Source organism: Carettochelys insculpta, chromosome 3 (assembly GCF_033958435.1).
Source record: "Carettochelys insculpta isolate YL-2023 chromosome 3, ASM3395843v1, whole genome shotgun sequence".
Lineage (NCBI taxonomy): Eukaryota > Metazoa > Chordata > Testudines > Carettochelyidae > Carettochelys > Carettochelys insculpta.
The window spans coordinates 62,223,768-62,461,491 of NC_134139.1; the positions used below are offsets into that span (position 1 = coordinate 62,223,768).

A 237,724-nucleotide genomic window follows, 5' to 3' on the forward strand; every position below is an offset into this window, starting at 1 on the left:
TCTTCTAACACGACCAGCAAATTGATCAACTGTAATGTGGAACTCTGTCCATTAAGAAGTTGACTCAGGCTACTAACTAATTTTATATAGGCTCCAGACAAAAAGAGACGTCAGACAATAACAACTTTCAGTCACTAACAACTACATGGGTCAGATTCAAATCACTGATCATAAGAAGAAAAGGTTCAAAACCCACTAAGAGTTCCATAAATCACATTTCACCTTTATGACAAATGGTATCATTTATTCAATATGCATGCAACTTGTATATGTTGGAATCACGTCACTCTAATTCAAACTCTAAATTATACAAGCTACTTCAAAATGAACTTTTATTGCCTGATGTCCATTATAGACTATTGCTTAAATCATTCTTAGTTCATGAATCATTGATCTGATAGATTGCACTAAAGACAAATTGGTCATAGTATTCAACTTTTTGTGAAAATTAAAGAACTGAATCACAAAAAATAGCCAATTTTTAAATCTGTCTCTCAACAGTCTCAAATTGATAACAAAACCATATGATATTCTTTTTATAATTAATTCAGTATAAATATTACTTCGTATATTATTGTAGTTGCCAGAAAATCCCAGTGAATCAGGATTCCATTATACAAGGTCCTCTACAAACAAGTACAAAGACAAAACTGACTATATTACTATATAATACCTTCCATCTGCTTAAAAGCATGAATGAATTGAGCCTTACAACAATCTTGTAAATTAGGTGGTTATCATCTCCATTTTACAGATGAGTAAAGTGTAAAGTTTTGTCTATGCTGCCAATTAAATGACAAAACTTTTGTCTTCCACAGATGCTTAAAGAAGTGCCCCTCAAAAGACAAAAGTTTTGCCATGGCAAGTCACAGAGTAAACCACTCATTTTGGGCGGGAACACTCTCCTTTAGACAATAGTAACCACACTCCTAGGGCAAAGAAGTATTTTGCTGGCAAAAGTGCAGATGGCCACATTGCTAAAAGCTGTGCAGTGTAGACAAAGCAAAAATGTCAAAGCCTTTGGCAACACCAAGAATAAATGCAGGTTTCTGGGTACCAGTTCTTTGCTATTTTGAGACACTGGATTGCTCAGAGAGTGGTGATGAAGTTTGAGGACAATATTTTCAAATGTGTGTTTCCAAAGATAAGTACCTAATACACATATAGCTACCTAAATCAGAGACTGATTTTCAGAAGTGCTGAGCAGCTGAAATTCCCGTAGACTTAGGGGCTATGGCTGGATTGCAGGCTTTTGACGACAAAATTGGGGGCATGGCCAGATCGCAAAGTGCATTCTGTCGACAGTGTATCTTGACAGAATGGGGAGGTTTTGCCTACAGCAGTACCCTGCTTGCTATTGGGAAGAACACCTCTGTCGAGAGAGATCTGTCAACAAAAGGTGGGTGTGGATGTAATGGTGGGCCTTCTGACAACAGAAGAGGTCTGCAGGATGCCACTCAGGCGTCCCAGTGGACACCCGGTCGACAGCAATCAGTGCTCTGTGGTTCCTGCTTCCTCTTAAAGCAGCAGGGAGGCTGGAGAACCCCGCGGCAGGAAGCTGAGCGTGGGAGCAGCTGCATGCTGCGTGGCTCTCTCCAGCATGCTCACAGCCACACATGGACACACTATGGCCAAGCCCCAAGCCCCCTGAACCTGCTCTGGGCCCTTGAGAGAGCAGCCCCAGGGGTCCCAGAATCCTCTATGGGGCTCAGAAAAGTGGGCCCCCTCCTGATCCAGCACAGAGCTGCAGTCCCTCCTGGATCTCTGACGTGGGAAGGAGACCTTCCAGGGCACCAGTGCCAAGCACCATAAAGCAGACATCTACAGCCACATGGCTGAGGACCTAGCCAAATGGGGCCACTCCTGCTGCACCCTGGAGCAAGTGAGGGCCAAAGTAAAGAGCTGAGGAAGGGGTACATCCAGGCCCGGGACAGCGCAGGCCACTCGGGCAGAACATGACAGCTGCCCCTACTATCGTGAGCATGGTTCACCAGATCCTCAGAGGGGGACCATATTGCCCCTCCAGCCTCAGCCTGGATTTGGGGCTTGACACCTCCATTGTTGCCTGCTACGAGGATGAGCCAGAGGAGGAGGGGAAACTGGAGAAGGGGCAGCAACAGGACCTAGATGAGACAGGCAGCCTCGCTATCATCCTGGAGCCAGTCCCAGGCAGCCGAGGGGGTTCCTTAGGTGAGTGCCCCATTCGTCACACAGCCAGTGGGTGGGAGGCAGGCGTGGGAGGTGGGCGCAGACAGGGTGGGGTGCCAGCATTGCTTGGCCACCTCAGGCAGGACCTCGCACTGGAGTCCCAGCATGTGGAACCACACATAGCATTAGTGTGCGCCACGGCCAGCAGACAGCCGCTGAGCACGGGTGGCATTCTCCTTTCCAGGCTTGTGGGAGGCTAGACGAGCATCAGGCCTTTGTGGCAGGAGGCGCCCTCCCAGCGCCTGCCACAGCTGGAGGCCGGCTGGCCACGAAGGCACTGGCCTGACCTTGGGCACTTCAAGGGGCACCGCGCACAGCACACGAGCGCAGCAGCACCTGCTCCCGTGGGCAGTGCTGTAAGCTATGCTGCGCCTGGCTCCACCGCCACCAGTGGGAGGACCCCTCTGTGGCTGGACGCCTCCCTTGGCTGCTAGCCCATCATCTGGGGGGGTGGGGGCAGCAGGCAGCACAGTCCGGTCCCATAGGCACCTCTGAGTCCCTGTGCAGCAGGGCCCATTGTGCCGGTCACACATGGCTTTGCTCCCAGGACATCCCCCTCCCCTGCCCCAAGGGGTGTTGGTCGCTGCTCACGATGGGGCACATGGCATCAGGGACCACGTTGCATTAATGCCTGACTCTCTCACTCTCTCCAGCGCTGACCGAGGGCCGAGCCACCCCAACGTCTCCACCACACTGCTGCTGGAGCCAGAGGAAGTGTGCCAGAGGCCATGGAGACATCGGGCAGCACGTGGCAGTGCTGAAAGACATGCAGCAGACGCTGCCATATCGCTTCCACAAGGATGTGGAGCAGCACTTGCGGGCATGGGACCAGCTCATGTCCCGCTGCAATGCCATTATCACTGTGTGGTGGGATATGCCGGTGGACCGGCCCACTGCTGCCCCCACAACCTCCTGCCTTCCCATGAAGCACCCTGGACCCCTGCCTACTCTCTTGGGTGATGGCCTTGCCCCCTCCCCCATCTCATCCTCCCCTGCTCCCTCCCAGCCCCAAACACTCCTTGCCCCTACCTTCCCTTGTTCCCGGCACCCAGTCAGTTCCACAGGGGGCCCTGAACGTGTGGTGGGAAGGGATCCTGAAGCCAGCACTACTCAGTGTCTTCCCCCCCCCAGGTTCTGAGGCCTCTCACTCCATGTCCCAAGCCCCCCCCATCACCAAGTTCTGAGGCCCTATCACCACGGCACAGTCCCAGACACCCTCCCCGCCGCATGTTGTAAATAGTCCAATAAACCCATTTTTCATTTGACATACAAATGACTGGCTTTATTATTCACGGGACAGGAAGGGGTGAACGGGCAAAGGGAGGGGTTATGGGGGGATGGCTTTTTTTGTTTGTTTTAATGAATGGCAATTTTGGATGAAATAAACTAAAAAAATTCGACTGTAAATTTCTAATTGTGCTAGAAGATACATTTAAAAATATTCTGATTTAAAAAAAAAACAGAACAAAACAACTTGGGAAAATATTTGCTTCTGTCCTTAGACTTTTGTCAAATATGACTGTCCAGCATGAAAGAAATTTCTATACAAGTGCTATAAAAGCATGAAAAACTGGGACTTATAATAGAAATGGTAACACCACCATAATAACAATGGAAGCAAGAGGTCACCACTACAGTCAGTCTCAAAGGCTCCAACTTTTTCAATTTTATAAGCTTTTATTCAAGGATTAGGAAAAGACAGACAGTTCCATTCACTTACCAAACCTGTAGAAACAGACAGTACATTTAAGCAAACAAGCATGCTCTCAATGCATCTGACGAAGTTGGTCTTTGCCCAGGAAAGCTTATGCTCCAAAATACCTGTTAGTCTATAAGATGCCACAGGAATTTTTGTTGTTTTTGAAGATACAGACTAACATGGCTCCCCCTCTGAAACTTGTCCAGCATGTTGAATGTGGAATAATTTATTTGTATAGAAGATCACTGAAAACTTTTTCTGGTCCACAAAACTGGGCGCTGGCTTAGAGTCACTGTGAGCTATGGGAGTACCATAACGTGTTAGCTCATGCTTGATGGCAACAGGTTTGTTTTCCATAATTGTGTAATCCAAATTCCTTTTCAAAGAGAAGGTTTTTTAAAAGGATGATTCAGTGCAATCATTAACAAGCACACAGGTCACTGGACAAGTAAACTTGTCTTAATTATGGTAAGCTTTGAAAAACTGAAAGTACAGTGTCCTCCATTCTCCGGATCCTGATTTAGTGGACATGAGGAATAAAGGACTTTCTGCCAGCTCTCTCCCTCCTCTTCCCCCCACCCGCAAAAAGGACATGCTGGCGACTCCCCAGAGCCACGACTGTGGTTACTACTGACACTGCTGGAGGAGCCACTGGAGCAGCTGTTGTGGCTGGAAGAGCCGCAGGAGGAGCCACTGCGGCTCTGGGCCCCCCACTGCAGCTCGAGCCACTGCCAGAGGAGCCCTGGTGGGAGGAGCACATGGTGGCTCCAGCGGTAGTAGTCCCAGTCATGATGGCAGAGGCTCCTTTGGCTCTGATGAGTCTCTGGTACTTATTTGGGGATGGAGGGGACTGGGGTAGCCTGGCAGTGGTTGCGGGGCCTGGTGCTATGGCGAATACAGTAAACCCTCAGATTTAGCAGATTTTCAGCATTAACTAGCACCTTTCCCCTGTGTTGGTCCATTAAATCAAGCATTTACTGTATCCATTTACAAAGTAGCAGTATACTTGTAGGACTGAGAAGCCCCTCCTAGTCTATGGCCTAAAATTTTGTCTCCATTGCAGTTTACAACCAAGCAAGTGTACACAACACAAGTCTCAGGCTTCAGAATGGTTAGGAAACCCAGTTAAGGTCACATATTTACCTCTGCAAGGTCAGAATTGTGTTTTAAGTATGTTACCAAGTGCTAAAACTATTTCCAATTTCATGGTGAACCATGTCCATGATCCTGTAGACACTACTATGCAGGAGCCCAGATAAAAGAACTATGATATAGCATGAATGGTACTGGATTTTGTTTTTACCATATTTTTGATCTATTACAGAGCTCCGCTTAGTCCCAGATTCCAGCAGGATTTAAGCACAGAGTGAAAATGTGATTCAGTCCTGTCCATTCTGCAAATCAAAATGGTGTGTTAACTTCGTCAGGGCAACTGTGCTACAATAAATAAATAAATAAATAAATAAATAAAAGCAACTTTCTTCTGAGCAGATAGGCTATTCAAGAGACAAAGTCTATAAACAGCAATCTGAAGCCACTGAATCCCATCATTACTAATATTTGAAATCATGGCAAGACCTGTGTAGTATGAATTGTATTTAAAACATGGGCTGTAGGAAATTGGTAGCATGTTCTTAAAGCTTAAAGCTCAGGGCTTTATGCTCCTTCAACTCTCTTTTGAGGAGAAAAGGAAAGGGAACAAGAGTACAATGGTTCCCTCCCATGCCGAAGGTGGGAAAGCACTTAAGTGACATACCTCCCCCTCAGCAGCCTGTTTGTATTAACTGTGTATTTCTAAAGCACCTCTCTTCACAGTATCTATGATTCAAATACAGGTACTATTAATATCAGAGAAGTAGCTGAGTTAGTCTGTATCTTCAAAAACAACAAGAAGTCCTGTGACACCTTATAGACTAACAGATATTTTGGAGCATAGGCTTTCGAGGGTTAAGACCTGCTTCGTCAGATGCATGCAAAAAACTTCTTGTTTTTGAAGGTACTGTTAATATTTATATTGTCATTCACCAGCCTGTGGTTCAGCAGTTTTTACGTATTTGGGCAGGTTCTCTCTCTCTCTCTCTCTACAGCTTGCTATTGCAGTCCAGGCACAACTCTGCAAGCTGTTGGATGCTGGGGCATATTTTTATCTCCTCTTGGACTCTTCAGTATTTCAGGAAGTTTGCTGGGGCAGGAGAGGCTGCAGTTGGGATTCAGCTCCCAAACAAAATGAACAGATATTTCAGTGTTGCTTGACTATTATCACACACTCACACTTAAAATTCCCTCAAAGGAAGAGTTCTGTAAGATTCAGTGAGGCCTAGGGGAGGAGAAGATGTTGAGGAGCACTACCTGGCGTCCAACAGAATATCAAAGGCGGCTGACATTCTGTGTGAGGTGTTAACATATGTATGTCTCTGAATGCCAGCCTCTACAGTGCTTAGAAGCTAAGTCTTCTGCCTGCTTTGTAGAGCTTCAAAGCTGCCCCAGCTGTGGAGAGAATCCAGCAGAAACTTCAGAAGTTTCATGCAATCTTTCTCAACCCACCCCATCTTTTTCTACTTGTGGGGGGAAGAAACAAGAATAAATAAGAATCTTACAGATCTGGAGTAAGGAAGCACTAAACTCCACTGTGTTCTCCAGCTTTGCTACCATGCACTGCTACTCTGCTCATCGTATGTTCCCTGTTGCTGTGCTGTGCTTTGTAGTTGGGTGCAATTCACAGTTCCATAGTATCTGACTTGCTGTGGCTACGTCTACACGTGAAGCCAACATCAAAATAGCTTATTTCGATGTAGCAACATCGAAATAGGCTATTTCGATGAATAACGTCTACACGTCCTCCAGGGCTGGCAACGTCGATGTTCAACTTCGATGTTGCGCAGCACCACATCGAAATAGGCGCAGCGAGGGAACGTCTACACACCAAAGTAGCACACATCGAAATAAGGGTGCCAGGCACAGCTGCAGACAGGGTCACAGGGCGGACTCAACAGCAAGCCGCTCCCTTAAAGGGCCCCTCCCAGACACAGTTGCACTAAACAACACAAGATGCACAGAGCCAACAACTGGTTGCAGACCCTGTGCCTGCAGCATGGATCCCCAGCTGCCGCAGCAGCAGCCAGAAGCCCTGGGCTAAGGGCTGCTGCCCACGGTGACCATAGAGCCCCGCAGGGGCTGGAGAGAGAGCCTCTCTCAACCCCCCAGCTGATGGCCGCCATGGAGGACCCGGCAATTTCGACGTTGCGGGACGTGGATCGTCTACACGGTCCCTACTTCGACATTGAACGTCGAAGTAGGGCGCTATTCCGATCCCCTCATGAGGTTAGCGACTTCGACGTCTCGCCGCCTAACGTTGAAGTTAACTTCGAAATAGCGCCTGACGCGTGTAGCCGCGACGGGCGCTATTTCGAAGTTAGTGCCGCTACTTCGAAGTAGCGTGCACGTGTAGACACAGCTTGTGTAACCTTGATCGAGAAAAACCTTGAATGCAAGTTTTTAACCATCTATAAAATGTGGATACCATTTACTTACTTCACAAGCCTGTAAGGCTAAGAACACTAGAATTAGTTAGAGAGTTTCAGATAAATGGGACTTTCACTGCAAGGTATAATTACATTTTACAATGCCAGAGGTATAGCATAGATTTGTGACTCCACATATGGTACTTACACACAATTACTTGTCTATCTAAATTGAATATCTGTGCTATTTCTTTCTTTTTTAAGGGCTTGATCCTATTACCTTTACTGATAGGACTAATGCACAATGAGTCTAAAGGGACTGCTCATGTACCGAATACATATTACAGGACCTAGCCTTTCCATGAAGAGAGAAGTATGTATGAATGCCAAAAGGTGTTCCATGTAAATGAACAAAGCAACCAACCTCCAATTTTCACTATTTTTTTAGAAATGATACTGCTCATGAGATTCTCTCTAAGTGCCGTATAGGGAATCACAAAGGTTACAGTTTCAGGAGTGTATTCCAACTTTAGTATCTGTGCACATCTCTGAGACTAAGAAGAATTCTGTACCCTAATCTAAGGCTTCCACTACTTTTTTCATTTCTTCTCTGCTCTGCTAACTCAAAAATCAATTAATAGATTTTAATCATACTACCGTCCTATACAATCTCATGGCTGAAGTCAAGCAGAAAGGCAAATTTCAGAGCTAAAAGTCCGTGTTTATGTAATTTCCTCTTGATTTTCAGGCAAACTAAGTTTCTTTTTAGAATTAAAAATTTTGTGAATTTACTTCTATACTATTGAAATACATAACACCTGTAAAATGCAGTAAATAAATGTGGAATTGTTTGCAGGAGCATCAGTCGGCTAAACCCAGGATTGTGAGCTCAATTCTTGAGGGAGCCATTAGGGATCTAGGGCAAATTGGTTTACTCAAAAAAAAATGGTGCTTGTGGTGCTTGGTCCTGCCAAGAGAGCAGGGGACTGGACTCGATGACCGCCTGAGGTCCCTTCCAGCTCTATGAGGTGCATGTGTTTATCTCCATATTCTTAACATCAGTTCTCTCACAACTGATTCAACATTTTAGCAAAAGCTACAGCCAGGTAGAATGTATCCCAAACACGCTCCACAGACAGAGTTGGGGCAGAATGGCCCTTCCTCTTCCAACAAATGTTACACTTCTTACATGACATTTTTCTCTGTGATACCCCGTCACATGTTTGGTGGGCTGCAGGGTTGCCTCTGCTGCTTCTCCTCCAAACAAGGGGTGCATGTTGTATGCCTGCTTTGCAGGCAGCCAAGGTGCATCTCTTCTACTCCCTCTCCAGGATCCCCGCAAATAGTTGTCAAGGAGCTAGGAGAACTGGCAGCAGCTGGATTCCCCTGCGCTGTGCCACTGTGTAAGAGTGGGTCTTCAGCAGAGGTGAAGTAAGGCCGTGCACCCTGGAGCACTGTTTGAGCAAGAATGAGCTGGGGTGTTCTGCTGTAGGTATTCATGGTGAGGCTTAGGGTGTGCTTTCCCAGCGGCGCGTCCCAGGCTCCTGCAGCTAGGCAGGTGTGAAAAGGGCATGCTGGGGACATGCTCCCCAGCCAGGCTCAATGTGGCCATGCCTGTCCTGCTACCCCTCTCTGGCTGGACAGGGCAGGTGCAGTCGGTGGCAGGCATTGCTGCCTGCAGCCTCGGGGGAAAAAACTAGGGGAAGGGAGCAGCAGGTTCGAGGTCTTTCACCCCCCCCGTGTCCCTGCAGCAGTGCGCCCACGCGGCAGGCCAGCAGGCCCCTTAGGGCAGCCCAGCAAATGGACAGTGGGGCAGGACCCCATCCAGCAGCCAGGTAAGGCAATCCGGGGACTGTTCCAGCCCCCTGCCCCGAGTCCCCCCCACTCCCAACCCCTTGCATTCCCCAAGCGCCTTCGCGGAGCCCCTCCCCCTCGAAGGGGTGGTGCGACCGGGCAGTACCGGTAAGAAACGTGTCCAAGGAGACGTGAGGGCGGAGGAGGGATACACCAGGCAGCCTGAGGGCCGGGGTCGGGTCGCAAGGGGAAGGCTGGGGCAGAGGGACCGGCTCCCACAGACCTGGTCTCCCTCCGCCTCCGCGGCGAACACCCACCCGAGTCCCCGCGCCCGGCTCAGCGCCCGCCCGGGTACACCGCCTGGCGGGGCGCGGGGGCTCGGAGGGGAAGTCCGCCAGGGCCCGCGCCCGGCCTGGGCAGCAGGAGGCGCGTGACGGGGGCCCGCCCCTCCTCTTCCTCCGCGGCCGGGCTCGTCCCTCCCCCTCCGCCAGCAAACCCCAAACAAACCCGCCCGTGTCACGCCCCCGCCGCATTCCGGGCATTCCAGGGCCGTGACTCCGCGCGCGCGGCGGCGGCGGCTCCAGCCCCACGCCGCTCCGGCGCGCTGCCGCCGCCCTCCGGACCGCCGCCCTCAGCCCCGCGGGCTGTGGCGGGAGCTCCCCGCTCCCCGCGTCCGGCCGGGGCTTCCTGCCTCCGCCTCCCTGAGCTCCCGCCCGCTCTCCCCGCCGCAGCAGGGACGGGAGTCCGCGGAGGGGGCGGTGGCTCGTTCCCCCCCGCCCCCCCCCGGCAGCGGTCCGCTCTTCCCCCTCGTCACTTGCGAGCCCTCTCCCCGCTGCCGCGCGCTGGGAGCCCTCCCGGGGCGTTAGCCCGCAGTCGGTGCTGCTCCTGGGGCCCTTGTCCCGAGGACGGGGGAGCCCGTTCCCGGGCCCCCGCCGAGAGGAGAAGCCGGCGCGACGTGTAAACGCAGGTAAGAAGCGGCCCCGGAGTTCGCTGAAGTTTGGCCGGCCGCTTCGGCTGGAGAACTTGTCGTTGCTTGTGCCGCTGCTCGCAGCGCCGGAGCGGTGGCGGCTTTTAAACCAGACTGGTCCTGATGTCTGGCGGGGGGGGTCAGAGCTGCCTCCTTCCATTGTAACGTAGCCTCCCTTGTAACGCCGTTATGGACAATGCAAATTTAGCTCAACGAGCTATCCTGCTAGAAAGAAACCCCGCTGAGAAGTATAATAAACCGTAATTATACAAACCAGATGTCTCAACAGCATACGGTTAAGAGAATCAATGTAAATATATTTTTGTAAACAGTTGGGGACCAGCTAAGTGTTCTGCTGGGCTGCTTTCTTATTTCCACTGTTGCATGATTGTGTTTGGCTGCTGGGATCCTCCTCTCCCCTGCCCCACCCCATCGGATGGGTTTACCTTGGTCTTTGTTAGTTACAAGTGAGTAAGTCTACACTGGGAAACGTTCTAACAAGTTGGGCAGAAGTCATGCTATTACAAGACTGGGTGAGCATTGCGATACTTGTTCTTAATTTTCATGCGCCAAACTCCATGAATCTTAAAAAGATTGAAAAATAACCTCCCCTGTTATGGTCCTTTGGGGCATATATTAGGCATTGTTGGTGTGCAGGCATTACAGTGCTTTCCCATCATGAGCACTGCAGTTTTGGTTGCAAAGAAAATTCCACCTGTCTCCAGTGGCTTCTAACTTAAACTTTACAGAAACAAATAGTTAGTGGCAAACAGTGGACAGCAACTCAAATTGTCCCTGAGATCATGTTATATGGCCTGAAACCCAGGTCAGTACTCACAGTTTGAATGAACTTTTTAAAATTTCTTTTTGTAGATATTTGCTATTGAGATGTGCAAAAGCTAACGCACTTCTAGTGATTCTGATTTTTAGTATATAAAATGGCTCCCTTAATCTGGAGCTGTAGAAATCACCTGTCAACCTTGTGGTGGTGGGAGAGAGTGAAGAAGAAAACAAGTTCTTCAGAGATACTTGCTGTAAGCTGTCACCCTTGTCTGGTCTCTTCTGACCATTTATTTATTTGCATCAAACCTTATAACAGCATTCAGACTCCAGGGTTTCCTGTGGCCCTTTAAGGAAGGCTGTAGCTCATAGCTAACATTGGTCATTGTACTGTTGGGGTGATTCTAGTATTTATAGAATGGATTGAGGCAAGGATCTGTACAGCATTGGGCAGCTGGATCTCCCTTGGTTTCAGTCATTTCAATGGGTTTCTCTTGCACAGGCACAGTAGATTCGCCTAAACAGAGTTTCTTGCAGGATCGGGACCTAAAGCCAAATCCAGTGGGCATGATACAGAAGTTTCTGAGGTGTGCAAACTGCTAATTTTGGGCCCAGTCCTTTAAATCTCTGGGATAACTAGTGGATTCCAGAGATCATCAGTACAGTACAGGGAAACCCTTGTGCGTGAGTAAAGGTATGATGGCTCTGTACAACCACAAGGGCGAGTAGTTCTTGCTGCAGGATGGATCCCTTAGTTCTGCTTCCTACATTGTGTCTAAATAAGAAAACATTTAAAATCTGTGACTTTCAAATATTTGTATCCTAGTTGTCACAGTTAGTATACGACAGTGGTGTTTCTTGAAGATTAATTAGCCACTGTTAATGGGTTTTCATGTACTTCCCAGGGCTAATCATTAAGCAGATGCCTTGTGCCTCAGTTGTTATTGCTAACATATGGCATAGTCTTCCATGAATTAGGGTTTTTTAACTCAAGTTTGCGCAGTTAAAAATGGCTAAACCAAACATAGAGTTTTCAGCTGGCAGAAAGGCCAGAGATGCTTTTGAAAACTGTCTAGTGCCACTGTAGTCAGAGGACCACATGTATTTTTCATCTTATTTGTCTTCACTTGAGTCTAAAATTAATTTCATAGCACTAAAGCACAAGTGTATTTGCATATAGTATTTGCATGCATATCTGTGTGGCATGAAGAAATCAGGCTCCTCGGTTGGCAAGTCAGCCCCTGTTGTATACAAGTTGTAGTTAGGTTGCTGATAGAACTATTGTGAAAGTGCAGTTATTTAATGTGTCTTAGAAAGTTTCTTATTAGGCTTTCATATTTAGTATTGTGATCATAGGTCCCAGTCCTTCAAAGGCTTACCCATGTGCTTAACTTTACGCAGTGAAGCCACTGAGACCACTTGTTTGTGTAATATTGAGTATGTGCATAAGTTTTTGCCATATTAATTAGGACATTTATAATATCATTGTGTGTACTTATTAAACACAATCATACTAAGGCTCAGAATATAAACAGGTTTATGGATACTATAGAAATCTTAATTTAATCCTCCTTTGTCTAAAATCTTTTATGTCAACAGGAGGTTTCATAAATGCGGGGTTTTGTTTGTTTTGTTTTTGAAACAAGCAGTAAACATTTATGGGCCATTTCTCCTGTGAGAAAATTATTGACTGTCATTAGGCTTTGATGGTGAACTCTGAAATTTTTATATAAAGCTCGTAGTTCTGTATTAAAATCTGTGGGGATTTTGAGATGATTCCTTACTGTACAGAGTGCTCAGAGTGATTTTCATGATCTCTTTTGATTTAATCTCTATTAAGTTTAAATGATGCTTTTGTAGAGTATTTTTTTATTTTTATCATGGCTTCTATATGGGGACTTCAATGCATTTTACAAACACTGTTGAGTTAGGCTTTACAGAGCTTCAAGAGAGATGCAATATTATTGTCGTTAGTTTATAGACCGTAAAACTGAGGTACGAATATTATATGACTTTCCCAAGATCACACGCTAATGTGTGGTAGAGCCAAGAAGAGAGACCTAAAGTTAATTCTAGCGTGCATGAAAAAAGTTGAATGATATTTGCCGCTCCTCCCCCCTGCCCCGCCCAGTGTGCTGATATGGAACCTCTTCCAGCTAGAACCCAGGATAGTTTCCCTGATTGGCAGCCCTGGCAAATCACTATCTTCCCAGATGGAGTCCCTCATTCAGCAATTTCTTTTATCTCCCAGGTAGGGCCATGTCTTAACCATAGGCTGGATTGCTGGGCAGTGATCAATCCAGTGGTGCCACCAACCGAATGAGAAGAATAAGCAAAGTCAATGGGAGGGCATCAGCTGTCAACTTATGATGGCGAAAACACCCCAGTAAACAGACCTAAGTATGTCAACTTCAGCCACGTTATTCATGTAGCTTAGGTTGCATAGCTTAGATCAACAGCCCTCAGTAGTGTGGACAAGGCCTAGGCTATTCTCCTGCTTTTCTCCTATTGCACCAATTACTTGAAGCCTGTTAAGGAGACCAGTGCGTCAACATCCCTCATCACCCTACTCAGAGACATCTGTTGCAGGGGGTGCACCAGCATCTGCCCCACCCCAGCTTTGCCCATGCCCTACTCCTGTTCTATCCCCATATGCTGCTTCCTGCGGAAGGGACACACTGCTTCCAGTAGTTGTGGGGGCAGTGAAGCCCTAGGAGTAGCAGTTTTGGGTCATGCGGCTGTAGAGAAGAATTTTTTTGGAACCCCATTCCCAAGCTCCACCTCTGTCAGCCCCCAAACGTGCCCCCCATAGCCAGGCTTTACTTGCCTCAGGCCCCAAATCCACCCCACCATCCCACAAACCGACCCCTCAATCCCCAGAATAAACCTTTCTCAGCCCCAAACCCATTGCCAGGATTAACCCGTCTCAGCTCCAAACTCACCCACATCCCATCCTCCGGATTAACCTGCCTCAGCCGATGAGCTCCTCCAGCTGTACATGGAGCAGCTCCTCACCCTTCTTGCGGAAGATCTCATACAGCTTGAACTTCAGGTACCCGTTGTACTTGTGCGCTCACACTCGGCCAGCAGGAGGTGGTGTCGCTCAGTCAGCGTCACAGCTGCTGCTGCTCCTCCATGGCCTCCACTTCCTTCCTGCTTCTTCCTCCTCTTCCTCCTTCTCTGCAGGGCTGTGAGACTCTATTAGAGCCAGACTGGGCCACCCCTCCCTCCAGTTCTCATGTGGGCTCAGCACTTCCCCCCACCTGCAGCGCAGGTGGCGGCTCCTCGGCCTCACCCTCCGTGAAGCTGGTGCCTGTAGGCACCTCTTTGGTGGCTCCCGCCTCTGCCTTGAGGCTTGTTCTCTCAGTGGCTGGGGAAGGAGTCTCCACCTCTGCTGATGTGGCCTCCTCCACTGCTGACTTCTCACAAGGACTGTCACCCCCAGCCTACTCTGACTTCTCCTCTCTGGCCACCTGCTCCTCCATGGTGGGCCCCAGGCGCTCTGCCTCCACAGGGGACTCCCAGGGGTATACAGGGGCTTCAGCCCACTCTCCCTCCTCCATCCCCTCAGCTTGCCCCTCTCTGTGGTAACAAGGAAGAGTAAACAACAAAGTGAGTGTGGCTGAGAGTGGGCTGAGTGAGGAAGTCCCTGCGGCTCCCTGCTTCCACTGAAATAATGGAATTAAATTCATTTGGTTTAATGACCGGATCCCTCCTGATGGCCGTTAAACCAATTAAATTTAGTTCTGCTGTTTCAGCCATGGGAGGGCAGGGAGTCATAGAGGAGTCGGTGGCAGCAGCATCCAGAGCCTTAACTGACTCCTCCTTAAAGAGCCACATGCGGCTCCGGGGCCACAATGGAATTTTCTCACAGAACCCTAGGCATCCCTGGAGCACCATTTGGGAAACAGTGGTGTAGAGACAACCCAGTCCTACACCTGCTTTGAGCCAGCTTATGAGTGCATTTTCCTGGCCTGAGCCAGCAGCTAGTGGTGGGAAGGCTGAAAGGAGGATACTTCACACTGGTGGTTGACATGAACAGAAGGGAAAAAAGTTGGGGTTGGTTCTGAGAAACTAATTGGAGATGGAGTTGGGAAAGTGTATCATGCTTGTATTTCTGAGTTGTTGCATATCAACGGCTTGGTTATTTCTGATCTGGCTTTTGACACTGGGTTATTTAGATTGTTGTTTGAGGCAAGGATTGTCTCTTCTCTGTCACTGTCTCTCTTTAAGCAATTGTCTAGCACCACGGGACCATTTCAAATTGGGGTATCTAGGTCCTCTAATAATAATAATAATAATAATAATAATAATAATGATTAACGATAATGATGGGAAAACAAAAATAAAATCTCAAGACGAAATAATTAGAGGTTATGGAAGATTTTCAAATTAAGAGAGTTGTAGTCATAATAAAGGTTCACTTCACAGATAAAATTACTCATGGATTTTTTTTTTTTTGTTTACCATATTTTTTATCAAAATTTTTTGGGATTTTTATCTGTCTTTTTTTTGTTCCCCTTACTGAAAATGGCATTTGGCTATCCTGGTGGACCTTCAGATGCAGTCATCCTTTTATTCTGAGGTTTGGTATGTTTCCACCATTTTTTTATTATACATTTCTTGATTATGTTTATCATTTATTTATTATAAATTGAGTGTTATACAAAAATGATTTTGTGGTGAAAACAAACTGTGAAATTGAAAGATAAAAAAAGCTCTATTTTCAAACACTTGAAAAATAAATTGAAATTTCAACATTTTTGGTGAAACTCGTCTCTTTTTGATTTTTTTTTTGTAAGGGGGAAAACAATTTAGAAATTAATGTAACAAAAAGCTTAAAACAAATAACTACAATAAATATCAAAATGTTTGTTTACGCTGAAGAGAGAGAAATAGAATGGTACCAGAAAAGAATTAGGGGGACACATTGAAATCAACCTAGAATAGATAGATGCCTATTTACCTCTTTTAGTCACGCCATTGGTGAGCTTCTGCTTTTAGCCTAGTGCTACTGCACTTGAATAGTTCTGTCTCAGTTTATGCAGTCTTGGGTCACTAGGTTTTTTTGGCAATGGTGCAGTACTCTTCCAATTTTATAGATTTCTGAAATGAAAGTTGGAATCAAGACTTTCTCATTACCAAATCTATGTTGCAGCTACATGAGCAAATAGGCACTGTGATGTGTACATTCAGTTTGTGTGTATTTACTATCCTCTGTGTATGTTTTGCCCATATGGAAAAATAAATATTTGCTTCTCAGTGAAACCATATTGTTGCAGGGTGCTGGATCATCTGATGTAAAGTGATTCCAGTGAATGTTTACAGTGTAAAACTATGACCCACCCCCTCAGCCCTCTATCAGCATGCCTGAATGGCGCAGTTTTATTTTGAAATTTTAATACAGTCTCCACTGGCTTAATCAGATATGTTGGATTTGTACTTGATAATACACTATAATGTGGTCATTTTAATAATAGCTTTCATTTCATTCAAGAGATCTTCTGAAAAGGAAGCACTGTGGGGTCCCAGGATCAGAGGGGTAGCCATGTTAGTCTGTATCCGCAAAAACGAGAAGTCCTGTGGCAGCATATAGACTAACAGATTTATGGGAGCACAAGCTTTTGTGAGCAAAGGCCCACTTCATCAAATGAGGCAGGCATAAATATACAGGCACATGAAAAGAGGGGAATGTGGCTAAATTCAGTACCTTGCATGGTGAATATACAACTTATCTTGGTGGTTACTCGATAACGAGTAGAATGCCTTCATGTCACCTTGCCATTTGTGAGTCCATTGATGGCTGATCAGCCCAATTCTGGAGCCACAGATCTCATCGCAGAAAAGGAAGGTGTTAGCTGTTGGAGCGGTGTGTGGGGCAGTTTTTGACTCATTCTTCTTCTTCTCCACCTCTCCTTATCTGCACTACGTCGGGACCTCTCAAATTGTGCCACCCCCATCATGGATTACATTTCTCCGTTGGGGACAGTCTTGGGTAAGGTTATCCCAAGTGTTGACACCGATGCAGCACTTTTTCATGTGTGCCTTCAGCATGTCCTTATATCACTTCTGCTGGCCCCCAATGCTTCTCCATCCTTCCTCCAATTCAGAAAATAGAATCTGCTTTGGGAGGAATTGCTCAGACATCCAAACTAAGTGACCAGTCCAACGAAGTTGTTGATTAATGATAAAGGCTTCAATGCTGGTCATGTTCGACTCTTCCAGGCTGCTAGTGTTCATGTGCCTATCCTCCCAAGATATATTTAGGATTCTCCTGAGGCAACATGGATGATATTGTTCAAGTGCCTTCAAATAAAGCTTGTATGTTGTCCAGGTTTCGCATGCATATAGTAGCCTTGGAACAACCACTGCACGGCATACAAGGAGCTTTGTCTTGGGATAGATGTCCCGGTTCTCGAAGACCTTTGTGTCAGGCAGGCGAAAGCAGAGCTTGCACAACTTAAATGATGCTGGATTTCTGCATCAATGTCAATGCTAGAGGAAAGGTGACTTCCAAGGCCTGGGATGTGCTCCACATTTTCCAGCAGTTCTCCATTGACTTTAAAAGAAGGTTCATGTGTTTGTCTCATTGGTGAAAGTTGTTGGAGCGCTTTTGTCTTTTTGTTGTTCAGTTTGAGGCCAAGATTCTTGTATGCTTCAGCAAAGGCACTTAAGATGGTCTGAAGTGCTGTGGGAGAAAGAGCACAACCATATTATCATCCTCGTAGTGGAGCTCTGTGATCGAGGGTGTGGAGGTCTTTTTTGCCTTCAGCCTCCTGAGATTGGAAAAGCTTCCCATTCATTATATAGACAATCATCACACTGTGGAAGCTTGCCATCAATGAGGTGAAGGGTCATGGTGGTGAAGATGCAGAACAGTGATGGGGCAATGATGCAGCCTTGCTTGACTCCGGTTTCGACCTCAGAGGGGTTGCTTTGGGAACCGATGTTGCTCAATACTGTGGCAGTCATGTAGTCATGAAGCAGCTTTTTAAAATGCTAATGAATTTTTTGAGGCAGCTGATTTTTGAGAGGATGATTCACAGGGTGCTACGATTGACTGAGTCGAATGCTTTGGTCAGGTTGCCAAAACTCGTGTGTAAAGTTCGATTGTGTGCATGACATTTCTTTGCAGTTGCCAGGCAGTGACGATCATGCCAGCTGTTTCTTGGAATGGTCAGAAGCCACAATGGGATTCTGGGAGAAGGTCTTCTGAATATGGCAGAAGTCTGTTTGCAAGGATTTGAACAAAGATATTCCCTGCTATTGCCAGGAGGGAGATGCCACAAAAGTTTCCACAGTCCAACTTGCCTCCCTTCTTAAAAGACTGATGAGCAGTGTCTCTGAAATCTTGTGCCATCTGCTCCCTAAAGCTATATCCAAACAAGAAAAGATTATTCTTTTGGGGGATTTCAAAGAGATGTGGCTGTCTGGCAGACTACCATTGGGAAAGAAGGAGCCGTCAACAGCAACTCCAAGGGACTGCTCCTCCTTACAAAATGTGTGGAATGCGAGCTAGTCGTCATGATCACCCCATTCTGCCAGGAAAACAAATTTAAGATCTCACGGCAACATACTCGGTTGAGGCACTGGCGCCTCATAGACTGTGTCATTGCCAGTGCTCAGGATCGGCGTGATGTCCTTCTCACATATGCAATGACTAGCGCTGACGACTGTTGGACTGATCTGATCACTGCCTTATTTGATACACAATGGTGATTAGAATTTTCACCAATAGGAGAGGTCAGAGGAAACAGATCCAATGAAAGATCAATATACAAGGCTTGAAGGACCCCATCAGACAAAGTGACTTCCCATATTGCGCTCCAAAGGAAGCTGCTGACAGTACACCCTGAAGATGTGGAAGAACACTGGAGTCAGTTGAAAAATGCCATCATTGGAGCTTGTGGAGAAACCATTGGCTAACAGACCAGAAGCAGCAGGACTGGTTTGATGAGAATGATGTGGAAATTGAACACTTGGTTGAGGCAGAAAGGAAGGCCTTTAGGGCCTGGCAAAGAGACATCAACTACATGACAAAAAGACAAGCGCATTCTCAGGCCAAGGTAGAAGTGCAAAGTAAAACAAGGACTTTGAAAAAGCAGTGGTGGACTGAGAAGACATGAGAACTCCAGCATCTCTCGGACATCAATGATACAAGAGGTTTCTTCAATGCTACCAAAGTTGTTTATGGACTGAGAACCCATGGGATCAATCCCCTGAGATCAAAGGATGGCACCCCACTCTTGAAAGACAATGAAGCAATTGCTTCTCAGCAGAGGGAGCACTATAATGAGCTCTTGAACACCCCTGCCCCCCATGGTCCTAGAGTCCCTTAACCAAATCCCTCAGCAACTGCCTAGAGATGATCTTGCAACACTTCTTACTCTGAGTGAGGTCCAATCTGCCATCAAAGTGATGAAGTGTAACAAGGCAACTGGGCTAGATGGAATTCCCACCCAAATCTTCAAAGAAAGCAGGCCAGAGCTCCACAAAGAGCTCCACCTCCTGATTCTCAGGATACAATTTATACCTTCAAATCAGTGGTACTGCTATGAGCACCCACGTGGCCTTACAGTATGCCAACATTTTTATGACTAACCTGGAACAATGCTTCCTCAGCTCTTGTTCCCTAGCGCACCTCCTCTATTTGCACTATATTGATTACCTCATCATCTGGACCCATGGGAAGGAGGTTCTGGATGAATTCTACCATTTCGACAGTTTTCACCCCACCATCAGCCTCAGCCTGAACCAGTCCACACAAGAGATCCACTTCCTGAACACTACAGTGCAAATAAGTGATGGTCACATAAATGCAACCCTGTACCAGAAACTTACTGACCTCTGTGTTTATCTACATGCCTCCAGCTTCCATCCATGGCATGCAACACAATCGATTGTATGCAGCCAAGCACTAAGGTACAAATGCATTTGCTCCAATCACTCAGGAAGAGACGAACACCTACAAGACCTTTACCAAGCATTGTTAAAACTACAATACCCGTCTGAGGAAGTGAGGAAACAGATGGACAGAGCCAGACGTGTACCCAGAAGCCACCTGCTACAAGACAGGCCCAACAAAGGAACACCATTAACCATCACCTACAGCCTCCAGGTGAAACTTCTCCAGCACATCATTAGTGATCTACAACCCATCCTGGACAACGATTCCTCACTCTAACAGATCTTGGGAGGCAGGCAAGTCCTTACTTACAGACAGCCCGCCAACCTGAAACAGATTCTCACTGGCAACTATGCACCACACACAGTAACTCTGATGCAGGAACCAATCCCTGCAACAAACCTCAGTGCATACTCTGCCCACATCTACACCAGCAACATTGTCACAGGACCCAAACACATCAGAAGCTCATTCACCTGCACATCTACTGTGTAATATATGCCATCATGTGCCAGCAGGGGCCTTCTGCCAAATACATTGGCCAGACTGGACAGTCTCTGCATAAAAGAATAAATGGATATAAATCAGATATCAGGAGTAGTAACATACAAAAATGTGTAGGAGAACACTTCAGTTTCCGTGGACACTTAGTAATAGATATAAAAGTAGCCATTCTACAACAAAAAAAATACCTTCAAAAACAGACTCCAAAGAAAAACTGTAGACCAACAGTTCATTTGCAAATTTTGACGCTATCCATTTAGGATTAACAGAGACTGGGAAGGGATGGCCAACTACAAAAGCAAGTTTTCATCTTTGGGTGTTTACACCTCCACATCTGCTGTTTTAAGTGGGCCACATCCTCCCTGACTCAATTGACCTTGTTAACTCTGGCCTTCCTTTTTGATTGGTACTCCCCCTCTTTCATGTGCTTGCATATTTATACCTGCCTCTGCAATTTCTACTCCATGCATTTGACGAAGTGGGTCTTTGCCCATGAAAGATTATGCTCCAATAAATCTGTTAGCTATATTTGGTGCCCCAGGACTTCTCGTTGTTGTGGGATCCCAGTTAGTATAGTTGCCTTTACTTGCAATGATATTGATGTGATTATTGTAATGAAATTAGGTCTACTATAGTGAATTAGCACCATTAGATCATGGTAAAATATATGTGACATAAGCCTCTTTATGAGGAATTGAGCCTTTTGGTTTTTGTAGATTGCGTCTACATTTATCAGTTTTTCTTTCCTGTGCTTGGGCTTTGTATTGTCATCTCTTTTATTCAAGCCACATGCAGTTCTAATTTCTGCTAAAAGTAACTGAGAGCTTGCTCAATTGCAAGAATTATAATGCTCCTTTTGCTCTCCTCTGAATATAAAGGCGTCCTCCACAGTTACTACTGCTGGCCTGATAAGGAATTCTGTTTTATTTTCAAGCAGCTAGTGAAAAGTACTTAGTTTTATAGTTAGGAATTTAATGAAATAGTGATCTTTAGAACAGATCCATATGAAAGGCATTCGTCTTAAGGGAGTTGGCATGGTATTTGAAATGTCAAATCTTTGGTATTCTAGAATTAGCAGGAAGCTTGCGTAATCCAGTCATAATTTGAATACTAACAGAGAGGTAGCTGTCTTAGTCTGTACTCCAACAAAACAAAACAGCAGAAATGTAGCACTTTAAAGACTAACAAAATGATTTATTCCATGATGAGCTTTCGTGGGACAGACCCACTTCATGCTGAATTGGGTCTGTCCTATGGAAGCTCATTACGGAATAAATCATTTTGTTAGTCTTTAAAGTGCTATATTTCCAATCCCAATTTGATATACTTTGAGGGACTTTCTTGGTACTCTGGCTAATGTGCTGAGTAAAACACAAACTTTAAAAAACTTTGAAAAGTTAACAGGTTTCTTTCTTGATGATTTTTATGAAAAATAAAACAATCTGCATGTTTCTAGTAGTGTTGTTACATTTCTTACACTAATAACTAGGAGCTACCAAGCTTGGGGACCCACCATTACTAACGTTTTTTGTTTTGCTTTGCTTTGCTTTGTGTAGTAATAACAGACTAATTGAATTAAATGCTGAGCAAGAAAGAACTCCAAAGAACTGTTGCTTAATGTTGTTAGTGATCTAATAAAGAGGATGACTGGCAACGTGCCAAAATTTGCTGATCATGCAAAATGATTTGTCTTAGTCAAGACTAGAAAAGATCAAGAGGACCTAAAAAGGCTGATAAAAGGACAGCATAACATCAACATTGAATTTTATCTGTTAGTCATGGTTATGCAAGTTGGGAGGAATAGTTGAACTGCCCATATGTATTACTGGATTTTGAATTTATTATATTCATTATGAATAAAAGATTGGGCGTGGGGGAGGCGTTTGGTGGCTTCAGTGAACTTTCTACATCTACTTCATGTGTGGCAGTGAACAGAAAAGGAAATAAAATATTAGGCAATATAAACACTAGTATATGATGTAAAATATTTAAGTAAATGGTCACACTGTACTCAGACTACTGTTTTCATTTCTGGTCACTCAAGATAGGTATAGCAGAGTAGGAGACCTCCGTATGAAAATCACTTGAAAATATTGGGAAGATATTTTAGGAGGAAGATGAATGAGGGGGTTTTGGTACACCTATAAAATAATGAGTAGAATAGAGACGATATCAGTGAAACCCTTTGCAACATATCATTCAGGTCCATTAGGATCTTTTTAATAAAAGGTTCTTATCTGTATGTCAGCTACCCTCTGATATTGTGTAGGAAGAAATTTCCCTTAGGGGGTTATACCATAATTGTCCACTGTGAGGTTTCATGTACATTTTCTGAAGTACATACCATAACCACCGTCTGTGTGACAGTTGCTATGTTTCTGTGAGAGCCTATTTGGGGACTTCCATTTGTGGTCCTGAAATAAACATAAATAAGTTGAGATAACACAGTATTTTTGTATGTTTTGTGGGGCATATTGGGCTGTGATGAGGATTAGCTGAGACGGAAGGAGAATGGGCAGTTAGGTTCTATTTAAAGTAGTGGGGAGCAATTACCATTGGTACTTGTCATTGAAATCAAGTAATCGATATGGTGTAATTTGTTCCTTGAAAATTTTATAAAACTTATTGTAAACTACACATCCGTTAACATGTGCATATTCCTGAAGTCTGTCTTGAAAGAAGATTAGGATAATTGTTTACATCTACATGGCAGGAGTGAGTGTGAGAAACATTCTGTCATAAACATATGAGCCATTCTCTGAATATCAGGAGCAGGCCTTGTGTAATTTAGTTAGTTGTTTGGTTTTTTAAGAAAAATAATTCAGTAGTCACAGCAGCAGAGAATACATCTTACTCTGCTAAATTCTCTCTGAAGTTTCAATGCAACTGCAGACCTTTTAAACTTCAGCTTCTACGTCAGATATGAAAGCGAACAGAAACAATTAGTACATTTCCTCACTTGTAATTTGTTACGTTATTAAGAATCCCCCTTTCCTCTGCACGTTATAGCATTTTTAAAAAAGTACAAGAATAAGGCTCTGTCTGTATTAAACCAAGAAAGTCGACCACAGACACATGATTCTGTGCCAATTTTGTAGCTAAAATTAACGCATCTGTGCTCAGCTAACTTGCAGGTCTGTACAGGATAAGGTCAATAGGAGAGTTTCTCCCATCAATCTCCCTTACTTCTCACAAGCGAGGAGTACAGAGATCAACTGAAACCACTGAGAGCTTGATTTCGTGTGTCCAGACTATATACACAACATTGAACTCTGGAAGATCGACCCTGAATGGTTCGATATTCCATGGTAGTCTAGATAAGCCCTAAGAAATATTTGAAAAGTGTACTGATGTATTCAAAAGGAAGACTACAGGAAGTGCCAAATTCATCCCTTTCATTGACAGCAGAAATGCCCTCTTTTTAAATAAACAGGAGTCACACCTGTTTCTGCAGATGTATTATATCAGTAATACATAACTGCTTATCATACCAATAAAACAGGAGTATAATGTTAGGTACCTAAATGAAGACTTACCAAGAGATCTGTTCAAGGCTTTAGAAGAGAGGAATTGGCTAAAATTTGTAAAGACTTGCTCAAGTCCCCATATATATCCAACCTGTGGAGTGAGCTAATTCTGCAGAATAGAAAGGATTGGGTTCTTACAGATTTAGGTAGAATGAGCAATGCTATCTGTTCATGCTGCCAGAGGAAAAGGAGAGTTCTGTTTAAGAAATTATGTATGATAAAGTGCAGCCTATCACAAATTCAGCAAAGTTTCCCACAGCCAAATGGAACTAAAAGGACCTGCTGCTAAATTGTCCTGTGCTCTGGCCACTGAATAAAAGCTTTTGTGATATCACAGAAGTGAAGGCTATCTCCTGGGCTTTCCCTCCAATTCCCTTCTTTTTTCAACATTTCCCATAAAATATGAAGTTCTTTTTCTGACTTCATGTTGGTGTTAGGCTGAAGCTCAATGTACTTGTTAGAATGACTGACTACAACATTTGCCTTGGTGTCTCCCAAACTTAGGAAACTAGAAGCTAACATTCTTGTTCAAATCTGAAGAGAGTGTGTCCTCCTTTTAGGGTGACATCCTTTTTAAAATGATGGACCTGATCCAAGGCATGCTGACTTCAATAGGCACTGTGATAAATCGGGCAGAGAGGGTGAGGTCAACAGTAATCCTAGCTTTGTACTTGTGTGTTTTCTTTTACCTAGGAAAAAATAGTTTACATTCTTCGGGTTTCTTAGATTAGTTCTTATCATAGGCTCCCTCTTTTGAAAAAAGACACATATTTGCTTGTAGATAAAATTGGCTGCAGTCCTTTATTGGTGAAGATGATAAAGCTAGCTATTTGGACAGGCGTGACCATGGGGGGAAGGGTGGAGTTTGGTAGTATGAGATTCAGCTACTAGTAGTCAATTCCCTTCTTGAGTGTCCTAGTGCCTACTGTATGTTCTCTCCACTCTGCTCTTTTCCTCAAGAGTGGGCAACATTATAAGAGAAGCCCGCATTAAACCCCCAACCAGTGGGTAAGGCTCTCTCCTTGGGCTAGTGAGACAGCACTTACTTCAGCCTTCATTGTGAGAAACTTTGGCCTCAGAATAAACAAAACATCCAAGCTGTTAAACATTAAAGATTCAACTTGTAAAAGCACTCACAACTTTGGCATAATTTGCCCCTACTGCAGTCAATAGTAATACACTATCATTGAATGCAGGGAGAGGCCAGTGAGTACTTTTGAAAATCACACCCTAATATAGATGAGGAAAGCAAACTAATATTTGTGAGAAAACTATTTGAAACCTCAGTATAGATAGAAATCCCTGATGACGTGGGGGCGTTCATCAGGCACACATCTTACCTAGCTAAGTTTGCTTCATCTACTGGTTCTACTAGTGACAGGCAACCCTTTTTTTCTTCCACCCCATTATATAAACTGGATTCTAATCATTTTACTCCAGTAATCTGAAGAAGGGAGTTTTACCCACAAAAGCTTCTTACCTAGTAAATGTGTTTGGTCTTTAAGGTGTTTCAGGAATTATTGTTATCTGGGAGAAGTTTGGAGTTAGCTAGGGTGAGGTCGGGAGGGGTTCTGAACATACTTCATTTATGACCTTCCTGGATATTTCTCTTGGCAGGCTACTTTAAATAGTTGAATTTCCCACCTACTGGGGTTAGAGTTGGGTCACCAGTTGCATACTTCCTATTCTCTCAACAGTATGTTGTAGGTTTAAGCTATCACAGGCTGCATCTACACTACCAGCTAAATTTGAATTTAAGGCAGTTAGCTTGATTGTACCAAGTGGCTCTCTTCATTGTAAATACCATTAGCTCGATTTAGGAAGCACTAATATTGATATCATAACATTGTTGAAATTGGCTGGGTGTAGTGTCAAGTTTGAATTTAAAAGTTTGAAGGAAGGCTGGTGTGGAAGCGATGTGTCTCTGGGTATCATTTGGATGTCATTAGCCTCCAGAGGCTGAGTAGTGCTGCTGCTCCTGGCTCTGGCAAGCCAGGCGCAGCAGCGCTGTTCAGTTTCCTGGCTCCCCCAAGCTGCAGCAGGGGTGCAGCAGGGCCTGGAGGGGAGGGCACAGAATGCAGGGCTGAGGGAACTGTGGGATAGGTTCCCATAATGCACTGCTGCAACAGCTGATATTTGGCTATTCAGGGTAGCAGCACTAACTTGACTTTGTGTGCACTATGAGGGGAAGAGAGGATACTTAACATCAAATTTATAAAACTATAATATTATAAAATATACTTAAAATAATATAATATAATATAATATAATATAATATTGTAAAACGTAGCATTATAAAGTCAAATGTATCTGGTAGTGTAGATGTAGTCTGCAAAAAACTCATGGCCAGTTGGTCCATTACACCCCATAAGAACTCTTGTCATTAATGTAATTTAGCTTCTGTTATTTGCTGCACTGGACCCTTGGTTTGCAACAACTGATTTGCAACAGCTGTGTGAATGTGCAATATCAGGGCCAGTTGTCTCTACATGCCCTGATAGCTGCTATTGCTAACCCAAACACTATACACTACATTGTATAAAGACATTTGTATATATATTTACATGTAATTTCATTGTATGGCAGCATTTCTAGAAAGGCATATTTAAATAAGTACTGTATAGAGAAGAGCTTTCTTTTGCCATGTACTATGTGTTCAGATTTCTGTCTATTTTTCTTCTAATTTTTTTTTTTTTTTTATATCGCAGTAGCAGTTGGTACCAGGCATTTTGTTCTCAAGGTGCACATTTTTTATATCAAAGAGTTTTATAATCTGAAAGGAGAGGGGGGGAAAAGAAAAGGGGCATAGGAATGAGTAAAACAAGTAGATAGGGTAAAAGCTGGCACATATATTTTAATTGTGTAGGGCTTTCTTTGAACAAATTTTCTTCAGTAATTATTAGCTGGCTAGTTTCTTGAATGTTGCTTGGTTGATGTAATTTAAAATGATAAAATTATTGAATGTACATTTAAAGATGCATATTTCCTGTAATATATTTTGATTTAAAATTATATGATGGGGGGGGAGCATGGCTTAGGTCGGAGGGAAATTATTTATTCTCATAATGCCTGATGTGGAGGAGTGCTGGCCACCTTCATATTCCTCTGAAGTCATTTGGTGACAATTCTGTATGCTTCAGGAGGCGCTCAGCATCTCAGAGGGTCTGGCCTGTAACTTCGTATTATTGTTCCATCTTCCTACCACCCATGTTTCTTCTATTATCTCTTACGTCACTGACATAATTGTAACTTTAATATTTTGGTTATTACAGTACAACTCAATTTTGTAATATAAAGTTGTGAGTTTGTAATGCTGCACTGTTAAAATAAATAATTGAGATGAGATACACTTCTGAAATGTTCTAAACTTGGCCTATGAAAGGGTCTGATGTTACTTCCAACAGACACACAGTTTTATTCACAGAGGTTATTCATGTGGTTTGTATAGGCTTCTGGAAAGTCTGACTCGGCTTTCTAGTTTGTCACCCAGGTAGTAATTAATCTGTGAAAATATCTGACAAGGGGTGGGCATGAGATTGAAGCAATTTATACTTATTTGTTATCTGAGCCAGTAATGTTAGCCTCTGCTAATGCGAATATAGGATTTCCCTGCTTGATTTACAAATGCTAACTTTGATTTTCATCTTGTGATACAGTAGACATTTGCTAACAAATAGCTAAATCCTCTGGTCATACCTAAACATTTAGTATATTCAACAACTGCCATTAATCTCTGAGGATTGTTGTGAAATTTGTTATTCCATTCTTTTCATATAAAATATTATTCAAGTAAATATACGTGTCTTTATATTTAGGCCAAGAGTGCAAATTTCATGCAATTAAATCTGTAATATACAAAAGACTTCCAAGAGCTAACTTCAAGAAACAGTGCATATTGTCACATGCCACTTAGCTTTGGTTGTTCTTGCTCCTAAGTAGCCTCATTTTATATAGACATGACAGAGCTCAGTTTTTATTTTTTAATAATTTCAACAGCTATCAAGATTTCCCTTTCTGCATTCTTAAATTTTTATTGATATAAATTTTCACAGTTGCAAAAAATTATGTATTATAAGCATTTTATTATGTTAAAAATGTTCATAGTTGCAGGACATTATAAGAGGTGGTAATAGGGCGACTGCTGCATTCAGGCAGAAGTGTCAGGCAGCCTTGGAGAGGCTGTGCAGAACCCAGCCAATAAGGACAGGACTTACTGGGAGAACCAATCAAGAGAACGCTTGCTGAGGCAGCTCACATATAAAAGGCTGCTCAGCAGAGTAGTAGGGAATATATCTTACTCTATGGAGATCGAGGGAGAGTGACTGGCTGTTGAGGACGACACCTGATAGGGTACAGCAAAGCTGGGCAGTGTCACTGGATCAAGAGTGCTCAAGTTTGATTGAAACTGAAGCCCTGATTCAGGGACAGAGAAGGTGCTAAGGCTATGGGGGAAGTGGAGCAGTGAAAGTAGACAGCAGGACTTTGAGGAGGGACAGTAAGTGGCTGCTAGCCATAGGTTCCCGTAGTGGGACGGGCTGAGTCCCCTCCCTTTCCCCAAATTGCCAGTGAGGAAAGTGGCTTAAATAAAGACTGCAGTTCGCTCCTTAAGCCGGGGCTATACTAGGTACTGCAGGTGGCCAGTGAGACTAGTAGTGGATCTGAGGAGTGCTGGTTCCTTGGAAGGGGAGAGAAAATGGGCTGGCGCATAGCCAGAGGATCATGCCCTGAAGAGAATGCCGTGGTCCAGTGGAGTCATGGGTCCAGATAGCGGAGACAGCTGACATAATGATAAGGAAGCGCCATTAGAGTGACTTGGACCAGCAAATGTGAGTTAATTTCCAGGATGGCCAGTCGGAGGCACTGTGGTGATGAGTCTGCCCCTGTTACAAAGGGTCAGATGATGATTTAATGGCAGATATCACAACTCGAAGAGTTAGTTTAATAATAAATAAGGCACATATTTTGGCATCTAATGGTGACAATTTACTAAATATCCTTAACTCAAACTCTCATAAATTCTGAAGCAGCATCTTTTTTAATTTGCCTATCAGTAAATTTTGCTTTGATTTTTGTCTACATTAATGTTTACCAACATTTACTGATTTAAAAAAAAATCTAATTGTCCCAAGCTCATTGGAAATCTAATCCTGTGAATCAAAAAATGTAGCTATTGAGAGGGTGGAAATGAATTTTTTTTTTTCAACCTCTCTGCATGGTATTTTGCAGTCAGTCAGAATGATTTAGTACCTTCCAGATAACAGTACAAAGGATATACCAATAACAGTAGAGAATATCATTAATTATCCTAGAACATTCCAAGGATGAAACACACAGCGTGCGTGGGGGAAGATTTTATAAAATGAGGGCTAGCATCATGTGTGGATGAATTTTGGAGGTTTTTCTGGTGTCGGGTTCAATTGCAGGAAGAACACAGATACCAGAGATGAAGCAGTATATTTTTCAGTATTGTAGAGGATGATTTTGAATTCACTGATCGTGGAGGAACCTTCTTAGAAGAAGAGTTTCTGTTTAGATTATAATCTTTACTTAAGCAGGGAGGCAGCTGTATCAGTTTTTATTGCAATTTTTTGGACATCTCCTCTGTATCACTGAGTCTGAACTGGAAATGCTAAAGATCTGATGAAGTGAGTCTGTCCCACGAAAGCTCATCACCTGATAAATCATTGTTAGTCTTTTAAAGTGCTACATGACTGCTAGTTTGTTTTACTTAAGCAGATATAGTACCAACCCGCTGGGTTTATAAAACGCAGGGTTTGTTAGGTGCACTAAAAATATTCACTAGGAAATAACAAATCAGGATTCAGTTTAGAAAAAGAGATAAGCTAATATGTTGGGGGAAAATAGTCTGAAACACCTTCAGCAGAAGGGAGAAACCTGTACTGTTGGCAGAGATCTAGGGATAAAAAAGAATAGCAAAGGCAATCTTAATTTTTTTCTGTATCAGTCAGAACTTCCTGATATCAACTGTATTAGGCTGTTAAATAATTTTCTAAGCATGTCAGTGGGAATTGCATTATGTACAACACTTACAACAATAATGGACAAAGTACCAGTAATTCTGTACTGGAAGAAAGAAAGATTAGGCAATCTAACAGGCTGGTAACTTTGCAACCAAATAAATCTCCCATTTGGTGGTGGTTTGAGAATATAAAACATATTACGATAAACTCTTTCGTATCCACAGAGAGAGAATCCTCTTAGTCTGTATCTCCACAAAACAAAAAAAGCAGCCCTGTAGCAGCTTAAAGACTAACAGAATGGTTTATTAGGTGATGAGCTTTCATGGGCAGACCCACTTAAGTCACTTTTCTGTCCCATGAAAGCTCATCACCTAATGAACCATTCTGTTAGTGTTTAAACTGCTACAGGACTGCTTTTTTTTTTTCTATCTGGCAGCCTTGGGACTGGGAGGTTGCCAGATATTCTGCATAATAGAGAGGTATACCTAGCAATGCATAACTCTAAAGAAAAACAAGATTAGATATTAAGAAACAAACAAAAAATGTGTGCAGGGTACTTTATTTACCAACAACAACAGTTTTGTACGCTGTAAATTTATACTGTGTTTGTATTTATTTGTATTTACTTTCATTATACTGTACTTATGGAACATGTAACTAAATTTACTTATGGTTAAAATGCCAGTTATTTTAGAGTTGCAGATGATAGAATGCCAGATATGAAAGATATGTATACAAAGTCTGTGCTCACAAACTTTGACAATTCTTGCCATATGCAAATCTCTAGGAGTGGAAGAGATTAATGAAAGACAGGAATAATGGCTTCTTATAACAAAAATGTAGCAGGAGACACTCTAAGTGCAAATTTTGAGGTAGTCCAGTTTCCTGGTGAATCAAGAACAGAATTTTGCACTTTTGGTTACACTTCAAAGTTTGGTGTGCTAACTACCATTTGGATCACTTAAAATGCCTGTAACAGTTCCATAGATATGTTACCGGGGTGCACAGGGGATGACCTCTCTCTTTTAAATTGAACTTGTTTGGGCAGCGTTCTTAATGCCACTGATGTAGTGCTGTTACAGCCTACTTTTCGTGTATGTGTGAAATAGTGCTTTCTCAGGTTAAAGTTGACCCCAGAACTCCTTGCGCTTGGTGAGGATTAAGGAGAGTCAATGAGAGAAACGCTCCTCTCAGTCCTCTTCCATATAGAGAGCCGTTGAAGTCGACCACTGATACGCAATTTTAGGTACGTGAATTGCATAACTAAAATAGACTTATCAGTGGTCGACTGCTACGTCTAGTGTAGACATAGCCACAGACAGGATTCGGTCACCCAGTATCGCTCATGTACACGGAGGCTTTTCACCTCTGTCCTGCAGTGCCCTTTTCATTACTTATGTGATCTGAGTGGTCTGCTTTGCTCACAAGAGTTAGGTTTGGCCAAAGCCAGCTAGCTGTAGAAATAGGACCGCTTACACCCTAGAAGTTTATTTCCTGGTGGTTCCCCCCCACCCCAACCTCAGGTTCTCAGTAGTGATCTATTCCATATTCCATCTATTCCTACAAAGTATGCTTTGTAGGAGGTTATCTTACTAACATGTTGTTCACTAGACAATACATGTTGCACATCCTAAAACTGGTACTCTTCTTGTCCAGCAGCATCCAGGGTCTAGTGGGACCATGGGTGCCTCTGGACTAGAGAGTCCTGGACCCTAACGGCCAGCTGGGGCCAAGGGCAACAGATTCCGCAGCCCAGCTGGGGGCAGTGCAGGACTGAGGCTGGAGACCTTCAACAGCCCCGGGGGACGTGGGGCTGTGACCGGAGCTGGACCTGCTGGCAGTCCCCCAGGGAGCGGGGGGCTGAGGCTGGAGCTCCCTAGTAGCCTCCTGGGGAGTGCAGGGCCAAAGTCCTGTGGCAGAAGTGAGCTTGGGGGCCAGTGGCTGGACACCTCCCTGGTCCAGCAAATTCCCTTGTTCATAACCAGTCAGGTTCTGACCATGTTGGACCAGGGAGTGCAGCCTGTAGCAGAAATGCATGTCGGGGATGGCCTGGAATTGCTGTGGTGATCGATTACTTTTCTGTAGCAGCACAAAAAAACAAAACAGAACAAAAAAACACTTCCTTTCTGCAGGTATAAATAACTGCTCAAGAGGCAAAGGACTGGAGAATTGGAACCGTTGTAGTGTTGCTAAGTCTTGTAATTTTATTGCAGAATTTCCTCAGGTCATGTTTACACTATCGAGTTTCATTGATGCAAGTTACGCCAATATAAAGCCATTGTTGTAATTTAACTGCTGTTGTATGTCCACAGCATGTTCCTTGTTTCAGGAGAACGCATCCACAAGAGCAGTTTTTGCATTACACAGAGCAGTGCACTAGCGGTAATTATCCCACCATGCAACTGGGCAGGGTTTGCAGTGCTTCATGGGGCAGACCTAGCTCCCATGATGGTTTTCAAGCTCATCGTTGTATGGGTATCTTACAGGATTGCAATATGTTTTCCAGCTGCCCTGGTAACCTGTAACCCAGCCAACTCTTTCAGAAGGCATGGATCCTGCACTGCTCTTCAGCATTGTGGTGTGCGTTATAAACCCAAGGCTATAAGAGAAGGCCAGCTGGGGGCTGTCTTGAAGAAGCATATTTAACACTGAGCTGCAGTCATGCGTGTTGCTGCAATGTGCTGAGTCTGCCAGTGATTGTGTGTGCCCAAAAAGAACCTGTTTTAAATCACTTGTTAGAGCAGCACTCAGTAATATGACCCAACTGACACTTCTGAACACTTGAACAAGAAGCCAACACGCTTGTGTTGGGAGGGGGAACGTGTGTGACGGGCCGTGTTTGAGTATGAGAGAGTGAGTGTGACTTGGGGAGGTGTGTATGTGAGAGAGAGAGAGACAGTGTGTGTGTTGGGGGAAGAGGGAGAGTAGCAGCATGCTGTCACTTTACATTCAGACAGCAGCTGGAAGCAACTAAACCTGAGGCAGAAGCTGGTGCACAGACAGCTGGTGTCGCTCCCCACCCCACCTAAGCAGAGACCAGCACACCAGCAGTGCTGAAGAGACACACCCTAGCATCAGCCTGGGCCTCTCTCCCTTGCTTTGCTCCTACCTCTTCCCCTGCCACAGCAACGGCCTGCTCTGTCTGCTTGCCACTGTGGTCCTAGTGCAGGGGAGATCAGAATTCAACATTAATGTTTTGAGTCTCTGATTCCCTGTGAGTTCTCCCACAGCCTCCTCTCTCCACAAATCATGGGGGTCCACCCACACCTCTGCAGTTCAAATAGGAGTGTTTACTGCTTGGAACCAGCGTGCTCAATTGGACTGTAACTCTGGGGGCAATCCAGGCTGAGTGGTTTCAAAGCTCCCGGGGGCTTCAAAAGGGAACAGGCACATGCCTGTGTCGGTGAGTGCTTGGCAGCAGAGTTCAAAGCTATGAAGAGCAGTCAGGGTGAGTGTTTTGGGATACAGCCTCAAGACCACTTACGGTGATGTAATTAGTGAAGTGGATACACTGATGCTTTGTCCGTCTAACTTTGCAGCCAAAGCCTCTATACATCTCATCAAGTTAGTTTGATTTTGTTAGAAGCGCAGGAGAGTTTTATTGGCAGGCAGCATTTCGGTGTGTACAACTCCAGTGTCATGTCGACAATAGCTGCCTTTTGCCAACAAAACTGCATCATGTAGGTAGCCTCATTTAAAGCCCAGCCTTCTGGAGATAGATGCATAATATGCAAATCCTACTTTGGTTTGTTTTTTGTTTAATGTCTCTCGCCCTAGTGAACTTTATTGTTCATCTTTTGATTGTTGAGCTTATAACCTTGACAATACTGCTGGTATATTTTGTTTACCCACTTAAACCCATAACCTTCATGCCTCAATAGTTGTATGAAGCTTCAGTCCTACAGCAAATGCCATGCAGGAGGAGCCCTATACCTATGCAGAGCCAGCAAAGTCGGTGAAGCTCTGTTTCACCTCTGTGTGCAGAGGTCATTGGAAGATCGGGCGCTTATTTTGTGTATTGTCTCTTCTGCTTTGCATGTGTAAAAGAACAGCTTGTCAATATTGGCAATTACTTAATTTTTTTTAATTAACACCCTGCCCACCCACAAAATAGTAACTATTTTGTGCAGTAGCAGGAAGCTTCTCATCTTGCAGTTGTTTTATTTATTTTTGTGCCTTCAGTTTGTGTAGCTACCCATGCTTACTTGCAACACAAGCCTTATTTTTTCCTCTGGTTTTTCATAAGCCCTCACACGAAAACATTTTTGTTTCCAACTTCAGACAGTAATATTGTTTGTGATTGCTGTGTCGTGTTGGCTATTGACATGTTCATTGTAGACTTCTGCCTTGAAAAAGTAATGTCTGGACTTGCCCAGAAATATGTTTCCACGGTTATGTTTCCTTTGCTAGGGATCATAAGCACATCAGGTAATGAAATAATCGTTCTCTCTGTAACTTTGAAACAATAATTTTAATTATCTTTTGGATTTTGTAACATACATGCATGCCATGTTTAAAGGCAGAATGTCAAAAATCTGCTTTGTCCACTAAACTCTTTCATAGCCAGCATTCTGTTAACCAGAATGCTCTCATAACTGACATTTTAACAATAAATAAATTTTAGTTACGTTTTCCATAAGGGCAGTATAGTGAAAGTAAATACAAATAAAGACAGCAAATACAGTATAAGTTTACAGTGTACGAAACTGCTGCTGTTGGTAAATAAACTACTTTGCATACGTTTTTGTTTCTTAATATCTAATCTTGTTCTTCTTTTGTGTTGTGCATTGCTAGGTACACCTTTCTATTATCCAGAATATTTGACTATCCAGCAACCTCCTGGTCCAGGGACTGCCGGATGTGAAAGAGTTTACTGTACCACTGCTTCTGAGTTTCTTTGCCCTTTGGTCTTTGTTTTAAAAAAATCTTTATGCGTAAATTACAACACCATGTGAAATTGGTGGAAGTGTGCGCAAAGGACGTTGTTAAGCATCTGTGATAGTAACTGGTATACAGAGCTTCTTTAAACACAAATGCGTTAGGTGACACATAGTGAGAAATTACAAGGACAAACTCTAAGGCACAAGGATGGTGGCAATGGATGTAATAAATCAAACAAAATACCTGGCTTTCAAGCCTGGTAAATCTGAAACACTGATTATTCTGCCCTTTTCCTGCCACTGTGGTGCTGCAGCCTGCTATATTTTATCTAGGCTGAAACAAGTCAAGAGTAAGAGTGTGATGTGAACTGAGAGTGAACACAGCTTGAAAGATGTACATTTGGGAGTTGAAGTATTTAAACACCTTTTGAATGAGAGTGTTTGCAGAGCAACAGAATTAAATCAAAGGGGTGGGTACAGTGCTTAGTGCAGGAGATACAGATAAAATTCAAAATGAGAACTTACTGATGCTGTGTTTAAGTATGTCATACTGCGTTGACAGATGTTGTAATGCTAGTAGTATTATGTTCTAATACAGGGAATATGAACTAAAATATCTAATAATTGAACTGTCAATCTGTTTTTCCTGTTTGTTGCATCCCGTATCTCCATAACCATGAATGCTTTAGATTTGTGCCATGATTAGTTGTCTTGTACTGCAGCTTCTCAGCAGGAAGACTAGTCCTCTAACATAGGTCCTAATTCCAGAAAGCCTTACCCATACTGATAATCCTTCCTCCTGTGGCTAGTGCCATTGAAACCAGTCTGGCGTCTTATGTTGCAAAGGTTTGGAAGATCAGCACAGTACTTTGTGCTCTAAAGTATAATGTGTGAAAGAGGCTGGAGTTTAACTGCTCACTTTAAGCCAATTCTTTTGTTGTACTGAGAATATAAATTAATACATGTTAAATTAACAGAAACTTTAGTTAACCATAGAATTGTCCTTAAGATGATTAATCTCCAGGTTTTCTCATGTGATTTGAGGTCTAAACAATATTTCATTTGTCACACACTACAGCAGCAGACACGCTATTACATGTTTCTGTTTCGCTAATTATTTTTATCATGTTAAAGAGAATTAAAAGAAAAACGTGGTCTACTCTTCTTTGTAATTAGATGAAGTGATTCTACAGGTTTTTCTCAAACTTCTGATTTTTTCTTTTCCCCTCTCATTTTAGACTTCAGGGTATAAATTCCTCTCTCGCTTTCACAAACAGACCTTCACCTTTCTACCTCTGTGAAATTCCTTCAGGCTTGTTTTTTAATGGCAATGGCCACTGTGGTGATAACCCTCAGGCTAGGAAAACATGAGACTGTTCCTCTGCGATTGTTACTGCTCAGTGGCTTGTACAACTGACAGAGCTAAACAAGTTGCTCAGCTGTGATGCGCGGGTAGGCACTCTAACTCCCTCACTTGCAAGGCCCTGATTCTGTAGTTTGCGGAGCACCTCCTATAGCCTGCCTTTCCACTCACTCTGTAGGCTGCTGATGACCTCTAACTTTCACTGATAAAAGTGGAAGTCGAGTTCTCAGCACCTTGCAGGCCAACCTTTGGTTGCAAAACTTGCCTGAACTGGTTGTCCAGTATTTGAAATGCATAGTTTTGTTTGTGGTTCACACACAGGTGAAAAGTCTGGATCATGCAGGTGCCTTATATAGCAGGCAGAAGGTTTTGTTGGTTTAGTCTGATTGATAGATTTTTTTTTTTTTTTTGAAGGCAGACACCATGGTTTAAAAGGATATTTTATTTTTTCCAGTCATACTATTTTTTGTTACAATGCTTCATCTCTTTCTCATGAGATGCTGCTTAGGTTAAATATAGTTAGAGAAGGGGTAAATGTCAGAGTGGTCAAGAACAGTAGATAAGAACTCAAGAACAGGTCTGGACATATGACATTAAAACTCAAAACAAAGTCTTTGGCTGCTGGAAGTACAGAATTATATCTGAAGTCCTTTGGCACCATCAGACATTGCTTAGAACACAAAGACATCCTTGTCTTTGATGCATGTTCTCTATAGTGTTAAGTCCCATGGGTTTTTCCTTTCTAAATAATATTTTATATAGGGATTATTTCAATAAGTTTCATTTATAAGTTCATCCAGCTACCTAATAGCTTGCCTGCCATGACAGACAGTGTTTTGGTCTTTTCTTATGTAATCGCTGACAGGCAGACTTGAACCTGGGACCGCTTAGTGCATGAGCCTGTACTTCTGGAGCTAAAAGGCTGCTGACACTCAGCTAGGGCTGTAGACGAAACTCATTCTGTCTCTCTGTATGTGGGATAATTGCCACTGTATGGGATAGTGAATCACACCCATTAGATGAGTGGCTTACATGTGCTTGTTGGATGAGCTGTTATTCAGGGTTTCTCCACCCTCCCCCCCCCCCCCCCCCCCAAAAAAAAAAAAAGGCTAATTTGAGTGAAGAATACTTTTGTGGTTTAAAATAGAAGAGTGAAGTCACAGCTTGGATTTAGGATCTTGAGGTCTACTCCAGTTCACCTATAGGCTTTAACTCAAGCTGTTGACCTGAGTGAAGAGTGAAAGCATGTCTTCACTTCTGTTTTAACTTGTTCTTTTGTTACATCATGTGATGCCTGAGATGTATTCTTCTGCATTCTCTCATAATGAAATATGTGGCATTGCCAAACAGGAGAGCCAGGAGAAAGTTTGATACCAGAGTCTAAGGTCAACAAATCACTCAGTGCTGTGGTGACTTTAACTGGGCAATCTGCCCCTTGATATAAAGCCTTCATAATGCTAATTATATTTATTTTCATAGCAGTAATTTTCTTTGCATTGTGATTCTTCTACTTTCCTGGTTACTGTGTACCATTGTTTAATCCATATACACCTAAAAAGCAAATGACTAATTGAAATTTTCTAGTTTATTTTTAAATCTAATCTATAACCATAGTAACAATTGATTTAAAAACAATGGGCAATGTACACAGCAGAAAGCCTTGCATTATACTTTACAACAGGGGTGGCAAATCAGTCAGGAGGCAGGCACATCAGTGAGAAGCAAAAAAGAAAAAAAAACCCAAAACAAAAAAAACAAGACAACCCTTACTAAACCCACTGAGACACTTCACTTCCCTCATGCACTAGCATTACAGGCAGGGAGATGGAGAAGCTGGGACTGAGGTTCAAGGTTTCCCCCAGGCCAGGTTAACTCTTCTGAGGGCCCAAGGTGGGACCATATATGGCTGGGTTCAGAGTTCTTTGTGCAGGAGTGGGCTGCTGGGTAACAACTGTGCAGGCTGGATGGGAGAGAGGGTGCAGGAGTGGCTGGGGTGGAAAGCAAGGTGCATGAATTGGCTGGAGACAGCAGTGGGTGCAGGTTTCAGGAGTGGGCTGGGGGCAGGGTCTGTGTGGGAGGGAGGGTGTGGGAATATACTGAGGGGAGGAGTTGGAGGGTGCAGTGTCAGGGTGAGGGTTCTGGACAGTGGGGGGAGTGCCGCAGGCTACACTGTTGTTCATCCAGCTGGCAGGAGGAGGAGGAGCAGCAGCAGCACCATTACCCCCTCCCTGTCCCCACCAGGCAGACTCCATGGGCCAGAGCCAGGCCTGGCTTGCCTGACTCTGGCCTGTGAGGCTGGGGCTCTGTACCCTCCATCTGCCCTGGGCTGATGCTGGGGAGGGGAGACCCAAGCCTTGGGGGCCAAATCCAAGCAAGCTGTGGTCTGGATTTGTGCTGTGGTCTGGGGGTTTCTCACCTCTGCGCTGCAAGATAGTCTGCAGAGTTTGATGGTCAGAGGGAGACAGTTTTATTGGCAAGGTCTGCCGAGTTTACTCACGGATTATTCATTAATTTTAATTTAATGGAAGAAACATGGCTAAATTTCCTGATCTGGATTGAAAAAATCCCAAGAGTGACACTAGACCTGGAAAGATACGTTGTCAAAGCTCTGAAACTATCTCTCGAAGTGGGAAACGTAAGCCGAGCAGAAATGTCTCAAATATTAGAATCTAGTGCTTTATGATAAGGAATAAAGGAAAACTGGGAATTTATTTTTTTCTTTACACAAAACAAACCTCTCTAAATCCTCAGATTGACAGTGATATGATTTGTCATAGTTTTATTTTAATAGCTGTAAATCCTTCATTACTGGTCTGTTAGAAGAAGAGAGAGAGCATCTTTAAAAAAAATGAAGGGGGATGCATTAAAGTAATGAATTCTCAACTTGTGTTTTATTTAACTTTTGGTGCTAGTGATCTGCTGAATGAAACCATTTGCCAAACAAAATAGAGAAGGAGTAGGGTGGATGATGGGGGAAATGGTGTGTGCGAACCTGCCCCTACAGAGGGCTGCAGAATAGCAGTTGAGAACCACTGTGCTAATGTATGAAAATGTGTATGTTGTTCATATATAGGAAAAGGAATTGCAATTTGGTTCCAGTTTTATTCTCACTACCCACCTTTGTTACATTTACTTTTTTGTTTTTAAAAAAATGCACATTTCTATGTTTCAGTGAATCAAAAACAATGTGGTAATTCTCAACATTTCAGAATAAGCGCGCACACTTTTTTTTATATTTGGTATTCTTATTTCTACTGAACTGCATAGGTGCTGGAAGTAGAGGTGCAGGGAATGCTACAGCACCCCATGACTTGATATGGTTTCTGTTTATATACAGGATTTGCTGTTGGGTTTAATGGCTCTCAGTACCCCCACTGTAAAAATTTTTCCAGCCCCATTGCTGAGTGACATATACCCTTTGTGGCTTATGACTAACCAATCGATTGTTTTCTTTTGTTTTTTTTTAATTTGAGGGCAGAAAAGGTTTGTTCAGTGCTTTATAAAATGGCCATCAGTCCCTCATTTTTATCTGAATTCAGCAAAAGTTATTTCGCATGGTCACAGAAGGCTTTTGGCCAAGATCGACAGGTGACCCTTATGGATAAATGTTTGGGGATAAAGGCTTAATCTTAATGCTTGTCTTCCTGCTTCTTGAAGAACACTAATCCTGAATGACAGGAGCCCACAGTTTCCCCTCTGTGGCTGATGAACTGATTTGTTTTCTTTTTAATTTTTAAAATTAACCCACTCCTGAACTGGAGTGATATTCTCTTAACGCTGCAGCATGGAAATTTAGCATAGGCTGCCATTTGAATATTTCTGGAGGGGAATTCAGGCCCTAATTATCAAATTAGATGCACATTCTGGCTCTTTCGCAAGACTTCACTCCTGCCCATCTGTCAGGTTGGCATTGTGCCCACTCACAAAGTAGTCAACTAGTTACAGCTCAGCAGAGAATGCTACTAAAAATGGGTTAAGTGGGACAGCCTGCAAAACTCTTCACATTCAGTCTCTCTTGCCAGAAGCTCCTCCACTTTGCAAACATGCCAGTTTGAGGCCATATGTTTCTTTACATGGGATCACATCTGTCCCCACAGATGTGCACATACAAATACAAATGACACGTGAGAGGGAAAGGTTAGTTAGTGGCATAAACCAGGCACTACTGCAGCTTCTAAAGCCCTGTCCACAGTGTTGATTTTTTTTGGAGGGCTGTGTGCTCAAGGTGTAGATACACTTCACTGGTTGGTGGAAAGCTGTATTTACAACAGTGCAGTGTGTCCATGCTTAGGATTTGCATCAGATCTTTGTGGTTATTTCACTGCAATTTGTTGCTAGTTTGGGCAAGTCCTTAGTGCAACATCCTCTTGGTGGGCCCCTTTTTGGAAGCTTGAGCTGCCAGAAGTGAGTTGCTGAAAACACTTTTCTAGTATCTGGAATGGCAAGGGTTCAACACATTTTACGGCCTATCCTCTTGAGGAGTTGAACCACCAAATAAGTGAGCTACCAGAATGCCTTTTGAAGAACTCACTACCAATAGTATACTTTCCCATATTAGTTAGATATAAATACCTATTTCATGCTTCCAGACTATGCAAACTCTCCTATGATACATTACAGCCTGCAGGATGGATGTATTGTTGGCTCTTCAGATAAGGCCAAGTTTTAGACCATAGCAAAGTCCTTATTTCTCCTAACGGCCTGTGCTATTTGGAGGTTCACAGTAATTTGAAATCTAATTTTCACCTTGCAGTAAACTGAAGCAAAACATGGCTTCGCAGGAACGCTACCAACCTGAAATCTAATCAGTTTTAAAAATGTGTCAAAAAGAGTTTCAGGCACTTGGCTCGCTCTGAATCCTTCTTCTGCCACTTACTTTGGTTTGACCATTTTAAGAGTGCTTCTCCTTGTTGCTGTGTTAAAGGCACACATGGCCAACAAGGAACACTTCATGACCGCATAGACCAGTGGAGTCCAAGAGTAAATCAAGGATCGTCACACTTTTGGTTGTCGTCCTTACACATTCACTACAGCCCTGGCTCTAAATAAATCCTCTCCCTCTCCCCCAGAGCCAGGCTCCCCCAGCCCACTCCCCCTTTGATATATGCCCTCCCCCAGAGCCAGGCACTCCCAGCCCTCCCCCACCACAAGTGAATGCCGACAACTTACCAGACCAGAGCCGTTGGGACGATGCCGATGGGGCTGCAGCCACTAGAGTGCTGCCAGGGCCACGTCGGGCCACAGGAGCCATGCTGGGAAAACTGCTGCAGGGGCCGCCTCTGCCTCCATTGCTGCCACCATGTGCTTGTCCCACCAAACATATGGGGAGCAGGCAGAGGGGTGCTCCACATGTGCGGCTCTGTGGGGGCCACATTTCACCACACCCCAGTGTCCCGTTCACCACAGATGTTGGACACTGCTGCTTTAGACAGAGCCAGTCCTAAGTATGTGTCAGGCTTCTGGCCTGTCACATGGAATAGCAATGGGCTGTACAGCCTCATCAGGAGAAATTAGAAGGGACCAAAACCTCCCAAGAGGAGTCTGTGGTGAAGAGCAGGGGCTGGACTTGATAACATCTTGAGATCTTTTCCAGCCATAGGATTCTATGAAGAGGGATGCCATAGGATCCCCAGTTGTCAGCAGGGCCCAAAAGAGGGGAAGGAAGTCAGGCACCCTCCAGCAAATCAGCTTGAGCCGACCTGACCACAGCTGCCATTTGGGGAATCCTTAGAGCTGGTGGCCTCAGGTTCTTGTGGTATTTCTGCATCAGCTGCTTTGAAGCTGGAGGCTCAATTAGCTATAGAGGGAAGCCTCACTGGGTGCCACAGTATGGAACAGGAAATGGGAGGCAGCTGTTTGTGGGGTGGGATTTGGGCATGGTGTGTTTTTGAAAGCTCGCTGCTCTTTGGATGCAGGGGGAGCTGATGTACATTCAATGATTTGTGGAGAAGAGGTGAGAGGGTCCATTATTAGATATGTCCTTGCATTTCTCTTATTTTCTTTGAAAATTAGTAGGACGGGGAAAAGAGTGAAATTGGCTCTTAAATAACTGTGAAAAGAATTTGCTCTGATCTCTTTCACGTGTACCCACCTTGTTTGTTAATTGTAACAATAGTGGTTGAAATATTTTCAGACAGAAATGTGATTTGTCAGAGTGAGAATCCTTTTTAATTCTGGTGTTTCACAACACACTACAGGTAGTTCTGTGGCACCTTACAGTCTAACATATTTTGGAGCATAAGCTTTCGTGGGCAAAGACCCGCTTCATCAGGTGCATAAGTCATGATTTATGCATCTGATGAAGCGGGTCTTTGCCCACGAAAGCTTACGCTCCAAAATATCTGTTAGTCTATAAGCTGCCACAGGACTTCTTGTTGTTTTTGAAGATACAGACTAACTTGGCTATCCTTCTGCTACTTGTCGCAGCACACTGAATTTGTCTTCAGGGTTCAGTACAAAACAAGATTATATTGAATGTTGTCATAAACTTTTACTCTGAATAAAAATGCTATTGTAGATTTGGAGAACAAATGTTGTGATTTATTGCATAGCATTTGGAATGTTTGAATTATGCAGTTGTGCTTGAAGACAAATATATTTTAACATTTGAAAAGTAGAAAACATACCTTCTTCTTCGAGTGTCCCCGTGGGTGCTCCACAATAGGTGTCGGGCTCGCCCGGCGCCGCAGATCGGATCTTCCAAGCAGTTTCTGCCGGACCGCGCATGCGCCGGTGCGCGCCGCTCCCTTGCGCGCTCCTGGCCATGTGCGCGATCCGGTCCCCGCCAGTTCCTCTTAACCGCTGTCGGCTGCAGACGGAATCCAAACTAGGCTACGGCCAAGTTAGCGTATACAATGGTTTTAACTGTTTTTTCTTTAAAGTTTTCAAGTTCTTAGGCTACTGTTAAGTTAGCCAGTTTTTTTGAAAATAACAAGAAACAACAAGTGGGACGGCATTCAGTCCAGTCCTAGTATCAAGTGGAGCACCGGAGGCCAGGAGCCTAGGGCCATTAGCCCTCCTGCCGCGGCAGGCTATAGGAGAGGGGGAAAAACAGCACAGAGAAGGTGCTAAGTACCCATTAACAACTGAAAGACTCACCAACAATGTCCTCCTCAGGATTCAAGAAACGTGAGTCCTGCCGAGAGGCAATGCCAGCGTCTGATGGGCACAGTCTCTGCATAAGGTGCCTGGGGGAGTCCCATGTCACGCAGAAATGCTCCTTCTGTGCAAAATTAACAGCCAGAGCAAGGAAGGACACGGAGATGTGGCTTAAAATGCTGCTCTTCAACAAGGCCCTCCAGCCAGACGTGCCGGAGCGGCCGCAGCAGGGGGGACCCTCCGGGGCCCATAAAAGGAAAGCCGCCTCCCTCACCCCATCAGCGCAGAAACTGAGGAAAGCCTCCCCAGCCTGATCCCTGCTGGCAGCAACAGCGAGCGGGACGGGAGGAGCGCACAGCCCCCAGCCGCAGCAACAGCTGATCGGCGGCGGCACGGAGAGCCACGTGGAGGCGGCTCAGCCTCCGATAATCAAACAGCCGCCCCGCACCGCAGGCAGGGCGGTGGCTAAACAAGCGCCGGTACCAGCGGCACCTAAAGCAGCGGCACCGACCCCCGGGGAACCGGCAGTGCAGAGCGCGCAGGCACGCAGCCTGCAGGCACCGGAGGACACCGCCCGTGCGGCACCGCCCATGAGCGTGCTGAGCACGGCGCGGACGGGGCCGAGATCCCCTACATGTCAGGGGGCGGAGCTACCTCCTCAAGGGAGGGGGAAGGCTGCACACCAAACAAGGCACCGCAGCCCCTCTCCAGACAGGGCTGCAGAGTTGCTCTCTCTCAGCCCTCCGCTTATGCTGCAGACTCCAACCAGAAGGCAGGGGTCCCCCCTAGCCTACCCGGAGCCCCCGTCTCCATTTTTACAACCAGCCTCGCCCTGGCTGGGACCACCTTCACCCTTCCTGGGGTTTGAGCCGCTGGAATACTATCACAAATCGCTCTCTCTAGAGTCCCAGATCTCTTGACGATCTCGCTCCCCCAGACGTAGAGGGTATGCACCAAGGGAGTGGTCTAGGTCACCTTCCCAAGAACAGTGCCCATGCTGCCATGGTCGCCCCTATCACGCGGGGCATAGACACCACCGGCAATCTACCAGGGAAAGATCCCCACAGACGGTCCCGTATCCCCGAGGGCAATCGCGAACGGGGACAGAGACTCAAGTATCTCAGGGGGAACTGGTTATGGAACCCCGAGATTTTCCCTTGCAAGCTTCCAGCGAGAGGATGTACCATCGCCAACAGGAACCGGAAGGGTCCAGAGAGGCGTACCCTAGTGGTTCCTCGCTCTCCTCCCCGGACGAGGCTACGGCCCCGGGGGACGTCCATCCTCCGGACGATCTCAAACAGTTTCAAGAGCTGTTTAAGAGGGTGGCCTTCACGCAAGGCATCCAGACAGCAGAGGTGCAAGAGAAACACCATAAGCTCCTCAAAAATCTGAGACCTCCGGCCTCCTCCAAAATAGCAATACCGCTTGACGAAGCAATCTTGGAGTCCGCCACCATGATATGGCAGACCCCTGCGACTATTCCGCCTGTCCACAAGAGAGCAGATAAGAAATACTTCGTGCCGGCGAAGGGCATGGAGTTCCTGTTCAGCCACCCACAACCAAATTCCTTGGTGGTGGAGTCGTCGCAACAAAGATCAAAGACATCTCAATTCAAGACAGGGGGAACAGACAAAGATGCCAAGAAGCTAGAGCTGTTCGGCAGAAAGGTCTACTCCTCCTCCACTCTACTGTTGCGAATGGCAAATTACGCAGTGCATTTAGCGAACCATAATTTCGACAACTACACTAGGTTAACCTCCCTCATGGACTCGCTTCCAGAGGACAAGAAACCGGTGCTCAAGGCCATCGTGCAAGAAGGCTACGCGGCCTCGAGGACGGGAGTTCAGATCACCCTGGATGTTGCGGACACAGCAGCACGCTCCACAGCTACGGCAGTGGTGATACGAAGGGAGTCCTGGCTCCAGATTTCGGGTATACCGAGGGATCTGCAGGCAAAGATAGTCGATCTTCCCTTCGACTCGCAGGAGCTGTTTGCTGAATCAACTGACTTGGTCCTTCATTCCAGTAAAGATTCAAGAGCCACACTTAAGACCCTGGGGATTTACACCCCTCCATACACAAAGAAAAAGTACTACCCTCAACAAAGACAGTACCAGTACCAGCAACAGCGTCCCCAGTACCACAGGGGTTACGAGCAAGGGCGACATCAACAGCACCAGCAGTACAGAACTCCCAGGCGACGTTCCCAACAGAGCCGTGCGTCCTCGGGGCAGGGCCAAAGGCCACAGGTTTGACACACAGATCCAGGGCTGCGCCATCACTACCATCGCACAAGGTCATCCGAAGCGGCTATTTCACCATCGCTTCCGACCATTCTACGACCAGTGGCAAAGGATCACCACAGACAAATGGATGCTGGAGATCATAGCCACGGGGTACGCCATCCCCTTCCAGTCGCTCCCACCGCCACGACCTCCACCCAGGCCCCACCTCCAGGAGGCCTCCCACGTAGCGAGGCTCAAGCAGGAGGTAGACCATCTCGTGCTCATAGGGGCAGTGGAAAGAGTGCCGGAGCAACTGCAAGGAAAAGGGTTCTACTCGAGGTACTTCCTCACGGAGAAAAAGACAGGAGGCTGGAGGCCCATCTTAGATCTTCGAGGCCTCAACCGGTACCTGCGCAAGCAACGCTTTCGGATGATCGCAGTCGCCTCCATCCTTACGACAGTGGACGATGGAGATTTGGTTCGCAGCCCTCGATTTACAAGATGCGTATTTTCACATAACTATCCATCCGGCTCACCGGCGATTCCTCCGGTTCATGGTAGGCAAAGAACATTTTCAATACAAGGTCCTACCGTTTGGCCTCTCCTCGGCCCCCAGAGTCTTCACCAAGACCTTGGCAGTGGTGTCAGCCTACCTGCACAGACGGGGGGTATTTATATTCCCGTATCTGGACGACTGCCTACTCAAAGGGGCCTCGAAGGAGGAGGTACTATGCATGATACGCGTCACAGCAGGCACGTTCTCTTCGCTCGGCCTGGTTATCAATCTGGCAAAATCAAAGATAGACCCCCACACAGGACATAGAGTTCATAGGGGCACGCAATAATTCTATTACAGCGAGAGTGTATCTACCAGAGACTCGCTTTCAGGCCATCGGCTCCCTCGTGCAGGTCATCACCTTCAGCCCTACGGTGCCGGTCCTGACGTGCTTACAGCTGCTGGGCCACATGGCAGCGGCGACATTCGTAGTACAGAACGCCAGGTTACACATGCGCAGCATGCAGCACTGGCTGGCGAGCGTATGGAAACCGGCAGCACACACCGTTCACAGGGTGGTGTCGCCCACAGCAGAGGTGCGCAAATCCCTGCAATGGTGGGTAAACCCCAAGAACTTGCTAACAGGGGTACCCTTCCACCAACCACAAATATCGGTTTTTCTTACTACAGATGCCTCCCTCATAGGGTGGGGAGCACACATGGGCGAAGAGGTGACTCAAGGGCTGTGGTCCTCCACGGAGCAGTCACTGCACATAAATATACTGGAGCTCAGAGCAGTGTTCAACGCCTGCAGACACTTTCGAGACCATATACAAGGCAAAGTTGTCGGGATCAGTACAGACAATACCTCCACCATGTTTTATATAAATCGGCAAGGAGGAGCTCGGTCCCGTGCCTTATGTGCGGAAGCAGTCCGGTTATGGAACTGGTGCATCGCCAACAATATAATCTTGAAAGCCTCGTACTTACCAGGCACTCACAATGTGAAGGCAGACCAGCTGAGCAGGCGTTTCGCACTCACGCACAAGTGGCAGATCCGTCCCGATCTGCTACGACCGATTTTCCACGCATGGGGTTTTCCCCAGATAGACCTGTTTGCCACTCAACACAACAAGAAGTGCCCACGATTCTGCTCCAGGGCAGGACTGGGACGGGGGTCCCTGGGGGACGCGTTCGCGATCTCGTGGAGGGGCCCCTTGCTTTACGCTTTTCCTCCCACGGTGCTGATCCACAAAGTCTTGCAGAAAGCCAGGAGGGAAGGAGCCCGAATGATCCTGATAGTCCCAACGTGGGATCGACAGCAATGGTTCCCCCTACTCCTGCACATGTCGAACCATCCACCGATACCCCTTCCGGTGGCGCCGGATCTGCTCACGCAAGCCCAGGGGTCCATAGTGCATCCGCACCCCCAAGGCCTGTGACTACAAGCGTGGTTAATCCATGGCTCAGCTCCCTAGAGAGCACATATACAGAGGAAGTGCAGCAAGTCCTAGAAAGTAGCAGGAGGACTTCCACCAGGAAGACCTACAAGCAGAAATGGACTCGCTTCACGGCATGGTGTTCTACCAAACGGCAAGCCCCCCTTTTGGTGCCTATACCTGTGATATTAGAGTATTTACTGGACCTCAAGAGAGGAGGACTCTCACTATCCTCGTTAAAGGTCCACCTTGCCGCCATTTCGGCGTTCAGACACGAGGAGGAAGGGCACATGGTGTTCGCCCATCCCATGGTTACCAGGTTCCTCAAAGGGTTGGTAAACCTATACCCCCCTCGGAAACCGCTTCCACCTTCGTGGAACTTGGACCTGGTGCTTAATGTGCTAACGGGACCACCGTTCGAGCCCTTGGCCATGGTTTCCCTCCGCCTCCTTACGATAAAGACTACCTTTCTTCTCGCAATCACGTCAGCTCGCAGGGTGAGCGAGCTTGCGGCAGTTATGGCAACGCCACCCTGCACTGTTTTTTCCAAGGGTGCGGTAACCATACGGCTGCATCCAGCCTTTGTTCCCAAAGTTTCTTCTGAGTTTCACATTAACGAACCTATTGTTTTACCCTCATTTTATCCAAAGCCTCATAACTCTAACAAAGAGGCGCGCCTACACCTCCTGGACGTGAGGAGGGCGCTAGCCTTCTATATAGACAGGACCAAGTCCTTCCGGAAAACGGATAGACTCCTAGTCTCTATCGCTCCCAAATTGAAAGGAGAAGGTCTCTCTTCGCAGAGAATCTCGAAGCACATCATATCCTGCATAAAAATGTGCTACGAACTCAAAAAGACTCCTTTACTGGCCACTCCCAGGGCTCATTCCACTAGGGCGGTGACGGCATCAACAGCCTTTTTCAAGGGCGTTGCGCTAAAAGACATTTGCAGAGCGGCGACCTGGTCATCCTATGACACCTTCGCCAAACATTATGCCCTTCACAGGGTATTCCAAGAGGATACCCATCTCTCGACAGCGGTCCTCTCGGGGACAAGCTGCACATAATCCGATTACCCACCTCCTATCTTGGGTTACTGCTGGGTAGTCACCTATTGTAGAGCACCCACGGGGACACTCGAAGAAGAAAGAAAGGTTACTCACCGTAGTAACGGTGGTTCTTTGAGATGTGTCCCCGTGGGTGCTCCACTACCCGCCCATCCTCCCCGCTTTGGATCTCTGTTTAGTGTTTTGCAGGAGCATCCGAGGCGGTTGGTCAAGGAACTGGTGGGGACTGGATTGCGCACGTGGCCAGGAGCGCGCAAGGGAGCGGCGCGCACCGGCGCATGGGAGGTCCGGCAGAAACTGCTTGGAAGATCCGATCTGCGGCGCCGGGCGAGCCCGACACCTGTTGTGGAGCACCCACGGGGACACATCTCGAAGAACCACCGTTACTACGGTGAGTAACCTTTCTTTTCCTGAAAAATAAATTAATGACTTTCAAGAGCAATAATTTCTCCATTTGAGAAAAAACAAAACCAAAAAAATAAAACCCCACCAAGTTCTCTTTCCATGCATGTATTACTGTTTTTTTCATCCTTTTTAGGGGAATTCTTATCTGATGTCCCCTCTACTGGGAACTGTTTTCAATTTTATCCATTTTATTTTCTTATAAAAAAAGAAAAAAAGATATTTCTGAAATCCAACTTTCAGGCTTGACAATTTGTGAAAAGCAAGTGGTTCTCCAAACTTGATTAATTGGGTTTTAATTTTTGAGAATTTCTTCATGGAAGAGAGATCCTTATTATTCAGTGACTTGAGCCCAGTGTTATACCAGATATTTGTGGAAATGGTGAAATTACACAATGGAGGCTGATTATAGGCTATGCCTATGCTACACAGCTTTTGGCAGCCAGGTTGTGTTAACACAGCCCTGACACTAAAAGTCAGTGGCTACATCTACACTAGAGAGTTTTTTCCAACAAAACAGGTTTTGTCAGGAAAAAAACTCATTGAACCTCTACACACAAAATGTGCTTTGTCAACAGACTGTCGATAAAACCTGACACATCCTCCAGCGGTGTTGCGCTTCTTCCTGTTTCGCGGACAGCCCCGTTTGCTGAACTTCCAGTTGTCCCTTCTGTTGACAGAGTGGCCGGGCAGTCTGGCTGCTTTCTGTCACCAGAGCAGATTGCTCTTTCGGTCCACTTTTGTTTGGGGATGTGATCTGTTGACATGTTTTGCCGGGAGATCTCTTCAGACAGTAATTTCTGTTGTCAGATTGCTGTAGTGTAGATGTAGCAGTGTGTGTAAATGCTATTTGTTGTCACTTTTGCCAGCAAAATACTTCTAGCCCCTACAAATGGCTTTTGTTTAAAGTGGCATATAGAATTGCACTTGCCACAGCAAAACTTCTGTCATTCACATTTTTTTAAAAATTCTTGTGAACAGCCAAAGTTTTGTCATTCAGTCATTCAAGTATAGACAAAGCCTTAGCTGAACGTAGTGAGACTTTCACTTTCTCTGCAGCACACTTTTCTGTATTTACTGTATAACACTTTGATTATAGTTTTCCATGTAGACAAAATAATTTTCTAAAGTATTGTAGAGCACTCTTTTAAGTTAGGGGGTGGTTTCTGATCACAGTCCTAGGGGCATGGGGTAAAGATATTACATTGCTTGAGCTATGTGGAATGATAGTTATAGGGTGTTAAGATCTGACACTAATCATTGCCTGAGTTTTGTTTCTGGAAGTCCTTAAGTTGGTGAGTGATGTTGGGCAGCTCATCTGAACTTTCTGTGCCAGTCTCAGTTTTACCATTTATAATGTGGGATTAATATTCTACTTACCCAAGTTTTATAATGCCCTTTAAGATCTTCTTAGGAAAAGAGCTAAGTTATCTGTTCTGAAGTTAAATTTAGTAACTGTTTAATCAAACCTCTAGGCCTGATTTCTCTTCAGAGCATTCCAAGCCGCCCAAATAGACACACTTTCCTACTTTATTTTGTAGCTTTCTTAGTTGCTGCAAACTGGAGAAGTATTTATGGATTCTGATAGATGTATGGACTGTCTAGATTAAATGCCAGGGCAGATAGCCTCGAACAACAGTTTTCAGCCTGGTGGTGGTGAGCACTTTTCAAGGAGCCCACCAAGGAGGGTCAGCATCAGATGAATTGAAGCTGAGCTGTTTAGCTTCACTGAGTTCCCTATGTCATGGGGCCCAGGCAGTTGCCCTTATCTCCTGATGCTAGTCCTAGCTTTTATATGCAGAAAACAGTTGGTGTACTGTAAGGCTACGTCTACACATGCAGCCAATATCGAAATAGCTTATTTCGATGTTGCGACATCGAAATAGTCTATTTCGATGAATAACGTCTACACGTCCTCCAGGGCCGGCAACGTCGATGTTCAACTTCGACGTTGCTCAGCCCAACATCGAAATAGGCGCAGCGAGGGAACGTCTACACGTCAAAGTAGCACACATCGAAATAGGGATGCCAGGCACAGCTGCAGACAGGGTCACAGGGTGGACTCAACAGCCAGCCGCTCCCTTAAAGGGCCCCTCCCAGACACAGTTGCACTAAACAACACAAGATACACAGAGCTGACAAGTGGTTGCAGACCCTGTGCCTGCAGCATAGATCCCCAGCTGCCGCAGAAGCAGCCAGAAGCCCTGGGCTAAGGGCTGCTGCCCACGGTGACCATAGAGCCCCGCAGGGGCTGGAGAGAGAGCATCTCTCAACCCCCCAGCTGATGGCCGCCATGGAGGACCCAGCAATTTCGACGTTGCGGGACGCGGATCGTCTACACGGTCCCTACTTCGACGTTCAACGTCGAAGTAGGGCGCTATTCCTATCTCCTCATGAGGTTAGCGACTTCGACGTCTCGCCGCCTAACGTCGAAGTTAACTTCGAAATAGCGCCCGACGCGTGTAGACGCGACGGGCGCTATTTCGAAGTTGGTGCCGCTACTTCGAAGTAGCGTGCACGTGTAGCCGCAGCTTAAGTGACCTGTGGAGTTTAGGCCTCAGATAGAAAAAGCTGAAGAACCCAGGGCATATAATAAACTGCATACTGCAACATGTACCAGTATTTATCTTGTTTCAGTTCTGATTTGGTAAGAATGTGGATGTCAGCTGGAAAATCAACCTGGCCATATTAAACCACTGATTTTTAGAGAAATACAAGGTTTCTGGCACATGTAATATCAATCCTTTGTATCTATTTCATAGAGATTATTATTTTTATTGTTAAGTGGAACATTGGGGACAGCCTTATAATTAATAAATGTTGTATTTGGCCTATACATTAGTAGCTCAGTCTTCCTTGCTGTAATTTCTGTCTGGAGTCACAAGTACAAATGGAACTTCTCTGGTCCAGCACTCTGTTGTCTGGCAACCACAGAAATCTGGTATGATTTTAATTAGCCTGATATGGCCAAGTTTCCTGTGGTCCCATAAAGTTTGTTTACAGCTACCTCTCCTGGTCCTCATAGTTCTGTGCTGTTATTTAGCTGTCATTTACCCCTAAATGTCTTCTAAGAGGCCAGCAAGCAGTGGAAGTGTTGGTAATGCAGCGAGGCTATTATGACCTCCCGTGGGCTGGCAAATTCTCTCGTTCAGCACCAGTCAGATCCTCTAGTTCCAGTGGGATAGTTGCTTCAAATTGTATGGGCAGAGAAGCCTAGAGGATAGGTGGTAGGCCTGAATGTTGTTGTTAATGCGGACACTGATATACATTACAGATTTGTATGTGGGAGCTAACTTGTTACATAAAATAAACTATTACTGTAATGTCCCTGGTTTCTTGAGTAGCTAGTACACCATATTGATTTTTCCAGAACACAGAAAATTACTTACAACACTCAACAGCTGACATTGTTGCTCTTACTTTCTTTTGTTGGTCACTAATATTTGTTGGCATTTGTTTTTGAATATTTTTGCAGTAAAGGAGTGAGTAACACTGAGGTTTTTTCCAGGTATCTTAGCTTGAATTAGCCTTCACTTTCCAGTCATAGAAATGCCATGGGGCCACTCATGGGAGAGACCTCTTAAGGTGAGGTGAAAGAATTGTCAGTTTATATTCTTGTGTTTTAAAGCTTAGGCCTTCTTCCCTCACTCTTCACGTTTTATAGGCATCCTCAGCACACCCTCCGTTGCTATTAAAGATCTATTCACTTTGGTGAAAGCTGAGTTAGCCAATGCCACTGGCTCACTGTCAGTGATCGCATGAAAATCCCAAATTAACTTCTGAACACAGGAATCCAGATGAGCTGTTGTTAGACTGACTATTGTAGTTTAGCACCAGCAATTTTAAATCATTCTGATTGACCAGATGATTGGTGACTGTCAGCCCGCTAGCTTTGTGAAAGAACAATGCTCCATCAAGCAGCTACGGTGTACATCAGTTGCCATTGGTACATTTAGATATTGGGAACATTTTTGGGTATTTAATTTCCAATAACTATGATTTGACTGAGTTAACAATTTGACTGCTGATCCACAGTCTCTTACTGTGAAAGAACCATTTGTCTACCCCCTTTTCTGGAAAGAAAGTGCAGCAGTGACAGCTGTCTAGAAGAAAAAGAGTGGGACAACATAGAGGTACCATCTGGACCTGTGTGCAGAGCAAAACCATCTCCTTTGATAGCAGGGAGCACTGAAAGAAATATTGACAGCTGGGGGATGCTGGGACTCACTGAACAGATGGTATGTAATTTCTGAATGTGTTGGATACCTGTGGAAAGTGATTGGCTGTAACATGCTGTACTTTTTCTTACTTTTGGAGCTTTTTACATTTTAAAAGAAAGGAGTGCAAAAATTATTTAACATAACTGGCATCACTGAATTCACTAGAAAAATGGAGTTGGCACCTGCGTTCCCATGACTGTTGGATGAAGAATTGCCAAGACGTGGGAAGATGATTGTCGGATAATACCGACATTTAATTTCCCCTTCCCAATTATTTTCCTTTGACACATGACCTCTAGTGACTCAATTATGAAAAGGTATGTTCCGCTCATGACTGTTAAACACCTCAAAGTGACTAGATGAGACAAGGTAGGTGAGGTAATATCTTGTACTGGACGAACATCTGTTGATGGAAGGTGCAAGCTTTCAAACTGCTCACAAAGATGATGAGGTCTGTGTAGTCTGACATCTTGTACTTTCCACCAACAGATGTTGGTTTAAAAAAAAATTACCTGGGATCGACATAGCTACAACAACACGGCAATCAAAATGCCTTCGGCATTGAATCTGAACATTGACGCTTCTAAGCTGCTATAGGCACTTAGGCTGTGTCTACATGGCCAAGTTATCTTGAAGTAACAGCAGTTATTTCAAAATAGCTTACCATGTGTCATTTAGACAATGCCAACTTTGAAATAAATTCAAAGTAATGGATGTGTTGTTTTGATTGTGGTAAACCTCATTCCTTGAGGAATAATGCTTATTTAAAAATAGACCATAATGGACCACAATGGCACTATTTCAAAATAACACTGTGGCCTGGGAATGCTATTTCAAATTAGCTGAGTGCTATTTCAAAATGCATTTTGTGTTTGGTTGTATTATTTTCAATATTTTGAAATAGACTTCTTATTTCTTATCTTAATATCTTATTTCGAAATAGGGCTGTTACATAGATATGGTTTTACAGACTTTATCTTGCTGTGATCATTTGTCTAGGATGGGGTGGCCAACCCTTGGCTCTTTGAGCCTTTAGGAGCAGCATGTTGGGAGTGCCACCCGCCCTCTCCGTGCATGCGCCCCACTGCTTTGTGGGAGAAGTGCATGGGAGCAGTGGCTCCAGCGAGTAGCTGGCTTGGAATTAAAGCACCAGAGTGGAGGGCTGGGAAGGGCCTGCCTTTGGTAGATGGGGAGGGCATTTCTTTGGAGTCAGGGTGGGAAGAAGGTGGCGGATGGTAGAAGTCATTCATTAAGAGCTGCGGGGAGTGGGGTGGGGAGAGGGTGCCTGACTCTAAGGGAGGGGGAGGGCATTGAGCCAGGTATTATATATTTTTCTATATCTACATATCAATCTGTATTTATTTTGTGTTTATATGTAGGTATATAAATATATAATACATGGCTCTTTGCACTCTATCCACTGCTGTTTTGGCTCTTTGTCTCTAAGTGGTTGGCCATCACAGTCTAGGATGTTGGAAATGGAGGAGGGAAGAAATGTTAGCAGGAAGAGGGCTAACCTGAGTAACATGTGAAACTGAGCACTTTACCTTTCAGTCATCTGTGAAGAATGAGAAAATGGTGGTTAACTGATTACTACATTTTATTAAATCCAAGTGAGAAATTTCAAGCAGGAGCAGAGATAATTTTACCTCTATTTGGCACTGGTGTGACCGGTGCAGAAATACCGTGTCCAGATCTGGTATTCACAGTTAAGGAAAGTTATTGAAAAGTTGCAGAGGGTTCAGGAAAGAGCCATGTGAATGACTAGAGGATTAGAACCCTCCCTTAAATGGATAGACTCAAGGATCAAAATCTGCTTAACTTAACAAGGAAAAGATAAGGGATGACTTGATCATAATCCATAGGTACTCATGTGGAGAACATTTATTCACTATGGGGCTCTTCGATCTAGCAAAGAAAGGTAAAACATGATCCAGTGGCTGGAAGTTGAAGCTAGATGCTTTCAAATCAGAAATAAAGACTAAATTTATGACAGTGAGAGTGTGTCTACACTAGCCTCGTGTTTCAGAAGTAATTTTGAAAGGGGGCCCAATTTCGACAGAGCCCGCGGAGCATCCACATGCATAACGGCCTCTTTCAAAATTGTTTTCAGCGAAAAGGGGCGTGCATTTCTAAACCATTCTTCCCATCCGATTTCAGGAAGAGCGGCCCCTTTCGAAGTTGAATTTTGAAATAGGGCATGTGTAGACGCTCCGGGGGAGCTATTTTGAAATAGCGCGTCCTCCACGGTGGAAGACGCAGGGAGTGCAGAGATGCTTTAGCAAGCCCCAGTGGGCCTCTGGTCTCTGGGGACAGCCTCTTAAAGCTGCATGGCCCTGGAAGCCCTGTGCAGGAAACTGAGAGTATGCAGAGAGCCTCAAGAGCATGAGCTCTGCCTGGCACACACACTAGCAAGACAGGCAATGGTGCAACTCAGCCCACCCTGGATGGCGAGCCCCACATACCCCAGGGACCCTCAGGAGGCCCCCTCCTCCCAGCCTGAGGGGTCGTCGGAGGCAAGCCAGGGCCAGCAGAGGAGCCCCTCCTGGACAGAGACCAAGATTAAAGATCTTCTCGGCCTCTGGGCAGAGGAGGACTTGCTGTTGCACAGCACCAGGTGGCCCTGCAACACAATGGCCTTCAAATGGCTGTCCCTGGGGCTGCGGAAGCGGGGCAACCCCCAGTGCACAGCTGATCAAGTGCATTCGAACGTAAAGGAGCTGAGGCAGGACTATAACCAGTCCAGGGACCCCTGCAGGCAGTCAGGGGTTACCCCGAGGTGCCCACAATACCTTATGCTAGACCAGCTCTTTGGCCCAAAGGATGCCCCCGAGCCAGTAGCCGTGATCGACACAGCTGGTCCTGACTTGGACCCCAACACAGACCCGCATGACCAGCCAGTACCATCAGGCCGGACCAGGGAGGTGGAGCCAGGGAGCAGCTCAGAGGATGAAGTCCCCCTTGTTATCAAGGTCAGCTCCGGCACCTCCAGCCAGGCTCAATTGAGACGGGTGTCCTCAGGTCTGCTCTCCAGAGCCCTGGGTAGGTAATGTGGATCGGGCAGCCCGGGAGGCTCGGGGGGTGTCCTGCATCCCTTGGCTGCGTCCCAGTCCCAGGCATGGCGGCATCCAGCACCCATGTTTGTGGACAGCACCCCAACCCTTCCAAGCGGGAAGGGATATTTGGGTTGGACTGCAGCCAGCGGGCACCCTGTGGATGTGGCCCAAGTGGCCACATAGGACCTGCGGGGGGTGGGGGAGAGGGTTAAGCAACCGAACACTGCATCAGGGGATGGTTGGGAGGATGTGGGGAGGGGCTGGGTGGTGTCCCCAGGGTCAGGCGGCAGCACTGACAGGTGGCCCCTCTCCCCCTTGTGACTCCACAGCCTCATTCTCTGAGGGCTGGACCAGTCCCATCCCATCTGCCAGGACACCAGCCCCGCCACCCGACGGGACCAGGAAACCCCCATCCCCGCTGTTCAGGCCTCTGCCCACCCAGCCTCGGAGGGCCTGCTGTCACCTCAACCCAGAGGAGGCTGCGGCAGCCCACACTGTTGGCATCCCGGCGCAGATGGTTGTCCTCCAGGAGCGGCCATGAAAAATGTTTCTTGGACTGTGAAACTGTATAGTATAGGGTGAAAGTGCACAGAACACCACATTTCACAAGAGGTCCAGTGTTTCTCAGATTGGAGTCCAGAACCCAAAGGGTATGGGTTTCACAAGATTACTTTAGGAGGCTCGAGGAATTGCTACCCTTGCTTCTGATTTAAATTGTTGAAATCATGAAATTTACTATTTTTAAAATCCTAAGACCATGAAATTGACCAAGATGGAATATGTATTTGGGCCCTTCATCCAATGGCTCCTTTCCTTGCTATATTCTTTGCTGAGCGGTCCCATTGCACTTGTCTTGGTGGAAATGCGCAAGCCGAAAGTCGAAGCAGTTTTGGGTGAATGTCTCTTGAACATAAATAGGCAAAATGGAAATATGCTAAAGGAATAGAAAACTACTGACTGCGAATGTTTTGCATTTTAAAGCTTAATTGTATCATTCTTGCTTTTGAGAGAGGGCAGAATAAGTCGCAGTGCTTTAAAATTTTTAATAATCCGTTTAAAATTCTTGTAATTTATGAAGCATTTCAAAGCAGTTTGTGGTCCTAATCCAGCTACCATTAATGGGGTTGAGCAAAGAGCTCGATGTCTGGGCACTAAGTAGTTTCTAGATTTAGGATCCTAAAACCATATTTAGTTACCTAAATGCAAGCTTTGATTTTCAAAATGTTGAGCACCCAACAGCTTCCACAGATGGCTGTGTGTATAGCTCTTTTGAGAATCCAGATATTTTTGTGGGTGTTTAAATATGGATTTAGAAGCTTAACACTAGGTGACTGTACAAATAAAGTTTTGTGTTGGATTTATTAGTAAATAGTCACTCTCAGATTTAGTAAAATCTTCAATTTTACTCATTGCTAAAAATATTGATAATATAGTGTACAAAACTATGAAATTGGTTACAAGGAGTTATGCAGTGACTAGCAATAAATGCTGCATACAACTACTACTATTGATATATTTTGTAAACATTTGTTGTACTTTTTGGAAAACATAGAATAAAGTTTCTAGTATTCTGAACACTTATTCCATGGGGCTTTTCATAAATGAACATTGTAGGCTTGCATTTTTAAAGAAGTATGGATTGAAATGAATTCCAGGAGGTAAAAACAACCATAAGCAAGCCAACTTCTTTGTGTGGGGAGGGGGTGTTATGTATCAGTTCACCTCAGGAATTAACATCATACCTTGTGGTTGTACTTAATTTGATTGAAAGGAAAAGACCCTGGCATGCAGAAAAATAAAAACACTTGGACTGAATCTCTTAATCTCCATAAAATGTTTGAATGTTTAGTTTTGATAAAATGTGAAATAGATCTGGTGGACCGTAACATTCTGTGGTGCATTCCATTTTTGGAAGCAGAAGGAAAACAAAGCAGACATAAAACAACCTATGATAGATGGGTTGTTTTTTGTAAGAGTTAGCCCTCAGGCATGAAGGAATTCCATGGCTGTAACTCTGTCTTTTAATAATTGAGTTGAAAGGCTCTGTGGTGGCTTGAGATAAAGATGATGATTATCTGCTTTGTATATAGCGACTTTCCTCTAGAAATATCCCCAGTTGCTTTGGAAACGTTTATAAGGTACTGTCTGTAGTACAGAAAAGACAATGCAAGGAAACTGTGTTTAAAAACTTTTTTGTTTTAAACTGGCATGGTTTGTCTCTGTATGGAGAAGTCACTGTGTGCTTTTCAGAAACTATTTTTGAAAATGGACGCTAGTCTAGGCACAGCATGAGGCATTTGGAAAGGTTCACGCAAGAGACTGCATGCAGCCCAGTTTCCTGAGTTAAAACACTGGTGTCATTTAGGTAGGAAGAATTCGCTTGCCCAAAGTATAGAAATAATAATGTGAGCTTTGATGTAGCTGTTTTCTACTTCATTATTTACGTACAATATATAGTTGCTCAGGTTCCATCGTGGTTTGGGCTATATAAGATCATAGATTGAAAAAAGAGAATTCTTGTCTTCTCAGCAAGAATAACCTACATAAAGGAGTAGAAACAGTAGAGAACTCAGAGTTGAAACACACTTGCGAAGGGGATATGCAGTGGATTTGGGGCTAGGAGTGAGAAGCACATGATGCTAAATGACATAGAGCACCCTCCCGTCTTGCCTTCCATTGGTAAACACTGAGGATATTATTGGGCCCTAAATTTGAGCTAAATACATGTTTTTAGATAGTCAACTCTAGTGCAAGTGCTTGCAAATTCACTGAAATGACCTGCTTGCATCAGGATTGAATATTGGAAGGACTTAGGATGCTGCAGTCAGACTTCATATATTTAATACAAAAATTGGATACCCAACTGAGAAATATCAAGTATATCTCTAAACACGGAGGCTGTGTCTACAATAGCAAGTTCTTTCGAAAGAAGGGGGCTGTTTCAAAAGATCCTGCGGAGTGTCTACACACAAAGGCCGTTTCTACACAGGCCGCTTTCTTCAAAAGTGGCATGGTAATACATGGCCTGAAATATGCTAATGAGGCGTGGACGCAAATTCCCTGCCCCCCACTAGCATAATGTCACGTGATTTGGAGTCCGGAAGACTGTTCTTCCAGACTCCAAAACGCCGTGTAGAAGCGCAGCCCCAGGGGAGCTTCCAGAAGGAGGTCCTTCTTCCGGAGGCCCCTTCTTCCCGAAAATTTTTAGGAACAAGGACTTCCTTCTGGAAGACCGCCCCCAGGGGCCGCACTTCTAAAAGGCATTTTGGAGTCCGGAAGAACAGTCTTCCGGACTCCAAATCACGTGATGTTATGCTAATGAGGGGTGGAGAACTTGCATCCACGCCTCATTAGCCTATTTTGGGCCCCGTATTACCATGCCACTTTCGAAGAAAGTGGCCTGTGTAGAAATGGCCAAAAAGTGTTCTGTCTGAAGAATGTGGCACTCCTTGCAAAAGTGCTCTTCCACTCCTGTTTCAGGAAGAGTGCCTTCTTTCGAAAGAAAACGTGTAGATGCTCCGCAGGCCCTTTTTTCCAAAACAGCAGGACTCATGGCACCTATTTTTTCAGTTCCTGGCCTATTCTTTCAGGAGAGCGGGGGCTGTGTGGACATTCTTTCGAAGGAGCAGGTCACTCTTTTGATCTGCCCCTCTTTTTTTGTTGAGTGTGAATGCACTCTTTTGGAAGAAGCTCTTTTGGAAGAGATCTTCCAGAAGGGCTTCCTTCAAAAGATTTCTGTAGTGTAGACGTAGCCAGACGGGGCGTAAATCGTTTGGGAGTGCCATAGCTCTTCTGGTGGTCAGTTGTCCATTGTACTAAAGCAGTTATTGTCAGTTTCTTTCCAGCATATGTTGACAACCTCCACCCCTCCTCCCAAAAAAGTGGATCCGCACAAAAGTGTATTCTGTGGATGCCTGCCTCAGGGAGCAGAGGCATTCTATGAAAAAATCAGGATGACAAACAAATACAAAGACATGGCCAACTAATGGTTAGACTTGGCAAGAAATAAGACTACCGAGTCATATACGCCTCTATATTTAACAAAATAAAAAAAACTTGCAGTCTAAGAAATGTCACAGTCTTTACTGGTTGGTCATTTGTTTTTATAGATAGAGAGAGATGTCATCAGATGAGTTACAAGAATCATTTGGGTGCAGATATCACACAAAAGGAATACACAAGTAATGTCTAAGTCCCTGCTTGGATTCCAGGGGACTCTTCAACCTCAGTATGCTGAGATAACTTTCTCAGTGACACGTTTTGCCTGCAGGCAACAATAAGCCATCAGAAATGTAACAGGATGTATCCTGCCACGACAAAGGGTTTAAACTTCAGCAGCCTGATACGCTGTCAGTTATATCACCCAAGTGGAAGTTGCAGTTCTAGAGTGAATTTAATTTTTTTCTTTTGTTTTAAAAGAAAACATAAAGCTATCTGGTCTCTTCCACACTAACAACTGCTCATCGAAGATAAGAAGAAATAGCAGCAGCCAAAGTTTTAGATTTATTGCTACAGTCAATTTCCTGTTCTTAATAAGAGATGTTTTCTCCACTTGCTAAACTACTGAGGTGTATCAGAGAGGCCAGATCCCATTTCAAATTACCGTGTCTTGAACATATGTTTATGACCTGGGTCCTAGCTCTCTGGGGAATGCTATATCTGGTTTGGCATTATAGCTTTTATTCACTGACCTTTTTGTCCTTTGGCTACAAGGATTTGGGATCTTTTTGTAATGTGTGTGCATTTGGTAGTATTAGTCTATATTTATCAGCCCAGAGTTACTCTTGAACTGAGGTCTGCTTGCTGTAGACAGAAGCACAACACTCATCTATCAGATGCTCATAGTTCCCTGGCCTGTTGGCATCGTTTCTGTGCTGGGGAATTCTTGCCTAGCCATTCTAGGGATGTTAATGGTAAACCAGTTAATTGGTAAGCCTCATCCCAAATGGAGGATGGTGGATATGGAATCTGGGCATGAGATGTGGTGCAGAAGGGGGTTCTAACTTGGGGTGGGGTGGAGGACTCCAGGAGGGAGTTAGGGTTGTGGGACTGGGTTCAGACCTTGGGGTGGAGGGCAGGGTCTGGGAGGGAGTTAAGATGTAGGAATTGGTTCTGACCTTGGGCAGGGTTTCAAGGTGAGGCTGTAGGCTCCAGGAGTGACTTGAGGTTTGGGAGAAGGCTTTTAGTACTGGGGTTGCGGTAGATGGGGTTATGGGTTCGGGCTGGGTGCCGCTTACCTCAGTCAGTTCCTGGTTGGTGGTGCATCGGGCCTAAGGCAAGTGCGTCCCCTTGCCTGGCTCGACTCTGCACTTGGAAGCTGCCATGCTGTGGCCAGGTGCTCTGTGTGGTGTGCACCAACCAATAGGAGCCACGAGATAGGCACCCGTGGACTTGGAGCTTCTCTGTCCGTCCCTGCGCGTCAGGGTCACAGGACAGCTGACCAGCCTGGTACTCAAGCTTCCCCCAACAGTGGGGAGAGCAGGCACTCACAGTTTCAGACCCATTGGGGGTGGGGTGCAGATGAGAGGGAAGGCTCCAGGCTTGTTGCAGGCCAGATGAAATTAAGTGGGGGCTGAGGGTTCCCCACCCCACTTAAGTAAATTCATTATTGTTCAGCGGCTTTTTCTACAGCCAGTGTTACAATTGCTCTACTGTGAACTTTTAAGACTACTGCAGTTTTTTTTTAATTAACAAGATAATTTAAAATGCAAAATTCTTGGGTTTCCATAGGTCTTTTGCTGGTTGTTTTGTTTAGCATCAGGCCAAGCACAATCATTAAAGAGTAATCCAAGTTTAAAGTTTTTGTTTTATTAATATATTATTAATATTGTTAAATGGTCAGATTGCTCAATTGGTTGACCTGTCATAATATAATTTATAAGACGTACATTTCATAAAATGAGACCATTCCACTGGGATGTTTCGTCTGTAAGGGCAAGGAATACAAGTAGCACTGTTCTGAGATCTGGGACTTGCTGCATTCCTTCCTAGAGCAGTGCTAAAATGAGGACTATTCAACCCAAAAGATGAAATGCCCCTGTCGTCCAACAGTTTGCAAACATGAGGGTCAGAAATGCATTTCTGATTGCTTAAGAAACTGACATCAACTTTTCAGTGAAAAGAATTTGTTTGTGGCCATAGAAACCCCTTTGATATGGGATTTTTAAAAATCTTTGATCTAATTACGATTTTGTTTTTTTCCGTTTTGCTTTACTGGATTTTTATAGTTTTTGCTTGAGTATCGCAAGAAATTAAAAACCAGTTGTTGAAGATCTCAAATCACTGATACAAATCAATTGTAATGGTTGAAATTCCATGAGCTGTTAAAAATCATGTGATATCTTAAGTGTGGGATGAGGAAACAACATCAGAACAAGAATGGTTTTTGAACTCCAAATGACTTTGCAGGGTAAGAGACAGTCTGGCTTTTTGGGACCAGTAAATTTTTCCTGCTGATCCTGGACATGTGATTGAAGTGGCAAAACAAAATTTCTCTTCCTACAGTGAGAGAGTAACTTGCTTCAAATATCATGTTGATAAGTTTTTAAAATAATACAACAATGCTTTAAGAGTTGCACAACACAGCCTGAAGGTACCTGGGAATTATACTGTGTGTTCATAGTTGAAACTGCCATACTGCTTTATGGGATCCTAAGGCACATTAATGCTATTCAGAGCACCTTTCAGGAATCATACCAAGTATGGGGTTGTGCCAGTAATGTATGCTTGGAGTTATGAAGGAGCCCTGCAACTTTTTAGGTTAGTTAATAAGCATTTTTCCACCCTTTAATTCTGGCGCCGGTTTTCCAATGTGGATGTTAACATTTATTAAACTATTTCCTAGTCTGACTGTACTCCAGAATCTCTTTGCATACAGTAAACCCTTAAGTTACTGGGGGGTAGGGGGAGGAGCGTTCCTGCAACCCCCTGTAACTCAAATTTTTGTGCAATTTGTGGGGAGACAGGAACCAGCTGCAGCTTCACTGCTGGCTCCTCTGAGCTTGCAGGAGCCTGGAAACTGACCAGCACTAGAGTGGTTCCCATCTCCCCACTGCTTGTGAAACCTGGGAAACTGACCAGCACATGGGGCAGCAGTCGCATTAACCCAAGACATGCTCAACTTGGTTGCATATATATTGGGGGTTTACTGTACTGTTGTTCTGCATTTCTTCATGGGTACCTTTCTTATGTGTTCACTGGCTACAGTTATGCAGAAGCAATACACGTTCAAGTGAGCGTACATATGTTGTTTGAGGACCATTACTACTACATTTGTAAACTTGCATAAAACTGAAGTGGAAAATGAACTTAAATTTGAAATGGAGAATAATTTGTTTTACATCTTGAAGAATAAGGTAGTTCATATATGTTCATCTTAAAAATATTTGAAAATACTACTGTCTCAAGAAGCTGTCAGTACTTTTATTTGTACTAACAGAATGCGTACTCTCCATGGAAGACTGTTCAGTGCCACCAATTATCAAGAAACTCCTCAACTGCAGAAGGCTCTTGGCTACCTGCCATATTCAGCCTGCCATGCTTTTGCTTGCAACTAGTTCCTTTGTAAGTGGAACTGAAATCTTTAAGAACAGGAACTTTCAGTGCCCAAGTCTCATTGCCCAAGTTGCATCATCATCTTGTTTTAAGAAGGGAGGGAGCCTGTAGTATTCGCACAAGTCAGCTTACCTGTTAACCTCTCTCTCTTAGAATGCAGGGTTCTTAATTTGTCTGCCTTGTTGCTCTGTAGTATCTGCCTCCTCTTCTAATGCCTCCGTGGAGGACCTGGAATGTTTGCTGTTGCTGCTTGGACATATTTCATTTGTTACCTATGTGAGGACTGGTATTCAAATTTCTTGCTCAGCTTTGTTAGCTGTTGTAATGTTGCCAAGCTGCGTGCTTGCTTGAGCTTTTTACCTTGGAGTTTTGCAGGTAAGATTTTTATCTAAGAAAGAAGGGCAAATAGTCAACCTTGGGAGGGTTTTGGTCTGTGTTACTTCTCCTGCTCCTAGTACATTCTAAGCATAATTTAGGAATTGGATTTCTTTTCCTCCTTGGTGATGGCCCTAGTAAGGAAGGGTATTACTATGTCCAGCAGAACATTCATTGTTCTCTCCTTCAGATCCTGGGTTTGAAGAGATCCTCAGACAAGTTTCCTAAAATATCTGGCCACATTCTGTCCATACAGTTATGGCTACTGGACAAAACAGCAGTCAACTGCTTGCATGCTTTAGAGTCATTGTCATACAAGTCTCCATGCTTGTGGAATGAAACGTGACTGTGTGGAAAGACTTTAAGGACTTACTCATTTCCTCAGAGAGAGGATTGCTAAGTGGCTTCTCCAAGGCTTGCAGGTTCAGCAGGGCATCGGAGCAATGCCTGTTTAGGTACTGAAGTATGCTTTCTGCACCAAAGTCCTTCTGAGCTGGCTGGCACACTATATCAGTATAAAGAGATTTATCCTGGTGTAACTGAGACCATGTTATGGAACAGTCCTAATTTGGTTAAATGGGCTCCAGGAGTTGAGTATTCAAACCCACTTCTTTTTCTTTCCACCTGTCTAAGTGCAGACCTTTCAGTCTATTTACTCCTTTAATCAGCATCTTTCTGTTGCTATCAGCATGCTGATGTTTACCATTTCCAGTTCATTTTAACTGCAAAGAGTAAATGACCCTTTTTCCCCCAGCATGTGTACTTGCCAGGTGCTGCTAGATCTTAATCTTTTGGCATCTCCAGTGCTCTGTTCACAACGTATACCAGGATAGCTCTGCCTCTTGTATGATTCTCAGCAAGTGTTGATTTTCTACCATCTTTCTTCCCATTGCAACAGAAGAACTGTTTGTATTTTTAAATGTAGATATCCATGGATACAGATCATATTTTTCTCCGTTTAATCTTGGCACTTTAAATTGAATATGGAAAAGAAAAGTGCATTCAACTACAGGAAGTCTGCATGCTGGCTGCTTGATTTACAGAAGAATAAAATGCTACATGGAACATTTCACTCATTGTTTTGTAGAAAAAAACATGCTTAAAATTAGAGGCTTGCAATATTGTCTGTAGATTAACTTTCCCTCCCTGTTCTATTCTATTCTGATTATCAGTTCTGATATGGGATTTGGCTGCATTTCTTTGATTCTATTTGTGTACAGTTGTTAAGCAGTTAGGTTCTCTCCTGAAATTTAAAACAATTTCAATATCACTATCAAATTCCTCCCTTCATCTTCGTTCATTATGTGGACTTATCTTAATAGAGAGAGTGTCTCATTAACATGCCCCTGCTACTCTCAATAGCGTGTATTATCTCCCCTTCCACTAGCATGTACCATTTGCCCTTTCATTTGCAAGTGTGTAAGACGCCAGTGGCTGCTTCCGCAATTAGAAAAGTATTTATATGTTTTTGTTGATTTTTGTGAATAGTTCTTTTTATTTTCTACTAAGCCTCTGAAGGATAGTCAGCTGAATTATTGCTAATGTTTATAACATTTCCTTTCCTTATTTTATAGGGATAGTTCCATTGTTTAGGGCTTTGTCCTATGTGGGTACCTATTACCTCCCACCCGAAACTTGATTTTTTCACGCTCGTTATCTGGTCACTCTGCTTTCCACGAAATAGCTTTTAAGATCCCAGCACAAAGAGAGACTGGTCTTTCCTCATGATATCTGTAGCATGGTTGGCTCAGTTCCAGGCTGGATGTAGGCTGAATATGAACTAGGAGAGGAGGACAAGAGAGGTAGTCTGACTCCATATCTTTGATTATTACTTCTCCCCTTCTCTTGTGGTCATATACTAGTAGTTGTCCAAATGTTTGGATCAGGTGTGTGGTTACAGATACAGTACTGGTGAACTAAATAGGAGGATTGGTAAAGCAGCCACAACTCTGTCCAGACTCAGTGAGAGAGTGTGGAATAACAACAAGCTGTACACTCACACCAAAATGCAAGTCTACAGAGCCTGCATCCTCAGCACCCTCCTTTATGGCAGCGAGACTTGGACCCTGTATGCCCGCCAGGAAAAGAGGCTGAACGTCTTCCACTTGCGCCGCCTCAGGCGCATCCTTGGAATATCGTGGAAGGACAGAGTGTCCAACACTACCATCCTTGAGCAAGTTGGAATCCCAACTATGCACACCCTCCGCGGGCAGCGGTGGCTCTGCTGGCTTGGCCACGTCCACGGATCCCAAAAGACATCCTGTATGGCGAGCTAGCCTCTGGCAAAAGAGCTCCTGGACGCCCCCAGCTGCGCTACAAAGATGTTTGCAAGAGAGACCTCGGGGAAGTAGACATCAAGCCAGACAGCTGGGAGGAGCTGGCAGATGATCGCAGCAGATGGAGGCAGGAACTATACAAGGGCCTTCAGAAGGGTGACTTGAGGCTCAGACAGCTAGCAAAGGAGAAGCAAGCCCACAGAAAGCACAGCAAGGACCTGCCAGACTCCCATTACATATGCAACAGTTGCAGCAAGGACCGTCACTCTCGTGTGGGTCTTCACAGTCACAGCCGACGCTGCAAATGAGGATGCCAAATGGAACTACGAAGGGCGTGTTCCATAGTCTATGTAGACTGAAGGATGCTACTAACTGGTGAACACATTTCAAAATTGTTGGGGTCACACTTAATGCAGTGACTTCAGTGAAGTTGTGTGTGCATTTAGGGTTGACTTTGGTGAGGTCTTATGTCCCTTCATTATCCCCTAATTGCCTATTTTTAAGTGGAGAAATAGTTGATGTGAAAGTTGGTTTATTTTATTTCTCTTTGAAGTAGATACAGATATAAGGCTTTTTGCCCTGTAATTTGTAGATTGTAGGTTTACTATAATAAATCATTTTTTCTCCTTTTAGACATCAGTGTATTCTGTTTCCCTTCCCTTGTTAATTTCCAAAGGAATCTACATATCAAGCTCCAGGTCAAAGAACAGCTTACTAGCTCTGAACAGACTTACAAGAAGTGAACTATTGCATCGTCTTTCCACGCTTGGCTTTTTGTTTTTTCTTATTGTTTCTTGGGCTTAACTTATTCATTCACTTCTTAAATTACTAAAAGTGCACTTATGTAAAGCTACGTAAGAAATCAGGTTATATACAGAACAGATACCAGTTTTTCTCCTAATACTCTCCCCTAAATATAAAATGCAAACATTGGACCAAATCTATCCAACAACTACATTTTAAATGTTTGAGAAGTGTTCTACAGAACCTATTCTTTTCTGTTGTGCTGTAATAGCATCAGTAGGCCTGCAACAGTTTAGAAGCCTATTGCAGTGCCACGATGTACACCTATAATGACAAGGTAGTATGGTGAAGTAGGCCAGCTGCTCAGCCAGGGCAAGCTGCAGCAGGGCTGGCCCTTATCCAACAGCTGGCACCTTTGATTATCCGGCAGCTGCCATTCCCCAGGGGTGTGGATAATAAAGCTTCTACTTTATATTAATAGAAGTGTTTCCATATTTTAAAAAATTTTCATAAAAAGTATTTAGATCCAAACAACCATTCCTTTTCATCCTGCAGCTTTGCAGAATCTTTTGTGCTACTACGTCAGAGCCAGAAAGACTGACTTTTTTCTATTTGCAATACTCAAGCTAAATGATGTGCAAAAATGCAAATGTATGCTAAAATAAGTAAAAATATATTAGCACTTTTTTTTCTACAGTTTTATTATTAAGGTATGTTGACTATGCGTAAAAGATAATGCATAGACTCATTCATTCATTATTGCATTGCTCCAGTTTCATGCTAGCTATATACTCCTCCTTGTCATGGTTATATATAGTTATGTACTGGTACAAAATTGAATTAACTCTGATGAGACAAGGATTTCAATAGGATTTCTAGCCTGCCCACATCTTTGTAAGCTTATGTAAAATGTTTTTTTTCCTTGGGAAATTTGAAGGCAGTTGTTAGAATAACAAAGGCAGTTACTAGAAAAATGTAAGGCACAACAGTAGGTCTGCTAGTCACATTACCATATCCACTTTCTATGAGACTATAACCTTTAATTAAAAGATGACAGTTGTCTCTGAGGTGGTGCTTTCGGACAGTAGGATGTTCAAATGTCAAACACCATGCCATTCCTTCCTTTGGATAGTAATTGCAGAGTGCTTTTTACATACCCTTGTAACATGTTACATTCACCAGCAAATAGTAGGTTGCAATTTTTTTGACTGATTCCAGTATTTGGTGTACAACATTTTTATAACTTACTTTCTGGCATTTATTGCAAAACTGTTCTCTTTGTAAAAATAGAATTGGAATAATATGTGATAAAGGAAGTAAAATGTAAACAAGCTGCTGAATTGGAAAGGGGAGTTACTCTGATCAGTCACAATAGAGAAGGCCACCACTGCACTAAGAAATGATACATAATTACAATTCATACAGCTTCCTGATCTGTAGATGAGGATAACTTCACTTCTTTTGTTGGCATTTTGAGTCTAAATTCATTAATGTCTGTAAAGCACTTTCAGATTCTTTGATATGAAATCCTCTAGCAGTGAAGAATTACAGTTGTTGTAAAGGAAATCCTACCACTTTGTTTAATATTATGACAGTAATAGCCATCTGTTTTCAATAACATCTGCATTCTTATGTTCCATTCACCCTTATTGATGTCCACTTAATTATTTTCAAATATTGTTCGGCAATCTAATTTTATGCAGTGGAGATGAAGGAAAATATAAAAGGCTGTTCACAGAAAGAGGTCCTTTTGAAGCTTTGTTATTCTGAGACACCAATCAAATAAGTCAGTCACATAGTTCAAAGAAAGATCTCCCTCATTTCAGCCATAAATCTTCCTGCTAAGTATTTTGACTCTTTCAGGCTGGTACATTTTCAACTTACACAGTGCAACTGGAAAATAATCCAGTAATAGAAAAAGAACTACTGCTAGCTTGCTTCCGGCTGCTACTCATTAGCGCAAAAGAGAAGGTGTGCTGTTTTGTGATTAAAACAAATTCATAAACTGTTAACTGCATGACTTACATCAAGGCTTGTATTCAATTAAAGATAGTATTCACGTTCTTTGTGCATGCATACATACATGATGTATATTTTCTTTGATGGGACTTAAAGATTTTTTTTTCTGGAGTGATTTGGTACAATTCACATTTTGTTGAGACCAGCTTGAGAATTTGCCCCTGCAACCCACATTCAAAAGTTCATTTGAGTTTGTACTAAATAGGAGGTTGAGGTTTAACATGTGCACTACCGTCTCTGTACTCCATCTCAGCTGTTGGTAAGCATTCCCAGCTTTCCTGTCCTCCCATTTAAATCAGCTTGCCTATTTCATTAAGCCACTCTTGACATATCAGGAGATGGTCATTTACTGTGGGCATTGGGAAGACATATGGAGCTTTATTAGTAATACAGTACCATAAAATATTCAAGGACCTAATCCTGAATCACTGCAATCAGTGAAAGGAGATTACTAAAAGACATAAGAATATTTGCTATTATCATGCAACAGTTTTTTGCATCAGATTGTTCAGCTAATTCAGTGTGTTTTGTTCAGTCTGTTTAAAGGACACATATTGTGATTTTGGTTCTTTGCACAAATAATTTTACTTTTTTGTATTTTTAGAAGTAAATTTAGCCTGGTACGTTTCAGAAATCTGTAACTCTTAGCCTTTTTTCTTTTGAGTAGTTTTCCTATTGGTGCTTCTCTTCAGGTGAGAGAGCACCTGTGATGGGAGATTTTCTGTAATAGTGCTTAGTGCTTGTTGACCTCTGCTTCTCAGCCACTCAGCTCCTTGACAGAGAAGACTGCAAAAGGTATTGACAAAGCTTCTGAGAGAAGAAGTTCTAATTCTCTTTGTAAAGAGTCTTAACTTAAAATAGCCTGGTCACCTCTGAAATTCTCACTCCATGGATGAATCCCTTCCACTTTAAAAAAAAAATTCTAAGGCCATATGGATGTCCCTTGGCATTAATAATCCTGCAAATAAGAAAATTTAGCATGCTGTACACAGCACAAAGATCTCATCCAGCTCAGTACTCATCCTACCACAGCTCAACTGGGTTGCCCATAAAGAAACCAAGGTGTCAAAAGAAGAGACCAGCCGCCTTGACTCTGCCACCATCACCCAGCAACCACATCCTCCTCTAAAAGTCAGTTCTGATGGTTTGGTCCCTGCAACCTGTTTGGCTTGAAACTTCCAAACACCAGGAATGTTCATCTGCACCATCCTATCAACCATCCTATCCAATTCTGGGCCAAAAGAAATCTGATGCGGTTCAATAAGGAGAAGTGTAGAAACTGTAGTAACCCCTGATGGAGGAGACAGCTTTAGATGGATCTCTCACTGAAGAATGCATTGCCAGCAGCATCAGTTCTAGAAGCATGAACCAGAGTATAATGTCTGGGAAAGGTACATACTGAGTTCTAGGTTGCAATTTAGTAAATTTCAATAATGGACAAATCCTTCAATATGAACACAGAAGTACACTGCACTGGAGGCATGTGAAATGAGGCCTTTATAGGACACTGCTCAGAGGAGGAGGAGAGGTTATTCTCCTTATGCAGTAATTGGAGTTGTTTGTGATGTGTGTCCCTGTGGATGCACCTTCCCTCCTCTCTGCTCTCAAGTTTTGTCTGTCAGGTAGCAAAGGAGTTGAGGGCAGCTCTATCTAACGTCAGTACAGGGCATGAAGAGGACATAGAGTGCACAAGTGAGCTGAAAGGTCCATGGCTGCAAGAACACCTGAAGCAGGGCATCCATAGGGATGTTTCTTGAAGAATTCCACTTACTGCACTATCCTCTCCTACTTACAGTCCTGTTTGCATGAGAGGGTAGTTCCTATTACTTGGTATCATCCAAAAATGTTGTCTTTAAAACCAAAACATTTGAGCACTTTTGTTTTCTTTTATACATCTCTGAAGGTAAAGGCTCTGCTGTTGATTAAATGAATAGCTGGAGCCAGGTTCTTCCCTTAGACCCTCTTACTTTTCTGGGTGGTTGCTGGAGTGACCAGGAGTGAATTTAGCCTGTTCTTTCTGAGAAATTACTGTTTTTCTGCTGTGGTCGCTACTGTGAACAAGCCACATTATTCTGAAAATATATTTATTGTTCAAGCCAACTAGCCATACTCAACTGGCCAAATAGTCATATGTGGCTAGTGAGTAGCATGTTGGACACCATGGCTGTAGATTAGGTGGGTGGTATTTTAAAGGAATATTCATTCACTGAGAAGATGTTGCTTGTGTCCTTGCAATAGGAAAGAAATGTGAAAACAAACATGTGAAACTATGACTTCATTCAAACACCATTTCCTTGCTGTCTTATAATGTTTTTGCATGTCCATTAATTACCTTAATCAGCAAGTAGAATCGCCTATTTGCATAAACAACATGAAGTCCTGTGGCACCTTATAGACTAACAGATAATTTGGAGCATAAGCTCTTGTGGGCAAAGACCCACTTGACAAATTGGGTCTTTGCCCACGTAGCTCATGCTCCAAATTGTCTGTAAGGGGCCACAGGATTTCTTGTTGCTTTTGAAGCTACAGACTTAATTCGGCTACCTCTCTGATTCTTATTTACTTAGCACCCTTCTCCCTGAAGGATCTGAACATGCTTAACAAATATAACTAGTGAAATATGCACTATATAGAGAGAACACTTCCCTACCATTGAATGTTGCCACCCCTGGGCCGTGTCTACACTAGTCCCAAACTTCGAAATGGCCACGCAAATGGCCATTTTGAAGTTTACTAATGAAGCACTGAAATGCATATTCAGCGCTTCATTAGCATGCGGGCGGCCGCGGCGCTTCCAAATTGACGTGGCTCGTCCCGACGGGGCTCCTTTTCGAAAGGACCCCACCTTCTTCGAAGTCTCCATATTCCCATGAGGAGATGGGAATAAGGGGACTTTGAAGTAGGTGGGGTCCTTTTGAAAAGGAGCCACGTCAATTTCGAAGCACCGTGGCCGCCCGCATGCTAATGAAGCGCTGAATATGCATTTCAGTGCTTCATTAGTAAACTTCGAAATGGCCATTTGCATGGCCATTTCGAAGTTTGGGGCTAGTGTAGACGTAGCCCTGAAGTGGAATGTAGAAAAGGTTTAGCACAAGTAATGAAGCATACTTCATCCATTTAAAACCCCAAGGAGAATATTAAGCAGGCAGTGTTATTACTCAAAACTACTTTTTGGCCAGACCCCTGGGATTACAACCCTCTCTTCTTTGCAAAAGACATAGGAGACATACAATGAACATATGGTCCAAGACCTTGATGGTATGTCATTTCTAAATGGTACCTCCAGCAACACTCTGGGCCCGAGTAATGTGCTTTAGTTTGAGAGAATAGTGTGTCAGGCTTCAGAATTGCCACCCCCACTTCTGCAGCACCAAAGATCTTGTCTCTATGGGGGAGTTGACCAAACTAGCTATTTCAAAGCAAGTTATACCACAGTCTTTATCCTAGAACAAATCCCTCTGTTATCACTCTGTTCCAGAGTAGGTCCCTGGATTCTGGAACAGTTAGTACACTTTGTGAGTACACTGATCAGTTGGGAATAAAATGTTCCCCCTTGAATACTTGTTGAGCTGTTGTGGAATAGCTTATTCTGCAACAGCTGTTCTGATCGGTTTCCCTGCGTAGGTAAGACCCATGTGCTGCTTAGAGCAGGGATGCACAAAGTGGGGTTTGGGTCCCCTTGGAGGAGGGTGTTTGAAATTTCCTAAGAAAGGCGCAGAATAATTGGTTGCTGGGACTCAGGCTCATCCATCTTATTAAAAATATTGAAATATGTTACTGTTTGTGTGTGGGTGTATTCAATTTTGTGTACTGATTAATAAAATTTTTACACTCTACATATTTTCTCACACATGCCAAAGGTCTCCCCCTCCATAAGAACATAGATGAAATTGCCGTCAGTTTGGATTACATTAGATGAGCTGGGGGCCCCCTGCTTGTTTCAGGGGATGGAAAGTGGGGCTCACCCTACCTTAGAGGCCCTCTGTGGAAGTACTGATATAGGTGCTGGAAGTAAGGGTGCTGCTGCAGTGGTTTCCACCATTATAAAGGATTTACAGTTTTATTCAATGACTCTCAACACCCTCACTGTACAAATTGTTCTAGCACTCCTGATGATTGAGGTTGTAAAGGGTTAACTCTGCTATACTTTTTAGTGTTGCGTAACCCCATGTAAAAGAGGTGGAGTCCCTACGAATGCATTCCTGGCATGAACAGCCAGAGTGCATATTCAAGGAGAGAAACAATGCAGGGTATTTTATTTTTCAGTTACGAAGCTAGAGAGGAAAAACAGAGTTCCTGCTTCCTCACTGGAAATCTTAGAGATTTCCTACTCAAATATAAAATAAAGCAGAAATTAACTACAAAGGCAACTTATGTCGTTCACAGGCATCACCATGTAAGAATATTAGTGCAAAGCTGAGTGCTGCTCAAATCTAAGATGTGCTCTTTATGCCACAATACAATCACCGTATATAGATGAGGTGTCACATGTCTCATGGGTTTGTTCAGCCAAACTTAGTGCACACAAGTCCTTGCGTCCCTCCATCGCATCCCAAAAGCTCAGCATGTGCCATATTTCCATCCCCTTCTATTGCAGCTACTTCTTGCAACACTACAGGCATCCCCACATGCCAGGATCTCCTGTTCCTGTGATTATATGGTTTATACTGGTTCTGCCAGTCTCAATATACGTTTGGAAAATGTCTGATTGATAAATTATGTAGATTACAAAGTAGTCCACCATTTTTAATTCTAATTGGTTAGGGGTCTTCTTCTGAAACGACAGAAATAAAGCCGTTTGTCTCTCTCGTTTCAAGGAGATCAAATGACCGGACATCACCTTTTAGTTTAAACTCCAGCAGAAACACAGAAGAGTAGGGATATGTCCTTTCTGCAGTGAGAACCTGCAGATTTGAAAGATGTAAGGCTTATCTACATTCCACATTGTCAGAATAATTTATGGTGCTCAGATATGACTAAGCCAACACCAAGCAACCTGAGTTACATCAACCTAAACTTTAGGAAGGGCAGCGCTGTTTCATGTTGTGTTGTTGGGAAAGCTTTTCCTGCTGACGTAGCTACCACATCTTGTGGAGGTGATCAGAAAGAGAGCTCTCCTCTCAGCTTCTTCATTAGATGTGATACAGTGGCACTATTGTAGTGCTTCTAGTGTAGACATGTTCCTGGCCATTCTCTAGGCTATGGCTGTTGGAAACGCCTAAGATTTAGGATAGTAGGTCCATGCTGTCTCTGTTGTGTTTAGAGATATGCAGTGACCCAGTTGTTGCATGCACCACGGTCATCAATGGGTGCAGATTCTTCAGCATCAGGGAAACCTAAATTACATGATCCAAAGGATTAACTTGCTTAGCAATGAGAAGAGAGCTCTTCCATGTGAGCCAGCCATTGAAGAGAGAGATACAGGCATGCACAGGCACTCAGTACAATTCTGGATCCAGGTGGTGGTTTCTGTTGTGCCAAGGGTGGAGAACTGATATCTCTCCTCTCTCTCAGTAGGATTCATTTATATAAATTAAAGCCTGCAAGAATATTATTCCCATTTTCAAAGTACACCTCTCTAGTCCGTCACCCTTGGGACCTGACAATGCTGAACCAAAGAATTTGCTGAACTACAGGAGGTCAGTGTTGTCTAGCAGCATTACCCATACTTCTACTGCTAACTGGGCTCTTAGAAGACATTTGTAGGAAAATTAGAGCTAAATAACAGCACAGAACACTGAGAGCCAGGACTGGTGGTTGTAAACAAAAGTTTTTTGGGTTCAAAAGAAATTTGGCCGCACCTATGATAAAGAGACATCTGGCTAACTAAAATCATGCCTGACCATGGATGTTGCCAGACCAGGGTGTGCTGGATTTGAGAGGTTCAGCCTATAGTGATGGTGTTTCTTCTTAGGGTGATGAAAACATAGAGGTTATTGTCCATGTGTGAGATGTTGTCTAACAAAAGTAAAGACTCCCTACCCAGGTGGACAAATAATCATGTGTCCAGGAGGACAAAATCAGCAGCCTAGAATCATGCAGGAGTTCAGAAAAAAATGATTAGAGATTTTATTTTGATTTTTAGAATGGATTGGAAGAGGAGAAAGTTTGAATTTACTTTGTACCAAATCTGTTCTCACGCTTTATATGGTAATGAATTTATGCACATGGCTTTGCAAGTACGTAACATGCCAAATCCAATTTAACATCCATGATAGGAATGGGTTGGTTTAATTTTTCTGTGTAGCTGAAATTTCTTATGCTTCATCGGGTCACTTCCAAGAAGGTGTCTTTTCAGCCTTTGTACTGAACAGTCTGCATTCAGGAAAGGTTATTCCAACTTCATAGATACTAAATTTGTCATCAAAATATTTTGCAGGTTGTAGTTTTCCTCTTGAAATAAGTAGACGCGGAAGAGTTTTTAAAAGTTTACATTACAGTCATTACATGACATTGCCTTAGCCCTGAACGTGGGGGGGTGGAGGGGGGGGTGAAAAAAAGGGCTTTATTTTTCATATAACGCCCTTTCTCTATATCTACACTACAGAGGTTTTCCAGAAGATCTCTTCTGAAATGACTTCTTTCGAAGGAGTGCATCCACACACAAAAATGCAGATCAAAAGAGTGATCTGCTCTATCAAAAGAGAGCACCCACACAGCCCCCGCTCTTTCAAAAGAGTGATCCAGGGATCAAAATTTCAGATGCCACGAGAACTGCTGTTTTGGAAGAAGGGCCCTGTGGAGCGGCTACCCATGTTTTTTCTTTCAAAAGAAGCTTTTGAAAGAGGGCACTCTGCCTGAAACAGGAGTGGAAGAGCACTTTCTAAAGGAGTGACACATTCTTTCGATTTACTTTAGAAAGAATGCTTTTTATGTGTAGATGCTCCACAGGATCTTTTGAAAGAGCCCCCTTCTTTTGAAAACTCTTTCTGAAAAAATTTGCTAGTGTAGGCACAACCTTAGTCTCCAAAAACCTCAGCAAATATTAAATAATATATAGTAATTTTGTCAAGGCTTTGTTGCCCCCATAAACATTTTAGAGCTTTTAGTGATGCAGCCTTTCAAAGGGACCTCACTTCAGCATATAATTTGGGGAATTCAGTTTTGAATTAGCAGTCAGTTGCAGGCACAAGTGATGGAATATATGCAGCTAACTACTTGAGGATTAACACAAGCGGCAGTTCAGACTAGCAGCAAGACTGGAGTGACATTTGTGTTTGTTATCTTGCATTTGTTGAGTTCCACAAGTTTCTCCTCAGAAATATTTCAATAGAATCTGAGTTGGCAAAATATTTTTCTATGAGAAATAAAACTTAAAAAATCGAAAACGCTCCAATTTCCATTTAGAAAGGTAGATAAGGGTCTAATGTGGAAATTTTCTTTTTCAGCTGGAACACATTTAGTCATAACTAGAGGGCTTATTTAAAACAGAATGAAATGTGCACATAGTATTTATTTGACCCATCACTTGTTGGTTTGATTTACTGATTTAATTGAAAAGTCCATAGGCTTGTCAACAAGAATTGGTGTTACAAACACCTCTTTAGTTTGTTAATTTTGGCTAGGAATGTTAACTTTTTTTGATAACCATGTAGCTGGGAAGCAGTAGTAACCCTGGCATGAAATAAACAAGCCAATATTAAAGTGTGTATTTGCAAATATATTTAACTCTGTTGCCCTAAAAATGTTTCCATAATTAGTTTGGTGCATGTGCAATTTATTTGCTGTAGAAAATAACAGGGGTCTGATTCTGGTATCCTTAGTCACATTTGAGGTTTATTTTATTTGAGTTTTCCCATTGGTTTTAGTGAAACTACTCATGGAATAAGAGTTAACATGACTAAGGGTGGCAGAATATAGCTCACTGTAAGCATGTTTTCCATCCATTATTACAGACTATGAGCAGATTCCCTACCCAGTTTTCCTGAAACCAGCATGTGCCAGCACAAGCCACATCACAGGAGACTAAAATCTGGGGCAGGGACAATCTTTTCATTCTCCTTGTGTGTAACACATACCACATGGGGCCCTCTAAACTGTGACCACGCTACAAATAATAATTTAGGGAGAAAAAGAGATTTTTTTTAGTTAAACTGTTTCAGGTTGCTGTAAAATTTTATTTATTTAATCCCAGCTCCTGACAACCTTTTGGGAGAAAGGCTCTTTGTGTGTGGGAAGGGGTGGGGGTAGAAATCAGCACTCTTGTTTCTTTACTTGAGGCAGGAAAGAGGAAAATAGAACGTTTCAGGCCTGCCTTATATATCCTGATGAAGGAAGTAAAGCAAAAGCACAAGTCTTCTATCCCTTACCCCTTTATGTGAACCAAAAAGCAGTCCTGTAGCACTTTAAAGATGAACAATAAATTTACTAGGTGATGAGCTTTTCTGGGACAGACCCACTTCATCGTGAAGTGTTGTGAAAATCACTGTAGAGGACCATATTATGTCAGTGTCTCTGTATTCTGTTTCATTCAGAAATTGTAAGATGAGCAGATTTGTCTCACCTCTGAATGTGTGCCCAAACAAGGGTGCTAGTCTTGTACACAGAATCAAGGGGAAGGATAATGTGGCACTGAAAGTTTTAAAAGAGATTACTGATTTGTTATAGAATGGTTCTGGCTGGCTCGGCATAAGCTCTCTGGGAAGTGGGCAGTGGCATGGTGGGATAAAACTGAAAAGATTTAGGTTTTTTTTTTCAGTTTAGTCTTTATTTGGCAAATAATTCTTGTTCAACTTAAAATTAATATAAAACGGGGGGTGGCATAGGGAATCCAGCCATAGTCAGTTATTGATTAATATGAAAATAGAGCCAAAGCAGCACCTCACAAAATGTGTGTACTTCTTTTTTTTTTTAAAAAAGTGGCCCAATTTCTGTTGATAGGGTGAGAGAAGCTGGTGGTTGTAATTAATGATATCAGCTGCAGTGGCTGTCTGTTGACTTCTGAGTGGACGTGAAGATGTTGATTCTGACCTAAAAAGCCATAATGGGCTGGGACCATCCAACATGAGGGAGTGCTTCTCACCTTGTGCATTACAACTGTGATTTTAAATCTGAAGAAGCTTGCAAGCTGGAATTCTTTTGGAATATAGGAGAGGGAGCAGCTAGCAGGGCTGTAACAGCCCTGTGACTGAAATTCCGTGCTCCTCTTGAGCAGGCTGTATGTAAAATAGCCTGGAACTCAGGCAGTGCTGCAAATCCCATGTTCTAGTTTCAGCAGTAGGGGACAGGGGAGGTGGGAGCCTCTGGGTAAGTGGGTGAGTGTAAAATGTTGCTAACACCCTCATGAGGCAGGGGAGCCTTATAAGGATAAATTCTGTTGGAAATGTTCAGATGTGCTGTGTGGCATATCATAATACTAATCAATGGGGTGACTATAATGCACAACGTGCATTGTATGCATGTAAGTCAGCTTTGAAAAGTAACTTTAACCAGTTGTGACAAGTGTTAGAGAGGTAGCCGTGTTAGTCTGTATCTGCAAAAGATGAGAATTTCCCTGTGGCATCTTATAGACCAACATATCTATTGGAGCACAAGCTTTTGTGGACAAAGATGAAGTGGGTCTTTGCCCACAAAAGCTTATGCTCCAGTAAATGTTAGTCTGTAAGATGCCACAGGGAAATTCTCATTGTTTTAATCAATTGTATGATGGCTGCATTGCTGCCACAGTGGTTATGGCTTACGTCTGATAATCACCATTGCATCTTGATTGAAAACTGAAAATAATTGATGAAACTAGTTGTATGTCAAATACATGTGGGTGATGTATTATCAGTTTAAAATGTCACTTCATGTAGCTAAATGATGCATAATTTAATGGAGGCACTTTATTACTTCTCCTCAGCAGAACAAAAATGATTGCATGCAATTATTCACTGTTCATCTTTCTAAAATATTTGTTAAAACTAAAAAGATCATTTTCTCTAAAGTGCAGTATCCCAAAATGCACACACCAAAAAAGAATCCAGGGACTTTTGCTGCTAAGCCTTTTCTATATGTAAGCCCAGAAGAAAGTTTCACTCTTTGGAATTAAATGGGTTTTAAACTAGTTAAGTAAGTACCAGCATAACCCCCTTATTTTGGTTTGAAAGTCTTATTTTGCTTTATCTTAAATAAGTTCCTAATTGACTTAATCTAAACTGAAATAAGCTCTAGCCCTCAAAATTTATCACTTCGTTATATCTTTTGAGAAGTTGTCCCCCCTTTTCGAAGTCCATTATATTTAGACCACGAAAATAAATCTTGTGAGGAGTGAGCATGACTTGTAAGAAGAATTCCTTTATTTAAAAATCGTATCTAAAAATGTGCTCCTCTCCTCTCCTTTGTCTTTACCTTCTTTGTCAGCTGCCATTGTAGTTATTTCTCCTAGCTCGTAGTGTGAAATGTTACTGTTATGGAGCTGAAATGAGTAGAAAAGGGGGGAACTGCCCAACAGGAGGTTTCTCTCTAATGTTTCTGACACTTCTTCCCTTTCACATGTATTCTAGCCACTTTGGGCCAGATTTTCAGTGGTGCTGAACACCGGCAGCTCCTGCTGACTTCAGCATCTCTGAAAATCAGGACTCTTTTGAATAGTTCAGTTAAGTAACACCTGAAGCCAGTATTCAGAGCTGGCCTGAGCGTACCAAATGTTTAGAACAAGGCTAAGTTATAGGTCCTGTAGTGAAGGTTGATGGTGAGAAAGTTAGCACTTCTGAATGAGGCGTAGTTGAATTCAGTTTTTTTAAAAAAATGTTTATGGCTAATATAAATTTCATTTTAAAGCACTGTTTCAATTTTTATCTATTTAACTTTTCACAGTTGTGGGATATTAGCAGGAAGGTGATGTCACACACTGGCAGGGCCCAGACATATAGTTTAATGGCAGCATACATTGAAATTCCAAAAAGTTAAAGCTTTATAGCCATTAAAATACCAACTGTCAAATGACATGCCAAAATATAGAAAGTAAATACACTTAAATCAAACTTTACATTCTCAGGAAGTATTTGTCTTTTTGTCTGTAAGTTTAGATTTTACGTATATATTATTCTCTGTGTGCCTAAGCATGGGGGAGTCAACTTTGACTGCTAACATATAATTCTTCTGACCCTATCTATCTATCAGCTGCTTGTCTCGGAGTGCTTCAGTGATCGTCTTTGACATTAAAGTTGCATTTAAAATTCAGTGCAAGAATATAGTTTTGCAAGATTTTGTTTATTTTTGAGAGCAATGGAAAGTGTTTTTGAATCTATTTTACTTCTCAAGTGAAAGTCTTTCTTCGAGTTCAAACCAGTTAACATTTATTCATTTCCCGTGATCTTTAGTAACATCTTATCCTAACCCGTATTGTTAAGTATGCTTTGTATTTATATGTTGCAGGGATTCCTTGGAGTTGGCCCTGGGCATGGACAACCCTCTCCAGTCCCGGAGGAGAGGAATGCCTAGTGGAGTAGCATTCAGGACAAACCAAAACACGTGCTGAGGCTATCCAAAACGTGACAGGAAGAGGCAGCCTTCGAGCCCAACAGCCATGCCTTTCGGGCTCAAATTGAGACGGACTAGGCGCTATAACGTCCTGAGCAAGAACTGTTTTGTGACCCAAATCCGTCTGCTGGACAACAATGTGATTGAGTGCACGCTTTCAGTGGAGAGCACAGGGCAAGAGTGTCTGGAGGCTGTAGCTCAGAGGCTGGAATTGCGGGAGGTAAGAGTGACCCGGGAAGGCCATTCATTAGCTGTAATTGAACAGATTTTTAGCTCAAGCAATTTGTTATTTACAATCTGTTTATGAAAATCATGTTCTTCATGTTGGCCTGATCTTATCAGTTAACTTTGTTGAGAGTATTCTTGTTTAATGAGAACTTCATTTATGTGTTAATTTAAAATATAGGTAGAAGTTGAGTGGTGCATGTTGTGAAATGTCACACTGCCAGTAGTCTGTACTGTGATTTACATTCATCCTCGCTGGGAATAAATCTGCATCATCTGAAAGAGACCTCTCTTTGTGCAGGAAAATAAAATGTCTGTTACTTTACCTTTGAGTGGGTAGCTGGTAATTTCCACATTTAGGCATCACACCAGAAGAGTTAAGATTCCCCCTTGGGGCAGAGGCAGTAGACTAATCGTCGTTTATTTTGTTGTTGCTGGGAAAGCGCTACAGGCTGAGCTGCAATAGTCTGAGTCTTGAGAACTGACTGGTGCCAAACTAGAGAAACTGCCAAACCATGGGTCAAGCAGCGTTACCAACACTTCCACTGCTTACTGGGTTCTGAGAAGACATTTAGGGGCAAATTGCTGCTAAATAACAGGTAGAACACCGAGAGCCAGGACTGGTGGCTGACTTTACGGGACCTTGGGAAACTTGGGTCTCTATGATAAGTGGGCATCTGGCTAACTAAAATCATGTTAGACCATGAATGTTGCCAGACCAGAGAGTGCTGGGTTAGACAGGCTCAACCGTAGTTGTTAAGGACCAAAGTACTCATACATATTGATTTAACTGTGCAACACTGGGGCCAAATCCTAAGGTTTTCACGTAGTCCTTAGTGAGAGAAAATGGAAATAGACTTCAGGATTTGTTTCTTTCTCGTTCTTTTCTTTATAATTGATGTTTTTCTTGCTAGCCCTATTGTGTAGACATTGTGTGTGTATGTAGTTTCAATACCTGGATGTATTTTAAAAAAATGATTAAAATACATAATAATCAGATCATTCCCTCAGCTTAGCATAGTGGCATTTCTTTTTGGAACACACATTTTATGGGAAGCATCAGTCAAAAAAAAATTATTCAAAAGGTTCAATGGGTAAAAAAAATAAAGTTAGTTGAACTTGCAGCCTTAACTAAAGCTGTACATGATACCTGTGTAATGACTTACTGGTCCTTAACACGCTTCATCCTACATTAAGCAGTATCTTTGGGCCTGGTTACATTGATTTTATTTTGATGTAATGTTAATGATTTCAGTGACTCTACTCTCTAATTTACAGTAGTGGCAATCAGCCCATTGTCTTTTGAATTTGGGTAGTATATAACGTGATTTTAATATGAAAATAGGTTTTGATAACATCAATTTATTTATTAAAATATACGTAGAGGTTGAGTAGTGCATGTGGTGAAATCCTGGGTGTACGTGAAGAGCTTCTTTTGAAGGCTTTGTATGATATATAGTAATTGTCAAAATTTCTTGAGAAGCTGAGCCTACCTATCTTACATCTTGTCCTTTTATTTTCTACTTATAGCCATAGGATTGAATGGGTATTTTTAGAATTGATCACATAGAATAAGTATCAAAGAGGTAGCCGTGTTAGTCTGTAGCTTCGAGAACAACAAAAAGTCTTGTGGCACTTTATAAACTAACAGATATTTTGGAGCATAAGCTTTCGTGGGCAAAGACCTGCTTCATCAGATGCATGAATCGGGGCGGGGGAGGGGTTCGGGTTCAGAGGAGTATTTACTGGGACACCTCTGAAACCAACCCCCGGCCCCCCACTCATGCATCTGATGAAGCAGGTCTTTGCCCAAGAAATCTTATGCTCCAAAATATCTGTTAGTCTATAAGGTGCCACAAGACTTTTTGTTGTTCACATAGGATAGTTTTAAAAAAAAAGTTTACATCCTCTAGGCTAAATTCTGTGCTGACCCACCACAGTCAGTCAGTTCATACAGGATGTAAAACAAGGTGGGGATTAGGCCATTAGGTTTCAACTTCCCTTGTGAAGTGTGATCTTTCTCATCCACATTTATTTCTAGGTTCCTGTTACTGACGGTTGCTCATTAGACCTGGGTCTTTCATTTACAATCCATATTTCTCCAAGTTCTGCATAGCAAGCAACTGGCATCATTGCTTTTTGAGTTTTTGTCTTGGGTTGTGCCAGGATGGAACCCAATTCTCTGATGGCCTATTGAGCAAAATTCAGATGAACTATAAGTAGATGCTATTCTTGAAGTGTCTATGTTAGGTACTTACCTGGTCCCCCGTAGTTTCTTGGTACCTCACAGTCTTCAAAGGTATTTTTTCTCAAAACACCTCTGTGAGGTAGAGAAGTGTTATCCCCATTTTACAGGTGTAGAACTACGGCACAGAAAGTTTGTAATTTACCCAAGTGACAAGGGAAGTCTTTTGTGAATCAGGGAATTGAACTTGGATGTCTCAAATGCCAAGCTAGCTCCCTAGCTACTGGACCATGTACAATGGAGGTTATAGGGCCCTTTTCATGCCTTTCGTTGAGTTACAGCGATAATGAAGTTGGCCCTTTGAGTCAATGTCTATATGGGATAAGATTTACAACTTTTACAGCTCTGGCATTTGGTGTTGGAATGCTGGCTGAAGTGACCTCACTTATGGAATTCACTTTTTATCTTACTTTTCATGCTGGTCTCCTGGTAGTGCTAAGACATGAAATGTCTATAGCTTTACTTACCAAATATTTAACTGGGTTAATGGGTTAGGAGTCAGGACATGAGCTGAGAAACTGTTTGGTGCCAGTCTATTTCCTCTGAAGAAAAAAGATTGAGTCAGTGTGTGATACCCCACGCTCTAGTGCTCAGTCTGTTTAAAAAATCCGTGAGGTTAGACAGACTGGACAGCTTTTAATTCTCAGCCTCCATAAATGGAGGTATGGGTGAGGGAGTGAATCAAAAAAGCTTAACTAGCTAAATAGCATAGTCCATACCTTTAGAGTTGTAGGGCATTAAGCCACTGACATGAGTTGCATTCTTAACCTAAAGAGGAGGTGTCTCCTCTTGAGCAATACTGGACAGCCACCTCAGCATCGTTTCATACTACTACTACTTTTATGGGGAATTTCAATGAAGCTCAGCACTCATGTATGGATGTTTTCAGGGTCAAATTCTGTCTTTCTTCTAATACTTTGGAGGTCATGGTCTGTGTATCTAATGTATTTGTGCTAAGGTAGGGGCTTGGAGAACTTGTACAGAGGAGACTCACTGTATAACAAGTCCTGTTCTGCAGTGTACTCTGTGTTGCATGGGGCTATTCAATCTACCTCCTCTTAGGGCTACCTGCCGTGGAGAGGTGGTGGGGAGGAGAGAATAGTGGTAGCCAGAGCTGCCAAAGACCGAAGTTTGTCTTTATTCAAAATTGGAATAAAAACTTAAAAAAAATTATCCATAAAGAAAAATATTGCCCTGCATTACATTCAAATGTTCATTTGTTTCAACTTTTAAAATTTGGACTATATTAATACGAAATGTAAACTGTCTATATAAACGTAATTTCAAAGCATTTCATTCTGCAAATGTCTGCCTCGGAACCCTTCTAAAATAAAATTGACAAAATCAACCCAATTTCACACAGTGTTTGGATATAGAAAGAGTTGCCTGTTTTCTGCAGAATATGGCTCAGTCACTGTTTCTTTGACCAGCTGTCCATGCAGCCACAAAACTGATCTGGTGCTTCTTTTGAATGTCTGATGCTAGACATGGGGAAAGTTTAAACTGGGTCAGCAAACCCTGGCACGGGTGCCCAGAGTGGCACACAAGGTGGTTTTTCATAGGCACTTAAGTCAGGAGCTCACCCCACTCCTTCCCCGTGCAGCCAAGAGCTTGTGCAAAGCCGTGCCGCCTGTGGATTAATGAAAGACCAGCTAATGCTACCAACCCCCACCTAAATGGTAAAGCTCTGCTTCTTAATTTATTTATTAATGAAGCTGTTGTAAGTAGGACTATTAGTGACTTTAAATAGTATCACCAGCACTTGGGCCGTACATAGAGGTCAAAAGTAGGGTGACCATGTCTCCCTCTCCCAAATACGGGAGAGGGAGATATGGGGGCGGCTCCTCCTGGCCCCATCAAGGTGTGGGGAGCCAGGAACCGGGCAGCAGCTGCACAAGTGGGCTCCCGGCTCCCCACGACTCGGGGAGCTGGGAAGCAGGCAGCAGCCGCTGGTGCCTCTCCCAGCTTCCCAGAGCCCCGGGGCGCTTGGAAGTAGGCTACAGACAGAGGTGCTCCTCCAGGCCTCCCTGAGCCTCTGGGTGCCAGGAACCGAGCATCAACCGTGTGGGTGGGCTCCCAGCTCCCCACGCCTTGGGGAGCTGGGAGCCAGGCAGCAGCCACGCCAGTCTGGCTGCCACTGGAGGAGCCAGACGGCAGCTGCACAGGTCTGGCTCCAGCAAGTGACGAAGAGCTGGGAGCCAGGCACAGCCATGTGAGTCTAGGTCCCAGCTCGTGGGAGCCACTGGGATCCAGGTGCAGCCATGCGGGTCCAGGTCCTGGCTCTCCCAAGCCACCTTGGAACATGGTGGCAGCCCACCCACCCCCCACCGCAAATATGGGACAGTTAGCCCCGTTTTGAAAATAAATTGGGATGAATTCCTGGCACCTGCAATCTGGGGCTGTTCTGCCAGAAACAGGATGCATGGTTACCCTAGTCAAAAGGTCATATTTTGGCACTCTGCCTTGGAAAGTTTGCTAAAGCCTGGTTAAGCCAAAGAGTCGTCTTGTTTCTTTTCTTGCACAGTGTCTCCCTTCTGAAAATTTTCTCCACTTTCTCTAACTCACCTTGAATCTAACCCTCACCTTGCCTTCATCTGGACTGATTTTTTTGTAATGCTGTTTAGAGCTCTTTGATAAACTTGTATATTTTGGTGTGGCTCTCTAAATACAGCCGTTTAGACCATGGTCAAGGCAATGATGTTAATCATATGAAAAATTCTATTAAAAATAAACAGTAATTGTGTTTTTGATATACTTGTACTAGTTCTGTCACATAACTCTCATGCGTATTGTAAATTGTACCTTCAGAATCAGAAATAAACATTCCTTTCAGTCAGGCTGACTTGTAAGAAAAATATTTTGTTAGAAACAAAACTGTTTGCTTGAGTTGACTGTGTATTGTTGTAGAAGAGCTGTCAATCATTACACCACACATGACTGAAAAAACAGTTAATGAGTTATGCATATTTTTATTTGATCTCCAGAGAATTCAGTTTTCTCTGTTTGAGTCAGGGGTCAAGCATAGGTCAGCTGAAAAGAAGCCATGAAACTACTGCCCACACGCAGATCAGGAAAGGCATTCAGTATAATAGAACTCACTCCTTTCCAATAAAAGAATGTGGGAATCTATATGAACTATTACAGAAGTATTTTACAGTGATAATTGTTGATGAAACTTTACTGTTTTTCTTTTTTTGTTTTGGCTAAGGCTATGCAAATCAGTAATAAAAATAATGCACTTTGAAACCAATTAATGGATTGATTAGTGTTAAGTGTGTACAGCAAACTTCAGTGTGCTGTTATGCGAGTCTTAGTAGCCAGACGTAATGGAGTTGGGACAACCCTACCTTTTTAAGTGAACAAAATAGCACTTCTGTCACCATATGAGGCCATGGAACTTCACATGAATCTCACTAGTTCAATTGCCGACATCTCTGACCACAACAGTTGGGTTGGACACAATTGGAAGTCCTGCATTCTTTGGTCCTGCTGCCTCATATGTCTGACTTGACTTGTCTCTCAAGTGAAACAGGATTATACCCAGTGCTTTTTTTGTACCAGTACTTGCTGGTACTGAGTACCGGCATCTCAGCAGCCCCAGCCATGTGCTTTTTTTTTTTTTTTGGAACAAAAAAGGCACTGATTATACCCAATCAGTATGTCAATGAGAGAAATGAGATAACTTTACAAGAACAAGCAGCTGCAGTAAATATTAATCTCCCCTCTAAACCACTATTAAACTATTTCAGAATGGGATTAGAGCTATCTCTCATTAAAGGTTTGCTGATGCTTTACGGCATGGATGGCCAACCAGTTAGAGAATCAGAGTCAAAATAGCTTTGGATAGAGTGTAGAGAGCCATGTATTCTATACATTGTCTATATAATAAATAGATAAAAGTAAATGTGTGCATGCCTTAATGCTCTGCCTCTCTCCCAGAGCCGGGCACCTTCAGCCTCCCTCCTCTAACCCAATCCCCTCCCCTGCCCTCCTCCAAAGCCAGGCACCCTGGCTCTCGCCCTCACACACAGTCTAACCCAATGCCCACTAGGCCTGGGACTCACCAAAGACACCTCTGCCACATGTGTGTCCCTCCAGGTGCTTGGGAGCATGCACACAGTGGTGATAAGCAGTCCCTGTGTGCGACTCCAAGAAGGAGCCTCATTTCATTGATAAAAGAGCCACAGGATGACCACATTTGCTTTACAGCAACAGCAAACAGGTCTCTGCTTCTTGCTTAGAGTTCAGTTTATGCTTGTGTTACATAGCTGAATATACCAATGAGTGTTGAGTCACTTGTTTCGTTTAAGTTAATTAATTCGATAGGTATTGTCTGATTTGCCCCCCAACCTTCCTCCTGCAGTCATTCCCACCATGCGGTTTGACGGGAGTAGTAAAGTCTCTATTATAGATCACAGGATACAGCAGAAGCTCAGAGACATTAGTACCAGAGTTATGAAGTGACCAGTCAACCACAGACCTCCTTTGGAATTGGAAATACACAGTCATGCTTCCTTCCCCCAAATACAGTACAGTACCATGTTAAACGTCAAGTATTTAAGCAGAAAGAGCATCATTTTTTCTTCTGCATAGTGAGAGTTCAAAGCTATGTTAAGTTGATGTTCAGTTGTAAACTTTTGGGGAAAAAAACTGTAAGGCTTTGTTCAGAGTTACCAACAACCTACATTCCTGAGGTATTCATAACTCTGACGTTCTACTGTATAGCAAAATTTATTGCACTGGTGGCTGTGGAATTTTTAAGACTCTTCAACAAATTTTTTAATGTAAATAAAGGTCTCATTTCTCATTTTTAATGAACTGATCATTAACTTATCGAGTCCACCATGTAACCTGCATAAATACACTTTAATTTCACACCTTCAGTAAATTTGACTCACCTTTGTTTTGTGTCCCTGGGTAGACCTGTTCTCAGTAAAAACTTACCAACTGTAAGAACAGTAGGACAATGACTGGACAGATATTGAAATGTTCTACACTTTCATCTTGGTGGTTGGGGTCCCTCCCTTTCAAGGTTGAGTTACACTAGTAGAACAATAGAGGGAAGGGTTTTATTGCCATTACCAAGGTGGAACCCAGTTTAAAGTAAAACTAAACATTTCAATAAAGCATTTGATTAAAAAAGTCAATAAAATATATGAAATATATTGAAAAATACCTTAAACTCTGTAAAATGGAAATAATGTTGAAAACAGAACTTCTTATTTGAAGAAAAGTTCCAATCACCTCAAATTCCAATGGAAAAAAGTATATTTAAGAAAAGAAAATATATTTTTCAGTGTACCATTTGGCTTCTGCTTTATTTGCAATAGGTGCGTGTCTGTACTTCAGTCCTGCAGTCCAAACCACGTGAGCCTCAGTCAGCTGACAAGGCCCAGCTGTGCGTGTTTAATTGACAGTTAAGCATACCCTTATCATGCAACCCTGTATAGACAGTAGTGAGCAGCGCTGATCCTTCTCTGTGATATATATTGTATTTCAAAATTATTTGACATCTTCAAATCAGCCCTAAGAAGTAAAAAAAGAAAGCAAAAGACAACTGTGTACCTGTGTTTGGGTTGAGAAAATTGATACGCTATTACCTTTTCCTCTTATTTGCATTTATGACTTCAGTTGTATGTATGGTCTAAGTAAACTGGCCCAGACAATAAGCTGTCACTATTTTTTCTTTATCTAGACACACTACTTTGGCCTCTGGTTTCTCAGCAAGAGCCAGCAAGCACGATGGGTAGAACTGGAAAAACCTTTGAAGAAACAGCTTGACAAATTTGCCAATGAGCCTTTGCTTTTCTTTGGAGTAATGTTCTATGTACCCAATGTGTCCCGACTGCAGCAAGAGGTCACAAGGTATGTGAATTCCTTCTGGTCGCTCAGTTGATAATGAATCTGTGACATAGGTAGTATGAATGGACATTTACTCTTTGGTTGTCATTTTTAAGACTGTGGGTGTTGCCTGTTTCATCCTCTTCCTGTTCAGTTCCCGGTAAAACAAGTGAGAGCAGTGACCAGTTGGCATATTCATTTTAAAAGATGTACTCTGTATATTGCATCAGCTCTTGTTCTGCAAAACCAAGAGGATAAAACACATTGAAACCAGGAAATAAAAATGCTGCCCACCTGCCTCAACTGTTGGGGGAATCTTGTGACGAATCCAATGGCAAAGAGGGACAGCTCGAGTGTGAGGGAGGGAGACACTCAATGAGGGACTTCATGCAGCTCCTCCCCAGCTGTCAAAGCTGTTCTCCACTCTGGCCGTTAGAGTGCAGAACATGAGGATCCACAGGAGACTTTAAAACACCTTGCTGCTAAAGGCTTGTGTTCAAAACTTCCCTTGATTTAAAAAAAAAAATGAAATGGATATTTTTATATTAAAATCAATAAAATACTACAGTTCTCATTAAAAACCACAGTTACAATTAAAATCTCATCACAAACACGCTACACATATATTTAGTCTCATAACAATGAATTAATGTCTCTAGTCTGTGCAGTCTAACTACTAGCCCTTGCATCCTGAAAATTCTGGGCTTTCAATTTCTGTTTCTCAGAGATTTTGCCACACGTGCAAAGAAAGACACAAGCTGGGTAGAATTGTTTTTGTTTGGTGCTTTTGTAGTGGTGGAGCTTGGCCAAACATGGCAAAGGAGTTAGCTAAGACATTGTCTTAAGACAGGGCGATAATTATATATAGAGAGGACAGAGACAGCATAGAAAGGTACGGTGGAGTGGACTAGAAAGAAAATGGGAAGATGTTATTCAGTGCACACACAGCTTCCTGTATTTTCCCCATACTTTTGCTGCAGAAAAACTGTCATGGTTTCTGGGCATTAGAAAGATCTATCTGGTAATATTTGGAAGAAATTCACTTTCATGAATTCACTTTTGTTCCTTGGGTTAAAAAAAAGGGAAAATGTGTCAAATGTAAGCAGTACAAGATGATGATGCGGGGCTTAGTTACAAAAATGAGAGAATAGGAGAAAATGATGTGGATAAGGCTGAGTGGATCAACTAGTTAGCAGCTTAAGTAACTGACTTTCGATTCATCATTCTTCAAGACTCTCTCTTGTCTTTTAGTGTAAGTGTGATTTAACATGTAAATTCCAAAGCTGTTTCTTGTGTTGGATGTTGCTAGGAAAAAAAAAAGTTTAGCTTAGTTAATCCTAATGGCTTGTTTAATTAGTTAATTATGTTTAGAATCTATCATCCAAGTATACAGTACAGAAAACTGCAGTAAGAGAAGTGGCGTTGCCAGTTGCCACTGAGTAACATTTTCTTAAATTATATTACATAATACACGTCTTGTGTTTTGAAACATGGTGGCCACAGACCACATTGGTGATGCCATAAGCCTATTCCCTATTTTACTTCAACATAACTCAGTTTTTCCAAGGGAACCCTATTCTGTACTTGTTTTCTCAAAAACCAGTTGTGCCAGTGAGTTTAATCGTACTTCAAAATTAAGTGCACTCTAAGCACAGTCACTTTTAGCTTTTCTGGGAACTAGATTTAAATTGATGATTTTTTTTGGGTGGGGGGGTTTGGTGTTTTAAATTGCCTTGATTTAAATCAATCCACCCTGACAAATATGCATGATTGAAGGCATTTTGTATACTGAAAAAATTTTCTCTGCTCCTGTTCTGTAAGATCAGTAAGTTGTGGGTCTGCAATGGGTTATGAGACAAATGCCCCTCCCAGTTTCCAGGAGAAAATGGAAGACCAATGCCCCACATCCTGCTGCTTGTGGTGTAGAAGAGGGGCAGATCACCCCTGGGCTTTGGGTTGTGTTGGATGGAAGGAAGGTAGTAGGTGTGGGGTTGGTAGTGTGGTCTCCTGCACTCAGCCTGTGATTCTAATGTCTCAATACTCAGTACATTGTGAAAATTGTGAAAATACCGGAGAGAAGAAACTCCACCCCAAAAATGTAAATTCTGTCACTTTTAGGATTGATTCAAGCTCATTCTATCTCACAGATAGTTACTGTGCATTCCGTAACTGTGATTAGGGAGGATCAAAGGGTAAAACACTTGGTTTTAAGAGAATATTGGGAAATAGTTCCCACGTAGGTTAGGTGAAACAGAGATGTATCCACCATCAGTATTACCCTCCTGCTGGTCCACCAAAGGTGGCTCACCTGATCAGACATCCACGGTTTGGATTTTAAGAAGCACTCAGCAGTGGCATTATTAAGGTGTTTTTATCGTTGACTTCAATGAGAGCAGAGTTAAGCCAACACTGAGTTCTTCTGGAAAGCCCATCCTACGTTGATGAAATGCTGCCGAGTAAATTCACTTTTACACAGTATAATCTATGAAGGGTGTAACATCTTTTAATGTTAAAATTATCCATCAGTTAAAAAGGCCTGGGATCCACAGGACTCTGAAGCCTTGCCTTGCCTGCACAGGAGATTTGGCCCTAAACTGACTACAAATCGAGTTATTAGTCACCAAAACAGGGTCCTGTATTTGGGGAAATGAAATACACTTTATCTAAGTTATGTGAGGTGAGCCCACATACTATGGTGGTGACCATTATAAATGTATATCATGGTAATTCATCATTGGATAACTATGTAAAGTAACAAAGACCAAGGTGGCAGAAAAAGCTCCATCTAGAAATTGTTTGTAAAAATTCCCTTATAGTTCAGGAATTCATTGCAGAGTATAATATAAGTGTGGGTTCTTTTTGTGGCATAATCAGGGGCAGTTTTATTATTTAAGTGTTCGCATAGTCTTGCTGCTTGGCTTATCCACATTTTTTTCCTAGAATTTCACAAACCAGCTGCCCTTAATGACAACTATGGCAGAAGCAACTGGGTTGGGAGTAGAGGGCTTGGCACATTAGGAAAAGATTATTTTTATGTAAGTCACTGTTTCAATTACAGACTGGTTAATGAACAACTTTTCCAGTCTACCAGCTGTTCCCCAAGTTCCCAGCCCTCACACATGGAGATGTTGTGCCTATTTAAACATATTGCGTGGTGTCTAATATAAAACAGTCTTTGTGATGCCCTGCAAAGTAGATATTTGCATAGGTTAGAAATATAACTGGCTTTTATTTGCTGCAGACTCATAAGAGGCATTCTTCCAACCATTTGTGCTTAAAGATAATCTTTTTGCATAATGTTTACAGCAAATCAACTTGTTTGCCTTGCACTGTTATTCTGCAAACAGCTCCCACATGCTTTCATAGCTGCTTCTCATGTGGGTGTAATACTGTTTTCTACACAAGGAGCAGTCAGTTCCCACTCACTGCAGACAATTCTAGGAGAAGCATGGAGATTGCGTTTTTGTCCACAGATCATCTCAATCTTCAGGTGTGATTTTTGCATGGTGGACTGCATTTTGCAGTGCATTTTTAAAAGAAAAATCTACTTCGCAGGAGGAATTCAGTACCTTGTAGAATTTAAACCCATTGTTTTGAGTAGACAGAGTTTGTCCTCTTGCAGAATTGGGCCTCCGGGGCCAAATCCTGTAAAAATGCTGAGCACCTTGCACTCTCATTTCCTTGAGTGGGATTTGCATGTGTACAATACCCTATAGGAGGCATGCTGCACTTCGGAGGATTTGTCTTATTGTATCTGTGGTGTGAGATCAGAGTACTCTGCATCTTGTAGTAGTTGCTCAGCGTGGTGGTGGATTGTGCCCTTAATTTGAATAGTATCAGAGGGGTAGCCGTGTTAGTCTGGATCTGTAACAGCAACGAAGGGTCCTGTGGCACCTTATAGACTAACAGAAAAGTTTTGAGCATGAGCTTTCGTGAGCACAGACTCACTTCGTCAGATGCTTAATTTGAATCTCACACTCAGCTCTGCATTTTCCTCAAGGATGGCAATACATACCTTTTGTGCAGGGACCAAATTGGAAAGGGATGGCCACAATTGCACCTGCAAAATTTGGAAATTAATGTGTTTGCAGAGGAAAAAGGAGCCTTTGTGGCTGCCAGGCATGTTTTTGGAGGCTCTTCAAAAAATTGGTCCCAGTGCTATCCTCTTAACTGTGTTTACATCCATTTCTTCTTAAGTTTTACCACCTCTTCCTTTTCTCTCCCAGCATTACTGTTCCTGAAAGATTTTTTTCTTCAGAGCCCTTCTCATCCCATTTTATTTTGCTTCAGATGCAAAGTAAAGAATTTGTAATGTGCTGTTACCATTTAAATGGCAATAGGTGGCTATAGATAGATGCGTTTGACTTCACTGGAAAATAAAGGCGACAGGAAAATCTGGGTTGTGACTAGATATGGAACAAAAATATATCCTTCGGAAAAAAACAGAATCTCACTGGCAATATCACTTTGTTCTGGGGTTGCCCCAAGGCTCAATGATTTAAAAAGGCCTGGGGCTCTGGACTACTCCTTTAAATCACCACCAGAGCCCTGCGGTTGAGGTGGGCATGGCATGGTCTGGGCAGAGGTAAGAGCTGGTTGCCTTTTAGCCCCATCCCCTTCCACCTGAGGCCCCACCTCTTCCAGGGAGGCCTGGAGCCAAGCCCAAAACCTCCTCCTCCTCTTCCCCCCCGCTGCCCCCACATGTACACTGACTAGGGCCCAAAAAAGTCTGTCACCAGCCCTATCTACTAGAACTTTATCTGTCTGGCGTTGTTGTCTAGCCATTGGTATGTCTAGATTCTGATTCTGTCAGTTCTGTTGCTTTTTGGTGCTCTACGGGAAAAGACTTTAACTGTCTCTTGTCCAGTTTTAGTAACTTTTGAGGACCTCCCAGATGTATTGTTTTTGTGTTACCCAAGAATACTCTTGACTTCATTGATAGTGGTTCCAGTTTACGCCGGTGAAGGTCTGGCTCACTGTAACTCTCCAAATATAGAGAGCCTAGTGAAACAGCACAAGAAGAGTTATCCTAAAATGGCAGGCTTTAGGAATGTAAAAGAACCACTGAAGTCATCTGTTGTATTGCTCCATCTCTCTCCTTGTCACTGTTTTCAGGATTACTGCGTGTATTTCTAATAGTCCCATCAGTGAGAAATCCACCAATTCTCTACCAGGGAAATACTTACATAGTCTAATAGAACACATAATTAGGAAGATCCACACACCCCCCCCGCCCCCCGATATCCAGTTTAAATTTCCCTCTTCTTAGTTTTATTTCTTTACTCTAATTAAAACTCTACTGTCCCCCATGCAGTATTTTCCCTCCAAGGAAACTGAATGATTACACACATTAAAGAAACATCATAAAGTTTATTAGGCTGTCCATTGACTTACTTTTGGAGTTATCTCATGTGCCATACTTGAAAAAGATTGATCCCAAATGCTAGAGCAGGAATAACATGATGAAATAAAAGGCAGAGTAAGACTATTTGCATAAATTGCTCAGTGGAGAGACTGGACTGAATAGAGTCTTCCAAAGAAATCAGCAGAAACTTGAATCATATAGATTCATAGTGGACAAAGTAATGAAACTTACTTACAAAAGAATCCTATATTAAACTAGGTAACAGGGAGTATTTTCTTTCTCCCATTTCAGTGTTTCCTTGACTTTTTTTTTAAAAAAAATCACTAGATTTCTTTAATGATGGTTACTGCATGGCAAAATATCTTCAAAACTTTATTGCCCTTCTTTATTGTAAACAAAGCAGTGTTCAAACAGATTTTAACATTTTCCTTTTTGAAAACATGAAAGTAAGAGTGCTTCACATAGTTGTAATACGGTGAGTGTTATTTTTTCTTTAACGATACTCAGTGGATTCTTTACCCAGGTTTTATGTTCATATACTAGCTGGGAAACTCTTGTAGACTTAAAAGTAAGAGCTCCTTCAAGGCAGACTTAAGATTCAGCATTAATTCCTGTTTATAAAATAATTTGCTGAGGATGGCAAGCACTTCTCCCTGCTGACTCCCTCCAGTGAATGAGGAGCTTGTTCTCTCTCTGTGATGGTTATTGAAAGCTGAGCTTTTTGTGCCAGATCTTTTCAGAAGCCGTTGACACCCAGATCTAATCTAAAACATTGTACTATGCTTTTAGCCCGGAAAGTGGGTGTGTTTTCGTGTGTGGTATGGGTGGAGGTGGAGTATACGTTTAACCATTCCCTGGAATAACGTTACATAAATATAAGTGTTAAGATCCAGGCTACTTTCATCAGGAAAAAATGCTCGCCAGTATGTTTTGATGACCAGAAATGTTGTAACAGTAGTGTCCTGGAATTAGAAACATAATGTTTTCATGTTGCTCATTAGGACCTATTTCTTCATTTTCATTTGGAGACTTAGTTTCATGTTCATGTTTGTGGTACTCCCAATAGGACTCTGTGTACCTTTTAGATCAGCTGGGCTTTTGTATGGTGTCGTTAAATGCCAACATTTCCCCAAGAGCTAGATTTTGAGTTCCTAGTGTTCTCAAGTTGTACAACTTTATCACAGATATTTAAAGACCTGGGGCCAGACCAGCCTTTGCAGTTACAGAGGAAAGCAAGTTGCAACCCCTTGTGCCCTCAAAGAGAGCTGTGCTAGTGGGAGAGGGTAGATGGCATGGCCTGCCTTTTCTTGGGATGAACCCACCCACATTAACGTGTTGTGGCAGCTGACTCTGGGACCCTTTGTGGGAGGATACTCCTGACTGAAGTACCATGGCAGGGGCCTACCACTAAGGAATGATTTCAGTCCACTGCTAGTACATAAATTTGCAGGTATATTTATACCTACACTCATGGAGGACACAGTCTTGCCAGCTCTTATGATACTGTGTGTCTCACAGTAGTCTGTGTTATATCCCCAAGCTCCTGGAGTCACGCAATGTGAAGAACACTTCTTCTTTCACTGTATAAAAAGTAGCAGATCTCCAGCCAGCATGGTTGCAAAGAAAAGCTTGAAGAGCACCTGCAAGGCCCAAAAATCAACATGAAAATAAAAAAAGTGTCAAATTTATTATTTGAAAAAAATGGTATTTTAAAATAATCTCATTAATTTCCGGAGGCCTGACTCGTGCTTGGGGCTGGCAGTACAGGAATCAGAGAGCCACTTCCATGGTAGAGGGCAGCCAATTCGGTCCAATGAGAAAAGTGGAAATGTTGGCCTTTATCAGGGAAGCAAATTCCTAACTTTATAAACAATGCTGTACGAGCCACAGAGAACAGACAGGGCTTCCTTGTTGAAATCTCGTTGCACTTCGGAGGAGGATTAAGCTCTTCTCCCTGCCGTCTGGGCCTCCATAAGACTTTTGAAGCCTGTTGTTCAGAACGCGCTGCCATCCTTGCATAGGGAAATGGTACAGAATCATAGAACACTAGGACCGGAAGGGGCCTCGAGAGGCCATTGAGTCCAGTCCCCTGCCCCGACAGCAGGACCGACCACTATCTACACCATCCCTGATAGACATCTATCTAATCTGTTCTTAAATATCTCCAGCGAGGGAGATTCCACAACCTCCCTTGGCAACTTATTCCAGTACTTGACCACCCTGACAGTTAGGAACTTTTTCCTAATGTCCAACCTAAACTTCCCTTGCTGGAGCTTAAGTCCATTGCCTCTTGTTCTCTCCTCAGAGGCCAAGAAGAACAAGTTTTCTCCCTCCTCCTTATGACACCCTTTAAGATATCTGAAAACCGCTATCATGTCCCCCCTCAATCTTCTCTTTTCCAAGCTAAACAAGCCCAATTCTTTCAGCCTTTCTTCATAAGTCATGTTCTCCAGACCTTTTATCATTCTAGTTGCTCTTCTTTGGACCTTCTCTAATTTCTCCACATCTTTCTTGAATTGGGGTGCCCAGAACTGGACACAATATTCCAGCTGAGGCCTAACCAGCGCAGAGTAGAGCGGTAGAATGATTTCTCGTGTCTTGTTCACAACACACCTGCTAATGCATCCCAGAATCATGTTTGCTTTTTTTGCAACAGCATCACACTGTTGACTCATATTTAACTTGTGATCTGCTAGAACCCCTAGATCCCTTTCTGCTGTACTCCTTCCTAGACAGTCTTTTCCCATTCTGTATGTGTGAAACAGATTATTCCTTCCTAAGTGCAGCACCTTACATTTATCTTTATTAAACTTCATCCTGTTTACTTCAGACCACTTCTCCAATTTATCTAGATCATTCTGAATTATGACCCTATCCTCCAAGGTAGTTGCAACCCCTCTTAGCTTGGTATCATCTGCAAACTTAATAAGCGTACTTTTCTATGCCAATATACAAATCATTAATGAAGATATTGAACAGAACTGGTCCCAAAACAGACCCCTGCGGAACCCCACTTGTTATGCTTTCCCAGCAGGATTGAGCACCATTAACAACTACTCTCTGGGTATGATTAGCCAGCCAGTTATGCACCCACCTTATTGCAGCCCCATTTAAGTTGGACTTGCCTAGTTTGTCGATAAGAATATTATGCGAGACCGGATCAAATGCTTTACTAAAGTCTAGGTATACCACATCCACTGCTTCTCCCTTATCTACGAGTCTCGTTATCGTGTCAAAAAAAGCTATCAGGTTGGTTTGACGTGATTTGTTTTGTACAAAACCATGCTGGCTGTTCCCTATCACTTTACTACCTTCCAAGTGCTTGCAGATGACTTCCTTAACTACCTGCTCCATTACCTTTCCTGGCACAGAAGTTAAGCTTACTGGCTTGTAATTTCCTGGGTTGTTCTTGTTCCCCTTTTTGTAGATGGGCACTATGTTTGCCCTCTTCCAGTCTTCTGGAATCTCTCCTGTCTCCCATGATTTAACAGAATTTAACAGAAGCATGTTGAAAATCATTTTAAAATTTGCTGCAAAGGTGCAGGTCTGTACCAGTGAAGACAAAGGTCTTTTATTTACGCACCAGAGAGCGCGGGTGTTTTTCCTCCTTTAGATTATGTTTTAAGGACTTGTGGCATTCGTCCTTCAGGGCTTAGGATCTATCCGTACATACAAATTATCTATGCATATGGGACAATGTGTTTGTTGCATGTGCACTGGATGATCTCTTCTTCCTTTGAATGTAACTCTGACCAGTTGCTGGGAGAGTAGCTGAACCACTTGAATGATCCAATCTATAAATTCCTAGATTCCTCTAGTTTAAGTGTGCTATGGCTGTAGGCTTTTCTCCACTAGGTTCTTTTCCAGTACAGTCCATAAATTTTTTAGGAACCTTCCAGCTGAAATACGCTTATGTGATCTGAATGCATTCCTTTGTTTTTGTGTTATGCTTGATTGAGCCATTGTAAACTTCCTGTGATGGTCTGTGGCAGGCATGAAAATTAAACTTTTTCTTCCCATTTTGAAATGAAGTGCAAAATTACAAGTCTAGCTTTGTGTACACAGCACGCTATCTTAGGGAAATGAATGACCTTCTGAATAATGAAACTTTAAAAAAAAACCTGCATCTTAAAGTTTGTAGACAGAAGTTGTCTTTAACAGAAAGTCTACCTATTCATGTAACATTTCAAGTTATAAGACTTGTTCCATTAAGGTAGGTGCTTACTCTTGGAGGCTTTGTCAAAATTTTGGTTTGGAATAGGGCAAGAAGGAGAGAAACCCTTTTTGTTTGGAAAGGCCTTTGTTATGTTTTATTATTAATGTAAGTAACATTTCCTTTAGACGTGGAATAAATCTGGTGGCTTCTGTCCAATTCCAAGGGACAAAAATAATAAAAACCATGACACAAAAGCTATCGCTTGGCACCAGATAGGCGAAAAGCACTGAATTGGTATGGAAAGTGGATTACTCTCTTGTGTCTCGAGATAAGTGTTCCAAATCAGGCGTAAGGCATGTTGGTGTGGAAGCTTACACAATTGTTATGTGTGATAAACCTTTTCCATTACCTGAAGATTTAATTCCCTAGGACTGCCAGCCACCTTCTTTAATGATTTATACTTGAAGACCAAAAATATAAGTTACGAATTTCATCTGTATCTTTCATTTGTATGTTTCTCTTCCATGTTCCACAAAGAGGCATAATGTAGAATTAAATGACAGTCCTAAAGTCAGTTGTAAATATAGATCTCTCAATGCATATGCACCTTAGACAAATTATTTTTGGAGACTTGAGCTGATACTCATGATTACTGAACCTCTCCTTCTTGAATGGTGAGATGAGAAATTGACACCAAAAAGTACATGTTGTACCTCCCTAAGTCAGAATTCTCTGTTCCTGGCCCGGTAGGCCCAAGTACGTTTACTATACAGCTCTGTATTCATCCAGCCCAAGCCTTCCTGTCTACACTTCTGGTTTTAGCTATTTAGTGTCCTCCTGCCTCTCAGTTGCTGGAGACTTTTCCTGCCACGAAAGATGTAGGATCCCTATGAACAGTGATGAGAGGAAGTAGTCTGTGATCATCTCCCATGAATCCTTGTGTACAGCACCTGATTGGCTAGATGAAGAGTAGCCCAAATTTAATGGTTTTAGGAAAATAACAAGGCTGAGGATCTAGAACAGCAGAAAAGTGGTGTTTTAGAACTGGCTATATTTCATTTGTAGGCTCTTTCATGTCTCCTTCCCTCATTTCAATTAACTCTCCTCTCCTGTGTGTTAGGAAGGAAATACTTTGATTAAAATAAACAATATTACAGCACAAAGATGACCCACTTCTGCTTTTCACTAATTATAAATTAGTTTTCCATCAGCCAGAGACAGTGCTGCTAAATCTCAGACTAATATTTTGTACATTAATGTGGTGATAATTGCATCTTGACTTCTCCAGGAGAGTGATTTCATGGCATATGAAAACACAGATCTTTCCAATCAATAAATACATTTTTTGAGGAAAATTTGTTGAACTAACCTTCACCTTTCTTGTCTTATTTATACTTAATTCATTGCGGCTGGCAGAAAGGAATTTGGTCCTAGCTGTACTGAAAGTGAGGTTAGTGAATGGATAACCTCTGGTGATTAATCTGATATCCTCTCTTTTCTCCCTCAGTATGCGGTGCAAAATTTCAATACAGCTGGAATGCAGATGACTGACAAATCAGAGAGGGCTATTTATTTTATTCAAGAGTAATAGTGCTAGAAGGATATCCATTGACTTTCTTATGGTAGCAGTGAGGAAAAGATAATTTTATACCCCTGGATCCTCAAGTAGCAGTTGTGACCATTTGGTATTCACTTTCCTCTCCTCCTCTGCATTTGGTGAGAAGAGTGTGATTATTTCAGACCGAGGAACTAGGGCAGAGTGACCTCTGGAATAGTCTGATTTTTTTATGTGACCATATGATTTACATGGGGCTATCCTGAAAAATAACATGCCTCTTCCAGATAGTACAGAACAGTGTTTCTTATTCGCTAGGCAGTGTTTTGTGCAGCATGAAAGTTACACTGTATCTAGTTTGTGTTCAGGTGTACTTGAAGGAACTCTTTTGACACACAAATGCCCTCAATAGTTTAGGGCTAGTTTTTCAGGAGCTTAGGCTCTTCCTGTGAGAGGCAGCTCTATTAGCGGACACACACTTGGGTTGGTTTCAGACAAAGGTCTTCACTGCAGAGTTCACCTGAGCTTTTACTTTGGGGTTGCCCCCACCCTCCTCCTCCTCCCTCTCTCTCTCTCTCACACACACACCACACACACACACACATACTACCTGTCTCACCTGAGTTCAGTGGTTCTTTCAATCTGACATGCATGGGGGTGGGGCTTAGAGCCCAGTTCTGCTCACTCACATTTGTAACACACCCACTTTGCAATGAGGATGCAGAATAAATCACTTAAGTGTGGATACTTCTCCAGTACCTTCCCATGTTCTAACATCCAAATATGTAAGGTTGAGCAATTGCATTCACATGGCCATAGCTTTTCGAAGTGGAGCATTCACATTTAAAGAGCCCCATTTCAAAAAATGAGTAATACATCTTGGGACTGTATCTCACCCTCCCTGGTGTCTCATTCCCTCAATAGACTGGTGGGAATTCAATAGGAAGTGCGAGCTTTCCTGGGAATGAGCAAGTTGTCCCATCAGCCCCTGCTCTTCCTGGATCCCTTCCCCTGCACCCCTTGCCCCCACTTTCTGGTTCCTTTGAGTGCCATTTTAAACTGCCAGAGCTAGCTCACCACGCCAGTGGCTGCAGGCAATGGTCATGGATCCTGCATTCCAAGATTTTCTGTCAGAGCAATCACAGATATAGGATGCTGTGCAGCAAGTGGTGTGGGCAACACTCAGAGCAGCAGCCCTAACACTGAGCTTTCTGGACGGTGGACAGTGTCAGAGAAAGAGGAGGAACAGTGCAGCTGCTGCCACCTCCTGTCCTGTGGGGCAGACAGGAGCAGATGCTTCCTGCTCTGTCACAGAACCTGTGCACTGTGAACCGTTGCTTCTGGGCCATGGTCCTGGCCATATGTTGCTTCCTTAACAAGCTGTGTGAGAGCAAGGGGAGGCATCTGCTCATGGCCGGAGTGCAGAGACAGAGCATCTGGCCAAAGTGTTTGAGCAGCCAGATATTAAGGGCCAGCTTGTGATGTAAGGGCAGGCCAGGAGTATCAGGGAGACCCTGAGGAACCACTTGACGACAATGAACGCTGAAATGATTGTGGGATTTGTGGATATGTGGGCTTGGTGGGTGACACCTTCTGCCTCCCCCTCTGTTACATGTGTTCCCCAAACTAGTTTTAAGAATAAAGGTACTGAACCCAGCTTCATGTTTTCTTTAACTGTGCAAATTTAGGAAAAATATAGCAGCAATGGGATAAGGGATGGGGGAATTGGAAAGTGGTAAAGGATCACAGGTGTGTCATTGTTAATCTGTCTCCCTGCTCATAGCCGTGGTGGGGGGTAGAGTGGTTTGGGAACGTGAGTGAGAGCGGGGAGACACTGTGCCAAGGCAGACAGTGCATTGGGGTGGGTGGCAGCAGAATTAAGCTGCCTTTGAACATGGGATAACTTTTGCCAGTGCTGCTTATTGGTCTGGACTATAGAGCATATTAACTCAGGGTGCTCCTCTGTTGACCAACTAGTATGACGGTGACTTATCCTGAGATGCATCTATGCTGCCCTCAGGCTTTGCCCCTCAACTCCCTGATTTCTTTTGGTCTTCCCTCTCCTATTGCCACAGCACTGTGCTTCTCTGGTTAGAGGTCTCCATGATTTCTTTGAAGATTTCTTCTCAGGACCTCTTCCTGTTCCTCCTGAAATTTGAGAGGTGGTTAGTGGAGCCATCTGTCATCCCACTGCAGCTTTTAGAATCGCAACCGCCCCCCCCACCCACCAAACAAGTTAACCCACTGTACCTCATAACAATGTGCTTCTGTTATGGGAGGCCTTTTGGCATCACAGTATTTTATCAAGCATGCCTGCATTCCATTCTGTTCAGGAATGTTTTGTTTTATTGTTGCACTGTGAACCTCTGGGATATCTTGGAGGCCTGAAGATGATGAGCAATTTAGCCCCACTTTTGGGAGGGTTGGGGGCAAACAGGAGGAAATAGGGATTAGGGTTGGGTAAGGTTGTGGGAGGTAAAAGGTGATGAGGGGGATTTGATTGTGTGGTAATTCTGGGCAATTCAGCAGATGCAAGCAGTGGCCACTTTAATATTCAGTCACCCACCTTCCCCGTTTGTCCACAGGCTGCCATGTCTATGGGGGATATTCCCATGCTGAAAGTTGACAAGAAAAAGCAGCAAGTTCAGAACTGCCCCTTATGTTGCCAGCCTCTGTGCAGTTTTGGTACCACCATAGCAGCTGCAGCAGTGGATAGGCAGGGTATCTTATCACGCTGACGGACAGACTCTTGCATTCTCGTGGAATCTTAGGGAGAAAATTGAGAAGTACCTCAAGATCTTTTGGAACTATCTCAGAGCATGATCCCATGGCACTGTGTGACAGCATTAACGCCCTTTTGGGACTTTTTTTTTTTTTAAGCCAGTTACCGGAAGCCACTCGCAGCAGCAGCCACTCTCCCCCTTCAGCCACCGCCCTTCCCCGGCAATGTGTGTACAAACGGGAGTGTGCCTAAAGTGTGTGCCTCTTGTCTACTCTGAGGTGTGCTCCCTGCTGCACTTGAAGGCTTGGCTGTGTGTGGCTGCTGAAGAGTTCCTGACTTCTCAACGGGGGCTGGGAGGCCCCAGTCGAGTCTTGACTGCAGGGATCCCAGTCCAAATCCTGCTACCCCTCCTGATCTGGACTGTGCAGTGACTCCCCAGTGCAGGTATCCACAGGACTCTGGTTCTGCTCTGACCTGCACCTGCCAGTATTGAATACAGCAGCTCATAATACCTGTATGTAGGGGAGGCAGTGGCAGAATGTTTGTTTGTTTCCCGAGCCCTGTGGTATGATTGGCAAGTTCCTTTACCTTAGCCCTACATTGGTCTGTATCTCTGTTATAACACTCAAAGTACTGGTGTTGCAGTGTCTAGGAGCATGCTAGGAAAATTTTAGCTCAACATAGAGGGGTTTACGCAGTTGGTGCATGGCAAACTAGCAGCCTATAGATTTACACCCCCACTTGCCTCACCCTCCAACTACACATAAACAAGGCCCTTACTTATTTTCATTTTTTTTGTCGGGGAGTTTGCTGCTGGGATGAATTGTTATGAGCAAGTCTTTATAGCTGAGATATTTCTCTTATTAAATCCGAATATTCTTACTTTTGTACGAAAACCAGGAGATTGGGCTACATGCTTTTTCAATCCAAATAACTCAGTAACCATCCTGACCTGCCCAGGCACTTCAACTCTCTCTGTCTTACCATCCCTCTATATTTTTCATTAAACATAAATCAGAGGAAATGAAATGGAAAACAGAAACAAACACAAAATCTTTGTTGAATGCTCCATTAAAATATAAAGACAAGAACAATCAGGAAATGAAAAAATTGGAGAGTTTTTTCTGGGCTGGCTTTAAATTTATTTGTATTAGTGTAGTATCAAATGACATTGGGGCCCCAATGTGCAAAGTTCTGTATATGCTCATCGAGGAGAGAGACTCCTTCCCCCCGCTCCCCCCCAAAAAAAATCATGATCCAAATAGACACAAAGAGTGGGCAAATGGAAATATCATTCCCATATATGACCCAAGGACAGCAAAGTTATAATGTGTCCTGGGTCAGAGAGGAAGACTGTTAGAAGAAGTTCAAATTAAATTTAGCTCTCCAGAGTCCCTGTCTGATGTCTTAACCATGAGCTTCACCAAGGCATTGTGGGGTTCCACATTTATTGTGTGTCAATGAATTCTATATCGGTGTTTCTTTTAAATGCCAGTGCTGTTAATTCATCCTGGGATCTCGGAACCTTGGCTTATTAGTGTTTCTCTGAGCATCTCCACAAGTAGTAGAGACACTTAAATGAAGTAGTAGAGACAAATGAAGTCCATATTTACGTTTGTGCAAATTTGCCCAGGCAGTTGCACTGAATGCTAAGGTGGTATTCTGATGACCCTGCAATTAAGGGCTAGTTAACTATTCTGTTGATGAGTAAGTCTCAGAGAATGCAGTTTGCTTCCCAGAAGTTTGCTGGTTTGGTGTAGTAAAGAAACAATACCTTTTCCATTGCAGATATAACAGTGTACACACACACTGTGATCTGAGGAAGAGCTCTGTGTAGCTTGAAAGCTTGTCTCTTTCACCAGCATAAGTTGGTCCAATAAAAGACATCACCCACCTTGTCTCTCCAATATCCTGGACCATTTTTACAATTACAGTTCAAAATAGATGTCATGTGAAGGATCACAGAACAGCATTCTTACCTATGCTGTACATGTGCAACAGAGCTCAGTTACTGAGTCACCTAATAAAGGAACCCTAGATATATTCAGTGAGCATGTGTTTTAAACGGGAGAGTACACAGCATCCCGTCCATTTTCAACATAGTTATGCAATTCCCATATAATTGTGCAAGAAATGCCATGCAAAAATGTGAGGGCTGTTGCTTTAAAATTCACTGTACCAAAAGTCAATCAGCAATAACTAATCTTTATTAAAATTGTTGACTGCAAGCTGTGGAAAACTTTCTACTTCTCTAAAATACCTACAAATCATTGAACTAGCTCTAAAAACAGCTTTCTTCTTGACCCAAATACCTTCAGCATTTTTTCCCCTTCTTGGCAGGATATAAGGCTAAAAAAATCTGCAGTTGGATGTTAGTGCAGTCCTGGGCACTTTGAATGAGTTTAAAAGAAGTGTTTGTGTGGAGGTCCCTATTAAAATCTCAACAAGAATTTGGCAGAAATACCAGCATAGGAAGATTCCTGTGCCGTGAGATGTTTACTGGTTCATTGTTTTATCTTTGGCATCTGCTATGGCACTTGGTATCTTCAGCTGTTTTTGAAGATTCTACAAAGAATAATTACTCAGTAGAACAAATCCATTTCACCCAGTGGGCAGGGCATTAATTCACATAGCGTGCTGGCAACATCTTGCCTTGAGCAGAGCAGTGTTCACTAACACAGGGTCATGTTTGCTGAGTGATTGGAATTTACATGTCTTCTACAATGTGATACATTTGTTTTCTGATAAGTGGTGACTAGTTTATATCATGTCCATAAAGGTGTGAAGGTCTCTGCAAAAAATAAAGTGGGAGTGGAGTGCAATTTATTGCTTTCTGTAGGAAAGCTAGCCAGTAATTACTACCGCAAAGGGGAGGAGATTGGGCAATCTTTTCACAGGAATGTGTGTGGTTAACTGATGGTGCTGAAGCCAAATAGTTTTATCTGTTTTGTAGAAGCTTCTGACACCTCATTTTTCACTTTAAGCAATATTTTTGTGTGACATTTCCAAGACAGGTCAGTGGCAGACACTGTGCAGTAAATGGGCTAGATTCTGCTCTCACTGCAGGGGAAGACCTCTGCAAGCACTAGTTTTACACTGTTTGGAATCTGATCCAAAGGCTCTACTGTTGGCTTCCCTAATCAGCTGAAGATCTGTGATCCTGTGTGTTCCAATGTTAATGGTAGAATGCTTAAAGGTGCATTTTCAGCTTGGCTTTAACCCAGCCCCCATTTGTGCATAAGGAAAATTCTGCTATCAGTATCGGAGCCTGCAGTGTCCAAGCCCAGACCCTTGCATGTGTTCTGTAAAAGTTTGAATGTGCACTCGCCCTTTAAATAACTAGCACCTGAGTACACACACAGGTCAGAGTTTGCATCCATAAACCCTATTATTCTGAGATTGTGAACTTGGAAATATGTAAGTGCACAGGTGGTGTTGTGGAGTCAGATATTTGTACTGTTGAGTGCAGGAATAGTGAAGTGTGAATGCAGTTTTACACAAAGAGGAGCTGGCCTTTGAAAATCAAGAAGTTTTTGGTCTCTTCTAGAGCAGTGTGCTTTTTTAAAAAATTCGATAAGTGACTTGTTTGTTCCTAAAGAATAAGTTAAGAGCAGTGCACGCTCTTTCTGAATTGAAGGCCACTTTTTAAAGAGACTTTATCCTATGAAGATTTTTGCTTTCCAGGCTACATAACATTTGCCCTACTGAGCCCATTGGAATTTTTTTCTCCTGACATTCTAATCTGCCTGACCATTAACCTGGCTGGCTACCAGAAAAATCTTCAAACTGTTGACTCATGTTGCTTCTATGTGTAATTTAAGCCAGTTTTTCACACAGTGATGGTAATTTCTAATGTTAGTTACCTTACAGGGCAGGCAACTGCATATTATGAACTGACTCAGCTAGTGTTAGTGGAAGAAGTAGGTTGAGCAATGGACATCTGTACTTCAGGACTGAATCTAATGTGATTTTTTTTTTCTTGAGCACTGGGAAGGGGGAGAGTGCCAGTTGCTTTGGGCTTGCACTCCTTTCCTTCTAATAAGATGCCTGTTTCCCCCATATTCACAGCCATGGACCATCCCTTAGTTTTTATGCTTATAAATGTAGACTTGCAGCTCAGCTTAAATCGGAGTATAGCTGAACTGCACAGGTACAACCCATTGTAAATCTGCATTTCTCTTATCACTTACAGGCAAAACACAGTGAAGCAGGTTTAGTGAGTGACAGAGATTTTTTGCATTCAATTTGAAATCCATTTGATCTTGATGGGGAGGCAGTGTAGCCTACTGGATAGGGCGGGGGGGGTCTGCAATCTGTGGCTCCTGAGCTGCATCTGACTCTTTAAAGATGTCTTTGCGGCTCCTTGTGCTATAATTGCAAAGTTAAAAAACTGATTATTTTTGATAAACAGTTAATGTGTAAAAGCCCAACAATGAACAACTCATATATAAATAGCAAACAATATGGGATCTTGGAACATTGGATAATTCTGTCTTTAATATGTTCAGTGCATTGTGGGATATGATATTGTATCTTTGTTTTGATCGTGTCTTGGTGTTGAAAAGGAAAATGAAGCTTGCAGCATTCCAGCTGTACAGGCAACAAGCATTTTAAGAAAGAAAACTGAAATTAAACATGAAGTAAAATTGGCATAATTAAAGCTAGGTTGGAATGGCTTCAAAAAAGAGGAAAATCAAAGATGGAAAACAAAATTTCAGATAATGGACCCAATCCTTCACATTTACGTCAAGCTTGGCTGGCCTCCCTTTGTCTCATTTGCAATGAGAAATTAACCAACAACAAAAAATGCAAACCTGAGAGGCATTTTTCTCAAAATCAGGCTGCTTTTGCCGAATGGAATCCAACTGGAGATATCAGGAAAAAAGCTGTGGAGAGCTGCCAAAGAAAGCAGAGCAAAGTAAGAACTTTTTTGCTAAATGGATGAAATCACCAAGTAGCATAACTGAGGCTAGTTTTGGGGCAATTCAAGAGATCGTGAACTGAAGAAAGCCATTCATGGATGGCAAATATATAAAAGTGCTTTATCAAAGTATCAGGGCAGCTGTATAGTGATTTCAAAACCAAAATGGTTTAGAATCTAGCTTCCTCCAGAGCGAGAAGGTTTGGGAGTGACAGTCAGGAAGGTAGTGGTACAAACACGGATGAAGTGTGAGCAAATGGAAGATGTAAGAAGTTTTTGAACATCCTGCAGTAAACATGTCGCATTACAAATTATTGTGCATGCACTATTCTTAAAATAGGGGTTACAAAAAGTGTGGTTTGACTTTATTTATTAAAGACCAGCTCATATTCACACGCATTACGGCTCTTGAGTTGAGTTTTTTACCGAATTTGAAAAAATGGCTGCTCTTGCTCTTTTGGTTGCTGACCCCTGGGACGGTATGATGGACTGGGATACAGAATACATAAAATCGAGTCTTCCTCTCTGCTGCTGCATTGCTGGATGGCCTTGAACAAGTCACGTCCTTCCCTCTGACCCAGTTTTAGCATTACCAACTTTCTGATTATACAAAATTGAATGCTGCTGGACTGGCCTGAAGCCCCACCCCTAATCATTCTACACACACCCCGTTACTTGCTCTCTCCTGCCCTCAGGCACTTTTGTCAGACTGGGGCAGGTGGATGGTGTTTGAGGTGGGTGTCGACCCTGAGATAGGGTTGGGGGCAGGGGATTTGGGTACAGGAGGGGTCTGTGGGTGGAACAGGGGTTCTGCGTCTGGAGTCCTGGTGGTACTTTTCATGGTTCCCAGAGAACAGCTGTAAGGTCACTCCAGCTCCTAAGTGGAGCCTTGGCCAATCAGCTCCGTGTACTGCTCTTGTATCAGCAGGTACCTCCCCTGCAGCTTCCAAAGGTTCCTAGCACTTGGGTGGGGACAGAGCACAGATTGCCTAGGGGCCTCAGGAACCTGGCAATAACTTCTGGGAGCCATGCAGAACCAGGGCAAATAGGGAGCCTGCCTGAATCCCAGGCCACTGCTAACCAGACTCTTAACAGCCTGGTCAGTAGAGCCGTCCAATCCATTGGCTGGTTCAGGGCAACTACCACGTGACCCGGACTTTGGCCTAACAGGGAGCCTGGTGCCAGGCAACTGGGTTCAGGGCACCTGCTCTGGGCTGCTTAATATGGGCTAGTGGGGACCTAGTGCTGGCTCTCTCCAGCAGTGGGAAGCAGAGTGGCCTGGCTTCCAGCCATGTTGCTTGGAGGAGGGAACTTGGGGAAAGGGTGGAACTGCCCCCACCCCACATTCACTGGTGGTGGGAAGTGGAGCAACATGGTTGAGGGCTGGCACAGCACAGTGGACTGGGGCTGGTCACTCTATTTCTCCCTACCCCTGCCAGGGTGCCCCCATTAATCCCTTGTACCATGTTGCTCTGGGGAGGGAGGTTGGGAGAAGGTGTGGGGTGGGGAGAGATAGGGCTGGGGCTTGGGGAAATGGGTGAAGTGCAGGGACAGGAGCAGAGCAGACCTGGGAAGAGGCAGGGTGAGGCCTAGGGTGGATGAGAGGGGTTATCCCTGGTGCCACATCCCCCTAGGGACAGCCCTGCCAACCGGAGCCACCCGCGTCCCTTTGTGACTGGCAGATGCCTACTCCGTTTCTCTCTCTCTGAAATAGGCACAGTGGTAGTGACATCCTCTGTTAAGTATGTTGAGATTTATGCATGAAGAGTGTTTGTTCATTAGTGACTTTGAGTGGGCTGCAAAATATTTTTCCATTTTATTTGTGTATATTGTAATGTTTTCTGTTAAGTGTGGAATGGAAAGAGGAGTGTTGCTAAAAGAGAACATTTTGTCAACAAGTAACTAGAAGTTTTCTCCTTTATAACCAGTTCTAAAAGTGATCTTAAAATGGAAAAGGCTGTTCATTTTGTCCAATAGGGAAGAAGGCCTTCTTCAGTCAGTCCACAGTTCAGAAAAATACTTAACCGTGTGTCTAATGTTAAACATGCAAATAGTCCTATTGAGCCTCTTTGCATTAGGTACATGGTTAACTGCTTTGCTGGATCATAGCTGCAGGCCTCAGACTGCTTTCAAAGGAAATATGGTTAACAAAGTGTTAATCTCCAAGTGTTTGTCTCTGTGTAACCTGCGTGTGTGCACAAATACATTATTTTCAAGTGAAACCTGCCAAAATGCATGTTTTCCTTCTCCCCTTTTATTCAGTTTGTGATTTGTCTTGTTTTCCCCATTCTGTGCCATGCTGTAGGAACTGGGCTATCACAAGTAAAGGCTGACAACTATTTGTTGTCTATGGGGTTTGCACTGGCTGAAATGTGTAAAGCCAATTCAGCTGGAAGAAGTCAAGCTCCAGCTGTGTGAAAATTAGGCACTACCGCAAATGTTCACTTTAAAAAGCATGTTGGTGTATCATGTTGAATAATACCTTTGGTATTTTGGATTAACGCAGATTAAATTATAGGTGGGTATTAAGGAGTTTATTGTTCTTCTAAATTGTACTTAGTCTCCCTGTAATTTGTTATAATTAATTCAAGAGTTCAAGGGCAGTAAATAAGGATCAGGTTGTAGCATGCCTTTCTCACTTACAAAAGCATGCTTTTACTGGCCTTTATTATTTAAGGTTTAACTTCATAGGGGGTTATTTTAACTTAGAGTATCTAAAAAGTGTAGCACACTGTTAACAAACAGTAGAGATTCTAGACTGGAGGTCACGCCTGCTGTGGTTGGGGTTTCTTTCTTTTTAAATGTTGTAGAAATTGATAGATGGTGAAAACCAAGACTGCTGGGTGAGCTCTTGAAGAGAGAAGTATGTGTTTTGAAAGGTCTGTATCATGCCTGCAGGCCTCAACAAGGTCTATGCACATGTAACAGCTTGTGGTTGTCTGCAGGAAGAACACAACACTTGCAGAGTATTTTTCATCTGAGCTTATTTTTTTTCGATGTATCTCTTTCTCTTTCTTGCAAAATAATTTAGTGCTGGCAAGAAGTGCTGAACTGGCAGGCTTAGAGACAAAAGAAGTCCTCTGTTAATGAACAGAAGAGGATCAGCATGAGCAGCAGCAACCTAGCGTTCCCTGCATTGGCCTGCTCATGTACTTCCACCCTCCCAGGAGGCAGAAGTCCTATGGCATATTCACTTGGCCATAATGACTACTCATAGATCCTGAGGCCAGAAGAGACCATTGTGATCATCTAGTCTGACCTCTCAGATAACCCGGGCCATAGAACTTCCCCCAAATAACAACTAGAGTGCAGCTCTTAGAAAAAAATAGTCATGCTTGAATTGAAAATTGTCAGTAATTAATAGAGAATCAACCAGGACCTTAGTAAATTGTTCTAGTCTCATCTTTAAAAACTTGTCTTATTTGTAGTCTGATTTTGTCTAGCTTCCACTTTGTCTTTCTGTGTTAGATTGAAGAGCTCATCTCTACTATATAGTTAAGAAACTTTGTGTCTGTCTGTCCTTCTGTCCATTTGTGAGTCTGTCTGTTCAAGAATTTCTCCCCAGAGGTAAGAGCTAGGACCACCAAATGAGATATGCAGCTTTCTGTTATCGTAACTTAAAGCAAGGTAAGGGTTGTGCCAGGACAATGGGCTGTGCCTGGAATTGTATTGTTTTCCATAAAATGGAAAGGGAAGGGTCTGGTGGGAGGGACAGTTATATTGCAAAATGACCATGGAGGGCAGTCGGGGGCAGAGATTTGGACTGGCACAGCTATAACCCCATTGAGGCAGCAGGGAGCAGGGGTGGAGAAGGGGACAGATGTCTACTATGTATTTCAGGAAGTTAGTTTTTCTGTCTGTCCCCCAGGTAAGGGACATGCATCCCTCTCCTGGCTGTGGCTGTTGCAACTGCCATGGGCAGGTATTTCTCACTGGGCCTCAGGCTGCTGTGGGGAGAGTGGGCTGTGGTTGTCCTCTCTCCCCAGGGCAGCCTGCATACTGAACTCCTCCTCCCCAGCCCCTAATGATTTAAATGATGAGAAACAAAACTTATTTGCATCAAGAACCTGAGCAACATCAAGTAAATCTTGTTGTTAGATATTTGTTCCGATGTACGTACTTACATACCATAAATCAAATCACCCCCTAACCTTCTCTGGTTAAGCTAGATGGAGCTCTTTGAATATATGCATGTTTTTTGCCCATTTTAGTCATTCTTGTGGTTCTTCTCTTCTCTAATTTATTAACATCCTTCATCAGTTGTGGACCACTAGAACTAGATACACTATTCCCGCAGAGGTCTCCCCAGAGACAAATAGAGTCTTCCTTTTTCCCACTTCAGGATTCCCCTGTTTATGCAATCCAGGATCAATTTACTCATGGTCAGTTTATTATCAACCATGATCCTCAAACCTTTCAAAGTCATTGCCTCCCTCATTAGAGTGGAGGCCCACCATCCTGCAAATAAGGCATACATTAATTGTTCCCAGGAGTATACAGTTACCTTTAACCATATTAAGATGTATTTTGTTTGTTTGCACCCAATTTACCAGGTGATCTACATCACCCTGGTTCAGTGACCTGTCCTTTTTATTATTTGCCACTCACAATTTTCTTGTCATCTTCAAACGTTATCTCTGATTTTGTGTTTTCTTCCTGGTCATTAGATGGGGCTACTGTAATGTGGGTGCAAAACTGACTGGATAACCATACTCAGAGAGTAGTTATTAATGGTTCTCACTCCTGCTGGAAAGGTATAACAAGTGGGGTTCCGCAGGGGTCTGTATTGGGACCAGTTCTGTTCAATATCTTCATCAATGATTTAGATACTGGCATAGACAGTACACTTGTTAAGTTTGCAGATGATACCAAGCTAAGAGGGGTTGCAACTGCTTTGGAGGATAGGGTCATAATTCAAAATGATCTGGACAAATTGAAGAAATGGTTTGAAGTAAACAGGATGAAGTTTAATAAAGACAAATGCAAAGTGCTCCACTTAGGAAGGAACAATCAGTTTTACACATACAGAATGGGAAGTGACTGTCTAGGAAGGAGAATGGCAGAAAGGGATCTAGGGGTTATAGTGGACCACAAGTTAAACATGAGTCAACAGTGTGATGCTGTTGCAAAAAAAGCAAACGTGATTGTGAGATGCATTAACAGGTGTGTTGTGAACAAGACACGAGAAGTCATTCTTCCACTCTACTCTGCGCTGGTTAGGCTCCAGTTGGAGTACTGTGTCCAGTTCTGGGCGCTGCATTTCAAGAAAGATGTGGAGAAATTGGAAAGGGTCCAGAAAAGAGCAACAAAAATGATCTAGAGAACATGACTTATGAAGAAAGGCTAAAAGAATTGGGCTTGTTTAGTTGGAAAAAACAAGATTAAGGGGGGGAGGGGGACATGATAGTGGTTTTCAGGTATCTAAAGGGGTGTCATGAGGAGGAGGGAGAAAACTTGTTCTTCTTGGTCTCTGAGGACAGAACAAGAAGTAGTGGGCTTAAACTGCAGCAAGGGAGGTTTAGGTTGGACATTAGGAAAAAGTTCCTAACTGTCAGGGTGGTCAAACACTGGAATAAATTGCCTAGGGAGGCTGTGGAATCTCCATCTCTGGAGATATTTAAGAATAGGTTAGATAAATGTCTATCAGGGATAGTCTAGAAAGTACTTGGTCCTGCCATGATAGCAGGGGGCTGGACACAGTGACCTCTCAAGGTCCTTTCCAGTCCTAGCATTCTATGATTGATAAAGTATTAAATAGCACCGGGCCAGAAACCAATTCCTGTAGGACCCACTGTAAACAGGCCCACTCTGGTAATTCCGAGTTTAATTTTGTTTTGAGAATGATGAACTAGATTTTATCCATGTAATGCATGTTAATTTTATGTTCTAGTTTTTTAATCAAGGTGCCCTGTGGTACCAACTCAGACGCCTTATAGATGTTAGTCTGTAAGGCATCACAGGACTTCTCATTGTTTTTGTTCAAACATCTTATAGAAGTCTTCATATTATGTCAATACTTTTAATTTTATCAACCAAATTTGTAATTTCATTAAAAAATCATTAGCTTGACAGGATATAGTTTACATAAATTAATTTATATTAATTATTTTACCCCTTTTTCTTTCTTGATTACTCAAGTCTTGTGTCAGCTGTTCTGTTATTTTATCTGGGCTCAAGGTCAGGCCTATAATTACTGGAGTCATTGTCTTTACATTTTTCAAAAATGATCCTATTACCATATTTCCGGTTTCCTCGACTTTCCCCAGTGTGCCAGACCTTACTGGAAATCAACATTAATGGTCTTGCAAGCACTTTAAAACTCTTGGCTGCAAGTTCTCTGGACTTACTAATTTAAAAATGTCTAACTTTAGGAGCTTCTGTTTGACACATTCCAGAAATACAAGTGAAATGGAAGGACTATGCAGTGAGATTGCATCATCTGTTTTCCTCCAAATAAAGAACAGAAGAATTTTTATTGAGCATTTGCCTTTTGTATATTATAATTAATTCTACCATTTCCATATAGTAACTGACCAGTACATTTGTTGTCCTTAACTCTTCTGTCTGTAGATTTCTCCTTGTTTCATGACTTCCCCAGCATCAGGGAGTCACGCTGGCTCTCCAGTCCCATTACCCTCCACTCTCCTAGGCTGAAACACCAGTGTCAGCTCCCCACTTTGGGATGGGGGAGCCCTGAGCCTCACAGGTCATAGTCAGGCAACCTGGGGCTCGATTCAGCCTGCGGGCTTTCCCTGGCAGGTGGAGGAAGCAGCTCCATATGCTGCTGCTCCCTCTCCCCTTGGCTAGGGAAGCGATAGCATAAGGAAGCAGTACATGGAGGCTTTCCCCCTCACTGCTCCCATTGGCCATAATCGTGGTCAATGGGAGCAGTGGAGGGCAGTGTCTGGGAGAGGCAGGGGACACAAGAGCCATGTGCATCCCTGGGATGCTGCACAAGTAAGCGTCTCCCATCACTCAAACCCCACATCCCCCAATCCACTGCTGCGACCCCCTTCCTGCCTAGACTCTCACCACCACTCCTCTCCTGCACCCTCCTTGCTGCCTGTGCTCACACCCCCAACCTGCTCCTGCACCCCCAAGCACAACCTGCACTCACATTCCACTTCTGCACCCTACTTCCTGCCCAGTCCTCCTACACCCCTAGCCTGCTCCTGTGCCCTCCCTCCTGCCCAGACCCCATACACCAAGCCTGCTTCCTGGCAGCTCTCCCCACCCACTGAACGCTTCATTCTTGGCTCTACCCTATTGCTTAGAGGGCCCCCAAAATCTGTTAGCCCAGAGAATGAGGAAAATGTCCTTTTTCCCCCCCACCCCAATAGGGAGCCACAACAGTAAGGCCGTCTCTACGCATGCTAATAAATGGCCTGAAATAGGCTAATGAGGTGCGGATGCAAATTCCCTGCAGCTCATTAGCATAAGGTCACGTGATTTGGAGTCCGGAAGATGTTCTTCTGGACTCCAAAATGCCGTGTAGAAGCGTGGCCCCCGGGGGGGGTCTTCCAGAAGGCATTCCTTCTTCCGGAGGCCCCTTCTTCCTGGAACGGCCTAAGAGAGGCTTGTTGTTTGCTTGTGGCTTTTGGTTTTTTTGTTAGGTTTTTTAGCGGCAGGTTGTTTCTTTTTGCTACTCACTTTGCCAGGGTTTGTTGATCAGTCACCTGTAGTTTACCTGGAATTTCTTGATGAGGTTCAGGATTTTCTGACACAGGAACCTTTTAATTGTTGACATGGACATCTTGAGTTTCTGAAGGGAGGAATCTTCTGGGTACAGTACTGGCTCTTAATTTTCCTTCAGTTTTTCCAGACTAGCCCTCTGATCTTTCCCAAGCTCTGTTGCAGAATGTGGTGGACTTCTGCTAAGTGACAATCTTCCAGAAATATTACTCTTTAGTAGTGAAACTCCGATACTGCATTTTATATTCTACCTCAAGTCCTATTTAAATGGCTGCCAGTAGTATCCAGAAACCTTAGGTAGACATTGATAAATGGGTAGATGAAATTCCAGCAGAGCAAATTAGCATCCTTAAGTTATTCCAGTGGCAGGGAGAAGAACTTGTCTATCATGAAATCATTAATAAGTACATTAAATGGTGCTGATTTACTGCTTCCCAAATCTTTCTGAGAATTCAGGACCAGAAACTGTAACATGACAGTAACACCATTTATACCTTTATTCTGATGGTTGTATCTGGATGCCTGAAAGGACTGAGCCTTCCCCTTTTTCTGTTACTGTTTCACAACATAGCTAGGTCTGCAGTGAGAAAAGGTTACTGCTGTCTCTTGGATGCTGTTGGCTTACCAACTGGAAGTGAGTTTATGGTATGATGTCTCACTGGTGGAGAATTATCTCCCTTACAGAGACTCATCAATTCAGTCAGTACTAATCAGCACCTTTGTTTGCATTCTCAGAGTATAGGCCAATGATGGCCTCAGCATGGAAGATGAAAATGTAAAAGATAAATTTAAAAGGAGAGAAAGGAAATACTTCTAAAAAAACCCCATAAACTGGAACTCACCACTACAAAATGTAACTGATTTCCAGCGCTTAGTAGGAGTTTTAAAAAATCAAATTGTATCGACAATACTATCCACATTGCAGATGCTAATATTTGAAAAAGAATTCTACCAAGGAATAATTCTTCCATGCTGTTAAGAAGAAATGTCTCCTAAAGGCAAGCTAGTCCATGAGTGTCCACTGCAGGATTTCTTGTTCCTTCCTCTGAAGAAAGTGATACTTGACACTCTTTGGACAGATTCCTCAATTAGCTGTCCAGCATTTGGTAGTGTGGCACTTGTTATGTTACTAATTTGACAGGTCTCTATTATGATCTAATCACCTTTACTCTTTCAGTATTTTTAAAAAAAGTTAAAAAAGAGCTTATGGATGGAGAGTTAAAATCTGGTGCTGTGGCTCTGATGGCCAAACTACCTCTCTTCATTTTCTTAATGGTGTTTATTGCTTCTGTGTAATATTATAGCCATTCTATTCTTTGCGTCATTAAAAACGAAACTATGAAAGTTAGTGATACCCAATAGATCAGCTTGGCTCCAAAGTAGTACCTAATTAGTTATGAAAAACTGTGAGTCAATCTAGTAGTTACATCATTAGGGACCAAATCTAAAGGCGGCGTACTGCTTGAGTAACTAATGCACATTTTGTGAGCTACTACCAAGAACTTGTAGTTGTTTTTTCAAATACATCCAATGAAGTCAAACTAGAGAAATCTTTCTTTCTTAAAATGTTCTTTAATGTATTGATTCATGCTTGACAGAAATTACCAGCAAAATCAGGCATGCACAGATTTTTTTTTAAACGTGACAAAAAATAAAAAATTTGCCAGCCCTCTGAAAACTTATGGTGCGGGAGAGGTGGGATGGGGAGAGGCAGCACACACTGTTGATGCACAGTGGAGTCAAGTACATTCGAAATATTCAATGTGTAGCAGTGATCACAGCCTCCCCTTCAGTACCTAATATATATTTATTGTTCTTAAGGTGACTTCAGTGAAGAAATGAGATTGTCTGTCTGTTGCAGACAAATGCTGCAGGAAGCCCCGCTAACCAAATTTGTTGCCCCAGACTGGGAGGCAGTGCTCCATATGTGCAGCCCTCTTACATTCTCTTCCTCCCAAGAAGAAGAGATCTTTGCAGAGCTTTGAATGGGATGTTTTCCTTAAAAGGTTCTATCTGGGAATTTGTGGCAAAAAGTGCGGGAAGGACCCAAGACTGATATGGCCCTGCAGGGTTGACTCATATACCTGCTATGTTTGAATGCCCCATAAACTCCTCATGATAACCCCTCCTCCAATATGCACCATGCTTGTCCCTGCCTACTTTTTGAGATTTAAGAAGTTTACCACCCAAAATAACAAAAATCTAATGGAAATGAGGGGTAAATAATTGACGAACGGAGGGCCTAATTATTCTCTTGATACAATAGGAGCACAGGTTTTGCATCAGACAGAAGCTGGTAGAAGCATACCAGGAGGTGAAGTCATATTATGAATACTAAACCAAAAATATTTTAAACATACACAATAATTAAGCAAATATGGAAGTTATGGCAATAGGCTATGCTAAATTTGCAGTGCAAAATTATGTGGTCAGTTGGAGTTTCTTCAGATATAGGCAGCTGTAGCTGAGATGGGATATGGATCGTGGAATTAAGTTTTAAGCCTGCACCCTTACTCCACATTTCTAATCTCATTTGATTTTTCTTTTTTTTTGATATTTCCTGATTGATAGTGATATTGGAGTTTCTGTTTTAGCAAACTTCAGATTCTTCCTGACAGCTTTCTGCTTGCAGTTTTCTGACTTTTCTAAAGAACAGGGCACACTTGTTGAAGCAATAGAAATAAATATACTCAATATTTTCTGTGCTTGCTGAACAGAGTTGTGGGAAATTATATCCTTGTAATTATGGTTTTGTTCAGACTTGTCCGCTCCCATTCCCCTTGGAATTAGCTACAGTCTTGCAAACAGTGGTAGCCTTTATTGTATTAAATACACAAAAACTATACTCCAAAAATGTTAGCCCAAAATGAGCAATGAATGTTGAACCTCAGATTGAACCCCCATTTGGTTGTATTAGTTTTCTCCCCTTTCCCTATAATTCTGTGAGCCAAGGTTTCATAACTGTGAACTTAATGGTTTCTGCCACTTGTGTAATGTTTTGTAGCAATGTGCAAACCTATTTGTCTGTTAGATGTGTTTATTTCTCCAGCATTGAAAGTTTATAAAATATATCTTTTTATCTACTTTTCTGAGGCAGTTTCTCTTAAAGGCATATTTAGGCGATCTTAAAAAGCATGTTTTATTCATTCAGGATTCTAAGTAAACATTTAATTTCAGTTAAAACAGAAAAATCCACATCATCTTGGCTAGTGGCATGATGATGTTTAATATAATTTCGAGTGACGGAGCCCTAAGGATTTCACAGCTAATGGCCCATAGATTAACTCACCTTCTGAATGGACAAAGAGCCTGCCTATGGCCAGGCAGAGCGGCTGAGCTGTTTACCTGTGGAGCAGTAATGGAGTGTCTCCTCTCATCCATCCCTTCCTCCCTGCAACATGTGCAATCTAGGGTGATGCCAGGGAATTACTGATTGCCCAGTCACCCTGTATGGTGGAATATGACCATCCGCTATCCTCATGCCCACCAACGGGAGTGGGCAAAGGAGGAAATTGGCCTAGAACCCGGTGATTCCAAAGAACCTGGGGATCTTGGCCACCACTGCCTCCCAGAACCCCAGGCCCTTGAAATCATCGCTGGAGCATCATGGTGTGCTCCACATGGCTCTGAGGGTGGAGGCCCCAGCCCTGTTCCTGCTGCTTGAGACCTCATCCCTTTCAGGAGTGTGGAGCTGCCTCCTCCCCGCGCCTTGCCCAGGGGCACAGCAAGTCTGGAACAGCTGGCACCCAGCATCAGTCCCGCCATTTGACCAAAGCGCTCCTATGACTCCCATGGACAAGGTGATATCGGAGCCCTTTATTATCTCACAACCCCAGCAGGTTTCTCCTAAGCCTAGCAGGCTTCTAGATTTTTACTCTGCTCCTGGGGAGGCTACATTTTTCCACTGTACTCATATAGGTTTGTAATCCACTTTATTCTTCTGCAAGCAGACATTTTTAATCCAAAGAGAAAATGCTGAGTTCTGAACTTTTCTCTAATTTCAGACAGCCATTCCTTTTCAAGGTCACTTTTAGGGTGTCCACTGCACCAGTCAACCCCCTTTAATAAAAAAAAAAACAAAAAACACCGCCACCACCAAAAAGCCCTACCAACAACAAACCTAAAGACTTGTATTTTGGGCCTAAATTGCTTTAAAACAGATGAAAGAGCAGACGTGCCAGATGTGTTTTTTTTAAAAAAAAGATTAACAAAGTGGTTATGGAATGGTACCCAGCCACAGCCAGCTCCATTTCCTGTATTTAATAGAAGAAAGATTTACTGAAACTTGTCCAGGCTGATCTTCTGATTCGTACATATAAATAAATAATGTATAAATAATTTGTTCCTGGTGGAGCCCTTGCACGTCAAGGCAGATGTTTAGATAGTGTTGCCAACTTTCTCTGATAGCACAAAACTGAATGCCCCAGCCCTGCCCCTTCTCTGAGGCTGTGCCCCATTCACTACATTCCCCATCCTTGCTTGATTTCTCTGGGTTGGGCCAGAGTAGGGGTGGGAGGAGAGGGCGAGAGTTCTAATTGGGGGATGCAAGTTCTGCGGCAGGGCCAGAAATGAGGGGCTCAGTGTGCAGGAGGGGGTTCTGGGCTGGGGCAGGGAGTTGGGGTCTGGGAGCGGGTGTAGGCTGTGGGCTGGAGCCGGAGAGAGGGGTTCAAGGTATGAGGGGAGGGTTGGGCTGGAGCAACATTTTGGGGAGGCTGAGAGCACTTGGACTGGGGGGTGTGGCCTCTGAGGTGGGCCTAAGGATAAGGGATTTGGGGTACCCCAGCGGGCTCTGGGCTTGGGGGTGCCAGAGCTGAGGCACAGGTTGACCTTGGGTGGCTATCGGTCAGCATTTCAGAGAGGCTAAAGCAGACTCTGTGCAGCAACCCAGAAACTGCCAGGAGGGTGAGGAATGTTAGTAGACTCCATGCGTTGTTCTCACCCACAGGGACCATCCCCACAACTCACCCAAGCAGCCATTGCCTGATTCCCAGCCAATGGAAGTTGAGAGCTGGTGGATGCTTCCTGGTTGCAATGCCTGCCTCAGCTGTCCTGCACCACTGACCGGGTGTTCCAGTTGAAACCAGACACCTGGTCACACTAGTTTGTGGTCAAGTTAGAAAATTCTGAGAATAAGTATTTGTAAAGAAAATGGTGACCGCCTAGTAGAAATAACATCAGCAGTAATGACAGAGCCTTTTGCACAAGAGTCCTAGGGAGTGATCGTACTTACAAACTTCCATTGACTTCAGTGGGCTTTGAAGCAGGGCCTAAATAAGGATTCTTCTTAGCTTAGGTGGCACGTGATCAGAGTTTATCACCAAATTTGGTCCCTGGTTGGATCACCCTCACCTGCTCCCATGCCCCAACTTTTTGACATCTTGACCTAAATGTTTTTGTACAGCACTTGTATAAAGCAACATGTGGCATGCTTTTGAACTGGATTAAATGGGTAGCATATATTAAACCTGACTGGCTCCTGGGTGATGAGATCAGTTATTAATTTATTTTGTAATATTTGCTCATGTTTCCAATACACTTAAACAGCCGGTTCAAGTGTATTGTGCTTGTTCAGTGTGAGGTAACGTAAAAGAAACTGGTGGGTTTTAAGAACTTTCCTAAAGTCATGCCCTTTAGTGGTGCTGCAAGTTGAGCACCTAGAAATTTGAGGCACCAAAAATCATAATTTCTGGTGCAGTAACTCTAGTATCTTCACATGTTTGCTGCTGTTCATCAGTTCTGCAGTGTGGCATATGTATCTAGTTTTTGCAGCACCTGTGATTGAAATCTTGAAATCAGTGACAGAACTACCAGTCAGAACATGAAATTATGATCAGTGTCCCCTTATTTCCATTTAAGCTGACATCAAAGGCAAATCTGGCAGTCTGCCTGGTTCTGGTGCCATTTCAGATTATCTGTGTTCTGCACAGTATGCTGAATTCCAGGCCACGCTATCACTGTGTTGTTTTAAATTCGAGATTGGAGGCAATATTGTAACTTTGAAAAAAATTCTAGTAACCTGAAATTATCTGCAAAGGTTTTCCTAAAAATTTGATCCAAATTCAACTTTGCCTTTAAGTAAATTTGTAAAAATTTAGCTCGAAGGGGAATTTCTGTAAAGTGAAGGAAATGAAAATGGGCTGTACGCTGAACAGGCCTGTTGGATCATAACTTTAGGACACTTGAAACGCCGTGTGTCCCTGATTCAGGAATACCTGTGGTTCAGACCCCAGCAAGGGTGGAGGGAGCAGCTGGGGAAATGGCAGCGCAGCAAAGCACTGGTTTGTAGGCTTTTTCCTCACCACTCCCTTAATGACAGGGTGTATAGCGGGGGGTGCAGAGCTGTGTGTGCGCCCCTGGGAGCAGGGTGCCGACTAAGCACGCCGCCCTCTCCTTCCCTCCCAGATACGCCATACCCTCACCTCTGGCATGCTTCTGCACCCTCTCTCCTTCCTTCCAGCTCTTGCATGTCCACCCCAGTGCACACCTAAATCCCCGCTCCCAGGCCCCCACACCATCACCCCGCTTACAGTGTGCTCCTGTGCTTCCAGACCCCACATTCCCATGTGCAGCCCCCTTCATTATGGCAAACAATCCTGGTCCAGAAAATTCCATACTCCAGCCTACTTTAGTTCCCCAAGTTGTTAGATTGAAGAGTTTTAAGTGGATTGCTACTATTGCTGTAACCCTGAGAACGTAGGTCTGGTCAGAACTTGGGTGCTGTCTAGTGGCAAGATCCTGAATCTCGTTTGTGCTGATTGGGGCACTCACTCTGGAAGAATGGGAACGGTTTTATTAGATATGCAAAAATATCAGATGACGCATTGAGCTACTTGCCCTTACTGTTTGAACCAGGATTTTTTTAAAATACTGTTGGAACTTGTCTACACAAACAGATTTTACTTCTTTAGAAAATAAAAGCAGTAAGATTCTCCTAGTGTAGATGCATTTATACAAGCATAGCTCTTCTTCAACAGGAAGAAGAATAAACTATACCAGTATAAGGCATACTAGGAAGGGTTGTACAAATTTTACCTATTTAGGTAAAAATCACGCCCCTAACTGAAACAACTGTATGGCTACACATCTGTATAAAAAGTGTAGAACAGGCCTAATTTCATTTCCTGTTATCCTGCATATTCTGTTTGTGCCTTCATCTCAGATTAATTTCATTGTGTTGCATGTGAGCTGAGAGTGCCCAGATGTACATTGAGACATACTTTCAAACTAACTTGTTTTTATCTCTTTTGATAAGTACTGTTGATACTGGGCCATGTCCACCTTGTTGAATAGACCTTGTCAGCTTTGGCCCTCCCTGTTACTGGGACCCCACTCTTTTAAATACCCCTCTGAAACCTCCCCCCCTCCTCACTCATGCATCTGATGAAGTGGGTCTTTGCCCACGAAAGCTTATGCTCCAAAATATCTGTTAGTCTATAAGGTGCCACAGGACTTCTGGTTCTCGAAGCTACAGACTAACACGGCTACCTCTCTGATACTTTCAAACTTACACCAAGCTCCTCTTCAGGTCTGAGCTCCATTAAAGCTTGAAAGCTTGTGTCTTTCACCATCAGGAGTTGGTTTAAAAAAAAAAGACGTTACCTGTGCCACTGTGTCTTTCTAACATCCTGGGTTATGGCTACAACAATACTGCATGCAGGGATGTATGTTCTTCAGTTACATCTGCAGAATTTGTAGGTGGATGTAATTCCAGAAGCTGTTACTTGTGTGGTCCAGTGGAATTCTGATTTGTACAATCACTGGTCATTATAGGGATCAGCTGGTGGTTCTACCCTATATATTTAAAGTTCTGTAATTAAAATTGTATGTGTGGAGTCTGCAACACCAAAATACAAAGCACAATTGTACACAATCTTTGCCCTAAAAATGTTCTGTCTTCAGTAATCTTTGTTCTCTAGAAAACATCCAAGTATATAAACTTTTGTCTTGTTTTGTTTCTCTTATTTACAGGTATCAGTATTACTTACAAGTGAAGAAAGATGTTCTTGATGGTCGATTGCGTTCTTCGTTGGATCAGGGGATCCGGCTAGCTGGCTTAGCTGTGCAAGGTAAAGTTTAATTGCCTGGTAGACCTCTTCCAAAATTGCTCTCTACATTTAATTTCAAGTGTTCATTTGACACTAATTAGGCCCAGTCCAACTTGTGGTAAGGCTCATTAGTCTTTTCATTGACTTCAGTAGGAGTAGGATTGAGCTTCTGATGAATTACTTGTACGTTCAGTGTAGAATGACGGATTGGATCGTAGGTGACATTTAAACATTGTTCTGATCCATTGTTGCATTTTCTGGTTTAACAACAAATCTGAATTCTTCTTTCAATAATAGTCAACTGCTTTGCAGAAATGATGGGAGCTGTTTTTCAAATTCTGTTTTCAATGTAATTCCATTTCAGTCAGAGTAATTGCAGCTTTAATTTTTCCTTTAATTAAAATTTCACTTTTTTGTATCGTGGGCACTTTCTATTAGAAGTGCTATAGAGTGCATGTTAGTGGTTATTGTTATGTGGATTGTTGTTAATTTATAGCTGTTTATTGTTGCAATTTTAGTCTGAGCCTAGTAAAGAGAGAGACCAAAAGAATACTTGTAATACAGAAAAATAAATATGCTTTAGATTAGAATGTCTGACTGTTTAGTTCTAAATACACCTTTAATAGTCAGAATTTCAGAGCCTGATCCAACAGATGTGCTTTCTGAAAAGAATACAGATGTTCAGATCAGGGAGTTGTATGTACAAATAATATTTAGGACATAGTTACTGACTTGTCATAAATGAAAGATTTTGTGGTACAGCAGGTGCCTAGACATTTTTTAAACCTGTTTTTACGTGTGACCGTCCTGTCTCTGCTGATTTGTGGAGCATTCTGTTTGCTGAAATGAAATTTGTGGCTTTCTGGAACTTCCACTTTTGCATGGTCTAGTGGTTGGAACAAGCAGTATAGAATGTGTGTACTACACGTGACAGCCACTGACTTGCCCAAAGGCCTTTGCAAGTCTCGTGTGGACTGATTTTTCAGAGCTGCTGAGTATCTTCCATCTCTGCTGACATCAGTTGGAATTATGGATTCTCACTGCCTTGAAAATCAGGTCATTAACTTATTCTTTGCCTCAGGTTAGGAATACTAATATCCACCAGTACAGAGCACTTTGAAAGCTCAAGATGAAAGCTGTGGAATAAGCAAATAATAGTACAGGTTGAACCTCTGTAATCCAGAACACTCTCACCTGGCACCATCCGTAATCTGGCATGATTTTAGTTAGCCATACTGCCATTTATCATGGGTGTGGCCATGTTTTTCCCATGGTCCCATAAAGTTTGTTTATAGCCACCAGTCCCGGCTCCCAGTGTTCTGTGCTGTTGTTTAGCTCTGATGTACATTTCAATGTCTTCTCAGAGCCCAGTAAGCAGTGAAAGTGTTGATAATGTGCTGGACAATATTGACCTTCTGTGGTCCAGCAAATTCTCTCATTCGGCACTGGTCAGGTCCTGAGGGTGCCAGACTAGAGAATTTCAGCCTGTAGTATTAAAGAAGTTAGTGTCTTTGCCCATTCTGGTAGAAATATCATTGTAATTTCCTACTGGCTATTCAGAAACAAACCCTAATGTTCACTGGTGACCATGACCATGAAATACTTTATACAGTATGATTGAACAGGTATGTCCACCCTGAATTTTGCAGTAAGGTTTAATGAAGTTTGCCTGACGTACAAGGCCAAGAATTGGTGATGGGCAGACACCAAATTGGATTTACACTGTCTCAGTTTGGGACCTTTCCACTGGCTTTCTGCAGGCCTCATTTACCATATAGTTGCCCATTCTCCTGTCTCTACAACTGGTTTGAGTAGTAATCACTTCTTTTGTTGTGCATTTTCAGCATAATCTGTTATCATGATAGACAGCTGCATTGGGCATGTACTCCAATTTTTGTTGTTTTACTCATGACACTTTATAAGTCTCCCTTATCTTTTGCACATGATCCAGTGAAGAGACTTGGAAGACACTGTTAATTTTATGTATTTCATGTCCATTTAGATTCCTCACTTGTGCTTAAGTATAACTTCGTGAGGTGAAAAAAAAAATGAAGCAGCATGTTTGGCATCCTGCACTATGTGAAATTGTCTAAAAGCTTTGCAAGAATGTTTGGCTCGTATGATTTATGGTGGGGATTTCCAACTTCTGCAATACTAGATTGTGTAGATGATGTTTGATCTGGTTCAGTTAAAATCAAATAACTTTCCAGCAAACTCATTCTTTAGTTATAAATTGTTGCATGTTTAAAAAATAGATACAAATGTGGCTTTTTTTTTGTTTTGTTTGGTGGTGGCAGGGGGGTATTAAAAAAGCATTTTAGTTTTAGCAAGCGCTTTCAAAACCGTGTTATTTTAAGAACATTTGAACAATAACAATCTATTGAGTGTTGCATGTGGATGACTAAGAGTTATGCTGTGAGTGCCAAGTTTGTTTCAGCTCCTTAATGGATAGAAATGGAAAGGGGGAAAATAAGAGGGAATTCCTAGGATGAGGGAATAAAGCATTAGCCTAGCTCACATGGCAGGCGCTTTTGGCTAGTCTGGTATTTTTCAGTCTGGGATGAGAAGGAAAATCCCAAGTTAACATAAACCTGTACTGTTCACTGATATTGTTCATTTTTCGGGGATTTCAGCCTTAAATCTAGCACCTTTCACACAGGTCTTTTATGGTCTTTTTAGCAAAACCTATGTGAAATGTTCAAGGCCTCACTGTACTGTGTGTTAGGAAAGGATGGAAGCTGTGAAAAGCAAAATGCCTACCAGAGGCCACCCCAGTTCTTTCTGGGGCTGTCCGGAGCCAGTGAGGAGTTAGAAGCCCCTGAGTGGGGCACTGCAATCGAGGCTGGCCATGGAACAAGACAAAAGGAGAGGTTCCTTTGTGTACTTGTGCCAAGTCAGTCCTTAACTGTCCGTAAGCCCTTTTCTCAAACCTGGACACTTATTTTAAAAGGTGATTTTTTAAACTGGTGTTCAAAGCCTCAGTCCTATAGACGCTTGGTTTCTGTGAGACAATTCAGACACTGAAAGTAAAGCATGTGAGTCAAAGGTTCGTAGGATTGAGGCTTTAGTATCCGTGGAAAGTGCCATCTAATATGAATAAATGTGATGTTGTTTTTTCCAGCGGATTTTGGTGACTATAATCAGTTTGAATCTCATGATTTCCTCCGAGAATATGTCCTGTTTCCTATGGTGAGTTATTTTTTTCCTCTCTATTTCATGGTTTCCTCTCAGTAATTCCTTTATCCTTTAGAGATGGCATTGTTGATAGTGCAATCAAAAGTTAGGGCTAATTTTTAAATGAGTAAAATAAGCACAAATTTAACCCTTTGTGGGCTCTATTCATGCTTATTTCACCTGTGGGAACAGATTTCAGTAGAATAAATATACTTATTTGAGCAAAGCATAAAGTTATACAGTATTTAACATATTCCTGATGGGAGTCTGTGAGCGGTACTGCAATAAATATAGTAAATCAAGGGATGAATGGACTGGCCCATATTACAAAGCAGTCTCACAGGGCAAAACATGCAGTCCATACTTGAGGAAAAAATTCCACCAAAATGGATCAGCCATAGCCCACATAACAGGTAAAACAGGACTTCAGAGTTTGACCACAGTGAGTGTTCATTAAAAGTTATTCAAATATAAATCTGAAATTATCAATTCTATGTCAGATCATTCTGTTATTCAAGGAACTATTTTATGTCTATTAATAAATTTTGCAGAGAAGTGTAAAACTGCTGCCATAAGAGAGAATCAGATAAAGGGTACCAGCTATGACTCCATACCAATAAGCAACAGATGGGTGAATGGATAACTTTAAAAACGCATTGAGGCTAAACTAGGCTTTTGCTAAAACCAGCCAACAACCACAAAAGTTCATCTCAATCTTCATAAAATTTCAGCAGTTGGGCTCTGATCATGAAATTCTTCCCCAGCTGAAATTGAATGTATGGGGATTGTAAAGCTATAGGCATTATCATCTGACAGCTTGAGTGGTTGAGAAATTGAGCATCGGTCATGTGTGCTGTGAATTCTGAAGTATCTGAGAGAAAACTATAAGTGGGTTGAAGGGGAAATGAGCTTACATAGGGGTAAGAAGCCATATGTTGCATCTGCCACACCAGATGGTATTTAACTTGCGCTGAGCAACAAATGTAGGGTGGCTAGCCGTGCTCTTGTTTTCAAGAGGCCTTTTTTACCATTTACTAGTAGTTTTTTTGGTGTTACTCATTGAGGAGTATTGTTTGTAGGGAAGAGCCAGAGGAAAATGTTGGCCGCATTGTGGATGGAGAGCTGTGCAGTGAATGTACCACTGGATGCTTCCCCATCCCCTTTCAGAGGACTGCATTGCCACTGAGCTTTTACAATACACTGCAATTAGTTTTCTGTCCGCAGAAAAAATACAGATTGATCTCAAATTTTGGATATAAAGCTAAACTTCTTGATAATATGAGAGACTTTAAACCCACTGTTCTGAACTGGGCCTATCAGGTGACACCATTTTTTTTTTTTAAATCTGTTCCTGCCCTCTGTTGTTTAGACTATGTTGTCAGTTTCTGCTTTGGACCTGCCATCACACCGTCTCTTACCTCCCTCCTATGTTGCTGGTGCTACTACTACTATTATATTTATTGTATTCCTGTAGTGCCTATGAGCCCGGTCACAGGCCAGAGCTCCATTGTTCTAGGTCAGGGATGGGGAACAGTCTTTGGCCTGGGGGCCACAGCCCTATAGACAAATCAGACAGATGGGAGAAGCGCACACGCATGCGCGCGCGCACGCGCACACACACACACACACACACACACACTCTCTCTCTCTCTCTCTCTCTCTCTCTCTCTCTCTCTCTCTCACTGATGTGGTCCCCACTATATGAGTGCCAGGGCTATGGAATCTGCATGGGCGGGAGGGTTCAGGAGTAGGCTGGAGGCAGTTTGGGCTTGAGGGAGGGTGCAGGGGCAGGAGCAGGAGCAGGAGCAGGCTGTGGGTAGGTGATTTGTGCAGGAGAGGGATGGAAGGTCTAGGGGGGTGGGGAGTGCAGGAGCGGGCTGGGGCTGTGGGTCTAGGTGAGAAAAATTGTGAGATCTGTAAGGGGAGGGGCAGCACTAGGGTGCAGGAGGAGGGTGTGGGAGTGAGTTGTGGGGTCGGCACAAAGGGGTGGATGAGGGATCTGGAAGGGCAGCAGCAGGAATGGGGTGGGAGTGTGGGGTCAGGATGGAAGGGGGCTCAGGAGCTGTCTGGGGGCATGGGGACTGCGCGACACAGGTGCAGTTTACTTTTGCAGCACTCTTGGATGCGCATGGCGCTGCTCCCCCTGCCTCTTTGCTCCCAGGCACCACTCTCTGCTGGCCTGATTGTCCAGAATTCTGGCCAGTTAGAGCAGCAATAGGAGGCCTGTAGGCAGGCTGCCCAGGCCTCTGCCGCTCCTCCTGACTGGGAGAACAGTGGTGATGCAGGAGAGTCTGGAGCCAATTCCTGCTCTCCTGGCGTCCTGCAGACCCCACCTTTTGGATCCAGACCATGGTTCGTCGGATCCAGCCCCTCAGGGATCTGCACTCACCACAGGCCATATACCCTGAGGGGGAACCCCACGCCTTGGAGTCCAGATCTGGACAAGCTGTGGTCTGGATCTGGACCATAAGCTGGGGGTTCCCCACCCCTGTTCTAGGTGCTGCGTAAGTACAGACATCTTCCAAAGCTGAAGAGATGCATTGCTGCTGCTTCCAACCCAAGCAGCTGCCCTTGGAGCATATTGTTCTCTAGCTTCCACTTGCCTCCTGTTCCCCTTTGTCCCTTCCTCTGGGCAGGCTTAGGTAACATCATAGTAAAAATCCCTACATTAGCGTTGCAGCTGCTGCTGACTGTTGTATGGCTGCCCCAGTGCTGGATCAGTGTTGGGGACATTTGCACAGTTCTTGAGAGTAGATGAGGTCTCAGTGGAACCTTGTTTTCCTGAAAAATAGATGATCACAATGAGCTGATAAATGGGGGAGGGGTGGCGGCATTTGGACTGTATTTGATCTTGTGAAGCTCCATTATGGGTCAATGGCATTTCTTCAGTGAAAAGAACAAAGTAATGTACACAACACCCCACAGGTGTGTGGCTGTGTACAGGCATGTACCAGGCCATTTTTCATTAGCATGCTACCGTATTCACATTTTTCTGTAGCAGAAGCAAATATTCCAGGAAGGCAGCATTGAGCAAGAGACAGGCAGTTTAGCTAAATACAGTACACACAGCCTGGAGGCATATTTTTATATGAATATAATAACTTTTGCGGTTTTGCTAGGTAACTTATTTTCCATTTTTTTTCTTTGATTCTATGACCAGGCTCCCAGTTGATTTCAGAATAAATCACACACCCTTCCACATGTACAAAATGTACAATTTCCTCCTCTATGTGTGCTGAAAACAAGGCAAACTTAACATCCACTTATTGCTGACAGAAAATAGAGAGGTCTTTCTCATTTGTATTTGGGAAGAAATTTTGGGCCCTTCTTATTTTGAATTAACAATCACCTTACTATTTCCATTCCTCCCAACCTTCCAAGATTTCTCTAAAGTTATGGTACCTTGGCTTCAGAAAAAAAATGGGTAGTAAGAAACAAATTCAGGTTTCCATTGCAATCAGAATAAAATACTATCACTTTCCTGTAAGCATAAAGAAATGTGGCAACTTACATCATGGCACTTACATCATCACCATTTGTGGGTTTTGTGTTGTGCTTTGTTTCTTTCGTGATCAGCATCCCTCAATAAACAGAGTGCTCTTGTTTGTGTTCTTACAGGACTGGACTCAAGATGAAGCAATCCTGGAAGATTTGACTCAAAAGGTAGCTCAGGAACATAAAACTCACAGGTGAGCCCCAAGTAAGAGTAAGCCCCTAACCCCAAACTCAGCAGGGAGTCATAGTTTCAGTGGTTTGAGCATTGATTTGCTAAACCCAGGATTGTGAGTTCAATCCTTGAGGAGGCTGTTTAGGGGTTTGGGGCAAATAGTTTGAAAAAAAAATCTGTCAGCGATGGTGATATGTCCTGTTGAGGGGGCAGGGACTGGACTTGATGACCTCTGAAGGTCTCTTCCAGCCCTGTGAGATAGGTATATCTCCATATATTATTTTTTATTTTAAAATTTTAAGATACTGGTCTGGTCTCTTTTCATCAGCCATAGGAAACTGGTCCATATGCAATGTGCCCTCTAATCTTTTGTGTGTGTGGAATAAATTTTGTTATGCGCACTGAGGCACGAGCGAATGTGCACCACGAATAGAAACACAAAACCTAGATGCTGGCATTCTGCTAATCATCTGAATTTCTCCTGAGCAGCTGCACTAGTGCACAGCTTACAGGGTACGCTGACCATATAGTTATTCCTCTGCTGCTTTAAGTTGGGTTTTTAGATAGTCTGTACAAAAAGTTAATCAGTTTGTCACAAAATTTTGCAAATATGAAACAGCTCTAGTTGCAAGTCGTTTTGAGACACTGGAGTAGAAAATAACTTTGTCATGCAGGTTGTGCCTTTCTAGGATTGTCCCATGCTTTCTACCTCCTACTAATGACTATATAGATAATAAACCAAAAGTCCATCCCATCTGGATAAGTGATGATCTGTTTTAATTGTATTGTGTATTTTCTTCAGAACCTCGGTAGTATGTAAAATGAGTCGATCCTGACTATGCTGGATCTGCTGCTTTTGGCTTTAAGGTGGTTTGTTATCTTGAACAATTTCTTACTGTCTTATATTTTAATTGTAGTGGCATACCAGCAGCTGAAGCTGAGCTTCTGTACATCAGTGAAGTGGAACGTCTTGAAGGATTTGGACAGGAAAGTTTCCCTGTGAAGGTATGGGGCTATATTTACTATTATATATGTAGCCATCTTACAACCTCAATTTAAACAAACGAAGAAAAAAGACACCATGGCCGTTTCTACACAGGCCACTTTCTTCAAAAGTGGCATGGTAATATGCGGCCCGAAATATGCTAATGAGGCATGCGTGCAAATTCCCCACACCTCATTAGCATACAGTCATGTGATTTAGAGTCCGGAAAACCGTTCTTCCGGACCCCAAAACACCACGTAGAAGCACAGCCCCGGGGGAGCTTCTAGAAGGAAGTGCTTCTTCCAAAGGCCCCTTCTTCCTGAAAAGTTTTGGGAAGAAGGGGCCTCTGGAAGAAAGACTTCCTTCCGGAAGACCCTCCAGGGGCCACGCTTCTAAACGGCATTTTGGAGTCCAGAAGAATGGTCTTCTGGACTCCAAATCACGTGACCATATGCTAATGAGGCATGGGGAATTTGCACCCATGCCTCATTAGCATATTTCGGGCCGTGTATTACCATGCCACTTTCAAAGAAAGTGGCCTGTGTAGAAACGGCCCGTGTGTTATAGAGTGATGTATATAACTCATGTTATTGTAAACAATATGGCTACATCCAAATGAAGCATGAATCTGGTCATCTACCAGAAGATAGAGAGAGATTCTGATAGATGAAGGATTCAAAATCTGGACATCTTAGACCTGATTGTTCACTCTCTAGCACCTTGAGTGCGTATGTGTAAAGTTAGAGAAAAGCATTACCAAATTGGAGTAGTAGAATTTTAGATCCATTTTGTGTAGTGGTAAATGACTGAATCAGCAGTACAGCAACGAAGAATCAAGCCACCTGATTTTATCCCAGCTCTGCCATTGACTTGCTGAGTTACTCTTGGAAAAAGTCACTTAACCATTGTACAATGATCCCTCAATGCGTGATTTTGAGTTGTGCTTAACTTACACTAACGCAACTTAAGTGCAACTCAAAATCTCGCTTCCCCCCCAACCCCAACTCAAACCCCCCGCCCGACACGGCCCCGGTTCAAACACCCCTGTCCCAAGCGGCCCCTGTTCAAACACCCCCTGTCCCACTTTACCTCCACCCCACGTGGCTCCGGCTTACCACCCCCTACCCCGGCGTCCAGCTCTGGCTGTACCCATGGATCAGATGCACTGACATCTAAGCTGCTTAAACTGAGTCCCCGGGTATTTGCACCTATCAAAATGGAAGCCCATTTAAAACTAGTCTGAAAAATCTGTCTCCAGGAGGTCGCGTGAATTGTTTAAATCCATATAGGATGAATTCAAATGCAGGAATTTCAGACTCTGTCTGTAGCCCCAGAAGACTCTGTCTAGCGTTTATTCTGCTAGAGCACACTAATTTCTCTTGTGTTTCTCCATACAGTCATCCTTTAGCCACATGACTTACATTCATGAGAAACTTATTTTGAATTACTGTGTCAATACTCTGAAAATAAGAACCAATTGCTATACAGGTTGGGATGTTTTTGATTAGCTAACCTACAGATAAACACCTGAATTCCTGATGTGGTGTATATCTTAGGAGATGATTTTGAGTAAACATTTTATTGTAGTTCCATGGGCATTCTTCATGTAAAACCTGTTTCTGTATTAACTAACAAATTTTATGTGGCTCTTGTGCAGGACAATCATGGAAATGACATGCATCTTGGCATTTTCTTCATGGGAATCTTCATAAAAAATAGAATTGGAAGGCCAACAGTAATATACAGGTACCATCAAGAGAGTTCTGCCTTTAGATTGAATCCCTTATTACAGGATGCAGTGCTTTTTTCCCCTGGTGACTTAGGCATCCCATGTGGCTTCAATGTAACTATTTCTGAGTACAGTAGTACTTGGTTGGCCTCTTGGCCATAAGAATCTGTGCAGTACAGTCTGTGAATGGGGATGATGGCTAGAGAGGCAAGGGACTCTCACGTACACTTGAATTGCTTGTGAGATTTTGATGTCTGTCGTCTTTCCCCCTTGCCTTTCTAGGATAAGCTTGTGCTTAATTCAGTTCTTTTCTTTCATCAGAAAGCAAATACATTAAACTTCAGAGGGGACTGCCAGGTGTGCGCCACTGCCTTATGCGGATTCTGGAGCACCTCCTGGCTTGCAGTGGTTTCCATTATATGTAGGTTTTACAGTATGGTTCAGTGGCTGTCAGCATTCCCATTATACAAATAATTTTGGAGATTATTTACGTGTCCCAGTAAGGATAAAGGAGCTGAATTTTAGGCTCGTTTTTGAAACTAAAGATCCTTGTCTTTTGTGTATGCGTGGCACTATGCTCATTTACAGAGCTATTTACAGTGTTGTGACAACTCCCCAGAGGAAACTAGATTGAAACCAACTCATTTTGCGTAGGACACTAAGCAGCCTTCGGATAAACAGTTTCTGAGATCGGAATCTGGTAAAGCGATGTCTGAATTTAAATCTGGCCCTGATTTATCTCGTTATTGGATTTCCCAGTGTTGCTAATGCAAAATATGAGCATCTGGCCAAAGAACTGTTTTATTCGTTGCAATTATTGTTTACATTTTGGGATATTTGTTACTCTATCAAAAAAGACAAACGGAGAAGAAATTGTGATAAAAAGCTTTGAGTCAAATTCTTACTTCTGGACAGTGACACACTCATGTTGATTTTAGAGGAGACCGATTTAACCCTTTTTAAAAATTGTTGCTGTGGTTTCATGCGTTATTTTTGTTCATTACATTGTGGTTTATCATTCTAAAATGACAAACTATACAATTGGTTCTAACTACTGTTCTTGGTGTGTGAATGCTTGTATACAGCTCCTAGTAAAACCGATGTTTTAATGCGTCATGCTGTAGTTTTAAAAACAAGTAGAAGTCCTGTGGCACCTTATAGACTAACAGATATTTTGGAGCATAAGCTTTCATGGGCAAAGACCCGCTTCATCTGACTCATGCATCTGATGAAGCGGATCTTTGCCCACAAAAGCTGATGCTCCAAAATAGCTGTTAGTCTATAAGGTGCCACAGGACTACTACTTTTTTTTTTTTTTTTTTGAAGATAAAGACAAACACGGCTACCTCTCTGATACTGTAGTTTTAAGACAGTGGTGGGAGCTTTTTTCAAATACATGAGTATTTATTTTAAAGGGTTTGTTATTTTTTTCCACCATTACCAAGGCTTCTTGAAAATGTAGGTTACAACAAGACAACGCTCAGATTTAAAAAAAAAAAAAACAAAAAAAAAAACTATAGGTGTCCACTGAAAATGCAGGTATCCTTGTTTGTCCTGTTTCAGCATGCATTCCTGTGCATGCCAGGATGTATCCACCTACATTTTTCAGAAGAGCAAGTGAGTTCCATCCCCAAGTTTGCATGTGATGGACACACAGAACACAACTAACTAGTTGTGAAAAGATCATAATTTGGATGTTAAATAACCTGGGAGTCACTGGAGGAAAGAATAAATTAACACATGGTGCATTTCAAAACAAAAAAAAAGTGGTGTTTTTTGCTTTTCTCTGTACATATAATTTATTTGTGACAAACTGGTCTGTGACTCTACCCTGGATTAGCCTGCTGTGGACTGTGTGTGTGGGCTCTGTTGATATTGGTGGGCTTCAGTCACATTTCGAAAAGGACTCGATCAAAAGCTCATTCACAAACTGCCGTGTTTTAGTGTTTATATTACCTATGCTGACAGGGGGGATTTTCCTATCAGCGTAGGTTACCTGCCTTCCGAAGAGGTTGATGGAAGCATTCTTCTAGTTTGGTTGCTGTTTATTCATGAACACTGGATTAATTACATTGCTCAGTGTATGGGTTTTTCCCCCAGCTAACAGCGTTAAAGCAAACTAATTTTCTGGTATAGATGAAGCCTTAATGTCAAAAATTTGTTAAGAATTTTGGGGAAAAACGTTCAACAAGAGCCAACTGCCAACTATCGGAGGGGTAGCCGTGTTAGTCTGGATCTGTAACAGCAACGAAGGGTCCTTATAGACCTTACAGACTAACAGAAAAGTTTTAAGCATGAGCTTTCGTGAGCACAGACTCACTTCCAAAACCAGCATCTTATGAAGTGAGTCTGTGCTCACAAAAGCTCATGCTCAAAACTTTTCTGTTAGTCTATAAGGTGCCACAGGACCCTTCGTTGCTGTAACTGCCAACTAGTCATAGTCAAACCAAAACTAAATTGACACACTCTGCAATACAGTTTACAATTAAGCATTCAAATATTTCAAATGGTATCTCTTACAGTAACCCTCAACACTGTTTTTTTTTTTTTTTTTGAAAAAGAAATGGCTTTTTCTTTAATCACAGCACATGATTTTTTTGCTGGCTGTGTTTCGTCTCATTGAAGAGCTAGGGAACATTTCTCACGTAAAATGAGCCTGCCCATAAACTAACACATTCCGAACATGCCTGTGAAATGTTTGACTGCGTGTCTTGGCAAAGTCAGCAGCATTTCTTTTCTACAGGTGGAATGATATTGGGAATATAATACATAATAAGTCTTCAATCATCGTGGAGTTGATCAACAAAGAAGAAACAGTGCTCTTTCACACAGTAAGCAATTTACCTAAACATTATCAACTTTACAGTATAACAAGCTGAACTTCAAGTCACACTGTCCACATAGAGCCGTCCACCTCACTCCACCTGTATTTAGAGGGCGGCAGTCAAAATTTCAGTCTTGTCATCTGCTCACCCTTTCCAACATGCCCAGCACCTGTATTTGAAGAGTGAATAGAATTGATTTTGCACCTGTTGATGAATGGAATGCCTTCTGGGTAGCCTAAAATACATTGCATTGGGATCTCTGTTTACATAACTGGTGGGGTTTTCGATGCAATGTTCTTGCCCCTTCTCCACACTTGGTGCTGTCATAGCTGCAGCAGTGTGAGCAATGGTGGAGCCCTGACATACTCTCTGGAGCTCTAGAAGTTCCTGTGCAATGGTGTGAGGAAACTGCAACTCCATATAACTCCAGAAGAAAGCTGGTGTGTAAATTACACAGCCTGGCTGTAACAGCTCTTCTGTGTTTTTTATTATTCACTGTGATTAGCAGCAAGGTGGCAGCATGCAAAGACATGCTGATGTATCAGTGGTCCAAGGTGTGAGGGTACTGCACGTAATTCTTGGCAGCTGACACTCTGTCTGTCTGTCTGTCTGTGTCTCCCCCCTTAAGGGCATTGTTGCTGTTGAAATTTTTAGAACATGTTTGATTGCTGAAATCAATTCATTGTAGCAGCAGCAGAGTAAATAATCAGATGGCTTCCCCAATTTTTCTTCTTATGTTTTAAAGGATGATATTGAAAATGCAAAATATATTTCACGGCTGTTTGCTGCAAGGCATAAGTTTTACAAACAAAATAAAATCTGCACAGAGTGAGTACACATCCTTTAAATATCTTTTTCAATACACTGCACTGGAAGTGTTCTGATTTTTGTCTTGTCTCATTTAAGAATATAATTGTGCCAGTTAGTCTTTACTCTCTCCTTTTTATACCAAGATACAGTGAAGGAATGATTCCTGTGCCACATGAGGCCTGTGTATCACTTAAGTCTATTTTGTTTGCTCAGTAATGCGTAGGTCTGGAGTTGGTTCTATGCATAAAGGCAGATTTCACTTTAACAGAAAAGGAAGGGGTGAAACTTAGGTTGCATAGTGTATGGATGAAGGCCTGTTCATTAGCTGCAAATATGTCTGAGCATATATCTACCTGCTGAGTGGAGAGCTGGGATTTTTAGTATGATATTTTCAGACTATAGGTATATAGCAGTGACACACACAGTGAATTCTTTGTAAAATATACAATACACTGATTGATTATTTAACTGCAAAACTGCAAAGAAGCTCCTATCATCATCAGTTCCATTTACCCTGATGAACATCCACCTGCTCTGCTGGGTGTTGTCATCTGTTGGAAAATCGGAGGCCAAAATAATGGAAGGCAAGACGGGAAATGTGTGGAGTGTGTGCATACCCATGGGCGAGCATAAAATAAAATTTAAAATGGAGTGAGTGGACGGGTGATGGAGAGCGCTCTAAATGTGACCACTGCCTTATCACTCCTAGGAAAACTTGCAGCTGATCAGATTTAAAATGCTATCTGCTATTCTCCGGAGTTGGCCATGTTTCCAGTATTTATTTATTAGTAGAAATCTGTACTTTCACAATGCAATGTTGTAGATTAAATTTAAGCTTCAGATACTGTCCCTTGGGAAATGAACAGTAATGGTCAAAAAAGAACTTTCAGCAGATCCTGAAGAGGAGCATAATTCTACTTTGAAACGGTGTACCACGGTCAACACAGCAGACTCTTCTGTTAAAGTAAAGGCTGCTTAACTGCAGACTCATAAGCAGTGGCATTTGCTCAAGTTATATATTCCTTGCCAGTAAGGGGTAGGGCTCAGTTACCATAAGTCTGCTATAGAGAGACACTTCAAATATATAATATCCTAAAAACACTTTTGTCCTCAGCCAAAAAATAATTAGTAAAATAGAGTTGCTGAGAGAAATAAATCGGACTAAAATACAGTTACTATGAAAACTGGTCTTGTGCTTGCAGGAGTCGCTTCTACTATCACCATTACCACCAGTTACATGTATGGATAGCAAGCAACGTATCGCAATGTGTTTTCTAACTGAAAACTTTTCCAAACCTCTGTGTCCTAATGATTCTGTTTATATTTCCTTTGTACCCATTTCCTCCAGCATGATGCACCAGATGAGAAATTTTAAGAGGCGAGATTCCCCCTTTCCTCTCTACATGTAAACTCTGTTTCTGACTCCTCAACATTTCTTTTCTTTCCCCCTTCCTTTTTTAATTACTCTCACTATATATGGCTCCTCCAGCATTTTACATGAGTCTCCTTGCGTTGTCCTTCTTTCACTTGTTTGTCTCTTGATCGATGTGCCCTGACTTTTAGTGATTTGCTATGAGGTCTGTAAGTTGCTCTCTCTTTTTTTTCTGTTTACCGATATCATCCTGAGACCTGGCCCATGTGTCCTCAAGAGACCACTACTTTTTACATTTGTTATTTTTAAAGTCAACATTTATTTTTTCCCCTTGTTTCCAGTTAAGCCAAATGGGATAATGGCCAGGTGGCAGGCTTATTTTGAAATACATCTCATCTGTTCTTAGCTAAGGAACTGAATTGTTTCCATCTTTTAATTTTAGATCTGTGTCTAGATGTGTGTCTATCAATGTGGAATACCTTTCATTATATTAGGCTCTTACTTTCCTCAGCCAGTCTTGAAATCAGAATTTAAACTTGGAAGTGAGATTAGTTCCTAGTATCTTTTTCCAATTTTCCCTGCAGACAATCAAGTTCTCCTCCTCCTATCCGACGGCGGCCCACCTGGAGTAGGTCATCCTTGGTATGTACTATAATGGGGGTAGGTTGGGGGAAGAATTAATACTGGTATTGCTGGTACTGGGATGGGGCAATACATAACATTAAATATTTTCTAAAGTTCAGATATATTAGTCGATTAGACAGCAGCATTCTTGAAACTCATTCCTGCCATATCACCTACAGGAAGTGTGCTCATGTAAAGGGAGAGTATTATTACTCCTAATTCTAAAAATTATAGACATTGGGGCCTTGATGTTTCTACTTGTCCTACAGAAATGGAACAACTTTACTGCAGGAATACAGTTATGTTCAATAGGATTTGTCCTGCAGCCTAAGAAATCTGTCTTGCAGAGTGGGTAGAATTTGAAAGATCCATTACTGTATAATATTGGGACCTGATAAGATAAATACGCCAAAATTGAATCAAAGCATAATTTTACAGTATGCAAATCTGAACCCTTCCTTCATTCTCTGTCTTTCATCACCCTAAAATATCAAGTCTGCAATTAGATAGGGAAATCTTTGTGGTGGGAACTTTATCTTTTTATGTGTTCTGTGAAGTGCCTAATGTTTGAGTAAAACTCTTACGATCAGTACGTGAGTCTGTGATTCAGTATTTTCTTTGTTTTGTAAATCCATGTAGCTAAACAGAGCTGCTTACAATTTTTTACTAAATTTTTTTTCATTGAAATTTTTACAAAAATTATACAAAATTTTCCAGGACATGTTAGCGAATATTATGTGCCATTTTTCAACCAGCTTTTGAGGAAGAACTCCATCCAACCCCCACCCCCTACATTTTTCTCCTGGCACCCTTTGACCACGGTGTCCACTATGCACAGCAGCTGTCCCTGTTTAAGATTGGCAATCCCTGTGTTACAACAAAATCTGTGCTTTTTTCATTGTGTTCCTTCTAGGGATCTGTTCTAGTCCATTTCATTTCAGTGGTGTTAAAAATTGTCATATTTTCCTCTCCAAAAGTTTCCAGTAGCTTTCATGTGTTGGCAGGTTATCTATGTTTTGAACTAGTAGTCCTGCCCAGTTTCCTTTCCAAGAGTCTGTCAGTTTAATCTTACTTCCAGAGAGCCATTGCTATCTGGGTTATAATCATTAAAATATAAAATTCTTATTATATGCTACTTTGCTTTGTGAGCTTGCTGTGAAATATCTACTGTAAGTAAATAAAGGGCCCTTGAATGCCTTTATGATCTGATTCGCCTCATCTTTAATGTAAAGAAAATTCTTCCTCTCCAATATGGAAAATGAAAGTCTACACTTTTAATAGGAAAAATGAATCATGCCGCCTCTGTTTAGATTTTATGTGTAAACATTTGGAAATGAGAATATGGATTGGGAGCAATTAGAAGAGGAATAGGTGATTCTCCTCAAAACAGACTGGTTTTCTCCGTTCAAATGAACCTTCGTAGATTTTTTTTGTAAGAGTAGTTATTCTTTATAGTAATTAGCCTTGCAGACAGCCTGCTTGTGCTGCATACAGCAGCTCTAGATAGCACCATCACTACTCCTTTGTCTTTTATGGTAGCATTATAATAAATCAGTAGGCATAACTGAGATAGTGAAATGGCGTGTCTGGTATGTCTCTGCCATTTGACAAAATGGCCTGGCTTTTTAGTTATATTAAGGCTTATTCACACTGTTTTGGCAGCATAAATTCATTTATACTTTCTTTAAAACCCTTTTATCCTGTTCTATCTTGGTCCTAATGATATGGGGCTAAAAGAGAATTGGGCCTATTAAGCCTGTACCTTTTTATTTCCATTAGGTAAAAGTCTGAAGTCTTTACTCCAGCTAAGCTTCCAGTGACTCTCAAGTGGGTAGAACAAAGCCTTTAACTGGCCGGAGTGTGGTTTTCTTTTTAAACACCCCAGTGCTCCCCGAATTGGATTTCCGATGCCTCCAGGCTTCAGTCTGTTCCCCGACTGTTCAGGATAGACTCTTTTGTCTGGCCTCTCAAAATTCTGCTTTTCCAGTAACAGAGGAGTCCTTGCAGACCAGTCCCACAATAACCTGTGGGATTCAGCTTTTTGCCTATATTCTCTGATATGGATGATGCACTCTTAGCAGGAGACCCCTTCTCTTTTCTGAAGGCTTCCCGCAACTCAGACCTTTGTATGCTTCTTTGGTTCTTACCAGACTAAGTCCTGCTCCTCAGACTGCCAAAAGAACCATTCTTCTGCTGACTAGAGCCAGGCTCTTTGGCACATGCTCATCTGTAACTGGGTCCAGCAGGAGGAATATTTCCTGTTTTCCTCTGGTTCTGACTTCACTTTTCCTCTGCCATATTGCATGCAAGGATTTATATGCCTCACCACAGTCTCTTTCCTTTCTTTTCTATTTCCCTGATCTCACTGAAAATGTAGGCTTAAGCCCAGCCCACTTCCTTTTTGCCATTTAGTGGCTAGTTGTCATTCTAACCATTTATCTCTGCACAGAGGCAAACTGGGTCCCTTCTCCTCTTGAAGCCTTGGACTTGGTAGTTTCCTCTCCTTGAGGAAAGGTGCCTCTGAGGTGCTTCTGCAGCTACACTTGCTCAAAATTGGGGCAGTTTGATGCTCTCTGAACATACCAGTGTGTGTTTATGAAAATTTCTCAACTTAATCACACTTATTACCAAGGTGGCCTCAGTGCCACCCTCCCAACACTTTGCTTTACACATGGACAAAACTTCTGATTATATCATCCATGCTTTGTATTCTTACCTCTAAATAATCTGACTGTTCTAATGCTAAAGTCACCTTGCCACTGATTTCTACCCTATCACTCTGCTAGTTGCAATAGTTATCAGTTGGGGGTTACCCCACTGACTTGCTGCATTCAGGACACCTGTCTGACTCTGAGCCACCTATTCCTCCTTGTGTTTTTTATTTCCTCTTGTTTTTGTCAAAGCCTAGTTGCGAAAATTCTTCAGGGGCAAGAACTCCGGATGAAAAAGTTGAAAAGTAAAGTGAGCGAAGAGTCTTAGTCCTGTTTTCAGAAGTTACTTGTGTTAGTGAGCTTCAGTCCCAGCAATTTCCAATAAGACTAGCTCCTAAATATCTAAGTCACTTTGGGAGATGGGATCTAGGCGCCTATGTCATTGAGGCACTTATGACTCTTTATTCTGTGTCTTTATAGAACTCTGTACACATCTGCAGAACTTGTAAGGCAGGGGATGGGGAATCTGAGGCCCATGGGCCTGATTGGCCTTTTGTTCAATTTCTGCCAGCCCGCAGGGCTGGAGCCACAAGTGCTGGCTAAACCCACTCCAGAGAGGGAACCCATAGTGATACACTGGCTTGTCCCACCATGGGAGGAGTGCCTTGAGCTTTAGCATGGGCTGTGGCCTGCAATTGCTTTTTTTCCATGGATCAATGTCCTGTGACAGAAAAAAGATTCTCCACTCCTGTTATAAGGAAATTATCATTGTTGTGGAAACAATTTGTAATTTCTTCTGTGCTTTGTCTTTGACAACTGAAAAATTTCATCTTCGCAAACAGTTTGCTGAGGCCATTCTATTTCTCTTATTATTTCAGCCACGACAGCACCCATTTATACTGCCTCCGATGCATGTCCAGTGTGGAGAACACTACACTGAAACACACAACTCACAAGGTATTTAGGGTCTACCTTTTTCCTTTCAGAGATCTGCAGCTTAACGTGTCAGCAAAGGAGCCAGTTGTCACCAATGATGGACCCTTGCTGTAGTGATTGTGTGTCATGAATGAGGCAGGGGCTGTAGAAAAGAATAGTCTGGGATACAGCAGGACTCAACTTTACCACAGACATCTCATGCGATGTTGGAAAATTGCTTTCACTTGATTCGCTGGAAGAGGCCATCCTTCTGAGTCCTGTCAAATTTAGGTGGAAGCATAGTCCTATGGTTGAAGCACTTGGCTGACTTTTTTTAATTCCTCCCTGTGCTGCAAACTCCCTTTGTTGCCTTGGCCAAATTATTTAATTTCTTTACATCAGTTACCTGATCAATAGGCTGTTTTGGTTCCTTAGGGGGCATGATCAGCCTGTTCGACTTGCTTAGAGTCCTGGAGACAACAGATAGGTCCCTCAACATAAAATCAGTTACAGCCCTAGAGAGACCTCCCCTTTCACAATCTATACCTGTTGGGGAGGGGAAACAGCACATCGAGAGGAGACCTAAGTGACTGTTCAATGGTACATTAACTCTGGGCCTAGTGCTGCCAGTGGTGGGATGTGTCTTTAGCTGTGAGCATCTGTGAACCTTCTGAGCTGCAAGTGGATGGAGTGGGGGAGAGAGAAAATTCCACAACCACTTCCCTGCCCTTAGGAACCTACTGGAAAGTCTGGAGCTGAATCATTCCAAAGCCTGTACATGACTTGAATCTAGAATTTAGGTTCAGCCAATTATACAGACAGGGTTCAACCTCCCAATGTTCCTGCATTATTGACGTGTTTGTTTGAATCTGGTGTTTTGTTTTGATCCCATTTTTGACAAATTAACAAGTTACCACATGTATTTTACATTATTTTATTTATTGTTTTATTACATTACATTATTATTTCCGTTATTATAATATTACAGCATTTGGGTCTTTTGTGGGGGACAGAAAAAGCGCAACGGATTCTGCAATGAGGTAAGATGGAGAAACGCTTAGGGTCTTGGTAAAATAATCTGAAAGGCCACTCTGGAGACCACACATCCTGTACACACGCTGCCTCTTAATCACTGGTCCAGAAGACATTTGAAGTTTTGTGGTTACATTTAAGCAAAGCGTTGAGGATGATGGCATTGTATGTGCCTTTATTGATTAAGGTGTCTTTTTCTTTATCTCTACTGTGTACAGACAGCATTTTCCATGGAAATGAAGAAACATTTTATTGTCGATCTCAGACCAGCTTGGACAGGTGTCCAGTGGACTTCAGTTACTTAAATGGTAATGGGCCAAATGGCAGTATGTGCAGTGCCCACAGCATGAACTCCCTCAACCGTTCACAGAACTTCGTTCAGGCATCTCCTGTGTCCTCCAACCTCAGCATTCCAGGAAGTGATATCATGAGAGCAGACTACATTCCCAGCCATAGGCATAGTGCAATCATAGTGCCATCCTACAGGCCAACGCCAGACTATGAAACTGTTATGAGGCAAATGAAAAGAGGGGTTATTCACATGGATAGCCAAAGTCAATCCCTAAGAAACCTCAATATTGGAAACACACATGCATACAACCAACCGGAAGACTTAGTTTACAGCCAACCTGAGATTCGAGACAGACATCCCTATAGTGTTCCTTATGGGCCACCTGGTGGTTATAACAAACCTGTTGCCCCATCTGACCAAATGAATCCCAGTAATGCTGTGCAGAATAAGACAGCAGCCACTGCCATATCCCACACAGTTAGCACACCAGAACTGGCTAACATGCAGCTGCAGAGCAGTCAAAGCTATAGTACTGCCCATATGTTAAAGAACTATCTTTTCAGGCCACCTCCTCCATATCCACGTCCACGTCCTGCCACCAGCACACCTGACCTAGCGAGCCACCGTCATAAATATGTCAGTGGCAGTAGCCCTGATTTGGTTACTCGGAAGGTTCAGCTCTCAGTGAAGACATTCCAAGAGGACAGCTTGCCAGTAGTTCACCAGTCACTCCAGGAGGTTAGTGAGCCCCTCATGACAGTCAAACATCATGCAGCTTTGAACAAGCGCCATAGTTTGGAGGTGATCAGCAATATGGTACGTGGTATAGAAGCTATGGCTTTAAAGACTTTAAATGCACCTCTGCCACGTCGGAACACCTTGCGAGAGCAGGTGCAGCCAGAAGAGGCTGTGCAGATGGATCACACAGTTCAGCCGCTCCCTTGCTACCATCACAAGAAGACGTTCTCCACTGCCACGATGCTCATACACAGCAGTGAGAGTGAAGAGGAAGAAGAAGCTGCAGAATCCGTGTCACAGATAACAGCACTCCATGAAAATGTGGAATATAGTGCTCAGTTGCAAGCTGCTTTGGCTAGAATACCAAACAAACCTCCTCCTGAGTATCCTGGGCCAAGGAAAAGTGTTAGCAATGGAGCCCTGAGGCAGGACCAAGCAAACATTTCAGTGGCTATAGCAAAGGCCAAGGCAATGAGGCCAGGGCCTACCAAGGCCATTAGCGTGTCTCGAACTGATCAAATGACATTAAATGGGTCCTCACTTGGGCCGTCTATCTCAGAGCCTGACCTCACGAGTGTCAAGGAGAGGGTGAAGAAAGAACCAGTGAAGGAAAGGCCTGTATCCGAAATGTTTTCTATTGAGGATAGCATCATAGAAAGAGAGATGATGATGAGGGTAAGTGTCTTTCTCGAATGCCGCGGTTTCTTTTGAACCAAAGAACCAGCCTGTTCTTGTAGTATCCTGAAATACACACTTGAAAAATGTTACACATCTAAACAATGAGGAGCATAAAAGCCTTCTGCAGAGGAGAAGAAAGAGTTTTTGGCAGTCATAGGATTAACTGGAAGGTAAGAGTGAATTAAAAAATGCAGGGTCTGGTTCTCCATTGGCTGACTGATTTGTGCAGTGACTTAGACCTGTGAAATGTGGATGGGTTTGCAACATCATCACCAGTAGAAGTGGAGAATTCTGGTTCAGTAGCATATTATCCCCATTTTACAGGGTTACAAAGCAAAGCCCTGTATAATATGCAGTGTTCGTGTGGAGAGTACAAATCATGACATTTAGATGGCTTGTCACTTAGGTTTGCTGCTTCTACAGTGATGTAGCATATGCTTAGCCTAAAATTCTGCTTAATTTATGGGACTGAATTTCATGAGGAATAAACTCTGGCAGTAGACTTGGGATGGCTGATTTTCTAAACTAGTGACATGAGGCACAACAAAAGGAACAAAAAAAAAAAGCAGTCCTGTAGCACTAACATGGCTACCTCTCTGAAACAAAAGGAACAGTTCTGCTAACTTGAAGAAGTAGAGATGCTGGGGTTTTTTTCTTTCCCCAAAGTATGGGGAGTGGGAATTCTAAAATCCTTAAATGGGAATCCTGGTTTTCTTAGAACAGACAGACAATACTTACTCAACTGCATTTTTCTGCACAGCTGCATACTACAGCAGTTTTCAAATGAATGTACTAGCCTACAACACTCAGTTAATGAATTATGTACAAACCTGGCAAGCTCTGTGTTTAAAGGGGTTAAACTGATGAGTGACTGTGAAATTCTATTTTTAACAATTTAATTTAGACATTCTGCGCTAGACATGTCTTTTTGAAGAGACATAGTATTGATTGTCCCCTCTCTTCTGCTTGTTGTAGGAATACATAATATGTTCCCTGAAATATAATATAATTGGACAAGTACAAAGCTGATCTTCCATAGATCTAAATGAGTGTCAGCAGGGAAAAAGTGTAAAAAGTGTCAGAATTTAAGGACTTATGTGCTTAATTGTAGAAACTGAATAGTCCTATTTTAGTCAAATTAAGCTTGTGCATATTTCTTTTTCAGGATGGGTCCTAGAGCAGAAGAAATGTTGAATTCATTTACCTTAGTGTGATGTCCAGTTCTGATTCTTGGGGTCAAGGTCTCAAGGTAGACCACAAAGCTGTATGATAGAGGTTATGTTAAAGTTATTTCTAATTTTTTTGCTTACAAAATATAACCTCTCCCACACAAATACTGCAGTAGTAAGTCATATCAAATGAATAGCATCCCAGAATACATTCAGTCAAACTGTCTGAATTACATTTTTTTCTTTCTTTCAGATATGAAGTGATCAATGGAATATGCATTGAGTTAATTGTCTTCCTTAGCAATAGCCAGCCCAAGGAATTCAAAACAAATGAGAGAGAGTGTGTTAGCTACCTAGCTAGTTATAAGCGTTTTGGACATTTGATGGGGACAGGGAAACAAAAAAGCACAAAGCATTGTGAGGCTGGGCACAGAAGATTCTGGACCTTGGGGCCTGGTAGAGAAAAGCTTGTGGTATTATGTCAAAGGGTGGCAAAATAATCTAAAGAACATCTCTTCTGGATAGCCATTCTCTGCTAGATCATCTTTGCTTACCCCAGCAATGCTGTGTGCAAGCGTGTGCACATTTGTTCGTTCGTTCATTCATTCCTGCTTGCTTTTTTGGAAGATGGAGGTTGTTCTCTTTTTATACTTGTATTGCCTTTAAAATGGTTTCCAGCTTCATTCAGGAATCAGATGACATTTCCACCTCTTGGGCATTGAAAACTGTGTATCTGCTAGCCCTTTGTGAATTAAGCCCGTAAGCACAGTATTAACCCTCTTCACTTTATGACATTCTATTTTGTTAAAGATAGCAATTTTTATGATGCTTTCACCATAGCAGAAAACCAAGCAGAAATCAAACATAATTACCAGGTCTTATACCATCTATAAATCTGGTAAAATGTGATTTAATTTTTTTTGCCAGTTTCACTGGCAGCATGAGTATCCTTGCGCAGATATGCCTAGGTACCTAGTCACAATGAAAAAGTTTCCAGGCTGGCCCATTCCAGAAACAATCCATTTATATGCGCAAGGGGAGTGTAAATGCTGTAATAGCAGTTTTCAAAAGCAGCTGTGATCCAGACAGCCTTTGTGTGTTGCTTTTTCCGAAAATCAGGCAGGAAGAGTCGCCAAGAGAATGCATTGAAATATTTTGCCCTCTCCACCTTCCTGGAGTTGCAGCTGCCCTTCCGCATCTTGGATGTATCATCTCCCACTACTGAAATTAGAACTCAGGCTCTCCATAGAGCAGTGTAATGTGCAACAAAAATATGAGTAAAGCAGGTTCTCTGTATCGTGTGATATTAAAATGTGTTTTTAAACACCATGAGATCATTCTTAATAAGCAGTATGTAGTGGGCACCATCAACAGCCAGATATTTACCGGACATAGAAGTTGAAATTTACCAAAGTACAGGTTGAACCCCTCCAATCTGGAACTCTCTTGTCCAGCAACATGTGTAATCTGGCATGGTTTTAGTTAGCTGGATGTCCACTTACGGATGTGGCCAAGTTTCCTGTAGTCCTATAAAGTTTGTTTATAGCCACCAGTCCTGGGTGTCAGTGTTCTGTGCTGTAAGTTAGCTGTCATTTACCCCTAAACATCTTCTATGAGCCCAGAAAGCAGTGGAAGTGTTGGTAATGCTGCTAGACAATATGACCTCCTGTGGTCCAGCAAATTTTCTTATCTGGCCCTGGGTAGGTCCTGAGGGTGCCAGATGAAAGAGATTCAACCTGTTTCCCCTTCTAAGCATTAAACAAACACTTCAGCAAAGATAAAAATCACAGTAAGGCAAGTAGTGTATATTTATCACGGACGTCTGCTGCAGCACTTGGTATTTAATAGCATTTAAAAACAGTATAGGATAGGTTTGCATAATTATAACCCTCACAACATGATGTGATGATACTTTGTCCTGCTAGCAATTTACTGTTACAGGAGAGATGCCCAAGATTTGTACTCTAAGGTCCCAACATTCGAGAGTTTAACATTCATGAATTTAATTATTTGCAAGTAGCTGCTACTTCCCCAGGGCTCCGGGTGGGGAGTGACCACATCCCCCGCTTCCCCGGGGCTCCAGGACAGGGAGTGCCGGTGGCTGCCACTTCCCTGGGGCTCCGGGGCAGGGAGCGCCGGCAGCCGCCACTTCCCCAGGACCCTGGGCAGGAAGAACCCACAGCCACTGCCTCCCTGGGACTCCGGGGCAGGGAGTGGCAGTCTCTACCTCCTCACTGGGGCCATGGGCGGGGAGCACCTGCCAGCTGCTGCCTTGCCAGGCCCCCAGGCGAATGATATTCATCATTTGTGAGGGTTCTCGACACGGAACCCACACCAGTATTGCAACCCTACTGTATTTGTAAGTTTTCGGTTAGCAAGTAAGATATATTTTACCTTTGGATTGTTTCTTTGAAATTTAAAATTCTGCACTCATATAGGAGCAGGCCCCTGGGGAGCTAACAGGGAGCATGGAGGTTGTATTTGAATTTAATCTGCTGACGGTGATCATCTGCATTCCTTGGCCTGAGCCTTGCAGATTCTGGAGATTAATACAACATTCCAGTATTTTACTGGCATTATAGGTAACACAGAGATGAAAATATGCCTTTTCTTGCCAAAAGAATCTAGAGAAGCAGAAGATGGCAGGCCTGGAGGCCCAGAAGAGGCCATTGATGTTGGCAGCGTTAAATGGACTCTCGGTTGCCAGAGTTCCAGTGCCTGAGGATAGCCAGGATGAAGTAGCCAGGTTGCCAATGGATGAAAGGGTAAGAAAGAGGTTCGCAAAGTGCCATTGCGTCCATTGTGCCTAGCAACATATGTTTTTTAAAGTATTAAAAATTGAAAATTGTTCCTCATGGCCCTGTAGAGAGCACTGTTGATGATGGTTTGTAATTAGTATTGTCACTGCTTCACGGAGACCAAAACCTCAAGTAATGAATGGTTGTAAGAGATTCCCAGTGCCCTCCTCGCCCTCTGAAGTTGGTGGAAATTGATGGTGCCTAACACCTGAAGGAGTGTTCAGCCGATTATGGGATCGTGCCTTAAATCTAAAATAGCACACAACTCCTCTTGGCTGGGCTGGTTGATACAACAGTCACTCTTTGTGGTAACGTAACATGCTGATTGGTGCATTTAGGTTGCTGAGAAGAGCCCTGGTTGCAGTCCAAGGTAGCATGTGCGCAGACTAGGCAATGTACAAATTAAGGCCATGTTTTGAAAATGTGGACCTCAGTTCATTGTAAGAAAAGAATGACTGGCTATATTCAAGAGTTTTGTTTGTTTTTCACAAAATATTTTAGTTAAGTCCATGTATGGAATCAGGATTGTAACTAATTTTTTTTTTTTTTTTTTGCTTTATGTAGCACCAGATTCTTTAACTATTGAAAAAGTACTAGAAACATAATATTCTATGTTAATTAAGCCCACTGAAGTAGACTGAGATATGCATTCTCAGACATGAAACTGCGTTTAATAAGCAGCATGCTGCCAAAAGATGAGAGCATCCTACTTTGACAACACATTATATACATGATATATTAAGAAAAAGTGCTGCCCTCTGATACTTTTGCAACCATTCTGTCTTGAAAAATTAACTGAGGAAAGTATGTCTTCTGTTAAATTACAGTGTAAAATCCTGAAGAGGAAGTTGGAAGAGGGAATGGTATTCACCGAATACGAACAGATTCCAAAGAAAAAGACAGATGGGATATTCACCACTGCAGCACTGCCTGAAAATACTGAGCGCAACCGCATCAGGGAAGTTGTTCCTTATGAAGAGAACAGAGTGGAACTGGTACCAACCAAAGAAAATAATACAGGCTACATCAATGCCTCACACATAAAGGTAGAGGCTTTTGAGCATCATGTGGCATGTGAAGAAATGTTAGGGGAGTGGGTATGTGGCGGCAGGTGTGGCCAGTGTTTTCTGATGTTAGAGGACATGTAAAAAGTCATTTATTCACATTTTTAAAAAATGGGCAGGTGGTTTTTACCTTGGACGGCAGTGTCATTATGTCACATTCCTAATTTCAAATCTTGGTGTGCAATCATGAATTTGACATTGCAGAGACCCAAGACCCATTCTGTGGAACTTGCCTGATCTTTTGGAGTGCTGCATAGATTGAGCTGAATGTACTAACCTGAAAGGGGCATCTAGCCTGCCTTAAATTTAACTTAGGAACAAGCTCTACCCATATTACTTCAAAGCAGTATAATTTCCATCAACTTGATCCTGGAGGAGCAGCTAGGCCAGCAGGAATTTCCTCCCAGGGGAGGAAGCTAGGTAGGGCTTTTGGTCCTGGGCAACTTTAAATAGAAACCTGCAGGCAAAAGCTGAGTGGACTGCTTGGGAGAAGCACTAAATCAGTAGGAGGCCTGGCCCTAAAGCTTCTATTGTAGTTTTAAAAGTTAGGGGACTTGATAAAATGTAACATATTAAATGCATGTTTGTCCTTTGAGTCTGATTCTTTCTTTTAGACTGGTCATGTGCCTGTTCATACTGCCTTCTTTCAAATGGGAGTTTTGTAAATGGAAGTTATGTTACTGTTCAGAACTTCATTGTATGAATGTTTTAGCTATTGAACCTTGTAAGACTGCTGTATGGTCATTTTCAGCAGTAAGCTGTCCTAGGATGCCTGCAAACTCATTTAAATCTTCCCAGCTTCCAGTAACACCTTTTCAAGGCCCCCTTGTGATTGTCATTCTGTTCTGAGAGACATAGTGGTGCTCAGTTCACATCAGGCTAGCATCTGGCATCACAAGGTTGCCTATTCCCATTGTCAAAAAAAAAAATCAAGCTATAGTAATAAATAAAACATTCTTTTCATTTACACCATCATGGAAGAAAGGCCTTTAAATTAAAAAAGAATAGCTAGTCGTAGTCCTCTAGATTCAAAGCTCCTTTCTAAAACAGGATCCTGGCTGATTATCACTTTTCCGCTTGAGTCCTGGTGGGTAGCAGATACTAGTTTTTGGCATCATCTTCCATTGCTTGAATAAATTTTTTTTCCTTCTACTTTGTGGGAGAAAAAAATTCCTAACAGTATAAATTGTGTCAGTAAGTTGGAATCAGCCAGAAAAAGAATTTATTCCAGCCAGTTTTCAGAGTCCCCATTTCATCTTGTATGTCAGTGTTGGGCACACACTCATTTGAAACCTAGAGAGCAAGCAGGAACAGGCACTAATGTTTTAGTATGTGATACCTTGGCTGCTACGGCCAGTATTTTCTCACTGAACTCCAAACGGCTATTACAGAAGCCAAACAGATTACCTTTTTGCTTAGAAGGTGAAACTGCATCTGTGAAATGCTATGGTGGTACAGTGTGTGAGCTTGCAGCCCAATATCAGTTTTTAATAACCTGCAGTCAGGGCATGAGAATGCAGTGAACATTCCAGGCATAGCTCTCTCCAGACTGTTTAAGGTTCTATCATATCAGATGCCACGAGGCTGGACATTTGGACCAGAAGTCAGGAAACCAGAAAACCCCTAAATCATTTTGATAAGCTCCACGCCAGGAGGGTTATGATTATGTCTGCGATCCCTGTACGTTTTGAGCATTTATCTGTTTACTTACACTTTCCTGTCTTATCAAGACATTAAGCACAGGCCAAATATGGAGAGACAAATCCAAATTTAAACTATGAATTTTTTTAAAAAACTTAGTTTTCGCTTTACGTAGGGCATAATCCAAAGATCATTGAAATCAGTGTGAAGAGATTTGACTGGACTTTAGCGGACTTTGAATCAAGTCCACATTATACAAAAATACAAATCCATATATATGCATACAGCTACATATGAAAACACAGGATGAGATGTTGAGCATCTGAAATTGCAATTGACTTTTAAGCACTGTTTGTCAATTACCTGGATTTGGCCCACAGGTTCCAGTTACTGTACATATAGGAGAGTGGTGTATATAGGAGAGTGGTGTAACAGGAACCAAAATAAGGAATAGGATTTAAGGGTGGAAAGCCTTTTTCGGTATATTGAAAACAAAAATTTCAATACAGCTCTAATCATTGTAGTATCTAATTGCAAAAGCCAAACATCTAAGTTTAGTGCTGTTTCAGCAGTAAGAGCTAAGCTGACATTCCTTTCCTAATACACTAAACCCCTAACTTAATGCATAGGCTGCTTTCCTGAGCAACCACACATCAGTCAAAATTTGCATATTTTGGGACAGGTCAGTGCAAGCGGAGGTGAGCTGGGAGTCAGTCAGTTTCCCAGCTCCCACGAGTGCCTGGGGGGTGGACCAGTGAGGTGGCACAGCTGCTCCCGCCAGGCTTTTCCCAGCGGGGAGATCTGGGGGTGGAGCTGGCAGGCAGAGAGCGCTGCACTGCCCAGCCAACTCCCCTTGCTGATTTCAACTCATGTTAATCCAAATAATATGTAAATTGAAATCATTTAAATCGGGGGTTTACTGTATTTATACAAAGACGAACATCTCAAATATGGTACATACCTTGTTTTATTACTCTTTTATTACAGTTCCTGATTGACCTTTTTAACATTGGCTGCCAGAACCTTGATATTTATGTTGGTGGCAGCACTTATATTTTAACCCTTTGGGATTTATAACTTTGTAAATAAAAAGTCACTCTGTGCTGAAGCTTGGAATTAGAAGTCCCAGTATGAGAGACAGAAAAAAAATACATATATAATATAAAAACTTTGGCAAAATGATGAGTTTATCCGATTTTGGTTTTGAGCTGATAAAAGTATTAATTAGGTTTAGTGACTTCACATGTTCTTGGGGTTTTTTTACCCCAATTGAAAAATAGCTTGGATATTAAAAAAAATAAATTTAGTAAGTGATATGTGTAAAAATCTGTCAAGTTATCATTGCCAGCAAGTAAATTTTATATTATCTACATATTTTAGAAATTTACTTCATTGGAGGATTACAAATATGTTTTAAATGGGAACTTTGAAGGTGATTTAACAATATGTTGTAGTCATTACACAGACGAGAACATGTAAATCTTGTTTCATTTATATGCTACAATGCACATAGACCGAAAGGTTTTTTCCCCCCAAGATCTGTTAGGTCAGCTACATGTAGTGGGAAAGGATTTCCATAATTCACTCTTGAAAAAAAACTGGTAAAAGTGCCTTATTATTGGCAGCTAGATTGCAGCCACTGAACTAAAAACACCAATTGGTAGTAGAAGAGAGAGTCAAAGCAAATTGACAGTCTATCTTTATTTCATTGCGAGTTGGCTGCTGTAATATAATATGTTATATGTAGGCATGTCTGGCTGATATAAACGCAATCAAATTTAGTAACATCAGAGAATGAATCAGCCTCTGGCTTTCTTGATGCAAAATGTTCAAATCGTGTTTACTACAGCCATGTAGTATTTTTGGAAATGGATATAGACCCTGCCTCATGCCCAGACTTTCTTTCATAGCAATTCTTGGGGGTCTCGTGAAAAGACCATAGGAGTCATTCTAAGCACATCTACACTGCAGCGGGCAGTGAGGTTCCAGCCCATGTAGACAGTTTTGAACTAGAAGAGCTCCAGCTGTCACATTAGAAGTGTGGATGTTGCTCTTAGGCTGCAGATTTGTGTGCTCAGGCTGATCTGAGGCTCACTCTCAGTTGCAGCGTGAACAAACCCTGAATGACTTCAGTGGGCTTTGAATCAGACCTTTCAGCAAAGATCTTCCTTTTCCCATTTTATGCACTTGCACTGTCTTAGTTTTCTGCTAAAGCAGGAAGATGTATTCTGCTTCTCTAAAACTTCTGTTTTTTGGTACCTGGTGTAAACTCAGCCTGCAGGTGGTCCGTGTTTAATATTTCAGCTATATAGAATCTTATGGGTGTCTTTTGCCCAAGCCCTTGTGCTCATGATGAGAGAGGAGTCGTTTGCACACAAGGGTTAATATTTTGCTGATTTGCTGTAACTGTCAGATGGGTTAGTTTGGAAACATAGAGTAAAAGATGTAATTATATCCCTTTACATTTAAAAACTAGCATTAGCACAGCCGCTACAGAAAAGTTTGTCATTCATTGTACTTTTTCCAAACTCCTAGGTTACTGTAGCTGGAGAGGAATGGCACTATATAGCTACACAAGGACCTTTGCCACACACGTGCCATGACTTCTGGCAGATGGTGTGGGAACAGGGGGTAAATGTGATAGCTATGGTCACAGCTGAAGAGGTATGTAAAATAACAAACAGCAATTTTTTTCTAAATGTGAGCATCTCTTCCATTGTCACTGCTTCTCATTCAAATCATCTATTTTTCTTCAGTGGCCTTTTTTATTCTCCCCTCCCCCCTTTTTTTTTTTTTTTTTTTTACCTCCAGAGAAGTTCATGGGAACTAATCTACTGCTGTGACCTGTCTTTTAGCTCTCTAGCACTTGGCTTGTCATTTACTAAAATAAAAAACAACAAGCACTGAGCTTTAACTCAGTTGTAAGGCTTTGGTTTGCCAAACAAAGCAAAAATGTTTCCACTGGAATTCGAGATTCCTGATCGGCTCCTGGTTAAAATGACATTGATTCCCAAACCATCTAAGGCCAGCTCTGCATACCTTCATTCTTATCACTAAAAAGAGACCAGAAGTTGTTGTTTCTGGAGCAAAGTCCATTTAAAAAAATCCCTTTATTCCGATGCCAAGAAAAATAGTTATTTTTATTGTAATCCAAGATCTGTGTGTTTTGTTATAAAAACTGGTACGCCTTGCTAACTAACACTACAGTCCACTTTGAGCCCTGCTGCCTTATCAGAGCATAGAAATTACAATAGCACACTAGCCCAATGTTCTGTCTGCTCTATTTTTGCATCTCTGACCTAGACTGGTACCAGATGCTCAGCAATTAAAGAAATAAATCCTCTTAATGGACAGATATAGAGTAACTTGCCTATGGGGAATTTTCTTCCTCACCTGCTGCAATCAGAAGTTGACTTATGCACTGAAGGATGAGAGTTTACTTGTTCTTAGATTTTTTTTTTTGTCTCTTTAATGTAAGAGTGAGTGCTCTCATTACCCAGATAAATGTTAAAGCTTCAATCCTCCTCAACTGTCAAACTAAATGATATTTTGTGGCGCTGAGATTCCACAAGTTAAATAGGTATTTTGTAAAATGTGGTATTTTACATTTAATGTCATTCAGGGTTTTGGGAAGCTTTTGTTTTGCTCTTATGAGAGAATATGTTTAGGAGTTTAGGTTTTGTTTGTGAGAAGTATAATTGTGACACTGCAAGAATAATGATGATGATAATTTTGCTTTCTGTGGTTCAGGAAGGAGGAAGAAGCAAGAGTCATCGCTACTGGCCAAAACTGGGCTCTAAGCACAGCTCAGCTACTTACGGGAAGTTTAAAGTGACAACAAAGTTCCGCACAGATTCTGGATGCTATGCAACTACAGGGCTAAAGGTCAAGCATCTTTTGTCTGGGCAGGAGAAGACAGTGTGGCACTTGCAGTATACTGACTGGCCAGATCATGGCTGTCCAGAAGAAGTCCAAGGCTTTTTATGTAAGAGTCTGTAACTAATGCACACATCCTAAGAAAGAATAAACCTTTCTAAGACCCAGAGGGATGCTGCACACTTTCTAGCTTCTGTTGGCCAAGCTCATTGCATGTATCGGGGGTTTTGGCATCCCTCCAGTCCAGAGATGTACAAACTCCTGGTGTGCCGTCTTCCTATCCCCCTGTGTTTCAAGGCCTTCCTGTAACTTCCCTCCTTGTCACCTTGCCAGTGGCTTGGTGTGCTCCTCTCCCCTTCATTTCCTCTTCACCGCATCGCAGGGTTTGTGTGCCTATCTCATGCCAGGGTCCCCCATTCTCTCCCTCAAGGCAGGTGCTCGGCGTGCACTCCTGCCCCATGTTTCTCTTTTTCCTAAGTCCCTGTCCCTCTAACAATCCCCAGTTTTGCCCCATCAGGTGTTCTGTGCCACCCCATTTGTACCCCCCACCCGTGTTCTCCAATGTTATTTATCTGGGAGATGAATCACTCAGGGTGTGAATATGATAAACTCTACTGGGAAGATGAGCAGAGATTAGATGGATCATTATTCTATTGGAAGGTGTTAAAGGGTGCCATCAACTGGCTATTTGATCTTTCTGTGTCTTCATAGGTCAATTTTCCATTCCTTCCCCACTCTTCCCCCACAAACCAGTAGGGTTCTAGCCATAGAGGCGTAAACATTGCTTGACATTTTGTAATTGGCTGGATGTGATGCTCAAAAGTTACAATGTTACATGTAGACAGATTCAGAAATGTCATCAATTTGAGTGTAAGGCCTTCACAATCTCTGCCAACTGAGGAGGAGATCTTGTGTTTGCTCGTGCCCATTTCAAGTTAGGTATGTGCACTCATCCCATATACCAGAACTGGAAGTTTTTCCCTTAGAAGTACTCATAGGGAACCGGCGCTGGCTTCCCCTGGAGCAGTGTCTGTATGGCGCACTCTAAGGGGTGCCACCGATCTCCCCACCCTTAGTTCCGTCTCACTTCCAGTGATAATGCGCAGAGTGTTCTCTTGCTTCTGTAATCCTGTGTTTCCAGTTGTTTGCTGTGACCTTTCAGTTGTAAATAGTTGATTATGTGTAGCAGAGTTCCCTTAGTTCTTAGAAAGCAAGTGTCCCTACCAAGACTTAGCATTGGGACAGGGCATGGTCTGATCCATGGGGTTGAAGAATTGTGACTGGTACAAAAAGCCTGTGCCAGTCAGTGACACCTCTTCCCCCCCGCCTCCGGCTCCCTTCCCCAAATTAAAGAGCTCAGGGTGGTTTGGGTGGCATGCATAGAGTCCTACCACTGCTATCTGGCCATGTATTCCAATTGTTGATGACACCACAGCCTTACTACATCAACCAGCAAGGCGGAGCATGCCCATCAGCCCTCTGTCAAGAGGTGCTATGTTTATGACAGTTCTGCATTATCTATGCAAACCATCTGGTGGTGTTTCACCTCCCCAGTGGTCTCCACAGATTCTTTCTTTCTCACCACAAGTGCTTTCTCCACTCAGAGGTAGCCCTGATGCTCTTCAAGAGGAGGTGTAATCCAAAGTGGACCTGTTTGCCATGAGGCAGAACAGGAAATGTCCTCATTTTTGATCCTTGCAGGATGTCTACGGTTGCACTCTCAGACACCTTTCTCCTGTCCTGGGTAGGAAACCTGATATATGCATTCCCACCCCATCCTGCTCATCATCAGACTCCTGTCAAAAATCAAAAGAAACAAGGCTAGTGCCATCTTGCCCACCCCAGTGTGGCTGCGCCAGCTTTAGTTCAGTGCAGTGCTGCATCTCAGAGTAGCCCCTCAGTGGGCACTGCACAACTGCCCAGGGTCATGGTCACCTCCCGCATCCCAGTTTCACGTCCCTCCACCTCATGGCGTGGATGCTGCATGGTTGAACCTGGACAGGCGAGAATGCTCCAGGGAGATGCAACATGTACTACTGGGCTGTAGGAAGCCCTCCACTAGAGTGCCTTACCTAAAAAAAGTGGATGAGATTTTCCCTCTGTGCATCTGAGTGTAAATCTCCCCCACATAGTCACCCTTCGCAGTCCTTCCTGGAACGCCTCTTTTTCCTGAAAAAAACAGGACTTGGCCCTTTCTTCCATTAGGGTTCATCAAGCAGCCACCTCAGGTTTCCTTACACTTCACAGCAGTACTTACAAGAAAGCCAGAGAGCACTGTGTATTTATTTAAAAAAAAAAAAAAAAAAAAAACTGCTGAAAAACAAACAAGTAGCGCCTGGTTGACATACTTGCTCGTTTTACAAGGAAGGAAAGAAAAGGGCAGATGGATGCTCACTTCCCATCCGCTACTGGTTCTGGCAGGCATTAGTTTCAAGGGGACTTAGCTTTTGTTTTTGATCCCAGACTGTTAATAGCAGGAATTGCTGTAAGTAATGTCTAGAATCATCTGCTTTGGGGATCTGGGGATTTGCAGAGGGGAAAACAGAATTTAATTTTTTTAAGAAGAACTATTTAATTTAAGGGACCAAACTCCCAAGTAATTGTCACCCAGCTGGTACTCGCTGGATTCAGTGCTGTTCAGTGCACTGTGGCCAAATAATTAGTGTCTTGTAGGAGCTGTAAATTATTGTCACTTAAAAGAAAACTGACTTTCTCATAAATTTTTCAACTTTGCTGTGAAGCCATACAGGATTTTACAGCATCATTTGCATTTTATCTTACAGCCTATTTGGAGGAGATACAGTCTGTACGTCGCCATACTAACAGCGTGTTGGACGCTAGTAACTCTTGCAACCCACCAATCGTGGTTCACTGCAGTGCAGGTGTGGGCAGGACAGGGGTGGTTATCCTATCGGAACTGATGATTAGCTGTTTGGAGCATAATGAAGTAAGTAAACTTCCCCTTAATAATAGCTTTTCTTTAGCTCACTGAGTAATTTACTACTTTTGTGTAGGGGAACCTAGCCATAAAATGTCCTCCATGTCATTGCATTAGTGTACCCAGATCAGCAAGCAGAGATTTGTTGCCAGCTACCTAATCAATGTACCTTGGCCACTTTGTATGTATTGTTTGTTTTTTATTTTTATTATTTTAATATAGCACTGCTGAGATGGGACACTTACCCCAAAGAGGTCACGGTCTAAATTATATCTGTAACTGTCTTAATTAATCAGTCTAGAGAGAGAATGGTGTAAAAAGCAGCTTGAGAGCCAGTGACATAGTGCACTGGCTTCCAAAGTTGTTTGGATATTTGGTTCTCTAGCTTTTATCTTCAGCGTCCCTGTTCTTTCTCTCTCTCTCTCTCTCTCTCTCTCATTGTCTTTGGCTTCAAGACTGCAACAAAGCTCAGCTATGACTCAGAAATAAAAAGGTTGATGGGCCACAGCTGGTATTACGAGATCAGTTACACAGGCTGACCCAATGTTAGAGTATCAACAGCATAAGAGTTGCCATACATAACTATTTGTTATTTTGATGTGTGCTTTGTCACTGGGGAACAGTGCATCAAAAACGCTACATCCTCAAGAATAACGTGATGTTAGTATACAGTGCCAATCTGCTGTAAGCAGCTGTTAGAAATGAAGGGTGAACTGCTGGTTGACTTCAATCCCTTGTGTAAATAACAAAGGTGGAAGAATGCAGCAGATGTTGCCGACAGAACATTATGGTTTCACCTGTATCCCACAGCGGTCGCTTACCTGTGTGTTGGAATGGAGAATTTGGTACTGATATGTGGCCGGGGGGGCGTGGCAAAATGAGAACAATGCTTTTCACTCAAGAATGTGTGCCAGTTGGCAGCAGGGGTGGGTGGATGGGGAGAATAAGTGCCAGTGGCCTTTGCTCCTCTTCATTTGTTAAGCCCCTATGGTGTCCTTTTCCTTCTCTCTCCCATATTCCCATTATCTTCCTAAGGCCTGTGATTGTTGGCTAGGTACCCAAAATAAAAGGAAATGGCTGGCTTCATGACACTGCAGCATACACCACACAGCAATTGCAAGGTGATTCTGTAGAGACATGGAATAGATTCAGCCCTAATATCACTGTTCTGACTGCAGCTGACCTACAGTAGGGATGAACTTGGCACTGAAAATTATCAGAGCACTGTTGAAACACTTTTGGGGGGACGGGGGTGGGAGGGGCTTAGTTTTGCACTGCTCTCACTTCAGCCTCACTCCTCCTCAGTTCTTTCTCCCACGCACCTTCGCAGATAGAGGGATTCAAGCTGAGGTCTGACTCATTGCTCTTAGGCTAGCTGTGGAGATGACCTGCGCAGTCATTTGTGTTGAAGAAGCATTTCATATCTCTCTGTAGTAACTCCTGTGCATACCAGTGGCGCCATGGACAAATATTAAACAATCATACAACCCCTCTTGGTGAGTTTTTGGCTTACACGAGGCTTACGCTTCTTCTGTGAGAAGAATGATTTGGCATGAGTCTAAGTCTTTGAAAATGGGTGTGAGGGATGATCCTTAGGGCTCTGAGGTAGCTCAGCAAGGCGCTGAGGGAATGTAGGGCCCTTGGGGTGGAGATTCTCTGATTCAACTCTTCTTTATCTCAATTATTGTCAGAATTAATGATATATTAAAGCTTGTTTTTTAAGAGGTTTTCTTTTCCCCCTCTGAGACCTGATAACTCAAGAAGGGGGAATTAAATAGCTTTACAGTAAATGAGTATTTTCGTGGAGGGTTTTTTTCCCCCCCCCAGATGAGCCCATTTGTTTGCAAGAGACTCGGGATGGATATTCATAGTGATTAAGGCATACTTTACAGATAATATCTCTTTTCATGTACAGAAAGATTATTCCTATTTCAAATGAGCTGCACTTTTTTCTGTTGATTGTGGAGAAGACCTGTTTCTATATTGACTCGGATATAAAACTACCAGTTTCTTTACACGCCAGACAGTACCTTTGTAAATTGCTTTAGAACCTTGGGGAGAGGGAATTTCTCACAGCACACCTGATACATAGAGAAGTTGTTATCCTCAATTTCTAGATAAGAAGAGGGACACACACAAAGTTTAACCATCTTGCTGGTGGTCACCCAGGCACTCTGTGGGAGAGATCTCTTTGAGTATCAATTCTGGGCTTTAACTACAAAAATACTATCAATTGCTGTGCATTTTTTAAGTGTAGCTTCTGTGCTCATGTTGATGGAATGTAGCCTATATTTCTCACTACTGTTGAGATTCAATCAACAGATCCCAGTATATCTGAATCTGCCACTGACCTGGCACTGGGATTTGAGCCAGTGATCCTTGTTGTAATGTCCCTTTCATGAGCAAGATGTCTGTAGTGTGGAAGGCAAAGCTTTTAATTTTGGGTCTTGCCTTTGAATCCAGAATCATAAAGTGGTTGGTTGAGCTCTCCTGAGATAGGTTGTGGACAGTCTGTTTTAGTCCTTGTAAGGCTGACAATAAATATAGACATTAGATGTGCATGTTAGGCTTAGTGTTACACACACATGCATAATAGCTCTGAGATGAACCAGTGCCTGACCCATGTTGTGGTGACAAGTAACTCATCAACAGGCTATCTAATGCTGAGTCTGGAACTTGGGTTGCACAGGTCCAAACTGGGTCTCTGCCTTTTTTTTTTTTTTTTTTTGACTTGTTGAGGTGAAGTGAAGTTCTGGCATGGCTTGAATCAACATGACCTAATTGCTTCAGTGTGGAATCTGATGGGTAGAAAACCATTCTGTGGTTTAGCTGTGTAAACCAAAAACAGGCACTTCTGTTTCCAGCTACATAGATTTCACAGGTGTGAAAATAAAATGAAAATCCTAATCAGTTCCTGCACTACTTGGTATTTCTATGCCATCTATAACTCCTCTCCTGTTACGGTTGCCAACCCTCCACGATTGTACTGGAATCTCCAGGAATTAAGATTAATCTTTAATTAAAGATTATCATGTGACGAAACCTCCAGGAATACGTCCCACCAAAACTGGCAATCGTCTCCTGTAACAGCTCGTTTGTGGAACGGTGGAAATATAGGTCCTCTTTTAAAGCTGTGATCACCAGTGTTCCTTGTAAACAGCGCAGCTGTGCAGCAATCCTTTATACATGGTGCAAACCAGACACTGCTGCTCTTACCTTTGCTGTGGTGACTCCAGCATGGATGTAGTGTGGCCCTCAAAGAACCTGTTGTGCTCACCCCTGTCCCAGCCATGGCAGAGCTTGTGCAGACACACAGCTGGGGGAAAGGGAAGCACCTCAGACATCCAGGACACAATGGCAGGGAGGAGGCACTGGCAGATCCAGGGTGCTCCTGCACAAGGTGAGGGGCCTGACTGGGCTCTCTAGTGCACTCACATGTGCACCCACCCACACACACACACACAGTGCCCTCTTTGCACACCTCTCACCACATGCACAGGCCTCCCATACATTCTTATCTCTTAAAACAGCCATGTCGAACTCACAGCTAGGGGGCCACAAACATGCAGCCTGACTGATTTTTTTTTTTCTTTGAGGCCTGCAACTAGATATTGTTAAAACGTCTAAGTGTGGCCCACCTGGTCACACACCCTTCTCTGGAACGCACAAGCGGCAGGGGGTGGGACAAAGGGGGTTTTTATATCCATGCACTGGGCACGGACAGCTTGAGGAGGCGGGCTTGGTGTTTGTCCTGCCCCCTGCCATTTGTGGGTTCCAAAGAAGGATGTGTGACCGCTCTAGGGGGAGGGACAGTGAATGTAGCTCCTTCCGTCCAAAGTAAACAACATTTAGAGGGAATATTGGTGATCATTTTAGTTTGGGCTTATTTAATTGCAACTAGGGGTCTCTATTGTTTGACATAAATACACAAATCTATATGGTGGGCTTTTTTTAAAACAAAAATAAATAAATAAAGTCCAGCTTCTAGGTGCAATTCCCATCATGCATGGAAACCATGAGAGTTTCCTAATACAGAAAGCTTCTGGTGGCCAGAGGTCAGACCAACAATATGCTTGTCCCTTTTCCCTGACTCTATTCTCATAATCCTGCTGACTTCTGCAAGAAGATTTTGTTAGTTCCAGTTTGCGCTTCTGGAGTGAAAAGTGTATTATCACACAACTGTCTCATAAACAAATTAGGAAAATACAACCTAGAGGAAGCCACTGTAAGATGGGTGCAAAACTGGTCAAAAATCATTCCCAGAGAGTAATCATCAGTGGTTGATTCACAGGCAAGTTGCAAGAGCATAATGAGTGGTGTCCCACAGGGATCAATTCTGGGTCCAATTCTGTTCAGCATCTTCATCTATGAATTAGACAATGAGAGAGTACACACGTGAAGTTTGAGGATGATACTAAGATGGGAAGGGTTGCACGTGCTTTGAAGGATAGAATTAAAATTCAGAGTAATCTGGACAAACTGCAGAAATGGGCTGCAGTAAATAGGATGAAATTCACTAATGAAATGCAGAGTTTTCCATGTAGAAAGGAATAATCAGTTGCACACATGCAACATGGGAAATGCCCTCCTAGGAAGAAATACTATGAAAAGTGATTTGGTGGTTATAGGAGACCACAAGCTAACTATGAGTCAACTATGTAACCTTGTCAAAGACAGCAAACATCATTCTGGGATGCATAAGCAGGAGTGTCGTAAGCAAGATATGAAAAGTAATTCTTCTAGTCTACTCTGTGCTGATTAGGCCTCAGTTGAAGTACTGTGTCCAGTTCTGGGTGCCACATTTCATGGAAGTGGAAAAATTGGCGAAAGTCTGAGAAGAGCAACAAAAATAATTGAAGGTTCTAAAAATATGAGCTGTGAGGGAAGATTGAAACAAGGGCTTGTTTTAGTCTGGAAAAGAGAAGACAGAGAGAAGATCTGATAACCATGTTCAAGTACATGAAAGGTAGTTTACAAGGTGGAGAGAGGAAGATTGTACTTAATCTCTGATGATTGATAGGACAAGAAGCTATTTAAATTGCAGCAAGGGAGGTTTGTTGAACGTTAGGAAAAACTGCCTGCCAAGGCATTTGAGCATTGGAATAAATTGCTTAGGGAGGTTGTGGAATCTCCATCACTGGACATTTTTAAGAGTAGGTTAGACCAGCGGTCTCAAGTTGCTGGCCCGCAGGACGAGCACTTCCACAATCTGACCCATGAAATATTTTGAAAAGGTTATTTGCCCAGATCTGTGCAGCTGCTGGCCTTGGGGGATGGTGCAGTGACTCACCCATACACAAGGCTCCCAGCAGCACCCAAGCCCCCAGTAGTCCCAGCTGCAGAGAGTGCCACTTGGTCCAGAAGCTGTGCTGGCTGCTTCCACCATAATGTGAACCACCCTGGTCAAGGAGCCACTGAGAGCTGATGCGCTCCGGAGAATGGCTTCCTGAAATCACGAACTGGCATCTGGCATCCCCTAAAAACTCTCTTGCGGGCAAGGAATTATCTGAAGTTGTATGACCAGGTATTTTTATTTTAACGAAATTCAAATACAAGAAACGTTTTTTTCCCCAAACACCATTTTCAGTGATGATATTGGTCCACTAGGAGAATTTGAGGACTGGCACTTGCTTTATGGTAAATAGTTTTTGACAACCGGGCTTAGACAAACACTTGTCAGGAATGGTCTGGATTCAGCTTAGTCTTGCGATGAGTGTAAGGTATTGGACTAGAGAACCTCTTGAGGTCTCTTCCAGGCCTATCATTCCATGATCGCTTTAGAGAGAGACAGATTTTCCTCTTTCAGCATAAGAGATAAGACAGCCATTGTTCCAAACAATGTTGTAACAGGGTCTATAGTAATGTGGCGGTTATATGCAAATCCCTGTTGGCTGTTGTCTTTTTGAGGGTTCTTTCTAGTATTATTCCCAAAATCATCCCTGTGTTACCCACAGTTGATGCTTGTTTTGTTAATGAAAAAGTTTACATCAGAGATTATGAACCTGGGGCAATGGAAAGAATTATTTACACCAAGGGAATGAATTCCCCAGTGCTTTGTTTCCTGCAAGAATAGTGTTTTGAGCTTTCATTTTGGCCCTTGTTAGTTTGAGAGCTATTGCTGGATGATTTTTTTAAACTACTGACATGCCTGGTCTAATAAGTCACCACTGTTATGCTTCATCTTGCAAGCCCCTCTGTGTTTCACACAATCTGCCTCATGTCCTGGCTTTGACAATAAAAGAAGATTGGAGTATCTCTGTCAAGCGTTGGGTTTCTTGATCTTATGGAAATCGCCAATGACTTTTCTCTTTCTTTTTTGGCAAGGAACTGTGGGACCTGAAAACAGGGAGCAATAGCTGCATCATACTGTAATGATATGATTGTCAGTCCTTCTGCTCTGGCCAGACACCCACTGTTGTTTGGGTTGTTGATTGCATCTCCTGATTTGTAGAAGTGTAATGTCCTTCCTCTGTAAGTAAAGCTGACCACAAAGCAGAGTGCAAATGGCTACTACACCGAAATGCACAGCGGATGGCCAAAGGGAGCTTTTCCAATAAATTCGATTTTGACTATTTAAATTCTCCATATTCCCAGCACATGGCTTGTCGGGTCACATGACAAAATGGGTTAATTTTTGCAAGCTGAGTGCAGCTATAGTTCACAAGAGGCCTCCAGGTAGAATTTGAAGAGGTTGTTCAGGTTCCTGAATAGCCTTTTACAACACCTTCCATCAGTGTTACCATATGAGATAAGAGAGACAGTAGGAGTTAAATGTTAAGTCCATTCAAGTTAGTATAAAAATACCTTTTTTGGTTTGTGTGCTTGGAAAGCAAGGCCAGAACAAACTGTGGCAATTCACTATAAATGAAACAAAACAGCAGAAATGTAGCACTTTAAAAACTAACAAAATGATTTATTTGGTGATGAGCTTTCGTGGGATAGACCCACTTCATCAGATCAATCTCATTTCCAGTACAAATGATGTTATCTTGGTTCTTCCCTTACACTTATTTACTGGAGGGTTCTGATCATGTTTGGTTTAATTAACACACAGCCTCACATCTTTGTCATGTCACTTTGCAGCAAATGGATGTTCCAGTGATGCTGAGACACCTACGGGAGCAGCGAATGTTTATGATTCAGACCATCGCTCAATACAAATTTGTCTATCGAGTGCTCATCCAGTTCCTACAAAATTCTAGACTCATTTAGTCTCCTTAGAGGTCCCAGATGCAAAATGGTGGATGTGACTGAACCTTATTGGCAAGACAGACATGTCCTTTGGCAGCACATCTTTTATTGCAGAATGCAAATATTGCACTCTCTCAAGTTGCCTCAAAAGTAAGGAGTCCTTGTTCTTCAGTAGAGAGTACCACTAATTATGTTGTACAAGGTAATTTATTTTCCATGGAATAACTTTTGAATTTCTCAAACTTGTAAAACGTGGTGACATTTGAATTGACATTCCTGATCTTCATTGCCAGATGACCGGAGGAAGGTGATTGTCTCCGAGGGTTGTGTGTTGGCTTGTATTTTGTTTTTATGGTTTATGAAATGAACAGCTCTTCAGTCAGTGGCTTTTTTTTCCTCCAGTAAGAACATTTTACAGATGGATTTGCACCTTTTACCATGAGACCAAGATCTATTAAGTCAGCTAAGACTTTATTGGCTAAATCTGATGATAAATGCAGAGAAAATGCAATTCAGAGGAGCCACAATAGGCACCAGTGGCATAAGCAGTAGGGTATTTATGGTCAAGGTGCTACAGGAGTGACAGTATCTCCACCCTTGAAATCACATACTGGGCTTATGGTTTTGTTCAATAGCTTTTAGCACCCCTCACTGTACAGATTGTTCTGACACTTCTATAATCAGGGTACAGAGAATTGGGATGTTCATAATTGGGTAGAATTACCATTGCACCTTAATACTTGACAAGAAGCCATATTACACTGTAGTTATGATCTTTGTTAGCATCCACCATCCTTTGATTCCTTCCTAGATAGAGCTCTGGTATTCATGCCAGGGTCCTCAATGGGAGTCTTTCCATCAACCTTAGTGGGCTTTGGATCGAGCAGTAGAAAATGTCAGCCTGTTTGACCAGAAAATTCAAGTCAAACACTACACGCTCACAAACAACTAACCCTCTCTTGGTCATGAGGTCAGATCCTGTTCACCTTATTCAGGTGAAAAATGCCATTAAGGTGTAGACTTACCTCCAATCACAGAGTTTTGTTTTCGGCATAAATCGTTTTCTCGGTCATAGTTTATTTCCTAGCCCTTTGTAGAGTACTCTGGTGATCAGTGCTCTCTGACCTACATCCCTGTGTTCTGTTTACTGCCCTGATTGTAATGTAGTTAATGGCGTAACTGGGTGGTGATGACATAATGAAAAACCAAAGCCATCAGACCTCAGAAAACTTGACGTACTGGGTCCAATTCAGATCTGGTATAATGTACGGAGCTCAGTGGAACTGCACTTGCTTTTCACCAGCTCTAAATTTTAGCCCCATCTGACTGAGAGCTCTGATCTTGTGGTGTGGTGTTCACAAGTTCAACCCCAGGGCAACCCCCTGAAGAAGAGGGCAGGAGTCCACCTGTGGACATCAGCTTCACGATCAGGGCCCAAACAAATTTTGCTTGAAATACCAGAAACCATTAGAGAATCCAAGCATAACTATGGCTTCAGTCAAAGGTTTGCTTTAAATGGATGCTAGGAAGAAATGGATGGAAGGGCATGTAGGGTCTTTGTAAAGTCACTCTGCAGTACTTTTAATAGGCGCACTTCCCGTTAATTTGGAGCTCATCTTCAAAAAGTCTGTTTAGGCCCTTGCTATTATCTGACAGAGCTTGTACTGTTTATAAATCAGGGCCGATTTCTGCCCTGGCAACAACATGACACAAATTACTGCTGCCACATCAGTGTTTTATTGGCTTTATCGTGGGCAGCATGACCCATTAGAGAGCTTCTACCTATCTTACTCCAGGAAACAATCAAAACTGAAAAGGTATGTAGGTGGATTTAAAGCCATGCTCCATAAACCTTAATCTAGAAACACCCACTGTGATCCGGAAAGCATAGCCTGCCATGTTCCAACTTTCTAGGAAAGCCCAGATTTGGGTGAAACACAGCACTCAATCTAGTAAACCCCTGCTGCTTTTTCAGAACTTGCCTTCCAGACTTCAGCACCCAAAAGTAAACGCTTCTGTTTGTTCTGATTAAAGCTGTTTGCCAATTCCATGTAACTGCCTGAAACAAATGCTTAACGGCTCACTCCTACAAGGTTCTGAGTGCCCTCAACTTTAGGTGGGAATTATGGCCACTCAGACCACATCCACAAAGGTATTTAGATACTTAACTCCCCTTAGGCAGCTAAATAAATACCTTTTGAGGCTCTGGATCTGAGGGTCTTACATTCGTTGTCTGTACTGGTACCTTGCCATTTACAGTAGCATACCCAGGTGAAGACAATGAGAAAAGAAGAAACAAATTCCAGTTTCAATCCACCAAAAGATGGTTAGGAAATTAAAAATGTCTAGTTAAAGTATCTTGATTCTGTTTAAGAATCAGTTGATTCTTCAGTCATCTTTATTTTTCCTCTAATGCCTTCTGCTAGTGCCAACTTCTCTCCCATTAAATTAGCAGCAGCCATTTAAAGTCTTTTCAGTGGCATCTGCATGGTAATTGCAGAGAGATGCTTTATATCTGGGAATCAGGCCAAGGAATAAACCTTGAAGCAAAGTGTATTAAATTACTTATCTCATTACAGCTTTTTGAATAATTTACTAATGATGAATTAAGTTTGAACTCAGGGCTGTCAAGTTCCATTGCTCCATTTGGATTTGAAAAGTAGAAAATCAGAAGGGAAAATAATTTGTTCCTAGGTCATATTAGTCAGATATCTTGGCTGAAATGTATGTGACTAATGCTACTTTGCAAGCACAGGAAAAAGTTGTAAGAGCATAAATAGCTGTGTTAAAAAATTCAACACCATTGTCATTACATGGCTTCTTATAGTGTAAAGGTACATTATTTTCATAGAAAAAATTAGTTTTACAGTGGTACCAAAAGCCTTTCATCATTAGCAATGGGTGGCTCTTAATGAGTGAGATAGAGGGTGACTAACAACCACTTTAAATCAGCTACTAAAATGGTAGCTGGAGTCTAACATGATTTCCTTTTATTGAAAGCTTGGTAATTTTAGACATTTTTGTTTTGTCTGACTTCAAAGTATTTTTCCTGCTACATTTTACCTTGACGAGGTCAGCTAGCATCTGAGACAAACTGAGGTGGTGGGTGTCTTCAGTGTTCCTGTTCTAGGCCTATTTGCAAAGGTAAACTCATCCTGACAGAGGTTTACAAGAGAGGTAAATCAGCTTCCATAATGTAGAGGGAAAAAATTGACTCTTCTTTTGCTGAAGGCTGCTGCTTTATCGCACCCAGGTTCTTTGGAACATAATTTCTTAACCTTAAGGAAAGGATGGGGTGAGCAATTTCTTTAGTTACAGTGTAAATGAAACCCTGGGACTTAAAGGAATGGTATCTTTTCATTTCTGTCCCACATTTTTGGCATCTGAGTCTTTGAAAAGGAAAAGGAGACTGAAGACTCTAGCTATATTTGTGGTTTTCATGCTGTATTAACATCAAAGCACGGCAATGGGTAGTTTGCCAGAAAAAACTTTCAATATTTGAAGCAAAAGCTTCAACTGGCAATCTTGCAAAACTGCACCAAGTCCCCACAAATTGAAATATACAGCAACTTGAAACAGTTCTGAAAACTTACTTCAAATAGACTTTGTCCAGCTCGTCTGTTCCTGCCTCACAAGCTAGCTCACATTATGTCCCTATTTATGTCTTATGCTCCTTCATTTACTTTATAAAAGAGAAGTGTGAGTATATTAACAAGCCTGCCATCATTTTTTTCCTAGATAAAATGTTACTGTTTGAGCTGTAACCTTTTTTGGTTTAATATTAAAGCGTTGAATATTGGCTCTAACTTCCATAGTCTCCAGCTCTGAAAGCATGAACTCTGACTCTACTTCATATAAGTCAGGGATGGAAGAAATGCTTATAAGTTCTGATGTTTGCATTCCACCCCACTGTGTGGCAGAAAGGACAGAGCTGTCTGACCAATACCTGAGGCTCATCTGCTTTGTCCCTGGTTGCCTCAGCAGGACCCTTCAAGTGATGGTTTCCTCTGGTGATTTGACGGTACCTGGTGGTTTGGGGCCGTTGTGCCATACGGAATAAGGGCACATGTTACATGGCAGATGGGCATGTGACCAGACATAAATAGTGGTCAGGCATAGTTTGATCTGTTGTGGAGAAGACAGCAGGCTCTGGTTATGCTTTCACCAACTGCACCTCCTCACATTACTAATACAGCCCAGACATTTGAACCAACTACATGGCAGTTGCTGAAAGGAATCTTCCCATGGGCGGATGGGAAAAGCAAGTGAGTCAAGGAAGGGCTGGTTTCAAAATCTGACCAAAATGACAAATAGTCCCAGGCCAGAACCCGTTTATAATAGGGGTATTTCTTGCAAATGAAGATGTTCTTCACTGGGAACAAGGGAAGATTAGTTGTAAATTTCATTCTCAGTACTGAAGGAGCTTGTCAGTCTGCCAACACTGATGTGCACTGGAGCATGAACAAATCAGGTTCATTGGGCCAAATGCAGAGTGAGGAAAAGTATCTGCCGGTCCCACTGCAGTGGGAGATCTTAATGCTTGGCTTCACCGGGCACCTTTTTTGGAAGTTTAGATATTGCCTTCAATGAAACAAGATTGGTCTTATAATTTGAGAGGAGGGGGTGGCTTGACTGCTAAATAGGCTGGATTCAGAAGCTTGAGGCTTTAAGGTGTATTCTTTTAGGAAGTTTTATTTAAGCTTTGTTTTAATGTATACTGCTATTTACCAGACAACCTGTGTGGCAAAAATGTAAGTATACTAGTCCAGTTCTTCCAGTAAATAAAATATACCATGCTGTACCTGAAACCACTGTGGAATTCCCCAGCCTATCGTGCATTTGCCTGTTGGTCAGTATTTCATTGCATACAAAGGATACAGTGTTGTATCTAATATATATGCAACTCGTGTGCTTTACAGGCACAAGAACTGCAGGATTGAGTATCATGGCAGCAAATGGAAATTTGGCAATAAACCAGCAGCCCTAACTAAATAATCCAAGCACCGTCTTGAAACAATGGGAAATAAAATTAACATTTTAAAAAATAAAATCATTAAAATTTGCAAATGATTTCATGTCAATATTCACCTATCCACGGTACCAGGTCAGCACTCTTGTGTACAGTTGGGTCCTAGTTATATCAGTAGGAGTGGTGCCTGAATGAAGTGCAGAGGAATTGATAAGAATTAAATCGCTGCAGTTTTTTCTTTCAAAGGCCCATTTTCTTGCTATTAAAAAAACCTAACAAAACTAGAAGCCTTTTGTTGATGGGCAAAAAGGCTTCCTAAGCTTGCTCCTTACAGAAAATATTTTCCCCACTCAGTGTCTTACTCCTGCTTTTCAAAGGAAAAAGGCTTACATGTGTAATTGTGGGGGATGTTACATGACATGTCAAATTTGTTTTACATCACTGGATGTTCTACTTTACTTCAGAATTTCAGTGCTTGCCTTTGTTTGTGCTGTAACTTGGTACATTAAGTTCAAGACACTGAGCTAAATTTCTCAGCCTCATGGTATGTATACATTTTTGTAGACAACTGAGGTCAGTTCCCTGCTCCCTTTTTAATTCAATACAAATGACACTCATTTTATATTATTAAGTCTTTAAAAAAACTATGCATGCTATTTTATATTTTAATGTATATTCAGATCAGTTCATAAGCTTATGCTTGTCAGTTTTATCTTGTGTATAAAACTGATTACTTTTGACAGTATTTTTGCACTGTTTCTTATAAAAAAATTATTCAGCATTACTTGACTGCAACAACTTTTTTGTATCTTTCACTGCCTTTGTGTAAATAGTTTCCCACATACCTTTTGAGATGTGAGACTCATTTTTCACTTTTGTAAAAGACTGTCTATTCTTTGTATTCATAGTATACAATAAAAAAAAATTTTTCTGCCAAGGAAATCCATTTGTTTTCCTTCTTGTCTAGCTCAAGGTTTTAAAACTTGCTCCCTTTGCTGTATTTGAGCAGCTCTGATGTTTGATAGGCTGGCACAGCAAAATTTTCTGCTCTCCTTCCCTTCTGCTTCTTGGGATAGAGTTATGAACATTGGTGGGGGTTGTCCTCAGCACTTTCCAACCACAGTGGGAATGATGTTATCAGAGAGAAGTGCTGTAGCAGTTCCTGGAAGTTTTCGCACTGACTTAATCTCATGCTCAGAGCCACAGACAGGGTGTCATCTTGAGTTGTGTGTCACCAGGTGGATTTTGCTATACATTAAGGCTGCTCTGCCTGCCAGAGTTAGGCTGACAATAAGGCAGCTTACATTGACCTAACTATGCGTCCACCTAAAATGTAATTCTCACTGATGTAACTTCCCTGCTAGACTGACTCAACTCCACTGCCACAAGAGGTGTAGTATTTTGGTTTCAGCATAGACGCTGTTGTGTATAGTGACAGATTAATCAGTGCACATGCTCCGGTGATGATAGATGCTGTTGCCAAGAGGTTTAGTGTGAATGTGCAAAAGTAATGTAATTACTTCAGTGGCTGTAAGCCAGTTAATTTATGTCAACTTAATTTTGTTGTGTAGCCTTTCAGAAAGGACTTTAGACACTTGGTGGAAAAACAAGCCAGCTTACAGGGGCTGAGGCACAAAGGCAGGCAATCAGTCCAGAAATGGAGGAAGGAAACTGAGGCAGCAGCTAGCCTGAAACCAGACCAGATACAAGCAGTGTTGCTACAGAATTCTTACCATCTTGGATTTCTCATACCCAGTCCACGTGCTATAAAAATGGTACAATAGGTTTATAATTAACCTCCAACTCTGACAGTAAATGTATAATAAAGAGGGAGTCCCCTGGCTTCTTGGATACCAGCCCCTTTCATCCATCCCATTAAAAACAAAGCCCACCTTTCAACTTGTTTCTTTTGGATTCTTCTGGGTCTGGAGGTGCAAGCAGCTGGCAGACAGGGATGTTCTTGCTTGTTTAGCACCAGCTCCTTGTGAGCTAGTAGCAGCAAAGGGTTCCTCTGTAACAAAGAAGAATGTCCACTCCAGACCAGCTCACTTCAACCTCCCCCCCGCCCCAACCACTGTCTGTTTCATTGGTCCCTGCAGCCAGGCACTCCCTGAGCCTAAAGCTGGCTGTGGAACCTTTGGAAGGCAGGGTTCTAGAAAAATAACAGCAGCAACGTATGGCACCTTCCCTTACGGGTTTGGTGGGAAAGTGCTATAAATTGACCTCCTCCTTGCCGCCCACAAACATCACTCCACTCCAAACTAACAGAACTGAAAACCTAGCATAGGCCAGGATCTAAGGTAATAGCTATTACAGCATGTACTCCAGCTTACACCCCAGAATGGACAAAGTGCAGAAGCTGTAACTTTGTGCAGAAGCTGCTACTGTGCCCTACAAACACTGAGTTGAAGTGATATTGGGGTGGGAACATAAAACAATTCAGCACAAATGCACTGAGCCAGGGTCATCAAGCTCCTGTAAGCTCAATGTTTGCCCATGCCTACCACTTTTATTCCATTTAATTTTCAAACTCCTACAGAAAAGTTCCAGAAACAATTGATAGAATAAAAAATAGCTGCTGTCAATATTTATTCAGAGATTGAGGAAGTTTGTCACATACTTAGGGCAATCAGAAAGGAAAACAATAGGGCCACGAGGACACACCACTTTTATGTTACACAGCTAATACATTAAAATACACAGGAGAAAAAATTGGTCTTTTCTGCACGAGCGGTCAAAAACAAACCATGTAACAATGGCAATTCCCTTTTTAAAAAAACCATTAGAGAATTAATTTGTGAAGGTTTGAGACATTTTGCATAAGCCTTAGAAAATGCAAGATGCAAGGCCCAACTGCATGTTTGTCATGCCATTTATATTGCAGCAGTGCTTTCATGGGACAGCAATTTTCAAAGCACTCTCGTAGGTATCCAAGCAAGGCTTTTAAATAAAGGCAGAAGGCTTGCATAGATTCAGTGGTCCTTGAATTCATTTTTGATCTCTGAAATGTATGGATGATCTTTCCCGTGTGCTACTTCCATGATAGCAATTGCCTGTGAAAGGGAAAAGAAAAAAAAAATTCACATAATTTGGTATTTAGCATAACGCTAGCAGTACTCTCCTCAGGGGTTTAGAATAGTCGGACACCTCTTGCTATTCTCTCTCTAAAGTTATCTACCCTATAGGAAACAGTTTGAAATTTCATTTTTCTAGAGTAAGTTTTACATTCATACTGCACCTTTCATCCCGAAGCATTTTTCACAACTCTACATGCAGCACCACTGGCAATGCTGCCTACTGTAGGGCAGAAAGCTGCACACTAGAGGGAAGGGTAGGGAATCTCAACAAATGTTACAGACTGGTGAGCTCAACTTCTGCCCTATACCCTTCACCCCATTTATTTACCTCAACAAGTCAAAAGGCCTTCAGTGAACATAAAATCAGATGCTTCAAGCCCAATGCCTTAGACTGCAGGTCAGCAACATTTCCACAGCACAGTGCAGAAATTTGGCCTTTTCACCTCAATGGCCCAAATGCCAGTGATACTTTTAAAAGTCACTAATAGTCCTATTTACAACAGCTTCATTAATAAATAAAGATGCTGAGCTTTATTGTTCAGGTGGTGGGTGGTAGTATTAGCTGGTCTTTTCTTAATCTACAGGCAGCATGGCTTTGAGCAAGCTGACAGCTGCGTGCATGTGGTGGGAGACAGCTGAGCTACCACTTCATGCGCTGATGAAAGTCGGCCTGCGTGTCACTTTTGGCATCTGTGCCAGGGGTTGCTATCTGCTGCCTTAGGCCAAGAAGCATCTCTCGCCCGCACATAGTCACACAGAAGGGAAAATCCTCCACAAGAGAAAATATTGCAGTATAAGTTCTTACGCATCTTAGTACTGAGACAGGGATCTACTCAGCATGGGAGCTCACTTTGTGAGGTCATCTATAATTGCCATCTGAAGACACACCCTGGCCCCCAGGAGTTGATAAAAAAAGTCTAAATCTGGTGGAAGACAAAAAACAATTGGTGCTGTGGGCTGGATGCAAGCTGCTTTAGAATATATTACACCAAGGCTTGGTCTACACGTGCCCCTTCCTTTTGAAAGGGGCATGTTAATGACCACGTTCAGAATATGCAGCGCCTCATTAGCATAACAGCAGCCACTGCGATTCAAAAGTGCAGCTTTTTGAATCGTGCGCTGCCTGTGGAGATGGGACCCTCCGAAAGAACCTCCCCCAGTTTTTGAAAGCCCTTCTTCCTATCTGGTGATCAGAACGGCTTTCGAAAACGGGGGGGGGGGGGGGGGGTCCGTTTGGAAGGTCCCGTCTCCACAGGAGGTGCACGATTTGAAAAACCGTACTTTCGAATTGCTGTGGCCGTCATTATGCTAATGAGTCACTGCATATTCATTGCAGTGGCTCATTAGCATATTTCAAGCCTGCTCATTAACATGCCCCTTTCGAGAGGAAGGGGCACATGTAGACCCAGCCCAATAGAAAAATGGATTTTTAAAGTTAGAATTGAAGGAGACTGTCCACCTAGAAAAGGCAACAGAGAAAACAAATAGCCTTAGGTACCATACAGGGGACACAGAAGAAAAACTAGGGAAGTGTAGGATATCAGTATGTGGCTGGAGACAGCCCGTTAGTGGAAAGTTTAAGACAAAACTTCGCTGAGGACAAAAGTCACTATGGCATCAACTGTTTTCAACAAAATCTAAAGACAGCCATCTTCCTAGATTTCACGACTGCTTATGACACCATTTGGAACATGGGTCTTCTGCATAAATCCACTCAAGTGGCTGTGCATTAGGTGGTCAAAGTAATAAATGCTTTTCCTCCAAAATAGGCAGTTCAGAGTACACATGGTCAATACTGCAGTTCTTTCAAGTGTGAAACTGCCAAGCTTCCTCATGGTTCAGTTCTTCCACTAATACTGGTCAATGCATACAACTTGCCAGCACCACTCTGGTACACATTTATCTAGGCAGATGGCTCTCAAGTCCTGACAAGATCCCAAATGAGGATATGATGCTAGTGGCAGATTACTTTAAATCAATGGTGCCTGCATCCAAGCTTTTCCAGTTTCTACCATCTTTCACCTTCTTATGCAATCGCATGCCCCAAGTTAAATATTCTTCCTAAATGGCCAATGCCTGCAGGACAACCCACACCATGTTTACCTTAGCATCACACTGGATAGGTCACTGATGTACTGCAACCACTTGGAGAAAGCAGCAGCCAAAGTTATCACTCAAAACAGCCTGCTCAGAAAACCTGGCCAAGTCAACTGGGATGTTTAGAACACCAGATCTCCCTCTGTTATTCGGCAGCAGAGTACTGTGCTCCTGCCTAGTGTTGCTCACCTCAGATGAAACTGGTTAATGTAATGCTTAAAGCTGTGCATTGTATTGCTGGGGCTTTACGTGCAATTCCATTCCCAGGGCTGCCCATACTTACCAGCATAGCACAATCCCATATATGTTGGGGGTGGGGGAGGGGGGAACTCCATCATGCTCCTGGACAGGAGCAGCAAGTTGCCTCTCTTCTCAGACCTCTTCAACCACCTGACCTGTCCTTCTGCTCACGTACATCACCACACAACATGGCAGCAGTCAGTGGCGGTCATTAATCACACTCCTGTCACTGACCCAGCCACCTGCTGACCAGGTTTGGACCTGCCAAGGCACCTGTGGCCATTTTGAACAGGACAGCATAATTGTGAGACCAATCACTTCAAACAGGGCTTGCTTAGCAACCTGTGAGGTAGCTGTAATCAGGTTCTGATGCTCTCCTATCCTTGACAGGTGCCCACTAACTGACCCTGACAGTGGGTGACTAGCTCGCCACTTGGCTAGTGACAATGCTATTGAATGGCTGGGCACAATGCACAGGCTGAAATACCCTGGAGTAAGAGCTCACAGCATCTTAGAAGCTTACTGTGGGAACAATGACTAGGAGTATCCCCTACTTTTTTTGGTTTTAGGAGACATAGTTTCTGTCTGAACAGCAACAATGCTCCGCTTTCCCATCTTACCCAAAAGATGAAACCTGAATATCCTGTCTGAGCTATTTTAAAAAGCTGAGAAGGCAATTGTTTTGTTTTCTCATAAGTCTCGAGATGCAGCTTTCCTGTCTGGGATGCTTCTGCCAGTTTGTTCGAGCCTTCCTGACCAAAGTAAGTACAATAAAAAGTCACTAAGGTTGAGGAAACTAAAATAGCTGCTTACTTGTTGTCCGAAGTGCATGCATTCGAAGAAAGGGCACTATCATGACAATACCATGGAACACTACAAATTAGTAAGAGGAGGAAAGGAAAAGAGCTAAAAAATGTAATGGGTTTGCTACCACAGTGCATATGTAATCAGAAAGCATTCAACCCAGCTAATAGGTATTAATCTGCCTCTGTCCTATTCACGTTCAGTTTTTGAACAACTCAGTATATGAACCACATAAATAAAGTGTGTGAAGCTTCCCAGGCAAGGGCTGCGGATATGAAGTGGAGAGAAGATACACAGCTCAGTCAACAAGCATGTAATGAAATGCAACTGCACCTACAGTTACTTCTCTAGCTGCAGTGGAACCGGACACTCTGGAAGGAACAGGCAGGGGAGGCAACATTTGCACTGCACTACTTTGGCTCTGAAGTATTAAAGTCCACTGTGAAAAGATCTCCACATAACCCGGACAGCGCATGAAATGAGGAAACAGCAGTTGCAATGCATACTTAAATAGAAACCCACACGCTGAATTAAGGAAAGGACAGAAATCAAGTAAATCCAAGGCCCAGAAAAGTTTTCTAGGAAGTCAGTCATTGGTTAAGAAATGGATTAACATTTTAAGGAGCACATCTTGCTAGAATTGCTACAGATCCTGGGTAAGGCTGGACATACCTTTTTTAGAGCTTTTGCTCCAGCAGTTCTATTTTCCAGTCCCATATAAAGTCTTCCAAGCTTCAGCCACATGGAGGCAACGTTCAAAGAGTATAAGGGATAATGCTTACTGTGGAAGACAGACATTGCTTAATCGGATCCTACAACACGTTTCTCCATCATTTCCCCGCAACCCCTCTCCCTGCCCTTGGCTCTAGGCATGAGAAGCTGGCTCTCTCTCACTGCCCATTCAATCCTTCCACCCTCTGCTGTGGCTGCCGCCAATTAGTCCCTGCCTGTGGGAAGCGGACACTACTGAGAAGTGCACTGAGACCACAACATTCATTTCACCCACCACAGGCCACTGAACAGCCATCAGGTGCCAGGGGCTTTCAGTCACTGGCTTTCATCTGGCCCACTGAAAGCGTGAAAGGCTCTGTATCACTGCCAACTCCCTCAGCCATTCCCTGACCTAAGCACTAAGGATTCTTTTTATTCCAAAGGCACGTTGTCAGCAGTGTGGGGGTGCGCGAAACTGAGGGGGTGCATAGAATGTGTGTTTCGAACGCAGCTCTGCAGCTGCAGCAAACTGAACAATAAACTGCAGGAGCTGGCTTCAGCGGCCAGCCTGGAACGCCAGGGTCTGAGCCAGTGGGAGCTGGGCGAGTCACCAAGTTGAGATTTAGCCTCTGGGAGGAATGTGCTGGCTCACTCTCTCCCTGGCAGCTGATTTAGGACATCACATTGGCATCCAAAAGGGAGAGTTTCACTTGCACTCCCTCAGCTAGAGAGCAAACACCACCTTCAGAGTGGGCAGACCAGTGGCAGGATCAGAACCAGGCCTACAGAGGTATGTTACTGTTAAGGAGGTAAGTGCAGCCCAGAAAAGCAACAAGGGAAATTCTTGTTTGCCTATCAAAGGCTACACTGGGGTGGCTCATGCTGTGCTTACACTCCCCCAGCCCTGTGCAAGGGGGCTGGGTTTGGACATGCTCTCAGGCTCACACTCCAAGAGAGTCCTAGCCAAGCCCATGACAAGCTCAGTCCTGGAGTCAGGAAGAGCTGAGTTCAGCTGCAACTCCCTCTGCTGCCCAGTCTGTCCAATGGGGAAAGAGCCTTGGTTTAGCCATTTACCACCAGTGGTGACAGTTTACATGAACCACCAGGAAGACTGGACTCTCCATCACTGTGCCAGAGCCAGGATATGAACTACTGTATTCAGAGAGGGTTAAGATTAAAAAAAATTCTCTGAGGTGAACTATCAGAACAATAGAGATGATCACGTTTCATTACCTAAGCAAGATTAGTGCAGTCACCAATAAAAAGCAAAGGTATCTGGGGGTGTAAACAGCTCCTGCGATTCTACAGCAGGAATCTAAAGAAAGCCAAGTACTGTAAACACCTTGGCCCTGCATCAAGCAAAGACAGTGTGAACTTGGTCCTGCAAGTCCGCCTGAAAAGCCCATGAACATTCACTCCGGCACAATGCATTTAAATACAACGTGGAATCAGATCAAACATATGGACAGGCAGCACTAACCATGTGTTCAACTGGCTGCATTGTGTAATTGAAAATAGAGGCGCGTAGGTTTACCTGTAGGGTTTGATAATTTTTTGTCCATAGCGCAACGCGCCTTCCCAGTCTTGCATGTACAGACAGACTCCCATGGCCTGATACATCATATGCAGCATATAAACATTACTGTCTTCAAACACTGAGCCCATCTTGTCCAGAGTAAGCTCACAAACCTCCAGTAATTCACTTGGGGGTACAGTGGAGTCAAGGAACACATTAACTGGAGTTATGTCCAAATAAGAACCGTGTTACGTGACTTGTGGGTACTTCCCTTATGGCCGTCCGGTAAAGAATGGTTTTGAGAAGCTTTGGTTTTTAGATCAGCTCTCTCTGAAGAAGGGGTTTTTAAAAATAGGATTGAGGAGTTCCCACGCTCAGCGACTCCAGTTTTCATGGGTTGTTTTTTTCTCTCTGAGACCTGCAAACCCAGCCTTGAGACCAGAGTGGTTTTCTTGCACCAGTGCTGGGTGTACTGTAGGAAAGGAGGTGGACTTGGTGCAATACAGCATGGAAGTAATACCTATTTGCCATGCTTGCAGAACTACATCTGGCCATAGTAGTTGCCCCTCCTCTGTGAATGTCTCTCCTGTAAATGCTTTCCTACTCTCCACATAAGATTTCTCTATAGTGAGAGACAAAAGTTATTTCTTCTTCTGCCCCCGAAAGACGAAGCACTACCTTTCCACAAAGAACCTGGCCCACTTCCAGATCCTAGCCTACTCTATGGCACCACACAGGCAACTGAAGAAGTAATGGTCTCAATTTTATAGCCAGATGAACCCTAAGGATATGGTGCTGAGGGACTGCTCTATCCCAAAACATCACTGCCCTTGTGACTGCAGCCAGCGAGAATGAAATCTTGGCCTCACTGACATCAGTGGTTAAAAACTCCATTGACTTCAGTGAAACCAGGATTTCATCTCCCACTTCCTTTTTAACCATAGTTGGTGGAAACTCTTTTGGCCCTGCACAGTTTGTTTCAGCAATGTTCAGCGTCTGTTATGCAGAGAGGCAGTAGGGACTACTGGACCGAGCATATTCTAAAGGGCCAAGAACTCCTGCATTCCAATCCTGGCTCGGTCACGCACTTGCAAGCTGGCTTTGCTGCATCACCTTTCCATGCTTCAGTTCTCACAAGGGATAAGACCGTACTTGCCTGCCTCCTTCCCAAGGGCTTTGTGAGGATTAGTGTTTGAAGAGGTCTGGAACTGCACACACATTTCTCTCTCACTCCTTCTCCTTCTCCTCCTCTCCCCCCCTTACACTCACACACATGCACCCTGCCGAGCATTCCAAGAGTAATTTTTAAAGAAGAAAGCCAGCAGGGGCAAGAGAGAGGAAAGGCAAAGGATATATTTGTAGTGTTTGGCTCTCCTGAATTCCTCAATCACATTTCGAGCATATCTGATCATATCTTGGACAGTTTCTGCTGATGGAGGTTCATTCAGTTTGCGGATTTCCAATTTATCTTTATCCTGAAGGAGGCAGATGAGAGAGTTACAAATCCAATCCTACACCTCACTGGGCAAAGGGACATCCACACAGTTTTAAAGCTACATAAAATTAATAAAATAAAAGGACAGTTGGAATTTTTTGGCTCCCACAAAGAACCTTCTGAAATCTGCAAGGGACAAAACAGATAAGGTAGGCTATTCCTCTGTAATTTTAATTCTGATCCTTCAACCGGAGTGCCCTGACCTTGCAAACTCTTGGACGAGGACTGTTTCCACATTGCAAGAGGTATCCCAAGGCATTTTATAAGTATCACTGCAATCAGCTGGTTGCAATAACCACAATAAAAGGTCTTCAATTTTGATCCGGGCTGCTCTCGTTTCTCCCCATCATTGATGAGAAGGCTACAAGTGATGCAAAAATGCACCGATTCAGCAGTTCCCCTTACTCTGTCTCAAAAGACACTGCCTCAGGATAGGACCCAGCCCCTGCCACCCCCACCCCACTCTCTCAAATAGTGCTGAGCACCATGTGATAGGTCTAGTAACTTCTGAAGCAGCTGCACTAGCACTACCAAGACACAGTGCAGGAGGCATTTATCTGGCAAAATGGCTTTCTCAGAAACAGTGCTGGTTTGTGGCTCAGGTTGGACCACCATAGACCAGAAAATGATTCCTTGTCCTCAATGTCTTTTCATTGGCTTCCTCACCTAAGACGATCACATCCTAAATGACAATTGCCTCATGCCTCCCAGAGGCTAAGGGCCAGCCCCCGTTAGGTTAACAAGTAGCTGAGCTTTGGGAATCATGATACTCTTAAGAATTCCAAAAGCTCTGAACTGTTGCCTTGTAACGCTTGGTTCTTAGAGGCATGTTCTGTGAACCGCCATTCACTCTGGTGTATGAACGCCTAGTGTCAGAAGCCTCTTGGTCCTTGCTTAGGTGACCTTGGAAAGGTTGGGGAAGACTGACAGTTGTGCAAGGGTGATAGCGTAACAGACTAGCACAGTTCTACTGTACATGCACTTCAGCTTGAATGACTAGAAATAAATCAAAACTTGGGAACATAAATCTCCAGCCAAACATAGCACCAAATTTCACAGCTCTTAAGGCCAGACAGACCATTACGATCATTGCTCATTTCCTGTATAACACAAGACATAAAATTTCAGCCAGCCAATCTGGCCACATTGCATAGAGGTAACAGCAGAGTTTGTCCACTCTTCCATATTAGTTTGATCTGTTCAGCTGACATCACCCTCCTTTGTTATTTGACCAAGAGAGTTTTCCCCTATTGTTTTTACACAAATCTGTAAAATGCCAGTCACTGCAGTAGCTGGTCACACCTTCACTCACTAAATCACTTCACAATAAGAAGCGTCACTATAAATTCAATATGTTTTCTAAATTCCCATACTAAAATCCCAGGCTCTTTAGACCTATCAAGAGATTTAACTCAATGGAAAGTTAATCCTATTCCAAACTTCCCCGTCCCCCATATCCTTTGAACTGTAGATATTCCATAAGAGATAGAATGGCAGGCTGTTTTGTGAGCTGTTATGGGTGAAATTCCAGCCACTGATGCCATTGGCAAAACCTCACATGGACTTCAACAGGGGCAGGATTTCACACAACATGTATATTTTAGAAGACAGTGTGATGGTCATGGAGCTCCTATAATTTAACTAGGTAGCATATTAGTATTGCTAGGTATGGGGGTTGTGGAACATTTATTATGCATCTATAAAGCCTGAAGTCAGCTGGGACCACAGCAAGAACAATCAGGAAAGCAAAATAATGGTCTCAGCTAAGAATATCCAGGCACACTTCTGAAAGAGAAGGGGGGAAAACTTAAAGTATCTCCTAACCGCAAGGAAGACAGAAACTCTATTTCCCCAGTCTGGGAATCTGGAAACCAGAAGAACTATGCAGCTTTGAGAGGACATTCTCTCTTGGGGGGAGAAAAGGCTGATTTGTCAGTTATGGGAACAGACTTCACTAAATGAGACTCAGGACGGATGGCAGCAGCAACTGACATCACCTTGCACAAAGGGTTTGTCTGGGCTTCCAGGAAGATCGACCCAGTCAGGGTTGGGCTTCCAGAATTCAATTTCACTTGTCTTTCCCAGGTGCGTGAAATCAATCTACCTGTCTGGGGTCGGCAGTCAACCCTGTACTTCTGTTGACCTTCCTTAGCGAAGACAGTCACCTAAGTCGATTTCCAATACGTCAATTCTAGCTACACAATCGCCATAGCTAGGATTGCGGATCTGAGGCTGACTTTCAAGTCTAGTGTAGACCTGGCCAAAGACTCAGCTCAAGCTGCCTAGATCAATCGTAGACCTGGACAGCAGTGACATAAAACCATGCAGCAATAAAAAGGCCAAGTCCATGAACATAAAAGTCACAAAACATTTGGTCCTCAAGGCTCATATTTCCAGCTACCTCCCTTGTATGTCGGGGTTGGCGGGGGGGGGGGCGGGGGAAGTCTCTCAGAGGCCAACAGCAGTAGCTCCTTTATTAAAGGGTTATTACTCCCGTGAAGTCCTGAGCTCTACCAGCTGGCCTCTTCATACTTAGGCTCACTCTCATTAGTTACAGCAGATGGGGCCTTCTCTCTCCCTGAGATTTCGCACAGCTGAGCTAGGGTGGGACTTGCTCTCTGCAGGCAGGCAGGCAGGCTTTTTGCCTCCTGCCTTTGTTTTGTATAGGGTTTGTAGACTCCATCTCACCAGGAGTCCTCACAAACCTTAGACCTTCAGGATCCCTATGTGCAAAATAATTGTGAACTGTTGTAATTGCATATTGTCTGTTCTAAGCACTGTTTTTAATGCTTTCGTTCTATCAAATGCTTTGCTTTACGGAAAAGCTGGTCACTAGTTACCACAGTCTTTGCCTCCTTGCTGCAGGTGCTATGCAGAAGTCAGGCCCTCTGAGTGATCATGGTTGATCACAGGGGCTTACAGCTGAGGAACTGATCTGAGCAGAAGCACTGTGTAATTTCACCCTCAGGAAGCTGATCACTATAGGAAAAAGAGACCTAAAAGGGGCATATTCAAAGAGATCAAGAGGGGTCAGGGGGCAGTTGGCCAGATAACTGTGACACACACACAGCACAGCATATCTCCTACTAAAATAAATCCACCTATATATAGGTCTTTGGTTAACTGTAACTTACAGTATGTAACAAATCAATTATTTTTCCACTTAACAGGACAAAGACCAAATTTCTATTTAAAGAAGAGCTTTTACTGAACACTTGTTCCTACAATTGCTGTCACAGTGCCTTTTTCACGGCTACACATAACAAGGGTAACACACAAGGCCACAGAAACAATACAGGACTTAGTCTAGCTTGCAGCGTGTGCCTTAAATGCATTGTCCCATTGTAGCTGAGCTCCAGCGCAATTACTAGTACTCTGTCAAGCAGACATTGGTTTGCAGAAAGTCACTTCTTATCGGGTTGTGGGACCATTCAACAGACACGCAGGTTTTAATAAACTCTTAACTGCACGCTTTGAAGCCAGGATTGATCATGAAGCCACTGGTGTCAATCTCCACATTCCCCCTATGAAATCCTCATTGTACTTGGTTCACAGTAGAAAGGTTAGAATTAATCATTCATTACATCACTGGTCCTGTAAACTGCAGTGAGACTTCTGACTGACACTTGAAATGTTGCATCCTGTGATGCCTTCCTAAAGCCAGGCAGAACCAAGCAAATTTCACAATATCCAGGGAGGAAGGAAAGAATACCAAAGTCGGAAAAACCCAATTTCAGTGCCAAATGCCCCATACCTCCAATTTGCAAAGCCAAGACAAAAGCCTGGGGCTAACTGTTTTCATTTTACCTTTACACAAATACCTACCAAGTACTTCATGGTTATAGTGGAGAGAAAAGATATGAGCAAGTTTCACATACAGAAAGCACTCCCCACATTCCAAATCTCATTACTCGGATAGAAAAATGGCACCAGTGCGTCAGGTCTGTGGCTAAGTCATTAGAAACATACTTCAATACCATTGTTAGATTACCTTGTCTTTGGTAATGCATTCCCTGCAGTCACAGGTAAAGAAATAGCAGTCTCTTAACCGATCATTTCTATCTTCTGTAGGATACAACAGATCAATATAACTGGTAAAAATCTAGAGGAAAACATTGCAAATCAATCAAAAAAAAACCCTTATTCTGTTACCAAAGTGCACACAACATACATAAAATCCATGTATCTCAAATAGCCCATATAATCGGAGTATAATATAGCCATACAACATACTGCATCACCTGTCCATTTATCCCACCTCCCTGGGATTAATTACAAAGAAAAAAAAAAAAAGCCTCTCAGCTGCTTCAATCAGTCACTATGTTATTAATTCCAACTGCCAAAGAAACACTTCCTCTTCCTAAGGATGGAATCTATCCCTGACTGAGGATCAGCACAGATAAGATTCTGGACTGGGCAAGAGCATGTCAGGCTCCTGCCAGGCTAGAAACCAGAACCTAAGAGATCAGCAAATTCAGGTGCCTAACCTGGGAAACCTTAAAGGGGACCAAAAGAGCTGAGCACCCAGCCTCTGACAATCAGAGCCCTTTTCAGGCTCTCCAGTTGGGCAGCCAGAATCACTAGCAGCTTTGGAAAGTTTAAGAGAATACCCTTAATTCATTGGGGAGATTTCCATGTTCCCAAAGGGGCCCAGCACTTCAGTTCCGGAAGGGTATTTTAAAAAAATCAGTGTTTAAATCAGTGATATTTTTAAAGTTCAGAAGAGCTACTATGTGTGATTTTAGAGAGTTAATTTCCCTCCCGCTCTGAGCCTCGCACAGTGGAACTTTTGGCAACCTACTACAGTGCTTTGTATTTTAAAAAGGGTATCCTCCCCAGAAACATCCTAAATGAGGTCAAATGTGTTGTGTATAATCACTGAAGAGCAAGAAAATAAACTATAAATAAAGAACCAAGTTTTAAAATGTTGTGCCAGCCCAGTCTTCCCTTTGCTGGTGCTTTAGCCTCTCTTTGCAGCAATCAATCAATCACTTTCACATAGTGCTTGTTTTCATTCTACACTGGCACTTATTTTGTTTCTCTGGGCATAAAACACAAAAAAGCAGGAGCAGGTAAGGGGAAACTGAGAATTTGCTGATGCAATGTCTACACTGAACCAGAAGATGGAGACACAGGCCACATGAATGCAGTACACAATCAAAGAAATTAATTCAATACACAGTCCACACACTGCACATTTTTAAAATATTGAGGAGACCAATTATGGGAGATAAAATTCCAGGTGAGTTTTCCTCATGAAGACACAGGGTCAAAGATCACAGCCTGACCCGGATGGACCTGGCACAACCTGAAAGGCCTTGCTCTAACCAGGGGCAATTTAATCCAGCCTTCGTTGCTCTCCCCAAGGTCAGACGTCAAAATAACTTCATTCTTTCCACGCATGGTCCTGTTTTACTCTGTCTGGTGTGGATGAGCTCCATGTTACGTGACCACTGTCCAGACAGAAGTAGGATAGCAGAGAAGGGAACAGTGCCTTTTTACCTGGCCATGCTCTCGCCATTTCCAAATCTTCCCTACAATGCCATAATGGTAAGGATTACAGCAATAATAAATAATTTACATTCATGTCACTCCTTTCATGCAGGGATCTCAATGCATCACCTAAACCTCAACAGCTCAAGTCTTGTAAAGCAGCTAATTATGCCCATTTTACAGATGAAGAAAGTGACTCAGAGAAGAGTTAGGTTCCCCATGTTAAACTGGTGGCTGAGACAGATTTGCCCTGCCTCACATTTACCCACCAAAGAGACACTGTCTTCCCTAGGCCCACCTGACCCTTTTTTTAAATGTGAGTTTTGAGAACTGACTGAAAGACAAGAGACACGAGGATCAAGATTCCATTGTAACTGGAGTGAAACTTTGAAAAGCCAAGTTCACTTCACCTTCCCATGCACATGTGTACATACCACTGCATTTATACTTATGTGACATGAATATACCTCGTCTCCAGGTTCAATCTCTTGAACAGCTCTGACTTCAGCTAAGGTCCCTTTGTAGGTCACAATCACATTTGGGCAACAACTATGGTTCATCAGTGCAACACTGTAAAAGAAAAAGAACAATGTTTGTTTCCAAAAGCAAAAAGCACCACTTCCACATCAAAAAGCTTAAGTCACACTGCTCTGCAAGATGCATCTCAGCTAAAAATCTAGATAACCTTAGAAAAAAAGTGATGGTATTGTTGTTATATAAGTACAAAGGATAGGGTAGGCTGAGACCCCCCCCTCCCTTGTTGTGCAGGGTGCTAAATTCTACTTGATTGCAGCTGTCCAGAGGAAACTACGTTACAATGGAACGTATAATGGAAGAAAGAGCAGGCCTTGTAAAGTCAATGGCAAGTTTCAGTGGGACCAAAAGCAGACTCATAGCTCGAAAAGTGCCTTGGGATCCTTTAAAACACTCACTTTTACCAGACTTCAAAGCAATGAACACAAAAAGCTGTTTCTTTGCACTGGACCCTCAGACCAATAGTAAACCTCCTACCAGCTTTAAAGTGTAAAAGCAGGCCCCAAACTAAAAACCAAAAAGGAGAAAGTGTTTTTCAGTTATGCACTAAAAAAGGTGCAAAACCAAATCCTAAATGCTGGGGAAAAGCGCGTCCATCTGTACTTTGGCACAGAGAATTCAGTTTGTCTGTTTTATTAGACACACTAACGAACTCACCTTCTTCATCCCCACCTTACCAAACTAGCAATCACATCTTCGAGATAAATTTTCTCCTTATGACCAAAGGTGTAATTGATCTGTTCAATTTAAAAGGCTTAAATCACATTGCTGCGCACTCTCAGGCGAAGGATTCTCCCATAGTTGAGACGCTGCACTGGCACTCGGAAGTTCTAGTTTCTATTCCCTTCTCCACCAAAGATTGCTTCTGTGACCCTGGGTAAGTCACTTAAAACTCTGTGCTGTAGTTTCCCGCCAGTACTAGGATGACAGCTTCACTGCCTGCCTCTCAATGCCTTGTCTTTTTTACACAGTGTAAACTCTTTGAACAAAGGACTGTCTCTTCTTCTGTTTCTTTATGTACAATATGAACAGCACCCTGATCTCTAGAGCCCTGACTGGATACACATGTCCACATGTGGATGTGGACAGCTACAGATATACGTTCATATCTGCTGATCCACAGGGATCTACTCCTAGGAAATGCTGCAGCCATCAGAGAAGAACATGGTGCTGCCCCCCACCCCACCTCCAATATTGCCTCCTGTTTGGAGTAGCTGGCAATGGGCGTGGTACAGCCACATGGCCAGGAGGAGCTGCCGGCATGGGGCACTGGCTCCTGGAACCAGCAGCAACATGTTCCTCTCCTTTGGCTACAGCATCTCCTGAGCTCTACACACCACCCGACACCAATTTCTACCCAGAGAGATTCACGTCCGCTGGCAGAAATATGTATGGGCAGGGCTCTACCTATCTCAGCAGGGGATGCCAAGTGTTACTGCAATACATCCAAACAACGGATGTTGACACAAGCAGTGGGTGCCTTATTAAAATCAGATTATGTGATACCATCAACGTAGACTTACAGTGATCTCTTTAGCTATACTGTAGGGAGCAAGAGTGGAATTTGCATGCCAGCTCCCGAAAGGGGTACTTTTCTTCTTTACCACCAGAAAGGACTATGTCTCTTATTCCACGAACAGCACTTTAAACAACATTGGTGAAGTACTTCTCAAGCTAACCAAGTTTGTGCATAGCTTTTTCACTGTGATGACAGCACAACACAAAACATCTGAGGGGGCAGATTGGGGGACTTAGTAAATGCCAAGTTCATATCAAATTTCAAAGCTTCAAAAACAAACAAACAGTAATTCTGCTGAAATCAAAGTGGTTTTGAATCACAAACTGGTTTACAGCCACCTGAAACTTTACCCTTTTCACAAGGCAGGAGGATTTTGCAGAACTCATTGACAAATAAGGCCTGACTTTTGGGTTTCCAACAAAAGGTATGTAAAAACTTCATTATGAAAAGTTTGCACAGCTCCAGTGCACAGTATTGTGTAGGTCCTTCTACATACACAAGACGGTTCTTGGAAACCATTGTGCTGGAACTCCAGTATCTTGGAGTACTTTATTAGCGACAGAAGCATGCCTGTGAGCGAGTTCAAGTAGCGTACCACATCTGTACAAGTATCTGCACCGTTGGTTTAAAATAATATATTTTTGTTTAAAAAATAAAATCCAACCTACTCTGGAAATACTGCTGATCCCAAGTGAGACAGTTCTTCATCTTCAATTGTGAAGCCATTACAATTAACCTAAGAAAGAGAGCATAATTAGCTCACATCTCCGCTAGTCACCATCTTCCGGTTTAATATTCCAGGTTTACACACTATCCCCCTCCGGCTATTAGGGATCATACTGAGCAGTAAATTGTAGTAATCTGGTTGCAATTTTGTTTCTTCTTAGTATTTATACAGAGCTACTGGTGCTCAGAGTCCTCATCTCGAGGAGCTGACAATCTTGTGAGCTGACTAAATATAAAGGATTACAACTCGTGGATCACACCACAACACAGAGGAAATCAGAAATTGGATAGCCTCAGGCAGTATAAGAGGCCTGAGAAGAGACTGGATGAAGGAGATAGAGGTGGCATGTACAGAGCAAGACTACTCCAGGTAGGTAGGACATTGTTGAGGCACAATGTTGTGATGTGGCAGAGAAGTGAAAAGGGCCACGCCTGCTTCAAAGGGAACTTTAGCTACAGACTTGAATGGAACTAGCATCTGGCCCAGAGGAAAGCTAAGAACAGAAGGACTGGACAGAGGTATGGGCACAAAGAAAAGGGAGGGTGAACAAAAGACAGACAGTGAACAGCCTGCATAGTGTTTTGCATACGATACACAGGGCCTGGCACAGCGGTGCTGCAACCTGGTCAAGGCCTCAGACTGCAGTACAAACAACAGTCAAAAAGAAATAAATAGTAGTGAACGAAGAACTCGAACTTTGTGGAACAAAAGTACAAGCTAACATTGGAAAAATAAGTGAGGGTCGGAACATGACAGCTGGGGCAGAAGCAGAATGGTTTAATTAAAATGCATGGACACGGGACAAAGCCAGATATTTGTCAAAACACATGAAAGAAACAAGTTAAGTAGGCCTCAGAGCCATGTCCTGAAATCCCAACTCATTATTTTCTCTCATTGAGCTCAGTGGGAGCTCAGGGCTAGCCTACACTACAATGACACAGCGGCACTGATCTGGAGAAGATGCTCTATACCAGGGGACAGTAAACCCTAGCACAGGTGCCAAGCTGATTTTCATCAGCACACAAGGGAGGAGGTCGGCCCCACCCCTCCTCACCCATGCAGGCGGGAGCTTGCTCGAAGCCATGCTGTCTATGGATTAATGAAAGAGCAGCTAATGCTACCAACCACCATCTAAACAGGAAAGCTCTGAATTTTCATTTATTCATTAATGAAGCTGTTATAAGTAGGACTATTAGTGACTTTTAAGAGTACCACCAGCACTTGGACTGTACACAAAGGTCAAATTTTGGATCTCCACCTCAGAAAGGTTGCTGACCCCTGCTCTAAACTGACAGAAGAGCCATTTCCTGTCAATGTAAAATTACTCCCTCCCCATGAGGGGCAGAAGCCATGTGGGTGGCAGCGCTCTCCTGCCAACCTAGTGTGCTGCTTTAAGATGACACAACTTACATGCGTCGGGGTGGCCCTGAGCGATGTGAATTACATCAGCTTAAGCATTAATAAGAACAAGCCTTTAGTCCAGCGGCTCCCGACCTTTTCCAGACAGGGACCCCTTTTGACAATTCAGGAAGACTTGGTGACACACAGCAATTCAAAAACAGGGGGTACGGGGGAGAGTAAGGGGAAGGAGCAGAGCCGTAACTAGCTAATTTTGCATCTGAGGCAAGAATATAAAATTGTGCCCCTCTCATGTTTATATACTCATAATAGTTATTTCATAGAAAAAGGGAAAAATACATTAAATAAAACAATTACACTACGTTTATTACAGTTTATTATTATAGTTGATTTGATCTATAGTTGTGTTGAGATAAAGACCCTCATCCCCAAACTGATCCCCCCTACCCACTACCCCAGCTTAAACCTCACAGTCAGGGGCTGGGGGAGTCACACTCAGGGGCTAGAGGGAGATGACAAAAATGAAAACTGACAAATCAACTACATACAACAGAAGGGAAGCAAAAGTGGGGGGGGCAAAATTATTTACTGCTAGGGTCTATTAGGTTGCTTGTCTGGGACGGCTACATATATCAAAGGTGGAAAAGTGGCCTTTGTAATGCATAATTGCTTCTCTATTGATAGAGATAGATGCTAGATGTGGCAGTGTTAAGGAGCTGTAAATGGCTCCTTTAAGAACCACGTGCAGCTCTGAGCTGCTGGTGATCCTTAAAGATAACCACAAGCCATGTTGGGGTCCTGACCCATTGGTTGAGAATCCCTGTCTTAGTCTAAATGAAAACTTCAGGGTTTCACTCACAAGAGTCTCAGTGGCACAGTGACATTTAAAGCTATAGGTTCACAGTCACTAAATTCCATTTCACTCTAATCAAGAAGTTTTGTCTCCATTTTAATAATAGCTCCATTTATGCCAGCAAAAAGCAAACCCCCTGCGCCCTCCCCGAAACATCTCCCTGCCAGTACGAGAAGCGCTCCTTTATTGCAATACCTTAACTGAACAAACACAACTGTTGTCTCACAAGTGCCAGTGAAAACGAGTAATCCAGGTGTGGCTGACCAAGCACAGAATAGGATTGTCAACAGCACATGAACCCCCTGAAAGCATCCCTCATCTTTTTCCCTTTTATTCAAACTACACAAGACCGGGAAAAAAACATTGGGAATAAAACGCTGTACGCCGCTAGCTAAACTACTGTTAGGACTGTACTTTAGAAACAGTGTGAAACTCCACCTCACCCATCCTCCTGATAAAAGGTTATGAGCTACATAAGCAGAATGCACAGTTCTAAATACAGAGTCCTAATTGCCACCTTCAGCATGGGAAAATAACTTCCAGTCATTATTACTTGTAGTACGGTTGTGTCCCAAAGTCCACTGGCATGTACCACACGAACAATCAAATTTAACAAGATACAAAAACAGGTAAGTGTAGAAACAATAAGTAAGATGAAGGATGGGGCTAACAGCTGTAAGGACACAGGATTACACAGGCTGACAATGGACACAAAAATGTAACAGTCACAAGTTTTTTTTTCTTTTTAAATCAATATACAGTTAGTTACCTTCAATTACCCTCAACTTAGTCGTCAGTAGGTGATTCTTTCTTAGCCTCATCATAGCTTAAATGGGTGAAGGGGAGGAACTGGATACAAGGTTAATGATTTCACGGTTTAATTCAGGGAGAGTTTTCCAGGTGTAAAGTGAAGCTTGATACACAACCAGCACTTAAGGCTCGCATCAGTGGAAGGGTAAGAGAACACGAGCAGGTAAGAAAGGTGAGGACAGAGTTAGGCAGTCTCTAGAAGAGGGGACAAAAACCTTTAGCATGATGTGATAGAGAAGACGTGTCAGCAGAGGGACCTGGAGGCACATATAAAGGATAATATGGACAAGGCGACAGGCTAGGATGCTGATCTCAGCTGGTTTTGCATGGACAGAAAGGAGCAAGTCAGACATCAGGGATGCTGGGGAAGAGAGGTTTGCAATACCCAAGAGTGGAAAACAATGAAGAGAGTCAGCAGCACGCAGAAGGTAGCTAAAGCAGTGGGAGCTGACAAGATTGCCCAAGGACAGAGGGAAGTGGGACAAGCTGCTGTTTTTGTAAATAAACAAATTTTTGGAGGCTCTGGCTCTTTCCAGCAAAATATTAAATCGTAAATAAGAATCTGAGCAGTTCAGCAGAGTTCTGGGTGCACCTTTCTACATCAATTGGCAAAGTGGAAAAAGAAAAAAAGAGAAGGAAAACTAGCCAAAAGCAAATAGGTGAACAACGGGAAATGGATGGCTCAGAGGGTGTAATGGAATAGAGTACTGAAATTTTCATCTACAGTACTTCAATTTAAACTCTAATAACAGAGAACTAATACCAATGATGACCTCTCACTGGTAGGCACTGATTTTTACACAGTAAGTCAGCAATCACATTCCAGTGGTGGGAAGGTATCTATATCCCAAAACCCTACCATCACAGGTAGCACCCTTTGTTGGAGGCTTAAACAAGGAGTCCAGACAGAAAGTTAGAGTGATACTTGGCAATTCCAGATTAAGATGTGCATTCACGTATTTTCTCTCTTTTTGTTTTAAAGTGGAAGAGAGCACCAGCATGAAGGGGAAATGTCACTCGGAGAGCTTTCCAGTTCTTCAGTGAAATACATGCAGGCTGGTTATATGTGAAATTCAGAGAGGAGACTGAGGTGAAATGAAACATACAAGATTTCAAAATGTTGTCCAAAACGAAAGGCTGTTCCCTTGCTGCCTGTCCCGAGCAGTGACAAATGGACTACCTGATCACATTTAGAAACGTATGCCAGACACATGGAATTCTGTTCCCATTGCCCAGTCTTCGCTTCTTTCTTGAAGACTCAGTTCTCACAATACCACCTACCTAAACTGATTGTTATTCTAGCCAACTTACTTGTGCAAAGAGGACTACAAGGGCAGCGTTGTCAGGGTACTCTATGTGCTTTGAATAAAAGTGATGAAGAGCAGCAATGTCATTCTGAATCAGCTCTCTCTTTTCATTGTCTAGTTTATCAAGGTCTGTGGACAAAGAAGACATCCTGTTTCAATACAAGGAACTCTCTCCTGGATAACTGCAGCCACATCTAGGTTAGAAAAGGTTATAACTTGGATGGGAGACACCCTCCTCCCCCAAGGAAAGGCTGTGTGGAAGCAGTGCAAGAAGCGGTTGTGATTCAATACGTGATGCTTCTCCTCCCAAGGCCACATACATAAACTGAGAAAATGTTAGAAAATCTCAGCAGATGCTTTCTTTCATTAATTTCAGATTAAATACAATACTCCTTACTAAGAATAAGAACATTGGTGTTTAAAACATGTTGGCTTCAGCCTAGGGAACAAGTTAGTTTACAGTGAACTTAGCCCAAGGGTTAACCATGACTACAAAAGGTGTGAAGCCATATTTAATCTCCCTGTTCACAGATTACTGAACTGTTTACTCACATGACAGACTTTCCTCAAGTAGACATGTCCTAGTCAGTACTGAAAGTGTCCCAGCAGACCACAAGCAGCAACTGTTTGGCTCTCCACCCAGAAGACAGGACCTCTAATAGCAGAACTCCCAACCACTTGCACTCACTGAAAGTCTTCACTCTTTGCAAGGGCTGGTGGTTTAGCAGTTGTGTCCTCACATATGAGATGGGTCTTGTCCTGGTACATCAATACGCAGTCTCACTCGTGGTCCCAGACAAAACCCTGGGCTGCTAAGCCATCTGACATTTCAAGGGGGCTGTGGGCTGAGCATTTTCCCAGTCCCTTCTCTGCCTGAGGCACTTTTTGCTCTCACACCAAATGAGCAGAATGCAGCGTGCAGGTCTTACCACAGACCTTCTCCTTACTCTGCATAGGGCAGGAGCCACACCTATTCTTGCAAAGCAAACTAATGCTGCAATTCTTTTCTGTACCCCAAAAAACACAACAGTGAGACGAGAGACTAGTGGGCTGCCAACAAGGGGCACAAATGGGACAGAGATACGTAAGAGTGTGGACAAACAAAGGGAGACACAATAGTGGGGACAATTTCAGGTTGAGAAGTGAAAGGGGCTCGGATGCAAGAAAGAAAGATGGAGCCTTTCAGTGGGAATCCTATGCCATTTCTGCACTCCCCCAACTGCTGAACATGTCAAACAAGGGTGAGTCAAGGCCTGGATGAGCATAGAAGACGGTAAAGGGGGCTTCTCACCAAAACAGCCAGAAATTAAAAAGGGAGCCTGGTGGGGGAGAAGGGCAGAATTGTGGTGGCAGAGCATCTCAGTCCTTTAGGAGAACCCTGCCACAGCTTGGACAAACATCCACTAATCCACACCCCAACCCTTCTGACCTTCCACAGGAGTAAGATATTCATATTAATGAAGGCTAAAATTCCACAGATTGCAGAGAAAACCCTTCATGAACATCCACTCCCAGTTCTCGCTACTAGTCTGACAATTTGTCCTCAGGATTCTTCTCAGATGTAGGCTGTTCTGGCTTGGACAAACACCAGCACTTTACTTATTCCATTCTCCCCAGGCAATTCTAGTTGAGGGGGTAATTGCATTCACCTCTTGCACTTAGGCTGTTAGTCTTGCTGAGCTCGGTTAAATAACCGCCACCTCTAACTCCATCATTTGTCTAGCACTTTGTCAAGTGTTAGGGAATCCTTCAGGATGAAAGGTATGCAAGCTTATAATACCATCGCTCCATCACCACAGACGTGCGTGTACATCAGCTTGTTCTTATGCCTATCAACACCAAGAAAGGGAGCAACAAACACTACAGCGCCATGCAAACTATTCAGGCTGGTTAGTTTCAATAGTTGCTCAACTTCTAATTGCCTCAAGGGTGTGGGGGTAGAAACAGTAACCTTCCAGATAAAAGCAAGCCACTGACTTCTCTCCTTCCTCAGATCGCTTTGGAGCACTCAGGAAATAGGATTTAAAAAACAATCTCACAGAACATGTCAAATTTGACTGGCAGCGACAGACACTCAACTGCAGTCCAGAGAATTCTGCAATTAGCCCCAGAGTCATTGTCACCATCAAACAACTGTGCTATCTCTGATTTTATGCCTCCTGGTAACAATACCAGCCATTTTAATTTTGCAACATTAAAATTCACAGAAGTCACCAGAGTGCCAGGAAAGCCATCTGATGGATGGACACTACATAATTAATCTGTCTAAATTTTCACCCGCACTTCCCTATTTCCCCAAGCTACCAAGAAAAAAAAAAAAAAACTTTATTTTTTAAATTATGGTCCTCTTTTTCACTCCCTTCTCTTATAAGCAATATGCTTGGAGAAGGTTTTGATGAAGTGTAATGAAGCAACTCCTAAATGCATTATGGAAAAGAGCTCCTGTTACCTTCAAGTCTTCTCTACTTACGTGATTCAAACTCTTTTACAGCAAGCAATTTTTCTGATTGTGTCCTTTCTGGGTGGGTTTTCTAGAAATAGAAAAAGATTGAAATGACAAAAAGAAATGTAAAGTTATCATGTATTTTATCAGTCAATGTTTATACTGAGTGTGTTTACTCACAAACCATTACAAGAGACCCACACTATGTGGAGGTCTTATAAAGGTCAATGAACAGTGATCTGGTCAAACCTGACTAACTTTACAAGCCGTAAAAAAATTATTGCTGTGCCAAATAAAGTAGGCAAAAATTAACTGCAATCAAACATACATCTATAACCAGTATGGTATTTTAAAATATGTCATTTGCTTTGTTCTGGATACCCAGAAAGCTACTAACAGCAAAGCAGGCAAGAGACAGGCTTTGCTTTGAGAAAAGTGAATAAACTCACTGTTGACAGAGTTCAAAAGCAGCTCTCTATTGTTGGCCTAAGGCCACTTCTTTGTAATCCTGGCCATTAAATATGGCTTTGCAGGTGGCCCAGCAGCTGAGGTTCAGGGACTATGGTTTGCATATTTAGCTTTTATATGGCATGTAGATTCCCCCCTCCCTCCACCCACAAGCACAAATTTATTCCAATGACTTTTAATCATTACACTTCTAATTTTGTTTGCAGATCACCAGTAGATTGTGCTTTAATTAAAAAAAAAAAATACAACCAACACCACACACACACAGGCACAGAGGGAGTTTGCAGGCTACCTTCCCAGCAGGCCATCAAAATCCTCTCTATATACAGTATCTGGGTTGCCCTTGTCATATATGCAGCCTTCAGATGTACAAATGTGCTTCAAAGAGGATTTGTTTTTGCAGAGAGAATTTAGAGCTTTGTAAAAATACACACTGTAATAACCTTGAAACTTACAGGCGTCATCTCTCCCTGCAAACACTTTGGCTATACCCTTCCCATCACCGCAGAGTCTGCATTTCAAGGATTATTATGTTACAGGTGGAGTTAGCAATGCAACATCAGAGCAAGAAGCTTCCTGGAGATAAACTCTCTTTCTGAAGACCAAGGAACTGATCTTCTTTCCTCCAGCTCTGGCTTTACATCATGGTCACTCCTTCAATTCTAACTAGGTTCCTCAATTATCTGTTCCATTCATTCCCTCTAAAGCATTCCATTAGGCATTCGCCACTGTCAGAGACAGCATACTGGGCTTGATGGACCAACAGCCTCACCTAGTATGTCTGCTCTTATGTAATGATTTCCATCTGTCTGAATCAGAAAATGAGAATCCAAGTGGTGCTTTCAGAGTGAATGGTGCTATACAGGAAAATCTGAAAGAGTTGTGTGAAAAACAGAACTCCAACAAAAGTGGCTGCCATTAAGAAGCCAATTTTTGCCAACAGATACCACATGGGGCACCCATCAACTTAACTGTGAACACTGAGTCTGATCCACGTCTCACTTCTGCTACTTTTGCCTTGATTCTATGCTACGGACTTTAATGCGAATCTGAGCACTGATATAGGTGAACAAAGGATCAGGGACATTATATTTAGTGACCCTATTAGTAAAATTCTCCAGTGTTTGGTCTGTAATCCACACTGCACCGATTCCATAAAGACAGCAACTTAACACCTCTCAGAGCCTTCAGCAGGACTTTATGCAACTGTAGCTGGTTCAGCCGTCAGTTTTTTCAGTTGTTTGCACTCAGTACTGCAGCTAATCTGTACCCAGAAGCAAACGTGAAGCTGCTTTTCTGCGCCAGTTACTATAGATCAATTTTTCATTCTTCTGCTCCCCGCCTTCTCCCCCCTTTGAAAAACAGACAGACACATACCTCTGACGCCTTTCCCTTTGCTCACCTGTTTGGCAAGAATCCTGGCAGTCAATCTCACAGTCTCTGAGGGATTCCAGTTCTGCCCAAACACACACATGGCAGAACATTCCAGCTTGTGCATAGGCCAGTCTTCTTTCTGGGAGGTTTAAAGAAAAAAAGATGCACAATAGATAAAGAGATGAAAAAAAGAGGATGAGCAAGTCCCATGAGAAATGGAGGTCAAATTAAATGTGCTTCCTTGACAAAAATGACAGTTGCTTAATTGGAACAAAAGCTTGAGTAATTTTTAAGAGACAGAGCCATCTTCTTCTTTTCATGCATACTCATAAAGGATGAGTTAAGGTCATACGATTTTCCTTTATTTGGTGGAAATATAAATGCTGAACAAACATGAAACACTGTTTCTAAATCATCAACTCTTATTGTCTAAGGCAAGTGTAAGAATGGAGAATCAGTCCCTGCCTAATGGTTAGGCTGGGTTCAACTTTCATTTAATAAATACATTGGCCCTGAACCAGATATGACCATCAGGATATAAGTCCTCTGAAAACTATAACTTTGCATCAATATAAAGCCACACTGTATGTAAGATCAGAAGCAGACCAGCCGAACAGATTCTTCAGATTTATTTTGTTAGTTAGCAAAGCATAACAGACCAAGCTTGGGGCTCTCCACAGATTGAACCTCTCTAGTCTGGCACTCTTAGCTAGCAACATCCTTAATCTAGCATGATTTTAGTTAGCTGGATGACCACCTATCATGGATGTGGCCAAGTTTCCTGTGGTCCCATAAAGTTTGTTTACAGCTACGAGTCCTGGCTCTAAGCGTTCTATGCTGTTATTTACTACTAAAGGTCTTCTAAGAGCCTAGTAAGCAGTGGAAGCATTGGTAATGCTGCTAGACAATGGTGACCTCCGTGGTGCAATATGTTCTCTCGTGTGGCATTGATTTCCCACGGAAACAAGACTAGAGAGGTTCAACCTGTAGTAGCAAGATTATTGCTGGAAAAGGTCCAACATCATTTACTTAACTTATAATGTAATTAAATTTTTGCCACCAGACAAGAAGTTACGAACAGTACTTAGGGATCTATAACTGTCCTGAACGCTGTATGGATGAGATGGATGCAAGCCATTACGACCTTCTCAAAGAAACCAATATTAAAAGGTTTAAAGTGGTACACAGTGTCTGCTCCAGGCCTCTCCCGAACTGGAGTATATTCCACTTAATTTGTACATTTAGAACAAATTAAATCTTAAATTTTCTGTTGTATATTTTTTAACAATCATACCCAGAAAAGATATGAAACGGTCAAAGATGCACAAAATGGGGTTACATTTATGATTTGTCCCTTAACACTTCAGAAGCACTCAATCCCTAACCTCACGCAGAACACCTGAGCCAGGAGAAGGTGTGCAGTGGACAAGAGAATAGGAGAAGACAGGGGAACATACCATAATAAACCCCACAAATTGATGACTGAGCTAAAGTGAGAACATGAAGTCCTTGGCTATCTCTAAAGGGATATGAATGTTTCACTCTGACACATACAAAGTCACAGAAGGTCAGCCTTGCATATCATCACCCTTGAAAAATTCCAGAATGAGGCCCATCACCACAACCCTCACATGTCATGATAGTATTTGATCTTCAAGAGTCCCTCAGATCTACTCGTGGTTATTTAAGGCTTCATGGATCAAAATAAGAGTTAGACCCACTATCTCATCTTGAGTTTCCATTGGAAATGGCCGTCTGTAACTGCCCCACACATAGAAAAGACACCTCTGAAGCAGGACAGAGAACAAAGACATTCAGCTCACACTGGAGGCCGAACAGAGTGCAGAGGGTGCTCAGCACCATGCCAAGCTAGGCCCACTGCCCTTAGATTTTTTTTTTTTAAATCAAAAATTGTGAATTTCTGTGCAGTCTGAGAGGCAAGCCCAAGGTCTGGCAGTTCTAAGCGGGGGACAATGTAGAATTTTACCTCAGCCTTTTGGCTAAGAGGTTAAACATTTTTTAAAAAATCCTGGATGCTCCCATTGATGCAGCAGTCCCATTCCACAATTTGTCCTCAGAAATACCCAGTCCCTGTGAGAGGTAGCTGGAAAATTTCTACAGGTCCCTCGTCTTCAATACATAGTCTGAAGATTAACACAATGAGGATATAATCCTTCATTCCTTACACATCCAAAATGCCCACTGATTTCAGTATGAGAAGTTTTGGTTGTGGAAGAAGTGTAAGGATAGATCCTTTTTAAAAAAAATACAGATGTACACTCACATACACTGCTTAATGAATAAGAATACTTGAAAAACAGAGCCAAGATACCAAATTATATGCCTGTCTCAAAGTAATACTTTCAAAATGTGTTTGTTTCCTTTATTCTCTAAACATTGTTAATTAAAATGTTTCCTCAGGCAGAATCACACTGAGTTATGCGAACTAGTAGGGAGGTTAAAAGGACAAGATTACAGCAGAATTGTGCAAAGCAAGATAAAAGCCTGAAACGTTGCAGGAATAGAGAATAGTGATGACCGAGTAATACCTGATACGGAAACACTCAGAGAGGCCTTCTCTGCAATCACAGCAGGACTGCATTTAGCATTCTTTACCATGTTTTCTCTGAGTGGCTTCAATTATAGCAGGTATCATTGTTCTAGCTGAATCCTCAGCGCTGCATTAATGACATTTTTTTCCTGTTTTCCTTACGTCCCCAGTATTTCCCCCCTCATTTAAGGCAGAATGCAAAGGACGTTTGCTAAGCCTTGCGTTTTCCACATCAAAGTGAGAAGAAAACCAGCCTCCTCCTCCAAGTTTTTCAAAATGAATGCATCTGCTAGGACAAATGAATTATTTGCCTGAAGACTAGGCTAGGGCAGCATGCAAGTTGAACCGCTCTAAGCTGGAACTCTGGCTAAGTGTAGACTAGAGCAATATGTCAGCAGAAATTTTTGTTAGAAGGTATCGTCTGACAAAACTTCTGTCAACAGATTGCCCAGATGGCAGGGTGAATCAAAAGAGTGATCTGCCTGGCTGCTCTATCGGCAAAACGGCCACCCGGAAGCACAGCAAATAGGGTTGCCCGGTGTCCCAGAGTCCCCGTTGACAGAATGCCCCCTGGAATGTCACGACCAGCTTTTTGTCAACAGAGATCTGTTGACCAAGGTGTTCTTCCTCGTGGTGAGTGGGGTATGGCTGCTGTGCTAGACCACGGCAGACTACAGTAGCCTTGCGGAGGACACGCACGGGGGCAGTTGGATCTGTGCCTTTATATGTTTTCCCAGGACTGAGGCTCATCAAGGATCAGGCTGCAGCAACAGCAGGCTAATCCAGCACGTGCAACCAATTAAGGCCTGTGGAACCCTTTTAAAAAGGTTCCCCCCCTCAGGTAAGGAAGGGGAAGGAGAAAGGGGATGGACTGGGAAGGTCCACGAAGGGGAGCCTGCAACAGGAAAGGCTTGCTCCAGGCAACCAGGACAAGGTACTGCAGGGAAGCATCTGGGGAAAGCAGACCAGGGAAGGAGCTGGTCCCTCTCCAGCAGCAGCTACCCAGGGTCCCTGGGCCGGAACACAGATCAAGTGGGAAGGAACTGGGTTCCCCCAAACTGCCCCACACTCTCTGGGACAGGTCAGAATGAGCAGGAGGAGACCCAATGCCCATGTGGGGTCTCTCCCTCCCTGTTTATGACTGTGCCAATTGATGAGAATGGCTCAAAAGGCTGTGCCCCACGCCTGGGAAAACTGGGAGGCAGAGCAAAAGAGATGTAGCGAGCGCTGAGGCATTTCTTTAACCACCACAAAGTGCAGGACCCCCAAGGAGTTGCTCAGGACCTTGTCACACTTTTGAAAAAAAGTGCTGAGTTCTGTCAACTTACTAGCGACAGAACACCCTAGGGAATCTGGACGCTCTGCAAGTTTTGTTGACAAAATGGCCATTTCACTGACAAAAACCCTCTAGTCTAGACACAGCCTCTTATCCAGCAGCATCCACATGCCCGCATGATTTTAGTTAGCTGGACAAACACTTATCATCGGTGTAGCCAAGTTCCCCACACTCCCAAAAAGTTTGTTTCCAGCCACCAGTCCTGGCTCTCAGTGTTCTGTGCTGTTATTTAGCTGTAATTATCACCTAAATGTCTTTAGGAGCCCAGTAAGCAATGGAAGTGTTGGTAATGCTGCCAGATAATCCTGACCTCCTGTGGGTCATCAAATTCTCTGGTTCTGTACCTGTCATGTCCCCACAGTGCTGGGCTAGAGAGGTTCAACCTGTACTATAAAAAACAACCAGTGCTCAGTAGAAGCCCAAAGGGAGACATCCAGGGTACCAAACACGGTCTTAAGTTTTCAGTCCCAGGCAAAATTATTTTTTTGACGTCAGTGATGTGCTTAGCTGGCAGAGCAGAAGACACAAATAGAGATAGTCCCTATCCAGTGGAGCTTAAAGAGGGTCTAGAACAGTGGTTTTCCACTAGTGTGCCACAGCAAAAAATGTCCAAGTGTCCTGTGAAATTTCATCAATTTCCTCTCCCTGTGGCTCTTTGCAGAGCCACGGGGCTAGGGGGAGGAGAGATTGATGACCCAGTGCCAGCTGGGGCTCAAGAAGCAAGGCTGCCTGACTTGCAGCTGGCACGGGAGTTATCAACTCCCACCCCCACTGCGGTGGCTCTTTACAGAGCCATCGTGGAGAGAAATGCCAACCCACACCCACAGGACCCTGTTCGTGCCAGGAGGCAGCTGAAATGCTTTTTCCCAGCCCAAACAAGCTGGCAGGGAGCATGCCCCCACTCCCAGCTGTGGCAAGAGGGAGGTAGGGAGGGAAGAAGGGCGGAAGTCTGTTGGAGTTGGGATGTGGTTTAAATGCCAAAGAGGGGAGCCTGCTTTCGGTGGTTACTCGTTTATTCAACATCCCTTGCGCGGTGTTGAGCGGACATTGAAAAAGGGTCTGTGCTCACTGTCTGAGATGGTATATTCTGTGGTGGATTTGGAATATTAATGATTTGATCCTTGTTTAGCTTGTTGTAGGCACTACTACATTGCAAACCTCTCTAGTAAGACTGTAACCATAAATGTGATACTTATGAGTAATTAATTCAGCTGAAAAAAGTGGGTGTGCCATGGAGTTGTTTGTCTCATTGAAGTGTGCTGTGTTACTGAAATAATTGGGAACCACCGCTCTAGAGGAGAGACACACAGATAATACAAAAAGATCCATGGAGAGCCAGTGGAAGGGTTAATAATGCAGTCACTTAGAGCCTCATTCTGCCACTGATACTTGTGTTGGGTAGTTCATCTACCTATACCCCACAAAGAATCCCGCAGGTGTCAGCTGGACTGTTTGCGGTGTACGGTATTGTTGTGTAACGGTATTACAAGATAGTCCTGAAGTGCTACTCCCAGCGGTAAGTGATGGAGGCTCAAGCCCTCGTCCCCCCATCCCCGCGGCTCCATTTACATAAAGTTGGGCTGAGAGGACAGGAAACTGATGTGGATTAGCACCTGAAGAACTCCCAGAAGCAGCAAGCTGTTAAGAGGGATTTCAGTGACAAAAGGGTGAGGGAGTAGACTTCAGGGAGCTGAGATCATACCTGGAAGGAGGCATGAACATGAGCGTGGGACTGAGAAACAAGAGGGATAGTGAGCGTGGAAGGGCAAGGGGACAATGGGGCAATATGAACAGAAATAAGAGGAGAGAGATACAGGCAGAGCTGTTTACAGCTTAAGTTAATGAATCCTGAGCTGACAGGGAGAAGAGACTGAGAAGCAAACATTTAAAATAGTTTGATCAGTCGGGTAGCTTCTCTATGCAAAGAATGAGGTTTGGTTACCATGAACACAGCCTTAGCTTGTACAGCTGCCACGCAAAGTACTGTGACTTAACTTGGATAAATATGGACCCAACACTTGTTATTCGTATGTGGGAGACAGGAAATCTCAAAGGCGGATTCAGTTGCTTTGATCATTCCACCAGTGTGGTGCTTAATCTCAAAAACCTGCAACTCTCAGGAGATTTGTCCAGAGGCCAAGGACACCTATCTGAATGCCTCATGCCTGTATTCTCACCATGGCCACACAGATGCCCAACACCCTCATTTCAACCCAGTTCCAGTGAGTTGGGTTGGTTGGTTGGTTGTTTTTTCTCCCTCCTCCCATCCCTGCCTGGAAGGAGAGGGGAACATTTAGTCTTCTATCAATGTACCAAACCCTGCTGGTTTTTATGCAGTCAAGACTCTCATTAAAACCAAAGTATTTCTCAAGTAAGGACATTTAACTGGGCAAAATCACTTAAAACCTTTTTAAAAAGTATTTTCAGGATCATCTCCTGAGACAGTGAGGATTACACATGGACTGTACAAGGTATGTAAACCACTGTAGCATTTAAACTGCTTGCCCTTAAATTTCCATCACGTGTCCCTTTGTTATCATGTTACAAGGAAGTCCTGACCAGTTCTCACTATATCCTTAGTAATTTTGATAATTCAAGGATTGTAAGCCTCATTTCTTAGCCCAGACACATTCACTTAAATCAAATGTTAACCTAATAGAAACATTCCAAGTTATATTTGGATTTAAAACCACCTGTGCCAACATTATGCAAGATGAAATTCTTACTGAAATGAGCAAGCAGGGAAGTCACTGAATACAACACAAAGTCTGTATCCTTCTCTACACTCAAACAGCATAAAGCAGTTGAGAAACTGTCTTAATCAACCTCCTCAGGATTCCCCTTAGCAAGAGGAATGTCCCAAGGCTGGTGCAGTGGACGTTTGCCATGTGGCCCCTGGAGTGGAGACATAGAGGGACATGGGGAATAGACAGGTCACTGTGCTCTGGTAATACCTGGCAGTCAAGATAACCTCTTGGAGCTCTGGGTGTAGTTTAGAGCAGCCATGAGGTGTCTTTAAACTGCAACAGAAGGACTAAGGGGGACTGGAATCAGGAAAGAAATAAAGATGCTTTAAATTAGGGCTGTCTGACATGTGGCCTGCAGAGCCTTTTTATCTGGCTGCTGAGCCGGCAGCAGTGCCAGTTTTAAAAGGTGGCTGGGCATCTCTGAGCCGCATGTGGCTCTTTGAGAAGCCATTTGCAGCTCCCACCTCTGCTTCCTGACTCCTCCTCAAGCTCCTGAACAGCGTGGCTGGAGCAGCACCCGGCCATGTTGAAAGAACAGCACTCTGCAAACAGCCCTGGCATGCAGGGCTCTGCGGGCAGCCACAGGACTCTGCTGGCACACAGAGCTCTGTTGGTGTGGGGGAACTACACTGGGGAGCAGAGCTCTGCAGAGGCCAGGGGAATCCCAGAAGCCCCAGGGCCAAGAGCTGGCAGCTCCAGCCCCAGGACCCAGGTGTGTTAACACTGGCAGCCCCAGTGCAGAAGCAGCCCATGAGCCAGCAGGGGATGGCAACATGTGGAGCTCCTAGGTAAGTTAATCCTGGGCTGGGGGCAAGGGTGGTTTGGGGCTGCGGGGGGGAGGGGGTCTAAGGCTAGGGGCAGCTTGGGGTTGTGGGGGCGGGGTGGTTTGGGGCTATTTCATGTTCAGCCCCCAAAACATGTAAAAAAAATTGCCATGTGGCCCCTGGATGAAAACAGGTTGGACACCCCGGATTTAAAGTCATCTTTGGTGCCTACGTTCTGAAGGTGTGCAGCTGTGCTGCCCAGAGTTCTGCATCAAGTGCAGAAGCTTCTCCTGCTAAAGTCAACTGGAATTTTACCAGAGACTTCAGGGAGAGATAAACAGGGCTCTAAACACACAGCTCTCTTTGCTGCAGAAGTACAGATTCCGAACACTGCAATACAACAAATCTTCAAGCCTTCCACAACTGGCAAAGGAAAAGACAAGCACGGAACGTGCCACACAACGATTAGCTGACCTCAGCCCTCTGTAAGGGATACACAATAGGCATGTTTGCTAGCTGAAAGAGAAGCACGAGTAACTCGTTTATAGTTCAACGGTTCTGCGTCTAACGATTAACCCTCTTAAAACATTTCTCTTCAGAGCTGTTGAAAAGTTAATTTCAGGGGGCCTGGGAACAGGATGACGCAAACAAGAGTAAGTCTGATGCTGGCTGACTAAAACCATAATTTAAAAAAAGTCAACTGCATGTGATGTTTGAATTTCATTCGTGTAATAATAGGTCACTAGCATGTGATGCTGGTAGTGAAAAACAGAGTGGTATGAATCAGGTGATATTCACAAACCTTCAGAAACAAAGTCAGATTGAAGGCAGGAAGGGAGAGGGGGGCCTCGACTTAAATCCTCAGCTGCATCTAAGGAGCACACCGCCCATCTCAAGAGAGACAAGGGGGGTACAAAGCTCAGCTCTGTCATCCGTAATTACTTTGTGCTGCGTAATTATTCAGATCGACGAGTCGGGCAACTTGCAGGCTACTCTAAGTTACTCCAGCTGCCAACAGCCCCAAACAATAACTGGAGATCTGCAACTATCAAGTTAGCCCTGGCCATGTCCAGCCCCAGAATGAGAGCACGAGGGAGCTGCTATGCCAGCTCTATACCAGGAGGCTAATCTTTCCTTTGCCGTTTATGGCAGCTTTAAAGATGCTATATGTGGGCAGTGAAGTGCAACAGGATCGTCACACTGAAACACAAGCTTTGGGCCCTTGTGTCACAGATTATCACCCCATACTGACTGAGAACTTGCCACTTTAGGACAGGATGCAGAGAGATAAAGTTTCTAGACACCACTCATGGCCACTACTTACAGAAGCTAGTTTGGAACCCACAAGGGAAGAGGCAGCTCTTGGTTTAGTCCTAAATGGTGCACAGGATATGGTCTAAGAGGTGAATATAGCTGGACTGCTCAGTAACAGTGACCACCCTGTAATTAAATTTAACATTCATGTGAAGGAGGAGAAAATACCGTAAAAGCTCCGTAGCATTTAACTTCAGAAAGGGGAATGTCACAAACACGAGGAAGCTAATTAAACTCAAATTACAAGGAAGAGCCACAAGAATGCAACACCTGAAAACTGGATGGAATCCTTTTTCTTTTTTAAAAAAAAAAAAAAAAAAAAACTACATCTGGAGGGCTGCTCACTACACTTGCCATTCCCCCTCTCTTTTTGCAGGGGGTCAGGGACCCGTGTGGCCAGCCCCAAACTTCCAGGGGCCGCCCCGCCACACACCCTGTCCCTTTCCCTGCCACCACCCACTGGGCAGACAGACAGATTTGCACGATGATGTCCTTCTGTCACCTGGAAGGGAGTGAGGGAGAGTCCTATACATGAGACATTCTTTTCAAGGGGACAAACCTGAGAAACTGTCCCCAGACAGACATGTCAGCAGCAGGAGTTTTGAAACGATCAGCTACACTAAACAGTAAGAAGACAGACACTAGAACCAGATGTTATTCATTCAAGAATTCTGAAGGAATTGAAATATGAAATTACAACACTACTAACTGTAGTATGAAACATATTCTTTAAATCATACTCTACACCAGATGACTGGAGGACAGCTAATATGCCAGTTTTTGAAAAAGGCTCCATAGGTGATCCTGGCAATTACAGATTCATAAGTCTGTACCAGGCAAATTGTGTAAAAGTATCAGACACACAGATGAACATGATTTGCTGGGGAAGAGTCAATACCACTTTTGCAAGAGTATTTCTCACCATTCTTCATCAAACTCCTATAATTCTTTGCTGGGAGGAAGGCAACAAGACTGTGGACAAGGGTTATCCAGGGGATACAGTTAGGGCCTTTCATTTTCATTTTCAATTTTTATTTTATTTAATTTTTCCAGAGAATTTACCAGTGTTTATTACTGGAATACAAAAGTGAAAATATGCACAAAAACTATTAATATTTTTCTGGGTAAATAACAGGGTTCATTCTGATGGGTGGACGGACATAGAAATAGCATTCAGTAAATTAATACTTTGATGAAGGAAAAATGCAATATACTGTAGTGTGCTGCAGAACCAAACCAGAACGCAAAACACAATGTCACTTCTGCATTTAAAAAAAACAATATCTCTAATTCCCAAATAAAAAATTTTGTTTGTATAAACAGTTTACAATTGCAGATTTAGAATAGCCTATAAGTATTTACATATAATAACTGGGCCACACGATTTGCAGCACCCAGCCAACTTCATTCTTTTCTCTTGTTTCTGTTTATTTTAAGCTTTCAAATACTGCCTTGTGTTCTCTCTTTCAAGGTCTGTACAAAGACCAGTGCTGTTCAACCCATTCACAACTAATTTGAAAAAGGAGTAGACAGTGAGGTGGTAAAGTCTGAAGATGAAACAGAATTACTCAAGATAGCCAAATCCAAAGCTGACTGTGAAGAATTACAAAGGGTGGCTCATACAACTGGGTGACTGAGCAACCAGAGGTAGCCGTGTTAATCTGTATTTTCAATAACAACAAGGAGTCCTATGGCACCTTATAGACTAACAGATATTTGGAGCATAAGTCTATAAGGTGCCACAGGACTTCTTGTTGTTTTTAAAGTGCAGATGACATTCAACACAGTAAATTCAGTGTAATGCACCAGGGAAAGCATAATCCCAACTCTGTATATAAAACTAGCTGTTACCTCTCAAAAAAGATCTCGGAGTCATTTCAGATAGTTCCTTGAAAGCATCTGTTCAGCATCGCCAAAAAGCTAACATAACATTAGGAACCATTAGGAAATGGATTGATCTTTATGGCCTTACTAGCTAAATTACCTTATATAAATCCATGGTACACCCACATCTCGAATACTGCACGCAATCCTATTCATCCTACCTCAAAATATGAGAATTGGAAAAATATTCAGAGAAGGATAACAAAACTGATTGGGATTATGGAACAGCTTCCACATGAAAAAAGATAAACAGTCCCAGTCTGTTTAATCTTCGAAAAGAGATGTTTGGTGAGGAGGGGAGGTATGACTGAGGTTTACAAAATCATGGTATTGAGAAAGTGAATAAGGAAATGTTATTGACCCCTTCACAGAACATAAGAAGCAGGAGTCATCCAATAAAGTGTGTCAACAGTAATTTTAAATCAAACACAAGGAAATACTATACTTCCTCAGATAACACAAAGTCAACGGATGGAACTTGTCATCAAGGGATGTTGTGAAGGCCAAAAGTAGAACTGCACTCAAAAAAGAACAAGATGAATTCATGGAGGTTAGGTCCATTAATGGTTATTAGCCAACTGGTCATGGATGCAACTCGTGTGGGTGTCACTACGCCTCCGTCAGATGCTAGGTGATGGATCACTTCAGTGCCCTGTTTTGTTCATTTTCTATAAAGCTCCTGACCTTGGCCAGTTGGCAGATAGGATACTGGACTAAGTGGTCCATCAGTATTACCCTATTCTTATGTTTTAAGCACTTTATGAAGGGGAGTGTGAGCTGAAGTGAAATTGATTTAATGTCTCACACAGTACAATGAATAAGCAATAAAATACTCTCACACTGAAGAATTTTCAGATTAATGATTTTTATAGGGAAGCGTGGTATCAGGTTCTTGTTGGCTAGTGTAAAAAATTAAAAATGAAGTTCCCCCTACCATGGAAACTAAAAGGGCAACATTTACCACATGTCTCACTGTAGAAAGTTCAGTACCAAGGCACAGATGTCCTCATCAGCTCTGACAGAGAATCACTGAACCAGTGAAAAAAGTACCTTTGAAAAAGACTAGGATGAAGATGCTATATACACTGTGTAGCACATACTGTCCATGGAGTTGGGTTGCTAAAAAATGTCATGCTTGAAGATAACTTTGAAAGAGTATCAGAAGAATTCAATCCCAGCAATATTCCTAAATTTCACCTGAGTGATTCAGAAGGACCCAAAACACAGAAGATACGGTTTCCTCCTCTCTTGATGGCATAAAACTAAGTATTTCACACATAACTATCAAGAAAAAGCCAGTACCAAAGCACGTCACACCTCAGTCAAGAGAATGAAACACTACTGAACAGACTTCATATACAAAACATGGTATTACTCACCAAGCCACCTAGGAAGGACATTGTAGATCATTAGCTAATCGCTCAATCACCTCTTCTGCAAACAGGCCGATGGATGTGAATAAGGTATCAGAATCCAGCCCTCTGTGGTGGGGAGGGGAAAGGATGTGGGAAGCTAGTAAGGGTGGTAGAATCTGCCCCTACTTTTTTTTTTTTTTTTTAAATATAAACACAGGAATGTCAAATAACAGACAGGACCAGCATAAAAGCTAGAAGTTTGGGGATCAGAAAACACAAAAAAAAATGTATTACATCTACATAGGATCATCTTTTGGAGGAATGATATGGGGCCTATTAAAATGAAAGCTCTTTCTGAAACTGAAGGACTGGAACAGCACAGTTACAATACTTCATCCCAGCTAATGGGAATGTAGAACATTCTGCCCAAACAACAAGATGAGAATCAGAACATTATCATCTAAGAGAAGGCTTCTCATGAATGATTTTCTAGCTAAAAATCTGCTTTCCTGGGGAAGACCTCAGCTCTAATCTAACCTCCATGGAAGCGAGTTTGATCACCTTAGTCCTTCACGAACTAAATTCTCTACCCTACCCCTACCCCACAGGATTCCATACAGTTGGGTCTTGTTTTTTAGCTTGTACAGTAAACCCTCGGCAAGCATGATTTCAACTTGCACTTAGCTTACATTAACGTGAGTTACGTGCAAATCAAAACCTCCCCCCCAGCTCCAGGCCCCACCTCCCCCAGCTGGGAAAGCCCAGAGGGTACACAGCTGCTTACACCATGGTTTCTCCGTTTTTCCCAGCTGGGAGATGCCGGCAGTTCCCCAACCAGGGGAAGCAGATGGCTGGAACAGCCAGCCAGGAGAATTCTGGGGATCTCCCAATCACCCTCCCCCACAATTTACACAAAATCTGATTTATGCAGAGGTTGCCCAGAATGCAACCTCCATGTAAATCGAGGAATTACTGTATTTAGACTGCTTATATTTTTCTCACACATAAGGAGTATGGTACTTTAGGTGGAGTGCTGCAAATACACGCTATCAGCTTTGTATCTGTAGGTATCTACTCCCGCAGATACAGTTAAAGATAACTATGACTCACTTTTGCAGATGCCAGTCCAAATTTTGTATCCATGTAGGGCTTTAACTATAGGTCAACCAGAAAGCATGCAAAGGCAGGACAGTGCAATTGGCTAGATACAGTGAAGTAGGTAAGAGCAAGTTGCCCCTCCAAACTCAAGAAAAAAATAGAATTATAATTGCACTAGAGAGTTTAGTCTACAGTGATCCCTTGAGGTAAGCAAGGGTTGTGTTCTATGCAATCCTTATGTACCTTGAATTTTGTGTAAGTCGGGGAGGGCTCACAGGATAGGTTAGGGCCCTGGAAAGGGCTGGGGGGGTGGGTTAAGGCTGCAGGGAGGCTGCTGTTGAGCCAGGGTGCGCAGGGGGTTGGACCTGGGCAGCAGGGGGCTGGAGAGGGGGTTGAGCCCAACCAGGGGGGTGGAGCCAGGGCTGCAGGGGTGTGATTAGTGGGGCTGGAGCTAGAGCCATGCATGCACATGAGCTGGTGGTTGGGAGCCCCAGGCACAGGTTGAAGCCAGAGCCCTGCATGCTGGGGAGGTGTGGGCTGAGGACACAAGGGTGGGGGGTGGAACAGGGTGAACTGAAGCGGGTGGGGGGGGATTAGCTGGGAGGGTAGAGCCTCATGCACCTGCAGCAGCTGACAGCTGGAGCCCTGTGCATGCTGGCGGCTGACAGCTCAGTACATGCCAAAAGGGGTGAGCCAGGCACAGGGGGGATTCAATGGGGGTGGGTTGAGCTGGCAGGGGGAGTAGAGCCCTGAGCACACTGGCAGCAGCTGACAGCTGGAGCCTCACATGGGGGGGTGAGCTGGAAGGCGGGGGGGCAGCCAGGTAAGGTAGTTAAACAGGGGGATGCACCAGGGCAGGGTGGCTGAATGTGGGGGAGGAGGGTAGAGCCCTGCATGCAGAGCCAGCTGCATGGGGGTGGGGGAAGAGTTGAGCTAGTGCTGCATGGGGGTTGGAGGGGTTGGGTCTGGAGCCAGGTGAAGGGGGCTGGGGCATGGGGGTTGGAGCCAAGTCCACGGGGGTGCCGCAGGCACGTGGCTAGAGCCCCTGCTGGGGGAAGTGAGCCAGGGCATGTGGGGGGGGGTAAGTTGGGCCACAGGGGCGGGGGTGGGGGCTGAGCCAGCAGGGGATTTAAATGGGGGGTGAACTATCATGGCTGTCAAGCAGTGCTGCTCTGGGAAGTGGGTTTTAGCCCACCTGGCTACCCGCAGGGGCGGGCAGGCTAAAACCCTTCCCAGAGAAGTGCCACTAACACCACCCTGAGAACCAGAGGGGAGGGGCTCTCAGCCTGCCTAGCTGTCCACAGCTGCGGGAAGCCAGGCAGGCTGAGAGCCCAGCAGCTTTACACTGTGTGAAACTCACACTAAAGCAAGTTTTGTGCAAGGTGAAGCCACGTAAAGCATGGGTTTACTGTATGAATCAGAGGTCAGCCACGTATGAGCAGGGTCACGTACTCTGAAACCTTACTGTCCTCTAAAGCATATTAAAAATTCCATAACATGAACATCAGAAAAGGGTGCCTCTAGGTGACTCTGCCCCATCACAGAATGTCAGACTAAGAGAGGAAGCACAGTAGGTTTCTAAACACATATGCACCGCTATCATCATCAACACAAACAACCAGCAAACACTTGCTAAAGACGACGAAAAACCTAAGTCAGCTATTTACTTATGATTTTTCACCTAAACAAACATTAAAATGGCATATATGGGAAGTAGGATGAAGCTACTGAAGTAATTAATGGGCTGGTAGGCTGTACTAATCAAATGTCTCAGTAATATGTTCCAGCACAGCTGATCCTGACTCACTTAATAGGAACATGTCTAAATCCTGTAACCATCTGTAACCCAACTCCACTCTCAGCATCTGTGGGATGCTGAAACTGACCAGCTTGCTGTTCTTAACAGTAGATATCATTACAGCCTGGCAGTGCCCTACTAAGCTAATGATAAACACAGATTACTGCCTGGCCCTCTTTACAAGTTGTAATACATACCTGGCATTCCACATCGCAGTAAAATGCCTGTCTGCATCTTCCACACTTGGACAATCCTTCTTTCCTTAAAAAATAAAATAAAATAAACCAGATATTACATCTATCTTCTAATACTGAATGACCTCTTCTCCCACCTCCCCCCCCCCGCCCAAACACACACACACACACACACACACCTGACATCTGGCTGGAGCACCAATGTCAGCTCCCTGCTGTGAGGGAGGTAGGGGGCAGTCCCTGAGCCTTGCAGTCCAGACCCAGCCCATAGGCCCGGCCTGGTGGGGAGAGGACAAGGCTCTGCGTGATGCTATTCTCCCTTTCCCACTGGGCTGACGGACTGGCAGCACAAGGAACCTCTGGCCTGCAGGCTTTTTCCCTGCTGCTCCCATTGGCCAGAATCACATCCAATAGGAGCAGTGGGGGTAGTGACTAGGAGTGGCAGGGAACACGGAGCAGATCTGTCCCCAGGAGATGCACAGGTAAGTGTTCCCTATTGCCCTCACACACCTCATCCCCAGCCCTGCACCCTATTTTCCATCCAGACCCTGTGACCCAGCCTGCTCTTGCACCTTCCCTCCCACCAGTCCCTGCACACCCGCCAGCTGGCTGGCTCCCCAGCAGCCTCCTCCTGCAGGCTGAACCTTCATTTCTGGTCTAACACGAGAGCCTGGGAAGGCCAAAGATCTACCAGCCTCAACCTCCCAGAAGAGTTAATCTGTCCTGGGGAAGCCCTGAACTATCACGCTCCATGGGGCTTGAGTGCAAGGGGAGTGAGGTGTCTCAGTAAGGGGCCACTTCAGTGAGAGTTGGAGTTGGGGTTTTTGCTTCTATTGACTGATTTATCTGTGGGTCAGAGGACCCCTGGCCCAAACAACCCTGCTCTACAGGCTCTAATCAGTAAACACGTAGGCATGCATGTAACCTTAGTCACACTGAATGCAATGCAATATTCACATGAGTAAATTTATACCTTTCCCTAAGAGTATTTAGAATTACAGCCAGAGTATGAGACTATCCTCAAGAGGAAATGGGATACTTTTCTGGGATACAGAGTTAGCCATGTAATTAATGCACTTCTTGAATCTGCTCATACTATGGAGAAGAATCCAACATAAGAAGCTACATAAAATTGAATAAGGAACTGAAAGAAAAATAGTTTCAAGGAAGAAGTTTAGTAACAGTGTTATCTGCTACCCAAATACCCATATAAATTTTACACAAATACAGCAAACCCTCTAGTCATGTGGGGGCTGAGATTCTGCAACCCCCACATACCTCAAATTTTTGTGCAAGTCCAGGGCAGACAGGAACCAGGCTGCCTCCTGGTTTCCCCCTCCCCTGGGCTTGCAGGAGCTGAGAAACTGACCAGCCCTATTGAGCTGGTCAGTTTCCTGGCTCCCAGCCTGGCAGGGCACCAGGAACCAGAGGGCAGCTTGGTTCCCATCTCTCCACTGCTTGCAGAGAGAGAAAACTGAGCAGGGCAGCAGCCTTGGTCAGTTTCCTGGCTCCAGCCAGTGGAGGGGAGGCAGGAACCAGGGGCAGCCTGACTCCAGGCTCCCCTCCACTCCTTGAAGCCAGGAAACTAACTAGAACTGCCACCTGGTTCCCAGCTTCCTGCCTCTCCAGAGACCGGGAAACTGTTCCTGTCAGGGGCAGTGGCAGACACATTAACCTGAGACATGCAGAACTTGACTGCGTGTATCTCAAGGGTTTACTGTAAACAATTTTGTAGAAAAGAAAGTTTTTTTAAAGGAGGGTTCTTGAGTCCACACTTCTGCAGTGCAAAAGAGAGTAAAATCAGCATATGAAGATCAAGTGCCATAATAACAAAGGTGGATGTCAACAGATCTTCAAGTGAGTACAGACTAACAGTAATGAACATCTCACAGAACTGAAGGATGGAGTGGGCTAAATCTCAGAAATGTAAAAGACCATGGCTGTGGTACATCATGGGTGCAGCCATGCCCCTGCTATCAGTCTAAGATATTTAGCCCCCATTATCCTAACGAGTGCTTCAGCCTTTAGCATATTATCATAGAGTGCTAAATTCCTGGCGATTTCACATGACATTATCTTTCGTTCCTGGATACTTGGGACAACCCAGGAGAGTTGGCAACCCTAATACACCAGTGGGGAATAGGAAAATAATATTCACGTTTTATGGATGAGAAATAAAAGCAGAGAGAGAAAAAATAAGTGACTTGCTCATCGTAACATAGGAAGCCCACGGCAAAGTGCAGGATTTACATCAAGTCATCAGGCCCAATCTAAAGCAATGGGTTTCACCCTGATCCACAGATCCCTGGAGACCAGCGTCACAGTTGACATCTAGGAGGTCAGCAAAAGGCTGACACTCCCATGGTTTTCAACCTGGCGGCCTGCGCATGAGGTCTAATAGCTGCAAAGGGGTCAGCACCTCCATTTCGAACGTTTAGCGGCCCACAAAGGAAAAGGGTGGAAAGTCACTAGGGCAGGCCACCACCTCAACAGAAGCCCGCCACCTGCAGCGCTTACCACCCCAGCGACCTGCCTCTTCGGAGAGCTCCCTAAGAGTGGCCACACTGCCTCAGACCCACACTTCATCCGGCCCAGCAGCCCCTCTGCCTCCGGCGGGCAATGCCAGCTGCCCCAGAGGGAGGGAGCAGGCGGGTGCTCTGCACACGCTCCATCCCCGCCGCCCACTCCCCCACTGGGGCACACAGAGGCCGGCCCCGCCCACCCTGGCCAATAGCACCTCCGTGAGGGGCCCTCGCTCCCTCCCCAGCCCTGGCACCAGCCCCCGCCCGCTCTCCTCCGCACTCTCCCTGGCGCACCTCCCCCCGCCCGGCCAGGGCCCACGTGGGCGGGCGCCGGCCCGGCGCGGTACCTGGCGAAGCAGCGCTCGCAGTGGTTGCCCCGCTCGCCGACGGCCAGCACGCAGGTGTAAGCCGGGCAGCTGAAGAGCAACTCCCCCGGGGCGAAGCGCCGCCGCGCCCGCAGCCCCCGGCCCTTGCCCGGGCTGGCGAAGCGCTCCAGGCCCTCCCCGCGCGGCGCCCCCTCGGTCTGCATCCTGCCCGCCAGGCCGCGCTTAATGGAGCCGAGTCACCCGCGCGGCACCACGTACACGGGCGGCCGGCCGGGCTCCCCGGGAAACCGCCGCGCGCCGGAGCCCACCGGGTCCTAGTGCCCGCCTCGCTTCAAGCCTTCCTGCCCTGGCTCCCTGCAGGGCCTGCGGGAGTCACTCCCGGGGAGCGCCACGGCTCCAAAGCTGCGTCCCCTGGGCCGCCCTGCGGGGGACCTGCCTCTCTGCCTCCACCCGTAGCCAGCGCCCTGCTCTTGTGGGTGAGCAGGGAGCAACTGTGAAAATGAGGAAACTTGCAGGGATCAGTTACCGATGTGAAAGCAATCCCCTAATATGGGGAGGTTTGGCCACCCGGATTAGCACTGAAAGGCCTCTGACACTGCTGGCTCAGCCTTAAGAGCTCTGGCAGTCCCCAGAGACTGGTCTGTGCTCCGAAGAGTATGGCAATAGCCAGGGAAGTAACAGAGAGGTAGGTGTGTTAGTCTGTATTCTAACCAAACAAACCAGCAGTCATGTGGCACTTTAAAGACTAACAAAATGATTTATGAAGTGATGAGCTTTCGTGGGACAGACCCATTTCCTCAGATCTATGGATTTCCAGATCTGAAGAAGTGGGTCTGCCTCACCAAAGCTCATCACCTGGTAAATCATTTTGTTGGTCTTTAAAGTGCTACATGACTGCTGGTTATGGTAGTAGGGGTCTAACTGCGCTTGTGCAGTGCTCAGGAAAAAACCCAATGCCACCCAGCTGATTAGCAGAGCTCGCAGGGCTAAGTTGTGTGTTTCTATTGGTGGTGTGTAAATAACATATGCCTTGGTGCACATAATAAAATGTATTCCACATATGGATGGGAAAAATCCACAGCTGGCTGGAAGTGATTAGAGGGAACACCGGCTGAGGGAGTGAATTTTTACCTCTGTAGTTACAATGCTATAGGCAAAACCCATCTGTGTAATACAGTTATACAAGTTGAATCTTTTTAGTCCAGCAACATCCGTAATCCGGCATGATTTTAGTTAGCAGGATGACCACTTATCATGCGTGTGGCTGAGTTTCCCGTAACCCCATAGAGTTTGTTTACAGTCACCAGTCCTGAATCTCAGTATTCTGTAATGTTATTTAGCCGTAATTTACCCCTAAATGTCTTCTAAGAGCCCAATAAGCAGTGAAAGTGTTGGTAAGGCTGTTAGACAATGTTGACCTCCCATGGTTTGGCAAATTCTCTTATTCAGTACCAGTCAGGTCCTGAGGGTGCCGGACTAAAGAGTTCAACCTGTACCAGTATAAAGGTGCTTTACACTGTTGTAGCTTCTGGAAAATGGGGAGCCTTTCCCATACCTTGGAGTCATCTTTCCTCTAAAGTCGACATTGATGCAGAAATCCAGCATCGTCTGAGTCATGCAGGCTCCGCTTTTGCCTGCCTGAGACAAAGGGTCATCAAGAACTGGGACATCTGTCCCAAGACAAAGCTCCCTGTATACCATGCAATGGTTGTTCCGATGCTACTGCATGCATGTGAAACCCGGACAACATCCAAGCATCATCTGAAGGCATTTGAACAATATCCTCAACCTTGCCTCAGGAGAATCCTAACTATCTCTTGGGAGGATGGGCAAAAAAACACTAGCATCCTGGAAGAGTCAGACATGAGCAGCATCGCAGCCATTATCATTCACTAACAACTTTGTTGGACTGGTCACATGAGGACCAATCACTGAGGACCAATACTGCATCCCTCCAACCTTAGGTTCCCTATCAAGACGGGCAGCTAAGCATGTAAAGAAAAGTGCAGAAGCTCTGGTCATGCGGCAGAATTTTGCTGGGTAGGTCACACACGGTCTCTAAATTTGTTGCTTGCCTTATATATAGGGCTTCTGGGCAAGCTCATGTGACAACCATATACTCATCAAAACTACAGCCCTGTGATAACTGCTTACTATCTTACTCAAACATGCTGAGCTGTTGGACAGAGTCCTGATATGATAAATCTTCCTACTCCAGAAAATCCAGCAAAATCTGGCTTATTAACATCACTGTATGTGTGCCATCAAGTAATTGTGAAAACTGAACCCCACTGAACCCCAGAAGGATTGAATTGCACAATGTAACGGCAGAAGTTGTATCATATATGTGACTAAAACCAATCAGAGCTAAGACACATTACATTTATTCAAACTAGGAATAAATGTTACCTTAGAAATAATCAACCTAATACATCTATACTAAAGTTATATTAAAGTAAGGCTCAGCTCCACAAAATCCAAGAAAACTTAGTTAAGGCTATTATAAGGTTCTTAACTTACACCTTTGTGCCAAAACATTTCAGTGCATGAGGTTTTCTGTTAGTTATATAGCAGTTGGACATACCACTGGGAGAATATTCATTTCAGAAATACAAGTCAAGCATGCAGATGGATATAAATATTTTCTGCATCATTTGTAGTATGTGAGCAGTCTAGAGTAATACACTCATCCAAGATACGTTATCTGTGCTATAAATAGCTACTCATTTAGTTATACATGAAATTATTTGCACAGTAAATCACCTGGAAACAATTTGTCTAGATTTGCAGACTGGAATATGATACATTAAAAATGTCACAGGGAAAAGTAGATCACTAAACCAGAAATCAAAGAAGTTGGTACTGTCTATCTTTGATTTCCATATATTAAGGTTAGTGTATGGTGTGGCTCCATTGGCTAGCCAGGTGCTACCCAGGTAAATGATCTGTTCTACTTCATTGATGTTTGTGCCTTCTAATATGATGCAACAGCTCGACAGCTAGTTTCAATAATATTTGTTTTGATGTAACTGATTTTAGCTGCTTATAAAATGAAACGAAAATAAATTAAGTTCCAAATTGCCATGATAGAAAAGTCTTGCTGTATAAGCTCTTAAATATAAACTTCAAATATTTTTATGTCAGTATCCATCCAATTATGTTGCTTGCTTTTCAATGTTCTCTCTCATGTTAACACATGGAAATAATTAGAACTGATTACAAAAATAATGCAGCCTTCTGGGTCTAAGCTATTTTAATTATAGCCAACTGCTACACCTTTTTAAGTGGAAAAGATTGCAACCAAAATATAAGAATATGGCTCAGTAACTAAAAATGTAATACCACTCCCTCCTCCTAAGTGTTTATCACATGCCACCATAATATTTGCACATACTGTGTATGGCATTAGAGAAAGAACTCCAAGAGTAGATTCTAAATAAATAATAAAAGACAAATTATTTGAGATAAGCATTGTTATTTACTGTTTATATGTACAATATTTTAGCACAACAGAGTAGTGCTTATCTGGTTGGTCTGTAGACACTACTGCAATATAAATGCTAAGTAATAATAATGGAGTCCCTGGAACGAACAAACTCAACATTACTTGAGAAACTGGTCTGGTGTTCAGTCCATCTTGATTCATAGACTATAAAGTTTTAGTCTGGCCTCCCACCTAAAGCAAACAATCAGATTTGTTTGAATTACAGCATGTCTTCTAGAAAAAAAATCCAGTCTTGATTGAAACGTTTCCAGTGATAAAGAATCCACCACATTTCTGCAGAAGTTTTCCCAAGATTAATTACCTTTAGCGTTAATATTTTGTGTCTTATTTCTAGTGGAAACCTGTGCAGCTTCAGCTTATAGGCATTGGATTTTGTTATATACGGTGATCTTTTTTTTGTAAAAAAAACAGGAGCCAGTCATCAGCTGGCTCCTTGCCCTCCCCGCTGCCCCCTTCTGGGGTTCCTGGGTTGGGGCTGCCAGCCAGGCTCTGTGCTTTAGCTGACTACCCAGGGACCCCCACCTAATGGCCGGTCCTCAGGGCTGGAGCTGCCTACAGGGCTCTGTGCCCAAGCTGGCTTCCAGCCCCGGTGCTGCTAGGGTTTCCACCGGTGCATTTTATACGTCAGTATAGGTTGGTACTCCAGGGGGTGGGGGTCTCCAGCAGCCCCGAGGCTGGGAGATGGCTGGAACACAGAGCCTCACTGGCAGCTCCTGCCCCAGGGATCCAGACGGGGCCAGGGGAGCCCCACTGGCAGCTCCAGCCCTGGCGACTGTCTGGGGATGGGGGTCCCCGACTGCCCAATGGCAAGCAGCTGGCTGGAGCACAGAGCCAGCTGGCAGTCCCAGCCTGAGAACCTCAGCAGGGGCAGTGGGGATGGTGGGGCAAAGGATCCGGCTGAGTACCGGCTCCTCTTTTCTTTTTTTTTTTTTAACAAAAAAAGCTCTGCTTTTTCCATCCCCAGCTGGGTCCCTAGGGCTGCATCTGCCAGCAGGGCTCTGTGCCCCAGATGGCTCTCTGCTGCAGGGATGCAGGGGACCCCTGCTCCCTGGCTGGGGGTTCCTGCAGGTGGGGCTGCTGGTGGGGCTCTGTGCCCCAGCAGGCTCCCAGCCACTGGGCTGGCAGAGTGCCCTGCTACCTGGTCAGGGATCCTACAGCTGGGACTGGAGTACCATACCAGCACCAAAAAAAACCCCACTGGTTATATCTTTGTATGCATGATTGAAGGACCCTCAGTTACCAAATTTCTGATTCCCCACATAGTGACATATGTATTTTGACGACATAAAAAGCAAGCCATAGCTTGCTTAACAGATTTCATTGAATACTATTATATACTCCCGAAGTGAACTCTTGCCCTATTGAAGTCAACTGATTTAAATGAGGATAGGATTTCACACCCTGTCCTTACTCAAAGCAAAAGGCCTCTTGATTTGCTAAGTATGTGCTTAACTGGCTTAGGTCCCACAGAAAGCTCAACATCTTGAAGCACAGAGCCCTTGAACACATTATAAATATAGCATCAGTGGAAGAAGCATATGCATTGGACCATGCTGGGGGTAAAGAGGCAGAATCTGAAATTCACTGGCTACCCTCAAGAGTATTTCAAAAAATATTTACTATACAGTCTTTTTAATCAGTCCACCCTTGATAGCCTTGAGTACAGTGCAAACTTTCTAAGAGGTTAATATATGTATATATTTCTAGGATGAAACTTACCATAGGCCCTGAGTTTCATTTAGGGAGAAATCCAACCAGTTGCCTGAATAGCTTTTAAGTTATTTTGGATGCATTCAGTAAATTAAACAGGTGTTTGCCCACGAAGCAGGTCTTTGCCCACAAAAGCTTATGGTCCAAAATATCAGTTAGTCTATAAGGTGCCACAGGACTTCTCATTGTTTTTCAAGATACAGACTAACATGGCTCCCCTCTGATACTTAAAACAGGTTTGCTTTGTAATTTTGTAAATAGCTGGTGTATGTATTTCATTTCCTCTTTTCCCTGTTATAAAATTACATATTAAACTAATAAAAAATTATGTTCAGGTCTGTCTAATTTAGCTAAGTTTTCATGCTCATCCTCATGGTATGTGAGTTTCTAAGAATGGAGTTTTGGGGATCCGTCAGAATTACCTAGAAAGTGATGTTCTAGCCAACAGTTAGCTTCCAAATATTATGTATGTATTGAAAAAGTGAGGTTAATCAATTCATGCTGGTTCTCAGTAAGCTAATCATATAAACATTTGTGGTGTAGCTGTGCAAATAGCATTCCTGTGAAATGTTAGGTACCCATGAAAGCAGCTGAGGCCCACATCCAGCATTTAGGCACTGAGCTCCTATGAGAGCTAGATTTGAATGCTCTCAATTCCCAAAGCCAACAAGGGGAGTTGAGGACACTACATCCACACAGGATTGGTGAGTGAAAAATCTCTAAATGATACTTTGTGTCCTAGCACATTTCTGCTTTTCTATATTGTTTTATACTCTGAAGTTTTTTGAGTTTTAGAATTGAAAGACAAAAGCCCTTGAAAGGATCTGAAGTGTGGTTTAGGTTTAAGAAAGCCAAAGAACAAAGTGTGGTGTCTGTTCTTTGAATTTCTTAAAATGAAGTGCTTAGAACCAAAGCCATTCACCTTGACGCACAACCTTGGAACTGTGCTGTAGAAAACAGAACATTTTACTGAATGATATAAAGATTTTTGGTTCTGTTAGTGAATCAATACAGTTATTAACATGATTTGAATTCCTGAGAAACTTTTGAGAGGCCTACATTGAAAGCTGTATCTTTTCTATAACGTACCGTGACCAGACCTTGCCAAAGCAAGGTGCTACGTTGGAATTTATTGGGAGTTGCTCACTAACACCTAATGCCTCAAATTGCCAGTGAGTCAAGAATTGAAGTCAGCTATGGATACGTCTCAGAAATGATTATAGGAGATCAGCCTGTGAGAAAAGGACAAGAAAAAAGCTGATATGAATTCTTCTGTATCATGTGCTTTACTTTCAGAGAGGTCTGGTTTGGTAATCTTGTCTCTGCTTTGAAATGCAGTAGAAGACTTGGTACACTGTATGAAATGGAAATGTTCTCAATCCAGAGGCCACTTACTCAGATTTTACTTGCTCCTCACACAGCCAAATCCCACTGATTTGTAAATAATAATAAATAGGGTGGCCAGGAACGAGGGAGCTAATGAAAAACATAGGGAACAAGAGAGAGATGAGTGACTATCCACAGTGAATCACTTATTAGCTTTCAGACCAAGTCAAGCTTTGAGGGTAGAAATAATTAAGGCCGTTTTGCTCCCCACAACTTGTTTTTGCACAGGGAAACCAAGCCTGAGAATCACAACGTATGTCTGACTACAATCAGAGATGTAATTGCAGCTCAGGTATCCACTCACACACGAGCTTTAATTTAACTGGCACAGCTGAGCTGTGGCAGAGGCTTCAGCATGGGTTGTACAAGCCTGCCTGATTTCCCTGGCACACGTTTCAGCTCATACAAGGGCTACATCTACAACACAATATAAATTCAAATTTATTAATTTGGATTTTGTAATTCTGGAATTTACAAGTTCGAATTTGACCATCCTCACTTCCCACGTGCTCCTCACAAAGCCGGGTCGTTGTTGGACTCAAATTGGCTAACATCGACTGTTGCAGTCGTGCATTGTGGGAAACTATCCCACAAGTTCCTCATCCTTGTAGCATGGGGGATGCTCACAGGTCTTGACATCATCTTCCCGCATTACCTTTTCCTCATTCCCCTCCCGATCCCTGAAAATATGCCAATCCCTGGCTATAATGCAGGGACCCTCCAAGTTGGAAGAAACTGGATAGAAAAGTCTGTTAAAAAGAATTTTTGCTTTCCCCTATGCTATATTGCCAGCACGGATGCAGCGACTGTATTCTCAACCAGCCATCCACTGAGTGTTCCACCTCCCAACATTGCATGCATGTGCTCCCTGCAAATAATACAGGTGCCCAGACTCTTTTTAAAATGAGAAGAAAGAGGATAGAAAAGTGTAGAAAAAAGGAATTTTTGGTTTCCTTCCTCATCACATGCTGTTGGGGAGAGTCTTTGGCTTTCCGGCGTACTATAAGGCTTCTGTGCAATTATTGTGTTCTCAACTGGCCATCCACTGAGTGTCCCCTCTCCCATCATTGCATGGGATCCCTGAAAATAATACAGGGGCCCCAACTGTATTTTAAAGTGAGAAGAAAGAAGATAGAAAAGTCTAAGAAAAAAGAATTATTGTTTTTCCCCCTCACTATATTGCTGTGAAATTAGGCCCACTGGCAAAATGTTTACATAAGAGAGAAAATACTGTAGAGGATGAGAACACTTTAAATCCTGGGCGTTCTGTAAAAGATGTCCTGGAAGAACTGTTGCTAAGGTAGTTTTGGAACAAAACAGAACAACACAGAAAGAATGTCACTGTAGGTATAATAAGGTGATGGTAGAAGCCCCAAATCTCATTGACTGGGGGGCCAGTTCGTGTTCTTGGGGCTGGGGGGCAAGTGATGAGGGTCCAGTTGACATGGTCCCTTCATGGGGAATCAGCCCCCCACCAGCTCATGAGACTTCCCTTCGGTAGCACCAAAATCCCCCCAGTATCTTAGCTGCCAGGGGAGACTTCCACCCAGTGGCAGCAAGGCCTGGTATGGGCAAAGGGGATTCAGTAGGGGGGCCAGTTGAGGTGGTCCTTCTCGAATATCTTAGCTGCCGAGGGAGACCTCCTCATGGTGGCAGCAAGCCCCCGAATATCTTTCCCACCCTTGGAGCCCTAAATGCATGCCTGGCAGCATGGTCAGCACTGAACAGCAGGTGCATCCTTTTATTGGGTTGGGGGGTCCCCACATGATGTGGCTGAGCATGGGAAAGACCCCAACTGTGTGGTGCCTGCAGGTGAAGGAAGGCGGTTCTCACATGAATGTGAACCGCTGAGAAGAAGTTTCTCAGCATGTTATGAAAGCACGACCCCCAGCACAGCCTTGTTGCCATGTGAAGCAGGGGAGCAGCAGCTTGTGCCAGGCAGCGCTGAAAAAATAGCAAGTGTATAGACAGGACCACCAACTCCCTGCAGGGGCTATTTGTAATGGGTAGATGCGCTCGCAAAGAAAGAAAGACATTTCTCAGGCTCTCATACAAACATGAGCCCACGGCTAAAGGCTCGCTGCTGCTGCTTGGAAATTCATGGTCTCCCTGTTACTGGAGAGCAGCAGTCAGAATGGAGCAGTGAGAGGGGCATTGTGGGTTACATATGGGACACCTCTGCATGCTAATGAATTCGATTTTGAGATGTGGCACTTCCACACTGGCCTTTAATCGAATTTCTGAATTCGAGCTTGACTCTATACTTGTCAGGTAACTGAGATTTTGTAATCTCAAGATTAGTGTTCCCTAAATGGAGCTAATGGTCTTTACAGTGAAGGCAGTCACGTGGTCATATCGAGCGAACCGCCTTAAATTCAAATTTATCTCGTATTGGAGACACAGCCAAGGAATGATGTGCTACACATCCTCACATTCCTAGTCTTTGCTGAAACCCATACAGCTGTGTTTTCACTGCTGTTTTCAGCTGTGCTAGCTAGATTAAAGCTAGCAAGGGATATCAACCTGAGCCGCAATGACACCTTCAACTGCAGTGAGGACACACCTACAGCTGAGATAATTGTGGAAAAGGAAAGTGCGCTCTCTGTGAAGCACTCTTTCCTTCTTTGCACCACAGCTGCCTAGATAGCAGCCAAAATATATCAGAATCTCCTCCCTCCCTAACTCAAGGGCTAACACAGTTTAAGGCTATGTCTACACTGGCACTTTCATCATGTGAAAAACAAAACCAGTGACAACCTGAACAACAAAAGTTTTAACGAGGCAAAATGCTGGTGTGGACAGCGCTTCAGCAGTGGGAGTCGCACTCCCAGGAACAGAGCTACTGTTTCTCGGTGGGGGCAATTTTCTCTCTCCTGGTGACAAAGACCAGCAGCACAGCGCACTTTTCAATCGTGCAGCTACAGCAGCACAGCTGCACAGCTGTAAGCTGTGTTGTGTAGACATAGCCCAAGTTACTAGCCCGTGAAGGAAGAAGACTTCTCTCCCCGCAGCCCCAGGGGAAATCTCTCATAAATAACCACAAATTTCAGCTCTCAGGCTATGTCTGAAGGACAGCCTGAACTGAAAATAAGCTACTCAATTTACACTATGTAAACTGCATAGCTTATTTTGAGTCAATTTCAAAATAGGCCATATCAGCATGTGGCAGTGTCTAAACCATGGCTTCCCAAACTGGGGGACCGTGAAGGAATTGCAGGGGGAGGATGAGGCAACCTAGCCCCCCTGCATCATTTCCCCCACCTCAAGAAAGAGCTGTCCTTTGCTTCCAGCTCTCAGCGCTTGCCATTTTATGTGGGTGACCCAGCGGAGCCCCTGCAAAAAGCAGACAACCAGGAAAGACCCATGTGGAAAGAGCTGCCTCCTACAAAGGTAGGTGAGTGAGTGTGGGTTGTGGGGGAAGGGGAGGAGGAGTAGGATGGGGTTAGATATGGGGCTGGGGGTGCCTGGCTGGGGGGAGGGGGCTGGGGTAAGAGCAGGGGGCTAGTGGTGCCTGGCTTTGGGAGAGGGGAGGAGCTCAGGCGGGCATCTCATGGGGCTCAGGCAGGCAGCTCACAGGGCAGGTGGCTGGCGGGCGGCTTGCTCCAGCAGTGCGGGGCTCAGTCAGCTTGGGTGGGTGGCTCTGGAAGCACAGGGCTCGGGCTTGTGGCCGGCTGGCATGGGGCCAAGAAAAACTATTTGTGCTTATTTTTAATTTATAATAACATTTTCATATCAAGTTTTTGTGTTTATTTTAAATTACAGAGTGAATTTTTTGTTAAAAGGGGGGCTGGATGATGGTAAAGAAGAGGTGGGGCGTGTGAGAGTTTCTCAGAAATCAAAAGGAGGGGTGTGATGCCAAAAAGCTTGGGAACCACTGCTCTAAACGGTGCCACACGTCAAAATAAAGCCCTGTCTCAAGGCATCCCTCACTCCTCCTGCGATGAGGTGTACAGGGATGTTGAAACAGTGTGCCCATTATTTTGAAAAATATTTCAAAATGATGGGTTCTTTGCATAGAAGTAGGGCAGCTATTTCGGGATCCTGCAGGATCCCGAAATAGGTCTGCCATGTAAACATAGCCTCAGAGCTTAGCTCCCTGATTCTGGTCATTATTGCATATGGAAGAATGAGTCCCTGACCTGAAAGATGCAAAGATGTGATGTTTCAGTCCATTAAAGCTATGTCTACACGTGAACGCTACATTGAAGTAGCTTATTTCGATGTAGAGACATCGAAATAGGCTATGTCGATGAATAACGTCTACACGTCCTCCAGGGCTGGCAACGTTGACGTTCAACATCGACGTTGCGCAGCACCACATCGAAATAGGCGCTGCGAGGGAACGTCTACACGCCAAAGTAGCACACATCAAAATAAGGGTGCCAGGCACAGCTGCAGACAGGGTCACAGGGCAGACTAGCGCTTCCAGGGCAACAGCTAGCCGGTCCCTTAAAGGGCCCCTCCCAGACACACGCAACCTGCACAGCACGCGGTCTGCAGAGCCATAGGCATGCACACCTCGAGCGACGCAGTCATGGACCCCCAGCAGCAGCAGCAGCAGCCAGAGGTCCACCCAGCCGCCCCTGTAGGAGCAGTGCTCGCCCTGCTCGATGCCATGCAGGAGGCAGCTGAGCACCTCCTTGCCACAGAGGAGGAGCTGCCCGCAGGGGAGGAGGACTCAACCCCCAACCGTGCAGCACCCCGCCGCCCCCCCGCCACACACGCCGCCGGCTGTGGAGCTACCCCACCAGCACCAACTGGTGGGAGCGGCTGGTGCTCGGAGAGTTGGACAACGACCGCTGGCTCCAGAACTTTCGGATGAGCCGGCAGACATTTCTGGAGCTATGCCAGTGGCTCACCCCTGCACTGAGGCACCAGGACACCACCATGCGGCGTGCCCTAAGCGTGGAGAAACAGGTCGGCATCGCTGTCTGGAAGCTGGCCACTCCAGACAGCTACCGATCCGTGGGCCAGCAGTTTGGCATCGGCAAGGCCACCGTCGGGGCTGTACTCCTGGAGGTAAGATGACCCATGGGGTGGGGGCAGCCCTGGCAGGGGAGGGGAGGGGAGGCGGGCCCTGGCGGGGGAGGGCCACACACACCCTGCACACCCCTCATTGGTGCTCTCCCATGTGCTTCCCCTGCAGGTTGTCTGCGCCATCAACGCCCTGCTCCTCCACAGGCTCGTGAGGCTGGGGGACCCGGATGCCGCCATTGTGGGCTTTGCCACCCTGGGCTTCTCCAATTGCTTCGGGGCTCTGGATGGGACCCACATCCCCATCCGCGTCCCGGAACACAGTGGAGGATGCTACATAAACAGGAAGGGCTACCGCTCAGTGGTCCTCCAGGCCTTGGTGGACAGCCGGGGCCGTTTCCTGGACATTTATGTGGGCTGGCCTGGCAGCACCCACGATGCCCGGGTATTCTGGAACTCGGGCCTGTGCCGCCGGCTGGAGGCGGGGACCTACATCCCCCAGCGGGAGATCCCTGTGGGGGACACCACCATGCCCCTCTGCGTCATTGCAGATGCGGCATACCCCCTCCGGCCCTGGCTCATGCACCCGTACACGGGCCATCTGTCAGCCAGCCAGGAGCGCTTCAACCAGCGCCTGAACCATGCGCGCCAGGTGGTGGAGCGCACATTTGGCCGCCTCAAAGGGCACTGGAGGTGTCTCCTCACCCGTCTTGATGTGGGCCCCACCAACATCCCTCAGATTGTGGGTGCGTGCAGCGCCCTACACAACCTGGTGGAGAGCAAGGGGGAGGCTTTCTTTCATGGCTGGGCTGTGGAGGCCGGCAGGGCCAATGTGCAGCCACCCGCTGCCCCCAGTCGCCAGGTGGACCCCGAAGGGACCTGGGTCCGGGAGGCCCTGCGGGCCCACTTCGATGAGGCTGCGGGGTGAACGCTGGCTGGCCCCCCACTGCGCCCCCCCATCCTCCACAACACTCCCTGCCCCTGCACCCACACCACAGAGCACCCAAGAGCACCCCCCCACTTTTCTTGTAAAAATAAAAGCAGACAGTTGTTTATCAACTCAAACATTTTCTTTACTACAACTCTTATACCATTACTATTATTATTATAAATATTCTGAACAAGACAAACTATGTACAGGGGAAATCAAACTGGTAAATATATATACATTATAAAAATCGGGATAACATGAAAGGGGAAGACAAGGAAGGGGAGAACTATTTACATGAGGGGCGAAGGATCAGCAAAGTAATGGGTCACACATACAAACTATTTACAAGAAAAGAACAATAAACTGGGGGGAATATATACAAAGGGTGGGGCACGTCCTGGGCCCCACGCCCCTACAGTCCAGCACTGGGGGTGGGCGACCGGGATCCCCGCCTCAGCTGCAGCCCTGGCTGGGGCTGGCTGGGGGCTGGGCAGACTGGGAGATGCGGCCGGCGAGTGTCAGCTGGCCCCAGGTCCCCCTCAGAGGAATGGCCCTCGGTGGCGGGTGGCGGTGCGACGGCGGACGGCGGACGGCGCAGTGGCTGGACCAGCGGGTGGAGCAGCAGGTGGAGCAGGCAGGGCGGGCGCTACGGCAGCCGGCGTGGCCTGGGGGGCCAGGGAGTCCATGATACGGTTGAGGGTCCGCATGTAGGCCCCCCATGCCTCCTGGCGCCAGGCCAGCGCCCACTCCTGGAGGTGGAGGAGGCGTTCCTCCACCTGCAGCCACTGCTCGGTGACCTCCAGCTGCCGACGGTGCAGTGTCAGCAGCTGGGGGTCCGTCGCCGGCGGGTGGTGGTGCTGCGTCCGCCATCTTCCCCGCCATGGGGCTGGTCGTTGCTCCGCTGAGGGGCTGGCCTGGAATGATGGCCCCGGAGGGCTTTCCGGGACCACTGACGCCTTGCTGGCGCTCTCCGGTCCTTCCGAAGGTGCAGCTGCGGAACACAGGAGGGGGGAAAGAAGAGTGGAGACAGCCGTTAGTGTGGGCCCCGAGCTGTGGCCCTTGTCCCCCCACCCCTCTGCTGCAGGTTCCCCATCCCCATCCCCGGGAGATGCTGCTGTGATAGGGTTCAGGGGTCCCCCTGCACTGCACCCCGTCTGCTGGCAGGAGTGACTCTCACTCACTCAGCAGGTACGACAGGAGGTTTATTAGGCAACAGATGCCCAGTTTCTCCCAGAAGCGACAGCATAGCAGTCAGAGACAGTCCTTCCAACCCGTCCTGGGGAGAAGACCCCGAGGGGTGCCCCTCTGGGGTGTAGCTTTCCCCCTCCTCAGGCTGGCTGCCTTCCAGCTCTCCCTTCCCCTAGCCTCTAACTGCCGCCCCCAATTCAAACCCAGCTCGGCTCCTCCCTCCTCTTTGTTCAGGGCAGAGGTGTAACCTGCCAGTTGTAGCCCCAAGATCATCCTTAGCCACTGGGAGCTATTCAGCTTGTTTCTCATATCTAGCCTGAGTCTCGCATTTGCACTCCCCCAACTCCATCACATGCTGCTGCTGCTGCTGCTGCTGCTGCTGGGTGTCCCACCCACTCCCTCTCGGGGGACCCTTGAGGTTCCGCTCCCCCCAGCCCCGGGGATGGGGCATGGCACTGTCATGCTGGGGGGGGCAGGGGCTGATGCACTCCTGTGAGGGACATGCCACCGCTGTCCTTGGGGCCATGGTCATCTGGGCATGTGGAGGGCCCTGGCCATATCTATTACCTCCGCCCCTCAACCCCAGGGGTGTGCACCAGGGGGGTACCTGATGGTCCACTCCCATGGTCGGGGGACACCCGAGGGGGCGGACGCCCGGCTGGAGCTCCTGGATGGGAGGATGATGTGCAGGCCGGCGTCACAGGAGGAGGAGTCCCTATCCTCCTCCTCCTCCTCCAGTGCCCCGGGGGTGGGCTCCTGGGGGGCCCCCGGGGTGCGGGGCTTGCCTCCGGGGCAGACTCCACCTCCGGGGTCTGCTGGGGCTCCTCGGCTGAGGTATCAAGAGTGGCCGGAGGGGAGGAGGTGTGCCGGCGGCCCAGGATGTCCCTGAGCTCCCTGTAAAAGGGGCAAGTGACGGGGGCGGCCCCAGATCGGCCGGCCGCATCCCGGGCCCGGGCGTAACCCTGCCGCAGCTCCTTCACTTTACTCCGGACATGATCCGGAGTGCGGGCAGGGTGACCCCGGGCGGCCAGGCCCTCGGCCAGCTGAGCGAACGCATCCGTGTTCCGCCTCTTGCTCCCCATTACCTGGAGCACCTCCTCCTCGCTCCAGAGTCCCAGCAGGTCCCGAAGCTCGGCCTCCGTCCAGGAGGGGCCCCGCTGCCGCTTCCCCGCCTGGCTGCTGGGCTGTGAGCCCTGGCTCCCCTTGGGAGGGGTCCCCTGGGGGCGCTGGGGGTGCTGCTGGGTGGCCATCGCGTTGGGTGGGGGTGGGGGTGGCTGAGGAGGAGCGTGCAGGCTAGCCGCGTGTTACTGCTGCTGCCTGCACGCTCTCTCAGCTTCCTGCACAGGAAGGGAGGGGGTGGGGAGCTTTAAGGGGCCACTCCACGCGGCCACCATTGAGCTCAGGGGCTGGAGAGAGCGTCTCTCAACCCCTCAGCTGATGGCCGCCATGGAGGACCCTCCAATTTCGATGTTGCAGGACGCGCAACGACTACACATTCCCTACTTCGACGTTGGACATCGAAGTAGGGCGCTATTCCCATCCCCTCATGGGGTTAGCGGCTTCGACGTCTCGTCACCTAACGTCGATGTTAACTTCGAAATAGCACCCAACATGTGTAGCCGTGACAGGCACTATTTCGAAGTTGGTGCCGCTACTTCGAAGTAGCGTGCACGTGTAGACACGGCTTAAGTGATGTTTTCAATCATTTTAATATGTTAATATAAAAAGCCTACACACAAATTTCCAAAGACAAAAAGTGACAGCAGCACAAATGCAGTTTCAGGACCTTAGCATGCTGACAGAACTGGATGACTACAGGGAACAGGCAAGGACAGCTGTTAGGTGTGAAAGTGACACTCAACACTTAGTGTCAAGTATCGGAGGGGTAGCTGTGTCAGTCTGGATCTGTAACAGCAACGAAGGGTCTTGTGGCACCTTATAGACAAACAGAAAAGTTTTGAGCATGAGCTTTCGTGAGCACAGACTCACTTCATCAGATGCATCTGATGAAGTGAGTCTGTGCTCACGAAAGCTCATGCTCAAAACTTCTGTTAGTCTATAAGGTGCCATAGGCCCCTTTGTTGCTGTTACTTAACACTTAGATGTTTGAAGTTAACACAGAATCAGCAACCTCACAACTGCCATTCTGTTTTAACTCCAGCGTGCCCCTGCCAAATCCGGATTACACTCTGCCTAAAGAGACAGTGCACGTCTCAAGCAAATAATAAAAAAAAAAACAAAAACAAAAACCAAAAAGCTGACAACCAATCATGGCTCAGATAGTCAATTAATGTAAATCAGCATAGGACTTAAAAGGAAATACACAGATTCACAACAGATGAAGATCTGGCCCAAGTTACTACAATCTCACTAAGTTATCACATATTTTTCCTTTTGTTGTTTATCTGAAAGTTTTGCTGTGCTGTGGAGTTGAGTAAGGTCCCATACCAAGTCTATCCCCCAGATGCCTAGCCAGGATAATGAATGAGATACCCAAGGTCATCATATCTGCCATAGTACTTGTAAAGGCATTGTAGACAAGAGAAATGTGTGCAAGTCCCCACGGACACAGGTGAATGACACTAAGAATCCCACCATTTATATTATGCTAGTTCACCTGATGCTGAAACCTATTTCATATCTGCTGCTTTTCCATTCAAGGAGAGAAAAGTTTAAACTAAGCATAAAAAATTCCCACCTTGGGCAAAAGGGATATGAGAGGGAAATCAAACAATTGGTGCAGATGCCAGGAGATCTCCTAAGATGCATGCTGAAAACAGCTTAGACTGAACAGGGAGAAGGTCTGGGCCCAAGCTAGGAGTCTCTTTTGCTTGTGCAAGAGATGTTTGAACTAACTGTTTATGGCCTTGGTATCCAACACACTAGCCACATGAGGCTATTTGGCTGATCTACTGTGGCTATTTGGCTTGACAAACAAATACTTTTTCAGCATAACATGGTCAGTTTTCTGTGGTTGGCTACTGCTTTAGAACTGGTTGAACAACATGGGTTTAGGGTAAGAATCTGCAGGTAACAAGTTTCTTTGTATACTAGAATTAGGCAGCATTCCTTTATTTATTTTAGTATGTTACTTTGATCTGTGTTCACTTGCAACCATTTAAATCCTACTTTTTTATACTTAGTTAGGGTGACCGTCCACCCTGTTTTAGCTGAGACTGTCCTTTTTTTTAGCTCCCTGGATAGCATCCCAATTTTTTAAAAAAAACAGGCTAATTGTCCTGTATGTTGCAAAGCAGGGACCTGAAGTTTAAAGAGACAGCTTTTTAAGCAGCAGGGACTGCCTGTTTAAAGAGCTAGTTGGAGGGGCTGGAGGAGGTGGGTAGGCTCTTTAAACGCTTTAAATTTAAACAGTTTCACTTAGAGCTGGATTTTCAGATAAGTGATTTCCATCAAGTTTTGGCATTTGGGAAGGGGTATTTGAACAATTAGGCATCAGCCCATATCTTAATCTGGTCCTGCCCTGAGGAATGGAGGAGCTAGCTAGGCCAGGACTGCAGAGGGAGGGAGGAAGGGGTGGCCCACAGGCAGCAGCTAGGAAACAAACAGGCGCCCTTATTTATCTGTTGTAAATCCACTGATTCCAGTGACATTTAAATGAGAGGGAGGGGGGTTGAAATTGGCCTAATAGGTTCCATTGCCTTTTTATACTCCTGCAAAAATATCAAATGGGACCCTGCCCCAGGGCTCTTCCTTGCTCCCAGCCTCCTGTCCAGATTCTTGCCCCTTATCTTTGCCTCCTGCACACACACCCAGCCCCGATTTCTAGCAGCTCACTCACATACCCCAGCCCCCTGCTCCGGTTGCTGTACCTCTCTCTCTTACTGTCAGCCCACATGCTGGAGGAGAGCAAGATGAGGGCAAGGCAGGCACTTCTACAGAGCAACAACCACTTAACTGCAGGCGTATATTTTAAATTTTTACCTATTTTTGTTATCATAATGCAGTATATCATTTAAATAGGGGCTCAGTCAACTTAATATTACACTGAATGTTTGTACTGCACAGTTCCAATGGATTGCTACTGAACTTGCTTAACGCCAGGCAATTTTATCATGTCTCATATTTCACATAGGGAAATATGGTCACCCGGTACTTAACAAATTTTTTTATTTATTATCAAGCCCAGTGTAAATAATTATTACTGGGGAGGAACAACCATTGTGCATCTCACTCTTTCATTGATAAAAAGGGCAAATTTAGGCATTTGTGTGTAAAACTTTTACATGGAGTAAGACGGATCTATTTAGGGTTTTGGCACTCTTTGAGGATGGTGTTTCGTATAGCTGAGCCCTCCCGAAGCTGAGCTGGTTCCATGTCTGTGTTAATCTGCAGGGGTGCAGTAACCAGGAGCAGCAGGTTTGTGTAATTTTTGAGCCCCTCTTCTCCGCAGGCGGCTGGCAGGCCCTCTGCTGTGCCATGCTGCTTCCTAGTTACAACATAATATGAATAAAGGCAAAATAAGTCACTGCAAAAGAATGCAAACATGTTTTAAACAATGCGGAGAGAAGACAGAGTGAGAGGCGGTAGAGACATTCCAAGTTTCACAGGGCTGCAGTTACCCACGCTGTTTTGAGTCACACACAGACTGATCTGCACCCACTGCTACAAATTAGCTCAGAGGACACCTGTTTGGTGCAAATTTTGCCTGCCCACTCTCAGATGTCATCAACCTCCACTGGTGCAAGTGGAAGCTGTGGACTGTCCTAGACAAGACAAGGAAAAACTATTTATGGAGGCTATTGAATGTCCCAGTCTTGCTCAAACTACTTAAGAGGTCTTAGAGCTTCCCACATTTGAATAAAAGATGGGTTTTGTCAATTTATCTTTCCTGCTGTTGCACTGATATAGTAAGTTGATTTTAATAAGCCATTGACTAACAAATACCAGTACATCTTTCCATTGATGAGATTTTGTTCACAAATTGCTATTACAGATGTCCACTTACTTATTAACACATGAAGATATTTAATAGTAGAATTTACAGTGATGGTAAGCATGACTATTTTTTGTGCCTTGCAGGAGGAGAGAAGCAACAGAATCAAAGGCTGAGGATCTTTGGTTTGACTGAATATAGGTAATATGCACATGTTAGGCATGTAGGAATTTAGCAGGCACCAGTCCTTAGAGCTGATTCAATCCAGCAGCTTCACTCTTACAAGAGCCAGAAGTTTGAAGGTACAAGTGACCTTCAAACAGGCAGCAATAGAAGACCCTAGCCAAAAGGAAAAATTTCTTCCTTAACGGGTGAACAGTAGCACATGCCCTGTTGCTCGAGGCCTTACATTTGTTCCAAAGCTCTTGTTTTACTTACCCTTATTTTTGTCACTATGGATGGTTTCATAAACTGTATACATGCCAAATTATTATTTGAAATCTACTGAGCTCTTAGCCTCCCGTAGATTATGACTGAGTTCCACAAGCTAATTGCGCACCAGGTAAAGAAGCACAGCCTTTTATCAGTGTTAAATTTGCTGATTTTCACTTTCATTGAATGTTCCCTCAAAAACTTGCATTATGAAAACGGGCATGCTTGTGCATCCTATCTTCCTTCTCCAGACCAGTCTTTATATTGTGTACCTTCCTGGTGTCCTTCATTTTCATGTCCTCTCTGAAGAGTGCTGGTCTTTTCGATCTCTCTTTATATGGAAGTTTGTACATGCCTGTAATTGTTCTTATTACTTTTCTCTGAAACACCTTTATTTTTGTTTTGTTCCTTTCTAGACAGAGTACTGAACACTCATTTCCAGGTGAGGTGCACCATTGATTTAGGTGTATCACAGGTGAGGTGTGCCTCATGATTTATACAAAGCCATGTAATACCCTCAGTGGTGTTTTACGTTACATTTAATTAAATATTTGTTCCAAAGTAGCTCTGTACCTAAGATCATGTTTTTTAAAAGGTATTGAAAGTGATGTTAGGAGCCAGTCTGGAGCCATTTTAAAAATCCCACAACAGGTACTCTTTGGATAAACTCCCAGCACTGCTTCAATAGTTTTCTGAGGGGATCACCTCTCACGCTATGTCTAGATTGCAGGGATTTGTTGACAGAAGTTTGTGTCAGAAGATATCTTGCGACAAAATGTTGTCGACAGAATGCATCCAGACTGCAAGGCAGATCGAAAGAGTGATCTGCTCTGTTGACAGGGAGTTGCTGTGTGCAGAGTAGCAGGGGTGGGGGTGTGGGTGCGGCCCCCCCAGGTAATAAGCTAGTGGCCAAAGGGGGTGTCCAGCCACAGAGGGGTCCCCTCAAGGGGCAGGTGAGCTGGGAGCAGCCTGGCTCACAGCACTGTCTGCAGGAGCGGGTGCTGCCGCTGACTTGCGGACATACCTGCATAGGAGGTGCTGCGTTCCTCAGTGTGTCTGGGGCCAGGCCAGTGCCCTTGTGGCTAGCCTGCTTCCAGCTGTGGCAGGTGCTGGGAGGGCCCCTCCCCAAGGGCCTGGGTCTCGTCTGGCCTCCCGTGAGGCTGTCAGCTGGATGCTGCCTGTGCTGGAAGCTGTCCGCTGGGGCCGGGCGGTGCACACTCCCGCTGCATGTGGCTCCACGTGCTGAGACTGAAGTGCAAGGTCCCTCCTGGGTCGGCCCAGCGATGCTCGCAGCACCCCTGTCTGCACCCCCCCCATATACCTGGGGTGTGTAAAGTGTGGGGTACTCAATGGAGGGATCCTCACCCAGCTCCAAAGACTCCTGAGAGGTGGCCTGGATGCCAGGGACCAGGTTCAAGACCAGCACAAGGCTTCTGGCTTCTGAGTCTGGCTCCAGCTCTGGTGTGGGTTGAGTCTAAGCTGCATCCTCCTCCTCCTCTTCCTGCAGGGGGTCCTGCTGCAGTGGGAGGGTCTCGAGCACCATGTTGATGCTGCGGCATGGAAGAGTGTTCTCCCCCCGACCAGATGCTCTGGAGCTCCCAATAATATGGGGAGGTGGCTGGTCCTGTCCCGGAGCATTGGGCAGTGTCCTGGGCCTGGACGTAGCCCTGGCAAATTTCTCTGACTTTCACATGGACCTGCTCCAGGGTGCAGTTGGAATGGCCCCGTTCAGCCAGAGCGGTGGCCATTCTGTGGTAAATATCTGTATTTCCTGGGGTCTTGCAAGCATTCCTCCTCTGCCCACAAGTCCAGGTGGGCCTGGATTTCTGCCCTGCTCCATTTCGACCCATGGGGTGGGTCCTGGGACCGCCCCAGTCTGCTTCCTTGCAAGCCCTGGGGGCATCTTTTGCTCCCTACTGATCTGCCATGGGGGAATGCTGTATCACAAGGTATGGCTGTGAGGGCATTTTAACAGCAGCCTGTAGCTCTGCTGCTTGCATGCTCTCAGCTTTCTGTCACAGGCTTCTCCGGGCTCCCTATGGCTTTAAGAATGGCTGGAGGCAGGAACCATACGGTGTTGCTTGCTGTGGACAGGGTTGTCCACTGGGGCATCTGTGTGGTGTCTTAGAGGCCTTTTCTGTCAACAGAAGGGCCCCCCAGAACATCCAGACAAGCATTTTGTCGACAGATCTCTGTTGACCGTGGCTTTCTTCCGCATGGCGAATGGGGTACAGCTCTTGACAAAAGGGCTGAGTCCTGTTCATGAAGTGTAGACAGAACACGCTTCACAATCTGGGCACCCTGCAGGTTTTGTTGACAAAACAGCCATTTTGTCAACACAACCCTGTAATCTAGACATAGCCTTAAGAGTGTGATTCAAGCTGATTATTACTTACTGTTTGGTTTCCCTAGTCCACTCAGTCCTTGGCCTTTCTGCTGAATCTTTCTAAAATGCTGACAGTTACTGTCAATCATGGAGTAATATTCTTATCTGTCCACTTGGAAAAGGACTCAGCCCACCAAAATAATGTTGCATAAACCACCAAATAGGAACTAAATGACGCAAATTTTCTGGGCTACTACAGATAGTGATTTGCAGATAAGCACTGTTCCCTCATTTAAGATCTGATAAACTGGATCCAGATAAGAGGGTTGCTTAGGGCTACTTAATAAAACAATAAATAAGGCATAATTAATATGTTTCTCAGAATACTATTTTGTCCCTATCAAAGATAGTATTATTAGCAAAATAAGCATTTGATGATTCAAAGCTACCACATGGAAGTTGTTCAACACTTCACTGAGCCGGCACTTTCAAAGATGCTTGCTGTCATTTTTAATGGATATTTTGCTAATCTCTGAATCATTTTCAGGCTATTTTCACTTCAGCAAACCTTTTTGGACCATGTGATGGATGTGTTCCAGCCACAACAGCTGGCTTCTTTTCATGCAAAGAATCTGTGCTTAGAAGGAATTGCACTGGTTAACATGACAAATCCTGCCATGTTCTACATCCAGTGACTCACAACAGGAATCTAATGCTTCTGTCCTCCCCACCCCTCCCCCCGCCCCTTCTTAGATAATAATGGTTAACCCTGTGTCAAGGCCATAGAAGAAGAAAAAGACAATAGATCACAAAAGCTTCACTGAAACTCTAGCTTTAGCTTCAATTGTTCTCTATGTTTCCCTTATCAGAGCTAATACTTTGACTTAAATGGGTGTCAAGTTACTTATTTCATTTACGACTTCTGTAAATGCAGATGTCTGAGTAACTGAACATTTTAACCTATGGCAGCAATTTGTCAATCACAGCTGAATTCATCATAACCTCATATGGAATGGTGCTTTCAGCTTACAAAAAAAAAAAAGCAGTCCTGTAGCACTTTAAAGACTAACAATGTAATTTATTAGGTGAGGCACTTTCGTGGGACAGACCCATTTCTTCAAATCTGGATATTCTGAAAATTCCAGACCCACTTTTTCAGATCTTTCAGAAAATCCAGATCTGAAGAAATAGGTCTGTCCCATGAAAGCTCCTCACCTAATGAATTACATTGTTAACACAGGACTGCTTTTTTGC

At 43.8% G+C, this 237,724-nt stretch overlaps 2 protein-coding genes across 11 annotated transcripts; one reads left to right on the forward strand and one right to left on the reverse strand.

The window, feature by feature from the left end:
- The first annotated feature begins 9,755 nt into the window (after positions 1-9,755).
- PTPN14 (protein tyrosine phosphatase non-receptor type 14) lies at positions 9,756-171,348 on the forward strand. Of its 2 annotated transcripts, XM_074989972.1 has the most exons (19): positions 9,756-10,129; positions 80,399-80,723; positions 88,669-88,838; positions 123,194-123,291; positions 126,392-126,459; positions 130,063-130,133; positions 131,029-131,116; positions 132,754-132,842; positions 135,569-135,656; positions 136,396-136,478; positions 138,417-138,474; positions 141,986-142,064; positions 143,273-144,759; positions 148,553-148,696; positions 149,557-149,775; positions 153,970-154,098; positions 155,185-155,419; positions 158,094-158,257; positions 165,332-171,348. In XM_074989972.1, the coding sequence occupies exons 2-19, from the start codon at positions 80,550-80,552 to the stop codon at positions 165,458-165,460; spliced, it is 3,573 nt and encodes a 1,190-aa protein (XP_074846073.1). In that variant the 5' UTR covers positions 9,756-10,129; positions 80,399-80,549; the 3' UTR covers positions 165,461-171,348. The 2 variants fall into 2 exon arrangements, with proteins under 2 accessions (XP_074846073.1, XP_074846074.1); XM_074989973.1 differs by lacking the exons at positions 9,756-10,129; positions 80,399-80,723; positions 88,669-88,838; ... (2 more) ...; positions 130,063-130,133; positions 131,029-131,116 and adding an exon at positions 133,147-133,246 and having other exon boundaries at positions 132,780-132,842.
- Positions 171,349-172,885: 1,537 nt separating this feature from the next.
- On the reverse strand, positions 172,886-215,599 carry SMYD2 (SET and MYND domain containing 2). Of its 9 annotated transcripts, none has more exons than XM_074989976.1 (14): positions 215,433-215,599; positions 213,250-213,420; positions 212,280-212,343; positions 209,211-209,312; positions 197,264-197,374; positions 195,421-195,481; positions 192,955-193,079; positions 188,563-188,630; positions 186,309-186,411; positions 184,340-184,450; positions 180,208-180,328; positions 178,872-179,046; positions 177,299-177,407; positions 172,888-173,461 (listed from the first exon to the last, which is right to left on the reverse strand). In XM_074989976.1, the coding sequence occupies exons 4-14, from the start codon at positions 209,229-209,231 to the stop codon at positions 173,381-173,383; spliced, it is 1,086 nt and encodes a 361-aa protein (XP_074846077.1). In that variant the 5' UTR covers positions 209,232-209,312; positions 212,280-212,343; positions 213,250-213,420; positions 215,433-215,599; the 3' UTR covers positions 172,888-173,380. The 9 variants fall into 9 exon arrangements, with proteins under 9 accessions (XP_074846075.1, XP_074846077.1, XP_074846076.1 ...); XM_074989975.1 differs by having other exon boundaries at positions 215,383-215,599; XM_074989977.1 differs by lacking the exon at positions 213,250-213,420.
- Between the last annotated feature and the right edge of the window lie 22,125 nt (positions 215,600-237,724).

Bases quoted from the DNA above. Each gene is read 5' to 3' on its own strand.
- PTPN14 (XM_074989972.1), top strand. From the start codon at position 80,550: ATGCCTTTCGGGCTCAAATTGAGACGGACTAGGCGCTATAACGTCCTG. The intron at 130,134-131,028 runs GTGAGCCCCAAG...TTTTAATTGTAG, and splicing joins CAGGAACATAAAACTCACAG to TGGCATACCAGCAGCTGAAG. The intron at 142,065-143,272 runs GTATTTAGGGTC...TACTGTGTACAG, and splicing joins TGAAACACACAACTCACAAG to ACAGCATTTTCCATGGAAAT.
- SMYD2 (XM_074989974.1), bottom strand. From the start codon at position 215,327: ATGCAGACCGAGGGGGCGCCGCGCGGGGAGGGCCTGGAGCGCTTCGCC. The intron at 193,080-195,420 runs GTAAGTAGAGAA...CTTTGTCCACAG, and splicing joins TGTAAAAGAGTTTGAATCAC to ACCTTGATAAACTAGACAAT. The intron at 188,631-192,954 runs GTAAGTTGGCTA...TCTCTTTCTTAG, and splicing joins TTGTAGTCCTCTTTGCACAA to GTTAATTGTAATGGCTTCAC.